General features: G+C 43.8%; 5 protein-coding genes across 43 annotated transcripts; 3 read left to right on the top strand and 2 right to left on the bottom strand.

The window, feature by feature from the left end:
- Positions 1–17,397: 17,397 nt before the first annotated feature.
- On the bottom strand, positions 17,398–111,304 carry PRKAR1B (protein kinase cAMP-dependent type I regulatory subunit beta). Of its 4 annotated transcripts, XM_085592210.1 has the most exons (12): positions 111,195–111,274; positions 111,065–111,147; positions 109,318–109,522; positions 98,491–98,661; positions 94,667–94,758; positions 58,296–58,357; positions 57,469–57,515; positions 49,068–49,226; positions 40,337–40,397; positions 36,868–36,989; positions 20,343–20,424; positions 17,398–19,925 (listed from the first exon to the last, which is right to left on the bottom strand). In XM_085592210.1, the coding sequence occupies exons 3-12, from the start codon at positions 109,492–109,494 to the stop codon at positions 19,753–19,755; spliced, it is 1,146 nt and encodes a 381-aa protein (XP_085448336.1). In that variant the 5' UTR covers positions 109,495–109,522; positions 111,065–111,147; positions 111,195–111,274; the 3' UTR covers positions 17,398–19,752. The 4 variants fall into 4 exon arrangements, with proteins under 4 accessions (XP_085448336.1, XP_021395403.1, XP_021395402.1 ...); XM_021539728.4 differs by lacking the exons at positions 111,065–111,147; positions 111,195–111,274 and adding an exon at positions 111,280–111,304; XM_021539727.4 differs by having other exon boundaries at positions 111,065–111,245.
- A 1,588-nt stretch (positions 111,305–112,892) lies between these two features.
- On the top strand, positions 112,893–137,971 carry DNAAF5 (dynein axonemal assembly factor 5). Of its 2 annotated transcripts, XM_021539846.3 has the most exons (13): positions 112,893–113,502; positions 114,124–114,308; positions 115,351–115,475; positions 115,905–116,020; positions 119,968–120,200; positions 122,607–122,819; positions 124,955–125,098; positions 128,966–129,134; positions 131,763–131,910; positions 134,163–134,313; positions 135,627–135,783; positions 136,937–137,128; positions 137,621–137,971. In XM_021539846.3, exons 1-13 carry the CDS (start codon positions 112,908–112,910, stop codon positions 137,758–137,760), a joined length of 2,568 nt encoding a protein of 855 aa, XP_021395521.3. In that variant the 5' UTR covers positions 112,893–112,907; the 3' UTR covers positions 137,761–137,971. The 2 variants fall into 2 exon arrangements, with proteins under 2 accessions (XP_021395521.3, XP_085448333.1); XM_085592207.1 differs by lacking the exon at positions 124,955–125,098.
- Positions 137,972–140,602: 2,631 nt separating this feature from the next.
- SUN1 (Sad1 and UNC84 domain containing 1) lies at positions 140,603–173,607 on the top strand. Of its 30 annotated transcripts, none has more exons than XM_085592185.1 (23): positions 140,603–140,757; positions 150,910–151,006; positions 156,508–156,699; positions 157,014–157,204; positions 158,298–158,324; positions 158,416–158,604; positions 160,245–160,367; positions 161,343–161,426; positions 161,749–161,859; positions 163,246–163,344; positions 163,990–164,083; positions 164,194–164,252; positions 165,407–165,552; positions 165,703–165,921; positions 166,424–166,510; positions 166,886–166,929; positions 167,814–167,949; positions 168,487–168,741; positions 169,285–169,369; positions 169,775–169,890; positions 170,361–170,528; positions 171,328–171,420; positions 171,847–173,607. In XM_085592185.1, the coding sequence occupies exons 2-23, from the start codon at positions 150,930–150,932 to the stop codon at positions 171,958–171,960; spliced, it is 2,709 nt and encodes a 902-aa protein (XP_085448311.1). In that variant the 5' UTR covers positions 140,603–140,757; positions 150,910–150,929; the 3' UTR covers positions 171,961–173,607. The 30 variants fall into 30 exon arrangements, with proteins under 30 accessions (XP_085448311.1, XP_085448316.1, XP_085448308.1 ...); XM_085592182.1 differs by having other exon boundaries at positions 140,604–140,757; positions 167,814–167,953; positions 168,491–168,741; XM_021539718.4 differs by lacking the exon at positions 140,603–140,757 and adding an exon at positions 144,369–144,514.
- Positions 173,608–174,009: 402 nt separating this feature from the next.
- Positions 174,010–185,575, top strand: GET4 (guided entry of tail-anchored proteins factor 4). 2 transcript variants are annotated; one of them, XM_021539717.3, is made up of 9 exons: positions 174,010–174,184; positions 178,228–178,306; positions 178,714–178,795; positions 179,081–179,230; positions 180,826–180,964; positions 182,685–182,825; positions 182,910–182,985; positions 183,137–183,209; positions 184,245–185,575. In XM_021539717.3, the coding sequence occupies exons 1-9, from the start codon at positions 174,027–174,029 to the stop codon at positions 184,331–184,333; spliced, it is 987 nt and encodes a 328-aa protein (XP_021395392.1). In that variant the 5' UTR covers positions 174,010–174,026; the 3' UTR covers positions 184,334–185,575. The 2 variants fall into 2 exon arrangements, with proteins under 2 accessions (XP_021395392.1, XP_077643006.1); XM_077786880.2 differs by lacking the exon at positions 174,010–174,184 and adding an exon at positions 174,876–174,952.
- A 1,461-nt stretch (positions 185,576–187,036) lies between these two features.
- ADAP1 (ArfGAP with dual PH domains 1) lies at positions 187,037–237,069 on the bottom strand. Of its 5 annotated transcripts, none has more exons than XM_021539715.4 (11): positions 236,933–237,069; positions 226,572–226,702; positions 224,333–224,424; positions 215,887–215,969; positions 194,389–194,501; positions 192,523–192,669; positions 190,639–190,722; positions 189,728–189,790; positions 189,282–189,353; positions 188,645–188,873; positions 187,037–188,307 (listed from the first exon to the last, which is right to left on the bottom strand). In XM_021539715.4, exons 3-11 carry the CDS (start codon positions 224,419–224,421, stop codon positions 188,279–188,281), a joined length of 909 nt encoding a protein of 302 aa, XP_021395390.1. In that variant the 5' UTR covers positions 224,422–224,424; positions 226,572–226,702; positions 236,933–237,069; the 3' UTR covers positions 187,037–188,278. The 5 variants fall into 5 exon arrangements, with proteins under 5 accessions (XP_021395390.1, XP_021395387.1, XP_021395391.1 ...); XM_021539712.4 differs by lacking the exon at positions 236,933–237,069 and adding an exon at positions 236,707–236,842; XM_021539716.4 differs by lacking the exon at positions 236,933–237,069 and adding an exon at positions 236,736–236,759.
- Between the last annotated feature and the right edge of the window lie 2,561 nt (positions 237,070–239,630).

Genomic DNA, 239,630 nt, shown 5'->3' with positions numbered 1-239,630 from the left:
CCAGCCCAGAGCAGGATTGCTGCAGAAAACTCCATGGAGCCCACACTGAGTCTCCAAACTCACCCTCCCTGAGCACTTCCATCCTTTCGAGACACACTGGTATCCACAGACCCACTGATGGTGATGTGATGGTCAGACCAGAGCAGGCAACCCATGTGGTGGCATCTGCTCCTCAGCAGAAATTCCCAGGGAATTCAGTGCTTTCCAGATGTTTATTCTCAACACATAGGTGATTTCTTCCAGAGAGATGATCAAGATCTTCCATAGCTACAAGTACTCAGTAATGCAGGGAGGATGTAGAGAACCTACCATGGAGCCATGGCCAAACTCCAGGTGAGAAGCTGGTAGCAACCATTTTCAAAGCCATTTCTCACCATCCTGGGACAAGTTTCATCATTGGCCTGCTAAACTCCAGGTCCAGCAGAATTCTGAGAAGCACCTTTGGTCGCATCATTTGGCTGTGTCACATGGAGGTGTCTTAATGTGGTCAGTCACCTGCTAGCCACCATCATATGGTCCCTGGGAGCATGTTCCTGATACACTGCTGGGCTAGAAAGGGACCACACACACACATTTACACCATAAATTAATTTCCTGGCTCTTGCAAGAAGTGAAGGGCAGAACCATAGATTTGTAGAATCATTTAGCTTGGAAAAAGCCTCTCAGATCACCAAGTCCAACCATCTTCTCCATCCTATTGAACATAACATTTTTTTTACCTTTCAGCAGTGGTTTGTGATGTCATTCCCATCAACTGGGATACAGAACTCACTCTTTCTTGGAAGTCCGTGAGGAGTAAAGCAGAGAGCAGGCAATGGCCCTTTAAGTATTGTCTGTTTAACTGTAGCACGATCTCTCCTGCACTCCAGTGCTTTCCATAAACAGCAAGCCATCCTGGAAGGGGAGGGAGAGGATGATAAATAATCCTGTTATTCATGCGACTGCGTTCTTTCATGAAACTGGGAAAAGGCAAAATAAAGTGGTGACTGCAAGACTGAGAATGAAACACAAAGCAGTGGGTTGTGTTGCTGCAGTTATTTGGGGCTGGAAGAAAATCTGGAAAGAGAAAGGTGAGCAGAAAAGGTTTAAAATGCCAAGAAGAAAGGCAAGAGACAGGACATAAAAGAGCAGGTTTCCCTGCATCCTTGCTTTGTGTCTGGGCTCACTGCTGGGGCTGGCTGTGGTTCTGGCTGTCCAGCACCAGCTCCCACTGTGTGGCTGCCTGTGCCAGAGGCTTCCCTGTGTGTGCACCTTGTGGAGAAACGGGAAGTGGGAGATGACAGAGCTCCAGTAAGGACAGCTGGGCAGGGAGACAGGCAAAAGTAAGCAAACCCTGGGAAAGAAATCTCCTGGAACAATGAGGAAGCAGAGAATAAATTTGTTTGCTGAGGGTCCTAGCAAATGAGCTATAATTAGTTTTCATGGGACAATTATGGTATTGCCTTCATCACTCTTTGCATGTGTGCCAGAGGTGCCTCCCCAGTTTGTGTTGGAGGTGCCCACGCAGCAGCCTCTCCATCTGTGTTCTGCATGCATCCCCTGGGCCCTGAGCTGGGACAGCTGAGGCACAGGCATCCCTCCCATTCCCTCAGCCCTGCTCACAGGCAGCCTCCCACCGAGAGCTGGGACAGACAGCTGTGGGGGAACATCTTAAACCACTGCAGCTGTCTGCTCTCTGCATGTGAGCCAGAGCCCTCCATCCCTGGGATGCTCCTGGAAGCAGCCAGGCCCTGTACTGCTGCCTGATTGCCTGGTACCAGCCCCATCTTTGGTTTGTAAGAGAATCTCATCCTGGGACAGTGTGCCAGCCCTTCTAACACTTCAGTAATGGCACACATCCACTTCAGCAGCATCAGGGCTTGGGATAACACAGCCACATTGTTATAATCTTCCAAAAGTGCCTCTTCCCTTTGCATGGCATCAGTGCAATTCCTTCAGGGTTATAAAAGCTTAAGCCTTTGTAAACAAGGCAGCCCTAGAGCCTAGGTATTGTAGAGAGAGAATTCCTCTCCATGTTCTAAATATTTTGGATGGAAAAAAAAAAAAGAATATTTAAGACATCAGCTTCCCTTCTAGTGTAAATGGGACCAGCTCCATCCAGGCTCAGCCTGGAGTCTCTTACACTGCCACTATACAAAGCTCCCAGTAAGGCAAATGGGAATTGCACATGATGTGAGGGGAAAGCAGCAGATACTTTAGTAAATACTGCACCCTCACACGAGCCACAAGTATCTTTCCTGAGACACCCTGCCAAACTAGCAGGTGTTTTTTACATCAGGCCTTATATTAACACACTCCTACGTATGTCTGGCTGCATCTGCTGCATTAACGATCCCTCGGTGCATAATGGCTGGGTTAGTTTGTGAAGTTAAATACCACGGGCAAGAGCCCAGCCACAATGCATACAAACCTCAAACTGCTTCTGTTTCCATCACAGGGGTTACTGCTGTGCTTCTTTCACTGTGACTTTTTCTTTCTTTCTTCCTATCACTGCATTTTTCCCTTCTTCTAGCCCATCCTTTCCCCAGTTTGTGGTTTCCAGATTCCCTCTGTGTCTTTATTTTCTCCCTCTTTTGCTGTGTCTTTCCTGCCTCATTTCAGTTTCTGCAGATGCCAGAGAGAATGAAAGCTGGAGCCAGCCATCCCCAACTACTCCAACACAGTCCAACAGCCCCAGTGGTCGGATACTCCTCCAGCCAGTGCATGTCTGCAGTCTGGGGGCAGTGCCACGGTGGCTGCTGGGTGGGAATGCCACCATTTCAACTCTGGGTGTTTGTAGTGGTTGCTGTGGAAGTGAAAATGTCCAGCTCAGGCCTGCTCAACTTCTACTCTCAGAGCAGACAGCAAGTCCAAGTCCAAAGTCACTGGGGAAGATACGTGCCCGTAGTGTAAAAGGCTGTTTTTACAGAAGCCAGTGGTAGGAGTCTTGGGGATTAGTCTTCTGTTGTAATTACCAATTATTTTAAAATGCATTGTGGCCAGGCATAAAAGCTGCTCAGAAACATGGCAGGGCTGAATCTGAAGCCAGCTATCATAGACTTCTACAAAAACCCCCACTTGTCTTTGTAGAGCTGACACTAAAGCTAGGTTGAAATTTTCAAGGGCACCAAAGATGTGTGTATGTTTAACTTCCACTGAAATGGGAGTTTGGGGCATTACTTAATGAGAAGGATTTGAAAAATACTCTTCTATCCTCCTTTGTTTAAAATTAAGATGCCAAATTCAAACATCCATGCCAGCATGGTGTCTGTTTCCATTGCACATGCTTTTAGTCGTGCAGTTGTTGTCATGGTCCTTCATGGAGGTCTCACCTTTGGTCCCAGGCTCTCTTGGCCCTAAGTTTAGCTTTTTGCAGTAGTTCCATGGTGTGTGCACACACACAAAGCACAACAGCTGGTGGATCTCTTATTCATGGCTTAATCACTTCCCTCCGGAGGTGTGTGGTGTGATGTGTGGTCTTGCTCAATCCTGGCTTCCTGAGGGATGGAGCAGGAGGGTCAAACACAGCCCAGATTCAGCCCAGCACTCAGGAGCATGACTAACCCAGGGCATGGAGTGTTCTCTCGACATCATTAGGCTGGACCTGCTTCTTGTCCTGGCCTTAAGCAATCATTTAGTCCTTTGGAGTTGTCTTACCACACCCTTCCCATCTCATGCTTATCTCTGTATCACACTTTGAGCTGCCCACTGGTTTTCCACACATCTCTGACTTTCCCCAGGCCACCCATCTGATCTCATAACCACAGCTCCTCTGGTGCTTCACCACATGCCCCCATCCCACCCTTTGTAAAGGTTGGTTATATCACTGCTACTTTCCTATCCATATGGAATTTCCCCTGAAGACTCTGAGCCACCTACTCCGTAAGTGTCATCAGACACCTTTTGCTGGGAGGGACTTTTGTTTCTTTGTTTCATGGTTTCGTAATCCAAATTGGCTGTCGATTTAGTTCAAAATGCCATCACACCAGAGCAGGGCCTCTGCATTTGAATCAGTTGAGAAAAATAAAATACTGATAAGGAGCCAGATGGCTCAAGAGATTGGGAACCAGCAATGGAGTCAGTAACCTCGACATCACTGCTCCAAAATGCAGCTCTGATCCACTGTGAACTTCATGGGTTCAGTCCAATTTCTAGTGTATGTGTGGTCATGCCAGAAAAACTTCCCTTATAAACACCCCCTGCTTTAGCTAGGAGGCCTGAAGAGGTGTGTGAGGTTCCCTCAAAACAGGAAATGTCACCTGCTGCACATGGATGATGCAGTCCCTAGCAGTGCTTGTGCATCTTCTGCAGCAGCAGAAATTCATATTGCAGCATTGTCCACCTGGCCAGCTTCCACAGGGAAGACATTTCCTTCTCTTCCAAATTACCTTTCAAGACAGTTTTAAAATTGCCTTGTGCCTAAATCTCATGAAAGCTGTAACTCTGCAGTCCCAGTGGTCTGACTGATCCCATGTGTACCTGGTGAGAAGCTCCTCAAAGGTGAAAGAACATTGCCAAAGTGTCAATAAAAGAATGAGAAGCAAGTAAGAATTTGTGTCTGGAGCATCCCTAAGATTAAAACAGTGTGAGAACAAAATCTGGACACGCACACAGGAGCTAAAAGCCTTACTAAACTCCAGTCTCTTGCAGCACAGCCTTCCTTCCTGCTGATGGTTATTTTCTAACCTCACTGTGCAGGAATTGGAAAGAAGCAGGTGCCAGAGAAGAGGTGACTCTGAAGTGGCACAGAGGTCATTACACACAGAGCAGAAGAGCAATCCAGCCTCCCAGGTTTCCTTTACTAAAGACATAATAGTCTGATGGGCCATCAGACCCCTCAGTGGTATCTTCAACTGTATGTGATGGCAACAGAGCAAACAACTGCTTTTCCTTGCAAGGCTTCTTGGTGTGGATGCTGTCCGTCCTCAGCCCATGCTCACTCAGCTGCTCTCTCCCAGATTCCCCTTGCCCCCGCTGGAAAGCTGCCCAGGAACTCCCTCCACAGCTTAAAGGCCAGGACCAAATCAGCTCAGTCCGGTTTGTTGGAATCACAGAGTCATTTAGATTGGAAAATACCTCTAAGATCATCAAGTCTAACTACTAACTGCAGAGGTCCCAGCTAAATGGTATCCCCAGGGGCCACACCTACATGTCTTTTAAATTCCCCCAGGATCAGTGACTCCACTGCTGCCCTGGATAGCCTGTTCTAATGCTTAACAACCCTTTTGGCGAAGAAATGTATCATAATATCCAATCTAAACCTCCTCTAGCAGAGCTTGAGGCCATTTCCTTTTGTCCTATTGCTTGCTGGAGAAAAGACTGACCCTCCTGGCTACAACCTCTTTTCAAGAAGCTGTATAGAGTGAGAAGGTCTCCACTGAGCCTTCTTTTCTCCAGCTCTCAGATGCTTCTCCTCAGACCTGTGCTCCAAAGGGACTCCTTGTTATGTGGGTCTTAACACCCTGTGCAGGTCATTCTCATTTTGTGGTCCTTGTTTTGGCTACCCAGGCATCCCCCAGTGCTCCTGGCTGTGGGATGCTCATGGCCTGCCAGTGCTGCTCTCTGCACCCCTGAGAGCTGGTCCCATCCCACACGTCCACAGCCCTGTGTCAGCCCGGGGAGCTGCTTCGTACCATCCACAACTGTTTGGTTTATATTCACGTATCAGGCCATGACCCTGAACTGGCTTCTCCCCTTAAATTCCTTCCACATGGCTCTGCCCACACTGTCCACAAAGCCTCTCAAAGAAATGCAGCTTGGGAAAAAAAAAAAAAAATCTCAGAAAAAGAAAATCCCCTTCACAACAAAATGTCCTTCTCTCTCCAGCAGCTCCGCTTGGGTGCGGTTTTCCCAACACTCCCCCGCAACTGAGGCGCGGAGTCTGCTCAGCTCTGCTCCTTCCAGCACTGCAGGGACAGGGACAACCCAAAAACATCACGCTGCAGGGACGGGGACAACCCAAAAACACCACGCTGCAGGGACAGGGACACCCCAGGATGGGCACAAAGTACCCACACACAGTTCCCATCCACAGAGGCTGGGCACCTTCCTGGGGTCACTGTGCTGCTGTAGAACAGTGATTTTACCCAGCTTTCATCCCAAGACCCTTGATGCCCTTTAGCCTCTGCCACTGCCCAGCCCTGGGAGTGTGCAGCAGGTCCAGGAGCCTTCTCCCCTGGGTGTGCAGCCCATGACAGCCCCTCTCCATTCTCTCCCTTCCATATAAACGTATATAGGATCGTCCCCATACAGTGGCAGCTCCACACGTGCTGGTGGGCGGGTAGCTCTGCATTTGCCCTCATGATTTCATGCCAGAAACATTTGCAAGTTCAGCTCGCTGCTCGGTTTCCCCTCTCTCCCCTTCTCCTTTTCAGTGTTACTCCCCGAGTCTGCAAAGGCATCCCACATTCCCCCCACCAGGCCCTGGGCTCCTGCCTGCCAGCATCCCTCCAGCTCCATCATTGCCTCATCCTGCCCCAACCTCCTAAAGATTTCCTTAAAGACTTTCAGTAAGATCAAAATCAATTTTGCCACACACAGTGCTGTTATCAAGCCTTCCCTTTCTGCCTCTTTTCTCAGCAGCTCTTTTTATTTATAATTCACAGTGAGGCTTGGCACAGCAATGGTTAAAGGGACAAAGCTGAGCTGACGCAGGAACCTTCTGGACAGAAGCAGTTTTATAAAGTCTTATAAGTGCTATTTTTTTCTTTAGCAAAGGAGTGGATTTTTTTTTTTAAGTTTTGTGAGAACAGGAATGTTTCTCTTTTAGCCAATTCCACATACTTTTTGTTATAGGAGAAGATGTGGTCTGAGGGTTTTAGCAGAGGCTAAAACAGGGGAGAACTGGATCTATTTTGGTGGTGTATCAAGTGGATAGGAAATAATCAAAAATGCTGTGTTAAAAAATGAGTTTAGCAGCAGCTCCAGGAAAACCCTGTTTTGCAGAGAACCCTCCCTCCCCTCACCTGCCCAGCACCCAGCAGACCTGGCAAATGTACAGATTTGATCCATTTCCACCCTTTGGCCAAAAGACATTTCTTTAATCATGCCCTCCTGGGAATTGAGGTTGTGAATGTTTTTTCTGTTGGCAAAACGAAGCCCACTGGGTGCCAGAGCCTGTTTCAAGGCTGTGTTCAGGGGGTGTGGTGCACCATTGACAGACAGATCTCTCCTGGGGCTCACTGGGATGCTCCCACACATCCTGGCTGATGGGCAGCCTGTGGTTTTGCTCAGGCTGAAGCACATCATTCCTTTCTGGGCACGGTGGTGCAGCAGCCTCCTGACTTGTACCAACTATTTTTCCTTCCCCACCTGCTGCCTAGGCTGAAACCAGAGCTCAGATCCATCCGCTCTCATCCCAGCACCCTGTCTCCATCACACCCTGCTCAGTGGAAAGGTGATGGAGTTTTTCCAGGACCCCACATGACACACATCCCCTTCTCAGGACATTCATGGTCCCATCACTTCAGACACACCTCCAGGTCTGCCAACAGCCTCGCCTGTAATGATGGGTGGGATGTAAAACGGATTAAAAAGCAGAGGCCAGAACTTTTTAAAGTAAATCTCCTAATGCAAAAGGATCATCTTTGGCAGCAACATAAGGCAAGCTCTCATCAGTTTATATTTCTGTTTTTCTTCCCTTTAACAATCTAATTTTGTACATCACTGTGTGGAATCCAGATACAGATAATCCTCCCCCAGTTAACACCACTCTGGCTGTGCCCTATGGAAATCTGTGTGCTGTCTGTGGGAGCTGGAGACATGGGGGTGCTGTGCTGGTCTAGAGATTGTCTGGAGGGGTTTCAACAGGTAATAGGTAGCTCAGAGTACAAAAAGAGCTGCTGGAAACACTTTTCATGAGCACTTTTGGAGAAAGTGATCTTTTGTGTTTGCATCTCACCTTACACTTTGGTGCAGAGGACAGTTGGTAGCTATTGAAAACTGAAATATTCTGATTGTCACAAAGGAGAAACTCACAATTTTCCCTGAAAAACTTTCACACCAAATGTAAATTTTCTGACAAACTATTCAGCCAGAACGACCTTTTGTGCTGCAGAACAAACTGTGATGAACATTTTTTCGACCGGGTTTTTCTCCTGACATTATGAATCCTGATGGGGGATTAGCTAACACAGCTTGTTATCAGCACATGCAGCATCAGAGAGGAGGACTTGGAGCTATGTGAGGTCTCAAAAACAACCATCTGATGCCAGTATGCAATTTGAGATGCTGCCTCAACCAAGAAGGAGGATCCACGGGCTAAAGTTGGTGCTGATGTTAATCCTAGCTATGGGGGAAGCTGCCCCAAGGCTGAATTTGCCTCAAGAGAGTCAAACTGGGGAGTGGATTAACTTCTAAGAAACTCTGAGTGAATGAATTAGCAGAATTACTGGGTAGGGTCAGCAGTGAAATTACGAGTCTACAGCAGAGGAAACAGGATGCATTTCTAAAGGGCTAAGAATGGCCCCTTTGCTAGATTTATGGGGCTGAGGTGATGAGCGCGGGGTCACATAATAACCTTTCAAACCACCAAGGCAGACCAAATATGCTTTGCCACGGCCCGCTCGCTTTTCAATGCGTGTGTGTCATGTTTGGAAAACAAGGCCCCATCTGTCCCGGCCGAAACAGCAGCTACAAAATAACGCTGCTTGTTAGGGAAATGCCACCGCAGGAGAAGATAATTGGAACATTCAGGCTGGCAGTACATGGGGATAAAGGCAATAAATCCTGCAAGCACACGGCCTTATCTCGGGCAGGAGCTGCCGGCTCCTTGGCCGGCGCTCGCCTCGGCCGGGCCTTTATCCTGCAGGACCGGCCTTCAGCCAAGGTCCCTGCCATAAAACAGGGATGCTGAATGGGACAGATCCCTGTCCCTCCTCCTGCTGCAGCTCTTCTCCCTCCCAGGCACAGGGGCGAGCATCTGCAGCGGGATGGGGTGTGTCAACTAACCCGCAAAGCCGCACAAAACCATGTCAGGGAGGTTCAGGGGGGATATGAGGAAAAGGTTCTTCACCCACAGGGTGGCTGAACACCGGGACAGACCCCCACACCCAGGGAGAAGTGGTCACAGCACCAAGCCTGACACAGTTCAAGTGTTTGGAGAACGCTCCTGGGCACAGGGTGGAATTTTTGGGTTCTTTTGTGTGGGGTCAGGAGCTGGGCTCGGTGATCCTTGTGCACCCACAAGGATGAAAACAGAGGTGGGGCTGGGAGGGACACACAGCCCCTTATGGAGCCACTCCAAGCTGTCCTGCACAGCCCTGGTGGGTGTCCAGCATCCCCAAAGGGCTCAGTGGGCTGGAGCTGCTGCTCCAGTGCTCACAGCCTTTCCTGATGCCTCCACAAATCACTGCTCCAGGGACTCTGAATTTATCTTAACATTACAGAGAGTAAGTGGGCAAGGAACCCCCATAATTCACCTACAAATCTGATATAACAGTGATGCAAACTTTTCTTCTGGATTTATGTACAGCTGAGACATGAGCAATAGAAAGGGAAAGCCTGCAAACAAAACTAGTATCCTCGAGTCTTCTGCTTATTACGTGGCAACAAAGGTATGTGATGCTGCAAATCTCTTGGCTTGTGGCCTCGCCCTGCTCTCACACAAGTCCTGGAGAAGTTACGCAAGTGCAATGGGAATCCATGAATTTTGATGAGGAGTAGCTCTGCTTCTCACCGTTCCTGCCTTTGTGCCAGGAGGCAGCACAGAGATGTGCTGCAAGGCAGCAGTGACCACTTCATTACTGCCCAACAGGGCACCCCCTGACTTTGTCCATCCAAATTTCCACACTCAGTGCCTGGTCTCCTGTTGTGGCACTGAGATATTTCTGGGAGTGTTTTTTCGGCTGGCAGCCAGGGCAGTAGCAAGGTCCAGCCCCAGCCAGGCAAAGAGGGTCCATGATGGGACATAGGCTCCAGGGAGCGCATTTGGGCTGCAGGGCAGCTCCCCTTGGAGGTTTATGAGAGCCCACCCTCTGCCCCTTTACTTGCTTTGATGTTCTTCAGATGGAGATAGGATTTACAAATGCTTGACTGGAGAATGCTATTTCTCTCCTTGCTTCTTTCCCCCATCTGCTCAAGGGTTTGATCCTGCAAGTACTGCTGAGACAAATGCACAGACGGGGGAAATGATGTTTTCCAAGAACACTCCAAGGTGGGCAGTAGCACAGAGCAATCAGCTTTGGTCTGTGTTGCTTTGTGCTTGACAAGCAGCAGCCAGAGGGTCTCCAGGGAGACCTGCTTTTCCTAAGGTGCCAGTACCACTCCTTACACGGAGCACAGCAGTTTGAGGTCCTGAGGCATCACTGTCAGACCCCAGCTCACTATGGAAATGTTGCTCTGGGAAGGATTACCTCTCTCTGCAAAACACAAACCTTTCTTCTTCCTCTTGCTGCAGTAATTTTTCTGCAATTATAACTTACACTGAACAGCTCAAACTTCAGGCATTAACACAGCACAGGCTGCAGCCTCCCTTACCTTCGGGTGGACAGCATGGATCAGACGGCATACGGATGGTTTTAGCATGAATCACTCACTGCCTCTGTAACCAACATTCCCATAACCTAAATCTATCAAAAAGAACATAAACCACATCAGAAGCCAGTTCTCAGATACTCATTTGCTAAGACTTTGGAAACCTCTTATATTAAACAGATCATCTCTTTACAGGAGCATGAAGCTGCCCTAATTATACAAAGGGTGGAAAGGGACAATCTTCCTTCTGGGAAGGCTGTTTAACTTCTTCTGGCTTCCTAAAAAGCTATTGTCTTGTAAACTTAGCATTCCTTCACTGGCCTGGTAGACACAACATTCTCCATGTCCCAACCAAGTGCTGTGCAAGGAGGAGCAGGACCTGAGCCAGTCAGCCTGAGCAGCCCCGGGCACAGCCCCACAGGGGCTGTTGCTGGCTGCCCTTGGAACACCCCATTCAGAGCATGATGTGCTGCCAAGCACAGTCCTGCCTTGGCTTTTGCCTGTGGCTCTTCAGCAGTGGCCTCTGGCCTGGATTTTTTTGGAAGGAAGAGGTACTCTGGGCAGCCCCCTCCTTCACACCAGGAATCACTGTGATTGTAGGAACCGCACTGGGTGAGCAGCAGCTCTGCAGCGTTGGTCTGATGGCTCTCAGGTTCCTCCACATGGCTGGAGGAACAACGAGAACCCCAGATCTTTAGGAAGAAGAATAGCTTCATCAGAAAGACTGCCTCATTTCTCACCAGCCACCAGGGCCAGGTCCACCCACACCAACCACCCAAGGAGGGTGATGACTCAGGATGCCAAAGAACACCCCTCAAACCCCCTTTGCTTGTAAACTTTGCTCACCTCTTTTCTGTAGCTGAAAAACCAACTGTGAGTAGCAGTGAGGTGTCAGCTACTAACACCAAGTCACATCTTCTAGGGTGGCCATTACTTCCATGTTATGATGAACCCAGGTGTTTTTATTTGGCACCAGTAACTTTTATTATTGTCTTCTCTCATCTGCCATCAATACTGTGTTCTGTTTCTGCTTGTGTACATGCTCTAGTAGATGCCATTTTACAGCTGACAGGCCTTAAATTCACACTTTGTAGGAGGCATATTACTTTCTGAAGGTTTTACATCACTAAAGGTAGCAAGTCACAAAATAAAACCATTGTTGCAAATATCATTTGAAGTTAATCTCCATATAATCCACAGTAAATATTTATGTGCAACGTAATAGTGTCTGGATTTGTTTACAGTTTGAAATTGTTAGAGAGGATTCCATATAGATTAGTCAGCTAATCTGCTGTAATCTGCTTAAAAAGCAACTGAAATGGGTTTTCTTTCACTGAATCATGTTAGCCCTGTCTATGCAGTGACTGCAGATAGGGAAGGGATTCAGGCACAAAAGGGCATTTACCTTGTGGGTGCTCACAGCATTGCTCACATTGCAGGAGAGCCATAAATTTCCCCTTCTGCCTTAGAGAACAGGACAGCTGCCATGACTGAATTTAAACTGAGATGAGTGTCAGGCTCTTCTATCCCATTTCCTTGCTGCAGCTTTTGAACTGTATTGCCTGGGGATAAACTGATCTTTGATGAGGCACCTGCACGGTGTCTGCACAGAAGTCAACTTTCTGAATTTATTCTGTTTTATTTCACTCTCTCCTAAGGAGATCTACAAGAGGTGCCTTTATCTGGCATGGTCCTAGGTTAATAAGGAAAACATCCCATATCCTTTACTCTCAACTCACCTTTGTTCACAGGGGAGTTGCAGGTCAGGGTGGAAAAAGATTTTAGAAACTCACTGTACTTCACAGAAGGTCTCTGGTTGATGTGGGCACCTGTGGGACAGATGTGTCAACCAACTGAGCATAGCCTTGTCTGGGACTCTCAGCTAACACATGGCAGAGATGATGTGAGTAGTGATGGAATCCCATTCTGTGGCTTTCACCAGTATTCAGAGGTTGGAGGATCTCTCCAAGCCCTTGTTCCTGGTGTGGGGATGCTCACACAGAGGTGGCCTCATGAAAACCAGGTGCAGCATGGGTGAGTCCTGAGCTCTCTGTCTCTCCAGGACATAGGCAGGAGCCAGGCAGGGAACAGCCCTGCTGGGAGAAAATGGGGCTGAAACAAGCCACCCTGTGGGTATGAGGCCAATTTATTTCCCATTTACCCACCACACCTGGAACCAGCCAGGTGGAGGATGGAGTTGCCTGTAGCTCCCTGCCCACCACTGGTTTTAAATCCCAACTCCTGCCCCCTTGCACTGGGAAGGTTGGGCACCTCCTGCCTTCAACCTACTCCTCCATCCAGGTTTGAGCAGTGGCTGCAGCCCAGCTCTGCTTCTGGAAGCTGAGATTTGGAACCTCTCCAGGGAAACCTGGGGAAGGCAAAACACACCTTGTGTCCCCCCATAAACAGCAACACCGGCTGTGGCTCCCAGTCTGGGAGGGGACCTGGCCCATCACCTGAGTGACCCTCTGGTAAATACATCAGCCTTTGGTATCGGGGCAGTCACTTTTCTCCCATTTCACACATCCCCAGCGCCGGTAGATCATTTCAGTGTGGGTCCCTCTGAATAATACATTCATCCACAGTCCTTCCCCCACCCCGTCCTCAGCAAGGCCTTCACGAGTTGAATACGGTGGCTCGGCTCCAGCACACACAGCTGCCATCACTGCTGCAATTCTTTTGCCTTGAGAAAAAGCATATACAATTTAATATGCTCCTGGCACAACAGCTTTTCTGTAGCAGAGGAGGCGGGTTTGTTTATGGCAATTTTGATAGGCCAGCTTTCATCCGGACACAGGTTCTGCTGCATCTCCCCGCCTGCACAAGGGTGCCTTTGTTGGGCTGGTTCTCATGTTCTTCTGCCCATTTTGGTACCTTCTCCTGCTCCCTGCAAATCCAAGGTTTAAAAAACCCTCCTTGCTGGTCATGTTATTCTTTAAAAGCAAGATCCTGGGCTAAGAGCCAGACATGCAAGGCAATGGGAGAGGGTGTGATGCTTTATTGGATATGTGTCAAGGATATGAACCATCCTGCCATCTCATGGGAATTTGGCCCATGGAGCAGAGCTCATGGTGCTTGTGGTGGCTGTTAGCAGTGACTTACAGGCTTTCCAGGCTGGGGAGCAGCTCTGTTGCTTTCTCAGACATCATCTGTCTCACCAAGAGCCATATGAACCATGCAGAGGGGCACAACTCCTTCCTCCAGGCAGGGCCAAGGGCTTTTCCATCTCTGCAGGAGCTGGCGCCAAGAGATGCAGATTCCCTTCCGGCAGCAATTTCCAGAGTCACCCTTATGCAAGTTAAACTGTGAACAGTGACACATCTCCCTGCTTCACTTTCCCACAGCACCTCAGCTCCCCAGGCAGGGTGGGGTGTGCAGGAGATTCACCTGGGGCTGGGAAGTCTCAATCAAACAACCCCGAGTCTGCAAGCCCAGCCAACTCCTTCTATTTGGCAAGCGACTTGAGCTGCCCCTGGTTGACGAGGAGAAACAATCTCTTGTGTTTTTCAGCTGCTGAGTCTGTTCCCTCTCACTACCACGGTGGAAATAAATGGTGGGAGGGTTTAGCCAGCACTAATTCATTGCCACGTTCAATCTGAAGCCGCTGTGACTCTGTGCTTGGCCCACAAACACAACGGAGAAAATGAAACCGGATAGAAAACACAACGGATCATCCAATCATCATAAGCACACGGGAACGAAACAGAGTCACTCTGTAGTGCACATGAATTCCACACATGTGGAGGAATGCAAAGCAGCTATTGTACCCCCACTTTGCAGATCCATTTCACTGTTTTCCCAGTTTATCTGGAAAATACATACTGCATGGTACTGTACGTCGTATTTCACTGCTATGCACCATGATGTCTTCTAATGGAACAATCGCCATGCTTGTAGTCTAAGGGCAATACAAAAGTGCTTTCAAATAATAACAATACATTTTCTGTATAAAGAGGATAGGGAGTAGCCATTTCCCAGAAAGGCTTGATTTCCCTGGAGCCAGCAGTATGAACATCCAGAGCGCCAGTAACAGCAGGCAGTGGTGAGAAATTCCCTACCTCATCATCAGTCTATACATCCTGTTTCCAACTGCCTGCCCTGGGAAGAGTGGAGGCTGTCAGCACCCACAGAGGGTAAGGTGAATGCACCCAGTGAGTCTTGGCAGCACGAGGCTCCATTTATCCCACTGGGGCTTGGGTAGGGGGCACTTTGTTGGCAAAACAACCCTCTCAGCTTTGAACCGAAGCTGTGAGCAGCATTCTCACAGCCCAGCTCCCAGAGATCACACAGCAGCACAGCATCTGCCAATTCATTCAGCACTGCTGGCCCATGCAGCAACATGGCACGCCACTGTTCCACGTTTGGAGGCAGTTTATACTGGAATAGGAGCAGTCTTCTTGGGTAAAATGATTATTTTTTTCCTCCATAGGATCTCACGACTTTTTAAAGGGAACACTGCACACTTCAAATTGCTGAAGCACAGGAACATGGGAAGTATGCTGCAACTGGTCTGGGCTGTGGAGGCTGTCTGTGATACTTGTGCAGAGAATGACTTGAAAACAAAAATTAAAGCACAGCTGGGGAGGAGCTGACACACTCAGAAAGGAAAAGTTTCCTTGTACATCTGAGATAGGAGTCAAAGCAGCCCAAGGAGACGCTCATGCTTTGCTTTCCTTGCCCAGGCAAAGTGCAGCCTCTATTCTACAAACTCAATCCAGATTTTTAGACATCAGAAGAATCACTCTGGTATTGGAGCCCGATCAAGCACAAAAAACATCCTTAGCCTTCAGAAAAATACCAGATGGCTGCAGATGCCAGCTCCTTCGGCCAGGCAGTGTTTTGAGAGAAAAGGCCAGCTTGTTGTGGAGTGCTGCATCCCAGATACAACTCTGTGGAGCAGCAAAGAGCCACAGAGAAATCCCTGGAGGAGGAGGAGCATCCAAGCCAACGTATTCCCGTAACATCAGATTTTCAAGGCTACACATACGCTCGTATCCAAATATGCTCTCTTCCTCCAGAGGGAAGAGGGACCTACAGAAGTGACTCTGGCTGGAAATGCTCTTATGAGTTTCTGAGCAGTCGTATGCACTTGAAGCTCCAGTCAGAGTTGCCAAATAATTGGAAACAAGTTACAAAAACATGCCTGGCAATGTAAGAGGGGATAATTTAGTCTCTACATAGTGAACTGGTCTTTGGAATATCAGCTGTGAGACTTCAGGCTGGTTGGTTCTCAGTCACTCTTTGAGGATGTCATCATGGTGTTGCTGCTGCACAGGATAATCATCTTCTTTGCCCTACAGAAATGGGTGTAAAGAACAAACACTTCTCCCATAAATAGGGCAGTGAAAGGATTTATGCACCATTTAAGACTTAAAACTGAATGGGATGCACACAACTTTTGCAACTTTCAGAATAGGAGAAATGTGTGGTGACCCTTTGTGTGGTGACTCCACTTCCAAAGATCACTGGCTGCAAGAAAAGCAGCCCAGCAGCCAGTAACCAGCTGGGGTTGCTTGGTTCCCCAACAGCTCTTGTTTCCCACCAACACCTGAACAGGTAACATGGTGTCAGGCCATATTTGCTTGATGACCAAGGACGGATTCACAGGGTTCATGTAACTCAATGACTCGAGCACCACTTTAGCACCGCTTTAGTGCTGCAAAGCAGTGGGAGTGCCTGAGCCAGCCAGAGTAATGTGATACACACACCAAAGCCTGGTCAGCCACATGGCCTTGTAAAAACCTGAGGTGCAATTAGTCTCTATTGGAAAAAAAAAAAAAAAAAGTATTTTCTTTCCTCTCAGAAGTCCTGAAATGTCTGTGATTAACCGAAAAAGGAATTACAATGAAGAGTGGTGAGATGCTCATTTCTGGGGAGCGTGGGCTGGTAATGTCCATCTGGAAGGACCTCAGAGAGAGTGGTCACTTTTGATTACTGCATAATGTGAGTAATTCTCTGGAAAGACCAGTCCTTCCCTCCTGAATCCTAGCAAAGGGGGGAAAAATAACACATTCCAAAAACAGAAAGCTGCACAGCCCTTGGATGTCGAAGCCGCCCAAGATTTCTGTGCAGGGGCCACCACACAGAAGCTGCAAGGAGTGAGCCACTGGCCCTGCCCTCTGCTCTGGGGTGACAGCTCCACTTCTGGAGCCATACTTGGACCGTAACACACCTACTGAAGTGGCCATCCAGAGCTCTGGTAGGTGGGGTGGCACTAACAGCACATGGAACACCTCATCACCCAAAAGCCACGCTCTCCAGGTCTTCAACCCACATCTGCACCTTGATGCACGAGGTACAGGTGGTTCCTTTGAAGGCTCTGCCTACTCTGAGGAGTTTGTCTTCAGTGTAGCTCCTGGCCAGCCTGTGGCAAGAACACAAGCTGTGGAAGCAGAACAGTACATCCCTGGTGCCAAAAATGGGGTTGTGCTTCAGTCCCAGGGCAGCGGCGGCTCTAAAAATCCATGTGTGTCCCAAAGTTGAGAGGAACGACTGGGACCGATTCCTGGTGTGGCTGGGACCATGGGTTTTGCCTGTGATACTGGGGGAAAAGGAGCAGCAGTGGTATTTGAGAAGGAAAGAGCCTGTTTTTACCCAGGTGTACCCCCTGGCTGTACAACAGGCTCAGCATCAGTCCTGAGGGTTTCACAGCTGGCACCTGGACAACAACAGGAAGGTCCAAGAGACACATCGGACCCCTATTTCTTTATATAGACATATATGGTTACATTTAAACAGATGATTTTTTTCCTTCATGCTAATCCTCCACAAAACCAGTTTGGTTTCCATTACTATATATAGCACTGGGAATCTTGGTCTATTTTTTGTCCCTTTGCATCTGATTATTTTCAGTAGAGCTCAGAGTTTTGATGATATACAGATTTTAACTGGAACATGACATCTACTCACACAAACTTCCATTAGCAATAAACCCACAATGGCCACTTATAACGTAGAAGAATTTTATTCATACCATAATCCTGTCCCATCATCCACTGCAAATATTACAATTATCTTCAAAATGTCACTGAATATCATTTTGTTCCACTTAAAGCACAGGAATCCTGGTGTTAGACAGTTACATTTCTCTTGAGATTGCTTATAACAGAACCATAATTCAAATGTATTTTCCATGAGCTGTAAAGGTTTAAAGCAAAGAATCTGCAGTGTGTCTGTGTGCTTGAGTAACTTCTAAACAATGAGGCTAATACTTGGTATTTGACAAGAGATGTGTCCTGCGTATTATGCGAAATGTTCACAATTTTTTACCAACACAACAGAAATGCAACAGGTAAAAGAACATACTTGAGTGACTGGTAACATTTAAAAAATATTTCTTTTAAAAATTGCACAAGAGAATACAAAAACAGTGCAGCAGATAACCAAATGCGTATACACCGACATATCTATATAGAATGGGGCTCTGCCTATATAAATGTATGTGATAAAAATTGCAAGGCTGGAAACTGTGAATGGTCATATTTAATAACACGTGCAAGAAGCATAACATAATCATAATAAATAGCAGCAACGAATATACACTAACAGGACCACCGAAATTATGCTAAAATAAATTAAGCACCTTTAAGTGATGAGAAGAGCGTGAAGCTGAGAAGCTTTTTAGCTCTGCAAGAACCACTGTGGGCAGCTACTGGAATATTGGCCCTTGGTGGGAGTCAACAGGAAAGTGTCCAATTAGCATTTGTTAATTCCAAAGAAGAAAGCAATTGTGTGTCAGTAGGACTCATTTTAGTCATATAGCCAAGTTCAGCTACACCTCTAGTTTCAAAAGGGAGATTGATGCCCTATTTCACTGCTTAACTTTTGGCATGTCAAAGGTACAGAAAGCTTGTATTTATTCAGAAGAATGTTACTGTAAAGAAGAAATGGAGCTTTGGCCCAACTGAAAAGCAGGCAGTGCTTTTAGAGTGGCTGAGATGCAGAGCTTTGCTGCTGTTGTCAATGTTGAGTTTGCCTGCAAAGGTAAAGCTTTGCAAATCATAGTCCAAATGATCCCATCCTTGAGGGCAGCAATGATCCCCAGCCTTGAGAGATCTGCAAAAAGCTCCATTCAGGAGGAGCCCATGTGTAGGCAGGGCAGCAATGTCTGCCAGCAAGGCCGTGAAACCCCTGGAGGGACCTGGGCTGCAGGATCCTGGTGCTCTTTGTTACACAATACCTGTCTTTTGGAGGAGAAGCAGCATTTTGAAGCACTTATTTGGCTTTCAGAAAATTTTTAAAAATTCTAAAATGTAGTCATATACTAGAAGAAAGGCATTTGAATTTAATTAAGTGGACCTTATTAAAAACAAGCTGCTGTATTTGTCCCTGAAGTGCACCTGGCACCATCTCTTCAGCATTTCATGTAATGTTCAGAGAAGTGGCTGAGGATATTCTGCTGAGTTTTGAAGCCAACTTAATTCAGCAGAGAAGCCTGCACTGGATTTCTAAGGACTGTAATGTAAATCCTCATTTAAAAAAAGTTGAGGACAAATAACTTAGCTCCTAAAGGCTCCATTTGAATTCTTACAAAACACTGTCCCTTGACCTCTTCCCTCAGAAGTCTGAAGCAGGCTGTTTGCCTGAGCATATCCTACAAAGCAGGCCCAAAAGGGTTTGTGACATGGAGGAATATGGCCCCTATATTTAAGCAACAAACAAAATCACTCAAAAGCTTTATTTTTCCCTGGCTTGCTGGAATGATCAAAAGCTTCCTCCAACCTTCTCCTTTAAATTGCATCTCATCAACAAGACTGCCACTCATTCCGTGAGATTTTGGAACCCCCCAGTCTGTAACCAGTGAAAAGTCTTTAAGAGGTGACAGGCAGAGAGATATCACGGAATCACAGACTGGTTTGGGTTGGAAGGGACATGAAAGGCCATCAACGTCCAACCCCCTGCCATGGGCAGGGACATCTTTCACATCACATGGTCAAAGAACCTTGACAAAAGGTGAGTAAGACCAGCTCTGAAGATAATAAAGAAAACAGAAATTCTTATGTATTTTAAATAGTTGAACCCACAGTTTTAACTAATATGAGCCAACAATACGTCAAAATCTTGTCTGCAAGCCAAGAGCCCAAAAGAGCCCCCAATCTTCCTCAAAGCTAGTCTTACCCAAACAATTATCCTTCCATTTCCATGATACATGAGATTTGAGCTGACATCCACTAGGTGACATAAACAGAAAAAAATACACATAAAATGCACACTTTTTTTTTCTTCATAAAGCTGTGGAGCTGCACAGAACAAATTTTAAGTGCACAAGGTCACATGAAGGCAGCTTTCCAGAGGAATCATTTAGACGGTGAGCGAAATGAAGCTGTTGTATCTCTGAATGTTTCTCTTGAGGATCTCAGAGCAGGGGCCGAGCACTCGTTCGAAGCGGGGCCGGTCCAGCTTCACACACTTGAGGGGTCCCCGTGCCACCACCGTGGCTGCCCGGGGCCGGTTGAGCAGCAAGGCTATCTCACCTGGAAACAGAGACAGCACACTGTCACACGCCCTCCTCTCTTCCAGAAGGTGCATATTCCACTATCCTGTTTCTCTGCTAGTAGAACATCTCCCTTTATATATCTCTTGATAGACACTTTACATAATTCTGCTGACAGTACAAATGCATTACACATGCATAATGCATGTGTTTAAAATGCCTTTGAAAACAAATGCTTTCAGACTGTTTTGCTGATTCTGGATCTGTCTCCTGTCAGCTACACTGGTGTAAACCATGGAATGGATTCAGCTTCCCTGAAATCTCAGAGCATCGCTGAGAGCAGCGGCTGACCTGTGCATAACCCCTGGCATGTAAGAGTGGAACACTAATTAAGACAATAAGTGCTTGACCCAGACGTGCCTGTCTTTCTGAACCACACTTAGCTAAATTTTCTTACCAAAATAATCTGAGGGACCAAGTCTTCCAACTTCGACGTACTCCTCGTTGTCGGACCTGCGCTGCAGGACGGAGGCTGTGCCCTGGGAAGAGAAGGGCAGGGAGTCAGCTGGCTTTGCTCAAACCTGATCTGTTTAAAAAAGTACCCAGGCCTGAGTATTTCCTTTTGCACATCACACTCCTTCCTGATATATGAATGAAAGGAATGAAAGGATTAAAAAAAAAAAAATCCATCAAACGATTTGTCTATTATGAATTGTTTGGATGCAGACATATTCAGCTCATAAAGAAGAGAGGAACACGACAGAACCCAGGAACAAAGTACATCATGCTTTAACATAAATGTATACTTTAATATAATTTTAAAATATGTTCTGTGTGGATGCAGAACCTTAGAGAAAAGATTTACATTAAAAGTAATAAAAAGGAAATTTTCCCTGTAATAATCCTGGGACACGATTTTGTAAGAGCAAGTAGAGCATATTCCTTATCTGACCTATTGCTGAAATGGGTGGCAAACAATGTTTTTAATGCTTGTTGTAACAAAGGGTGATTTTTTTTTAGGGGCTTTGCCTGCTTGTGGCCTGTAGTGATCTGGACACCTGCAAGTCAGTCTCTGTAGAGATGGAATGTGCCTTGTCTCCACTACCCTTAATAACTGCTGTACCTGACACGTGCTAATACATGTCAAAACTCAGTTACAATCTATTTAAACCTTCAAAGAGTTTTACATGCAGAAATATTCTGACCTGGAGGAAATCTTAAATTATTGTGGCATAAAGCTTTTGTAGAGGAACAGAGAAGGTATCTGCATTTCTGGAAAAAAATTACAGCAACATATGAGAATATCTTATGAGTCCAAACCAAAGCATAGAGAAAGGCCAAATGTTAATATATTTTGATTTTAACTGAAAAAAATAAATCTCCCTCCAGTGCAGAGTGTTCAGTGAACATTTATTGGCTGCAAATATCCTGCAGTGTCCTTCCACCAAAAGAAACTTTTGGTGGAAACTACTCTGCACCTCCAGTAGGTAAATTTTATTTCTTCTGTCAAATTTCAAAAAAAAAAAAAAAAATACTTTTCCTTGATATAACTAAATTGTTCCACCAGCACTGCAGTTTCCCAAGATCTTCCAGTAAATCTGCAAGGACATGAAAATGTAGAGATAATGTGATGAGCATTGTTATTCACACTTGCTGCAGCTTTCAGAGCAGACCCACATTCACAAGCAGCCTTCTCAGAAATACCCCACACAGGGAATAATGCCTGCATCCATCTCTTTCTTGCCAAACTTTGGATCAGGTGCAGCTCAGTAAATTGATGCTGTTCTCATTGCTTGTACAGTGTGGATGGATTCAGCTTCAGAGTCACTTCCAGCCCCTGTCCTCCTTTCATCTCCATCTGGAGTCTGGCAAAAACTGAACCCCTTGACCCAAATAGCTGCCTGCAATCCATGTCTCCAGTTCCTTTCCCAAAACTAATTTTTTAAAAAAAGTCTTTTATTACAGATGTTTTATTACATAAAACAAAAAAACATCCCTGAAGTAATCATAGTGACCACCCAGGTCAAATGAAGAAAGGACTCAATTCCCCACTGCTCACCTTCAGCACGTTGCTATAAAGGTAATCACAATATCAAGCAATATTGCTTTCATCTCCCTGAGTGTCAGCCTTTGTTGTGGCTAATATTTTTCTGACAGGGTCCATGTGATATAGGACTCCAATAAGTCAGCCTTCTGAAGCAATTTCTTCCACTGTTCCACTACAGTCAGCCTTTTTAATCCAAGAAACACCATATCTGCTGGAGAAGGACAGATGTGTCTGGCCTCCACAATAAACACTTGGCTTGGCAGGATAAAGCAATGCATATTCCAGATCCATATTTTTTCCACTCTTGTTTTAACAGTCACATTGGCTTTTCCCGTGGCCCAGTGAGAGCAGGTCTATCTCAGAGCAAAACAAGCTTCCTGAAGCCCTGACAGAGAGCACCCAGATGTCAGCTCTGATTACACTGCCTGGCCCCTCGCTGCAGCAGCCACCAGCTCCACAAGTACATCCTGGAACATTGTCAGAGTGACCTTCAGGGGAAGGCTGTCCACCCTGGGAAACAAAGATGTTTTTATAATTGCCTGTCTTTATCACCTTCACTTTGTGTGTCTTATCTTTGGAATCAGCACTATTCTGACTGTAGTAGAGGAGGAGTCCAGTTGTAGCCAAACATTGTAAATGGGGCAAAAATATTCCAGAAATAAAATAATAAAGAACAAAATAAAATATTATAGAATAAAATAATGCAGAATAAAATATTACAGAAGCAATCCTTCATTACCCATATATCTGATAAAGTTGTCATGAATTCAGTTTTGACCCCTAACCTTGCCCTCACCCCATGTTTTCTGGCTGTTTTTAACTTCATTTTACTTGTCATATACTTGTGGTAGAGTTCTTGATTTTTCTGTCTTTTTTGTGCTTTAGGATCCCCCACCTCCCACAAATGATAGGACTGAATAAATCCTCTGGGCCCTGTCCCAGGAGGTAAGGGCATTATCTAACAAGGGTTCGGGAGCTCACTACTCTCAGTCCCAAAAGCATTTTGTCTCTATGGGAAAGACTTCTCCTTAAATGACACACAAAACTTGGCAAGATAAATCTCTGAAACAAGCTGCATGATCCTAGATCTGCAGGATCAGGCTGCTTAGTGCTGCTCAACTTAAAAATGCTGCCTTGTATACTGATACCCATTTCAGCCTCCTACACCACCAAGCAAACCCTACAGAGCACGAGCTCGAAGGCTGTTGGGAAGCTTGACACCATTAAATAAATCAGCCCTTTGTGATGATATTAAACTGAAGGCAGACAGGCATGTCTTTCTGCTAGCAGACACTTGGGAGTGAAATTATGGTCTTTGGGGGATCCAGGAATATTCTCTTACAGTCACTGGGGAGTGCCTGTATTCCCAGAAACTGATAGCATTAACCTTCTCTCCTCTCCTCTGAGTAAATACAAGCCTCCTATTGCAAAAACAACAAGAGTAGGAGTTCCCAAAGCACTGTGCCATCAGCACCTCTCTGCCATCCCCACCCCACGCACCTGCCTGCTCCCTCTGGCACTGCTCCAGAGCAGTGCTGGGAGTGTTTATTCAACTCCTTCAAAATGCTTCAGCAGCTTCTTTTGCAAAAATTTACGCCTTAGATATGGCACCATGATTTAAGATATAAAAAATAAATTAAGGTTTATAATCCATGAGCTCCCATCCTCTCCAAAGTAATGAGAATTTGATAGGTGTTTCACTTTTAAACCCTCACACCCTACAGATAGAAGAGGGAGACATTCTAGAGCATGGCCCATCTGGATCAACACTGGGATTCCCAGGCCTCATCCTGAAGGTACTTACAAACACTAATTGCTTCAGGAGCTCTGGCTTTATATTTAAGTAGGAATCCTATAGCCAGCAGTTGGCCTAAAGAGCCTGGTTACAAAAGGCAAGTATTATTCATGGTGCTAAAAACTGAAATCCTGTATTTTTTTCCTCTATTCCAGCTCAGTGGATCAGATGGGATCACTCCCAGGCAGCACAAGTCAAAATGTGGCAGCTCATGTTACCCCTGGGTGGGACAGGCACTGCAGGATGGGCTTCACCAGCGGCAGGGGGTGGGATGAGAAATTGCACTGTTGTAGAAACTTTTTGGTCAGTCATACTGATTGTTTGGTTTTGTTGGTCTAACCACCCATTTTAAAGATATAGCCATCTATAAAAAATAGATTGAGGCTTCATCTGGGGCAAAGGATAATTATTAAAAAGAAGATATTATTAAAATTATAAGAAAATAACTTCAATTTTCATAATCAGGGGCTTACTACTGTGTATTTCCAGTTTTATTTTGTACTTCTTTTACTTTCTGCTTTTTCTAAAAAAGCACAGGTGACATTTTTTTCCCCATGGCCTCAAAATGTGACATTTTTATCGTAGTTTTGAGCTTAGAAAGTTTTTCTAGCCTATTTTATTTTCCTCTTCACCACCCAGCACAAAGGGCAGTGCAGTGTATGGAATTAGAGATGGAAAGGTCAGGCTGATCATCTATGGTTGCCATTAACTCCATCAGTGGCAGCTCTGAACATACCTTTGCTCTTTCTCACTTTGTTAACCCGCACACTCCATAATTCACACGTTCAAAAGATAAGTTTCCCCTCTCTCCACAGCCACACAAATCCTCATTAATGTGTTGCTATTAAATCTTTGCACAATTACTACAAAAGGAGTAGCAAGGGGCTGTGCAGTGGCACAAAATGCTGCTGCTCCCATGGTGAAGCAGAGGGAGTGGATGGAGCTGCAGCAGGTCTGAAATGAATTAAAAGATCTGTCACACAGTATGATTCTGGGAGGATTTCATTTAATTGCAGGCAAGATGAGGTTTGTGGAAGTAATATATTTTATTAGATCAACAAGCAGAGCTAGAAAAAGGAACAAGAGCTCTTGGGCATATGTCTGTCTTCAGGTTGCCTATTTCCTCTGGTAAATCTAATAAAATCCACCATTCACCTGTCTAAAAACACTGTCTGGGCCATGTTCTTACACTATAACAGCTACAACCATATTAAGTTGCATCTTATTTAATCATATCTGCTTCCATCTCCAAATCATTAACTTAATTTAAGGAGAGCTAAAAGCTCAAAATTTTCTGGAAATTCCTGGGAGCTGGAATTAGTTGGTATTTAAGGCCCCTTCTAAACCAAACCATTCTGTGATTCTATGAAACAGTCATTGCCTGGTGAATCTGGGAGACCTGTCAGCCAAATGCTTTACCCTCCATTTCAAAAAAGGGTCATACAAATCAGTTCAGTTGTCTGACGTGAAACCTGAAGCAAATTTGGTCCAGTTTGGAAAACTCCTCCTTCTTGGCTGTCCCTCCTGACGAGCCAGTTTTGATGGTGGGAACAGGCTGCCAGAGGAGCCCCAGGTTTTCACTGACTGGAAAAGTGGTGGCTGTTTGCTTTGCTTATCTTGAGTAAGTCAGTTCTTTTCTGCTTCCACTAGAATTCACTATAAATGCAGCACAAGGCAATGCCCAAGGTAATGAGCTGCTGAGAGCTTTCGAGAACCAATATGCAACATTTTACACATCCAGCTGTTTTAATTTTGGTTGTGACTCAGTACATTTGGAGTTGCACTGATTTAATGGGATTTTTAGGAAGCAAACACATTGGGAATTGGGTTAGGATTAATAATGCAAGGTCAAAGGAACTCTAAAGGCAATGTTAGATTAACAAGCCCTGCACCCTGATACTCACCCAGTCTCCTTAAGAGAGCAGTGCTGCCAAAAGCACCTTTACACTGCCAGTGATCATCACTACATTGTCAATATAACATTCATCTTATTGGCCATCATTCCCAACAGCACATCAAATTTTAGCAGAGATGGAAAGCACCTGCCACTGCCCAGCTGGCAGAGGTCCTGGACATCATCTCTACAGCCACCACTGATATCCAATAACCTGCAGGCTGCTGTGTGTTTTATATCACACCTGCATCAAACTGTCCTACATATGCCTAAACTCCCAGTTCTCTGCTATTCAGACATGTTTATATTAGTTTAGGACTATGGGTTTAGGAATAACACCCAGACCCGGGAGAGAGGAACAAAGCTGTCTAGAGCAGTCACCAAAATAGCCACAAACATTAATGTACTTTTAAAGACGACAATCAATCATAAGCCAAGTGTAGCTTAAAACAGCAGAAAGAACTAAGCCACAGGGCATTTCCTAGGGATATACAGGAGGCCAGGGTTAAGGCCCAGACATGACTACACCCAGCCCATCATTAATCACCAGGAAATGCCTTTGTCTTGATCGTTCAGTATTTAAAATCATAGATGTCTGACACGGGAAGACCTTTTCAGTCATTTTGTTCATCCTCCTACTGCAGTACCTCAGACAATCTTTCCCTTCAGTGTTTCTTTGATATAGCCTGCATTAAACCTGTGCTGTACCTATGTATTCCTCTTGAGGTAAAAGAAATGCTGTTATTAAATGGAAGTAGTCAAGATTCAGGCAGCGAGAGACCAGTAAACACAGTGAAAAGCTAAAAGAAATTATACCAGCTGCAATTTGTTTTGTTCATGGACACCCCTGCAATACTCAGGTGAAATAAAATGGGTTTTGCACAAAGAAGTAAAAAATGAGATTTCTTGTTTTGTTAAGCCTTTCTTGTTGGAAGACTTTACTAGGAGCAAAACTTTTAAGTTTCATAGTATATATTGACTTCAAATTCTTGCCCTTGAGCCACAGCAGCTGAGCTACCATCAGCCTAGACCACACAGGTGTCCAGTAGAGGCAAATCCACATGTTGGGGGACTCATGACTTCATCATCATCACCATCACATCCTCATCCCCCATCATCAGACAGAGGGACACCACAGCACCACTGCCACAGTAGTGCCACACTTCAAACCACCAGCTGCCAGCTGGGACTGGGATGCCTGGGAGCAAGGGGATGGAGACAGAGGAATAAGGATTGCAGCTCTGAGCCATGGGAGGAATCCCTTGCCTGGGGTGTGATCCCCCTTGGCTAGTTGTCCTGGCTCCATGCCCAGAAAACTGGGAAGTGATTGCACCACAGCCTTTGGGGTTTCTCTGCATTTTCATCTTTTCTCTCTTCTGGGATTTTGGTCGCCCCTTCCATTACACATTCTGTCACCTGTTGCAGGGGTGACAAGAAGCAGAGCTACTCAGTAAAGGTGGGCTCAGATGTTGGTTTTAATGAATCATCTCAGGGATACTTGGCCTTGACTAATCAGTAGCTTCTGTGGGAAAACAACTGAATTAATATTCACCCCAGTGCCAGATTTTAAAGACTGTCTGTGCCAAGTGCTGTGGATTATTGGCAACAAGGCCCTGTTTTCCTCCCTCAGACATGTCAGTGTACAAAGCAATAAAAGTCACAAAGGGAAAAAAATGTTGCATTTTAGAGATTCTTTCTTTCTACAAAGCTAGCCATTATCTTGCCTCTCTCTGAAGCCAGGAAACATCCACTGAGTCAACATAAAAGTGACTTTATAATGGGTTATTCATCAACTGTTCATATTTGTGACTGACCTGACAGGGCTCATCTCCTGGAAGCAGAGAGCTACCACCTACAGCCAGGGCAGGGGTGAATGTATGGGAGAGAAAACATGAAAACAGTGCTGAACCTCCCTCACCCTGCCTGCAGAATCCTTTCTGGTGAAAATCGTTTTAGCTGTTAATGCTGTTTTACAGCCCAATTACTCCTACCACCATCTGCTTCTTTGTGAAAACATTCTGTAGATGCTGAAGTAACCAGACCAAGCAAAAGGCTGAGGCAGACATTGTCATTAAAGTCTCATAACTAATGCTGTGACCAGAGCTGGGAGAGCAGCTGTAGCCAGCGAGGGCAGCAGCTTCTGAGCAAGAAATAAAACTTGGAGTAAACTGGAGGAAGGAGAGAAGAGAGTTTATTACAGAGATCAGGAAAATACCCCATGGAAAGCTCTTTTTGTGTCCTTTCAGTTGGTGACTCTTGTGTATCCAAAGGACCAAATCCTGAAATTCAGAAGAAAAAACCTCACAAACTCAAAACTGCCTCATCCTGGAGCACACTGAGAAGGGTCTTGCATGCTCCAGAAAATCCACACTGCACAGCTAAGAAAGGATCCCTAAGGGCTATATTCTTGCAGCAAATCTGCAGTCAAATCTGTGATATCTTTGCAGAGGAGGGACGAAAGCTATTCCACTAAGGAACAGCTTTAACATGATCCAGAGAAAGGGATGAACTCCAGCAGGGATTGGGAAGTTCTCCATTTCTCTTCCTCTAGGTTGAGCACCACCATATTTCAGGTCTTGTTTACACTGCAGTGTTTTTGGTTGAAGACAGAGAAGCTCCCAGCTCCTGACACAGCAGATGCCTTTAATGTCAGTTCAGATTTAACATGCCTGAGGCCATAAAGTTTTTGTTCACCTTGACTAAGTGCTTTGAATCAGGGCTTGTGAGCTCAGGCTCCAGTGCCAAAGGAGCTTATGGGGATCCTGAAAACCTTAAGGGGTAAACAGCCTGTGCTGCTCTCCTTACTCCCATAGAGAGGCTTTTCATTCCCTGTGAACCTCCAATGCTTTTGCAGACTGCCCTGCTAGGAAGACACTACTGGACAGGACTAAAGAGCACCAATCATACCCTCAACTGATATTAGCTCAGGAAGAAGTCACAGGCTGCTTTGAGTACAGAGAAAATCCTGCACTCTGATTTTTATGCAAATGCAAATGGGGCATGCTTATATTAAGAATGAAACTGCCAATTTCTAGCTTTGGGGTTTACTTCTCTGCACACCAAATGATTTCCCTGATTTCCACATATCCCATAGTGGTACAAGGCCAGGGTGTGTCTGTCATTCCAGCATAAACTTCAATTTTATGGGTTTACAAATCAGATGTTTTAAATTACAGCTGAATGAGACTGGAGACTCCTACACAAGTTGTCATGTCAAAAGTGAACCGGGGAAACATTCATACCTCTTTTTTTTTATGCTGGGTATAGGATGTGCAAAAAGAGGCTGGGAAAACTACTTTTAAGCCTTTGGGAACAGTATGGCTGCACTGCATCCTCCTGGGAATTGTGTTTCTAGAGGTAGGTTTATCAATATCCCAAAGACAGGGTAACAAGCAGGTCCTGTGTGTACCTCGTGGTGCTGACACAAGCAATGTCCTCACTCGCAGTGTCCTGGAAGACCACCAGCACATCACTCCTCAGCTGCCATTTCAGCCCTCAGGGACTGCTGATAGCATCATTCCTGGGACAGCTTTTATGTTAGAGCTAAGGATCAGCAGTTCTAGGGCTACTTTCCAAAAGAAGACAAATCCTTTGAACTATGTAGCCAAAGACACTGCAAATATTCCTTTAGCCAGTAAATAATCTTGGGGTTTTATTATTTGCCAACCTTTGATTTATGAAAGAGACCTTTCTACAAAAACAAGGGAAGAAATCAACGGATTTCTGCCAATATAAAGTGCAAGTGACTTCCACAGAACCTGCAGTATAAAATAACACCCATCATTTTTTGAGTGGTAACATTTAACCTAAAGGAATAAGGATGCTCCAGGATGGGGTGCTGTCCACAGGCTCTGATTATTTCTCTGCCTTAGACCTTCCATAAACAAAATCATGAAGGTCCTTCAAGGTGTCCAATTCCCATCAATTGTTTTTTCAGGAATGAAGAACTATCCCAATTCTTGTGCTCTCTGCTTCAGATCACACCATGCAACACAGAGGTTGCTTCACACACCTGATGAGAAGGTGTGGTGAGGATGTGACCTTCATGAGATGTTCATGCAGGAAAAAAGGAATGAGCTGGTTAAAAGGTTGCATGTAATATAGACCACAATTATTAACACTCTTACAATTATTTAATTATAAAATTATTTATCTCATACTATATGGAGGGGCCAAATCCAGGTGAAAACTCTTTTCCGTCACAAACTATTGGCTGTGCACGTTGCCTTTACACTATTTTCCTTTCCAAAAAAATACTCATTTTCAAAAATACTCATTTTCCTAATATAAAAGCTATCTGGCATTAATGGTCTTGCAGAAGGATGAAGCAAGAGGACTTAACTTTGGTTGTGGACTCAAGATTGAGTCATGACTGGGTTTGACAGTATTTTTTAACTGTACATTTTTAAACTATTATATATTATTCTCCACTCTCTGGGTTCATAGCAACTCACGGCATTTACATACAGTTGTCCTGGTTTCTGCCACAAACGAGGAACGAAATCTGCAAAGCTTTAAAATAGACTAGAAATAGTGGCTAATCTGAAATTTCACAAAATTGTTAGGAAAATGCTCCCTTGTACATCACTTCTGAGGTTTCAGGTTTTGCAGAATTCACCGGAGGTGCCTGCACTGCAGTGGTTATTGGTGGGGCTGGAGAGAGAGTTGGAAGGAAAGGCCAAAAGCTGCAGTCACTGACAGGACATCCATGGCTGGTGGGAAGAAGAAAGGGAGCAGCCATTTGCTTCCTATGAAACATTATCCCATGGATATGCAGCCTGACCCACTGCCCATGGAAGTCAGGTTGAGTTTAACAAGAGCTGGACTTACTGACATTTGAGTCTCTTTGACTCAGCAAAACACTTCACCTCCATCCCTGTCAGGATGGGACCCAGTCACACAACCAACTTTCCATCTTTGACGTCAGCTGGCCATGAAAAATGGATCCTGAGCACAGAGGAACTCTGCAGCAGGGCCAATGGAAATGCTGCTGTCCCAGCACAACTGGGTGATATCAAGAAAATCGAACGTCCCCTTCCTGTAAGAGCTCTGTGGGAAACAATATCTGTGCAGTTAAAAATAAGTAGAGCCCTGGTGCCTGCTGGCTCTGTTTATTCAGGATATTTTGTTTATTGGGTACATTAGGAGTCGCTGCAGACTGCCTTTGACAAACATTTTCGGTATCAACAAAATCCTGGTAACACTAAGCAGTTCAGATTTGTACCCTTTGAAACTCCTTTTCTAGACAACATTCATCTTCCTAATTAATAATTAATCGCACTGTGTTTTAAAGAGATTATCAGGTGTGATAGCAGAGTGTGCCTAAGGCAGTGACTTCATTATCCCTAGGAAGGAGTTTACTTTGTAGTTCCCCTGCCTGTCGCAGGGGTAGGTGCCAAAGGGGTCTCTCTTAGGTTAGAATGTCAAGGAGCAACGATTTAGGGCAGGAAACAATTGGGCTATTATTTTTCTTTTTTTCTTTTTTTCTTCTCCTTCTTAAGGAGCTTTTAAATCATAAATCTTCAGATGCTCGTTGTGTAATTTAAGACTCAAGCCGAGTTTTCCTACAGAAAGGCCCAATTCTGTGTAGGACCAGGTGCCCTCCCGAGGTTACCATGGCAGGAAGAGTTTACAAACACTGTTCCACCTACAGGCTTTGAACTGCATCTGTGCAGAGACGCTCCAGAGCGTGCCAGGAGTGTCAGCAGGGCTGGAAACACTGATTTCACCTACAGGACACTATCTCAAGTACACTCTCATCAAGAACTCACAGCAGATCCTGCCCAGACCGGAGCCGGTTTGTGGCCCTGACTTGAAATGTCAACAGCAAGCACGGAAGGAACAGCCCCCACCGAGGACTACTGGGCTGTTTCCAATGTGATCAGCCAAGGATAGTGCCGGAAAAATAATCATTACCAATTAATTTCATTCATTTATTTCAATAAAGAGCTCTACACATTAATTCTGAAAGGCCTTCTGCATTATCAGTGGGGTTTTTTTCTCTTATTTGGTGATTTTGCTATTCCCATTGCCTGGTTTCAGTAGTGACAGATATTTATGCCTTTTTCCATTAAGGTTTTCCTCACCTTTAAGAAGTGTCATTAGGGTTGTTCCCACTGTTGGGGAAACAGGGAGGGCAATGTTCTGCCCACAGACAGAACAGGTGAAACTGAAAATCAGATGCCCTGATCACACCTCCTCTCTAACCAGCAGGGTAATAAGGAAGAATACAAATCCCCAAATTTTTTAAGTGCTTTTCACAAAGGAGTTGCAGAGGAGTACCCTCTGTAACTCACCATAAATCTGCAATTAACTATACTGAGTTTTAAAGTTAAAACAAAAATTCAATGCCAAACTCCTTGATACCATGGGTCCATTTCTCCTTGAATTGTCTCCTGTGAATTATCTTCTATTTTTAGATCTTTTATTTTTAGGCTGCTGCATGCGATTGCTGGGCAGCACAACCAGCTATTAATTGGAAACGTTTTACTTCTCATGCAGATTTATTTCCATGAATTCTGCACCACTTAAACCAACCTGTCCTGGGAGCAGACGACAGGCTGCACGTTTAAAGGGCAGCCACAAGCTGTGCTCTTCAGGTTCACCGTGGCCCTGTCAGAAACCTTTCACTGCTCTCTCCTCCTCCACCTGCGCACGTTCGTGTCTGCGCACACATTTTTCTTAAATTGTGTCAAACTTCATGAGTATTTGGGCCACCTGGCAGCAGCTCAGCAAGCTCTGAGTGCGGGTGAGCCCCGTGCCAGGCTGGGCGCGCCGGGCACGGCGATGCCAGCGCTCCGAGAGGGGAGGGCTGGCAGCTGGAAAGCCCAGCAGGCTGCAGGTCCCTGCACTTTTGGCAGCTGCCTCGCAGACTTCGAGGTCCTGTGCCACCCAGCCAAGCTGGAAGCTGAGCTTAAGAGAGTGGTACATGAGCATAACCGCTATTTTTAATACTATTGTCGCTACCTTTCTCAGTAACCTAGACAACAGCAAAAACCTCTTTTCTTTCCAGTTTCAGAGCAGTACTACACTGGTTTGAGCTACTGTTTGAGCTGGAGTCAGTGGCAAGGCGCAAATTGGGAATAAAACCAGCCCCTGTTCAACTGGCATTTCATTTAAAGGGACTTTCAACTCCACAAAGCTCACATGCCTTTGCATCCACCACTTTAAAATGCTGGCTAAAAATATTTGCGTTATCTGAAGTCAGATGAATAAATCCTCCCCGCTGCTGGGTACACAGTGTGGCAGTGCACGACACAACTGCAAATTTATTTGTTAGAAACCGAACATCTGTTATGATTTACTCTTGCCAAAATATAATTCTTTATGGCAACAATTGTTTCATGGTGCTTAAAGTTTTTCACCTCTGTGCCAGGAATCTCATATGGGATAATTCCATGACCTTGGAATCCAGCAGATACATTCCACATCTGTCTGGTCTGGGAAAGCCTGAGTTTGTTGTGTGAAAACCATAGTGGGAAAGTAAGACCTGGAAATATCTGAAAATACAGAAACTGCAGGGCTGCTTCTTTTTATTTATTTATTTTTTTCAATTACTCATTTCAAGTGCAGTAAATCAATCTCACAGAAGTCGTTACTTTGCTTTTATAAGCAGACATTCACATCTGATCCTATTTTCACATTAAGGAATATGGTATAAACATTACAATAATTCTATCTCTGGGAAAAAAAACCCACAACCTTTAAATATTGGAACTAAATCTTGTTGAAGGCTGCTTGATACTTAAACAGACAAGAACCCAAACTACTGCAAGTAAACATCTTACTGGTGCCTGTGAAGATTTAGGATGGCAGAAAAACTGTAGGTGTCCTGGAATCTCAGGGTATACACTTTTCTCATTAGACTTTTTAGCAAAAAATTAACCATAAACAGCTTGGAGAGCAGTGAACTTTAAAAGCTCTGGTTTCCTGTGATTCTTCCCTGTGCATTTTCTGTTATTCTAATAATTTGGCTGAGCTCCTGCTGCAGCCTCACTTTCCAAGAGGAGCTGCAGCATTTCCATGCACACAGGCTGCACCTCAAATAACCTGCACCCCAAATAAACTGTGCAACACTGCAGCAGGAAGGTGGACAGAAAGCCATGACAAAAAGGTTATAGTAAGAAATACAGGGAAAAGGTGAATATGTTTGATAAAATGAGGAAACTAATTGGACTTACCCATACTAACTAGGATGGTATTCCTGGTTTAAAGAAGGAATTGGTGTTTGGATCATCACTGGGAATATGAGTCTCCCTTTCAAAAGGTTTCAATGATTTCTCTTCAGTCTGCAAATCTTGAAGGTGCCATTCCACTCACAGGCTGTGTCCTTGGGCAGGACCAATGTCCTTACAATGTCCCAAAGGGATGGCACAGAGCAAGGCAGCAGGGCAGACTAACCAGAAATGAATGACTAATTTATGAATTTCAACAAATTTAAATCCATATGTGACTCCTGGGTGCCTCAGAGAAGTTTTTATGCCAGGAGTCACTGTCATAAAGTTCCAAGATTCCACTTGGAACCAAGTATTTGGGATGCACCAAAGCTTTAAAAGTGATATAAGCTTTACAAAGTGATAACTGATTTGTCTAAGGCATGGTGTGAATGATCATGGTTTATGATAAATTGTAGAATGGTTTGAGTTGGATGTGACCTTAAAGATCAGCTCGTTCCACCTTCTGCCATGGGCAGGGACACCTTCCAGTAGTTCAGGTTGCTCCAAGCCCCATCCAACCTGGCCTTGAACATCTCCAAGGATGGGGCAGCCTTCTCTGGGCACCTAGTGCCAGGGCCTCCCCACCCTCACAGGGGAGAATTTCTTCCTGATATCTAATCTAAAGCTACTCTCTTTCTTTTGAAGCCATTTCCCTGTCCTGTCACTCCAGGCTCTTGCAAATAGTCTCTCCATCTTCCCTGCAGGCTCCCTTCAGGTGTTGGAAGGCCACAGCTCGGTTACCCTGGAGCCTCCTCCAGGCTGAGCAATCCCAATTCTCTCTGCCTTTCCTCCCAGGAGAGGGGCTCCATGCCTCTGATCATCTCAGTGGCCTCCCCTGGGGAGGGGACCCCAGAGCTGGACACAGAGAGCAGAGCAGCAGCATCACCTCCCCTGACTTGCTGCCACGCTGCTTCTGAAGCAGCCCAGGACACAACTGGCTTTCTGGGCTGCATGGAATGTAAAATGAGTAAATAAAAAGGTAAATGAGTACCTTGTCCAAAAATCATGTGGCCAAGTTAACTTTGTAGTACTGGACACGCTGTGCTCCAAAGGAGGCTGCATTTTAGTGATATATGAAATGGTTTTCTGCATATACAGCAGCCAAACAACTTGGCTGCATTTTAGTGGCTTGGATTAGAAGACCACAAACATCAAAAAGCATATGAAAGAAGCTAATGGCTTTTCAACATATTGTGACAACAAACCAGCCAAAACTACTTTCAAGCAGGTTGTAGAATAATGTGTTCCTGGTGACTTGCAGCAATTTTTCCTACAGACAAGCTTAAAATTAAAGATGTGAACTCCTGTAAAAATCACATTTAAAAAACAAAGCTTAAACTCTGTGTGAGCAGAGAAATACTGCTGCAGCTCAAGAAATAGTTGAAACTAGATGTTCATTCTTTAAAGTAAAAAAATACAGGCAATTTCCAAAATAAGAAATGAAGTCAGATTTGCAGTGGAAGAGTGAGGTGAGCAGAGACTTTCTACAGAATGCAGTGTTAATGCTTCTCTACCCATTCAAGTCTTAACAGCTGTTTCAGCAAGAGGGGGAAAATAAAGGCCCTTAGTAACTCTTAAGCAAGTTGCCAATTTTCCACATGGGATTCAATGTCTAAGAAAATTAGATTTTCCTAGTCTCCTGCTGCTGTAAGGAATAAAGGCACATTCAGAAATACTAGGAGCAATAAAAATTCCATATTTCTGAAAAAACTTCTGTTTCCTAAATTTTTCTCATATACTAAACATCTTCTTAATAAAAAAGATTCCCTATCTAATATCTAGTCTCATTTATTCTAACACTGTTGTTTTGATGGGACACTGCTTGTCACATATTTAAAGCTCCTGAATTGCTTCCCTGTATGACAGACAGGTGCAGTTACTTGCACTGACAATTTTGTGAGCATAGAAGAAAAACTATGTTCATAAATAAAATACGTATTTCCAACACTCAAGAGGAAGGAAGGATGGAACTTTAAATGTCAGATATTGATTATGAACCAAATTCTGGCTGCTTTGCATAGAGGCACCTGTCCAAAATTCCACAGATATAGAGCAAGCAAAGCAAAGCCTGGGATGCATTCTGTGTGCATACAACTGGATCCCAAAGCCACACCATGACCACCCTCTGACCCACCTTCTCCCACACTGAGGGGCTCCAGTTCCCTCCCAGTTGCTGTGCCACCACTGGAACTCCTTTTTGGTCATGTAACACCAGGCCTGGTGTGTGCCCTGGAGCTGTCACCACAGCCATATGTTGGCTATGTCTGGGCTGTATATTTGCATAGGAACACTCACAATGCACAGACAATCATATCCCTGTGCTCTCCTGCTATTCATTCTGAGTCTCTCTAATACCTCCTTGTAGCTTGTTATATCACAGTGCCTTGGTACTTGTGTGAGATACCAGGGATCCAAATATTTATGTCAGAGAAGGGGGGAAACCCCGCCAGCATCTGTTTGCAGAAGTGAGATGGTGGAACTGAAGTGTCAGATAATCTCCCAAAAAGATGTCAGCATTTTCAGCTGCCTGACAGATCTGTCTGCCTGTGTCAGAGTAAACAAAAAGTTGGCTCAGCCATTAGGACTGAGTTTAAAGCAAAACAAAGAACAAATTATCCATCTTCTGATCAGGTCTCCTGCTCCAGTTTTCAGATGTCCATTTGTGATATCCCCTCTAAGTCCCTTTGGGAACAACAATCAATGCACTCTGTGGCTGACCAGCCCTGCTGAAGTATCAGAAATTTGGAACTAGAAAAATCTTCCATAGTAAACAAACCTTCAAACAGTAAAGACACTAGACACACCTCAAAATTAATCTGCATTTTCAGTTCACTGGAAAGGAGATTGTTCCACTTAAGACAATTCCATGGAACTGGTCTCTGAATTCATTTGAATTTTGAGGAGGTCTCCTGGTTTAAGTGGAATTAGATTTATGCTGAGGTAAGAGATTGAACTGAATCCAAACATCTTTAATACAAAGCCTTGATCTTTACCAGGAAATGACAGAGCTTATCAGGTTGCCAATCTTACCTCTGTAATAATGAAGAAGTCATCACCAGGCTCTCCCTGCACAACAATTTTTTCTCCATCTTCAAACTGGACAGGTTCCAGTGCATCAGCCACTGTCAGCCGCTCCCATTTGTCCAGGGACTCTAAAATATTGAAGACCATAAAGCTATATTATAAAAACACTCCAACTTTGGCTGAAGATTCATATCTAAACTGACAGCTCTGCCGTGCCTGGTTCTGTTATAAAAGAAACATTTCTTTCATCCAGGCACTTTGCACGAACCTCCAGTTGGGAAACATGAATGTATTTATTCATTGTGTCCCAGCCATCAGTAATCACCCAGATAGCAATCTCAAAAGTTGGACAGGAGAAGTTGGCTCTGGTTCCTCACTCCTGCCATCTGATCCGTGCTGCCCTGGCACTGCCACGGCCTGGAGCAGCTGAGGAGCTGCCTGGAGCTATGGGAGCACCCAAAATTCCCTCAGCACATCCCACACCAGGTGTCAGGACAAGTCCTACAGTGTTTTGCTCAGAGCTGCCCTCCTGGTGTGCTGCAGGTGGGTGATGCAGCATCTCAAGGATGGGTGAGACCACCAGGGCCAATGGCCAGACCTTGGTGGCACGAGCAGCAGGAGGACAGAGGCATCCACGTTTATGGATGTTTGAAATGGCACCCCTTCTTCATCTGCCAGCAGGATGGCCTGCAAAGTGTTTTCCTTTTCATTCCCTCATTTAAGGGATAAAAAGTTATCAAAATTAAAAAAAAAATCCATCATTCAAAATGACAGGTCTGTTTTAGGATTAACAGAGCAAATGCAGCCTGTGATGAGGGTCCTCATCACCCACCTGCACTGCCCCAAATCCCTGCCCTCAGAGAGGAGGTACCACCTGTGTCTCTCTCCAACACACATTTGCATGAGAATTCAAGAGAGTGAATTGTACTTGAACTTTTGTACTTTGATCAGATTTGACTGAAAAATTACAGGTTTAAAAGTTATTAAAAGCAACAGATAATACGATGATTTAGCCTTCACTGCCTCAAAAAGCTGGGCTGAAATTCATGTCCCAGAGCTCTGCTGATTCCTACTTATTATGAATTATTGAACTAATGTAAGTCAAGATACACTTTCTGACACCAGGATTAGATGTGTGCCATTCCATCAGACTCTGGTTTCCCAATTTTTTTTTCAAAATATTGCTTAGAAGGATTGTGTGAGGGTGAAAGGAAGTTCTTTATAAGTTAAAATGTCTTTAGGCTGAGCTCAAAATCTGTTACCCTGAGCCTGGTAACAAAACCAGACCAAAGTGCTCAAAGCACCAAAGGTAAGTTTTGAGTTGACTGACACAGCTTCATGTTTTTATGCCACTTTCTTGCTGCTGCTTGGGAAATTCATTGTTTCTAACATTTTCCCCACCTAAAGCATTTTCCTAGTGTGTTTGTGACCTTTGCTGCAGAAGAACTAATGTCAAAGACCAAGCCCATTTTGTCAATGCAACATTCAAAAACTTCTCTGTTTGATTAAAAATAAGCATAGAACTCTTTCATACAGACTAGAGAAGACATTCTCTCTTTTTTTTTAAAGAACCTCAGTAATTAACAATGAAAAGAAAGAGCCTCTTGAAACTTCTTCTTCAGTTGGCTTTATGAAAAATTCAAAGCTAATTCGAGCTCTAGTCACGAAGTGTCTCTCTTTTGTCTAAGGGAACTGTACCACTACAAATATATTGGTTAATAATTCTTGCAAAGAGAACATTATATAGAATATTCTACAAGTTTTAGTTGCAGAGTTGAAGTATCAGATAAATTAGACCAATGCCTAAATTGTACATATCTATTCACTACTTTATATTTAATTAAACTCCAGAAGAAAAATTTAAAACAATCACTTCTTTCATAAGCAACTACTAATAATCTAAAAAAATCCTTAGATTTAAAAAAAATGTGACTCTTGCAATTATACAACTAATTACAGACACTGGACAGACCTTGGAAAAAAGAAACATAAGAAGCAGGTAGAGGTTTTTCCACCAGGAAATCGCTGAGTTCTGACCACAGTAAGGGATTAAGTGAAGTTGAATTTTCACTGCTGTTTTGAGATTTCTAAAATATCTTTCTGCTTCGCAGGTGTCATCTACTTTTTAGACATGTCAAAGAGATCCTTACACATTTCACCTAAATTTCCATGTTCCTGCAATGATGTGTTATTTTGTTCACTGCTTTTCTGTACTTAAAAAAAGGTTCAAATGTTAAAGTCCTTCCTCTTTTTTTGAACCAAGATTCAAAAGCCACACTACAAATTAGGCTCTAATTACAATGCAAACCACAATGAAGGAATGTGTTTAAGGAAGCACATCTCTGAATAACTTTTCTACTCTGAAATTGTTTTGAGATGTCTCATTGTTGTAATTGCTCCTCATTAGTGCAGGTGCACAGATTCTTTTTTTCTTTAAATACTCATTGTAATTTGGTATAATTTGTGCTCTTAATTTAGGAAGATTTAAATTAAGCATAAAAGAAGGATTTTAAATTATGGAAACTTCATTAATAAGTGAGCAACATACTTGGCCTCACTTTAAGCATACAAATATCATTGAAAATCTCATGGATAGCACCTCCCAGAAGTTCAAGTATACTTTCACTGAGACACTCTCATATTTCAGGTATCTCAGCTTGAATGGTAGGTGAATATCATAAACAAAACAAAACAAAACAAACAAAAAACAAACAGAAAAATTTTAAGTAGAAATACAAATACTTTAATTATATAGCAAATAAATCCTGGACTGTTTTTTTCCAAACAGCCCCAGCAAAAACATGATGTTTCTCCTACAGAATCAACAACTCATTGTACTGTCTAACACTGTCCTCCTTATTAGAGGCTTTTGTTCTCCTAATGGTGATTGATTGGTCAGGCATTATGGGTTTGTTGTTTTTCCTACTGAAGGCCATCAAGAACATGTCCAAATTTCGTGGCTATCACATTAATCAAAGGGAAACAAAATCCAAGGACAAGAAGCTAAACAGATGTTTTAAGAATGTGAGACAGGGGCTGTAAATGCACAGAAGAAAAAAGATCAGTCCAGTTTGATTTGTAAGGTTGGTTAGTTTAGTGCACACAAACACTGTATTCTTGCAGGAAAAAGCTTCTCACCTGTTCCCTGGGAGGATGTAACTGGATTTTATGAGAAATTCATATCTCTGCACTGCTTTCTGCTCTAGCCACATGATCTTTACTCAGCAGCAGCTACTGAAAGTACCAGTGTGTGCCTGCTCCACCTCTAGTGCGTGCTCCAAGCACATGGGCAGTGCACAGGAAAGAACGAGAAGAACAAAAAGGGCCCTTTACACTTTCATTCCTTCAGAGACAACACAATGCAAGACCTTCTGTCTGAGCACTGCTCCTTTCATCGTGCCATCACAGATCAAAATTCATTCTGCCAACGTGAACAACAGAGAAAGCAACAGCCAAGTTCCAAAGGGCAACTGACCCAAAATGGAGACCTTGCTCAGGAATTCTTCGTACATCTTCCGCTTCCTCAGAGTGCTGCCCTGTTATTACAGGAGAGAGAAAAAGGAGGCAGAGCATTACACAAAGTATTTTTGTGATTTCTTCCTACAGCTGCTCTTTTCTTTTTTTTTCCCTTCCTTTCCAAATCTTAAGCATAGCCAGTGTAAACAGCCTCAGGCAAACGTTTCCCCATAAAATGTCTGGGCAAGTTGAATTGCTGATAAGCAAAGGCAGAAGGACTCAAATTCAATCCTGCTGTAATTTCACTGACTTCACTGGTGTTACTGGACACTGCAGATGAATTGCCTCCATTTACAGGCATTCATTTTAAAGCCTGAACTTCATCAATTAACTGTTTAGCTAATTCAATATATATCTTGGTGCCAATGAGGCTCTTTGCTATCACAAAGTAGGATAAAACTTAAAATGTCACCCTGGTAGATTCCATCCTTTTAGGTTAAAAACTCTTTAATGCCAAATGTTTGGAAACCTGCTTAGTATTCTGTACAATGTTGTATCATTGTTATGCTGAGCAATCCATTCATATTCATATTTTAACAAGACGAACCATATTCATATTTTAACAAGACTTAAGCATTTGGGGGCAGACAATCCATCAATGGATATACAGCCACCAGTACAGTCATTCCCACTCTACTCAGATTTTGTTGTGTGATAACTTTCTAAGACACCCTCTTCTTACACGGTGTTTGATCAGCAAGACAGAAACCTCAAGCTGCTGTTCCAGCACGCACTCTTGAAGGTGATTCATGTAGGAATAATTATGATGAAATTTTACCAATACAAAAATAATGAATGCATCCTTAATTCCTTCTGCAGTGACATGAAAGTCTCATAAAGAAATTCTTCACAGGTACCAAAGAGGAACTCCAGGGCCTGCCTTGGGCCTGTGCAGTTTGTTCCACACTGGTGACACCCCAAATCGCTCCTGCCTGTGGGCAGATTTCCTGGGAATGTCACCAGGAACCTGCCTAGTGCCTCCTACTTAAATCTATAAGGTACAACACAAGGATGATACATTGACCCTCTCAAGAAAAGGAAAACAAAGATGCCATTTATTCATAGACTGGGCAGAGAGGATGGAAGCAAATGTCAGTGTCTGCCGTAGAAAAAGCCATTTCTCTATTCCTCCTTCTCCAAGTGACCACAGGTGGATGCTGGGAAAGTGGGGATAGAGAAGGGAAATGGAGAGGAAACACTTTGTCTTCTGGTGTGAAAACATTCAGAAGTGTTTTGGGTATGAAAATGGGAATAGCTGATTTATTCAAGAATTAAGTATCATCCCTCTTCCTACATGTGCTGTGCAGGTGGGGCTTCAACAACCCCCAGAGCACCACGAATCCTTCCAGCAGCATCAACAGGCTTGGGCTCCAACTTGGGACCACAGCACCAGTGCTCTCCTCTGGGGACATCTCCCATTTGTGCCCCTGTCCTGGGGTCACCCCTGCTCCCAAAGAGCCACAGCAGCAGCAGGAGCTGCCACTCTTCCCAGGTAGCTGTGGATCAGCAGCAGCAGCAGCTCCCGAGGCCGTAACTCCGGGCTGGTGATGACAGTTGTGCTCAGCGATAGCATCGCTAACCCTCCTCTGACCCCTCTGTCTGACAAACTTGGTTCTCAACCTCGGGGGGCCCCGGCAGCATTTGAAGTGCCAGAAAGAAAAAAAATAGAGAACTTCAAACACAGGAGGCTCTGCAATCCACGCCAGCTTCTGACAGCTCGCTGGGAGACAAAGAATGGAAAACTGGACACTGCACAGTTGTTGCTTTCCTCCCTGCAATCGAGTGGAAATGAGAGCAGCAAAATTGACAGCTGTGGAAAACCAGATTGGTAGTTTAGTTTGATGGGCTGGGACACCCAGAGACAGATGTGGAAAATGCTTTTTAAATGACTTGTGGACACAGATGAATTTTAAGAAGCAGTAATCAGTAGCCATAAGTGATGCCTGACCAAGGCTTTGAGTATTTAGAGATGCAGGCAAGACCCAGGAAGGTGGGAATTGCAGTCATCCCACCTGGCTTGGAGAGAAAGAGCCCACCACTTCCTACAGGAACACAGGTGTGCTGTGCCTTGGCTAAACTAAGCCAGGCAGCAGTACTGAACTCACAGTGAAGACAAGTGCAAGGGCAAAACTGAAGTGGAAATAGTTAATTAAATGTGCTGTCACCGTTTTTTGTATTGTTATATTATCTAGAGCCCTTCTTAATGCATAGCTACACTGACTTAAATATCCCCTGTCAGAATGATCCCACAGAGGTAAGGGAGGGCCCAGGGAAGAACAAGCAACTGGGGCTTAGGGCTGCTGTTTGCCAGCACTGAAACCCAAGGTGACCCAGCTGATGGCTCCTGACTCATCCTGCAGGATGGCTCCATCCATCCCTCCCTCCCTCTCTCCTTGAGGAGACAAACAGCAGCCTCTGGGGCAGCAGAGCTTCACCTCAGTGTGCCCAGGCAGGTACAGGAGCCTTCCCTGCTTTTTCAGAGCATCTGAGGCTGGATCCAGGTTGGCACAACCAAACCCCAAATTCATTTCCAGGTAGGAGAAGCCTGGCTCACCCTCATGTACATTGTTTTCACCTGAGTGTGTTTTCCTGCTCCAGCTCTCACGAGCAGAGTAGGGAGAAGGATTTTGAGAGATCAGTACTGTGGTGCAAGCTAAAAACAACCCAGCAGTGGAATTACAGCCAACCAACCATGTGTTTATTTCCATTGGTATTAGCCATCTTTTCTCCCATGAAACACAGACAGAACATAGAATCACAGACTCATAGGATGCCTTAGGTTAGAAAGGACCTTAAAGATCATCTTTAGCTCCTTCCAACCTACTTTGGCCAGCCTGATATTCCTCTCTCATCCCCTCCCAGGCATAATGCCACCTCTGGCTTCTGATGTCCTTTTTGCACTTGTTTTCTTTAGTTGCTTTACCCACATTGCTGAGGCCAGGGGTATGGACAGCATCACAATCTCCTCTCCTGCCCTTCAGGTACCCTCTGCAGAAGTGCCAACCTGTGCAGTCCCTGGGTGCTGCGTCTGTCCTCATGCAATATTTTCATGGATCTTCTAGAAGCAGCAGCAATCAAGACAGTACCAACACTTACAGACTATGAGATGCTAAAAGTTCACCAGAGCAGGAAAATAACCAAAAGCGATCTGGAGATGTTAGAAATGGGGCTAGAAAATAATAGAATGAGCATTCATTTTGAAAATATAGCTAATAAATCCAAAGCAGAGATATTTGACATACAGAAGACCTGCAAGTAGTAAAGCTGAAAGAGATTCACAGACAGGAGGTGAGACCTGCATCAGACTGCAACAAGAACACAGCCAAGGCTATTTTGGTCTGCACAGGCAAAGATATCATCCAGGAATGAAGTTTAGAGGCTCCATCTCCGTGGCTCAGATGTGACGGCGCCTGGTGTGCTACATTCTGTCTCAGTACCTCTTCTCCAGAAATGTGCTCCCAAATCCAACAGAGCTTGAAGAAATGCTAAAACACTCGGGGAGAGCTGATAAGGAAGGAGCAAAACAAATCCAGCCTGTACTTGTTGGCACAGCACTGGGACCATAGGTATGTCATCCTCATAGCTAGCATGCACTGTGGCAGGGGTTTTAAGTAGACAGTGATAATTATCTACAGATATATGACAGAAAGAGAGGGCAATTCAGTACAGCATAACTTGACATAACTCAAAGTAATGGGAGAAAATCAAGAAAATCTAATTTAAGATCAATATCAAAAAAGTTTTCCAATGAAGGAATTATTCTCTCACAGAAAAGTTTCCCAAGGGAAATGGTAGAAATCTTACAGCTTAAGCCAGATAAAAACAATAGTAAATGTACATGAATAATTCTGCACTGGCAAGGTTCTTGATGGCATGTTTTAAGAAGTCTTTATTAATTCTGCTTTTTTCTATCCTATTAATATCTTATTTCAATAGTCACTGCTTCTCCCTCTCCCCCTTCTCCTTTGTTCACTTTCTCCCTGGTTCTGAGCTGTCAGGAACAAACTCATCTCCTTAAAGGCAGTGGCTCCCATTAACTACAAAGCCTTGTTAATATTCTAAGCTGCAGTGCTCCTCCCTGAGACAGTCCCAAGGAGAAACAAGATCACTCTTATTCGTCAAATCCACACAGAAAAGGCCTCAAAGACATTTTTAGGACCATTTAATGTTGCAAACCCTAGGCTTAGCTTAAGCAATACACAGTCTGGGGAACATGAATGCCCCAGAGATTGCAGCAGGTCCTGTTGAGTTCCTATTCAGCATCTGTTTCATCTCATTTCCAACTGCCCTTTCTCTGTTTTTTCCACTTTTTCTTCTCATTCATCCAGTCCAATATTTCTTTGTCCCTCCAGCACTCTGTGTCTTATTTCCAATTCATTTTTCAGGTGGAGCTGATTGAGTCCTTCCTGGAAATCCCCACCTTCAGTAAGCCAAACAAATGTCTACTTGAGAGGCAAAGCATGACTCAAGTTTCAAAGAAAGAGTTATCCTGGCAGGAGGTGCCAGAATGGACTTCAGGACTGCACAGCCCCATTTAATCCCTGATTAAGCTGTTCCTGAATGATCTTTGGGGGTACATTCCTGCTGGAGCATGAAAGAAAGCTCCTGTGCATTCTGGCCATGGACACCAAGCTGCCCACACAGTCCTGCTGCTCTATGCCACAGATGTCAAGTGGATTGCAGCTCTTGGAGTTGCTTTATGCTTTGGCCACCACACAACTTACATTTTATGGCAACCCAAAATCCTCCTGACTTTATTTTATCTCAGCTGAAAAAAAACCCTGCTTATTAAAGAATTTGTTCTCGGATTCAAAGTTGTAAAAAGACAGTAGAAGAAACCCAAATAGCACAAATAAAACGAAGTATAACATTAGGAACTGACTATCCTTGATTTGTCACAACTTACAAACCAATGTTAGAACTCACTTTCTGTGAGCAGTTTGCCAAACAGGCCAAATGTATTGAATCCCACAAAGCTCCACTCTCAGAGCCAGGTATCTTGGACCATGGAAACTAGAGGGTAGTTAAATTATCCTGGATCAAGTCCTCCTAAAGAAGAAATTGTAAGAAATTAATACTTCAGATTTTCTCAGTCTGGGAACTGAATTGTCTAGGGGACCAATCTGATGTTGGGATACAGACATTTGCTTCTCTGGTATTTGTGGTATTTGCTATATTTAGAATACAAATATTGTACTACCCTGGGATGTTCCCCATTCTGTGATGCTCTCAAATCCAAATTGCAAAGAAGAGGGCAGAAACTGAATTCCATGAGAAGCCTATGGCAGAAAAAAAATTCCTTTGCTCTGTCCCAGAAGAATGCAAGTAAATAAATGTTGAATATATACACAAGTGTGTGTGTCTGTGCCCGTGTGCACACACACAGAGAACATATACATAAAAGAATTTGCAACAGAGTGAAAAGTATGTAACCCAGAAGAGATGAGTCTATGAAATAAATGGAACACACAGATGGACAGATAATTTGTGAGTGTATCACAGAGGGATTGTGTTGAAGTGGTTGTTTGTACCCCACCCAATACAATGAATTTCATGGTGTTATACTTTGTCAAGGACTGCAGTTTCACTGCACATTCTGACAAAAAGACCCATCCCAACATTTGCAATCATCACAGCTGCTAAAACAAACTTGAATGTGACCTTCAAGCCATCAGAGTACCTAAGCTGAGACAATGAAATATAAAGAAATATATAGCTTCAACTAACTTCCTCTGGGGCAGGCTAAGTAATAAATGGATGACAACTGTAACAAAAAGCCAGCAGGAACTTTCTGCATCAGGCTTTGTCCATCCATAAAAAGGAAACCTCAAACTCCAAACCCCCTGAGATACATTTTATTCATATCATAAACCAGTCACGATCAATGAGACACCTAAGTGGGGAAAATGGCACTAAGCAGAAATAAAAACAAGAAATTATTAAATGCAAAGTGAAGGACCAAAATAGTGCCTGCAAGGAGAAATGAGGTGGAGAGTCAAGTGTCTCATGACAGGATAAAATCTTTTTGGCAAGTGTGGCTCTGAAGGCATGATTTGCAAATAAATATTTACAACTAGAATAAAATTTCAACACTTGACTGAGAAAACACGGGGCTGGTCATGGTAGGGAAGGAATGCAGACAAGAGAAATAACTATCCGGGGTTATGGAGGGGCTTTATCTGACTACAGCAACAATCTTTGGCAGAAAAAGGTCATTTATTCCTTGGACAAAAGGGTTTGCAACCAGAAAACAGAAACCTGCTTGCTCCCAAGTTTTGAAACCATCTTAAATGATACACTTCAAAAAGTACCCTGAACATTACTACTCCTTATTTAAAACCAGAAGAATTTCTGCATCCACAATACCCAGTTAGAGGCTAAATGGCAGGAAACCACACTGAACTGAGCACAGCAAATCAGACCCATAATGGTGGAGTCAGCTTCAAGTATGAAATGCAGCCACTGAAACATGATGTAATTAATTCTTAGGCTTGAGGAAATGTGCAGAGAGCCACTGTAACCTGTCCCCACACGACTGCACAAAGACAGGTGTCTAATTCCACCTACAGCAACAAAGTTATCCACCCTGCACCTACAAATAAATGGGAAGGTGACAGGATTCATTCAGTGTGGACAGGTAAATTGCATTCACCATGGACTGCATTTAAAATGGGACATTTTCTACACCTGCAACAAATAATTTACTATGAAATATTTCCTATCTCAGTACCAATAATGCTGTCTGTGTATCTAACACAGTGCAACAGACCACCAATTTTTAGTGGCCTCAACTGTGAAAAAAAAACTACAAGAAGCAAGAGAGGGAGAGAAATATATCCATGTTAATCAAAAGGTCTCATCAAGTGCAAAAACTGAGCTTGCTGGGCAGGGTACAGCAGGCACTGGTCCAGAGAACATAAATTAATTTGAAAAGCACTTAGCACTACACTAGAATCAAACAGAAATACAATCATAATATTCAGCTTGTATGTACAACCCAAACTATCATTAAAAACACAGTCTTTCCCACTTGGGACTTTCAGTCCTTTTAGCAAAGTCCTGCCTCTGCATCAAATATTCATCTTCTGAAGTGTGCTATCAGGTGATAATGGACACATGACCAAACCTGACAGCTCACAGGGCTGGCTGATTTTAGGTACTTCTAGTTCCATCAACACCAACACTGAAATCACCTCCAGGCTGCAAAGCCTGTGAACCTGTCCCTTCAATTCCTTACCACAAGCAGCTGCAGAAAGCTCTGCTTAAAAAGCCAAGGAACGTGTGCCTTGTCCTGACATTTATTTCCCTCCTACATTCCTTTACTTTTGAATTTTGGATCCTTCCTTGTGGCTTGCAGGTTTGTCACACCAGTTATCCCAGACACTCCTCCACTGCACCCTTGTAGGGCATGGGACAAATAAGCTGGGTGTGCCTCTTACATCTCCTTAGAAATTCTTTTGCTCTGAGTTTTAGAAATACCTCTGCCTGCTTGCCTACACTGGGAACCTTTCAAAATTATTCATCCTGCTGACCCACAAGAGAGAAGACAAAACACTTTTCATAATTATTCCCCTATTTTGTCTTGGAACATCAGGCTGAATATTTTGGGATGGAATAAATTTCCATCAGCTGTACCCTCCTAAACACCAGTGTGATGTTTGTTTATGTGATACTGAACTCAGCCCATAAAATAGGGAGTGAACACCAGCAGTGCTCATATAGACACCCAAGAGCCATCACACAGGGTAAACAAAGATCACTTTTACCCTGCTGCTTAAGAATTAATCATTTAAGGGTAAAATCTACTCAGTTCCTTTGCTGTTTTTTCTGTTTTCTGTAACACCCACTGGAAATACAGATGATCTCAAAAGTGTTAATCTGAGAGCACAATGTCATTTCCTTCAGATCAGAACGGAACAATGCAGCTTTTAGAGACAAGTCCTATTGAGAAATAAGCTTTACACAGAGTAATGTCTGTTAATTATCAAAAAGAAAGGAATATTTTATGGAGAAGGAAGATATGCACATGGACATTGGAAACAAACTCATAAAAAAGTTATGACTTTGCTGAAGTTAATTATCTGTCAAAGTTTCCATTATAAACTCACCACTGAAGAACCAACAGCAAATCCATAAGCTAGCACACGCCCCAGGTGCCACAAAGGTCTGTGGAGCTCTGCTGCAGGGATGAGGGAGTTTGAAAGGAGCAGAGCAATGAATCATTAGCAGCTACAACCCCATGGTATGTGTGGCTGGGTGCTGGCTAACAAAGATGGAGGGCACAGTCCAAGCAGGACTTTTTATTATTTTAGTGGAGCTGGATTTACTTTCTATCACCTGCCTTGAGGAATGCAATACAAGATCAGACAAAGACTTCACAGGCAAGGGGTGCTGCTGAGAGATATTTCCAGGCTCACGATAAGGAGAGGATTTGCATAGCTTTGGTGGGTAACAGAGGCCTCCTGAGGTTTTCATTCACAGAACAGTTATGCATAATGTTTCTCAATTGCATTTCTGACTCAGCGCCTTTCTGCTGAATCCTGTCCCCTTTTCTTCCAGCTCGCTTCATTCAGTCACTCAGTGATTTTGCCATGTCCGCTCTCTTTCACGTGGAAGCACTCTGAGCACAGAACTGCAACAGAAAGTGAAAAATACCAGCGGCACAAGGAAGCCCTTCCCCATGAGCTCACCATCAAGATGCGTCTGTAGCTGTCTCTGTCGATGCCCCAGAGCTTCAGGTCTGTCTTGGCCTTGACGGTGGCAGCCCGGGGGGTTCCGTAGATCAGCGCCAGCTCCCCGAAGCTGCCGCCTTCCCCGATGCTGGTCACCCACTCCCCGTTGACATAAACCTACCACAGCACAAGACAAAACAAGCAAAAGCAGTTTGGGCACTCAGTCGGAGTTCTCCTCCCAGCTGCCAGTTATCCAAAAGGCTGTTAGCAATTTCCTTTCTAATTGTCAGTGTTGGGGGCACAGAAGGGAAACAAGAGCGCGACACTTCCGACAGTTGGTCCCCAAAGAGGGGAGCAACCTGCTCTGTGGACAGAATTTCAAGTTGTCTTGCTTCAGGACAAGGACTTTATTTGCTCTCTGGGTTTTCAGCTCCCATGGTTAGCTGGCATCATGTTTTCCCCCTTGTGTTCAATGCTCAGGCAGTCAACAAGGACAACTGTCACAACTTTGGCTTTTTATTAACACTGTCAGACTTGAAAGGAAGGTTTGTTGATATGTGTAATGAGGATTACTGAAATGTGCCATGGCCATGAAATGAAAAACAGTCAAAACAAGGAAATATCTTGTGAAAAAGAACTTTTTTTTTCTTTTCTTCCCTAAGCCTCCAAAACACATTTAAATGCAACTATATAGATGTCCCTTAGTGAAGAGGACTAGGGGCTTTGGACCTGAGAAGCTCTAAGCAGAATGACCCTTTAACATCAGCTCTAGAGAGTTCAAGAAGCAGAGTTTGACCTACATCCTACTTAGGTACTATATCCTCTTGGAACATGGTAGGGATTGATGCCACTATTGCCATATTTTTCCTGAATGATGTTCAATTTGAGAAGAATTCCTGCACTTGAGTGCTATGTGACATCTTCCCTGGAGGAAGGGACTCATGCAGGAGTTTTCTGCTGGGCAGCTTCTTCCTCACTATTTATTCATGAACAATGCTGCTCATGAGCCATAAGAGTGCATGCAAAGGCTGCTGTGGGCTGTGCATCCTGCAGCTTGCTCTAAACTGCACAATAAACCCTTTCAATTCTGTCACTGTGCCTGTGAGTTTGGAGGGCAGGAAATACTGGGTGCATTTACTCAGGGCAGAATATGCCCCGACCTGTTCCAGACCAGTAACAGCAGAAATCAACCAGTATTCATTTCATTTGCTTGGGAGTTCTGTGAAGAAAAATAATATGAAAAAAGAGCAGGTATTCTCATCTTAAGCAGAAAAGTATTGCAGAGTCAAAGACCATAACCTGACACCAATTAGTGAGTAATAAACCAGCAGTTTTTAAAAAATGCATGAATTAGAGCTGTGCTCAAGCCAGGCATGAGAAAAGATGGTGACTAAAATAAATGAACTAGGGTCAAAACTCAACAATCTGTCAGTATTAATTTTAACTCCCTCTTCGTTTTATGATGAAAAGACATAATACAAAATACAGCTGGAATCAATCCAAATTTATCTTCACAATATTCAATTAAGATTTGCACCAGCTCCTACTGAGGCCAGTGAAATGCTGGTTCAGTAGGAGATGGATGAGGCCACGAAGCAGTTCAGCTGATCAAGAGTCCTCTTGGGTCTCAGCTGAAAAGGAGCAGCTGAACTCAGGCAATGTGGTGGCTCCTGGTGCTCCTGGAACATCTCAGGATCAAGGGGCTTAAAAATAAAGGGTAAAAATAATCCCAAACAGGCAGGTGGTTGCAGACTGCCAAGAAAAAGCTGAAGCCACAAAAGCTAATGCTTCATTTCATCACCATGACAGGATGAATGTCACCCAGGAGAATATCACACAAGAGAACAGCAACAGCCTTCCTTTTCAAATTTTCACACTCACCACAGAAAGAAAATCTCACAGAACATTGAATCTACTTTTGATTCTCTTCATGGTGAAAAAAATGAAAGCAAAAAAAAAAAAAAAAAAGAAGTTTTAAAAAAGCCAGGCAAACCCAAGCAGTTTTCTGGTGAAACAAGCGGGTAATTCTGTGGTTTCTTTTTTCTTTTTTTCTTTTTTTTTTTTTTTTTTTTTTTTTTTTGTGAGACAAGCAGGAGAAATGGATGAATAAAATGAGGATTCTGAAAGGCTTGTGACATAGTAAGAATGCATGAACATCTCTAAACTCTACTGGTTCATTGCAAAAATTGCCCAGATGTATATTTAACTGTGGAGACACCCTCCTTCTGCGGGAATTTCACTGGATGGGGTCACGGGGTTTGCTACACTACAGTAATCCATGTGTTCTCAGTAAAAAGTCTCAGAGATGGTGGGGAAAAATCTAAATTCCAATGGGTTTTGGATCACATCCTGAATGTCAAGTGACATGGTACCCTTGACTCTTTTTCAGCACACCAAAAATACATGTGTATGTGAAGAGTACGTGCTCTTCTGCTGAACACAGATTTTGTTACTGTAGAAGGGTCTGAATTATAAGCAGGAAAAGAAACTTATTCCAACACATATTTTTTAAGCAACATGGTGATACTTCTTGTTAAAGCAGTGTGCAGAATGTGACTGCAGCCCAGAGAGGGGAATTATGCTGGTAAAACTCAAGCCTGAGCAAGTGAAGGATGGACATTTAATGTTGCACAGTTGTTATTTAGAGAGGCTGCTACTGAACTGCTCTAAAACCCCTTTAATTCTGCTGTCCTACTTGACAAGACTGTACAGAACATGTTTGACATCTCGCCTTAAACAGTTTATGCAAATGGTCATTCCTCCACCCTAAGGGTGTCAGGTTCAAAGTGCTCTGAGGTGAAACCAAATCACTGATCTGACAGTCACTGGGCCCAGCACTCACTCCCCCAATAAAATGTCATTTCGAATATCACTCTCTGAAAAAGAAAACAGTTTGAGAATAAGTTGTTTTCTAGAAGCAAAACCATTGGACTTCATTCTCTGCAAAGGCCTAAGCCAACACTCAACTGTGTTTGTGATGAAGTTAAAGTGCATTGATGGCACACTACAAAGCCATCCTGCCCTTTAACAGAGTTCAGCTCCACTATAAAGCCCTTTAAAATAGATTTTTTTAAAAGAAGTGGAAAGGAAAGAAGTTCTGTTTGTAAGGTGTGGGAAGCAGAGCTATTTTAGGCTCAGAACAGCTTATGAAAGTCGATTTTATATGGCAGCAGCTCAGATGATCTCCCTATTTATCCTAAAAAATGCTGGGCTGAGGTTTTGGCTGAGCCAGTTTTAGGCATTTGTGAACTCTCATCAAAGTGGTGAGTACATAAAAGAATTATTCCTAATTGTCACTTGACCTGCCAGTCACAGATCCATAATAGCTGGAACCTTCTTTGCAGCAGCTGAAGAGGAAAAGCAGAAGTGCAGATGCCCAAATATGCCCAGGCCATCAGGACCATCTACTTTTCACAGAGCAAAAGTACTTTAGGTTTCTATTGGTTTCCATCATCTAATATGAACACTGCAATTTCTGGGGCCTTGAGAATCACACAATCTGGTTCATTTTATTATCTTTTTAGGAGGCAAATGGGCTGTGATATCCATGGGCACAAACTGTGGGAGAAGTTGCAGAGTCATACAACATTCAGTGCCACAGGAATGAATCTGAGCCTCTCTAACCTTTATTTTCTTTCTCTGGAGATGCAGAAAGGAACCTTGCCATGAGCATTCTACCTTGAAGGCAGGATAGAAACATCTATTTCTGAGCTTCACTGGAGTGAATTTATCTTTCCTTTAATTCTGTATTGCTGATTTAAAGTTAACTTCTAGCATTTTTAAATTTTTTTTTTTTTGTGCTGCCACTTTGTGATCTGTGTAGACAATCTAATTTATTCCAGGCATGGCAATTCTTGTCTTAAATCCTCTCCCTTGTATCTGTTTGCAATAATTTGTGCTTCATGTCTTGTCAAGCCTTAATATTTGTTCTCCAAAAATGAAGATGAGTTTTATTTATTCTTGGAAAAATGAACAAGCCTTAGACATGAAGGGTATTTTTATGTGGGTAGATTTCTCAAAGACAGTGTTTTATTTGTATGTTTGAATTTGAACATATGATCTTGGAGACTGCCTTAAGAATCCTTACAAGTTCAAGTTGAAAAACTCCAAACTTTAAAAGGCATCCTTCCAATATTAGAAAAATCATTGATGATGGAAGAATTTAAATTAGAAGCAATCGATGGAATCTAACCATTAAATATAACTGGTTTTAAAATCCAACAGTATTCTCACATAAAACACTGTGTAATTTTCATCTTTGTATACACAAATTAGACAGTTTGTATATACAAATAAGGGGTCCAGGAAGATCTGACCTAAAATCAAGAAATAATTTAATCTATTGTCCACAATATTCATGGATAGCTTCACATAGAGATTTATATAGTAAACACAGAAATTAAAGAAAAAAACACTGAGAAGTTTTCATTTTGATTTTCACCATACTACAGCTTGGCTGCTCTTGTCTTACAAGAAGAAAACCTGAGAATGCCTGTAGAGAAAATTGCTGTGACATTAAATAGAATGGGAAGTTGCTGGGTCTAAAAAAAAAATACATCTGTTTGAAAAGGGCAGTCTATGGTGCTTTTTAAAGTAAAAAAATGTGAGGTTATGAGATTAAAATAAACAGGAAGTCACTTTATACTTAGAAATATGGATTAGAGATTTTTGCAAGTCATATTTTAGCAGGTACTTTCAACATCTTTACTGGAAACTATAATTTAAGTTCTGCCAGCTTCTTTTTGGCACATGCTCCCACTTGTCTGAGCAGGAAACTTCCAGTAGACAAGTGACCTCTCAGACTTCAAAGTTTGTGCCATCATCTACCTCGTGTGCCCTGTACCCATCAGCAGGGACAGCCATGAGATAAAATTCTGCTCAGCCCTGATGTGCTAAGGAGGAAAACTGTGATAATACAATAAAGCCAGCTTTGGTGAAAGTGTACCTGGTTTGTAGGACACAGTAAAAGAGGGGAAAACCCATGTTTTCCATTGCCTACCTCTTCCTCATTCTAAAATCCTTCTTCACCTATGAAAATTTGTGCCCTTCCTTTGGCTCACAGAAGAAAATGTACAGGTATTTTATTCTGTGCCAACAGGGTTGTTTATACTCTGAGAAAATGTAAGAGTTGAGACTGAAGTGCTATTTTATTAAATAATATTTTATAGTGCTTCTAATTTGACTCAGATTATTTTGTAAGGGAAAATTTTAGAAAGTTCTTACTTAGTCTGTGGGGTGCCTGTGCCAAAACTCGAACAAAAATTACTTTTACATGCTGCAGCTTTTTAAACTCAAAACACCACACATTGATTTTGTTATTTTCACTTTGTTGGTTGTTTCTGTTTGGTTTTGGTTGCTTGGTTGATAGACTTTATTGGTTTTTTTTTTTCCATTTTGTCATGACTTTCATCCATGGGTAGGGATTTTATGATGACACTTGCAACCTCCTTTATATCTGTGTATGGAAAACCTGGGAGCTTATCAGTCACGATGATTCCAGAGCAAGCTGCTCCTTGAATGCAGCACTGCTGATATTCCTGCCACTCCCAAGCAGATCAGGGAATGGCAGCAGAGACCCTGGCCAGGGGTTAAAGCCTCTGTGCACGTGCCAACACCAGCTGAACCAGGCAGAAAATGGCTCGAGGCTCTGAGTCTCAGGGTCAATTGTCTCCACTCCAAGTCACTTTTCTTTCTTGGAGAAGCATGGAAGCACGCCAAAAAAGTATCTGGCAAGGCTTAAATGAACAGCAGCTCACTTACTAGTGCCCTGGGGTTTCCTCAGACAGCAAGGATTTCAGCAGTTCTGCCCAGAAAGCGGCAGAACTCTTCTGGGGAGCACCCTGGATGGGGTGATGATGCCTGCGCAGGGACTCTGGGGGCTGCTGCCCTACACAGCAGCAGCTCTCCTGTCAGAATCTGTGCTATTGATGATTCTGAGATTGTAGAAAGTCTCTGTCTTTCAGCCCTGCTGCCAAAGTCAAAGTTGGTCTGTGCTGGTTCCAAGGCTGTTTATTCTGTTTATCTCTCACATGTTCTGCTGCCCTGCCCAGCTCTGTCCTGCAGGGCAGCGTGTGGGGCTCTGCCCTCAGTGGGATGTTACAAACATTAAATACCAGAAACTCCCTGGGCTGGATTTACAAGAACGTGCCAATATCTGTCACCTACGTTGGACAGTGTGTCCCCAGCCTGAACCAACAGAAAAATGCCAACACCACAGTGAGACATGGAGGACATGAAGAAGGAGGAAAAGGACAAGACACACCAAATTTCCTCCATCTTGTCCCCTTTGAACCCCTAATCTAGAATCTTAAATTGTTACTTTTGCACCCGTGCCACACATAATTATTACTTATATCAAACACTCAGAGCTGGTAATTCATCCTGTAAGATTGAAAACTCTTTTCCATGGACAGAGATCACAGCCAGTGTCTCTGGGGGCTCTGTCCAGGGGGGTTCCTGACCCCTGCCAGGGTCCCAGACCTGCCAGGGCAGCCAGAGGGATGCTGGATTCCCACACTCATCCTGCCCTGGTGCCCTGGAACAGACTTTGCTCTGAGGGGGAAGCTGGCATCATCTCCCTGCAGCTTCCCAGTTAATGCAGGCAACTTCCAGCGTGTGGCTCCTGCGTGAGCAAACACCTCCTGCCTTGCACAGCACCTTGCACTGGAATTGGGGGTGTTCTGGCTGAAGTTTTAGGAAAAGCTTAGGAAGGAGAAAGAACCAAGCTGAGCAGATGGGAAGAGCAGTGGAAAGGTGCATCAGGAAGCACCTTAGGGGGTGCTGAGGTGGGGCAGTCTGAGAGCTGGTCACAGAAGGGTTTGGTCAGAAGTTGCACTGGTCTCTAGACAAGCACAGTCCAAATTGCATTTTTAAGTCTTGTTAGGAAGTATTTGTCCCACAGGTGATGTATGTACATGTCTCTGGTAAGTGGCAGGGTGACATTGTGGTGGATATGTCCATTTTAATTTGTCCTAGCAGCTATAGGCTGATTTTAGGGGAGTAGGAAATGATAATGCTCATGAAATCAAAGTTACAATCTACCCAGTGAAACCCTACCTTGTCACTGTTCTTTAAGAGCAGTATGTGCATATAGAATATTAACTTTTTTGCAAGTAACTGGAAGGGGTTTGCAAACTGTTTTCTGATGCCATTCAGTCCCTCACTATCCCTGAGCTGAACACTGAAGAAAGCTTTCCTAAAGGTGTTGAGAGAGGACAAATTATTTTTAAAGAGGATTAATCTATAACTTCAACATGTGCATTTGCGTGTTTGCGGGTCTGATTCAAAGCCAGTGAACTCATTTAGCTCCCTATCGTTCCCAAGCCAATTATTTTAAAACTAAATTTTAACACTGTTCTATAAATATTGCCCTTTTATTTTCTGGCCCTGTGGATGTGGCAGTGTTTGCTGTTGAGAGGGCTGTCTGATAGGAACAGTGAGTCAGACGGATTTCCTGAGGAGCAACTTCCAGAGGCAGAGGCAGCATGTGAGGTTTCTCAATTCCCAACAATACCAATTAGATGGTCTCCTGACACAAACAGAGCGCTAAAAGAAAATAACTTTCACTAAAATAACTCTGTGCCTCCTGCCTGGATTTAAAATAAATCACCTTCTTCTTTAAATATGCCAAAACCAAACTCACGTGGGCATCTGAAGAGTAAAGATGCTAATGAGAAAGTCTGTCCTAGCCAGCTACTGTGGATACATGCTTGCAGCAAAACTGCAAAAGGGTGAGTTCCATACAGGGAAGAAATGATAGGAGGGGAATAGTTTATGATTTGGAAGGCAGGTTCAGAAAATAGCTTATTTTCAAAGACTTGCTGATTAAACCACTGCATACTCCTGTAAACATTTTGTGGTCTAACAGATCACTTTACACTTATAATAATCCTTGCTTTATTAATATGCTGCATTGTTCTTATATTTGGACCTAATTTTAAAAGCAAATTAAGGTTTCTAAGATGAAACTCACTGCCTGAGGCTGTATCTCAATTTCTGGGACAAAAAAAAAAAAAGCAAAACAAAAACAAACAACACATGAGCTAAGCTAACTGATTAAAGAAAATATTTTCGTTATGGTTGATCTGAACCCTCAGGTGCATTCCAGCCTGGTGGCCTGCTCTGCCAAGCACTGCACACCTCCAGGTGTGGTTAGGGCTCTGAAGATAATGTCATTTGCTTGGTTTTGATTTCCTGCTTGGAATGGACAAATAAGCTAGGATGCAACACATGCCAAATTTAAAACTATGAACAAATAACTTAACACAACAAAAGCAAAGTAATGAAACCAATCCTGTGAAATCTAGTTCAAGAAGAAAGGAGACAGACCCGCAGCACGTGGCTGGCTCAAGCTCTCTGACAAAGCACAGTTTTATTCTGTAGCTTCAAAATAAATATTATACTGCAAGAGCATACTTACATCCACCTCGCCTTGGTCAATCACATAGAAGTTGTCTCCCTCATCACCTGGAAGCAAAATACAAAAGGTGATTGTTTCCTGAAGGTCTGCCAAGCTATTCAATAACTTCCTGTCCCTGTATTTAATCCTGTACATATTTGCACTGGTTTGTACACCAGATTACTTACAGAGAGATTAATTTTCTGAAACATCCTTGCTTATTTGCCTTCAAATAAATTTGCCTTTAAATATGCCTTAATTTGCCTTAAAATAAATCAAAGTATTCCTATGATTTCTTGCTATTAATACCTTTCAATTGCATTAATTTAGCTCTTTTGATTCAATACTTCATTCAGGGTAAACACTCAAGAGATTTTAATATAGCCTGAGGGTAATGAAGCCTTCCACAACGTGCTGCAGGCATGCAGGTAAGTTGCCAAGTGTGATAACTGTGATACAGCACAATGAGGTGCTGAATATTCCCAACAACCATAAAAATATTTTCCATCTCTAATTACTCTCAGCTTGCCTGTGCCACCCCTATGCATCCTGAGCTGGGGTTTACTTCCTGACTATCTTCAGCTAAGGAATGAACATTTTAATTTGAAGTTCTGTTTATCTATATTTAACTGTAGCACTTTGAAAGCCTGGAGATCCACCAGAGTGAGGTTCTCTGCATGTGTAGCAGAGACTTACATCCATGAACTTATCACACAGCTGCACGCTTGGAGGCCTTTGGAATATGGTTATTCTTCCCATGAAGCAAAGAGGGTGAAATCTCAAATGGAGAGATGTGAATTACAGGACCCTAGGAAACACACAGGAGGAAAAATGACAGGAGGAATTACCCTGTTGTATGACTGTTTCTCCTGCGATGTGTGTGACAGGGAACATGGCATCAAATATGTCACTGGAAAAAAAAAGAAACATTTCTTAATAAATCAGACCTATTTCTTATATAGCCAGTAGACCTACCTTCATTGTTTCTTTAGCCTTTGTTAACAGATTTTGCAGAAAAAGGAAAGGAAAACATTAGCTCTAACTGGAAAGTGAACCCCTGCCCGACAAGAAATCAAAATAACTTGTTAGGCACAAGCTCTGGTTTAAAACTGAGACCGTGACTTGGTGTGTGTTGTTTTGAAAGAGCTCCTGAATTACATGGAGGAAGGCACCTCTTACAGCAGTGCACAAACTGGCCAGCCTGAGCATTGTGTTGTCAAAGCAGAGATTTCAGATTTTCAGCTGTGATGGGTTTGTGGCCCAGCAGTGACTGCCAGATGCCCAAACGGGAGCTCTCCTCTTCTCAACATCTGGCCTTGCATTTACAAGCAAAACCTGTTCCACAGCACAGAGCACATTTGGAAAGGTAGTTGGCTGTAAATTAATGCAGCATAAGAGCTGGCAGGAGATTGCACTGACGGTGCAGAAGAGGCCAAACTCTGAAAATCTCGGCGAGTTACTTGTGAGAAGGAATCCAAGCGATGCTCCAGCAGGAGGGAAGCTGCAGAAGAGGCTCATGCTCATTAATCACGGCTGAATTACACACCTTTCCTTGGCTCCAGCTCGCTGTCACATCGCCTTAAAAGGCCAGGCAGAGCAGTGGGGATGGGAACACACCCTGCACCAACACTTCGGGCAACGTGCCCAAACCCAGTCCTTTGTTTATTGAGGGAGACAGCAGGCTCTGTGGAGCCAGGGCTTCCTTTCCCCACATCAGATTTTGGGGAACTTATTTTCAGAAGCATGAACCACATCGAGACGGGCGCTCCCCACCTCTCTTCCCCTTCCTATGCATCAGCCTCAAGGGCTAAAGGAAATAGCTCCCCAACAAAAACAAAAGGCAGCAAGAGGGGATTGTTAACTGCTCTCCTCCCTGGTCTGGCCTAGAATGGCCCATCCAGAGACCAGTGGTGAGATGAAACACTTCAACCTAGAGTGGAGAAAGGAACTCACACACACAACTACACAAACAGGGAATGAACCTGAGATCTTCATCAAAAAAGACAGAAGATCAGCCACCAAATCTGTGAAACCTATGCTACATTTCAATGCCTTATATGGGAAATGCATATTGTAAAATCCCATTATTAGCTTATTTCCTGTTCAACTGTTCCAGACTTAATTCAGGCTCAGTTCTAGGAAATGTTTCACTCCTAAGTTCAAATTGCTCATGTCTTTCCTCTTCATCAGTCTGAATGTTTTTGCTCAGTATCACAGCTCTGCGTCAGCACCACTCCCAGTAGCAGAACTGGGAGATTTCAAACCAGGCACCTCCTGCAGCACCTGCAAGGGATGCTCAGCCCATGGCCTATATATAACAAAATGATATATTTTACTCCTGTTGTTTTCATCAGGCCCACTCCATGCTATTCCTACTCACACTCAGGAAACACCTCCACCATGGATACAAAGCCTGCTCTGAGGCATCCAGGAGAAACTTCTTCCTCACCTCATTCTGAGCACCAACGCAAAGACCTACAACAAATTATTTTGGAAAGCCTATGGATCTTATTCTTAAATCCACTAAGCTCATTTTTGTGATCTTGCTTAGGTTCAGCATTTCTCCACTTGAAGGGATTTTTCTGCTGGCAGAAGCCATCTGCCTGGTACAGGCAGATCTCTGGAGCTGGTCCCTGTGCCCATGCTCCAGCTGGAGCTGGGGGCTGAGGTTCCAGCGGGATGGGGAAACAGCCACACAGGCAGGTGCCAAGCTGGAACAGCCCCCAGGGACTTTGTGCCCACGAGGGAAGTCCAGTTGTTCTCCAGCAGCTCTGGAACTGGGAATTCAGAGTGGCAGAGGCTCGTTTGCCTCCCTCTGGTTTCACCTTGGCTGTGCTGGGGCTCCTCGCTGAGCTCTGGGAACGGTTCTGCAGCCTGCAGAACATTTACTGAGGAAAAGGCACTCCGTGAGACAGAAAGTCTCCAATGTGATACATCCAAAAATAGGTACAACACAGTGAATATCAATAACCAACCAAAATGTGCTGTTTGAGCAAACTTGGAAACTTTTCCTTTTTTTTAATAGAAATACAAAGGAAATAACTACCCGCAGTTTCACCCTTTCATCCTTGTGTTAATCCTCTATTTTATTTATAACTTAACAATTGACTGTACAAAGAGTGCCCAATAAATTATGTATAGCACTGCACCCTTCTCCAAAATGTTCCACATTTTATTTCTACATCACCTTTTAATTTTATCAGCAAAAAAACTTATTTGAAACTCAAAGACTAAAAGTTTAATCTGACAGTGTAGTGAACCCAAAGTCTATTAGCAGCAACAGCAAATTTACCCCAACATTCTGCTGTGTAGCAGAATATTAGTGTAAATATTCTAGTACCCCATATATGATGGGGTGAAATCTTAATTTTATTTCAGTGAAGTCTTAATTTTATTAGGCCAAGACTTGGATTTTTAAAGAGACCTTTGAAGGACATGACATCAAAAATTATTCTGAAGTACATCTGAACACAAAGACATGCAAGGCACCCAAAGTTATGGTGATGTTGATTTACAACTCCAAAGTGAAACCACGGCATGTCTTTGATATAAATGTAAGCAATCAGTAATATCACAACTGTCACTGAAAACACACCACCATGTTCCTTTTCTGTTGGAGAATTACTGCTTTTAATTGATATTGTCAGGCCAAGATCTCTCACAGCAATTAATGAGTTGAAGAATTTCTGCTTTTGGATGCTCAATTTGAGATTCATTAAACACCCTCAGATCTCCAATGATATGGATCAGCAGGCAGCCCCAGAGTTTCTCAGCCATGAACTGGGCCTTTCAGAATGGCACCAAAGAAAATCACCCTTCTGGAAATTATCACCTCTTAAAGTACCAAGGGCTGAAGATCCCTGTAGGAAATCTGGCTTTGAATCAGTTCAGGCTAAGTGTAGAATGGGTTTGGAAATTTTTATTCCTTATATTCTTCAGTGTCTGAAATAAACAGAAATATGTCACGAGGATCAATATACCAAAACACTTCAAAAATTTGAAGTATTTGTTCCTGAACCAAGCCAAAATCTGAAACTGCAAAAAACCAGACCTATTTTCCATCCCCAGTAAAGGTCTGATGCTGGCAAATTTAGTTCAAGCCATGTGTTCCTGGGCCTGTACTTTGTAGAGAAAACAAGCTTTAAATACTGAATAAGTTGAGTAAGTGGTGCTTGCTAAAGGCATAAACAATACAGCCAAGGCCAAAAATATGGTCTGTTGTTTTTCCCTGTACCACACACTTGTTTATAAGACACCCAAAATCATTCTCTGGTCATTACAGCAAAAAACAGCCCTTACAAACACAGAGCTGCAACCATCCCACCACCAAGCAGAGACTGTAAATACATCTCTACAAAAGTAGGTGTATTTCTAGTGTTTGGAGGTTTTTTTAAGTCATTATGGCCAAACACATGCAGACACATTCCTAACAACCAATTTTTTTTTTTTTTTTCCAAGCACAAGCAGGTTTTATTCTAGCAGAAACAGAAAGCCAGAAAATCAGTAGTTAAAGTCTCCAAAGGCTGAACTACCATGATTTCATCTTCTGTCTGAGCTGCAGCACCAAGAACACAGCAGCCTCTGTCTCCTGCCCCTGCACTGTTGACACTGACCGTGCTCGCAATGCTGTGTGCTCAACTGATATGGAAATGGTTTGATTTTCTGCCAGGAATTTTATGATTGTGCTGTAAATGAGAACTGCTCAGAGGGATTTTGTTGACCACGTATCACTTGCCCTCTTTCCAGATGACTTACTCAGGTGGCAGATGAAGAAAATAGGGCACCAGTTCTGGTGTTTAAGATGTTGTTTCATGAGGCTGCGACCAAGAGAGCTGTGCTGCATCCAGCATGTCCTGGGCTCAGCATCAGCACTTGGAGGGCCCTTTGCCACCCTCTCCACAGCCAAAGATTTTGAAAGGGTTGCAATTTTTTTAAGTTTTTCCCACCTCCTCCCAGAGGATCTATATCTGGTTGCTCGTGGCTCTTGGGAGCCAAGCATTTGTTCCAATCAGAAGGTATCAGGGGCAATTTTTTGTGTAGCTGCAGGTGGGATTGTATGTACCCAAATATCTGTGTTTAGATCAAAGGGAGACACTAGCAGGACACCACTAAGGTTTTCCAGGGACATTTCTGCCCCTTTAATTCTTTGCAAACCTTTTGATAGTATCACTCAAAAACAAATCACAAGAAAAGGTTGTGAGCAGCAGAGAACATACAGGGAGCAGTGAACTAATCCAGCAAAGTGAAACCAAGAAATGCGTTTAGACATGAAATCTCTATCTATTCAATCAAAAAATACCAGCTGTCTGCTTAGGGAATATCAAAATTTAGAAGACTTTTTTAAAAGGTCAAAAATATCAAAGGCTTGCAGCAAGTTTTAACACATAAAGTGTCTTCCATGAGTATACATGGAATTGCAAACAACTGCAATCAGATCTGGAATCACAGGGGTTGATCCTCTGCTCTCTGGCATCTCTGATGACTCCTGGCCACCTGGCCAGGTTGAGCCAATTCCTTTCTGATGCCAAGAAGGCAAACTTCCCACAAACCAGTGGGACTGCACCTATTTAGACCAGAAAAGGATCTATCACGGTGATTGCAGAATAAATATAATGAAACACTTCGCTGGTTGCATTCAGTAGCATTTTATGGACCCCATTTGCCAAGAAGCAAATGCCTGTGCTAAGAGGAAGCCAGTGGAGAAGGCAGGGCCAAGGGGTTCTCTTTCTCACGAGAAAAAGTGAGTGATAAAAATAAATCATCTCATCTGCTTTTACACCGAGGCCTCTTGGAGTCGACGTAGAATAGGAGATAGAAAAAAAAAATGATGTGCACTGTGGGTAATATAGCACTGGCAATAGGCAACTGAGAAGAGGCTTGTTAAAACAAAACGAGAGAAAGAGAATTCCAAGCACTTTCAGAACCAGACCATGGCAATGGCCAAAATAGGGAAACTATGTAAGACAATTTATCAGTTTCACAATCAGATTTCTTTCCAGCCCTTGCTGTGCTGAATGCATTGCAGGGAAGGAAAAATGGAAGAGACAAAATGTATACGTGTTAGGCAAAAATGGAAAATCCTCACTGTACCTGCAGGTTATAATTTGTCAAGAGTTCAATCAGAACAATTTCATTGTGCAGGCAGCCTCAGAAAGCTTTCAATGTTTGTGCCATGCAGTTTTTCCTTCTTTTGCTATGTCTCTAGCAAAACAAAGCCAGCCCTGTGTTGTTGAGGACAGCTTTAAAAGATATGGAGCTGTTCTGGCATAATTCAACAAAAGACACGCAACATTTTCTCAGAATGAGGCTGCCCTAGCAGCAAGATTCAAGTATTTTAAACCTTTCCTACTTACATACCTTTAAAGTTTAGTAAACAGAGTTGATAGTAACTCCACCTCTCTTTAGCTGTAGCTTTGGGTACTATCAGGATGCTATTTTAAGATTGGAAAATCGGGGGGGGTAGGAAGTGGGGCTGTATGGGGTCTTCTTATGTACTTCTGAGATTTTCCTGTCATTCATTTCCTGAAAAAGACAACATCTTTCTAGCAATTGTTCTAACAACAGCTCCTCCTACTCTGTAAGGATGAAGAGCACAAAATTTAAACCAGACTGGCTTCAATAAACATCTGTACAGTGAGGGAATAAACACAGTACTTTACCACTGAATAAATTGCAAGGGTCTGTGCTCTGTGTAAGTACAAGGCTCCAATCCATACTCCTTGTTCCTAGGAATGCTGCAAGTCCTTGCTAAAGTACAATACTGGAACCACCAGGAGTCATTACCATGATTTATTGACTACTGAGAATAAAAGCATTGCAACCAGGTAAAAGAAAATAATTCCTTTTTGGAGGTTTTTAAAATTAACAGTCCCGAGGTTACAATTGCTATAATCAAATATGTGGTGTGGCAGGCATGTACCTAAGAAAGAGACAGTACTGAAGCCTTAACAAAAACATTACCCATCTGCTTCTGTTAATTTATTTTCCTGTTAGGGCAGTGACAAATTAATTATAGCAGCATCCAAAGTTATTAACAATTTAGACTATTTAATTACTTCATTATGATAGCTGATGATTAGTTATCATTACAATTAAGACATGCATTGATTTTACCATAATGATCATAAAAATTGGACATGAGAGGACATTGTGAATGGCAGGTTAACTCTAAAGTCCATGTCTAATTCCATAACATGTATTAAGTCACAGGTCCACATAACTAACAGACACATGAAACAGAAAGAAATAAAAAATTATCATCTTCTATTTCTCTGAAGTATTTCCATTTTTACTGTTTTATGAAGTCCCTTTATAGGTCCATTAATTATTACACCCAATGAACAGAGTACAGCTTTATGGGCAGAGCATCAATTCATTTTACAGGCCCTGTACATCTACATGCCAATGGGTCACATCATCTTCCACATGTTAACAGCAGCTTCCAGAGAGAGCTTCTGCAGCGATCTTCATCTGGAAAGCTGTCTGCCATGGACCCAATCCCACACCCTGCCTTGGCTTCTTTTCCTGTCACCCACCCCTCAGAAGCATCACTTCATTGAAGTCTCACTGCCAAGCCTTGCTTGTACCACACTCATCCAAGAGGCAGGGCTTGGTGGAAATATAACTCAGGTCCCCTTCTTGCTATCAGCTCCCCCTGACTTCTTCCACAGCTGAGGGAAGACCCATGGCTCCTTCAGCAGCCAGTTCCAGGCCCATCCCCACTTGCCCAAGAAACTCTGTGGCAGAGGAGGCCATGGGTGCTGGAGGAACCATGCACAGAGTGGATGCTCAGCCCCAACCCACCCAGGACACCCCTTTGGGCAGCCCCAGCTCCCCAGAGGCTTTCACAGTAGAGCAGAGCCATAGGTTTCAATAATCTGCACTTCAAGAACAACTGCAGAACTGTAGCCAGCAGCTTGAAGGAATTTATTTTTCTCCCTCTTGGACAGCCTGGAGTACCATGGCCAGTTTTGGGTTCCCCCATACCAGAAAGACACTGACAAACTGGAGCAAGTCCACAGTGGCCATCACAATGGCCCAGGGCATGGAGCAGATGGAGAGAAGGGGGAGAACTGTGTTTGGTCTCTTCTGAAAACAGGATCAGGGAGATCTCATTGCTGCTAAGACAACAGGCACAAATGGGAACAGAGGAAATCACCACCTGATGAAGAGGGGGGAAGAAAATCCCGATGAGGGTGGTCAGACCCTGAAGAGAGGCCCAGGGAAGGGGATTGTTTCCAAGCTGGGCACGGCTCTGGCTGAGAGCAGCCAGCTCTGCGCAGCCTGGCTGGGAGCTGGGAGCAGGGATGTCTGTCTGTCCACCTGCCCGGGGCTTGGCACGGACCGCTCCCAGTGGGAGGGATGAGGTGGTCCCAGCGCCGGCCGCAGACACGGGGGAGGCAGGGGAGTGTGAGTCAGAGGCCAGCTGGAGCAAATCCCATGCATAATGCACGGAAAATGTGCTCTCTGTGCACTGCTGGAGGAATATCTGCCCTTCTGCGTGAATAATTGCAGAGGCTGGGTCCCAACTTCCCATCACTAATACCACTGCTCACCAACAAAGTCCGTGCATACCAGGAGGCCTTGAGGAGGAATTGGGCAACACGATTTTTCTCAGGGGGGAAAAAACAGTTTGCTGAAACTGAATATTCCTGTCAAAAATGGCTGATGTCATTTCCCCATTTAAAATGCTTCAAAAGTTTTGAAACTGTCTAACTGTCCTACTGTGATAACTCCAGAGGTTCTACTTTTTACAATGAAATTACCTCAGAAGAACATTTCTTCTTAGTGAAAAGCTAAAATCAAAAGAAGGCATTGTTGATTTCAGTTGAATATAATCACATTTGTTCTCTTGTTTTCTGTGTGTGAGCATTCTCAAGATTTTCACGTTGGAACTAGGATTCAAGATAAGGCATGGATTTAAGTGCCAAAAGGAAAACAAGGAAAAACAAAAGTCCAGAGGAACTTGGGTCAATAAAATACACTTTCTAATTGATAAAATGTACAGGTGTATATATATACAGGTATAGAGAAACACAAATACTAAATTGCACAGGCTTCTTTCTGCTTCAGTAGGTACAGTACAGTGCTCAGGAACTCTTTCCTTAGCCTGCAGGTACTGCATCTAATGCGAAGACAAAGACATTTATGGAGATTATACACTGTAAAAACCCAGCAATGCTGCAAGCACATTCTGCTGAAAATTTTATCTTTTGAAGTCCCCAAATGCATCATTATTTGAAGCAGAAAAGGGCACTGTAACAAATTCAAAGGTGTTATTTTTATGCATGGGTATCATAGAAGTGACCCAGGGAAAGGCTCAGCACAACAACAAACCATGAACTTCAGATCATGTGGGTCAAATTCATGCTTGGTGTCACTGAAATGAGATTGGAGTATTTTAGCTGACTAAATACAAGTCACACACAAGTTTATGATTTTTCATTTTCCCCACAATTATTTACTTTCTCAAAATTCTGGAAAAGCAATGGATGATACCATGCTGAAAAAATAAGTATTTTAACTTAATATTTGAATGAATAAGTGTTTTAACTTAATTACTGAAAGCAAATTGCTGCTGGTTGGACTGAAACACACCTCCAAAAGAATAACCATCACCCCCAAAACAAAGCTCTTATCAAGGTTTTTGTTAATATGAAACAAATTCCACCAGTGATAAAGGGCAACCACAACAAAGTCCCCATATTTGAACAATTTATTTCCTTCTGGTACTTTTAAATCCCTTCACTCTTTAATTTCAAGCTCCCTCTTCTGGACTATCCCAATGAAGCTGGAGAGCCACTGTGCACTCCTCATCCTGATTCAGGAACCAGGTAACGCAGCTGAGGAAGCCCTTGGCAAGTGGCACTGATGGAGCTGGTCACTGTGGCCCAAGCTCATGGGCACTAAGGCTGAAGGGATCTGAAAATGTAACAGAGCATGCTGAGATTTCCAGGGCTGCCAGAGGGCTGCAACTGGAAATGCACAATTACGTGACCTCTCGGAGGAGATGATGGTGGATATGTCCTCAACACAGGTACATGGAACATATATCCCTGAGCATATCCCTGTACAGGGATATAGGACTTTATTTTCAAAAATAAACTATAATAAATCATGTTTCATACATACATAAGTAAATATGAACAAAACCATGCTATTCACATTACCTTACAGGTCACATTTTGCAGTGAAGAGGAACAACTTTCCCCCTGCCCAACAGTAATAGCTTTTTTTTTGTTTTGTCTTTAACACTGAGGACATTCTTTCATGAAAATGTAGTTATATATGTGTGTGTGTATGTATATATATACACATTTACATTTTCTTGCATCTATGTGATTAGAAAATTGTTGCCAGAGAAAGTTTTATTCTAATAATCCACCCAGTTTTCTCTTCAGAACATGGTTACACAGAAACTATTGTGGTTGTGGAACTTGGGCATGAACATGATATTTATCTACTTACTTTTTACTCCCATTTTCTGAAGGAATCATTTTTAACAGTTTTTTATAAAAATAGGAAAATTAAATTGTATTTGATAATTACAATTGTTTCTTCAAATTACTGCTCCTACACTATTTTTATGTCTGTAGCTTGTGAGCCTTGAGCGCCACAAGACAACACCTCTGCCTGGCAACTGTATCAGCACAAAAATAGATAAGAGCTACTAGATCTTAGGCTAAAATCTTTACACTTCCACACCTGGTGGTCCTTGTCATTAACACAAAAATCAGAATACTGCAGGGATGCTAAAGATGTGAAAGAATAACACAACACTAAAGAAGGAGAAGATGCTCAATACAAGTGCAGTGAGAGGGGGTTTGTTCATGCACAATAATTCCTTGGGTAATTCTGATAAAATCAATATATGGGGCCAGTGGAATAGCTCGGGAGCAGTGAGAGAGCAAAGCCAAGCTCTGCAGAGCTCTGAGTCCCCGAGCAGGAACGTGTCCTGCAACTAATCACAGAGTGTTTGACACGTGTCTCCCCTGGCTGACAAGCTCAGAGCACTCGCTGCAGCCATCTCCCACATCTTGCTTAATTAATTTCCATCTCTGTTGTGTGCTCCCACACCTGCAGATATCAAACAGCTGCCTATAATAAAAACATTTTAACCTGTGTTAGCAGATAGGGCTCAATTTCGTTTATAATTGGATCGGTAAATGAAATCATTATAAAATAGCTGATAAAGGTTCTCTGGAATGAGTCAGAATGGTTTTTTAAAAGTGTGTAAATCTAGTGTTAAAGAGCTGATGAATAAAATTCACATCTAACGCAAAACCACATGTCCACAAGCACTTGCTTTTCTATTTGCATATCTATTATAGCTTACAGACATGTGCAAACTCATACACCCACACATTTTCCTTATGTTTTCCTGAAGTTCATCATTACTCCCCTTCATCTCTGATTCACAGCATTTCCAAGATAGAATCTTCTACAATGAAACGAACTGGAGATAAAATTTCCCCAGACAACAAATACTTCTTTTGTAGGAGTTCTTAGTGAACTATCGCAATTAAGCAGTTCCATTTTTTACAGCTCCACTATAATTCAAAGAAGGAGAAAATAGAGATTGATTAGATCAGAAGAAACATGCATGTTTTCTTAAGTGGTAGGGCTCTGAAGGGAAGGGAGTTTTTTAAGTATGAAAAGCTTAAATCTGTAGATGCACAAGCACAGACCTAAGGGCACGCTTTCCTCATACCTATGGAAATAAATTCAGATGTTGTTACATTGCTCCATTCCATCTTTCTTAGCAATTTTCTTCCCAAGTCTTCACCAACCACTGCAATGTACATCAAAGACGTGTTGAAGAGTCCCAGCAATATCCCTGGCAGCAGCACCTGCTCCTTCCAGCCCCCCAGCACTGCTCCCCAGCAGCTCAGTGTGCTTTCCAACCCTGCCCAGCACACTCTGCACTCGCCTCTTTATTCTCCACTCTGCAGCAAACATTGCAAACATCACGAGTGCCCAGTGCTCAATTCTGCCATGTAACACACAGGGGCCTCATTTCACCTCTCCACAGTGATAGCAGATCTGGAAATCTCAGCTATGCTGGGCTTTCATTAGCATAGCTGGGATGGGAGAGGGGAAAAAGCAATATATGCCTTCTTGCATATCTGCAGTACATTTTTTAAATGCCTGGTTGAAAGGGGACATGAAGAATTCCTTGGGCAGGCTGGTGGGTCAGTAATAACCCAGACATTTGTGGTCACTCTTAGTCCAAACCTTCAAGCACCTTTGCTTGGCTCTGCTAATTCTGTGTTTGCTCTCATGCTGCTACAGTTTTGAAACAATTTCTCAGCAGAAAGAATGATATTTTATGGAATTAAATAAACCAAGACAAATCCAGCCCCAAAACAAATTGCAAAAAAAAACCCCAACAAACCTACAGGAGTATATTATCACACGACTCATGTTGCTTCCTCCCAAATAAATAACCTTCCCAGTTTACAGATTTCTGTTTAATTTGGCCTCTGGCATGACAGGAAGGAATTTTTTGCCCATTTACACAACTCTATGAATCAAAGGTTGACAACAGTGAGCAGCTCCTCAGTCTGACTTGGAGGCATGCACCCAAAACCAGCCAAGTGCTGTGCTTGCTCTGTCAGGTCTCCTGCACAGCCCAGCTACACACACATCCCCCTGGAAGACCTCAGGTATCAGCACCTTTATTGCTCTGAATCTTGAATCCTGGCTCTGTTTGCTGCTGTGAACTGCTCCAACACCAGTACCTTAAAATACTCTGTCTGAGAACTGATTTAGGTTAGGTTTAAAAAATAGTTTAAAAAAAAAATAGATTTTGCTGTTGAAGGAATATACCTCCACTGGTTTAAATAGATATTTTAAATGTAGGGCATGCAGGCTTTATCTCTGTTGATATGAAATTCCAACATACAATAAAGAAATGAAGCAGAAATTTCTATACTAAAGCCCTCTTAAAAATAAATCCAATTAAAGGGAATAAATAGGACAAGAGAACAACTAATTCCTTGTCTTTGCTTCTCTTCAAGAAATATTCATATAAATCCCTGGTCTGACATTTATGCTGTTTCATGTGACAGGGATCAGAATTCTCCATAGCACAATGTTTTTAAACCATTAACTGCAGCAGCACCTTTATAACAAATAATAAAAACTCCTCCACAGGCACAGAACATTTTCTATAGGCTCATACAGGGTTTAACCCTGCAAGCTTTTATCTCTGTGAGCAGCCAGCACTCTAAGTTGGAATAAAAGGAGTAATTTAATGAAAAGGGGGTGGTAGAATTAGGAATTGGGTGTGAGAATGCTCTGGGATGAGCATCTCTCTTATCTGTGCTGGTGAAGTGGTTTGTAATCATGAGTATTCTATGTGTGCTTTGTGGTGCAGTAGCAATAATAACAAGCAAAATCTTGAGCTAGGTGCCTGAATTAAGTAACTGCCCTGGAGCCTTCACACAGCTTTATTTTAAAGAGAGGATTTCACAACTCATGGGCCAGATCATAGCCTTCTTTACCTGGGAAGAGGTCACTTTGAATCTCCCTTTTATGGGGAGGACATCAGGAGGGACCCAGCCACGCCTGAATGGCTCCAGGCAACATTTATATGCAATGCTCCTGCCTAAATTTTTATATGCACTGTTCCTGCCTAAATATCCAGGCATGAAAGGGCAATGCCTGCATGTGCTGAGGGAGGGCAGCCCAGAGAGCAACACTCCTTTGGGACACTTCAGTGTGAATCTAGACTGAGCTGTTATCACACCAATCAAATGCAATTAAAAAGGAAAACTTTAATAAGGGCACTGCAGGGAAATTTCACTCGGTGAGGGTCAAAAGAAAGGGGAGGTGGAAGGCAGCAAAAAGTGCTTCTTAAATGGAGGAGATAAAGATGGCAGGAGATAAAAAGGTCAGACTAGGTGGTCTAAAGGTCCCTGTTAGCCCTAAACTCAGTGACAGATACAGAAAAGCAAACACTTGATCTCAGAAAGATTTGCTCATACAAAGAATGTCTTGAAAAACTCCCAGAAAAGAAGCAGCAATCAAAGCAATGCTTGGACCCTGGTAGTAGGTAAATACGTGATGAACCACACAGATATACAGGGCTGCTGTGGGCTCATCCCTCCCCACTGGAAACAGCAACTTGCATTCACATTCCTGAGATTCTCCTCAAAAAATACTGTCTGCAACACCTCAACAGGAATATCAGAGGTTATTATAAAAATCTTACAGGAATAAGCAACTGAAAAATAAACTACTGATGTGCTATGGGATTGGTAATACTAGGCTGACTTTAAAAAATAGACTAATACATGCAAAGGTCACTAAAATATTTATATTAATGATGGAGCTGAACACTAAGCAGATATTGACTTCTGTTAAGGTGAACCTCAAGATTTATTGGCTTAAGAGGTAAACATTGACTGAGATAAATCCAAGGTCAATATTTACTACAAAGGACAATAAATCTTGGTGGCCCATGAAACATGAAGTAAATAAATATATACGTATATACACATTCATAGACACAAGCATTCCTACTTATATTTACACAAATGATCATCAACTTCATCTTTTACAGCTTGTTCTCCTAATTATTCCAGAGAGAACCAATGAACTACTATGAAACAGTGCTAAGAGGCTTCTATTTGTGTATGTTTGCACTGGTGATATCTTAGGGTGACATTTCTGCTTCTCCAAGTGACTCCTTTGCCCACTGAGCCAGGTGAAAGAAAAGCCACAAAGAGAAGTCAAACTAACTACCCTATTTCCATCTTAGCTGGAGAACTCTTGCTTGTAGCTCAAGAAGCAGAGTTACATGCAGCAAAGCAGTCTGAATAATTATCAAGCTCTGGACTTATCAGCCAGAAAGATTTCTGATGGAGCTCTCCTGAATTCAATGTACTTCCACCGAAGGTCAAGTTTCTTCTCACACAGGACAAGCACAGGAGGGGAACACGTGGATATTCTGCAAGTGTTTTAACAAGAGGCACTTTTACTGGAGTTGTGGTCAATTTTGTATAAGCTCAGAACAAAGATGTATCAATCAAACTGAGCAAAATAAATAAATAAGAGCATTGGATGACTTTTAGAGTTATAGGCTTTTTCCTTGAACTAGAAAAGCAAATAAATTTAACAGGGGTGCTGACAAAAGTAGACCTTCTTCCTCCAAACATTATACAAGATCTAAGCCAAAAGGAAACAGATGACTTTGTGTGTTTGTAGGAAGTGATTAGAGAAGATAGAATTTAATTTATTAAGATGGGAGATGGTGATTCTTTTGTTGACTTTTCAGGTCAAGTGTTAAAACCTCCTGCAAATAAGGCAGTAGACACACTACAACTGAGCCTTAGCGGGTCAGGGGATTGGGCTCTTTGATACTCAGGGTTTTTCTTGTTCTTTGAACAATTGTTTTGGAAAGCCAAGTGAGAGAAATCTGCAGTCCTTGCCTTGGCTTCCTGGTGGCCCCTGCACTGCCACTGCAGCAGTTTGGGCAGCTGGAGGCTGGTCTGGACCAACCCTACACCTGAAGTCCCAGTGCTGGACACTGCCCAAAGGCAACAGCAACAGCTTCCACGTAGCTAAAAAGAATATAGAAAAAAGGAAAAATAGGAAAAAGAGCAATTATTTTTTTTTTTTTTAAGGAAGAAAAGACAGAAGAAAGTGCTTGAAAAGAAGTATTTCATTTATCTACGTGCCTGACAAGTCCCAGGGAGGAATGTGGTGCTGCACAGACAGTGCTGGCCACTGGCTTTGCAGGAAGGAAGAGCAATTAGAAGCGCTGGGCAGGAAAAGGCCTGTTAGCACTCTTACCTTTACTTAATCTTTAATCTCCTCCTATGCCTCCAACTTGTCACCACAGGCATTAATCACCTTGAAGGTCTTATAGCCAGCTCAGGCTCATTTATATTATTTGTTTTAATGGCCTCTCTCATGCCATGGGTGTTCAGCAGTGAGTGGATGGCTCTGCCCTTATTTCCTGCTGGCTGCTTTGGTCCATCAAAGCCATGTGGTTTATTTTCACACAGGTTTCCTAAGGCTACAGCACAGCCACAGGTTTCAGTGATCATATCTCAGTTGACCTCTAAAGACAGTCCTCCAGCTTAATCCATGAAATATTATTGCTCTGAATATTTTAGAAGCCTCTGAACTCTCATTAATATGAACACTTTGTATTTCACTGAATTTTATTAATGTTCTTAGTAATTCAACGAATGGCAGAACAGCTGCATTCTTAAGAAGGATTTATTTGTTAGCTTGCAAAGAAAGGAAAAGCCATTTTCAGCTAAAGCAAAATTGAAACATGAAAAATAATAAACCGACCAGCAAAAGACAAAATGTCTTTGTACTCTGTCTTCCAAATCTAGATGAGATCTCAGGCTAAGTGTTCTCTCGACAGACAGAATCGCTATATAAAACTTATAGCCAAGATTTTTAAAATTAGAAGCCAAAAATCCACATTTATGGGTTTTCAGAAGAACTGATAATTTCAGAATAGCACTGTTGAGGAAAAATACGATGCCAAAATAGGCTCAATTAGTTAAGCACAACCTTGAAATGTTCAGTAAAAGGACTGCTGTCTCCTTTGAGCAGAATCTGTGTCCAGAACAGGGAGATTTTGTTTCTTGCAAGCTATTTACTCCTCTGAGGATGCTCTAAAAGGGACTTTCAGTGAATGGTGATAACAATTACAATAGTCAGAATATTTACATTTAATGTCACTTTCTCTTTGAAGTGGTGCCAAAAAATTCCCTTAAAATTGAGTTCTAAAAGCTACTGTGAAGATCCAACTATGAATTCTTAATGCAATACCATATATATTTTATATGGTGAACTCATTTATATGCCAAAACATTTTATATAGTAATTATTTCACAGCATGCAAAATTATGAGGAAATAATGAGGAAAGTTTTGGAAGAGATTTTAAGAGAAGTAGCGACTCGGTGACCTGCTGGGGGAAAAAATAGAAAAGCATAAACCACTTTCAGTTTCATTTGTTTTAATTAGAAATAGAGATTTCTAAAAAATATTCTGTATTCCAAGGGGGACAACAGCCTAGCTGTTAATTTTCATGCGGTTGAAAACTAAATTTGCCAGACATCCCTCAATCTGAAATTCTCATTGTGAAAGGCTCGGGAAGGTATATTTTTCCTGATGTGAAATCAGGAGTGCAGCACAAATGTATGACCTTTTTTTAATCAACTCAGAAAAGCCTGCATTAAAAGGCACTTTGTTCATCATCTTTGATGTCTGTACATTGATGTCATCTCAAGGTAACCTGGGCAGCTGTAGATTCACCATTAGTCCAGCCTCGACCGTGCAAGGTTTGAAAACAAATTTTTAAGTCAGAAATAATGAAAGTCAGAGAGGTAATTGGAAAATGAGGCACCCTGGAATATCTGCTCTCTCCCTTTATTTGATAACTGATATTCTACAGAAAATAAATCAATTCTTTAAGCAAGCTGGTTCAGGGCTAAGAGGCAAGCTTCTGGTTAAAAAGGGAAAGTTGATTAGGAAGAAGAACCATAATGTGTTTAAGGCAATAATTTAAGGTAGATTAACAGTAGTTGATATTGGAAGTGGAAGAACAAACCCAGAGGTCATTTTATCAAGGATATTTCAACGCCCAGTCCTGACAGGTGGAGATGATGTGTTTGGATGGATTGCATAGAGGATGCTTTTGATGACTGAAGTAATAAAGTTGGAATGAAATTCAGTAATCTAACATGAAAGGCCATGCATGCTGGAGTTACAGCAATAATTTTTACTTTAATCTGAATTCATTAAGCCATTGGGTAACTGCAAGCCACCCTTTTCACCCGTGGCTGGGAAGAAGGCAAACCCCCCCTGCATCAGTACAAACTGGGCAATCAGTACAATCAGTACAAACCCCACCAAAGGGTTAATGCAATGGTAAAAAGCACTTCTGTAAATGATCTCACTTCAATACTGGGCACAATTCTCATCAAACACATGCAAAAGAAACAGAGAAACAAGATTTATTTGATTCAAAAAAGATGCATAAAAAGGTATTCTGGGGTGATAAGAGTAATGAAGAGTCTATCTTTTATAAAAGAAGAAAGAGAATCAATCATTTACTGCAGTTAAATAAGTAAAGAACAGATATAATTTTAATTTATAAGTATGTAGGGATGAAAGGCAAGGGTTAGGCTGAACAACAGAGTTGAAAAGGAGTTACTTTAACTGATGGACAATGAGGCCATGAAAAATCAACACATATAAACATTTAGGCTGGAAGTGAGATGCTCTCTTGCCATGGGAGAAGTAATGTGCAGCAGTTTCCAACAACTGTAGCCCAATAAACAGGAGAAAACAGAAACATCTTCATTTAGATTATATGAGGGATCATATGACTGGGTTTTTATACAGTTATCAGATGGCTGAACTCAGTGACTCAAGAGAATCCTTTCAGATTGTATTTCCAAGGACAAGAAAAAAGATGTTTCCTAGCAGGACAGCGAAGAGTAAAACAAGTGCAGGATCACTGTCAGAGAAAACACACCGATTCCTGACAGCCTATTCTTGTAACTGAGACAAAATAGCTGGGAACCTCATCAGACTTGTTCCTCTCGACTTTTTAAAAGATGGGAGGCAGTGCCAAACACTCAAAACAATAACGTCTTGCCTTTATAAACAACCTTTAGTATCACTGGATATAAAGCAGAGCCTTGGCCATCTGCTGAGCATGCCTATTGGATTGGCACCAGCGCTCTCCCCCTGGCTCGCACGGAAGGTGACGGGGTCAGGAATGAGACATCTCGTTCTCCAAAAACAATCTCCAGTTCTGCCACTGGTGGCTTTCAGAAACCACCTCCTGTACAGCCTAAATCTGCCTTCTTTTGGAGTTTTTCAGGCATCCTCCAGTTCCAGTCTGAGCAGAGGATCAGTCTCAGTGTACGTGCTGAGCAGAATTAGGGACTCTGAGGAGCTGTGTGGAGTTCAGGCTCTTGGTGCAGCCATGGGTGATGCTCTGTGTCCTGGTACATACTGGGAACAGATTGTCTGAGTCTGCTGCAAGAATTTCATTGTTAAAGATGTAGTTTGGGACTGCATTTCTTGCTGTTCCCCCAAACATCCTTCTTCTGCCTTTAATCTCTCCGCTAATAAATGTTATTTTTTACACTGCTCTAGTCCTCTCCACATTGTGCACGTTCCCACCAGAGATACAGACAGCCTTTATCCAGACAAACATGCTGGATAGACAGGGGATGATGGAAAAAGATCACTACCAGTGGGACGGCAAGAAAAAACCATGTCATCCCCAAATAATGCTATCATCCCCATAACTTCTGAATTTTCCCCCTAGTCTGCCACCCTTGCCAGGTGGCACACCCAACATGGCACAGCCCAGCACCGCGCCGGATGAAATGCAGAACAAACCAGTGCCACTTGCCACAAAGTGTTTCTTCAGCTTCAACTAATGGGATGATTAAACCAAAACAAAGCTGCAGATGAACACAACAACTGGTAAAGGCACGGGGTGATTCAAGCAGGCCCGGAGGGAAGGCAGATGTTTGGGTACTGGAATAAGCAGTGTGAGATCATTAACACCCAGCTGATGGATCACAAGGAAGGCAAAGGAAATCTCTGAGGTCTCCTGTTTCTTCCTTTCACCGGCCTGAAGGCCGGACAGAAATACGGGCATGTGTGAGGGAGTGTGAGCTATTTTAACAAAAACATTTCATCCATCCCTAAATATGGTCACAAGATTTTAGATACTTGGCTTACTCTTAAACAGTAAGATTCTGAATTATCTCCAACTGTGTAGGCTGTAAAAGAAAATGCATAAACCAGCAATCCTGCAAACTCCCTAGAAACGTATTCCCTGCCAGTTTTTTCTCTGTAGCTGTTATATTAATCAGTGTCTTAAGGAATTACAATGCCCTGTGATTATATCTCTTTCAAACCTAATAAGCAATGCTTTGCAATTAACTTCAACTCACTCTCCTTAATGTCATTATCTATCATCTAGAGCTTTGAAACACACCAGAGAAAAATGCCAGAATTATGGCTCCATGTATATGGGCTGCACTTTCCTTCCAGTGAGCAAACATCAGTATTTCAGTGGCATCTTGGTTACTCTCTTAAGATTTCTAACCCAAACGGAAAAAATGTGAAAAGATCAGCTGTTCTCAAAAATATTGCCAGAAAAACATATTCAGGGGATTTTGCCTGAATCAGAACTCAAATAATTTTCCAGAATTTGGCCCTTAACCAAAACTCAGGAGATCAGCTTTCAGTTTTTTATCTTACCAGATAATCTCATACAACTTCATCTTTCAAAGCAACTTAGATGCACAAGTGTGTGAGTGTGAATGTACACACAGCAAGTGTGACACTGAGGTGTAGTCAATGGATTTTATTTCTGTACTTGTAAATTTATATAGTCTCACAGAAACACCTCTCCTCATCTGCCTTATGAAAGTGTTATATATATGGCATGAATGGTGTAAGATATTATCAACATAAATTTGGAATAGTCAAGTTATTTATAAACAGGCTTTGCAGTATTGGATTTTAATTGACGAATGTTGATAAAAATGGAATTTATATTTCCTTTCAAGACTCAGGGACTAGAATTTTTTTTTTCTGAAATTGAACAGATGCCAGAAATAAATCAAAAATTGCGAAGTGGAAGAGAGCTGTAAGGCAATGCGCAGAGGGCCGGGAGGAGAAGAAAAGTGGAAAATTACCAGAATGTAAACCCAACAGATTTAAGAGAAAAAAGCAGAGTGGCATCACTGTGAATTCCATGGGAATAGAGATAGGAAGAGAATAAAAGTTGACCAGAAATTATAACCAGCATGGTGAGTCAGGAACTGAGAGCATTGTCTGAGTTAAACTCTGAGTTTTCAATAAAAATAACTGCAATATACCACCAGCACCACGTCTCCAAGTGCAGTGGATGGACTTTTTTCAACCAACACACAGAGGAAGCGCGGGTGAGTCTTCACTTATCTCCCATTTGCATTTCAGAAAAGAAAACTGTTATAAAATTTGCTTTAATATATGATTTTTAATTATGCTGATTTTTCATGCCTCTGTAACTGGAAAGCTGGGTCACTACCAAAAGGCTGAATCTGAGAGCAATGAACTAAAAAACATCAAGAAAACTAAAAGGAAAGATGGAAATTTTCAAAAATATCCATTAGGAAAATTTCTGGGTTTAAAGTTATACGCTTGCAATCTATTCAAGGTTGCATTGATGCAGTATTATACTCCTGCATTTTAAATCAATAAAAATAAGGGAAGGAAAAAGAAGACTCCAGTAATGGGAAAACATTAATTCAATCACATTAGAAATCTACTTGACTTTATGTGAAACTTCTAGTAACAATGAAAGGCAGCCAAGCTTAAACAACTCCAAGAATTTGTAAAAACTAATCAGCAATTTTCTGATTTAGTTCCACAAAAGAGCCATCTAATAGCACAATTTAGTTCTTTCCTACCAATATTTTCTGTTGTTTTGCTCCCTGTCAACAGCTGCTTTACTTTGGCCACTTATTTAATATTGATTAATCCTCCTTCCTGTAGCAGCTCCCACTGACATCCACCGAGCTCCTCCAGTTTATAAAAGTTTTTTGCAGAGATAACTTTTGGGATCAGATACTCACTTTGTAATTTTATTCATCAGCCACAATAGCAAAGGATATCCAAAACGTGTTCAACACAGATAATAGTTGCTTATCCTTCTTAATAAAAAGCACAGAGCAAAACAGTCAAAGAGCACCTTTTAAGAGCCAACTAATATTAAAATAAATATACTTCACAAAGCTTTCCATGGTTTGCTTTTCACTGCCATTCATCCTTTCTACTTCTCTGGTGCATAGAGTTGCTATAAAGCTGCAGATCAGATCCTACAGCTGGATTCTCCTTTGCCCTGAGAGCTGACACAGTTAGATGTCATTGTATTGATAAGATATCATAAGGATTGATTTGCATCCATAAGGATCTTCTGCCTCTGCCTGAATCTGCTGCCTGACCCATGAATTATGGACTGGCCACGTGCATCGGAGGAACTGCTCCAGTTCTGCAGTGCCTAGAGCCACTCAGGCCTTAGACAAGGAGGTGCAGTGGCATCTTCACAAGGAGTCAGAATTTATCTGGACCCCAACCAGCCAGGACAGAGCCCACCCTGCTCTGTGTTCAGTCCAGAGTGCTGCAGGCCAGGGGGAGCAGCCCATCCATCCCTGCAGCCACAGCGGTGCCCCGAGCCCTCCTTTGCTCCCTGTCGAGGCACAGCCGGTGCCTCAGCACTGAACCTCATGTTTTCTCACCCAAAGCCTTGCAGTTCTCCTCCTTACTTCACATTCCACACATTGCCACATGTGTAAAGGGAAAGCAGCTGTGCAGTATTTTTAGCTTAACTCGTTGAAAGGAAAAGCAAAGGAAGCTAAAATCAGAAGTATTATTTTGCACTATGGAGCGTATTAATGACGCCTTTCCAACCTCATCAACATTCCCATCGAAACTAACATGTTAATTTATATTCTTCATATAGCACTAATTATGTGTACAGCAGCATGGTAGCCTGTATGAGGAGCTATCTCACTATAAGAGATGAAAACATAATGTTCTGATTCTGACCTCGTGATGGGATACATAATTAATTACTCCAAAGAACGCTGATTATAATAGCACTAAAATGTGGCTCTGAGAGATGCTTTGAATATCATGCAACTACAAAAGATGCTAAGTAGTTTTATTTAGAGGTGGTGCCAGTGATGCAAAGTTCTTTTGAAAAGGCACAGGAGTAAAGCAGTTTGGCTATACAATCCTCCAGTGTTGCATGGAATGGATGTTTTCCACCTGCAAAGAGCTGTGGAGGAGCACTACTATGAACACTACTACTGTTTTTCCACCCTGTTCTCCTTCAACTATACCTGTAACTGAAGTACTTCTTATCTAATCAAATGCACAGATATGTCAACAAAAGCATTAAGAAAATTACACACATTATAAGGAAATTATACAGGAATTCTTTTCTATGAGGGTTTTGAAGTACTGGCACAGAGTGCCCAGAGAAGCTGAGGCTGCCCCATCCCTGGAAGTGTCCAAGGCCAGGTTGGATGGAGCTTGGAGCAAACTGGGTGTCCCTGCCTGTGGCAAGGGGTTGGAACAAAATTATATTTAAGGCCCATTCCAACTTAAACCATTCTTTGATTCTATGATATACTTTTCATTTAGTAAGGACAAAAAAAGGCTAAAAAAACCGATTTACCGATTTTTCCTGCTACAGAACAGACTGAATTCCATGCAATGTCCTGCACAGCCCCATTGTCTGGAAGTTCCAGCAATATTTAGCTAAAAGGTGCACTCCACAGATGGGCATTAACTCTTTCAGCTCCAGTGGTGGCCACCCACTGCAGGTGCAGCAGTTGAATTCTGTTCTCTGGGCACTTACAGGCATTTATAAAAGGATTTGTGAATAGAAGAGAGTGTAAAAAGGGTTTCTATGTCTTACTGCTTTAGTTTAGGCTTTCAGAGCACTAGGCAGCAATTCTGCAGCTGTGTTAGAAACAGCTCAGAGAGCTGCAGGGATGCTCTGGCAAGAGATGGCCTTGGGAGTTGAATTTGCATCATCTGGGTTTTCCTCTTTTGCCAGTGCACAAACAGCCCTTCCTCTCTCACAAGGCAGCACCTCCACAGGAAGATTTATGTCCCTACAGCATTTGGGGGAGTCTTTACATAAATGCCTACTTTGACAACTTTAAGCCTAGCCAGCTTGAAAATTTAGCCAAAGTGCTTTTAAGAAGGACTGCTGGGACATAATATATCATGAGGGGTTAGCTGAGACAAAGGTTTCACTAATAGCACACTTGAGAAATTCTGTAAGATAGGTACAGATTTAAAATATCTATTAGGCTCCCCTATAATCTCACATGTGTAAATAACAGGAACAGCCACCAAGATTTTGAAGCAGTTCCAGGATTAAACCTGAACAACATCAGGACCACAGAATGTTTCTCAGCCATAAAACTACACAGCTCCAAGGACCTCCAAAGTCAGTTGTAACACACTGTAGGAGCCAACAGGTACAAGAGATAAAACGCAATAAGAAAAGTGTACAAGAGGCAGCACTTTTCTTGTGATAGTCCATGTCTTGCTTTATACAATTCCCTGACCTGCTAAAGTAGAGTTGTTTACACACTGAAGTATAGAGCTTCGTTTTTTCACACACAATAAAAATTTCAACTAATTTGTATACTTGTGGTAATCTCAATTTTAGCCTCCAGGGGTTAGGGTTGGGAAGCATGTTTTTTACTGCTTCTATTTCCTTTGTTACTTCATACCTCTCGTTTTTAATAACCTTGATCACAGTGACCCCAGGTGGCAGAGACAACCACGGCTGCTCTCAGAAGCTGAGCCAGACCTTCAAGTTTCACCCGATGCTGAGAAGTGCCTGTGTGCCAACCCAGAGTGCCCAGAATCCATCCAGGACAGCTCAGATGCTGCCATGGCACTGGAGAGGGCTCATCCCAAGCAGGTCAGGACAAGTCCCTGTGGCACAGAGCAACCAAAAGTTTTCATCTCAGAACCTCCACTCCTCGTTTATCTGTGGAGGTCTCCCTAAAATCTTTAAATTTGCTGGAGCCCAGCAGCACAAACTTCTGTATCTGGGCTAGTTCAGGCTGCTGAGAAGCACAGCCAGGCAGCTGCTTTGCCCCAACTCATAATTCTGTATTCCCAGCTTACTCCACATGCATGCACAAGGTTGCTTATCAAAACGAGACAGAGACCTAGATATGACAAAAAACATTAAGTATTTTCCAATCTACCTTGATTTTAATAGAACCTAGGTACCTTAATGACTTTCTCCAAGCCTCGTCTGCCCCACTTTGCTGCTCCAACTGCCTCAAAAGCTCACTGGTTTTTCTTTTTACTGCCTGGAAAAATGTCAACTGCAGGAAGTTTGCATTTTGTGACCCATCATTTAAGACGGCACAAATAAAAGCATTGCCAATGCAATATAAAAAATTAACAGTGGGTAGACAACTCCCAGTAGCCTTTCCATCTTTAAAGATGTGTGTTATTTCCCAGTAGAAGGGATCAGTGAGTGTTCTCAGCTCTGGTGAGAGCCACACCACAGCCAGAGCATTGGGAAGGCTTTGCTCAGAGCCTGTGCTCCTGAAGAGAAGAGTGCTTTAGGATTGATGTAAACAAATTAATTTAAGTACAAAGGGAAACTTTTCAAGCTGCTCACCAGAAGAAAAGTCCAACTCACCAGAACAAAATGTCCAACGCTATTTCTTAAGTGGTACTTGAATTTTGTATCAATCAGCCATCATGTACAACGCTAACTTTAATTTTACTTCGTGTGAATTTTAATCTTGAGCCAAAGCAGCTCTGAGGGAAGGAAGGCCAGGGCACAGCAATGCCTGTCCCATGAGGCTGCTCCCTGATTGCTGCTGAAGAGCTCCCTAAGGGCAATGAAACTATCCTGCCATTGCCAGAGGGTGTCACTACGGCACCGGGACAAAGCAACCAAACCAATAAAATTGATAAACAAGAAATGTGGAGAAACCTATCAGAAAAAAGCTCTATGTAACCTTTACGTGAATTGTTCATCAGCTCACCTGTGGGCTTTCAGAACACGCTTCTGGAGTCTGGATACAACATCACTCTGTATTTTCTCTTTTTTCCTGTATCTCTGGTGCTCTAATCTGATTTCTAACACTAAGTCGTGGAAGGAAGAAAGGAATTACCTATTAGAATTGTTTGCAGAATCTCCATTGTTCCCACTTCATTTCACCTTGTTTTCCCTAAAAGCAACCTTTGGAAATGAAACTATTCTAAAAGCACATAGTTCACAGACAAAATAACTGTATTTGTAAGGTAACTGTTTTCACAGCAAACTGCTGCAAAAGAAATCTAAATCTTCTGACATAATGACACATAGCTCAGGTAATTAAAAACAGCCAAACTGAGCATGTAAAGTGATCTTGAGTGCTTGGTTAAAATCCTAAACCAGAAGAGGAAGGATGCCAAGGAGCCAAAGAGCACAGTAAATGCAAGCACTCAGAAGGCTGAGAAAAATAACCCTGCAGTACAAGGAAGATTCCAAGGTGCACCAAATTAGTAGGTTTATTGTCTTTGTCGTCTAAATGCAATCTAGCTAATTACTAGCAAATGGCAGGAGACACATGCCCAGGAGCCTATAACAATGTGGTACACGATGGCCAAGAAGCCTGAGAGATGTTGGAATGTCTGAGCAGCTCAATCAGGACGTGTGAGCAAGGGATCAGGCACTGCAGAGTGCTGGAAGCTGCTGCTCTGGGTGTGACTGTCAGTGTAGAGGGAGGGGTGACTGTGAAAAAGAGAGCACCAAGTCCCAGATTCCACAACACGCTGCTGGAGCAACTGAGCAGCTTCATTTCAAATGTATTTTGGTACCAGGGTAAACTGACTGATGCTGCTGAGGACAGTTTTGATTAGGAAGGGTTGCTCCTGCAAAGTGTTCCAGAGCTCTTGTCAACCTGTCAAGGAATCAAACCCTGTGCTCTAATAATAGAACAATAATTTAATATTCTTGGAAATAAGTTCCAGTCAAAGCACAGGATTTAATAAATAAGAGAAGAAATATGACACATTTCATAGTATTAAAGAACAGTAGGTAAACTTGGACGAAACAAGTTCACTATTTTAAACAGGTTTCTAAAAGCAAAGGAAAATCTGCATGGATGTTGTAACCACATTGCAGAAAGCAGCTGTATGAGAAACATGGGTCAACTGCAGTGATTAAACTGTCAGGACTTGAAATCAGGGCACTGCTACAATATTTTAATATAGCAAATGCAGTCTATCATGGTGAAGGTTCAGTTGGCTGTTCTGGGAATTATTAGGATGTCAAAAGGCCAAAGTCTATTTCTGGATACTGAGAAGTAACTCCCATTCACCTCATACAATAATGATGTGCCTCTGTTAGGGAAAAGAAGAGCAAGCAATCCAAAGGTAGCAGCAAAGTCTCATTAAAAATCTTTTCAACAATGAATTCTATAAGAAGAAATTAAATTCAGAATATACATAAATCTGTTGTTTTGTTTCTCTTGTTTCTCCCTGACTTTCATGACAAATGGGTCTCAGATTATCAGGCAGGAAAAATACAGAGAAGTGGAAAACAGAGCTGGAATTTGGCTTAATGACAGCAGACTTGGTCTTTCATTGCAAATTCAGAGAGGGATGTCAGCAGGTCTAGCCTTTATGTGGATCTTGTAGTAACTGTAAATATGTAACAGACTATCAAGTGTTTTCCTACTGATTAGAATTAAAGCTCTAGACTGAGAAGTTTATTCTACTTACCTCAATAATCATATCTAGAAAATTATTCAGTTCATGTCTCAGCCTTTATTCTAGGACATTCACTCACAGGAGCAAAGTTTCTAAATTTCAGATCCTCTGGGGTCATGGTGCAAATCTACTTTTTTCACATGGTTGTATCCACAAACAGAATAAACTAAGCTTGATCCTGCAAGCAGTGATGATAATTGCCAATCTTTTAGTCACTCAGATGGTGCAGAACCAGGACTTGGGAGTGCAGGACACACACGGAAATAGGTGAGATGTGATCAGGAAGAGTTTTTGGAAGAAGCCAAGCTGGGAAATACTGAAGAAAATGGCTTAGGAAGAAGCTTCTTGCCAGTCTGGACAAGAAAAGAGTGTTCAGTGCTGAGCACTGGACCCCTGGTCTGGGCAGCAGAGCTCCTCACCAGTGGAGCCCTGGGCACCTCTGCTGGATGCTCCATCCTCTCCATCAGCAACAAGAGGAGCCATGCTGTGCTCAGCTTCCCTGACACCATCTAACAGCAGCTACAGAGCCTCAGAGGCTCCTAAATAAAACCCCATCCTTTGTAACTGGGCTGAAACAATAGCCCAGCCAGAGTCCCAGTGTGTGCCTGTTTCAGACATCCAAAAATCACCGGGCTCCAAGCTGTAAGAGCTCGGCTTTCAGGAGGACCAATGTCATACAAGGGTTTTGTTAGTAAGAGATGGCTGCTGACTCTTCTTTAAGTGAAATAAATTTTCGTGTCATCACATTTTGCCATCTTTGAAAAAAAAAAAAAAATCCTCACGATATTCTGGAGCACTTTAGAATGTACTGCAAGGACCAGCAAGAGCAGAGAGCCAAGTTTGATCTGAAGGTTTCAAGCAATGGAAAAATCTGCCACATCCCAAGCTAATTTAAATTATGGATCAGTTCCCTGATTGCTCTAAAAAGGAGACTAAACTTTTCCAGTCTGTATGTGCCCAACTTCAGCCACCAGCTTTTGGATCTCACATGGATCTAACATGTGTCTTTTAAAGAGGTGGTTGCTATCATTTACCTTTCCCTCACAGACATGATAAATTCACCTTCATTCTGCTTCAATTAACTAAATACAGTCTCCACATATAAAACTTGGAAGATGCTAAGTACCTTAAAATAGCATCTGATGCTGTTTTTTGGATATGCACTTTTATATTTTCATTTTAATGCACCACACAGAGAAGCACATTATACTTTTCTAATGCAAATTTCAGCTGTCAACAAGCATGTCTTTGGATGATTTATAAATCAGAACTCGAATAAATACAAAAAAGACAACCTCCCTACAAAGAAAGTGATAGTTTGGTGGATTTTGCTTTGTTTTTTAATTTCTGAAAGCAAAAGGCAGAATGAAAACACAATTTCTTTTTCTGCTTTTTTTATAAAAATAAAAAAAGAGAGAAAAGGAATCTGGTGGTGCCTAAGGGTTAAAGTATCCTGTTTCAGGCAGTCTGAATATCTGAATTTAGCAGCTGACAGTGCATGGTGTGTCAGTCTCTTACAGCTGTTCCAGTTGATTCAAAGACCATCTTTGTTTCTGGAAATCTTAGCAACTGTTACTTCTTTCCGAAGACAATGATGGACCAGCTGTTACCTCACAAGACGCGATGTACTTCAGGTCAAAGTCTTTAGTAAGGAACTTGTAAAACAAGAACTAAATCATTGTTTGGGTTTGTCAGGGCTTTTTTTTTCATTAAAAGAGAGTTAGCAGCCTAACAGTCAAATAACTTACACTTGGTATTCCCATTAAGTGCACCGGAATGACAGAGAAATTTCATCTGGTTGTTGAGTTGAATTCTCTCCTTCTATACAGAAGAAAAATCCCACTACTAAATCTTGTAGTATTATAGGATATTTTGTCATTTGAAGGGCAGTTCCTGCCTTTTCAAACACGGTGTTGCTAAGCAGATGTCACCTCATCATGGAAGTGCACAGGTCTAACCATTCAGAATGTAAGGTGGGGATTTTCAAGAGAACCTTAGAGGAGTTAAACATTCACTTCTCACTACATATCAATCAGTGGGAATATCCAGTTCTTTTAAGCTCTTTGAACATCCTCCTCTAAATGCATAACAAAGCAACTGAATGGCAGAGTTGATCCTCCAGTACCAGTCACATCCCAGGTGAAGGCACCAGGCTTTCACAGGTTGCAGAATCATCACCTCGTGAAGACTCATGAGAGCAGGAGTAACTGGTGACAGGTTACCTGCAACCCTCCTGGGGGTGAAAAGAAGGAAGCAGCATTTTAAAGTTGAAATAAACCCTTGTTCGTCCCTGCACAAAGACAAATCTCTGCTTCCAGCTGCTCTGATGCAGAAGACAAAGATTTGCTGAGAAGAGTGGATGCTCTTTTATTTAACCTTTGTGTTTAATTCTGGAAAGCCTTAGCATTGAGTAATGTATTTGCAGAGCCACTGCCAGCTAATTGTTGTGTAAAGAAGCACACAAAGGCACAGTCGTGTATACTGCAGTGGTAGAAAAATTTTACAAGGCCCGTTAAATTCAGCAGCAGGCATAATTTTTCTGTTTTATATATAGAAAGATAAGTTTAGACTCAAGATTGTTTCACGATCATGCATGAATACTATTTGCCTCAGGCTATTTTTTCTAGATCTAAAAAGGATTTATGTAAATAACTTCTCTTCTTTAGCTCTGTTTTTCAGAATGGGTGACATACTGCCCATATGTAAACCAGTGCTTTATGCAGAATTAAAAATAACCCCCATTAGGCATGGCGCCACCAGTATTTGTGATGAAGAATATAAACTGTCTAACAAAACACTGAGGGTGAATCACAACCCCTAAAAAGCCACAAACTGACAGTATTTGTTTCTTGAGATAAAAATATCCATAAATACCAAATGTGTGTGCTTTTAGTTTTGTTTAAGAGAGTAGCTTACCTACCAGGCCAAATCCTGACATCACAAAAAGTACAGTCTGCTGATGCTGTCAGGCTGTTGTAAGGGGATTGATACCAAAGCAGATACAATCTCTGGGTGACTGCTGAGAGCACAACTTTGCATAACTAATTTAAAGACTGCTGCCTGCAGGCACCACAATGGTAATTAAAGACAATAATTCTTGGACAAATGAGATGGATGTACTGGAAAATAAAGTCAGTGCTAAATTCACAGCTAATCCTTCAATGGAGAATTGGATCATTTATTTTCCAAATGGCTGGGCAGCTCTACCTGGTTTCATTTCCATCTGTGCTGCCAGATGATTCTTGTCTCCAAAATCTGTAATTTTTTCTAGTTTAAGTAGTATTCCTCATTGGCAAGCTCCAATTCAGCAAGACTGAGTGTGCTTCCATTTAACTACATGAAGAGTTCCTTTGACATCTACAGCCAGCCAATGGAACAACTCACAGTTAAAGAGCACACTTTTAAACACCATGAGGAATCAAGGCCATAAACAAGGCACAAAAGGCACCAAGAAAAGCTGGATTGTAAGGAGTTTACCTGGAAAATAGCTTGGTGTTACCCAAAGAAGAAAAGATTGGTTTAACGTGCCGTGGTAAATCTGAGTTTCCTCCTTTGGGTTGTTTACAACTAGAATTCACAGGACAGGTTAATCATCCAGTACCACTGATGACCAGGAAAAAATCTCCCACACATTGAGGAGATTTGCACCAGTTTCTTCAGTACCAGACCTGTTACACATGCATAATATTTCTTGCATAGTCACACCTCCTCTGTCCTCAGGCCACCACTGGCCTGAATTTCCAGCACAGGTGGGGCATTCACACCTTTACAAACCCTCATGGGATGCATCTGCACCACACTGGGGTCATGCTGCATCTCCTCTCTCTTCTGCTACCCCCAAAACGGAGGGTGAAGGATCCCATCCAACTCTGGTCACCAAAAACTCCTAATGTAACTCAAGGAAGCCACGTTATGGATCAACAAAGCCCTTCAGCCCCCAGTGCCATGCCTTGTTGTGCAATTTCTCTCTCTCTGATTCTTTCTTTTCATCTCTCATCTTCCCAGTGGTTTAGCTCAAGATCTTGGACATTCTTGGCAAGGTTTATTTAAGAGGTAACCACACATCTATTTCCTTCCTTAGCCTTGTCCAGTGACTAGTATGGAAATTAAGGTGCAGTTTTGCCAGCTCTTACTTTGATTTGGGCCCCTGCTGTGGCCATAAAGGGAGATCCTGCCCTGCCCACTCCATCCTTCCCCTTGCCAAAGCATTCTGGCAGCCAGGCACAGGGTGAAAGGAAGGACCTGCTCTGACTGAAAGTAACCCTGCAGGGGAGGATTTTCAGAGAGCTGCTCTGGCTCACCTGGCCATGAGAGCAAGAGAAACATGCAACCAAAGGTCTGGCACTCACTCTTACTTCATCCTTTGGTACCAGCTCACAATTCAGCTTAAATCAATGGTGGAACCATACCCTGAGTTTTTTACCTAAGGTGGAATTTCTCTTGCACTGTTCTGCATACTATAGGCATATATGAAGCACAGGAAGAAGCTAAGTCTGTGTTTGTTTTTTTGACAAAAGACTTAAGTTACAAGCAAGGCACACACAGGATGTGTTATGAATATGTCATAGCTGTGGCATTCTGTTTCTAAAATACCTTGCTCCTGAATGGTGCCATCTTAGGTTTCTTCCACATGCATGAGGCTTTCCAGCTGGCCTGCAGCCAGTGCTTTAATAAAACATGGTATTATGCAGAAGTGAATAAAGCTGATGGCAATAATAATGTCCTTGAAATTCACTAATCACCAGAAGTTTCAAGAAGATTTCAATATGAGAACAAGAGGAGAACCACAAAAATTCACTTGTTAGCTATGGAAGGCCACTTTTCTCATGATAAATTATGCCTGTATTGAAAGAACCCCCAAGTCATTAGTGACCCAGATGAAAAGTGTGTTTTCTGAATTTGTAGACAATATCTTGCTGCAAGCACTTCAAAAAAACTTTAGGATGTAAAATGATTAGAAATTGAAGAAATGGTCTGAGAAAATAGATATACTGAAAGTAAAGACACAAAACCTAAAAATATTAGGGGAGAGGTGACCAACAGCATAAATACATGGTGAAGATTCATGGCCAAAGTAGCACTTTTGCAGGAAAGGAAACACTGATTACAGTGGTGCTAAATAGAATTCAAAAATATCCCATTGCTGTGAAAAAATTAAAGAAACTAGCAAGACATGGAGCAACTGGGGAGAGATGAAAATAATCCAAAATGGTAAGTAGGGGAAGGAACCTGGTCTGCAAAGTGCCAGTGTTCATCTGTAGATCTTTGTCCCAACAATCACAGGTATCAAAAAATGATCTTTATTCTCCCACCTTTGCCATGCAGGGAACACACAAGAGTAAATACAACACTGTATACTGCTGAAATAAATACAGAGTCTTCAAGCTCATTTCTTGGTACTTTTTTGTTGTCTTCAAAAGATCTCAATGTTTTAGTAAAATCATTAAATACCATTTTGTGCCTCTTGCTTTCAGAGCTGTTTCACACCACTATACCGTTCAAAGGAACCAATTTATTAATATTGTGAGTAATAAAATACACAAAAATATTCTGAAAGCTGTTTCAAGCCTTACAGCTGCCTGTACATTAGTAACAAATGCTTCCAAAAATTACATTAGCTAAATATTAATCTACTCTCTTTACTCCTTGATGAATGAGTTTGACATAGCATTTGCACACAGATATGGTGAACATTTAACCTTTACACTTCTTTATGTGGTCAGGAAGCCACAGAGCTTCTGCACAGGGACTGGCAGATGTGGCTCAGCAGAGCAGACTGGCACTGGTGACACCCTGGAAGCAGCAGTGACACTCCTGCTGCTCTCAGCCCTGCTCTCTCCCCTTCTGGTTATTTCAGTTCTATTTCCTTCTCCTCCTTGGCAATTATCAACTTTGGGTCCAACCTCCATTCCCACAGCAGCTCACCTCCGACCTTCTCCACTATCCCCCTCTCAGTGGCTGCCCCTGTCCAGTAGAGACACAACACCCTGCCAATGACATGATGAAAAGTTACTTTTTATTTTTATCCACAGTAGAAAATGGAATAATTTCTTCCTCTTGCTTCCCCTTTGCTATTCAGCATCACAGCAAAGCCAAGTGGGTGTGCTTGTATTCCAGCATTACGTGATGAACAATGAAAAATCTTCATAGCTACACTGCTGGGTTAGAAGAGATTAATCAGAAGAGGTCAGAAAGAGGTCACTCGGACTGGCCCCTTGTCACCAATTTTGACTTTATACACCATTTCACAACTAGGAGGCCTTAGAGGATGTTAATCTGCTGGATACCCAGGAGTGGGAGAGGAAACAGAGCGCTGCCAAGTTATGGGTGTAATTCTATCTGTGCATGGACAGAAATCCTTCCGTGGCTGCAGAGGCAGAGCAGCAGGACAGAGGCACAGAACTGGCCTCACCAGCCTCACCCACATGCAAAATTCCCAAGCAGCACTGGCCAAAACAAGGGGGGAAGTTGATGCAAACCCTAAATCATCTTCAGTGCGGGTCTGAAGCGTGAGGTTGCCTTAGAACCAGAAGGGATAAGATCAGCAAGGAAATTCCCCTCCAAACAAACCATGCATTCCCAGTTATTCAAATAAGAACAGCAGCTCCTCACAGCTAAAACCACATTCCCTCTTTCGAGCAGGCACTTTGCCACTGGCTTTGAGAGATCCAGGACCTCACTCCAGAGTTTAACCAAGTCCCAAGAGAAAAGAGTGCGCTGCCACGTCACCTTGCAGAGCTGCACTGCTCTCTGCAATGTTAGCAGCTCTTGAACATCTTGGCAAAAGTTGCTGATAACTAGCTCTGCTGCTTTTGGTCCTGTTGCAGTTACATTTCCCTTTCACTGCACATTTCAGAATAATTTTACACCAGAGACTCTGTGTGTGTAGGACATAGATGGCAACCCCATTTGAAGCATGGCACAAGGAAAGATGTGATCTAAAATAAGACTTGAAGAAAAGTATTTCCAACACCAGTGCAAAAAGATACTTGTTTACCTTAACTTCAGCATGATTTCTCATGCAACCAACCCTTCATATGGAATATCTGACACAGAGATAATATGCTACACTCCGCCTTTATAAATAAGGGTTTAAGTTTCACAGATGCCAAGCAGCAAGTGCAACACAAGTCAGAGCAGGCTAACACAAATATCTTTTTGAAGAAAGAAAAAAATGTAAGAGTCATCCATTGTAAATGAGAAATTGCTAGTCCATCCTTCCCCCACCTGAACACCTCCTACATTTTTGTCAAACATTAATTTAGATAAAACAATGATAATATATTCAGTGTAGAAAGCACTGAGGAAATAAACACAAGTGAATAAACACCACCACTGCAGCACAGAAAACAAAATAACCTTACCCAGCTTTCCACCATTCCAAGAGCCCAAATGAAGTAATTTACCACTTACTTCACTGAACTACATATTTACATTAAGAAGATGCAGACTGGAAGTGATGGCAATGGTATGCTCTGACTTGCTGACTTCTCCACACTTGACAAATGCAACCAGACAAGGGTAAGAGCATGATGTCAATTTATTCCTTCATTTCAAACTTGTGTGCAGAGCAGAATATGCATCCTCTGTGAGCTCCTTTTCTTTTTCCTGATGTCAGCTATAGCCTGCTGTGCTCATCATGAGGCTCAAACCAGGCCTCTGGACACATCCCTGAGCAGGGAAATGTTCTGTACCTGACCATGCTCCAGTGCACAACCCAGCAGCTTCTGAATCTTATTCAGCAGAGGCAGAATACACCTGGCCAAGCCATAGTTTGCAAAAGCAGAGTCCACAATGCACCTGCAGCACACACATGGGAGCCTGTGCAGGTCTCTTCACTCCTACCACATATCCATGACAGGACAGAGGAAAATGGGACACAGGGAACAGATAGGAGAGACCTGGATCATGATGTGCAATCAGCACAGTGTAAGAAAAAGCTTACACTGTCCTTCAGATTTTGTCTCTCACCCTCTTTTGATAACAAATTACTGAAATGTCCTTTTTTCCAGCCCTAAAACCTATCCTTTCAGTGCCTGTCACATCAGCATGCTGACAGCATAATCAGGATTCACAGCAGTTCTGTACAAGAATTATCCTCTGTGGGTGAAAAAGAAGAAATGTGCAAACTTCATCGTCTTCTAATTACTCCAGAAATCTGCATGTTACTATGATATCATTAAGACTGCAGAGTAATTAAACTGTGTAAACATCTGCAAGAGGGAGCAAAATCTGCACTCTTGGAATGTGCTTTGACTGCAAGAATTTGAGCAGCCCCAATGAGGGACTGTGCTGCTGATGTTCTGCCAGAACTAAAGCCACCAGTGTAGAGAAAGTTTTTGTCTTTTCTAACCATGGAAGCACGGAAAAGTGGGGTTGGTGAGGATTTCCTGAGCTCACTGAGCTTTATCTGCTGCAAGGCAGGGCTGATCTTGAGCCTCCTGGCAGACACAGTCTAACCTGTCCTCATGGCCTCAAGTGGAGGAGACTCCACAACCTACCCAAGCAACCAGAGACTTCCTCTTGGATCTGACTTGACTCTCTCCCACTGCACTTTAAAATTGTTTTTCTTTACCCTCTGGTCCACAGAGCCATTTATCACTCACATAGCAATATTCGCATGCAATTATAAGCTATTATTGCATCCCTCTGCCCCAACTCTTATTCTGCAGGCCAAGCAATCCCATTCTTCCCTCAGAAGTGATGTTATCTAGGTCTGTGATCATTCCCAGCACTTCTCCAGGAACTTCCTCCTCTTTTCCTTGAAGTGCAGTGCCCAAACTGGACACTGTGGTCCAGCTGAAATCTCTCCAACACTGGACTATCTTGCATGTTCTGTTCAGTTACCCCAGAAAAACATTAGTATTTTCAAAAAATAGCTTGACATTAGTGATTGTTATTCAGACCATGAGTCACAATAAGTCCCACATAGTTTTTCAAGGAACTACCAAAACTGCAAAACTGTCTTATAGTCATAAAGGTGTTTTTTCTGCCTAAGGCTCTGCACTTGGCTCAGTGTAAATCCATACTGCTTTCACTAGAACATTCCTTCAACCTGTCAGCATAATTCTGAATGCTGAATTGTCTCCCAGTGTTTTAGCAGCCCTTCCCATCTTCATGTCAGCTAAAAATTCAACATTCATAGCCTGTCCCACTGAGGCTACTAATGACAATATTGGTGAAAAGCAGAATAACCCCTTCAATATACCTTTCCACTGGAACGATGGACCAGTGATACCTCTATTTGGTATAATTCCATCAGTGTTGCACTGACTCCATACTGGTTTCACTAAAGACACATTTCCCTGTTTTGTTTTTTTTATTAAACCATCATAAACATTAATGTCAAAAACATTACTGGAACTTGAGCTGTTTGGCCTCCTTTGTGCCTCCCCCAACTGTACAGCTTGCTAGCAGTTCTGGAAAGGCATTTTCAAGTCTTTAAAAGTCACATTGGCTGTTACTGAACTCCTTGGTCTCCTTCAGGTGCTTATACATGATTTTTTTGCTCCAGTTTTTCCAAGAACAAAATAATTTACCTGTCATTCCCTTTTATCTCTTTACAGACATTAAGCTTTTTCTTTCCCACTTATTCAGCACTTGACCTGTCTTGCCTGAGTTTCAGAAGTAATGACAAATGCTTCTGAGATTGCTTTAACTAATCAAGTAATCTAGAATAAAGTTTATCAGGCCCATCTGTTCTGAAAATATTAAATATACCTGAATACACTCTAACCTGTTCTTGTCCTTTTTTACCTTGTGATTTTACCCTCTGTCATAATACCATGAGCATGGTTGAGGGTGCATCTAGTGTGACTCAAATGCATCAGTGAGAGCAGTTCTGGACCCTGAGATGAAATTTAATTTAATTTCTTGTCCTCACACCAAGCTGTGAATTCCCTTGAATCATAAAGCCCCTCATACCTCCGTTCATTGTCATCAAGATGAGCAAAGAGCACGTTCTTGGAGATGGCCTTGGCCAGAGCAGTCATAGTTTTATAGTCCTTTGGAATAACCTGTAGAGAAAAGAGTGAAAGTTAATTACAAGCCTGATTGTATTTCCTCACAAATCATGAAATCTACAGAAAATTCCACTATTCAAGAAAATGGATGAGATTTGATTTCAGGCACTGAGACAGGATTAGGCTATAATATAAAGCCACTAAGAAAGTAATAAATTACAGTTTTGATAATGTGAGGATAAGAAGTTTTGTTTTCAAAATGACACTCAGAAAATAAATGTAAGATATGGGATGACTAAGGAGAAGGATATCCATGAAATACTGTAATTAGGGGGTACTGGCAGCTGTGTAGTCTCCTTTCAAATATCTTGGACTGAGGAAAATTTATTTTATGTTCCTCTTCCCTCTAACCCATATCAGAAGCAACCGACTTTTAAAATTGTGAAAATAGAAACATTTCATTAGGTAAAATGTAAAAATTTATTGATTACTTCATATTTTTCAGTATTGCCTGTGGTACAATGAACCAAGCTCCTGATAGACCCACTTGAGTCAAAATCCTGTGCCTTGGCTTCATGGTAAACGAGCAGAATTTCCATTTGAGAATGAAGAGGTCTTTATTTGTTTACTGGAGAGATGTCAAGAGTCCTGTTGTGCATGAATTTGCTTAAAATAAAAGTTGAAATTCATGTGTATTTCCACTTTGGAAAGCTAAGCTTTCCATTTTGGTAACCACTTAGGTAAGATATCAGTAGATAATGTATCTCTCTATTTGTCAAGTATCTTCTTCTACCAGTCAGAGACTCCAAGATTAGGAGAGACACAAGAAATTTGTAACAAAATTATGACCTGTCAAAGATATCCATTGTATTTGATATTGTGATTTTCCTTAATAATTTAATTATAACAGGACAGAATCAAGCACAGCAGAAGTTTCAAGTGTTAAATAAACCTTACTCCATTCTGAAAATCAAAATATGTTTGTCAGTCTCAATTACTGCACAGTAAAGGTCTGACAAGGGGCATTTAGCACTCACATTTTCTTATGCTAGAAGTAGTGCATCTGTCTGCTGCAAGTTACTACCTGTGTTGATGTGCAGGTACTTCCCTCATCCTGGAAAGGTAGGAACTACCCAACCAAAAGAAGGATGTCTCAAAGAGTAAAACTGATGTAGAACCAGTTCCCACAAAGAATTATCAAGATTTATTTCACAGGGAAATGCTGCACTGTGAAGATTGAAACTTAAACTGGCTTCAGACCTCTCTTGTAGTGACTGCTGCAGTCATCAGATTACTCCAATTAAGTCTGGAGAAGTATACATGTACAAACTGCATGTTTGTATCAGAGTGAAACCTGATCTAATTGATCTAAAAGCTTAAATTTCTCAGTGTTAAATTCAGTCAGCATCTTATTCTTGTTTTTTACCCTATCAGAGGAACACTGGATTGAATTGCAGGCCTGAACCCTTGCTCTATTAAGAATACACCAGCTCAGCTTACTGCTGATGAGCCAAAGGGTAAATAATCAGATCACTAAGACACTCAACTCCAGCCTTCCTGTCTGATTATGAAATAGCACTGAGTAGCCTGTCTCAGTGTAAATTTGCAGCAGTGAAAGCCACAAGGCTTTGTGGGTTTGTTGGGGCAGGGACACAGGAAACACAGGAGAGATCCTCGAGGTGTGACCAGGCACCTGACCAAAGTCAACTGCTGATAAGAATCACTTGGACATGCCTCACATCACTCTTCCAAATAATCACTGAATGTTCTCTGCAAGCTGATAACCCTCTTCAGAGCAAGATTCCTGTTCTGTTAGTTGTTACTGTGTTGTCAGATGTGTTGACAAATATTGGTCTCACTAGTTCAAGGATGAACTAACTCTCCACAGAGATCTTCCCCAGAATGAAGGCATGCCATGTGCTTGCTCAAAGCACAGAGCTAAATCTCTTTTGATTTTCTCTCCTGGGACATAACTCGTTTCATTGTCTCTAGCACTACTCATGCTATAGCTCACCCCTTCAAGGGATCCTTCAAACTGGCTTATAACCCAGATGTGTTTCTATCCAACACCTGAATTCAAGCCAGCAGTTCTTCCTGACTACTATCTAAATTTCCATCTGTTTGCAATAGTCTATCACAACCTTTGCCTTGCTTTTTACTCCTTTAAATTTGTTCCACAATTTGTCCTTTCAGTGTCTCCTTTTATTTCTGTGTTCTAGAAATCTGTCACAAACACACATCCATGGGTTTCACCATGGGATTCGTTTGCTTATGGCAGAAGACAAACACTGACACAAATCCTCCCAGTGCTATCTCTGTATTCTTTCCAACATCTCTAGCTGTACAAGAAATTATCCCCTAAATTATTATTATTTAAGATCAGTCAGTTCCTAGGAAATTAAAATCACAACAGGGCTAGTCACAGAACACACAGAATATTATCTGTATTGCTGCTTCTGGTTCTTGCCTACTCATGCTACTGTCAGGGCTCACTGACATCACTGTTGAGAAATGAAGAAAATAAAGTTTACTTCAGGTTCCACTATAAACATAAAAGAATTACTCAGGGGGGTGGGAAGGGATGTTTCCTTTGATTTTCAGAAGAGTCAGATGTAACCCATAACAAGCAGAAACAAATGGAATCTCCTCATGGAAGTTTTTTTGGGGGGGGATATTGCAAAATGCACAGAAAGAAAAGTGTTTTAAAGTGGCTTCTGAAGTATCACACAGTTTTTTAAAAGTGCAGGGCATTCATTAATGGCTTGACTACAGTGCTGTTAAAATATACCACACACTTGCAAACATTATTTAACTGCCACAAGAATACTCTTACACACTTGTTTTTAGGATGAATGGCTCTCCTAATTCTTTTTTTCTTGGGACAGAAATCCCCAGAGCAGCCAGTGAACTTGTATCATAAGCAGATGACAAAAGCACATCTGACTGCAAAGGCAAAAAGCATTCTGCCAAAAAACAGTGACTGACAAAATGCATTTCCATAAAGAAAAAGTTCTTTGAGTTAAAGCTACTCCAGGCATGCACAAAAGCACATTAGTAGCATCTGTCAACTTTATGAAATACATTTTCAGCCTGGCTCCCTAAACAAACATGACATATGCTATTGTAATGTCTCTCTTTCAACAATCTTAGAAAGATTTAGCCAGTGTCAAAAAAAAAAAAATGCAGAGTTATTAAGAGATATCAAAAATATAACATAGCTAGATATTTTTGTGAAAAAAGGCAGTTAGAAAGAGAGAAGCCTCAAATAGAGCTCCTAGTGAAGAAATTATCTAATTTAGGATTGGCATTTCTTCAAAGACAATGGTCACACAAAATCACCCAAGTATGGTCAAGAGACTTCCAAAATTCAATGGGTAAAGTTGTAGCTAATCAACATAGGAAATATGTGCCTGAGCGGTCTAGGAAACCTAGATTAAAGAAAACTTGAGGCAGATCTGAGTTATGGAAAACAAACAGGAAATGTAGCAATAGAAAAGCTGTCTTCTGATAATGAGAGGTTCTGATCAAAGTCAGAAGATGCTGAAGCCAGTGATTATGAAGAAAATGGCTGAGAACTACTGACCCTGTTAGATGAGCAGCACATCTCAAAAAGGAAGGAACAGTGAATGCTGAAATCTCATTGATGGGGAAAGACCTTGAGTGTGAGGACGGTCAGGCTGCGCTGATGCCAGCAGGAGGACCGGCCCAGGAGCCCAAATCAGGGACAAAGCATGGGTCACTCGATTGTCCTGTAGCTCCCAGAGGCAGGGAGGTGTGCCAGGTTACCTTTCTGACGTAGGAAACAGCATCTTCCTCCGTGTACACCTCTGCACTGACGCCGCCCCTCCTGCGCCGCGCCTTCACCACCGGGTTGGGCGGCGGAGGGGAGATCTCGTCGTCGTGAGAATCCGACTGGGAGCTGGATTTCTGCCGGGCCAGGATCTGCTTGCATTCTTCCTGCAAGGCAAAAAGAGACACTGAAACATCTCTTACTCATGGATTTAGTCAATTCGCCCTTCTTTTATGGCTATCAGCAACCCTTTCACGTCTATGTTTGGGTGACTGTCAGTTCGCACTGCTGAAAGAAAATGACAGATTTAATGAGAATAGCATTAACTACAACATGTGTACAGGCATCTGACCTGTTCAGCTCTTTCTTACACATCATGGCAACCAATGTATATAAAGTGCAGGCACATCTTTGCACTACTCCTTGTTGAGAAAGCAAAACTTCTTTGACTTACTCTCCATCATCACAGCTGTTATTTTCTCAGTTGGCTTGTTTATGTTGTTGTCTCTTCTGACAACGTCAGAAGTCACACATTGATATATTAGATAGGTTTCTTCATCTTGCTCTGCTTTACAAGGTTACTATCACCACAAACAACAAAGATGCTCCCTACTCCAGAATTTCTGCCATACAACTGATTTATAATCAGTGGGACTCCTTCCAAGCAAATAAGATCCAAGGTAGGCTCCAGAGGACTATGAAAGATGGTGGCTGGCCTAGCACCAGCTGGCCAATAGGGAGGTTATTCTCCAGATTTCTGCTTGTGGAACAGAGAATAAAATAGGAAAGGGAATCCCTGAAGAGAGAGCAACAAGAGCAGAAAACAGTACAGAAAACCTTCAAGAAAGGAGGTCAGAGTTGCAAGATAGTCAATTCATACACTGAATTTTACTTCAAAAGGATAGACACAAACCAGATTATCCATAATTATAGTATTTTCCCAGAGCCCCATGTTCTATCCCTCAGCTTCCTGGGATTCAAGGGAAAGCATAAAGGAGTAAAATTCCCTTTGCACCATCCAGGTCTGTCAGTCAAAGGAGCAGGAGCTGTCTGCTCAGACCCTGCCCTCCTCCTCACCCCCTGGCACAGCCACAGCACACTCACTGCCCTGCTGCTTCCCCAGAGCCTTTGGGGCTGGCTGATCCCAGTCTCCACTGATCCTGCCTAAAGGCAGGGGAGAACTGGGGATGGGTGAGCCGTATGTTCTGTTCCCTGGTACAGGAAACCAGAGGGCATGAGCAGAGGGAGCACAGGCTCTGTAAGGAGGCAAGCTGGCTGCGGCAATATTTCATATGCTGTCACCTCCTCTGGGTAGGCAAACCCCACAGCCTGGTGGCCCCAGGGCCATGCTGGGGGATGCACACGTAGCCATCACCCCACGACTCCCTCAACAACCCCAGGATTTTTCAGAGAATTCAGCTCAGCAGCATTGCAGGCTACCCAAAAGGAAACACAGCGATGCTGAGCTCCCTGCACACCCCATAAACCAACATTCCTCCAACAGGGATGCCAGGACCTGGCTCTGTCCTACAGGAAATTTCCAGTGAGGCTTTCCATTCAGAGCTAGGATGGGAGTGAGTGGAGGAGGGAGCATCTGGGAGCACCAGCACGAGTGGCAGAGCACCAGCATCACCAGCTGGTCCCACTGACAGAGGAAGTGACTTATCCACAGCTCATCAGGTATGGCACCAGAAAAGGGCACTACAGAAAACTGGCACAAGCTCACAACTTTCAAGCTTGCAAGAAAAATGGATGATTAATATATGTTTTGCCATTGGTGTTTACATCAAATCCATCATGCCACCTGTCTTTTCTGGTCTTATTCCAGTCGGTTCCTGCACCATCACTGACACTGCCCTTCTCTGACACCAGTCCTTGATGCACTATTGCTACTTGAAATAAATAACTGAACAGCATTTCTGATGCTGCAGGACTCAAAGTAACAAGTCACACATTCTTGTTTTGAAGAAGGCTACTGAAATATTTAGGAGACAAGATCAGAGATAAAATGTAGAGGGCTGGTTAAAGATCTGACCTGCCTCAAAAAGTGCCAAGTTCTTTCTGAGACCATTTGGGATTTAAATTTGGCTTAAAACCCCAAAATTCCCAGGCCACAATGCAGTTGACCTCGGTGCTGTAACCAAAAAAACAGAATTTCAAATGTATTAAATCCTTACTGAAACTTTTTAATTTCACATTCAAATAGCAGCACTAGCTATGTAAAAAATTACTCAATTAGATTTTCCTATAGTGTAAGAACTGCAAATTCTATTTTGGCATTCTTATCAACTTCTTCCTTATTCCTCTCTGTCTCTAGATTCCTAAACTGCAATCAAGCAAAATATTTCAAGTAGAAATGTGTGCTACATATTACAATTATATTTAATATTTAGTGTTTAAAAACAAAAGCTATGACTGAAGAATTTCAAATAACATTACTGACTGACTATATTAAATGAACACAACCAAATGCACCTTCTGCATGGGCTTAACTGAAAGGTAGCAGAGACCCTTCTGAAGAATAGCAGCTAAAATTTAACTAAAAGGCAGGTACAACAAGAGGGTAGTCGGGTAACTAAGGGTGTGCAGCACTTACACAGTTCTTTTTATACAGAGCATATTTACTCAGACAGAAGAGTAGTAGTTTGCCACATTTAAATATAAAATATACTCTTCTCTCTTCAGTACACATTGCATAAAAGCCACTTCCAAGGAATTAATAAATAATATCTCCCCCGCCCCAGCAAAGATTTATATACAAAAGGAAGCTCAGTGAGATAATATTAATACTACAAAGCATGCTCTTCAACTCAAATACTTTTAGAAGCCAACAAGATTTTAAAGGATTATAAAAGTGAGTTACGGTGTGCTTCATTTTAAAAGGAAGTCTCTTCACTACAAACTCCTTTTACATAAACAGCAGGCAGGTGCTGGCTGGCTTTTCCACACGCCACTATCTGCAGTCTGGGAAGGATCCCCATTCCTGAGCTACAGCGTGCCTTTTGCAAATAAAAGAGTTTGCTCTGTCCTGGGCTGAGCTTTCAGAGAGACGTCTTCCACATATCCTGGGGTAAAACTGCACAAAAGCAGCAAATGTTTGAGAGGAGGAGTGAGCTGTCTCAAGAAGAGTTCTTCAAACAGAGATCTTCAGATGCGGCTTGATGTGAATCCTTGTGCAGAACTCAGCGTCAAGTAAACACCACATCATCTTTTGTTGTCATGACAACAAGTGATTTTTTTCTCTCTCTCTCTCTCTCTCTCTCTTTGGATGGCACTGATAATTCATAATCATATTGCTCAATTATGTCCACCTTCAAATGAGAAAACACATGGAAGGCACAACAGCAAGACAGTGCATCTGCCTCTGATCATTGCCTCAAACTGAAAGAAGAACCAATAAATACAGCCAAAGTAACCAATTTATCTTTTGAGTGTCCACTTTCAGCTACAAGAGGCTGAGGTATAAACCACAGGAATTTAGCATATTCAGCATCTCCCCCAGATAATGCTTCCATGAATTTTTAATGATTTTAAGCATTGCAAGTGAAGCAGCCACAATGCTGAGACAGTTCTTAGGTTTACCCTTCCTTTCAGACCACTGCTCAAGAGCACACACACCTCCTGACCCAGGAGCTTTCTTCCCTGTCAGCCGGAGCATTTCTAAACAGAAATTCACTTCCTCTTCCAGTCTCTCCTTTCAGGCTTTGTCACTACCTGAAAACTCAGATGAGCTGAAGGAAGGAAAGCACCTAAGGGAGCTCCAAATCACTGTGCAGCCTTACAACAACATCCCAAGAAGACTTTTAAAAGCAAGTCAGACATTTGATATGAAAGCTCAGTACCTCTGCTCTGCTTCCTACAGTGTATACATTGCATTCAAAAACAACACCACCAAGTACACTTTAAATGCTTTTCTTTTTCTCCTCAAGCACATTCATAAACTTTTCTGCTTGACAGACCTGGATTATTTACAGCAAATGTGCAGGAAGGTTCATGAACAGGCAACTAATCTCTCTTTGCACTGGAATTGACCCAGAGGAGATGCTCTCAATCCAGGAGGGTTTCTAACACCCCTCACCACTCCTTGGGGCTGATGATTTACAGCAACCAATAAAGGCCAAAGGCAAAGCACTTCATTTTGCTGGAAACACAGGACTGACTGATGCCATCACTAAAAGCAGAAAAAATCTGGGAGATCTTAATGTTCTTTCCAGTCTTATCTTTGCCAGGACAGACAATCTTCATGATCAATTCAGCCTTGTTATTCACACAATCCCAATTATTGTTCTGCTGCCTTCCTCCTGCTCCATGCTACCTTTTCTTCTACAGCAATTCTAAGAAATATCTTTAAATGCACTCCCTACTATCCTACCAAGGCATTTACTCTCTCCATAGTTATCCCCCTCTTTGATTACTATTTCTACATCTTCCGTGGCCTCTCTGCATTTCTGCTCTTTCCCGATTTCCAATCCAGGCAAAATTCTTCTGCCAAAAATCCACCTACTCTGATGACACTCCAGCTGCATGGCTGACATTCCTAAAACCCTGCACTGCCATTGTTTTACCTCCTGCAACTTGTTCACACTTCTTGTCTTCCCCCACCAGTGTCTTCAGCATCTCAACCCATCACCACCACCTCTTCCCTACTTTCTTGCATACGCCTCACAGCAAAGTGAGAGGTTATGTTACAAAACACAGACCCTATTTTTGATACTTAAAAGCTTATATAATCAAAGAGAATCGTAGCCAACACTTCTGATTCTTAAAATCCAGCCAAATAACAATGTATGCACGCATAGCTTGTGTAAGAAAAGACAAGCCCACATAAAAGTGGATTAAGTAACCTGATGAATGTAAAACAGGGGAGCATGAGATGTGAAACAAAGACGTCTTCCAGGCAGAATTCCCTCCCTATTCCATCACTGCACCCTGGTTTTGTTAAGTTTTGGCTTTGAGACTGGGAAAGCCACTCACACTTGTGGACACACAAAGTAAACAGGGAGCTCAGCTCTAATATGTTCCATACAAGCTCATAAGAGCATGGGTTTGCTTATAACTAATTTTATTTCTTGTGGAAAAAGCTTTTTTTCTCTTTCTGCTCTTATTTCCTTTATCCTCCATCTTTCCCTGCATGCAGGAAAGTTTGCCTGGGGGGACTTTAAAAATTCACCTTGTTTTCCTTTACCTCTTCCAAGAAAACTGTCACCTCTCACAACACTGCCTGGGGCTGACTGGCAATCACAGGGGTCCCACCTGAGCTGCTTTTCATCCAGCTCTTCCCAGAACTGACCTCAGGGGAGAGGCAGGACAGAGGCTGCCCAAGCCTGCTCAGAAGTGCACTCACACAGCCAGGGCACACGGTGCTCCCACTGTTGTGCTCCTATCAGCACCTCAGGTATGTTCCTGCATGCTTTACCAACATTTCTGACCACCACGGAGATACCACCCAACTGCTTGGCAAGCTTTGAACAATATTATTATTAGGCTTTATAAAACTGCTTGAGTAATGCATTTTTTCTATAGTTTTTTCTGTGTGATTTTGCTTCAAATCCATAGCCTCTCTCCATCTTATCAGAAAGCAGTGAGTTATACTTCGCATAATAACAAATTGTACTTTCAAGAATTCATTTCATCAGTTTAGACAGGTTCTGGTGGAAATTATTGATTGAAGGATTCCTTTCTGTGATAAAACACAAATACTGGGAGAGAGAATACTGCCGCAGAAGAAGAGTCTGGTGCCCAAAATTTGATGCTCGGGTATGTTTGGTTCTGAAACTCTCTGCGGTAAGTGAACAAAATGTGTTTTGCTAACAGAGGTGAATTTGTGATTTGTTGCACGCTTTTCTCTCCCAGGCCAGGTCCCGGCACGCCCGGGTGCAGTTCCGCCCAGTGCCGCCAGGGGGCGGCGCGCCCGAACCCGGGGTTCGAGCCCAAAACCGCGGGGTTTGAGCCCAAAACAGCGGGGTTCGAGCCCAAAACAGCGGGGTTCGAGCCCAAAACCGCGGGGTTTGAGCCCAAAACAGCGGGGTTTGAGCCCAAAACCGCGGGGTTTGAGCCCCAAAACAGCGGGGTTTGAGCCCAAAACCGCGGGGTTCGAGCCCAAAACCGCGGGGTTTGAGCCCAAAACCGCGGGGTTTGAGCCCAAAACCGCGGGGTTTGAGCCCCAAAACCGCGGGGTTTGAGCCCCAAAACCACGGTGTTCGAGCCCAAAACCGAGGGGTTCGGGCCCCAAAACCACGGGGTTCAAGCCCAAAACCATGGGGTTTGAGCCCCAAGACCGTGGGGTTCGAGCTCCGAAATCCGCGGGATTCAGGCTCCCAAAACCGCAGGGTCTGAGGCCCAAAACCATGAGGTTCAAGCTCCAAAACCACGGTTCAGGCTCCAAACCGTGGGGTTCGGGCTCCAAAACCGCTGGGTTTGAGCTCCAAAACCGCAGGGATCGAGCTCCAAAACTGTGCGGATCATGCTGCAGAATGCCAGGGTTCGAGCTCCAAACCATGGGGTTTGAGCTCCAAAATCGCGGGGTTCGAGCTCCCAAAACCATGGGGTTCGAGCTCAAAACCGCAGGGCTCAAGTTCTGAAACCGCCGGTTTCAAGCTCCCAAAACCGCAGGGTTCAAGCCCCAAAACTGCGGGGTTCAGGTTTCAAAACCATGGGGTTCAAGCTCTAAAACTGCAGGGTTCAGGCTCAAAACCGTGGGGTTCAGGTTCCAAATCCATGGGGTTGGAGCTCCCAAAACCGCAGGGTTTGAGCCCCAAAACCGCAGGGTTTGAGCCCCAAAACTGCAGGGCTCGAGCTCCAAACCCGCGGGGTTCAAGCTCCAAAACCGCAGAGCTCGAGCTCCCAAATCTGCAGGGTTCGGGCTCCAAAATTGCAGTTCAGGCTCCAAAAACTGCAGGGTTCAAGCTCCCAAACCATGTGGTTCAAGTGCCCAAATCCGCGGGGTTCAAGCCCCCAGAACTGTGGGGTTTGGGCTCCCAAATCTGCAGAGTTCAAGCTCCAAAACCACAGGGTTCGAGCTCTCAAACCATGGGGATTGAGCTCCAAAACCACTGGGTTCGAGCTCCAAAATCGTGGGGTTCGAGCTCCAAAACAATGGGGTTCGTGCTCCCAGAACTGTGGAGTTCGAGCTCCAAATCCACAGGGTTCAGGCTCCAAAACCGCAGGGTTTAAGCCCAAAATTCTTCTTGCAACAGAGCCACAAGGCATGCGGCATCAGCCGGGACCCCAGAGAACGCTGCCGATCCGCTGCAGTAATTTATTAGAGAAAAGCAGAGTTTTCTGCCTGTGCTGAGGGCAGCAAAAGGGGCCTGGAGAGAGCCCAGGTCCAGAAAGTGCCAGCAAAGCCCAGCTCAGCCAGCACAGCCCTGCTCTAAAACCCCCAACATTAAAATGGCTCCAGCAAAGCCTTGTTAAACACATCCTGCGGTTCGCTGCTGCTTCCTCTTCTTTTGTGCCCTTTTCTTCATTAGTTCTATTCTTTATTCTAATTCTTTGCTGTGGAACAGCTAAGCTTAGCCTGGCAAGACAACTCCACCTTTGATCATATAATCATGGCACTAAACAGCCTGACACTATGAAATTTTTGCAGTCTCAGTATGGCTAAAAATACAAAGCATTGCCTGTAATTTCTCAGTAATTGACTTTTTCACATAATGTAAGAACCAGAGATAAAATATGGGTTGCCTGGGTTTTTTTGGTTTTTTTTTTTTTGCTATATCCTCAAGTAAACAGAACTTAATTACAGCTGTTAAAATAATGGCACAGTTTCTTAGCTAACATCTATTCCCCCACTCCAAAAAAAACCAATTACAATCCCTAAGGGAAAGACTTTCCTCACTCCATCCACCAAGATCTATGCAGTCAGAGGAAAACCTAAAAGAAATTGTTCAAAGGAAATATCACAGGTTTTAAAATCTAAAGTATCTAAACTGTTTTCAACTATTTTCTGTGCTCAAGGGCATGTTACAGATTTTTACAAAGTAACTGTTAATGAGATCAGAGTAAATGTCATCTTGAAGTCCGTAAGTCACAGCATGTAAAAGTGACTTGCAAACTTTAGGATATAGAAACATAAGATGATTCCCAGCAATTACTGGCAACTTAAGCAGGTCCTCCCAGTATTAAGTGAACAGAAAAATGTGTATTAAAGTTTTCCCACAGTTATTTTCAGAGCAATGGTTTTTGATATTGTACTTGATACAAATAGGCTGCATTTAGAAAGTCTTTGGGAGGAGTGTTCTTTCTAACATTGGCACTCCTTCAGAATTAAACATCAAACATCAAACCTCAGTCTCCAGTACTTTATTCAGAATTATTTATTCATGTTCTCCTTTTACAGCCCTCTCAGGCCATGTCCATGCTGTGAATAAAGAGTGGCCCAGCCACAGAGCTGAACACTAGCCCAGGACAGCCCACATCCCTCGAGCATTACCTCACTGCTGGCTCTGCTCTCAGCTGCTGGGACCAATTCCTGCCAAAACAAACCTGCTCCTGACGTGTCAGACCTAGGAATGACACTGGGGCCAGGGAGAGTGCTGGGTCAGGGTCAGCTCCTGACCCCTTCTCATTTAGCAGCAGGCTGAAGGCAATGGACCCAACTCTGATGCCGTCAGAAGGTGAGAAGCATTTATGATCTGCTCTGATCTTGAATATCATAATAAATCTTGCTTTTATGAGTTGATTTTATGAGATGGAGTTAAGAATTAGCAAAATTAAACACACTCTTCTTTTTTTTTTCTATTCACTTCTAAGGTAGCTCCAGTACAATGATATGGATCAAGCTCTACTTGTTTTCCACAAGCTCATTTTTTAACCACTTGAAAAATATCCTACACTTCATCTTTAAACTTCCCACATGTGTTTTTGACAGATAAACTGTTCTTCTACTGCTTTCTTCAGTGAAATGTGTTGTTTATCTTAATGAGTTTGGAAAATAACCCCACAATACCACACTTAGGTGGAAAAATGCATGACTTTGTTTAGAAAGTCATTAAACCCAAAGATTTTTACTCCTCTCCCTACACACGACCAAATTTAAGGAGATAATAGTGAATGTGCCACGTCAGTATTGCACATTTACAAAAATCTAATTAACAATTGCTAAATTCACAATTCCATTAGGATTCTTCAAACTATCTGTATATGACAAGTGTATAAAAACAGGATAAAACTTATTGAAAGATTTTTCTATCTTTAGAAGTCTTCCTTTCAACTGTTCTCATGCAACCAACGAAGTGAAAATATTATTCTACAGAAGAAAATCCTTCACATGCAATTTATCCCAAGGAAGTCCTCGGAGATGTTTGGGCAACAAGGGAGTCAAACTGCTGTAGGAACAGGAATTATAGTGCTGGAAACCTCCAGAAGGAGCCTAAAGCCTCCAGGCTCAGCAGGCTGGGCCCCCAGGCTGCTCTAGAGAGGCAGTGCCAAGATTGTGTCCTCCCACAGCAAGCACAATATTCCCTGCAGTTGATGCCTTGATGTTTTCTAAATCATCTTCCATTTTGAGACAAGTGATATCCATCAGCTCCTGTGCTGGCATCCTGATTGATGTCCTACAGAATTCTGGGATCTGCCGTTCTTTGGGAAATAATGGGAGATCACATGAAAGAAGATGTCATTTCTCAAGGGTAGGAGCTGCCCTCCTGTCTCAGGTGTGTGTGCTGTGTTAACATCAACAAAGCCAAACTCCCCCAGTACAACTCCTCAAGAAATCCCTCCAGCAATAGAGCATATTCCATAATACCACAGCATGTTTTAATGGGATTTTTTCAAGAAGGGTGTTCATCCTTCTTTTCAAAAAGTCCAAAATTCCACACATTATGATGGATGATAATTGACAACACAGTGAAGGAAATTCAACAGTTTTGAGTCTCTAAAAATGAGTCTTGGCTGTCAGAAGTTTAGAATATACAGAATCAAGAGACTTTCTTTTTCACAATAATCAAATGCAATTACAAACCACCTTGTACTTTCTACCCCTCTCTGATGTCCCAGGCTGCCACCAACATGCATGTTAGCATTTATTAAAACTACACGAATTTGCCATATACTCACCTACAGAAAAATGAATCTGAAAAGCAGAGAGTGAGATATATTAAATGTTTTACATCACTGGTGATATATCAGCCTTATATATTATTCACTCCTGCAGGAAGAAACTATTAAACCTTTTCTCTCAAGCCTACAACAACACCTGCTCACACAACGTGCTCTTCCTGCAAAGACACCCCTAGGCTTTAGAGAGAATTTGTCGGGGAATGCTCTAAAATGTTTCCCCCTCTCTACACTGCTCTTGAAGGCAGTCACAGCAAGTGAGGTGTCTCTTAATGCATCCCCTGTCAGAGGATCCTGGGACAGGCACTGCAGACAGGAGAGAGCAGTGAAATTCAACAGCAAACTGCTCAAAGATTTAAAGAACTTGCTGGTTCCCTGATTTTGGTCAGTTTTAGGGGAAGGGAAAACCCCACCACGTGACACTGGAATAAACAACATCTTTTGCACCCACAGGCAGGTTCTTCCAAGAGATGAAAGTTCAGGGTACCATGCCTCACAAACAATTTGGGTCATTTTTAACAAATGCAGTTTCCTGAGATATGATAATCTTGGTGTTATGCACAAAATATTCTAAACTATAGCCAATGTTATAGTAGCCATCCACAAATGAAGGGCTGGGGCTTTTTTTCTCTTAACAGTTTACATTTTCATAGTTGTGTGGTCATTTTAAAAAGAAAAAAAAAAGTACCAAAACATTTGAAATCTTTAAACAATCTTTCTCATTTTATAAATGGAAAATGTAAAGTCACCTGAAAATCACTGACCTTTTCTAATTTTTCAAAGTGTTCTCTGAGGAACTTCATGGGTCGGTCTGGCTTTGCTATACAGAGGTTTACAATGCATTCTTTTAGAATCTGTTGGATGTTGTGTTTCTGAACATAGAGTTCACATCCCTTCAGGCTCTCATCTTCTTCCACATTGCAGGAAGCAGCAGCAGCCATCTTCAGGCTTGTAAACAGAAAACACGACCTAGGTAAGAAAATGGTGCAAGAAAGAGATGAGAGACAATTCCCAAATCCTTTGTCAGAGAGATCAGAAGAGCCGAGACATTTTAATATTGCCTGTTGCCTATTGAGGACGTATTCAATTTGAATGTTTTAATGTTCTGGGGTTGTATGGGGAAATGCTGAACTGTATCATCTTTGTATCAACATCCCACCAAGTACACAAAGAGGATTTTAACTCCTAGATAGTGATCGATCTTTGGGGAAAAACAGCAACCGGTGAAATTAACCTACAAAGGCAAGGAGTTTCAAAAACACTATTACATGACAACACAAAGCCTTGCTTTGCATTCCCTGTGGCGACTCGCTCCTGTCACTAGAAACCCATTTTTTTGCTACAGAGATTTTTGGACAATTTTAGCATCTCTCCCTTTCCCAGCCAGCGACCCTTGGCAGCCAGGCTGGGGAGGAGCGGGCAGAGCCCCCCGAAGGGAAACGAGTTCCGCGAAGGGAAGTTTGATGAGCTGAGGGGAGAACAGCCCCAAACCCTCTTTATTTCCCCTCGCGGGGTTATGAGCGCTCCGCTGCGAGCCCGGAACGCCGGGGCAGCTTTACCCCGGTTCCAGCCTCTCTGCCCGGGTCTGTGGATGCGGGGGCTGAGCGGGGCTGAGCGGGGCTGAGCGGGGCTGAGCGGGGCAGGCTCCGGGAGGCTCCGAGCACCGGGGAAGTGCCCCGGGCCCGGCCGGGAGGCAGCGCATCCCCCGGGCCCGGCCGGGCGGACCTGCGCCGCTGCCCCTGCCCCTGCCCCTGCCCCTGTCCCTGCCCCTGCCCCTGCCCCTGCCCCGCACTCTCCGCGCCCGGCCGGGCCCGGGGAACGGAGGGGCCGGTAAATACCTGGTGGCCGGAGCCGGCTGAGCGGCGGCGCCTCCGCTGTCCTGGCCGGCGGTGGAGGCGGGGGAAGCGGCTCCCCTGCCGGTATCCGCACTGCAGCCGCCGCCGCCTCCGCTCCTGCCGCCCGCCGGGGCCGCGGGGCGCCGCGGGGACCCGGCTCCGCTCCCGCACAAAGGCTCCGGCCCCGCCGCCGCTCGCCCGCAGGAAGTGCCGCCGCCGTCACTCCCCGGCGGGCGCGGCCTCCGCCGCCGCCTCCGCCGAGAGGCGGCACGGGGCGAGCTCAGCGCCGCGAACCGAGCGGCACCGGGCCCTCGGCTGCGAACCGAGCGGCACCGACCCTCCGCTCCGAACCGAGGGGCACCGGCCCTCCGCTCCGAACCGAGGGGCACCGGCCCTCCGCTCCGAACCGAGCGGCACCGGGCCCTCCGCTCCGAACCGAGCGGCACCGGGCCCTCGGCTGCGAGCCGAGCGGCACCGACCCTCCGCTCCGAACCGAGCGGCACCGGGCCCTCGGCTGCGAACCGAGGGGCACCGGGCCCTCGGCTGCGAACGGAGCGGCACCGGCCCATCCGCTCCGAACCGAGCGGCACCGGGCCCTCGGCTGCGAACGGAGCGGCACCGGCCCTTCCTCTCTGAACCCAGCGGCACCGGGCCCTCAGCTCCGGGAAGCACTGACCCTTCCTCTCTGAACCGAGCGCCTCCGGCCCCTCTACTCCGGGTGGTACCGGCCCCTCCGCTCCGAACCGAGCGGCACCGGCCCTTCCTCTCTGAACCGAGTGGCACCGGCCCCTCCGCTCGGGAGGCACCGACCCTTCCTCTCCGAACCCAGCGGCACCGACCCTTCCTCTCTGAACCGAGCTGCACCGGCCCCTCCGCTCGGGAGGCACCGACCTGCACCACTCCTCCGCTCCGGGAGGCACCGGCCCCTCCGCTCCCACCCGCACCGCCCGGAGCCGCCCTGCCGCTCTCTGCACCGCACGGACCCGCAGGGCTGGCAGCCCCTGGCCTGGCCGCTCCGCACCGCCAGCCGGACAGGCTCGCCAGGAAGACGAGCCTGGCCACAGCGGACGGTGGTTTGGCCATTAGGAACACGCCTGGCCACGAAGGACAGTCTGGGTGTGTGAAGTGGCCACACCATGAAGGTGGGCATGGCCATGGAGGGCAGCAGCCTGGCTGTGACACATGGCCCGGCTTGGGCACAGGGGACAGGCTGGCTGTGAAAGATGTCCTGCCCATCACGGATGGTGAGCTGGCCATACTGAGCCAAGGCACGGCGGCCACAGCGCTGCCTGCGGCACTGCCAGCCCTGCTGGGCACCCACAGCTCGGGAAGGGCTGGGCAGGGCTGGGCAGGACAGCTCAGCGCTCTGCCATGGGGTATTTAGAGCAAAGCCATCACAGCCAGCAGCACCTCTGTGCAAGGCCATGAGGAGTGTGGGCACAGCTGGCATTCAGCCATGGGCCAGCACGTGCTGTCAGAAATACACCAATGCACGCTGCACTTGTCAGGAAATTCACATTCGTGGTTCCCATAGAATAAAGTGTGAAACAGGACTCCAAAAGATCACAGTCAAGCTAGGAGAAGGGCAACAAGCAAATAAACTCTGCTGGTAAACACAGGCCTATTTGAAAATAATTTGAATTAGTTCTGTAGTTTATTGCACTTTAGATTTGTTGTGATCACTCAAGAAAATGACCATGGTTTTTGGTTTGATGTCTGTTCCTTGCAGTCACGAGAGTAGAACGCAAAACATGAGGTTGTGTAAAGTACCCAGAAATACAACATAAACACAATGTATACACACGTTATCTAATACAAATAAAATACTAAGATACAATAGAAGTACAAATATTTATTAGCTAACACAAATAAAATACAAATACTAAAAAGTATACAATGCTGTTACAGAAACTGACATCTTCCTGCCCGTGCTTTGATCCCTCCAAAGAAACCTTGGGGAAGTGGCACATGTGAAAGTGCCACCCTGCCCTGCCCCTGTCCCCCGCTCCGTCCCTGTCCCCCACTCTGTCCCTGTCCCTGTCCCCCGCTCTGGCCCTGTCCCCTCACTCTGGTTTCCCCTGGCTCTATCCCTGTCACTGTCTCTGTCCTTCCCGTCCCGCTCTGTTCCTGTCCCCCTCTCTGTCCTCATCCTTTTCCTTATCCCTGTCCCTATCCCTGTCCCTGTCCCTATCTCTGACCCTCTCCTTGTCCCTATACCTGTCCCTTTCCCCGTGTCCCTTTCCCTTTCCCCCTGTCCCTGTCCCTTTCCCCCTGTCCCTGTCCCTTTCCCCCTGTCCCTTTCCCCTTGCCCCTTTCCCCCTGTCCCTATCCCTTTCCCCCGTCCCTTTCCCCCTGTCCCTTTCCCTGTCCCTTTCCCCCTGTCGCTGTGCCCCTGTTCCTGTCCCTCTCCCTGTCTTGGCGCCGTCCCTCGCGCACTGCCGGGCACGGCCGTAAAGCGCGCTCCGCCGTCGCAAACGCCCGGCGCGTCCCTGGCGACGCGGCCGCCGCGGTGCCGGAACATGGCGGCGGCCGGGGCGGCGAACGGGGCGGCGAACGGGGCGGCGAACGAGGCGGCAAACGAGGCGGCAAACGAGGCGGCAGCCGAGCTGTCGCAGGCGCTGGCCCGGCCCCTGAGCGTGCTCCAGCAGCCCGACTGCGGCCGGGCGGCGCGGCTGCGGGCGCTGCAGGACATCGGCGCCCAGCTGAGGGCCCGGGCGCCGCCGGGCGCGGTGCTGCAGGAGGTGTTCGCGGCGCGGCTGCTGCGGCCGCTGTCGCGCTGCCTGGCGGGGGACGCGGCGGAGCGGTGCCGGGAGCTCGCCCTGCAGCTGCTGCGCCACGGGCTCGGCCAGGGCGAGCGGCCCTGCGAGGCGCTGCCCGTGCTGCTGCCGGCGCTGGCCCAGCGGCTGTGCCCGCCGCAGGGCGCGGAGCCCAGCGAGGAGCTGCGGCTCGGCCTGGTGCAGCTGCTGCGCCTCCTGCTGCAGCGCTGCGGCGCCGCCGCCGGGCCCTACCTCGGCGACATCGCCCGCGTCCTCCAGGCCACCCTGCTGGACCACTACGCCGAGGTCAGGCGGGAGAGCTGCGGCTGTGCCGTGGCCTGCGCCAGGGCCGTGCCAGGTGGGGCCGAGCACGGGCAGCGCTGGGAGGATGGGCTGGGGCCGAGGGAGGGATGCTAGGAGCGAGCAGGGATGCTCCTCCTCACGCCCTCACTGGTGTGTTCTGCTGGTGTTAGAGGGTCTGTTGGACAAGAGCCATGCCCTGAGTGAAGCTGAGCTGTTACGTGTGGGTAACACACGAGGAGGGGCTGGGGGAGGGTTTGTGGGCAGCGTTCAGCTCTGATACTGTATAAAGTTGAAGCTGCCTGCTCCATGAACAGAATTCATGGAGCAGGCAACATTCACAGCAACATTAGTCAGGCTGCTGTTCACAGTAGTAGAGAAATCACGTTGCTCCAGATCCATCACCCACACAGGGAAAGACATAGAATTACAGAATAGCATTAACCCCCCACCCCCCCCACCCCCCACAAATGCATTAGTCCATCCAAAATCATCTTGTACTGCTGGCCCAAACAACAGTTGGGTGCCTTGGATATATCCATGCTACCTAGAATCAGAGAGTACTTTGGGTTTGAAGGGACCTTAAAGATGATGTAGTTCCAGCCCTCTACCATGGACAGGGATCATGCCCATGATGGGAACTCACATGGCTGATGTTTCTGTCTTTCTGCCCTAACAGAGCACTTCCATATGCAATCAGAGTCTCTGATAAAACCCCTAATGCAGTCAATTTCCCACCAACACTACAGAGTTCGTGTTGATGTGATTCAGGCTACTGGAGTTGTGATACAATTTGGGAATGGAAAGTCTGTGGATGATGTCCTGTCTCATCTGGCCCAGAGGTTATTTGATGAGATTCCCAAGGTGTGCTTTTCTTATTTTCTCAGTATGTGTTTTAAATCTGTTTAAAACCCATCCCCATGGCGTGGGTTTCTTGGTGTTTCCCTGCTTTTCCCCATGTTCAGCTATCTTGCATTCAGCTGTGATCTGTAAATATGTTTGTCATATTTAATCTGTCATGGCTTAATCCCAGGTGGGAATTAAGGACCAAACAGCCCCTTGCTCACTCCCAGCTCTTATCACCTCTCCTGGCATTGCTGTTTGTGCAGCTCCTCACTAGCAGAGCTTGAGACACCCAAAAGTCCTTGACTTAGGGTAAACTCTGCTTAGCAACAAGTAAACATCAGTCTGTTATCAGCATTGTTCTCACACTAAATCCAAAAAATAGCACCATACCAGCTGCTAAGATGAGCTCTGTCCCAGCTGAAACCAGGACAATGTCCCACCCAGCTTGTATCAATTGTAATCTATCCCAAATCAATGCTGGTGATTATTGTCTAGTTCAGCAGGGTGTTGAGGATTTTGTTCTAATGGGTGTCTTCAATTCTGTCTTAAATTCTCTGTCACATCTCTCTGGACCTTCCTTCTCTAGCCTTTTCAGATGCTTAACAAACATGGTATGGAACCCTTTATAAGATGCAACTGAAGCAGTAATTTTAAAATTAATCTTTCCTTTCTAGTGAACAGAGAATATTGTCTTCTGGAGGTGTGCTTGGAAAGCTACAAATTCCCAAGAAATGTACATTTCTTAAATTCTCAGGAAGGAATTAACCATGAGAATTTAGTTTCTGTGTTAGATCTGTGTCTTGTCTTCCTCTCAGAGCTGTGCTTTTGTGCAGCAAACAGTCTAAGACTGACTAAGCCAGAGTAAAAAATGAGAATGTGATTCCTTGTGTGTTCCTTAAGATGCTTCCTGCAAGTGAGGAAATGCTGTAATTTCCTGTAATTTCTTCTGAGTGTATTGATGTGCTTTACCATGTCCTATATACAGAAAACAAATATTGTTTTTATTATTTTTCTGTTATGTTCATTACACCTTTAAAATAGTTTTTTTGTCTTCCTGTAGGTGCGGCATGCTGTAACAACTGTCATTGGAGAATGGTTGTTGCACCTACGAGACAGATACTCATATTTTCACAAATTGATCCCTCTGTTGCTTGGCAGCTTTACTGATGAAATTCCTGAAAATGCGTAAGAGGAACATTTAGTCTTTCCCCCCCCCCTTAAATAGATGTCAAAGAAGTGTTCCTAAGTTCACAGATGTCTTGCTTGGTGGACAAAACCTCAATTTCTGCTTGTTAGTTTGTTTTTTCTTAGACTGAAAATGTTAGCATTGTCTTCAGTAACTTTTGTTATATTCTCCTTTCATGCTACATTCAATTAAATGTGAGAGAGACAAAGACAGGGCTGGACAGAGACAGAATTATCCCTTGGGAGAAGAGATCTCTGTCACTGAGTACGAAAGAAATATAAGCTCTCAATGTAATGTGCCTAGGTTAAGTGGCAGGAATGCTTCCAATCCTTCCAGCTGAACTCAAGCAGTCAGCTTTTCCAAAAGTCTCATTTTAAAGTGTTTTTATTTGGGGGAATGGTGGTATAAAACTCTTATTTTATATCTAGGAAACTGGCTTGGACTTACTGGGAAAAGATAGGCTTGCAATGGGAGAAAGAGAATGAAGAAGATTTGAAGGATAAGATGGATTTTAGTGTTTCACCATCTCATTATCCCAAAGGAGGTAAATGTTGCACTGAAAGTGGTTTTTTGCTTTGTGAATAATCTCCAACAGCTGCAGTGCAATACTGATAGCAGAGCAGGATGTGTAATATTCATTACAATATGTAATATTAATGTAGAGAGGTAGCACATATAAAATATATATAAAATTATTTAAATTATTAAATTTAAATTTTTAAAAGTGATTGTTCAGTAACCTTATTAATTTTTTTTTTTTTGTTAATCTAAAAATTCATTTTGGAGAAAGTAAATGAGGCTGCCTATGCTGAAAAAAACATGAAGAAACGGGAGTAAGTTCTACATCAACCAGCAGCCAGGTGCACAATGGGCACAGAAATGACTGGAAAGAAATGGAGGAGAAAAGAACCCATGATCTAAGTCCTTGAATAATGAGTGCAGGTCACAGCATTAATGATCCAGATAACTGGTGCTGAAGAAAAATTTGCAATGAAATTATTTGAGACTTTTCTGTGAGACACTGGGATGCTCCCTAAAATCTGCCAGTATACATGAAAAATGTGGGAACATAGTAATTTCCTTTATTATACACAAAAACCCCAAAATATGCAGAATGGGTAGTTTACTTTTTAATACCCTATGATTTATAGGTGGTTTTCAAACATTGTGTTTGCAGTAGCTTGAAGCTTGTTTACTCCCTTGGGTTCACAAAGTTAATGTTTAAAAATATGCATATGGGAGTTGGGGAAGAGAGAGTTTAACTGGCCCATTTATTGATCTCAATACTCATATTTAACTGAACAAAAATTCTTTTGGTGTGAAGGAACAGGTTCATGCTTGACTTGTGCCTACATGACAATCACATCACAGAATACCCAGCAGCAAAATCCTTTCCATGACAGTGGGTTCCGGAGTTCTTTCTTCTTTGAAATTACACTTCTTTTTTTTTGCTTTAAAGTTGTTTTACTCAGTAATGCTTGAATGAAAGGGGAAATGCTTCATAATGGTGATTGGTTTGACAGAACTGTTTAGCTTTGAAGGCAGGCAAGTTGATCTGTCATCCTTCCCAGTCTTTTTTCTTTCCTCCTTATTTTAGATATGATTTTACCTTAGGGGTTTGGAAATGCTGAAGAACGCTTTTACTTCCACTAGTCATGGCAGAAACATATTTCTTCTCCTGGCAGTCAGAGAATCTTTTAACAGACACAAACTAATGAACTTGAGTGTTTAAGCTCCAGTCACTTATTTTGCAATGACCATGATATAGTGAAGGTCATAAAAGGTATAATTTCATTGTCTTGGAACAGTGATTACCATTTGTACAGATGATGGGGTTACCTTGCTTAGTTTTGTCTAGGTGTGTGTTGTGGTTTGTGTGTGTAAGCTGTTTTGGGGCTTTTTAGAAAGTGACATGTACCAATTACTTCATAATTAAATGATATGTGATCTCCTAAATAATCTCCTTAGCACAATAAATATGCCTCACGAATTTGGGCAATATTCCAGCCCCACATTAAATTGAATTTTCATGCATTTTTCTTGGTAGAATGATGAAGTTAAGGCTTGAATGTGACATATATGTGTGTATTTATATATATGTGCACATACTTAAGAGTATTTTAAAGAAATGGCCTGATAATTTTGGATTTGAGTCACAAGTTAATGGTGACTTTTAGGTATCGTTTCTTGCTGTTTATCTGTACTTCCAAGTTGTATGTCTTATTAATAGTCAGTCTTGATGTGACAAGTAGAAGAAAAATCAGAGGAAAGGATGATTGGCTGCTTAATCCTACAGATACAAAACTTTATCAGAGACACTAATATACCTTATGTGTGTCCTACCACAGCCTGTGTATAGATGATTGTTCTTATCTGTGTCCTTTCTGTTTGCTCTCCACAAACATTTTGCTGGTTTGTTTTTTTGGGAGGAGGGTTTCTGTTGGGGTATTTTATTACTTTGCTGCCATTTCTTGTGACTTTAGTGTAGTGAAATATTTTTTTTCCAACTGCGAGTCTGTAGTACATTTTACTTAAGTAGCTTTGTCCAGCTGTCAGACTAATGGACCTGCCACAGGAGCCCTGCTTTGATCTCCCAGTGACAGATCCTGCAGGTCAGAGGGGACCAGAGCGGGACCTGGTGTCATCCAGGCACTGCTCAGCTTGCCCTGAGCCCCACACTCATTGCCTCAGGATACAGGTGCAGACAGTTTATAGCAGGGAAGTCTTTGACAGGAGTAGCTACAGGGATAAATGCCTGCATTTGAACATCTGAAATGAAGGAATTGCTGATAAAGAATGGTCCAAATTCTTCAAACAAAATTCTGCCTCAGGTCCAATAGGATGCCAGTCTGTATTTGCTGTCTCAAGTTGATTTCTTTATTTGACCTTTTGCTACTCATTGTCAGCTTTCATAATCCAGAATGTTTCCCCCATTGACAAAAGCAGCAATTCATGTCCTGATACTTGAATTTTATTTTTTTCCCTAGGTGGGTATTTCAGAGGTATTTTTAAGCCTTTTGTATCCTCAGATCATTTACTTTAGTCAGTTTTCCTTTTAGCATTTGTAGTTACACAGGCCAGTGCAGGATAATATCCTGAGACAGCTCAGTCATTTTCTTCTTGAGCATTTACAGAACTCTGTATCAGATATAAAAAATGCACTCACACATTCAGTGTCTTTTGACACCTCATAATGAATGATGTCTCTTTCTTAAAACACTGTGTGAACATTGTGAGTGGCAATTATGAAATTGTGCTTCTCAAAGAACAACTTTTCAGATTTTATTTGTATAAACACATACAGTGTTAAGAAAAGAAAGTAGACCACAGGAAAGAAATCTCTAAAAAAGTTTGTTGCTGTTTTTTGGAAAGGGCTGTCACAGCTTTATCTGTAAAGTACAGAACAAAATGTTTGTTAGATGTTTTTGTTGTTGGTCAAGTTGCTCTTCAGATCTCAGTGATTTATAAATTAATTAACAAGTAAATTTAATGATTACTGAGACAGTACAGTGGGTATTTGTTGGGAAATGTGAGTTGGTTAGTTATCCAAAAATCTGCATCCTTTGCTGAGGCAGGGAATATGTATTTGTAACACTTTTGGGTTCTGTTAGAAATCAAAAGATAACTGCAAAAACTCACTTTCCACAAAGTCATTACAAATTAAATTCAGTCTTAAGAAAAAAAAATATATTCCCTCCAACTCCCGTATCATAATTTTAAATTTATTATTCCATTTTTGAAACATTGCAGAGGCACTTCAGTGAGCTGCTTCTCCTAGGAAAGCCTTAGAAAGGAGATTATATAATAGCTGTGATTTTCAAAACACTGTCAATTCATTGGCCTGATCTGTTACATGGCATCTGTACAAGCCATAATTCTGTGCCCTTTCTGCCTTCAATTTGCCAGATCCACTTTGAACCTTTTCCTTTAGAGGGCACAATTGACACTGTCTGTTTTACTGCAGCCCATGTCTTCTGTACTGTTTGTGCCTTCTACCTTCTTTCCTCCTCCAAATTATATTCAGCTCAGCATTTGCGTGCAGAAGTCTATCTTCTCTTTATCTTTGTGTGTTTCAGTTTATTTTTCATGGGATTTGTGTTGCTATCAAAATTAAAAGTGAATTATGTAGCTGTGTTTTCCAAAGTGGGTAAAGACACACATTCGTTTCAATTCTCTTTCTCTTCTTCTTCTGTAAGCATTTTAAAACATGAAATCTAAATCACCATCCAATAATAAATACATAAATGTTCAAAGAGCTGTGTGGAGTTTTAATTCTCCAATATTTAATTCTGCAATTTTATTTCTGCAATATATATTGCAAGGAAATGCAACTTGCACAGATAAATTCCTCAGCAGCATTTGGAGTATTTTGTTCTGTGCTGAAGCAGACACCCAGAGCTCTTACCGTGCAGCTTTTAAACTTTTCTGAGATTTTTATACATGGACTTTTCCTTTGATATTTCTTTTTGGGTTGTTTTTTTTTTTTTCTAGAGACTCGACCAGGACTGGGTTGTCGGGAACTTGTGTCGAGAAACCTTTCCAAAATTCTCCCAGGCCTCTGTCATGATATCACAGACTGGCTTGGAAGCACAAGAATCAAAGCATCCCAGCTCCTGTACACGTTATTGCTGCATGCAGAGGATCACATCACCCAACACATGGAGCTGCTGCTGAGAACTTTGTACCAAGCATGCTCAGATGAAGAAAGTGAAGTGGTCAAAAATGTAAGTTTGATCTGTTAAAGTAGCTGTTGTACACTGAATAAAAATTTTATAGTCTTCAGTCTGTCTTCTGAAAGTTGACTTTACCTTAGGTCACTGGAAATTGCCCACGAGTGAAGGATCAGGCTCAGGTTTATATGATGTTAAAACATGTGCACATTATACTTCACTTATCTATTAAAATAAATGTATTCCTCTATTACTGGTATGAAAACCAATAGTAAAGTTATTTAAATACTGTTTAGTTTGTATGCCAACTCCATGAAGCATTGATAATAATCTCTCTGAAAACTATAAGCAGTGGATTAAAGTGTAAAAGCCTTGGGGCAACAAATTCAATGTAAAAAAATGTGCAGGTCATGCCCTTTCAAGTTAATTTCACTTACCTCCCCCTTCTCCATAATCCAACCATATATTGAGGTATGTTTATTCCATGTGATACCCATATTCAGTGTTTGAATCCTTGACTTAATGCTTGAAAAATGCAGGGTGGGGGGGTTGTGAGAAAGAATTAGTTTGATTTTTACTAACACTTGATTCTTTCAACACTTTGATCAACAAACCAGTAAAGCAGATGCATTTGAAGACATGAGATAAATTTAGCAAAAGAAAGACAGGTGGTATAAATGCTTTTACAATTTTAAGATAAAATCTTATGTTCCTGTTTCTACACAAGGAAGAGAACATATGTATAACAAAACTATATCTATATAACTTACTTTAAAGTTACAAATTTTATTGCTTTGGGAAATTGGAAGAATGTGTTCTGCTTACTGGATGCAGATAGTCCAACCCTAAATCAGGCTCTTCTTTAGGTTCCTGCTCTCAGCTGGGCTATAAGAAAACAAGTAATTAAGACAGTAAGGCTATGTAACTCTGCTGTCCTGTCAAATTTCCTATCAATTGCTTATTGCTATAAATCTAAATTCCAAAGTATGTGTTCAAGCAGCACATTAGCTGTCCCTTGCCTTTTATTGACTGTACTTGTCTCTTTCTTGGAATTCCACCACTAATCTTCTCACAGGTGCTTCCAAGAGATTTATTCCCAGTTAGGAGATGATATCAGTATTTAATTGTGCTTTTCTTTGTGCCAAACATAAGAATTCAGCAACTTTTGGTTTGGGATGCCTTTTGTCTCTTAGTGATGCAGTTTCCCAGGGTACTGTGATAACCTCCTCTAGTTGGTCACCGTAGGAACCTATTTCAGAGCAGCCACCAACTTGGAAAATGTCCATGTCTTTCTCCAGTCTAGCAATACCAAATGAGACCCTTGCAATTTTTTTTTCACTATTAAAGTGAGTAAATTGATCCATACAAATGTATGAAATCATATTTTTGAACTCTTTAGCTGTATTGTCCAGTTTTCAGACCATTGAGTCTTTTTCTTTCTCTATGGCAAATATGGAGGAGAATGGAGTTTACATCTACACAGAGGATAAGTCCTTTGAGTCCTATCTTTGTGAACAGAAACAGCTCTATACAGTGCAGACTTAAACTGTGCTCGTTACTATGTGCTTCTATTGAGACAAAAAACACTAGCATGATTCAAGTATTAATTAGGTGCAAAAAAAGAAAAAAAGTCATAGCTAAATCACTAGACTATAAATGATAGAGAAAGGGAGACAAGCTTTCATCTTTGGAGAAACGAGCCAACCATTACATCCGTGGGACTGGAAGAAGTGTTCCTGTTGCACAGGTAGTGCTGCAGGAATTGATTGTTTCTGTATTCATGCACATGATTGTAAACATTGGGCATCAGTCAGGCAGTAAGCCCTGGTGTGGTGGTATTTCATGTGGAATTCAACATCCTAATACAACTGCAAGGCAGGAATGGGATCAGAGGGTGTCACTGTCATGGGGGAACACACAGTAATTTAAGCCTTTCAGTTAAAGAAATAAGATGGAAAGTAGTGGGCAGTTCCCCCATGGCATTTCTTCCACACTTAACCAGAGCTGTAATGTCAGCTTCAAGGTATAGTACAGTAACAAAAAATTCCTCCTTCCATTTTTTATAGTTGCAGCTTTTAATAAACAGGGTGATGCATTAAGGGCAAGCCTCAGAACTGTATTTGAGGGACAAAGTGCTAAACCACTAAATGTGCAACATCTGGTTACTCCAAATTGGAAACTTTATTACAGTGAAGTTGTACACTTTGTTTCTGTGTGCTGCTTTCTCATGGAAGTCTGGTGTGGAGAAGAGTGCTTGTAATGCCTTATGTGTTTGCTGAACATGTCAAGAAAATTTCTTCATGCATATAATCATTACTGAGCAAGTGGAAAAGGCCTACAAGGCAACTGCTGAAGCATTTAAAATAACAGCTGGAATCATAAAAAGAAAAAGGCCATGATATGTTGAATGGTCTTTGTGTTTTCAGGAAAATCCTCAAGTTATTCCTGTTCTTTTTTCAGAGTGTGAAAGCAGCAGAATTGATTGGAACGTTTGTCAGCCCTAAGGTGTCTTTGAAGTTAATCACCCCAGCCTTTGAGCAGACACCCAAAGCCTCCTGTGTGATGGTTCTGGCTGCAGTGATTCGAGGTAGCCCAAAAGAAGTCTTACAGCCTCATGTGGCCCAGCTTGGCAACACACTGGCACAGGCTGGAGTCTGTCAGCGCTCCGAAGAGGTAAGGAAAGCTGCAAAACTCACAGCAGGATACAGGCTTTGACCAAACTACTTTTTCATTTATTCTCCCTAAATGTTCCCATTCCTATCCCTCCCTTGCACACTTGCCTCAGGATATAGTTGTGGACATGTGTCTGAGATAAAACAGGAGCTTCCCCATTCTTCCTGGGCCATGTTGTGGTCTCCTCGGCAATCTGCTGCTTTCAAAAGCTTACCAACAGTACATTCTCTCAGCAGATGTAGGTTCAGGTTTGAGGACTGCTGTGAAATACTTCATCTAGTGGTAAGAAAATGAAGAGGCAAGGCAGGCAGAGAAGCAGCTGTTTAGTAAGTACTGGACTAACAAAGGACTACCCTGGCTGGTCCTGAGGTAGAGTTTAACCCATGGCTTGAAATTCTTTGTGTTCACAATCCAAACAAGATGACGCACATCAATCCTCATCAGTCAAAATGACTGAAAATTTATTATAGTCTATTGTAATTAGTATGTCAGGTTTCCCAAGATTCCCTCTTAATGTTATCTGATTTTTGTTTTCTGTTCTTAGTTTTCATTTTAAAAGGCAGGTGCCAGCACTTTATGTGTATATTTAGGAGCATGTTTTGCAAACTTTTGGGCTTGGTTACTTCTCTTTAAGTGAAAGTCTAAAGGAAGACCTTTATCAACTAGAAGTTTACTTCCAAGTGCATTGTTAGGTAAATTATTATTACTCATTGTTAGCTGAGCCCAAAGACCATTTTTATTTTAGCATTTGAAGAATATTCATTGACTGCTATATAAGGAGATGAGAGATTCTCTTAAATACACAATGGATATTTTTTAACCTGCAGGATTTTTTTTTCCTTCCCATGTTCAAATATAGAAATACATCTGTTAGAGATGCACAAGAGGAATCCCTGTAGTTTTCCCCGCAAATGAAATCCTGGCTTTCATTCCACCAGAAGTTTGTTAGACCTCTGCTGTTAAGATGACCAAAAAAGGGCCAGTGCTGTGCCTTGAGGAACCCTGACTTCATGTCAGATGTAGGCTTCCCTTAAAGCAGTTACTCATGTGTGCAGACTGAATCAGGCCTAATTGTCTTTTTGAGCCAATGTAAGAAATACATTTCAAGTTCTTCCCTCATTAGGTTTCTTCCCTAATGGAATATGTACCAGTGATGCAGGAATTAACTTTAATCTTCATGAAGCCTGTGATGATTAGGAGCTCATCTAAGTGGAAGCACTATAACCTGATTGTTCAAATAACAATTCCCTGAGGTATAGCTGCAAAGTTGCTATGAGGTTTAGGCTTACCACTTCCATTTGGCATTGGCTCCAGGAGTCAGATCCATCTGCAGCTGAAAGTGTGGCAGAATTGTTCCAGCCTTTAGTCTTGGAAAACAATCTCTATTTTAGCCAGCAAATGCTGCACAGACACTGTTTAGCTAAGGATTGACCATGTCCATGAGATTAATAACACTTATGGCTAACTTATTCCTAGACTCAATTTATTTTTTAGGAGTAAATTTGTAACAATGGCCCCTTCTGTTCCCTGACAGCTTCATGGATATCTGATGCACTTTATCACAGAAGTCATGGCAAACTAACTGACAACAATATTGACTTGAACTGGTATCAGTTCGATCAAGATAACATGAGCTATATGGCATCAAATGAGATAAATTGGCTGAGATAAAAGCAAAGGCTCAGGGTTTTTTTTTTAGGTTATGTATTTAACTGTCATTGTTCATCCAAGGCAGTCAAACATGGAATAATATTTCAAAGAGTTGTAACAAATACGTTATTAATTAACAAATTGCACTTGAGAAAGAGAAAGTACTATCAGCAAGCACTCCAAAATGCTTTGATGCTTTTATTCACCAGTGGAACCATAGTATGATTAAGAGCAGGATCATTTATTTTGTTAACAGGACAAGGTAAACACAAACAAACAGAGTGGGAGGAAGATTATATTGTATTCTGTAAAAAGTAGAATATAGGTAATTAGAAGAACTAACATGAAATTATCAATATATTACCAATGTAAGGGATTATACACTGCTCAGATTTAATTACTGTCATTTCCCATATTTCTCCTTTAAAGAAAAACATCTATTTGCTAAGAAAACATAATAAATATGTGCTTTTATTAATAAATAGGTCTTTTATATGGAGCAGCTGCTTTATTGTGTACAAGCATTGATTGAAGTGTGCCAGGAAGACTGCAAAGAAATTAGCTTACAATTAATGAAAGTTTTGGTGACCATAATGGCAATACCATCTTCTCAGGACCTTAAAGAAAAGGTAAACTATGAGCTGGTTTAATATTTTGTTGTGTTTTTGTGTTTTCATATTGATAAGACACTTTGTGGAAACACAGCCATAATTATTTGTCGGGAGTATTGGTGGCTAGTCTGAGATTGTGCACCTCTGACAGTACAGACTGTACATGGTTAGTACCAGAATTAAGTCTAGAGTTGGATTTATAATTTGGGACAGCAGAGCCTGGAGAATTATGTTTTTTCATCACTTTGATTAAAAGCTCATAGAGTTAAAATACATTCTGTTTCCAGAAAAGGCTCTGGAATTCAGTTTTATTTTGTGGTCAAAAGCATTAAGTATAGGTCTGTAGCTGCAGTTAAAACTATAATTTTCTTTTTCTGTGAGTGTGTTTAGGTTAAGTTTCAGAATAGATTGCTTGAGGTGCATTACTGGAGCATGGGAATCTTGGAGCTGGATGGGACCAGCCAGTAGAGCACTTTTTTTGGGTGGGTGTTAACCACCTGTCCACAGTTAGGTAAAGTTCCAGAACAAGAAATGTCCAAGATTTTATGTTTGTACTGGATTCTGCAAAGCCTTGGGCATGCTGGTGGCGCTGGTTGAACTGTTGATGTTTACCTTTTAGTGGATATAAGTCACTGTGAATGTCTGGTTATATGCAGGAAAAAACTGACATTTATTTTCTGACTGTTAAAGAACAATTCACTTAGAGGTCAAGAGTACTACTGGCCTTAAAATGTGATGGTTTCATAGTGTTTTTTTCATCTTTAGCCAAATATCAGCTTGATTTTACAGTAGTTGACCTTTTTACCTCCCCACAAAAAACAAAAGTTTAAATGTCACAGGAATGCTTTAAAATCAAGGACAGCTGTACATGCCCAGATAATAGATGAGCTTTTTTGGCTCAGCATTATCTCACCCCCTTATTTTACTCTTCCTCTCTCTTCCCTGAGCTAAATATCATATAAATCAGCGAGCCATCCTCATGCAGTACAATTATGACCTATCCCAGTTGTCTTTTTTCCAACACACACCTTAAGTGCAGTGGCTATTCCACTTCCTTTCCTCTTGCTCCCAGGCATGGTATTCCAAAGGCCTGTGTAGGATCAGTATTTATGGCCCCAGAGCTGACAGGCTGCCTCCGAGGAGGCGTTCACTCAGAAAGCTCTTTGGAAAGAAATAAAGTGGAACAAAGCTTGAAACAAGTATTGAAAAGACTTTGCAGGTCAAAGAGGGGTGGGATGATGATCTGTCTTATGGGAGTGGGATTTGGGGGGGTTTGGAGGTTTTGTTTGTTTGCTTGGGGGGGTTTTTTTAGGCAAAAAAAAAATCAGTCTGGGTAAGGCTTAGATGGATCTGGAATGTTTTGTGGTATCTTGCCTGTTTATTCCTGCAGTGGTCTATAAAGTCAGCAGTGTCCATTTAAAACCTTACAACTTCATACTCCTATGAAGAAAGCAGTTTCATGGAGATAAATCCTGATTTTCATAAATGGAAAACTTAATTTCCTGAGATTATTGAAGGTTTAAGATGTTCCTGCAGTTCCAGATGATTTTTTAAGTTGACAGTACTTTGGATGAGAATCCTTTTTCTCATTAGCCTTTCTTTCAGCTAGACACATACAAAATCTGGCAGTGAGATTACATAATTGCAATATTTCAAAATTGTCAAAAAGACAAATATGGCTTGAATTTTATTTTTTTTCTCTGGTTACTGATTATTCCAAAACTTCAAAGTGAGCTGTACAGCTTGGAGAAGGCAAGAAGACCCTGTTAGAATTGCTTAGGAACATGCAGAACAAAAGTATCACAGCTGCTGTATGACTATGAATTTTTTCTTCGGAAAAGAAATATGTATTGAGGCTCAAAAATTTTTGAGTATAAACATAAATTATTCAAAAAATTATATTATAAAACTTTAATTCAAGCTTTATTGTAAGGGGACAGAAGACCAGTGAAATAGTGGAGACCACAGCTGCTGTAACCTGGTGGTGAGCACTCAGGTCTGGCCTGATTTTTGTGTCCATTGTGTTTGTGGTTGCTGGGGGCTGAGGAAATGGACCAAGACCACCAGCTGAGCACAGCAGAGCCACAGGAGCAGGGTGGTCACAGCCCCAAGAGACTGAAGCTGTATCAGCTGGAGTCTGTCAGGCATGATTTGAGCTTGTCAGGGATTTAACTGGTGACCTAAACATAAGGTTTTGTTTCATTACCAGTGTCCTGTGCCATCCTGGCTCTTCTTTCAGCACACTGATTATTAGCAGGAAAATGTTGTGTCCTTAGACTTGTTAGCTTTCAAATAGAGGAAAGAGAATCACCTTTGTTTTTATTTAACTGTGACATATGGCTTAATGAGAAAATATGCATCAGTCTGCTAGCATATTTAATTTATTCTCTCTTCTTTTTGTTTTTAATTGCGTTCTTGAAACCATAGAATTTAGTTTAAATCATATGTGAACAATGTATTATTTTGTATATCTTGTTCAATGGAAAACAATCTTGTGTTTTATGTGTTATGCTGGGATTAAAAATGAGGAATAGTTTCTGTCCTGACACATTCTGTTTAATGTTACAATTAATTTACAAGTAACTAATATGTAAAATATTCATTTATCTGAGCTGTTTTGGCTGTCTGGCAGAATGCTTCCGTAAAGGAGAAATCTATTGTGCTTGAGGCAGGCAAACCTGCTTTAAGAGTAACCTTTGTCCTTAGCAAATCCTGATTTATTTATTTTTTTTTCTTAGAATTCTCATTTATTTTCTCCACATCTGGTACTTCCATAAAAACATCTTTGTCTGGCAAGTGATTAGTCTGGAAGAGTCTAAAGGCCCTAGACATGTTTGAGCTAACTTGTGTGGTTGAGTTCAGCTTAAAAATATTAAAAATATGAGTACAATTTGTAGTTGTACTGCAGCACTGGAGTCAGATGATGTCACTGCCAGCACTGCACTCCATCTTTCCCTGCTGGAGCTGGCCCTGCTGGCAGCACATGTTATTCCTTAGTGAGCTTCCCAACGGTGCCTTGCTCCCCATCCTTGATTCACAGTCTATTGAAATCACCAAGGCTACAGATCCTGCTTCCAGCACGCTTTTCATCTCTTCCTTGGAGAAGTTTTATGCTTCTGGTAGGAGCCTTCAGGAACTGTAAAAGCAAATTTTCATTTGCTTTGAAACACATCTGCTGCAAGTGATTAGGAAGATCTACAGGCATCCTTGCCAAGCATGCTCATGTCTGGAATTCATTTAGTAGTTCTTTTTGCATGTTTCATTTGTACATGTTTTATTTGTATGTCTCATAGGATAGTCTTAACTCTAAACATGAAGATATTTCTGATGTAACAGTGGGTTTTGGTACTTCTAAGCAACAGAAGTTGAGAATTTCAAAATGAGCCTGCCCAGCTACTACAAAGAGAGAGCATCTTTCATAATTAAAACTGGGGGGAGAAAGGGAAGAGGAGAAATGCCATGTCTTCTCTTACCTGCAACAGCAATAGTTTCTGGAAGCTACCATGGCTTGGGATTGTGAGAAATTCCACGTGTTTATGTTGTAAAGCATTCTTAAATTAAGGAGAAAAATCACTACATCTTTAAAACAACTAAGAGCCTTTTTTATGATGTGATTAGTTTTCGGATAGGTCTGCACATGGATTACAGACTCTCCTTTTGCTGTTAGGTTGCTGTGTTCCTGATTATTTCATTTTGAAATCAGGACAAATGTTTCACTTCAAACTACAGTTAATGGATGTAGTATAGACAGACATTAAATATCAGCCTTGATGGTTTAATAGAAACTATGAAAATTTCCCATGTCCCTTCTTTTCTTACAGAATGAGTTTTAAATGTTTGGGGGGTTTCAATGGTTTCAGTTAAGTATCCTCTCTGTTCTAACAGGTGGAGAAAACAATGTCTTCATTAGCTGCAGTGCAGCAACTGGAAAGTTTTCATTGTCTCTACAAGCAGCACATAATTCAGCTGCTGGAGTGGGCTGCAGTGTCGTGTGAAGGGTGGACCTGCTATTCCCCAGAAGTGTTGCAGTTCGAGGTCATTGCAACCCATTCAGGTACGACTTATTTAGTTCTAAAAAATAATCCAGTCAGGATCTCCACAGCCTGCAGACAGCTTGTGTTTTGTAATGAACAGTGTGATATTCAGAACCTTCACAAGAACATGATGGAAAGCAAAAGAAATGTTGAAGCAGCTCATATTCCCAAAGATTCTGTGGCTGCAGGGAGAATGCTAAAAGCACTTTAGGAAAATGCACTTTCAGGTGAATGAAAAAAGGTGAGGATTAAGGGGAGACAAATTGATGTAGCTTGTGTACAAAAATCCATCTTTTTATTCCATCTATTCACTAGTCTTTCAGAAGACACCACCTCTCTCTAACAAGCACGTGGCTGTGCAGAGGTGAGTGACACTCTGGTGTACATCTCACACTCCTTCAGTCCTGCACAGTGAGCTCTCCTCTGCCACAGCTGCCCTGCTGGCATCTGCAGCAGGGGACATGGTGACAGGCAGTGCTTTCCACCTAGACACCCATTTTAAGATTATTAAAATGAAAAGTCCTGTTTATATTAGTTTTTTTCCTTTCTGTTGGCTGTAACGAGTGTGGGCACAGTCACTTCATGAAGTATCACTGTGGCTACTGCACATTGTTAGATGTGGACAGGTATATTTTAAAGGAATGTATCTTGTGCATTTAGTCTTTGAATCTCAAAAAAACCCCTCATCAAACCTATGTGAAGCACCCACTTGTTGGTTTGTGCAGCAACCAGCATAAGTACTTTTTTTTGGTTTTCATCTGTGGAAAGAACAAAAAGTTACTTCAGCACAAGGTTTGAGAGGCCAACTTTTCTGTATATTTGTGCTCCCATTTCCATGACTGAGGGACTTCTAGACAGTTGTCTCTGTTTTCCTTAATGCTAAATAAATCATCAATGTCTGGGCAAACGTTTTGGCTTGCACCCAACACTGGTAATATGCTATTGTCTGTGTTTTCTGTCTGACACAGCAGCTCCTAGAGCTATTTTTTTTTCTTTCTTTTCATTCCCACACATAATGTTGTTTTTAATCAATTTAATCAGCTTTACTCAATTCATAATTTGAGGTTTTTACTGTTTTTCAGGAGCAAATGCTTAAGCTGAAATTAGCAATGTAGTTTATTTTGTTTATTTTCCATCTGTTGAATTTGCTGTTATCAGTTTGATATAGTAGTAGTATCTTGTGAATGTCTCAGAACTCACATGAAGCAATGTATCTTGAATAAATGCTGTGAAAATAAAGATCTGTTTGTTGGCACAGACATTTAGCAAACTGCAGTTCAACACCCTGTATTGCTTCAGTCTAGACAGTGAAATTTGGGTTTTTTTCATTATTTTTTTAAACATTAAATTTCCAGATATTATTAAATGTTATTGAGCTTGTTTTGGAAGCTTGACTACTTCAATCTGTCCATCCCATGTGTGAGAAATATTCTTGTCATCATGAATACCAGTGTTGTGTCTCCTCTGGAAGGGTTTTCTGAGCTAGTGGAGTTGGATGGAATGTGCATCTTAAGGATGCAGAGCTGAAGAAGCTCCTAAAGGAAAGTAGTTTATTGCAAAAATAGAGCAGAAAGAGAATTCTACAGCAAGAAACTTGCAGAATAAAGCGTGTGTACAGTCTTTATGTACTCTTCCTCTTTAAAAGCAGACAGATGTTAGTCATTATAAAGGAGAAGGGCACAAATTTCCCTCAGTTGTGGGAAAATAACTTCTTAAAATGTTGGGATAACAGCTTAGATTTTTGTTTGTTTGTTTATTGTTTAAATTTGTCACAGGATATGAAAATATTAACAAACTAAAGAGTTAATTTAGAAGATATTTTTATTTCAAGTATCTTCTAAAATACACCATATTTTGGATTATCTTATAAGATGAAAATAAGCATTATTTAAACAGGGAGAAGGAATGCTGCTGCAGTAATTGTATTATCCAAGTTTTGAAGCTAATCCTTTCAAACAGGCCCTTTCCTGTGCCTCTGGGAGTCATGAACATCTCAAATGCTGCATGTGGAAAAACTAGAAAGAAGAAAAGAGCGTAGTTAATGCTGCTGTGTCCAGAGATGTGAGGGTCCTGCCAGATCCAGTGTAGTTTTTCATTAAGTTTAAGAAAACCAAAGCTTTGTGCGTAGCCTCAGACTTGCAGAGTTACAAGGGGGAGCATTCAATCCTCCAGCCAAAATGCCCCCTGGTATTGACAGTCCCAGCAGCTCTGGGGTGTCATGGATAGAACCATTCCAGAGTCAAGAAACAACAGAATGGCTTGGGTTGGAGGGAGCCTTGAAGACTGTCAGGTTTCAATCCCTGCCATGGCAGGAGCACCTTCCACTATCCCAGGCTGCTCCGAGCTCCATCCAACCTGGCTTTGGGCACTGCCAGGGGTGGGGCAGCCACAGCTTCTGTGGCCAAATGTGGTACATCTATGCCAGGCTGGCTAAATGAGATGTGAGGAACTGATCTTCAGGCTGCCCTGGCTAAAACTGGGGATACCTGAGCCCGTGTCACATGGATACCTCAGCAGGTGCCATGCAAGAATGGGAGGCTAATGACTATTTTAACACCACTTGTATTAGAATTTTAATGCACTCATATATGAAACATCTAAACAGAACTTAGTATTCTGAAAAAAAGCCTTCTGTGTTTGTTTGCTAGGTTCTGTCATAGGTGAAGCTCTGGATGAGTTTATGCTGGTTCTGAAGACGTGTCTCCAGGCAAACAGAGATCCCCAGATGCGGTTAAAGCTTTTCACTGTTTTATCCCAGTTGTTGCAGAAAGCAAGTGAAACCATCAATTCTCAGGGGTAAGTGGAGGTCTGATTTCACACAGCTATTTGAAAACTCCAGTGACATTAAGAATTAATGACCTTGGGAGTTATTTAACCCCTATAACCATCTCCATGTGAGCATGGCTGGAAGAAGAAAGACTTTCCCACCATCTTCTACAGCCTTTCTGGTTTTCTTTCCGTAATTAAAAAAAAAAAAAATTGACTTCTTTCATATTCAGTTGAGAATGAAGTTACCAACTCTGTAAATACAGACAGCACAGACAGGGTACATCCTTTCCTGGAAATGACTGACTTTTAGAATTAAGTTACACAGATTCACAACAAGATCTGAAAATGGACAGAGGGAGAAATTAATTGCATCAACAACAGCAAAAATAAAATTGTAATGGTAATGAGAGATAGTGTTGGGAAGTAATAGTCAGTTCCAGTTGCACTCTCATATTCACTGTTGTCAGTAATTTGTTTAACTCCTTGAAATGGTTCTCGGAGTGTAGATAGGAAGGCTTTTGGTTATGCTAAACACAGTTGTGTGGTCACCTAATTGTGTTTGAGCCTGACATGACTGAGTCAGATAATTGCCAGATACTGTTTTACTGATTCTGTTTCAAGGCACCAGAACAAACATTCTCACAAATAGCACAGCACCATGGTTAACATAATACTGATGGAATTTACCTTTGTGTTTTGACAGATTGTTTTCTCACTGCAGTTTAACAGAAGGTTTTATTAAAAGCAGAAGCAGCTACTGATCAGATAGCACAGACAGCTCAGAGCTGCTTTTAGCTTTGGAGCTGAAAGGAGATTTGGAATGATGATGATCATTAGTTTTATTTTTTTTCCAACAACTTTCTTTACAGAAAATTATTAGTGCTCAAAAATGTGTCTAAAATACCACATCTAAAGGGTTTTACAGATTTAGATGTGTCTAATGGGATGTCAGATTTCTTGTTATTACTTAAGTGCCATCTGCTGACAAGAAGCAGCAGTGGATGGATCTGTGACTTCTTCAGAGTCCAAGGGCTCCCTTGCCAAAAGGAAGCAGCAGCCAGGTGTATCTATTTCCACAATGTTGCAGGTGTGTGTCAGCACATACCTGAGTGCAGCTGCTTGTGCTTTAGTTGGGTAATACCTGGATAACAGGACTACCTGCAGCATGGATTCTTTTTAAAGCATTCCCTGGTAATTGTTAGTTGTTAACATGGACATGTTGTGTTCCCCCTGTGTCTTGGCACATCACTAAAGGGGCCACTCATTCACCCTGGCAGTGTAGGATTCTTTGAAAAGTCAACAAGAGCTTGTTGCCTCTGTAGCAAGCAGCAGGGTGGGGATGTGCTGTTTGGCTCTTGGGGGCTGCAGTTTGAACAAAGCCCTGAACTCAGTGGGACAGCCAGGGTGGGTTCAGTCTGTGTGCACACTGCCAGCTGCTCTGTAGGGCACAGGCACTGTGGATAACCTCAGCCTCAGACAGCCACTAATGCCCCTTTGGTGCAGCAAAGTATTAGTTAACTTGTAAGATCTGTATTTTTTCCTCTTAATCTGAGATTGTATGAGCTGTAAATAAATAAGTGTGAAGGAATCCTGCCTATTGTAATTGGTGACTCTCACAGCAACTTTTAGCATTATAAGAACCCATTGAATGGAGGAAGAGGAAAAAGCATCTGCAAAAACATCACAGATTTATGTGTTTGTAATAAAAAATCTTAGTGTGGGGACTGGCACCATCGGAAAATCCTACAGACATCTCATCTTTGGGGGAGACAAGCTTCTGAGCCAAGAGAGCTGAAATATTCTGTGTAGGCTCCCAGCTGTATCAGTGTCATCAATAGCATTCATATTTTTCACATTATAAACACTTTTCACTGGCCAGTCTCAAAGGGCCTCACAGATATTAAAGAATCCTCACAGCATTGCACAGGGTGTTATCTCCACTGCACAGACAGGGAAGGTGAGACACAGAGAAGGTAAGCAGTTTGCCAAGATAACACTGAGGCATGGTCATTGCCTGAAGTGGGAGAAAGTCTAGCCTCTCCTTTCTATGAATGTTAGGTATTTGTTTGAATATTATCTAGAAAAATTAAGTTGTGAAAGCTTATCACATACATTACAATCACATTGCCTCAGAAGATATTATTTATTTTTTTACTGAGTCTTTTTTTTTTCCCCTTTCTGCCTATGTTTCTATGAGAGAAAATTCTCTTTTACATCCTGTCAGTCTCTTTATCACTTTCTCATGAACCTTTATTTTGCTTTCTTATTTTTGGCTTCAGGCTGTTCCCTAGCTACCTTGAGACTGTGATAAAAGACATCCTGGCTCCTAATCTGCAGTGGCATGCTGGAAGAACAGCAGCTGCCATCCGTGCTACAGCTGTATTGTGCCTTTGGGCTCTCATCCACTGTGAAATGCTTTCACCAGAAGAGGTAAATTCTCTCTTTCTCATCCTTTGAAATCTTAGGCAGGAAAACAAAATAAATGCAAGGGGGAAAAAAAAAAGAATAAATCCCTAGGGCAAATAGTATTTTCAGAAGGACATACAGCCTTCATAATAAAATTCATTAATTGTAATTGATTGTTAATGACTGAAACAATCACTAGTGGAGGGATGATATTCTGATAAGAGATCTGAGGCCAGCAAAATGCTGAGGTGTAAAACTGAGTAGCACCAAATTTTGTCGATATTTTTTCCTAACAGATCATCAATTCTGTAGCCCAAGGTACTGACCACTGTGAACACAAGTATCTGGGTGCTTGATATTTCTGGGCCTACAGGCAGAGCCTGTGCAGCAGCACTGGAGCCAGCAGGACATGCTGTGCTGTCACGTGGCAAAGACAAGTTGTCTGGTTGCCTTGGAGCCCACAGGTCCATTTAGGGGGAAAAAAAAATAACATCTACAGATTCTGAGAAAGGACAGGAGGACTTGAAAAGGAACATGAAGAATATGTATAGACACTGGAGTGCTAGCACTTGAAGAGTTGTTACCCATCCTTGATAAAGGATTAATTGAAGCTCTTCGTGTTTTTGAAGCTTCTTTGCTAACAAAATTAGCATTTGGAAATTACGCACTGGAAATATGTTAAATACAAGGTCTTTTTTTAAAAATAAATTTAATTTAAATGTTATTAAATATTCACAGTCTTTAGTGTCTTTTAACAGACCTTAATTGAACAAAGTGCTTAAACACACATAACTGGTTGAGTTCACGTATACAGAAACGTTGATATCAGAAGCTACTGTTGTAGCTGAATATTTTTCTCTGAACCGGTGCCGTAATGCCGATTTGGCATTAAGGGATGATGTGAAATACTCGGAATTAAGTGGAATTCCGCAGCCGCCGGCGCATCCCGCCCGGCGCTGCCTGCTGGGGTCGGCGCGCCATCTGCCGGTTCTGTGCGAGCGCCCGGCTCCGCCTCTCCCAGGCTCGGCAGTTCGGGCTTTGTTTGTTTGTTTTCTAAAGGAGAGTAAGTTTTAAAGCTTTTACAAGCTTGAACATAAATATGAGTTACATAAAACTCATCTGTTTGTGTACTGAGTGTTCATGAGCTAGGTGACTGACTGGTGGATTTTAATTTTCCAAGCTAACGTAGAGGCAAAATCAGAGCTCTGTAACTTCAGGGATTTTCAGGGTAATGTTTATAGTAATTTTTTAACTAAGTAAACATATATCTGTCACAGCTAATGGTAAGTGCTGTAACAGTAAGCATATTTTTTCTATGCTTTTCCTATTAAATGTAGATCTTACAAGTGAAAGATGAGCTGATGCCCCAAGTTATTGCTTCCATGGATGAAGACTCTAAAATTACTCGACTGATGGCTTGTCGTATTGTTGATGTTTTTCTAAAAGTCTGTGGGAGGCAGTTTGATGCAGATAAATTTAAGAACACTTACACAGGTATGTGTGAAGGTTTAACAGACTTGGGGCGAGGGCATTGTTGGTTTGTTTGTGTGTTTTAATCAAGATTGCAATGTTGAGATTTGCGTTTTACCCAAAATGCCACAGTTTGCTCGACTTTTAAGGGCTTGGCAGAACCCAGCAATATTCTCAACATCATTATCCATCAGACCACTAGGTGGAACTTCACTCAATGCTTTGGTTTGTGCAGGGCTTGCCAGCAGCTCATCTGCATTGCTTCAGAGTTTGGACTATGTGAAATAATGTGCTAAGTATAGTGAGAGCAGAACAGTACTGCAGTGTATAAATGGAAGTCACATTGTTCTCCATGCTGTGTTTGAGAGCCAAGAGCAAACCATTTCAGTGTGCCATAAATAGACCTGAATAGGTAGTGGGTTGGGTTTTTATCTTAAAAAAAAAAAAATCCAAAGAAGAAAACTCTAATCTAGAGTTTTATATTGCCAGTTAGAGCTTGGAGCTGTAATGCCTCCTAGGATAAAGTGCTAAACTATGAATCAGAAGTACAGACTATGCTTTGAGCCAGGTTTTGTGTTCTTATACAGACAAATAAATTTGGCTTTCCCTAACTCTGCATCTTAACAACCAATATTTTTTCTTCTATGGCACACTAGAAATCTAACTACAAACATTTTTATTTTGGAGAAATACATGATCAGATAATTCTCAAAGTATATATGTCTTTCCATCTTGCATATTCACATAGTCTGCAGTGCAGTAATTCACTTAAAACAGTAATTTTTAATAATTTAATTAATTCCTATTATTTAATAATTTAATTAATATCTCATTAATAGAAACGCTGTGTTTTATAAAGTGTACAAATACTTAAACTCTGTACTTCTGTAATGCATAAATAGACATCCATAGTTTCTTGTTAGAAGAAGAGCTAGATAATGTTCAGTTAATCTAAATACTTCTCTGTGTGCCTTTTATTAATGTTTGGACAACATCATCCAATAACATGGAATGAGGAGGTTTTAGGAGCAGTGCACACATGTATTCACTATGCTCAAAAGACAAAAATACATCAGAAATACAACAATAATTTGAATGTTGACAGAATACATTTGTTTTTTAAATGCAAAAGCCACCTCCTGTGTTCACAGAGCATTTTGGTTCTTGCTCCTTTCAGAGGTGTTAAAGCGTCTGGATGATGCCTCGTGTGATGTGCGGCTGGCAGCTGCTCACACCTTGGCTAATTGGTTTAAGTGCTTAAAGGACAGTGATGTGAAATCCTCAATGGAAGGTCATGTTGAGCTTCTGTACCAAGAGCTGTTGGTACATCTTGACGACCCAGATGAAAATCTCCAAAAAGCAGTCCTAGGTAAGAATTTCAGTCATATTTCAGTATATTTTTAACAATGTTTTTTAAAACATCATTTTGGGTGTCCATGAAAGCAGCACGTGCAGGTGGAGGATAACCCTGCCAGGCTGGAGCTCTCCTTTGGGTTTCAGTGGATGAGCTCTGACTTTTACCTGTGTGCAGAATAACGCTTTGCCCAGTGCTCCCCAGGGGAGGTAGCAGGGCAGCTGAACCTCCAGAGACTTTATTGATGTTGAACAGGATATGGAGCACTGCAGGTGTGACCATATCCCAGCCTGCAGGAGGGGCTCTCTGGAATTTATTAGCGTAGCAGCCTGTATTGAAGAACATAAATGTCAAAATACAGGCCTCAGATGGGGAGGGAGGAATTTTGTTGTCATCACTGCATCACTTATTTCCAGTTTCCTGGTTTGCTTTCAGCTACTTTGAGGGAACTTGAGTAGAGAAACACAAAGCAGCTACTGACTTATGAAACATATTTTTGTCTTACAGAAGTTTTAAAGGAAGGAAGCATTTTATATCCAGATCTGCTCGTGAGAGAAATTGAAGGTGTTGTACACAAGCATCAAACACCCATCTATTGTAATCAGCTGCTGCATCACATTCAGGCAGCCAAGGAATCAGCTTTGTGAATCACTGCTTAGGAAAATGATGTGAAATCTGTATGACTCGGATTGTCTTTGTATTTTTGTTTGCTTAAGAAAGGCTGAGCTGGAAATGGATTGTTTTTTCTTTGTAAATTCACTGTTGGTTCATTTGAAAGTGAAATTAGCACAATTCTATGTTCTTTGCAGTTTGAACAGTTCTTTGTATTTCCTAGCAATAAAACAATGTTTAAATTCACTTTGCATTGGTTTTTCAGATACAAGCTTTAAAGAAGGAATGTTTTTTCAGGGCTTTAATTTTTAGATTATTTAACAATGTAATAATTTAATGTCTGAGTTAACTAATGTAATACAGCAAGGATTCAGTCTTTCAAAAAGCATTTCAAATGGATGAAATCACACTTCACACCACAGGTATCTGGTGACCAGTTTTTTAAGGGGAAAAAAAGCAGCCAAACTTCTCTTTCAAAATGCAGCAAAATGTATAATGTTTTGAATATTTATATTTATGCTGATATAATAGGGACATAAGTGGTACTGAAATAATAGGTTTTATTTTTATTGTATTACATTTCATGACTGAATAAAGCTGAACTTTTTAAATTAATGTTTATACATGGGAAAAATCTGTTCTTTTGTCATTTAGATTAACTGTATTTATATTTTTGTACTAAATATGTCATTTGCAGTTTTTACATTTATACCACTGTGCCTTGGAAAGCAAGCAACATTTCTGTGCATATTGCTTTGAAATTAAATTCTGTGACTTTAGGTTAAAGCTTGGTTTGTTTGGGGTTTTCTTCAGTAGCTTTGTAGTGTGTAAGTTTTGGTGTCATCTTCTATTCTCATCTGTGTAATAAAAAAAGGGAGCTCCAGATGCTTGTGTACAGCTTAGTGGGGTAGGGTTTTTTTCACACACAAATCATGGCCAATCAGGATTCTGATGTGGGTATTTTAAATTTTCTGTATTGCAGATGGAAAGTACTCTTTGGCTTCTAATTCCCAAGAGCCTTGGCTTTGTGTCAAGTCTAAAAACAGACTCAGTGGGGGTTGTTCATGCTCCTTATGCTGTAGGAAGTGTTTGTTTGTCCATCTGACCTAACTTTACCTTCTCAGGCCTGTGACAGAGTTGTTAACCAACCCATGATTTGTTTACAGCGATGTCTGCTTGCCTTCCCAAACATTTGAGACTGATTATACACACAAGACAAGTTTTATTCCTGGCTTAAAGGCAAAGTCAAACTTCTGGCCACTTCTCCACAAAACACTGGCTTGCTTTGAAAATTCTCTAAAAAGGGACAATAATACTAATGATACAGAATAGTTGAGGAGTTTCTTATGGATCCAAAAGCTATTGTGCATTCCTGTAGAATAGGGCACTCATTTTAGGTCCTTGGTACTGTCTTTGAAGTTCAGCTTTCTTTTAATGAAAAGCTGAAGTACAGCTGCTCCTGTACTGAGCAGCATTTTAATTGACTAAAAACTATTAACTGTTTAATTCACTGTAAGTGGAGGGGCAGCTAAAATTCTTGCAAGGCAATGTATATAAAATATAAATTTTGTATAAGGCAACGTGAGTGAAGTAAAAATCCCTAGAAAACATTAAATAGAGTGAAGAGATTGTGGAGTCTCCAGCCTTGGATATATTCAAAATCTGACTTAATACAGCCCTGAGAAACCTGTTCTGCCCGAACCTGTTGGGCAGGAGTGGGACTACACACAGCATCTCCAGGGACCTCTTCCAGCCTGACTATTCTGTGGTTCCATGAAATTGTTTCCTTCGTCTAATAAATTATTGAAAAGCTAATTAAATTAGACTGGAAATGGACTCTATAACTATCCTAGCAGAGATCTTGTTCTCAAAATAGCCTTTCAAAGCACTGCAAAGCAGCAGCTTCCTGCAATACAACCTAAAGTTTCACTTCAGCAGGAAGAACCCAGTTCTTATAGTGAAGTTCCTTTGAAAGTCCCCCAAATAAATCCTACTAAATGATACTACTTACAGGCATGATATTTTTAGCTTCTTATGTTGACAAAATTTAGATTCTTTACCACTGATTAACAGCCTCATGATAGCTGCAGTACAAATGTTGGTCAAGTGCTTTTAATTACTCTTGTGATCTAAAGCAGAGATGTTTGCAAACCCAACTTCAAATGTGGGATGAGAGAAGAGAACATTCTTGGTTGATGCGGAATCTGGTCAAAGTTTTTCAAGATGTTCTAAAGCTGGCACACAAATAGTAAGAGCTGAAGTATTCATCAAGCTTGGTATCTTCAGCAGGCTGGGAATTTTTTTTTCCTCCATATGTTGAACATTTTGTTATCTTTCAGAGCAGTCCGTTGTGGGATGCCTCACAAAGAAAAATCTCCACATTACCCAACAAACCAGCTTTTTCTTCAGAGCCAGGAGAGCTTGTTAATATTCTAATAGTCCTTCTAGAGACATGCTAAACACCAGCTTGATATTGTTGGTGTGTGTGTGACAAACTGGGGATCTGCCACTATGTCCTTTTATTAGGTCTTCTGGGCATAGGATTTAATAATGTGCTAACCTTGCTTGTAATTTACCATATTTCAACTTCTATAACCCAAATTTCTTAAATCCCTTTACAAAAAAGTATTGTTATAGAGTCTCCTGTGGATGGTTTATGAGTCTGGATTTTAAAGTAATTTTCTTTGAGACTCAACTTTCAGTTTCAATCTTTTACTGGATCAGTAGGAACTCAACTAAAATGTTTTGGGGTTTTTTTCCTGTTTGGCCAGATCAGCTCTTATATATTCTAGATTTAGTTAGTGCACATTACAGAATGTCACTAGCACTATATGCATTACGTCACTTTGAAGCTAGGGCAATTTTGGGGAGCAGAGCTGTTATCTCAAACTTTCAGGCACTTTAGATAAGCAGCCTTTAGCCCTGCCCTTCCTGTGACGGGCACTTGGGCCTCTGTCTTCGTCCTTGTAAGTCAGGAGACCTTCTGTTGAGGATCCTGGGACTTGGATTCTCAGCAAAACAGAGGTTTTTAGGTAAGTGCATGCATTTGTCTAACTGGATATAGAATGTTTTATATATTTGTTAACTACCTTAAATAGTTTGAATTAATTAGACACTGAGAGGGCACTGACAAATAAATAAACTTTGAGACAGGGTCTACATCAGAGAGCATTTCAGGAGAGGCTGGTGGTTAGGTGTGTTCGGATCCATCCACTTCTCATCCGTGTGAGTCCATCCAGGAATGTGCAGATGTCCTCAGGAAGGCTCTGGCAGATTGCAGACACTCTGCAGGTGTCCAGCCCTGCAGCGTCATGTGAGCCCAGGGGAAGGTGCACTAAGGCACCTCTGCTTGTGTCAGCAGTCTGCTCCCAGACACTGACCTCCAGCTCCAACTGCAAAGTTATTATAGGCTGTAATAACATATCACAGCTCTAATCTAATCTAATCTCTACACAGAGAAATTTAGCTATTAAGGTATAATAAGTTAAAGCCAGGAGTAACCAAGAAGTATAGTCCATAGTACTCTTTTACTGCATAGTATTATATAGAAAAAACTATCCAGTTATACTACAGTATAACCATAATAGGTATTTATGTCATTATGGTAGAAGTTATTTTATTTATTTATTTATTTATTATAAATAAATTATACTATAATAGTTCCATATGGAGAGGTTAGAGTTCTGATGAGCTATTGCAGAGGCTTTATCTTGCTGGGGGAAGCCCCTTGTTTGTACTACACAAATATACCAGAGCACTGCCCCAAAAATAACATCTTGGCTTTGGAAAGCCAACTGCTGGCTTGAGAGCAGCCAAGTTTCTGTTTCATTTGCAGAATCTGTGTTAGGATCTCTGCAAGGGAAGGTGAGCAACTGTTTGCTAGAGGAATAGATCAGAGCTGGTCCTGCTGGATACATCATGGACTGCTCTGTGTCTCAGCCTTCCACGTGAAGCTCTAACCATGTTTTTAAAAGAGAAAGAAAAATAAAGGGGAAAAAAATCTTCATTATTAGGCATCTGAAGGATCAACAAAAATTACAGTTAACAAGCTTGTGTCCATTTACTGGGATCAATCCCCCAGAGAAGCAGGAGCTGAGCTGAAGCAGCAGATGAGAGCTGTGAGGAGAACGGCTGCTCTGCCGGCCTGTCTTGGGTGTAATCGGCTTTTCTTGTTAATGTCTGAAATCCCCTGTAAGGCAGGACCACGGAGATCTAGTGACAAAACTGATCTGAAGTGATCTGCATCCCCCTTTACCTGCTAACCCAATTGCTCTGGATGCAGCACCCATTGCCTTTGGCTGAGGGGTGTGGGAAAAGGGCCCTGCTGAGCTTAACCATAAAGGGATGCAGGTGGTGAGAAATCTTTCTATAATGAGCAGGAAATCAGATTTACAGATATTTTAGGTGATTTTCATACTACTACATGTATATGATGATCTGGCCAGCAATGGACACAAAGGTTAGCACTCCCATCCTGTGCAGCAGCATGCCATGCCCAGTACCACCAGTGAGAAACTGCACCTCGCTGCACTGGTTCTGCCACATTCAGAAGGTACACATTTGTACCTGCGATCACTGTGGGGATTTGCCCCTTTTGACAGCAAGGACCAGAATGTGGAGCACAACGGGTGTGCTAGATGGGACTGCAGGAGAGCACTGGGAGTGGGAATTGTATGGGAAGGGAGCAATAACGTGGGAAAAGGGGAAGGGAAGGGAAGGGAAGGGAAGGGAAGGGAAGGGAAGGGAAGGGAAGGGAAGGGAAGGGAAGAGCTAGAGAAATGTGGTCCTTGGATTGGTTTGGCCCTGTACTGCAGTTTCCCCATACCTGGTGTCAGTTAAGAAAGCTTTTTTCCCCCTCTAAATTCTTAACTGCCCTCTATAATGTTAAAAATTGAATGTAGTTAATGTGGTCAATTTTTATTCTTACTGATCATTTTTCTCTATACACTTCAGCTTAGCCAATAAAATTCTCAGCCTACTTTACATTCAGAATTTGTTTGAGGCTGAGAAACCTTGAAGGAATTTTTGTTTGCCTCAGAGCAGTTCCTTTTGAAATGTGAAAAAATTAACTCCCTGTACACACCAGCTTGTTTTAACAAAATCAGGACATCTGACCAAGTTCCCCTTAAATCCTGGAAAATTAAAAAAGCTTTATTGCCTCTCAGAGCTGTGGAGTGGAGGGAAAACTGAGCTTCAGCCATCATCCTCCAGCCAGCCTCTTGGCCTGGCTGTGATGGAAAAACAACTGCTCAGGACAAGTCAGAGCAGCCCAGGGAGCAGGAGCAGCACTCTGGGAGAATAACATGCCTTGTCCTGCCAGAGCTGAGTGCTGCCTGCCCTGCCTGGGCTCCCTGGGAACAGGGTGGGAAACATCCCTGAGAGGGCCTGGCCTCCCAGCACCAAGGAATTTCAAGGAGATTTAAACTCAGAGGTGATTTTGCCCTAAGTATCTTGAGCCTTTAAATATTATCTACTCTTAAGACAGGAAAACAGGTGTGGAGTAAGTACAGAAAGAGAAGGAGTGGCCAGAAAATTGATTCTGCAAAATACTCAGCCATATGCAGGGAGGAGGACGCTGGTGCAGGGCTGCAAATCTGACCAAGCCAGACACTGGGTTCCAAGTGTCACTGGGGTCAGCTCAATTTTGGCTGCAGTATCTTAAAACTGTCATGTAGCTGAAGCAAAGCACTTTTAAAAGAAACAGGAATTGCCCAAAATCAGTGCTACATCAATATCAGCTAACACCTTAAGTGAATGTGTTTATCTTGCATTTTCTGTTTCTTAAGGATTAGCTGCCTTCTCTCATTTTGCATCCAAACATTTGGATTATTTGATAATTACATATTTATTAGCCAGTCTTTCACAGCAAGCTGAGTCATTTCTCTTACACACACAATAACAACTTATGGCCTGGTTAGCCTTTCCCAAGTGACAAATTCCCTATTCTGTTCACTGACATTGCACCATCTCTGCCTACAGCTGAGCCCACATGAGAACTGTGGACTCGGGGAGGCAGGCTAAAGGCTTAAAAAAAGTCACTCAGGCACAGACAGGCTCCACATTGAATGTATTTGCATACGTTCCCAGAGTGTTTGAACAATGAGGCTTGTTTCTTCTCTGCCAAGAGCCAGTCCCATTCCTGGAAGCGCTCAAGGCCAGGTTGGACAGGCCTTGGAGGAACCTGGTGTCGTGGGAGGTGTCCCTGCCCATTGCAAGGGAGTTGGAACTAGATAGGCTTAAAGGTCAGTTCCATTCTCCGGTTTCTTTTCCGTGCGGCTGTCCGGAGGTTTGGTGCCCCGCTGATTGCCGCTCTGGGGAGATTCGCTGGGGCACCCACGGAGCGAAGCGCTTCAGTCCCACCGGGCGGGCAGAGCCAAAGCCTTAGCGGAGGATGGCGACCAACGGGAAGGAAAATCCCAAAAAGGCCGCGTAGGAAGGAAGCAGAGGAAACGCTGGGAGGGAAAGTCAGTGAGTCAAGCAGTAGAGTGAAAATCTGAGTTAACTCTCCTCTGCTCGCTCCAGAGGCTCCCACAGCTCCATTTTGCGGAGGGGGAAGGCGAGGCGGGGCAGCCCCGAGGAGAAGGGGAGGAAGGAGGAGGCGGAGCAGAGCCGAGCCCCGTGCCCGTGTGTGAGGGGCCGCGCGGGCGGGCGCTGAGGGGGCGCTGCCGGCACGCGCCGCGCGGGCGGGGCGGGGGCTCCCGGCGGCCTCGGCAAAGCGGGCGGGGCCCGGCCAATCTCAGCCGCGCCGCCGCCGCCGGCTCTGCCTTCCCCTCGCTGCACCGGCACCAGGTAACCCCCGCCGCGCCTCTCCGCGCCGCGCTGCCCCGGCCGCCCCCGCAGCGCGGGGCTGGCGGCGGCGCTCAGCCCGCCCCGGCCGTTGCCAACCGCCCCCGTCCGCGCTCACCCGTCCCCCGGCCCGCCCGCCGCCGCTTCCCGCCCGGCCGGGGCCGCGTGTGGCGGCCGCCCGCCCGCGTGGGAGCCCCCGGGGCGCGGTGTCGCGGGTCTGCGGCCTCCCCCGAGCGGGGCACCGGCGTCCCTGGCCCGGGAGGCGGCGAGAGGCGCTGAGCCCTGGTTAGCCCGGAGCTCTGTGTGTCGGCTGTGTCCGCTGGGAGGAAAGAGAAAGCTCAGCTGCCACGGTCCCTCTGGGCCTGGCAGCTGGAGGGTTTCCTTGTCAGAAGAAGCTGTGAGCTGCAGCTTTCTGCCCTGGTTGTGAAAGAGCCGATGAGTGCGCGGTGGTTCCGGCGCTCGCCGCCGCCGAGCCTTGGTGCAGAGGTAAGGTGCTGCGATGGGTGTTGTGCTCTGGTGGCACAGGGGGACAGACCTGTCCCCGCTGCCCCCCGGCTGGCGCCTCAGGGCTGCTTCACTGGGGAAAGTGTTGTTTAACAGACGGGTTTACTGTGGAAGAGTTTGGCATCGCTCGCCGAGTGACTGCTCGTGTTTTTACAGCGAAATGTGCTGTAAAAATTTCAGTGCTGTGCTGCTTCTGAGGTGACAGTGCCGAGTTCCTCATGCCATAGTCACGTTTGGCTGCCCTTCAGTGACCACAGGGGTAGAAGTGTCAGGAGCACTGGAGGCAGCACCTGTTTTCTGACAGTTCTAGTAAGTTTTATATCTGCTGGGAAGAAAAAGTATTTAGTTTGCCTTATTTTACGTTCCTTATTTTACGTTCCCTTATTTAACATTATACTATGTTAAAATAAAACACATTTAAAAATATATATTGTTTGTAATATGTTATAGGGAAGGAAAATACTAGCCAGTAAATTCCGGCTTTCTGCAGCATTTGCAGGCCCCCCGTCTCGCCATCTGGTTTTCAGTTTAACATTACGCAAAAAGGAAGTTCAATATTTGCTATTTTTTTTTTAATATTTCTGTTTCATTGCTTTGCAACTGACTATTCCAGGCTAATAATTCTGTTGAATTTCCCAGTGAATGCTAATGTCTAATTGTTGCTTTTACATATGGGGGTGAATTACTAGTTGCTGATTTTAATCATTGATTTTCATACCGGTGTTGTGGAAGTGAGTTGCAGGGTGTTTTTTTGTTTTCCTCACTCTCCGTCCAGTGGGAGGGTTTTATTGGCAAGCTTGGCAGGCTTTTTACATTGATCTGTTAGTAAGTGCGGTGGTGTATAGATACCCTTAAATTGCGGAGCTTGACTGGCTTGTAATTTGGCGCTTCTGAGGCGTGGACGTTTAGGCACTCAGGTGTCGCTTGTGAAGAGTGCGATGTGGGGGTTTAGTTCGATCGCTGATGTTTCATCGAGCAGGTGAAGCGCTCGGGAGCGAGGGGGAGCACGCCTTTTGTTGTGCGCGGAGCCGCAGGGGTTAAGGCGGCGGGGCGGACCGCAGCGGGCGGCGCGGGGCCGGGCCGGCGGCGCGGGCTTTGTTGGGGCCGGGAGCCATCTTGGGCTCGGCGGCGCGGCCGGTGCCGCCGCCGCGGCCGTGGCGGAGCTCGGGCTGCGGGCGGGCCGCGCCGCGCGGGGCCCGCTGTGTAAACAATGGGCGGGCGCGCTGCTGGCCTGGCCGCGGCTGAACGCGTGGCTGGGTGTTGGCAGCCTCCCCTGTAAAAAGCGTTCCGAGAGGTACAGCGTGTGAATGTGCGGTGTTGCCGATTTGGGTTTTGTTGTTAGCGCTGTACTTGGACGCCTGTGTTTGGGGAATCTGTGCCATAATGCTCAATGGCAACATCTAGTGTAAAATACTCGGTTTTTTGTTTGTGGTTTTTTTGGTTTGTTTGCTCTTTGGTTGCTCTTTTAAAGCAATAATAATGTTTTAAGAATGTCTGTTTTAATAAAATGTTGATTTAGCTTGGAGCTCTTTGCTCTTCAGCCTGTTTAAACCAGTAATTTACTTGCTATGGTGAAACATCCTTTATGAAGTATATATACTTAGGAATTTGCATTCTCTAACTAAAAACGGTGATTTTACTGGTTATTCTGAATAATAGAATAAAATAAAAAATTGAAATTACAAGTAAGAAATGGCTTGCTCTCAGAAATTGATGGAGTTTGCATGTTCCAGTTTCATTATTATTGATAGTTTGCCTAAATCTGTTTAGCATTTGTGGCAGATGTAGTAAGTCATAGTGACTTAAACTTACTTGGCTTTAAAATGTGAGGATAGTAAAAGTTCTATTTGAAGGAGTACTACCAATATTTAAGACTTTATGGTATCATTCTTTATCCCTTGTAACGTAAAAAATAAGACATGCTGTCTTGGGTGTTTTCTCATTGTCTGACAGACTTCGGTGAATATTTCTACTCTGCCAGGATCCCTTTTGTGAAATGGCCATTTACCACTTCCTTTGTTACAAAGGGTTTCTGAGAGACTGCCTGGACAGTATGTTTGTAAAAGTCTGTGTGCCCCAAAAGCCATCAGTGAGGGTTTGTGTCTGTCCCTGTGAGGTGTTTGTAGTGCATGGTCAGTGTTTGGTGCTGCTCCCCCTGCCTTGTGATGCTTCTGTGTGAAAAGGCCACTTGTGGAGCATTTCATCATCTTCCCTGGAAGCCAGGAAGCTTGCTGCCATGGCGCTAGGATTTTGTTGAGGCTGGCTGATTGTGAAAGTGACCATCAGATAGGCTTTTTTTGATCTAGTGGTGCAGCCTCAGTCACTCGGAAGCTTCAGCATCCTTTGGAGACAGCCAAGGGCCTTGTGTGCAGGTAAATTCTGCTGCACTGATTGCAGGAGTTCCTGAGCTTCCTTGTGTTCTGACAGAGTCACAATCTGTCTTCTCCTGCCCTTCTGCTGTGCTGATTTATTGTAACACAGATTCAGTTTACTTGCAAGGGAGAGATAATGTTTAGGATGACTGTTGTGTCTGCTTCCCAAAAAAAGGCAAATAAGCCAGCTGTCTCCTCTGCAGGAACATGGAAGCTGGCTTGTAAGCTGAGGCCCACGGAGCATCCTCTTGCATTCCAGTGGAGCTGTGTGCTTCCCTTTAATTCTCTGTGGGCTGTCTTATCAAAGTGTTCTTATTACTTGGGGCTTTTTTACAACTACATGCTTGGTTCTTGCACTATACAAACCTTAGTGTTAGAAATAGATGTTTATGGCCTTCTACAAATGGGAAAAAGGCTATTTTGAAGTTTGGACCTGGTAATCTTGCAACAAAGCTGAGACTAAAAGTCTACATGAAACTGAGTCCAGACAGATCTGTGGCACGTAAAGCAGAAAGGTGTTGGGCACCCAGAAGTGTTCAAACTGGAGCTAAGTACAGTGCCTACCTCTCAGGTTCTCTGCCAAGTTTTGTGATTAAAATTTTCAAAATATTTTATTAGCATGTCTCTTTCTGTTCCAGTTGTGTGTGAAAGTTTCATAAGCAAGAAGAATGATAATATACGGAAGGAGGGGTGCTGTTAAACATGAGTTTACAAATTAGAATGAGTCAACGTCCTCCGCCTACCCTGTGTCTGTTTTGTAATACAGATGTAGAATATTTCTGAATAAATTGGGTTGATCATTTATTTTGAAGAGGTGGTTAACTAAGATTAAGCTGTTGAACTAAAAGTCAGGCTTGAAAAAAAATCCAGTTTCATAGTAAATTCTAGATGCCCATTTTTGCAAATGGTGGTGGTCATCTCTGAAGATTTTAAAATTCTTTTTAAGTTAGTGAAGGCTGTTTTGTTGCTTTGAAAAATTGAGTAGAGGTTTCTCCTCTTGAGTGAGAATTAATTTTAGAGCATCAGACAAGCAGTGAATCAAACCAAACCCCTAAATCTTCTAAGAGTGATTTCTAAGTGTGGTGTTTAGATGGCAAACCTGATATCTTCACTGGAGAGCTCGGTGCTATGAAACCCAGCTATTAATAGACCTATGCCTAAGTACCTTTGAGGCTTTGCAGTTAGCACTGCCTTTGTTAAACACATATTTTATCTATAATAACTTCATGATACAATTAAAACCTTATCAAATAAGTACTATTTATGTTCTAGCATTTGATTTATTCAGAAATGAAGTAAAGACAGAACTGGTGGTGAAGGGGAAAAGAACAGGGAAGAAACGGAGCCAGTATGTTGTTTTTCAAACTCGGCCGTTGCCCTGCCCATATGGGCAGTGCAGACAGGGAGGAGCTGGGGAGCTTCTCGGAGCTCACTGGCATAGCTGAGCTTTCCATGTGGGAAAATATTGCTGGGTGTCAGAAGGATTAGCTATTGAGTTGCCAGTTAAAAAAATAGGTATTATGATGAAATGATGTGTGCTAAGCACGCGCATCAGCTCCAGGGGAAACTGAACAAGGTTTTTCTACCTTGGGGGTTAAAAATCTTTATTCACATGAACCAATTCAGATAGATCAACCTTAGTCATAGTTTTCAGCTTCAGTAGGCATATGTCTGGGAAACCTGTTTTACTATTCTTTCATACAAGTGCTCTCTGATATTATCAGCATCCCTCATCTTGAAATTCACAATCTTTCCACTTTTGTTCCTGGCGAGCCATTGCTCTCTGGTCCCCATTTCCTGTGTGCTAAATTGAGCCCCTGTTTGTTGATAAAGTAAGGCAGCAGTTGTTACATATTCCAACAGAATTTGCTGCTCATTCTAGCAAAAGAATGAGACTGCTAATATTTCCGCACTACTGATTTAAGCTTCCTGTAAACAAACAATACATTTATATACAAGTTAGTGAAAACATTATGGCTCTGGGGCAAATGAAGTGAGCGTAGAGGATCACTTAATGGAAATGTGTTCTCTATAATACAGAAAAAAAAGTAAATAAGTAAACAGCGAGAGACCTTATTTTTCATTAACTGCACTTTGCATGGGAGGTGCTTGGATTCAGGAAGCTACGATGCTTAGGCCCAGAAGTTTTAATATTTTTAAGTCTTCAGTATTAATGGAAATACTCTCCTGCCTTACTGACCTCAGGATTTGGAGACTACAGGTAGACTGACTAAGAGCATCTTAATGTTACGTGTACAGATTTCTTTTGAGCTGCTTTTGCCTGTATCTGCTTTTTGTCCCCATTTCTTATGCATATGTAGCTATACAAAATGAAAACTCTATTTCAGCATAGGAAAGTGCATCTCCAAAATGAGATGCTTGTTGATGTTATGATTATGAAAATTAGCTGGGGATATTTTTATCCTGGTTCAGATATGTCATCACAGATGTGTGGAATATCTTTTACTGCTGTTGAAACAGGAGCCATAGATAATCTGTGAGTAGCCAAGATTCTGCCTTGCTAGCCATGCTAATCCAGAATAGCCAAATCCCTATTTGTTAACTACAAATAAGCTATCATCCAAGAATCCATCCTGCAAAATTAAAAATTTTCTTTGGCTCATAAGAGGAGGGCTGAAGGTTTTTTGCAAATACTTTGATATTTAAAGTCAAATTGTTCATAGTACCACAAGTAGTCACCCATGCAGTTCTGCAAGCTTGTTGATATGACAACCATCAGTTTTTATTTTCTTCCAAAAGCTATGACACCTTTCAAAGACCCCATGGAAAGTTTTACAAATGTTCCTTGTGTGGTTTTGATTTGGTAGTTTTGGCTTTAGGTTTGTTGTTTTTTTGGAAGTGGATGGCACTCTGGAAAACGTGCCTAATTCTGCCCTATGAGTCACTTTGCAGTTGGCTCTTTTGCTAGGGTGTGTATTCAGTGGTTTTAATGACAAGAATAAATTATGTGAAATTAAGGATACTCCCTCACTGCTTAGTGGCTGTATTCAAAAGTGCTAGAGTAGAATGATTTGACTATATGTAAAAACTTTCTCAAGTTTCATCTGCATTATCCTTAGTTGGGGCACAGAGCAGCCTGTGCTTGGCTCAGAGGGCACTCAGAGCAAAACGCGTTTTGAAGAGATCTCTGAAGCATTGCAGCGTGGTTCTTTAGAGTTTTGTACTTAGCTTCTTTAGGAAATACCAGCATAGTGTAGTTCCTGTGGAAGTGTTGTAATTTGGTTGTGATAAGAGTTAGGCTCATAACTGCCATGTTCCAGAGAACTTGGAAACAGCTGATAGTAGGGTATCATAAAGAAGGTCACAGACAGAAATACCTGAGCTTCCTGTAGTAATGATTAGCATTAGCAGCAGTACTACTCCACACCTGAGAGCTCCATGTTTCTGGTAATAGCTCTTTTATTTCAATGCTTAATAACACAGGCTGAACAGTGCAAGGGCTCCTAGATTGACTTTACATAATTTTAAGTCACTGCATTACTTTATTTTCACCTTTTACAGTATGATTTGAAACTGTCAACATGGACTTTTCACGTCTACACACGTACACCCCTCCCCAATGTCTGCCAGAGAACACTGGCTATACATATGCACTCAGGTGAGAACCCTTTTCTTCTTGTAGACAAACTGTCTGTTCTCTCAATGTTGCTAATCTGGAGAGTTGAACTTTCATGGTAAGTAGCTGACTTCTTTGAAGAAGTGGGCTTTTTCTAGTCTGGTTTGAAAACAAGAGCTGTGTCCTAGCTAGAGGAAAGAAAATGTTAAACTAACAGGACAATGACTAAGATAATGACTCAGTGTTTATTAGTTGCTATGAATAACTTGTGTCCGCCTAGTTACAACCGCTGTTGGATTTCTATAAATATGTTCTCAAAATTCTTCGATGTTTTGTGTCTTGTAACTTTGGTGTGTGCTTTCTTTTGTGACTTGGGACCACTTTCACTTTAAAACACTCATTTTTGCACACTCATTGCCGCTAGTGTGGGACTTGGCTGGAAGCAAAATATTGATTACTGAGCTGCTTGTTTGGTGAATGTAAAATCTGTTCTAATGAGCTTGCTTTTCCTTGTATCTTTTTTTGTATCTTCTAATTATATTATTTTTTTCTTGTGTCTTTGTTTTGCTTAAATCACTTCAGTTTTCTAGAAGCTAACTATGGTATTTGGTACTTTTTGTATTATGTATTCAGAATAAGTGTCGTGATGCCTATTTTGAGTATTTTACTATTAATGTAACAGATTGTTGCTGTTCTAATCTATTGAGCTTTTCCTGCTGTTGAGTTGAGATATATACTTGCATCAAAATATATCAGTGATCTGAGTTACTGGTTTAGCTGATTTTAAGTTTAAAAAATGATTGTTTATTAGGATGCAGTATGAGATTTGCTTTTCTCTTCCCTCTTTACATCATTATTATGTGTTGTTATTAAAATCCGTTATAGAGATAGGATAAAACTTGGCTACTTGCCAATGCAACAGAAGTTGGCAAAACTGTAGCATTAAAAGATTACTGAGTTAATTCTCTTCTTTTGTGTGCTCAAAAACTGTACGTTTCCATTTTCTCTTGGGGATCATGGCCTTTTTTTTTTTAAGCTATAGCCTAATGTCAGTAGTGTTGCAATATGTGACATGTTTTGTGTTGCATCAATTCAATTGCAATTTTTCCTGAATTTTATGAAAAACTATTAATAAAATGTTGGTTATATACAAGTGGGTTTTCTAATTTCAAGAAAAGCATGCTGGGCAATGAAAGGTGATCTGCATGCCTTGTATTCAGCAGCAGTTTCAATTCTGTATTACTGAGTGAGTTTAGTTACCTTTGTGTCGTAAATGTACCTTAGAGATTGGCTGAAATATTGTAACTCCTGACAGGTTAAACTCCTGTGGTATTCTTGTCCAAAATTCTCATCCAGTGAAAGAGTGAGCAAGTAGAAAGGAAAATGCAGAATGATAAATCCTGTTGGATATCTGGAGGATATTTAATTATGACTTTGGGGTTTATTTTGGGGACAACACAGTGTTTGTCTCGCTGCAATGAAGACTGCTTTGCAAAATTGAGAAGTTTTGAAGGGGTTATATGCCCTGAAACATTCCAGCTTGCCATTTCACTGTGTTGAACTCTTAGACATAGGTATTTAGAAATGGGTTGAGCTGGGTAAAATGAAGTTTAACAACTGAATTAATGAAGGCCAGAATAGTTAAACTAGGTTGATATTAATTGTAATTCTTCATTATGTATCTTTCTTTAAAATTGTGTGAAACCCCAAGTGTTAAAATAATGGGGGCAAACTACTTGCTACACTGACATGACACTGCTTTCAGGATGTCAGAGTAAACCACAGTCTTTTGTGCAGACTCTTGCTTGCTCTTGCTATATATATGCAGAATGGCATCTGTTAGTGTAGCTCTTCCTATTCTGGTCAAGCAATATTTGAAGACTCTGAGGAAATTGCTAATCAGAAATATTTCCATGTTGAAATTTGTTCCTTCTTGCCCCTCACCTGTATTTGTTTTGCTTATATTCTAATCTGGTTTATTCTGCCTTTGACAATTCAGTCTTTACAGAATCTTTTCTTTAAAGAAATTGGCTTGGGATGTAGCCCTGCAGAAAGCAATGAAGTTTGATACCACAAAGCTATTAATAGAGTTGGCTATGATTTATTAATAGAACTTACATTAATACTCACTGGAGTCGCTGTGTGTTCATAGCTGTAGTGCTTCTACTCCTCCAGCCCAAATCAGAAAAACATTTAACTGATATACCTAAATAATCTTTATTCTCCTCCAAATGCAAGTCAAACATGTGAATCTCACCCACCTGTCAACACACAATTTACACCTCACTCTTATGACTGATCTTTCTTTTTAGTCACCATCATCTTTTGAATTGTGTTGTCAGTTTGGGTGCCTTTAACACTTCTTCCCAAATATGGGTTAAATCAATAGGAATTTGGTTTGATTTTCTTTTTCTGTGTCAGAGCATTCAATTGGGATGTAATTTTCTGCACAGTAATTGAATAAAGTCCTCTGAGGTTTTTAAGTATGTTCTGGAACTGAGTGAAGAAATTACTAAAGAATTCAAGGTAGTGTCCTTGGTCACTTAATGTAAGTAATGCCCCCTAGTTAGAAAGCCTGTGAATGTTTTTGTATTGACTATATGTCTGCCCATGTTAGAAGATGTCTGTTCAGTTGTAGTTCTCTAGGGGTATTGCATATGCCTGTTATCCTGAATTGTCAAGAACACCACTGCCTATTTCATTCCAAGGAGTATTTATAAATAAATGACACTTAAGGTCCTTCAGACAAGCTATAGGCATACTAAAATTGGCAGACCTCATTGTCATTCCACTTACTTGAGAAAATAATCTGCTGAAGTCTAGGACATTCTTACTCTGTAGAAGCTCATATGAAGGAGGTATCAAGAAGCTGGAAATGTAAAACTGGCTTCAGTCACCAGCTCTGCCAGCAGCCATGGGAGCTGTTTTCTTGGGGGATGGAAGCAGAGTCCTCACTGTTTGCAGAGGTGATCCAGGAGTGTAGGCTAATTGCATCCCACCTTCAGGTGTTTCTTGGTTAGCTGTACGTATTGTGTAGGAGGACATCAATGTACAGGTTCCTTTCTGGCCCTTGAAAGGAAAAGCAGTGGTTTTTTTATTTACTATAGTCTTCTCTGTAGGAGAAAAAAGGCTGCATTCCAAAGCATGGGAAGTGAGATGGCAAGTTAGGAGACTTCCAGGTACTGTCCCGCTGCCAGAGGACAGATAATGTGAAGAGAATTGTTACCCTGCGTGAGAGACAAGCCCCTTTTGTTAAAGAGGAAGAGATGCCATGATGATTTGTTGGGTTTCTTTAGATAGTAGAGCTCAAATTCAAACTATTTATTCAACCCACATTGATATAAATGCTCATTGAGATACTTGGTAACAGCAAGTGTTCATAAACAGAAACAAACTGAGGCTGGTCACAGCTGTCAGCTTGTTCTGTGTACTTTGTGTTCTTGTGAATTGAGTATCTGTAAGAAACGTGGGGTGAAGATGAGGAAAAGCAAATGCATAGCAGCAAATGTAAATAGCAAAACTGAGTTCTGAAACAACTGTTTAGGGAGGGTCTCAATAGAAAACTGTTGTGGCTCTGACCCTTTCAGAATTACAGCAGGAGGAGCCACATTTAATCCATATTCTCTCTTTGTATCTGTCAGAGTATGAGTAATTTATATTTAGCTGTTTTGAAAACTGTAAAAGTTAAACTCTTTAGTCTACAATTGGTGGAATACATGAGAAAACATGTTATTTCTTCTCCCTCTTCCAGCCGAATGAAAGCAAGGATTAACAAGCTTAATGTATTTAGTATATATGCTGGGTTTGTTAGGTTGTGCTGAGGCTCTTTCCTGCCAGTGCCAGCATTATCAGGGCAGACAGTGAGATCCAGCGCACAGAACCAAAGCCCTGCCATCAAATCTGTGCTACTCTGGGCCATAGAAGCAGCTACTTTGGACAGACTCTGGTCTGATCTTATGGGCTGAATGCCCAGCTGGCTTTGGAGTCATGAGATATTTTCCAGCAGTGTGTTGTCTGGGTTAGTTTTTTAGCCAAAAGACGTGCAGTTGACATGCTCTGACAGCCCCATCTTACACACTTTACTTTGTGTTGAGGAGCAATGAAGAAACTGATTTCAAAAGCACCACCTTGTCAGAATTACTCTAAGTGTACTTCAAGGCCTTCTGGTGCTAACTTAATTCTATGCTGAAGCAGTAAAATACTTACCATATTATTACTTTGTGATGTTCTGACATATTTAATGATGGTGTGAGAAAACTATTTCCATTAAGTCCTTTTTACACAAATACATTTTATAGTAGCTGTTTGTATGTATCTTTAAAGGGAAAGCTTCCATTTCAAATACAGGTTGCACAGTAGAATCTACTCATTCAGATCTAATTTGCTTGTTTGTTTTTGTTTGGAGAGAAAGAGCTGCTGTCATAAACAATTATTTGCTTATCTCTTCTTTTAAAAAACCAAACAAAGCCTCCAGGAGTACTGAAGTGCAGTTACATCTCTGTAATATCCCTGTGGCCCAAGAAGGGACAGAGTCCTTATGAAAGCTGGCCTAGAGCACTTAGCATTTGGATGCTGTGGGTCACAGGGCTGAGCAGTTCTAGAACCTGACCTGCTGTGCCAGCAGCCTCTGCTCACTTACATAACTGAATGTTTGCTTTGGCTGTAAGTATGAGAATTCTGCTTTAGGCTGAACTTCTGCTTTGGTAAATGTATTTTTTACAGACTCTTCAGCTTAATCTGTTTGTGTTTGCCTTGTGTTGCTGCTTTGTCTTCACTGTAAGTTTTGTTGGAGGCTCTGAGAGAATCGTGCCGAAATTTGGAGTTCCTGGGGTAACAACATGAAGGCTATCTATGTGTAAACTTGCCTCTGTGGAGAAAAACAAATAGATGCCTCAAAACATTTTTTGTTAATTCTGAGTTAAATATTCCTAATGGTTTGCATTAAATTAAATATTTTTAAACCACTTTTTAAGAAGCAAGTAATGGTTGTTAAACTGAAACAGCTGAAGTAGGGAAGTTTTTAAGTGTCTTAAAGGGAGGAAGTTCCTAGTTGTTGAGAGGTGGAAATTCAGGGTAATGTGGCATATGGATCTTCAGTTCTCAAAACAAGGACTTGGCAAATAGAAAATCGACAAAAATAAACTTACACTGAAAATTAATCTTTGCCTTGCAACTTGGAGTGTGTCATTTTTAATTTGCTGCTAGGCATGATGAAGAAACTGTGTCATGAATGGCTTCCACTCTCAAACTGGTCCCAGAAGAATGAGTGCTTGCTCTGGCTAAACTTCATACGTGGTTTCCATGGTGGTTGTTTCTTTCTGTGATTTGCTTTCAGTTGTAGAACTTGTAATATGAATTGCCTAGGAGAACCTTGAATATCTACATATATCTAGATTATTTGGGTTATGTGGTATATCTTTTGGGGATTGTACCTTAACCCCAAATAAGTTGCATTTAATGGAAACTTGGGCTAGCTTGAAAAACATGTTTGTTACCAGGCTGAAAATTCTCCCAGTAACTTTGCTGTTCTTATTTTACTGCAGTTCGAGTTATTCTTCATCTGCTTTGGATTTTGAGACTGAGAATAAAATAGATCCAGTGTTTGATTCACCCAGAATGTCACGGCGTAGTTTACGGTTGGCTGCTGGAGGATACAGTAAATCAGATGATGGACAGAGTGATTCCCTTCATGACAGCTCTTATGCTGGAAACATGTCCTTCAGGGATCAGTCTAAGTAAGCATTTTTAGTCATCACTTGTAAATCTTGAGTCTTACTGTTTGAACACAATCATTCATAAAGGTTACCCACAGGTTTTTTGTTCTGAGTATTTGCTGCCATACTCTGAAATTTATGTTCCATATATGCTTTGCAATGACAGTTTTTTGCAAACATCCTTGTGCTTGAAGGTAGGGACTTCTTTTAAACTTTGTTTGCTCTGTTTAGTTACATGAGTGTTGAAATGGCTGTTTATTCATTTATTAATAAAGTGAGAGAGTAACAGAAATGTGTGTCTTTAGTGCTATGACTTACTTGCCTTTGTTTCCTAGGGTGGTAAAGCAACGCAGAAGTATGAGCAAGCAGTCTGGCAGTGGAAGACATGTGCCAAGGAAAAATCTGTCCAGCTCAACTATTTTTAGCCAGAGCAGTTTCAATAGCCATGCCAGTGATACATCAATGACATCCACTATATTGGATGAGTCTCTGATTCGGGAACAGACAGAAGTTGATCATTTCTGGGGTAGGCAATGATTGCTGTAGCTTGTATCAAACTGTGCAAACTGTTTGGTTTGGTGTGTATAAATTTATGATCTTTGCATCACCTGTTGTCCATGCTATCCCCAAATGTGTGTGCACTTGCACTTCAACTGTAGGGGTCTACTTGTTGAGATGCCCACTGGAAATCCATGATCCAATGTGTAAGTTTGATTTACTGGCATGGTTAATGTCAAGGCATTGCACAGCAATGTTTATGCCAGCAAACATAAACACTTTTATGATGCAATGCCATAATTATCTCCTGTCATTACTTTCTTCAAGATGTACATTGAGTTCTGTATTTAATGAATGGTAAACATGTAATTTGTTTTTGAAAAGCCAAGGAAAAGCATTTTCTTATTTGTTTATAGGCAGAACTTTTTTTCTTCTTAACATACCTTAATGTGAAAATTTAAAATTAGTGACTTTTCAGGATTTCCCAAAAGGGTTTTTTGTGTGGCTGGCTGGTTTGGCTTTTTAACTATACCAAAATGCGTTTTCTCTTCAATGAAGAGAAGACGTGAGAGTTGTCTATATAAAGGATTGTCTGTGTGAAGCATTGTGTACAACCAGATAAGCAACTTGTTACATCTCCCAAATCAGACTCTCTTTCTTTCTAGTCAGAATATTTGTGACCTTCCCAGAGTCCTAGTGGGAAGAATTGTGTCGATTTTGGTAGAACCCTTTCTAAATTTTAGATAACCTGGCTCTTAGAACAGAATTTTAAATACAGTAGTATCAAAGTAGTTACCAAGCAACAGAAACATTGTAAGCTTGTAATTAGCAGCTTTAACTTCTTGTGGGAACTAAGTCAAGGTGCAGTTCGCATTCATGTTGCTTTTTCTGCCCCTTCTGTGGTGGGATGATTTTCACAACTGTCACCCTACTACAATAAGGTCTGGATAGGTGTTTCTCTGATGGGCTGCAAAATATGTTAAATGCTAACCATAAAGAGACTTTCTTTGAAGTCTTAATATTAGCGGGTCTTCTAACTTGAATTTATGTCAGATATTCTAATTCAATTCAGGTTTTTCTTATATTTGGGACCAATTTTTTTTTTATTTTTTTTTTTGCAGGCCTTGATGAAGAAGGTGACCCCAGAGGTAACTACACTTTGCTTTTCCTTCCACATCGTTTGTGTGTGACAGGCACGGTGCTGGCAGTGCTGACTCGGGGGTTTTGCTCTGTTTCCAGGCAGTGACACCACGCTGCTGCAGGGGAACGGGGGCATAGCAGCAGAGCTGCAGCCCACGCTGAATGGCTACACGTGCAGTGACTGCAGCATGCTGTCAGAGAGGAAGGAGGTCCTCACTGCCTACTCAGCTTCCCCCGTGCCACCCTCCAGGATCTACACTAGAGACAGGAGCCAGAAACATGCAGCTAGTAAGTTACTTTCTCTTGTGTTTCATTTCAACAGTGTTGTTTAAGCATCTGTCTGACCCTGATGAACTTGCCAATAACTGAATTCTACAGATCAGCTTATATGAAATACCTTTTTCTGTATCAGTTGAAATTTTATGTACTTGTCAGATTCTGATATATAATAATAATCTCCTGATTTTCAGTGCTGCTATAGGAATCAGTTACAAAATTCGAATGCCCTGGTATCTTAAGTTATAAAATTATTTGGCCAGCCAGCACTGATTGTAAGTCTCCTAATCTGACATCAGATCAGTGTGGCTCTACCTATGAAATATTTGGTCATGGTTTCCAGATACAAACTTCCTGTGCTTTTTGGTTTACCATTTTTTTTTTATCCCCTGTGTGGTTTGAACTTTCAAGATTGAGCACAATTGTTACTTTGCAGTGCTTGTGTTATCTAGAGAACATCTGAGAGGGCTTTCTACTTTTTGCTTCCTTTTTTCCTCCTCTTTTAACCTTGCAGCTTTTTATAGTGTTTCTAAAAGCTAAACTTCAACTACATGCAATATTGAACTCCAAAGGGAAAAACTGATTCCAAATTCTCACTCTAGGGACTGCATTCCAAAAGCCTTTTCAAGACAATCTCCATTCAGTGATTGTTTTCCTCATTGTCTTGCCCGTGTCTGCCTGCCTCTTGCACCTGGAGTTTCTTCATTACTGGTAGTCCTCAGTTACCACAAAGGATTTGTTTTCTTAATGACCTTGAATTAGAAAGGAGCTATTTGTGGGATTTTGTAGGTTTGTTAAATCTTGAATGAAGCTTGTTCTCAGTACAAGAAAAAGAAATTAGTCTGTGTGAGCTATATGATGTGACTTCAAATGCTTCAGTTGGAGTATTTCTTTTTAGCTAGTGTGTAGCACAGGGTGGAATTCTTTTGGCTTGAACAGTCACCTGCAAGTGGCACTGCATGAAAACTTTCTATACTCTTGAGTTTGTATTCACATGAAAGAGTTTTCCTCATCTTTGTACATTCCTTCGAACTTTAATCTAGGGGTTTAAGTCAAAATTTGGGGGTGGGTGGGGAAAGGCACACAGTCATGGCAGGTTTTTGGGATGTGGCTGAGTCTAGAACAGTGGCATTGGTGGATTTTAGCTTTTTCCCTGTGCTTCTGGAAAAAGGGGTTTGTCTATAGCACTTCAGGCAGATCACTGTAGGAACTTCCTCTGATGTAACAGCAGGGAAGATGGTGAGCAGTCCTCATTCCTCCAAATCCAAAATAACTCTGTAATGTCTCTTCGGGACTGTGACCCCAAAATCAGGATCAGCAGTTCACGTCAGTGAGGAATCCCGAGTTCCATAAGCAAGGAACTCATTGCTCCTCAGAGTTCTGCATTCTCACTAAACAAAGCTGTTCTTGCTGAGGTTATATATTTTGCCTTGAAGTCATTATCCAGGGTGTATCGTTCTCACAAAAGCTTTCATGCTATATCTAATACACCCAGAATTTTCAAACCACACTTTCTGAAGTTTCATACTCTTGGCTAAATAAAGGCTGTTCCTGCTTCATCCTCACTCTTACACAAGCTAATGGTGACCAGAGAACAGAAGTACATATTTCTATGGATGAATAATTTGTATTCACACTGTTTTTTTCAATAGGAGGAACATATTTCTACATGAGTAAGATCCTACGATTGGTCAAAAATGCTGCAGCATCTTTTGCATCACTATTAGTGCAACTATTTCAAATGGTTTTGCTGAAGCTGGGTTATGAATATAAAGGTATCTTTTCAGTTGTCTTCCTTGGTCTGCAAAGACAGAGTGTGTGTATTGGGCTTTTTTTCTTATGGACTTCCTCTTTGGCACTATGGTGTTCTTCTATAGTCTTTTGACTGGCTCCTGCCTTTCTGAGTTTTTATTATTACTTCACTTGTGCTACATGTTTCATACCTTTCCTGTTTTGAAAGTATCCAGATTCCCTTATGAGATCCACATGTTGATTTTACTAGAAAGTGGTAGAGAGTAATTTTTGAATCGATAAATTTGAGTTGATTTTTAAAAACTCTGGTGATTGTGTTAAATTCTAACTTTTCAATGTCTTTCATTCTCTTATCACCTTTAAACCTGCTGTGCACTTAAGGCTCGTTTAGATCTGTCTTGCAAAACTCAAACTGCTCTCATCACTCAGTACTACTTTAGAGCACATCTTGTTTTCCCTGAAAATGTTCTTTTCTTCTTTGGTGCTTTCTCTTCTATAATACCTGCTCTACAAGTGAAATTAAATTGCCATAGGCAGAAGGGAGCTGATTTTTGCATGTGAGTAGAACTTTGCCCTCCTCCTTCTCTCTGCTCAGAACCTTATAATTCCTAATGCTTTCTTCTCCTTCTTGTAACAAGTTTGTTAAAATCAACACAAATATGTAATAAATGGCTGACCCATTTGATGGAATGTTGGGAACAGGGACTTACTTGATGAGGGTTGGTTCAGTTGTTTGTTTGTTTTGTTTTTTTTTACAAACTTTGCTATCTGAAAAGGAGAGAAGGATTTTTTTTTTTCAGTTGAGAGGCCCCCTGATATTTAAAGAAGAAAGAACAAGATTACACAGAGTAGGCTTCCTCCTCAATTATTTTTCAGGCTTCCTTAGAGTAATCTGACTTTATAATTGTGAACCAAGCCAGTTTAGCTAAAATCTGTGTCTATGAAAGGCTTTGAATTTGATAATTAGAATCTGTGTGTGCTTTTTGGATGTGTTGCAGCTCACTCAGACTACTGTGGAAGCATGAATGTAAAGGAGTTCTACAGAGAAGATCATCATCTTGGTGTGAATGAGGAATCCATATGTAAGTATAGTGATTGATGCAGTCTCAGTCCTGGGCTCTGCACCAGGTTGTTGCTATAACAGTAGTATCAGATAGCCCCTGACACTGTGGAAGTTACAAAGTAAATATTTGGTTTGCAACTTAAGTGTGGTGGGGGGGGAGGATGGTGATCCCCTGGTGTACTGTAGTATTTCCCCTGGCAAGTTTCCTTCCCTGAAGTTTGCTTAGTAGTTTCTGGGTTGATATCTGATGATGTGAGATAACTTGAACAAGTCTATCTTATAGCAGATCTTGACTTGATCATGGCTTTATCCCATTAATCAACTGTTACCACAACCAACAGGTGATGACTGTAAAGGGAAGAAACATCTTGAAATATACACCACAGACCACATGCAGTCCTCATGGGCTAAAAGGGTAGCAAGGACCATTTGGCACACCTTTTCTTCTGCAGGTTGACTTGGACATTTTTGTTTGCTTTTATTTTGCATTGCAATCTCACAATGTTAATCACACATGTTTTGTGTTTGGGGTTTTTTCCCTTCCTTCCTCTGTCAAAGTAGGGTAGAAATGTAAAGTGCTTAGACAACTAACTTCCCTAACACCTCTTCTGTCTGAGTTCTTGCTCTGATTTTGGCTTTTTTACAAGTTTGCAGGCTGCTTACCTGTTAGTGAGAACAAGGTTTAGGGTAACCTGCACCTCGTATGCTAGAAGGAACAAGTCAGACTAATTTATTGTGCTTTGAGGAGATCTCTATGCTTGCTAGGTTGAAAAGCTGACTTTAAATGAAAGCAAGGTATGAGATACTGGTATGCAGATTATTTGAATAAAGGGGTTTTAACATTTTATTTTTGTTCTAGTGATAGTCAATTTTTACAGGAATCTTATATAGGGATAGAATCTATCCTGTGAGATGAGCGTTCCCTAGCTTGAATGACAGAGGCATCAAGGATCTGTTGAGTGCTCTTTATTCAGCAAAGGAAAATGATTTGAGACACTTCAATCACCTAAATGATTTGCAGAACATTGGGTTGGTATATCTAATCCCTCAGATTAACCCAGACATATCTGCTAATCTAAGAATGTAGGAATATTTTCTAAACGTGTACGGTGTAGTTTGTTCTGTAGAGAGATTGGTCCTAGTCTTGGACATAGTATTTGTTGGCCTCAGCAGGCTTTAAGTTACAGCATTTTATTACAGTGCATTGGATGGGGAGTTTGGTGTTAGTTTTGTTCTCTTTAAGAGATACAGAACTGTCCTACTGAACGTCCTTGGGAACTCAGCTTAATGTAAATTTACTTCTTGCAACTTTTAAGTGGGAATACTTTCTATTATTTATCAATATTTCTTAGACATCACTAGAATTTTAAATTTCTAATTGTTCTCACTTCTGCCCAGAACCCAGATAATGAACTTGATGTATAATTTTGAACAAATAAGATACTTTTAAAGTAATGATGTGCTTAAAGCTTGTGTTTGTGGTAGTACTTTTGCTATTCTCTGCTTACACTTTGCATGGCATTGTTAGATAAACATTTAACAAAATGTAAACTTTGATTTTGGAAAAGTGATATTCTAACTGCACAGGTGGTGTTCAGTGTGTTTATCCATGAGAATTCAGTTTCTAAACTGTCTTGGTTTTACTTGACTCCATATTAGTGGCTTGCTTTGCTTTAAAGTAGTGAAGAACCAAGTTTGAGATTACTGAAAAGTACAGTTTAAAATTCTGCGGAACATGTGATGGGCAGGGGACCGAGTCTGTTTCACTGCATGTACTGAAGAGAATGTCCAGCTCCTTTGTGTCTGTTACCACATGGAGTTAATTTGTTATAATCCAGGTTACTTTATGCTTCACGTGTTGCGAACAGCCGGAGCAACGGGATGGCTTGTGTCGCAGAAGGTCTTGTCTCTACTGTGGCTGGCCATTCTCTCTCCAGGTTACTATTCTGATCTCTGTGTGTGTGGGTGTGCATTGCCTGTTCCTTTTGGCAAATTAGGGAACTGCAGGGGCTTAGACTAATTCAGTGGTGCTTATGCTGTAGCTTTTGTGTCATGAAATGCATGTGCTATGTTATTGACCAAAAGATGCTTAATTGAGAGGGTGTGTTTCTGTTCACAGGCATTACAGGAGACTAACCAAAGGGAATGAGTGTGTGAATAGCACTGAATATGGGGTGTCAAGAATAATGGGGTGTGTTTGGTTTGGCAGTCAATTGCTATATTGGTATTCCTCTTACCAAAAACTGCTGCTGCTAATCTGTGTGTTTCCTGGAGCATACTGAGGTGTCCAGAGTGTGATAACTTATGTTCAGACATGAATACTGAATTTCCAGGAACATAGTATTGTCATAACAAGTGAGCACTTCATCCCTTTGCGTGGCCGTTGACCTTGTTGAGTGGCTAGTGTTGCAATGCTTCATACTTGCGGTATCTAGATGTCAAAAAGCTGCATGCATTGCCTTATTCATGCATTTCTTCACTCTGCAAGGCATTGTTGGCCACAGCTGCATGTCCCTCTGCTTGGTTTCTTTGAACATGTGCTGCAGTAATTACATTTCACACTCCCACCTTTTGTCTTCTAGGGAGGGCAGCTTCTGGCATGTTCAGGTTGCTCAGAACTGGGTGGTATCAACTTGTTACTCTGATGTCTTTGCTCAAGGTGTTTCTTGTAAGAAGGTGTGTATCCTTTGAAATAATTGTTTTATGAGCAAGTTATTTACCCAGTTATAAATCGATTAATTATGATAAATGTGTTTTTTCTGGTAAACTGTCCTCTCTTTCTATAGATGCCTTCCAAAGAACTACAGGTGGTTACTGTTTCTTATCCCACTCCTGTTTCTACTAGGTATGTCAATTGTTCACTTATAATTCAAATCAGTGTGTTTACTACAGCTGCTCCAAAATAGCATTTTGAGTTGATTTATGAAGAAGATGCAGAACTGAAAAAGAACAAGTTTATTTATGAACAGGGCAGTAATTCAAGCTTCCAGGGTACCAACAAGTCAGCAACTGTTCCCCTTGTCATAAAGCTATATCCTTGACTTAATTGCATAGAGCTCCTTAGAAAGAGTGGCTGAGTGAGTAAATGAAATCCTGAAATCCTTTTTTCTTCCCTTCATAGGAGTAGCAATGAAAGAGTAGGCTGGGTATTGATTGATTTGTCAGTCTCTGTAGAAGTGTGGTTAAGTTTTTACCTACTCATCCAAAGTCTTTCCTTTGCTGTAGACTCTGCTTTAATTGCTTAAGATACTGCTCACTTTAGAGTGGTTAGTAGACAGTATTCCAACCAGCTGTCAACTTTGAAATGAAACAAATTGGAGTATTTATCAGAAGTGCTGGGCCATTTCTGAGAAGCAGTTTCATGTCTTTGTGAGTCTTAAAAACTTGTAGCTATTTTATGGAGAAGATGAAGCTTTTTGGAAAATTACAGTGGGGGTTCAAAGTCCTCTGTATAAGGCTAAACAAGGAAAGAATTTACCCTGTGTAGAAAATGCTGCTACTTCCCACTAAGATATTGCAAAAATAAGTGTAATCTTGTGAAAGCCTAAGTTTCTTCCAACTTTTATTAGGTCTTATGCAATGTGATATATAGTAAGTCTATCATGCAACATACTTTCCATGGAGATAAAGAGCAGCATTTACATCTTCAGCCTTCAGAAAATGTGGCCTGTCTTAATCAGCAAAGGTGACCAAGGTTCCTGGGAAGCAGTAGTATGAGTTTAGTCCTGTACCATGATATATATATATAAGTGCAAGTTGTCTGCCTCACAACTGTGTGAGTGGGACTGAGGGATGTTCCCTAATATTCTTGAGTGCTTGATTTAAAAATTTTAAAGCTGGCTCTGTGGTGATGTTTGTTTAGACTGGAGCAGTGTCCATTGTGTGGCACCTGCCTTGCAAACTGAAGGTAGCTGTGTCCTTAAAAAGTCCAGTTGTAGATATAAGCAGTTGGAACAGAGAATTCATTTGAACACACATTGCTTTTTGTTTCTGTTCTAGGTTTCTGGTTCTGGAGGCTTAATAGCTTAATTTCATTATTACCTCCATTGAACTGGACAGGAATTGGCAGAATACAGAGAACAGATGATTCTGTTCATGTTCCTGAACCAGAAGATGATTCTTTTCATTCTGTAGAACCTCCAAAGGTAAGGGACAACAATCTAGGAAAGAACTTGAATATATTTTAAGATCTCTTAACTTCCATGTCTTCAGTATTTTGCAATAATTACTTGTTGCACAAGAGTAAGGTAGATAAATTGATTTTTCTATATTAAAGCATTATCTTTATATTTTAGGATACCGTAAATATCTTTGGTCGTATAAGTGAGCTGGAAAAGCAAATGGCCTTCGTGTCTGACAGATGCCATGACCAAAGCAAAGAATATAAAAAAGTGATGAGCCTACTCAGGAATCTTCAAGATCAGGTTGCCAAGATGAGTGACAGAAGTGAAATATTAAATTTAATAAAAAATGTGATGAGTCAAGATCTTAAAGATATGAAAATGAAGGAAAAGGTAAGATAGTCAGTTATTGATGTTTTCCTGATAAGAGATTGTTCTCTATAAATGCAGGTTGTGAGTGATTTGACTGGAGATCTCTTTTTCTGATCTAGAAATAACTAGTAGGTAGTAATGGCCAGGGAGTAGTTGTGGGCATTTGTTCCTTCTTTGTTATTGGTGACCAAGGATTAATTCCAGACAGGTGGCCTAAAGTATATTCCTACATTGCTGAAAAGCTGCTGGATTAATCCTGTTTTTATACAGATAAAGAAGACTATAGGAAGGACTAGTGACAAAGCAGGGATTTGGGGGTAAACTTCCCTGTATATAACCCTTACTACAGCTAAATCAGACTCCTGTATTTATTACAGACTCTGTAATTTCTCACACTATCTGCAGGGTAAATCATTTAAACATTCACAGAACGGAATGAAAAGTGCACTTTGCAGAAAATATCAATTAATGGTATTTGTACTCCAAAACAAAATACACCTCCTTTTTCTTCCCTGTTTTTAAGACCGACTTCCTGGCTTTACATAAAGATCATGGGCAGCGTATCCAGATGCTGGAAGACCACCTTAAAGAACTCAAAGCTGAATCCAAGGTATTGGCAGTGAGCTTTGCTGACATCATCTAATTGTAACCTGTTGATAAAACATACTGACTTTTTTTATTTGCTGTTCCAAACAGCAGTTTCCTTTACTGTGGCTATTACAGTTCCCTAAGTCTCAAAACTTGTTTGTATTTTGGTTCCCCCTTCTTGGAGAGGGTTACATTCCAAAGTTTAAAATTTATTCTCTTGACCATTGATTTGGGTTCTATTTTGAATGCAACCTTGTTAATCAGAGGCATAAACATAATTATGTGCGCAATCCCATACAGGTGGTGCTAAAATTTATTTTCACGTAACATTCTTTGTCTTCTTTCTTTCACTTGAATTTCTTTATATGTGTTAACTTTTAACTTTTGTATTTTTTAGGACATCCAGAAGGAGTTTGACCTAGAAAAATCCAAGTCAGTGAGGTATAAGCACTTTTCAAATACATTTTGCTTTTTCACTCCTGTTGCCAACTGACAGTGATCCTTATGTCAGTTAACTGACCCTGCAGGGTTTTGTTGTCAGCAAGAGCACTTCTGTCTTGTACTGGATTTCAGCTGAACATCAGCACAGGACTCTCCTCCAGTGTGGAGAGCAACCCTACAACCACACTTTCATTAGAGAAAGTTATTTATATAGTATAGGAGAATGAGGGACTTTTCATCCTCTTATAAATGCATTTGTTTTCCTTCAGATCACTTAGTGAAATATACAGTAACTGCTTTTGATGGGCTTTATATTTAAATTATTAAACCATATAAATTCTATTTTTTGTCTCTTGTTTTTTGGCTTCTTTGCTGAATTGCCATTTAAATTAGAATTAAATGTAAAACGGCTTTAGAATGATAGTTGAGATCTTTTTCCATAGTATTCACTGGACACTGATCTATATTGGTCTTATATGAGTTGCTATTTGTAACTCAGCACTGCCTCTGGGGTTACTCTGGTTTGAGTGAGGTAGCCTGAGACTCACTCTAACCAGTGGCAAACTCACAAAAAGTTTGGCTGGTTTGCCAGCCCTTAAATTCCTCCAAACCTGTGTATGTTCAAGTTATTAACTTGTCAGCCTGGTGATAATCTGAAGTCATCACTGCTGGAGTTTTCCATAACTTTCAAAATACTTTGCTTTGAATATATTAATTCTAAGTATATGTTAAGTAACAATATGTTACAAATGCAAGTTCACTGTGTGTGAACAATTGAACTAGGAGAGCACTTTGTATTAGACAAGGATATTCTCACACCTTTGGAATTTGATGGAATGATTGCAACTACTCTTTCCTAATAATTGACTCCTTGTTTTTGCCAGATATGATGATCAACACAGTCTACTTAGGTCCAAAATTGAAGAGTTAGAACTAGAGCTGGCTTCTATGAAATCAAAGCTGTTATCTGGGGAAGGTGTGAAGACGAGTTGTGAGAAAATGGATGTCGTTCTTGAAAAAGTAGGTTCTACAACTTCTCTGTCCCAGTAAAATTTGATATTACTTGGTTTTGTTCACTAACTTTCTTGAAATACACTGCAGACAGTAACATGGGGGTAGTATTAAACTTAAATAATGACAGTGTTGTGTGTAAGGTTACTGTGAATTTTTCCATTAGTGCATGATACTTTACTAGAGAGGAGTTTATTGCTTGTTTTCTACAATGGCAGGGGTTTGTTTGGAAGCTATGACATAGTAGCAGTTCTATGTACAGTACTTTGTTGATGTATTTTGCTAACCCATGGAAATAGAGTAAAGAAACTCATGTAAAAGCAAGTTAGGTTTGTTATCAGATAGTTATTTCTAAAAAATCCTGAGTTCTTTTGAAGCCTTTTAAAAGGTCTGACTGGAACATAAGCCAACAAAATACAACAATATTGAGATGAGATTAACTTTTACCTAAATAATGACTTGTTAGTGGTTTAGCTATGTACCTGTCATATATTTTATATATAGTCATAAAAACTAATAATTATAATTATTAATGGCTTCTACTAGGTAGATGCCCAGGTCAAGGAATCTGTCAAGCTAATGCTTTTTGGCAATCAACAAGAAGACTTCCCTGAATCACTTATCCAGTGGCTTACCTCCAATTTTGTGAGCAAAAGTGAACTACAGACTTTGCTGCGGGATCTTGAGTTGCAGATCCTCAAAAATATTACTCTCCATATGTCTGTAACAAACCAAAAAGTAACATCTGAAGTAGTTACAAATGCTGTGACTAACGCAGGGATTTCTGGAATCACAGAAGCGGTGAGTGAGTTTTAAGGTCTTGAAAGTTCAACTAAAACTGGAAAGAGTTCTTGAGTATTTTGTTCAGGAGTATTTTGTGGAGCATGACTGTCAACATAAATGTTAATGATTTTAAGACATGTCAAGGACATGGGCTGAAATTAGAAGAACTGCAGAAAACGCTTTATTGGGTGTATTCTTGCAGCATTAATTGTTGCCTGTTGTCAACACTTGCATTTTTTTGAAGTGTGCTGTCTTGAAAATTGCATTACTGGGAGACAAGTATACCAAAGAAATGCAGCTCAGGGTCTTGGGAAGAAGGAATGCAGATTCAAAAAAAAGAAAACAAACCAGCAGTCAAGATGCAGTATCAACTTGTATTTTAAGACAGCTATGCATTAAAAGTAGCCTCTTCCTTGACAGAGGCTTTCAAGGACTTGTGATGAAGTGCAGCATCTCAAAAAGATGCTTGGAACTTCACAGATATGTCAATATCAATTATTTTATCACTTGATCTTATTAAAATATTTTTCCTTCCGTTCTCTTGTATGTGTACACCTCTAGCAAGCACAAATTATTGTAAATAATGCACTGAAACTCTACTCTCAAGACAAGACTGGGATGGTGGATTTTGCCTTGGAATCTGGAGGTAAATAATAGAGGAAACACCATTTTACTATTCATGCTTGTAGTAGTATTTACTAGAAATATTAAAATGAAGAGTAAAGCTTAGTAGAGCGTTTTTGTGTGTTGCCTGACCATCAGATCATTGCAATCTGTGAAGGTGTTTACAGGCCTGTACATCAGCCTAGGTGTACATGGACATGAATAGTTCTCAATATGTCTGCAACTGGATAAGAGAGAAAAGAAAAACCTTTAACCGTTTCTTAAAATAACATTGTATGTGATAAAAGCATTGTATCCATAGAAAATTACTAGATCTTAACAATATCTTTAATCTGGTATTCATTATGCTTTATATAAATTTCTGCCTTAATTACTTATTTCTTCTTGAAGACTTCTATTTCTGCTAACCTGATCTGTCTTTTTTGAGGTGGCAGCATTCTGAGTACTCGCTGTTCTGAAACCTATGAGACCAAGACAGCATTAATTAGCCTCTTTGGAATTCCTCTGTGGTACTTCTCTCAGTCTCCCAGAGTGGTGATTCAGGTAATTACAGGCCAAGTAAACAAATGCAGCAATGTTATTTTGTGTTGAGTGGTTTGAATGGCTCTTTGGGTGCTGGATGTATCTCTGTAATATACTGGGGGCACAGGTACTTGGAGGTATGTTCCTGAAAGTGGGATTCTTCTGGCAGTCCCTGGACACAGCTTAAGTTCTAGTCTAGCAAAATTGAGAGTCACGGGAAGCTTGGGTGGTGCACTGGACCTGTGCAAAGGTGGGGCTGGGAAGGGTTCCTGTTGAGAGCTGATCTCCAGGCAGGTCTTCCAAACACCACTGGTAGCTCAGCTGCCTTCCTGAGTAGCTCTACCAAGAAGATTATTTCTGCATCTCACTGTTTAAAACTGTCCCTAAGAACTCAGAATTAATTACAACTCTTTATTACAATAAACTAGAAAACACTGTAACATTGTTTTTATTGTTGTGTCCCATCTTCTCTCCACCTCCCTTCTGTGCAGCCGGACATGTATCCAGGAAACTGCTGGGCTTTCAAAGGATCACAGGGCTATCTTGTGGTGAGACTTTCCATGAAGATCTATCCAACTGCCTTTACCTTGGAACACATACCAAAAACTCTTTCACCAACAGGAAATATCACCAGTGCTCCTAGGAATTTTGCAGTATATGTAAGTCTGTCTCTGAATTTAAGTTGATGTTTGTACACAGAGTATTTGTGTTACATATCTTGGAGAAGAGTAACTTGAGGAAGGACAGCTAACAAGATGATAAACTATTTAACTCACTGCTCTTTAAAAATTGCTTTTATTTGTGAGCTTTGAGATTATGAGTAAGAAATGTTGCAACTAATTTTGGGTAAGTTATTCTTTATTCTTGCTCTATACAGTAGTAAACACTTTTGGAGGGAGATGATGTTTTCTTAATTCATCTAGTTCTTTCATACACTTTGTTTCATCCTCCTTCCCATTCTTCCTCTCTCCACCCACTGTCCCTCATTTTTTGTCTCTGCATCTTATGTGTGATGTGCCTTAAATAATTTTTTTAGTTCATTTTACCCAGCACCACAGTTGTGCAGGCAGGATTTCAGAACAGAACAGACTACAGGGTATATCAGAGAGCAGTTATGATACCTGAGAACTTTTTGTCAGGTTTTTCTAAATGCTTAAACAGTCACCTGCAAGCATCTGGATCTTCAGCCTTTATGTTCTCTCTGTTTGTACTGAGCAGCTTATATTGTACACTGTGATACAGGTATAGCCATGAAAATTAAAGGGTTTGACCATGAGAACATGTAAACAGCACAACCTATTTCAGGGCAGGAAACTGAAATACAGAGCTGTGCTTGAACTTTAAATTACATGGGAAACATTCTGATCCTGGCTCTTGGTACTCTGTGTAGGCATGTTTCTAGTTTGGGTTTGATTGGAAATTTGATGGAAGCAAAAAGTCTTTATCCTGTTGTTACAGGGTCTGGATGATGAATATCAAGAAGAAGGCAAGCTTCTAGGAGAGTATGTCTATGATCAGGATGGAGAACCACTGCAGATGTTTCCAGTGATGGTAAGTCTGGATTATAAGATTTAAAGTGTCAGGAGAAATTTACTTTTATTTTCTACACTTGTGTGCAATGAGCAGTAAAGGAAAAAGGCCTTGTTCTGATCTGGGCACTGTACAATCTGATGTATTAAGTATCTACCTCTGCCTCAAACCTATGACCTTAATAGATGAGAGGGGAGGAAGGCTTGTTGCTATGTGGACACAAATGGTGGGAAGTTGCTAAACATGAGAAGAGTCTGTTCCATGCTGCTTCAGACTCACAAATAATTGTAAGGCAAGGAAGGTTCTGTTCAAAGGAACAGAAAATTCCCAAGGCATGGCTTTGGTTCCAGCAAGTACCAGCAGTTATTAATAACTCAGAAAGTTTCAGTTGCAGCTGTTTGTCCCAGAACCCTGACACTGGATTGTGTGTTTGCTTTTTTTCTCCAGGAGAAAAATGAAGATGCATTCCAAATAGTGGAGCTGAGGATTTTCTCTAACTGGGGCCATGCAGAGTACACCTGCCTTTATCGGTTCAGAGTGCATGGGAAACCTGCCGAGTAATCCACACTACAGGGGGGGTGGCTGCTTTGTACATTTTGTTCCTAATCTGTATATACTGGGAAGCCTACAACACTGGAATCTGTAAAGGATGAGGATGCAAGATGCACACTGCAGAACTGTTGATCCTCTGATAAAGGCAGAAGACTGTCAGCAGAAATGTATAAACCCCAATTTTTATTTGCTCTGAGGTTCAGCTTGTAATTGCCAGTTTGCTTCATATTTGTGTCCATGCTGAGAGAAATAATGCATGCAAACAGCTCTGGTTCATAAAGCCCAGATGGCAAACAGGTGACACACGTTTTACTACAAATGAATGTATAGGTTTTTTTAAAGAATAAACCACACTTTCTGCAACTAGGAATCTGTTCTTTTTTAATCCAGGACTTAACTGCATACTTTTGCTAGCTTGGCACCATAAGCCAAAAACTGTGGTACATTTTGAACACTGATTGTGGCTAAAGGTGTCCTTCAGTTAACAGTTGCTTTTAACCTTTTTGGTGGATCCAAAAGGGCTTCTTTGCTACATACAATAAATACTACTGTCAGGGAAAGCTAACACAACCAAAACCAGTTTAAACACCAGCGACTGAGAATGCTTTACTGTAATTTGTGGCCGTGAATTGCTCTAAAAGTCAGGGATAACTTTAAGTAATTGAAGTTATTTTAAGGGTTTTTACCATGGCAACTTGGCCAGTTCTTTTTTTAGTGTCAATCCCAAATCGACCTTGATGTACTGACTGACTGGCTTGGAGCTGATAAGCCTGCTGAATCGCTCAGTAAACACTGCTGTACAGCAGTTGCACTACCTTCATTTGTCCAAAGTGATCGGTGTGGGACAAGATTTCCTTAGGCTGGTTGATTGTTACACTCCATAAATGTACTGTGAGAATTCGGTGTGTGGAAAACAAGCCTGAAGTAATTCTGGCTGCGTCACATTTACAAGAAGGACTCGAGCTCAGCGCTGCTGTGTGCAAACACGGGCATTCCTGGTCCTCCCCACGAGCCTTAGTTGGGTACCAGGCGAGTAGAGTTACTCCTGGAAACAACATTTTCACATAGAACGAGATGAAACTGCTTATTGCCCCCCTTAGCCTTTGCTGCTTTGAAGATCCTTTTTGGAAAGATTCCTGAAATTCACTTGTTTGCAGAATTTTTATCTTGCTGTTCCTAGTGCATTTTGTAGTTACACAGAACTGTTACACATGGACCTGCTGACTGGTTTTCTGAATTGAGTTATGTATGTTGCACAACAGTCCTCGAATGTTTGAAATACAGAAAGTCTCCATGTGAAGAACTGTTTTTCACTCGACCTAGAGACAGAACCTATGGCCTACGCAGAGGAGTAGATGACACATGTACAGGTGTTTTCATATTACAGGTTACATATTTAAAATTAGAATTATCCTGTATAAATTGAAATTAGGTAGCTGTGGGGGGAATATTTTGAATAACACTAACTTATTTTTAAAAAAGCAAGATAGGACTTTGTGCAATGTATTTTTGTAAATGCTTTTCAAAATGTCTGTTATTCTTTGCTGCCTCCAAACTGACAAGATGCTATTGAGATGTTTAAATAAAGAGTTTTAATTTTTGAAAGTGCATGTAATACTTGAAACAAGAAATAAAACATCTTTTCTGTTTTTTTAATTTTTTTTTAAATTTTAATCAGCCGCTTAAATAAATGGGGAAAGATTATGATTCCAAAATTGCCCCGAGCTGGGGCAGGGGTGGGGGGATTTACAAGGGGCAGGAGCAGCGCGTGGGGCTGCATCCCTTCCTGTGCCCGCATCGCTGAGCACAGCAGCCTGAGCCAGGCTCACTGCCCGCGCTCCATCGGCCGTTCCGTGGTTTTGTTGCCGTTCTAAGCGATGCTGCGGTTCCTGCTGCCCCGCTCGAGTCCCGCGTTCCCCTCACGCCGTTCCCGGCCGCCGTTAGCGCTCGGGGCGCCGCCGCGCGGGCTGAGCCTCGCGGGCCGCCGTCCGAACGGGCGGAAGCCGGGCAGCGGGGCGCCGGGGCTGCGCGCGCATGCGCCCGGCTCCCGCCTCCCCTCCCCGTCCTCCGCGCTGATGGCGGCGGCGATCATGGCGGCGGAGCAGGAAGCCGCGAAAGGCGGCGGCGGCAGGAACCGCGGCGGCGTGCAGCGTGTGGAGGGCAAGCTGCGCGCCAGCGTCGAGAAGGGCGACTACTACGAGGCACACCAGATGTACCGGACGCTGTTCTTCAGGTAGGGCCGCGCCGGGCCCGCCGCGCTGCCCCTCCCCCGCCCGGCTTTCCAGAGCCTTCCCACGCATTCCCCCCGTCGCGCCCACGGCCGCTCCCCATTGGCCGCCGCGCCTGTCCATCTCCGCGCCCCGCTCTCTGATTGGTCCGCGGGGGGGCGGGGTGGGGCGGGCGCGCGGCGCCGGCCCAAGCGGGGCCCGGCCGGGCCGGGAGCGGCGGCGCCGGGCTTGGCCTGGCCCGGCCCGGCCCGGCCCGGCCCGGCCCGGCCGCGGCTCCGCCGGCGGCTCGGGCGGCGGGGCAGCCGCTGCTCGCCGGCCTTTGGCGGCCGGCCCCGACCCCGGCCCGGTCCGCGCCTCGCCGGCTCCGGCGCTGTGCGGGGGTGTTGCGTCACGCTGCCCGGAGGTCACGGGCAGAGCGGAGTTGCAGCCCCGTCCCCCAGCGCCGCTCGGTGGCCCCACGTTCCGGGGAGGCCGATGAGGCTCCCGGCCAGCGGGATGGGCTCGGGGTGTCCCCCCGGGTGTCCCCTGGCGCTCGGGCCGGGCTCGCCGCGTGTCCCGGGGCCGTCCTGGAGCCGAGCCCGGCTCGGTGTAAATGCCAGCTGGCCGCGCAGTGAGGGTCAGGGTTTGAAGGCTGCTCGTCGCTCCGCCGGGACACGGGGATCCTCTGCTTCACGGCACGGCCACCCTGGTGCCGCGGTCGGAAAGGAGCAGCCCTCAGGGTGGCCAGAACGGGGCAGCTGTTTGGAATAAATTCCACTTGGTGTAGTATTTGTGTACGTGACAGTGTCTAAGTAGAGCAGGCTTGGACATTTATTCAGAAATGTTACTACTGCTTCTTTTGTCATAAGGAAATTGTTTTTATTGTAAAGCAGTTTTAGGCTTCATTTTTCATGTCCACTGCAACTTGCAGGGGTCACCCTTTCTCTCACCAGATTTTAACATACAGACCCTTGCTTGCAGGAGCACAGAAAAAGGTGTTTGTTCTAGGGGCTTCCTCAGCTGCTCAAAGCTTTGTTTAGTTGCACTTCTGCTGGGGGAGGACAAGATGGAAATTTGGCTTCACAGAATCAGTTAGGTTGGAAAAGACCTGATGTCATCAGGCCCAACTTTTGGCTTTAAGTCAAATCACCTGTCAGCTGGACAGTGGCACTAAATGTTTCTTGAACCCTTCTAGGGAGCATGACTCCACCACTCCCTGGGCCCAGCTCCGATGCTTGACCACCTCTTCTGTGAAGAAATTTCTCCCAGTGTCTGACCTGAACCTCCTGTTAAAGCCATTTCCTGTCATCCTGTCACTGGCTGCCTGGGAGAGGAGCACCTGGCTCCAGGCTCCTTTCAGATGTTGTAGAGAGAAGGGTCCCCCCTGAGCCTCCTTTTGTCCCAGCTGAGTCCCCCCAGCTCCATTGCCCTTCTCTGGACACCTTCCAGCCTCTCAGTGTCTTTGTTGAAGTGAGAAGTCCAAAACAGGACACCACCCTCCTTTCCTGTGTCTTGTGTCTCCTATCCTCGGCCCTCATCGGTGTTATGAGGAGAACTGGCCTATGAGTAAGCACAGAAAAACAGCAGTCATGGAAGAAAGTGGGGAGGAAAGTCCTTAGTGCAAAATCCTACTTGTGCTCCCAGCACACCAGACAGCCTGCCCTGCCCTGCCCTGTGTCCCAGCACCTTCACATTAAATCAGTTTGTTCCTCCATAACCCCTCTGATGGGATCAGCCAGGCACTATCCAGGCCTTAAGACTTAAATTGTATTTGAGAATAAATCTAAATTTAAGACAAAGCCTGGCTATTTTATGGTAGGGATTATGTGATGTGGTGTCTGCAGTGGTGTGAGAAGTCTTGGCTCAGGAGGTCACGTCTCCTCCTGCCTTTTCCATTTTAAATACAAGTGAAAGGATGTGTTCAGTTTAATGAAAAGGTGACATTTGCATGGCTGGGTAGTCTTGTCAATTCTCTGTAAAGTGTGATAGAAATCAGCATTTTGTCAGACACAGTAATGCTGATTGGGATGACCTGAGCTCTGGAACTGTGATTGGGTTAGCCAGTGCTTATTCCTTTTGAACACACAGGCCTGTAAAACATTTGGCTTGTCTGTCAGAGGGTAAACTTGAAATCCTGACTCAGTTTCATGCACTGAGATGTGTTTTAGGGTGGAGGAGGGGAAGAAGTGGAGGAGGAAAGATTACCATAAGCTTGCCTCCTGCAGAGTTATTATCCCTGTGTGATCCGTGGAGCAGGTGGAAAACTGCTGTTCTGCCTAAGCCTGAGCTCCCTCACACACACCTGAGCTGCTGGTGTTTGTTACTCCCCAGGCTGGTTGGGCTGAGCTCTTCTCTCTTCATGATTTGGTAACTGAGTCACTCCTCACAGTGTAATATCCTTGTGGCATCCATTTATATTTCCCTGGTCCTTGTAGGTCATTTTTCTGGTGTAAATTACGTGCTCCAGGACTTCTCTTGTTTTAAATACCATTTAGAGAAATGTCATCAATATTTTATTTTTATTAAACAAATTTTCTGATAAAAGTTCTTTGAAAAACCTCAGCTCTTTAAAATTTATTTTATATCATAAAATTGTTTTCAACAGTTTTTAGTATCATCTGTAATAATTCTCAGATTAGGAGCTTCCATATAGCATTGTGAATCTACTGGAAGTAGAATTTGTGGAAGTGGATCCATGCTGAGTCCAACTCCTAGAAGCAAACCTGGATGGGAGCCCAACTATAAAAACACTGGAGCTATGGATTAATTTGACTCAAATTTACCATGGTGATTGCAAATCCAAGTTGTTGAGAATTATTCCAAAACACTTCTGTCGTGCCTTCCATTATTTCAGTTCTGTTTGGGATAAAAGCCCTTGGTGTGCCTCAGAGTTGATGGGCAGGATGGGAGGAGTGTCTGGTCCCTTGTTTGTTGTCTGTGTGATGTTACCAGCAGGGGCCACGTGTGACAGGAATTTGGGGCACAGCATGAGAGGTTTGGCATGCTCTGGGTGTCCCTTTGGCTGGTGTGACCCCCACGGCCACACTGTCCTGCTTCACCCCAGAACCACCAACCCCTCCATACCCCACGGGCACTCCTGGGCTCTGGAACAGCCCGGGGGGCCCTGGGGCTGCAGGAACAGAAAGGGTGACACGGGCACAGCCAGCCAGGTGTGCCACAGGGGACAAACCAAAGTGCAGGTGCTAAAGCAGCAGGGTAGAGCTGACACCTCTGTGACAGGAGCAAATCAGCTACTGAGAGCACAGACTTTTTGAGTAGCAGTTAAGAGAAATGGAATTTGGAAACTCTGCCACACCTAAACTGCTTTTATGGGAAATGCTGTGTTTATAAGCTGGAACTGTGACTCTGCAAGAGCTGTAGTTACTGACAGTGATGATGTGCAGGAAGCTGCAATCACAGCTCTGTGGTAAGAGGTCCTGAGGTAACCACTGGGAGCAAATTCTTTAATTCCTTATTTCTTTGTTAACTATTAAGTGAGAAAGGTGGAAAGTGTGTTTTGAAGCATTATATTTTATTTCTTTTGAAGTGTTGCATGGTGAATCTTGCTGGCTGTGCTTATCTTACTCTCAAACCCATGAGAGATGAGCTCCTTTGGTTCAGCAGAGGGCTAGGGCAGGCTGATGTCCCCTGGCAGAGTTGTAGTGTTCAGAGAGACTTGGACCAGTGGAAGGGTCAGCAAGCTCTCCAGGAGGTATTCCAAAAATTGTTTCACTGGGATGACTTTGGTAGAGGCTCAGTACATTGGCATCTTTTGCTCAGTTGAAGTCTTGGGTTCATTCCCTTTTCTTATTCCAGCCCCAAACATATTTGTAGCTCTCTCATTTTCCTTTCTTATATTCTTCATTTTATTCCTTCAGGTCTGGAGCAGAAAATTGCAACTTGCAGTTCAAGCTACATCATTATTGAATTTAACCTGATTTAAAAATAAATCCCTTGTTGTCGTTATGTTAAATTTTAGGCATCTTTTAATCCTTCAAATATAAGTAATTTTAAGCATACACAACTTACTTAGTAGTAATTTTTACCATGGCTTTGGTATTTTTTTCAGGTATATGTCACAAGGAAAACATGCAGAAGCAAGAGAACTCATGTATTCAGGGGCTTTACTGTTCTTCAGTCATAACCAGGTAAGTCACTGGTTTTGTGTGTGTTGCTTGAGGGCAGGGAATTGTTACTCCCAAGATTTTGAGAGATGAATGGTGGGTTCTCAGTGGTAAATATTTGGGGTAATTGCTTTGTAATCTTTTGTTTTATCTCTTTGTTGAGCCTTTCTCCACAAAGAAGGATTATGCCAAGCTGGAGCATGCGGCAGTAGTGTTTGTGAGCATCCAAACAATGCCTGTGTTCTGCTTTCCTGGAGGCTTCTCTTTGATGCCATCAAATTACTATAATTTTTTTATCAGGAAGGCTGAGACTTGATACTGTGCCCTAGCTGTTGATAAAAGCATTAAACCTGCTGCTGCCAGAATTCTGGTTGATGTTTGTTTTTATGCCCTGATACATTCATCATTGCCAGTATGTGTCTGTTTTGTAGCAAAACAGTGCTGCTGATCTGTCCATGCTGGTTTTGGAGTCTTTGGAGAAGTCGGATGCAAAAGTAGCAGAAGACCTTTTAGGTGAGGTGACCTCTCCTCTTGGCTTCGTGGCATTTAGTTGTGCTTTCCCTTCACAGTGACCTGTTAATAGTCTTGAAAGCTGCAATCTTTTTTGGGTGCCTTCCCAACATGGCTAAGGGTCTGGGGAAACTTTGTTAGGGAATTGTGGGTTCCTGATGACTCTGTGGGCATGCTTGGAACTAACATTGCTGCCTGTCCTAAAGATGGATCTTAGATCTGCATTAGAAGCAGCAGATCATCTTATTTTTCTTAATGGTAAATATTTTTCAATCTTATTACTTCCAGAAAACTTGGCTAAATTGTTTAGTTTAATGGATCCAAATTCTCCTGAAAGAGTGGCTTTCGTATCCAGAGCACTAAAATGGTCCAGTGGGGGATCAGGAAAACTTGGACATCCAAAACTACACCAGTTACTAGCTATTACCCTGTGGAAAGGTAAGAAAAATCAACTGGCTTTTCTGTGTTTTCCTTTGAAAATGTTGAAAGCAAGGTGTTATAAGAGATCTGCTTTGGGAGTAATCTAAGGAGGCTGAGATGGAAATGATTGATTGACTTCTGCCATTATCTGATTTTTGCATTAATGTCTTCCTAATGTTACAGGAAAAAAAAACTGGGTCTGTAGCTCTGTATTAGTGCAAAATCCAAAACACAGCTGCTGTGAGGCTCTCTTTAAAAGGCAGGTTGATCCTTTAGACATTGAGGTAGGAGGAAAATTGTTGGGGAGCAAAGATGTTCTGTTGGCAAGTTTTTTTGTTTTTAAATCCTGGATAAACATGACAAAGATTGAAATACGTCACCTGGCATCCAAAACAGTCTTTGGACTGTAATTAAGTACTTCTTAAGAAGTTGGCCAGCAGGGTTATTTCAAAATGAATGCTGTTGCTTTTGATTTATGATCCGTTTTATCACTTGTGATGGGATGTAAGAAAAACACAGAATGCTCTAAATAATTATTTTACTTGTGGATGATAGCCAGTATTTACAGTCTTGTGTTCAAAACATAACAAAGGTGATTGAGAACAGTTGACTACATGCCATTTTTTCTGTGGTTTCTCATGGATAACTGTGCAAGATGATTGTTTATTTTACATTTTTCAGTAGCTGCCAAATTGTGACAGTGGTTTCATGTAACAACTCTGACCCAGTAATGGTCAATGCTGCAGCCTCTCTGTGCCATAGGTAATTCCCAGCTGCTCTCCTGGGATTTATGTTAGCCTGATGGCTGCTGCCAGCCACAAGGGGAGGATTCTTCCCACTGCATTCAAGTTAGAGGCTGCTGCAATTAGGATAAGAAACAGGATAAATTAGGATAAGCATTCTGAAACTAAAAGTCCCCATTTTGTAGCTGCCTGCTCACTGTTCTCTTGAAGACCAAAGTGCCTACGTCTTCGTAGTCTGTAGCTTTTTGAGTTTCACCACAAAAGGCTCAGATTTTTAAAACAATGCTTTGAAATTCAAAAGATTAGCAGCTATCCAGTTTTGTCATTGCAATGATTTTGCACAATCCTTTGCTTCAGGTTGTAACAAATTATTGCCACTTCTTACACCATTTTTCCTGTATAATTGCTGTTCTGTTCAGCATATGGAAGTGATTTTAGTTTTGGTAGCAAAAGTGGGCTAAGCTAAAAATAGGAAATGAAAGGATACCAAAGGTGCTGTTTGACTTCTAGGTGCACATATTAGAATATGGAACTTCTTGATTCCTGTCCTAAGCACTGGTGATAGCACACCATGTGTCAGCATTCACTTAGATAAAATTATAAAACCAAAGTTCAAGCCAGCAGTAGCTGTAATTGAGTAAACTATATTTATTGGCAGTTGTTCAAATATACTTAGAGTAAAATTTATTATCTCCCTTTATAAATTATCTGTAACTTACAGACTTTTTTACTAGCTGTCTTGTTTATATACCACACCTGTAACTCTTGTTCTTTTACCAGCTAATAAAGTACAAGCCTAATAAATTTGTTTTTATGTTCAGCTACACTGAACTGATTTCTTAACAGCCTTTTTCCTTTTTCTTTTTCTAGAGCAAAACTATAGTGAATCTCGGTATCACTTCTTGCACTCGACAGATGGTGAGGGCTGTGCAAATATGCTGGTGGAATACTCGTCGTCCCGCGGATACCGCAGTGAGGTGGACATGTTTGTAGCTCAGGCAGTACTACAGTAGGTGTTAAACTTCTTCTGAAGCATTTTGCTGAGATGACATTATGTGTGGGACCAACCTAATTTAACCACACAGCCTTTGCAAAAGAAACTGTGAAACTGGTCAGAACAACAGGAGAAAACTGTCTGAAAACCGATGTGTTAAATTCGTCAGACTGGGGAGAAAAAAAGTGAAATAATGTATTAAGGTCAAGACCTGAAATTACGTTAATTGCCTGAAGAATGAATGTAATCTGTTTAACCCTGAAAGCACAATTCTTAGCTTTATTAACACCACTTTATGTCTAGTTAGGGCTTATCTGTATGTTCTTGCAAATACTGGATTCAAGCAGGCCCTGTATTTAGTACAGAACTTGCTCTCACTCAGGTCCTAAGAGGCAACTTGTCATGCTCAGCCTGGTCTGTGAGCAGCAGCTTGGTGGTTCTTGCCTTGACAGAGCTGCTGTTGGCTCTCAATTTAGGCATTTATTTTGTAGGAGGTGGGAATGCAAGCTATTGTGTGCTTTTGCAGAGCTCATGCAGAATGAAGGTTGACAAAGCCAATTTTACTGTGTTCAATCAGCTGATGGCTTTCTTCAGGCAGGGAAGGCAGCTCACGGAGGAGTCTGAGGAGGAGGTGGAGACAGGACTGTGTGGCAGGGAGTCAGGGAAAGAGTAGGTGTTGGGGGAGAGGGAGGAGGTGAGAGCAAGTTTGTCTCTCTTTTGGCAGCAGTGAGCTGTCATGTCAGATTTGTCCTGCTTTCCATAACTGGTTGCTATAGATTGCTGTGATTTTGAGCAATAGCAAATCCTTTATGGAAATCCAATATGTGCAGGACTCATTTATACAGCATTTCTACTGCATCCTTTACATATATGTAAAATACTGTGTTAAATTCTCTTGCATGGTAGTTTATTCTCTAATGAAAATAATTGCAGTTCCTTGCTGTCAGTGAGGCAAAACAGCCCCAAGCCCTTGCACATGTGAGGGTGCAGAATTAGAGGCCATCAAAAATGACATGGCTTGTGGCAGCTTTCCTAGGGCTTGCTGACAGCGTTTGTCCCAGATAAAGGCCTGTTAGGCCAATGGGACTTGCAGAGATTGCCAGTTAAATTAACTGGACCTGAACAAGGATTTGATCTGTTTGAGGGATCGATCTGTTGGGGACAAATGGTTTGGGAGCTCAAAGTACAGCTTTATTATGAGATTTTTAGGCATTTGTGTAAGCTATTCATGGTCCTGATGCCACATTATTTTGAGGTGGAATAGAATGACAGAGTCAACAAATACTGACAGATAAATACTAAAAGGGGTGAATGGGTCTTTAATTCAGTTTTTAACTCAGCATATTGAATCCTGGACCACTAGATGCAATATCATTTTAATGTGAATTACAGGATAGCCAGTCTTTCCACATTTTGCAGATGGATGTTCTCTTTTAGTAACTATCATGTACAATCTGCTTAGATCCAGGTTAAACTCATTCTATTAATATTTAATGTCTGTTTTCCCTCCCAACCTGCCTGTTTCACAGTGTGTTCAGTAGTGATTTTCCCCTTCCTCAGCTGATGGCCAAACCATCCCCAAAGATGTCCATCTCTAAGTTTCATTTTGCCATCAGTTCAAGCCTGAGTTTGCCTCTATGCACAAGTGAAGTAGATTTTGGCTTCCCTTTTTCTATGGTGAAACTATTTCTCTGCCCTTTGTTTTTAACTTGCCCTGTTCTCTTTCTTTTTTCAGATTTCTCTGCTTAAAAAACAAGACCAGCGCATCAGTTGTTTTTACGACATACACACAGAAACATCCTTCAATAGAGAAGGGTCCACCCTTTGTGCAACCACTGCTAAACTTCATCTGGTTTCTGCTGTTGGCAGTTGATGGGTACAGTCTCATTTCTGTCATGTCCTTCTTGATTTCCTTTTCAGTTGTTAACTGAGATTACATTTTTGGTTGTTTCTTTTCTAGAGGAAAACTAACAGTATTTACAGTGTTGTGTGAACAGTATCAACCTTCGCTGAAAAGAGACCCCATGTATAATGAGGTGAGTTACAGACAGGATTTAACTCACTGAACGAGTGAAATAATGGCTGATTGTCTCCAGCATTGTAGATAAGAGCTGGTGCTTTACCTTGCCTGGGTATTTCCAGCTGTAAATGAAATAATTGCCTTTTTTTCACCTTGTGTCCCTACAGTACCTAGATAGAATAGGACAGCTTTTCTTCGGAGTTCCACCCAAGCAGACCTCATCCTACGGGGGATTGCTAGGTAAGCTCTGCTTGTAGGTACCTCCAGGCTTTGATCAGTGACCTGGATAAAACACCTGTGTTGGAAACAGATGATCTGTTCTAAGGAATTTATAATTCTTTTCATAGCCTGTAGGAACAGCCCCTGCTGTAGAATATGAGATGAATGGGTTGCATGTGAAAGTAGTTTGGGGGAGCTTGTAGACTTTTCATCACTGAGAAGGGGAGAAGTACTAAAAAGACTCTTATGGTTAATTTCTGACATTATGGTATAGCTTCCTAATGTAAAAAAGCATCTTACTGGTGTTAAAGCTTAATTTCCTCGGATTCCAGGGACTGATTTTTCTTAAACCAAGTATTGGGCTTTGGTAGAGATCTAATCAGTGCTGATGCAACATGAATGTGTCCAAAGGGAAAGTTCTGAAATTAATACTGCCCTTCCACAAGGACTGAAATGGAATAGAGACATTCAGCCGTCATTTCCTGGCTCTTGAATAAAATGTGAATTAAATTAATGTTTTCCCTGAGAACTAAGCTTCTCTGTAAAGTGACTTGAAGCTTTACCTACAAACGTCAATTCACTGATACCCAAAGTCTGACAGAAAACATTGTGGTTTTACCATCTGTAATTTGCTTTTCAGCAATTCAGGCATCTAAATTGATGCCTCTGAGTTTCAATTTTTTTACAGCATGATGCAGACTGTGTCTGCTTTTTGAGAGTTTCATTGCTGGAGGTGTGTTTTTCCTCTTTTGGTTGGAGATTTTTTTCCTTCTGAGGGTGCAACTGTAGTACATAAATATGTGACTTTGGGTTTTTCAAGTGTATTCTTAGAGAAGGAACAGTATTAGTGTACAGCTAGGAGTATACAGCTTCCCAAATCAATATTCATAATGGAAACCAGTGTGGGATTACTAATGTCTTGATGAGACTCTTCTACTTGAAAAACTCTTGGGGTTTTTTTGTTACAGAAATCTGTACTGTAGCAGGATGGAAGATTAGTTAAAAGTTTTTGAGATGAGAATGTAAAACTAATGACTGTGCTGTATTTTATTCTAGGAAATCTTTTAAACAGTCTGATGGGAACTGGGGAAGATGATGACACAGAAGAAGGTCAGGAAGACAGCAGTCCTATTGAGCTCGACTGAATGTTGTTGTCATTGGGTGCCGTGTAAATCTGATGATTCGATGACTCCAAAGACACTTTTGGAATTTGAATCCTGCAGTTGTTTCTTGGCTCCTAAAAGGGCTCCTCTGGTCTTTTAGAAATGGTTGCTGAAATGTTTATACTGTCGGTCTATATTATTTATGTAAAAAACAAAAAAGAAAGAAACCAACAAAAAGTAGCCAAACGAACCAATCGGAGCAGTTAGTGGGTTTCCGATCCAGCGGCTGGGACTGATTAAACATAGTCTGCGGTTTCTGATGCAGTATTCCCTTTTGCACAGTCTTTCAGTAAAGCATAAACATGGGGCTTGTCCTCCACGGCCTACCCAATGCCATCTGTGTTCTGAGAAAGCCTCCTTGCCCTCTTCCAAGGAAGATCTCGAAGGGCAGGGGGAGCAATTGAATAATTGATTTGTGAGGCTGGTGCCAAAAGTACTGCGGGACGAGCCAAGCAGCGTAATTTGAGATACACATCCAAGAGACATTGATACAAGAACTTGCTTCCACTGCCATGAGTAACATGCACACCCTTCATACTGCTTGCCCCTCTCCCCAAGGCCAGGCTCTGGCTGGGCCCACGCGTGTGTTTAGCAGATACTTCCTGAAAAGCACAAGGTTGAATAGCTCTTGAGTAAAAGCCCATCAATGGAACACAGGTAGTTGGCTTCCAGGTGGATCTCCCTTGCCTAGGTATAAAAATTTGGCATCTAAAATACGTCCTGTGGCTTGTGGCTGTACTTTGGAAGAGATCTTGCCAGTGTAAGTTCCCAGCTGTAGGTGCAGGCGGCAGCATTGCTGTGAGCAGAGCAGTTTGCCGTGGGCAGGGTATGTGTTTGAACTGGGCTGGATGGCAAGAAAAGGGATACTGCAGAGCTTCTGGTTCTTTATGATATATTTATTTTTCTTGGGTGATTGATTCATTTAACACTTTCTGTTAAAGGATAAATCAATAAATAATGGAGTAACTTCACCCCCAGCAGTAGGCATAGCCATTCTCCATCTCCTCTGTAATGCAGCACAGTCTGGTACAGGGAACAGGTGAAAGGGTGAGGAAACGCTTTATTTTTTCATGATGAAAATAAAAAGGCTTAGATTAATAAACAGCAATCATGCATGGGGGAGGGATTAATACAAATTTATTGACTGTATGGAAAAAAAAAAAGGCATTGACAGGAAGACTTTGTGTTAATTGTGAAGTCTCAAATAAACACTTTATACCAGGATGTGCAATTCTGCTGCTTTCTAAGGGTTTCCCAAGCAGAGCTTTACATTCCTTGCTATTTTTTTCACTCTGCATTTCACTGTGGGTCATCCAGCCCTCAGTGCTGCACTTCACCTGTGTGCAGTAAAGGTGTAATTCTCTTGGGGTATTGGAATATCTGGAGCAGATAGAGTTTGTTTTGCTGTGCAGCAGGCTAAGGGAAGAGCTCCCTCTCCGGGTTGGTGCTGTAGACATTTAATAAATTATCTGGGATGTCAGCAGAGGTTTAGAACCACAGCATTTCATTGCTTTTGGCTGCCAGGAATGTGCCTCTCAGGCAGCATGAGGTGTCCACAGGCATCCAGCACATGTCCCCTGCTGTGTCCTGTGTGTATGACCCAATGTGAGGTTTTTGCCTTAGCTCTGTCTGCAACCCCCACTGTGAGCTCTGCATGTGCCCTGACCCCAAAACCCCAGCCCTGACAGGAGGGCAATGCTCCAGGGCTGGGGCACTTACAGGTGGATATACAACATGTATATTCAATAATTACAACAGTATATAACGAACATATGTCTGTGTGAGTGTGTGTGTGTGTATAAAATATATACCTAGGAATTTAAAATACATGTATATACACACACATATAAACAGCCTTTTGTATAGATAATAATTATATACTTGTATTACATATAATTTATAATATTATTCTTAATTATATATGCACACAAAACAATTTTTATAGCTACCTATAAACCCAAACAAGGAGCCCAGTCTGTCCTCTCCCTGCTGCTGTGCCTGGGTTGGTAAGTAAGTGTGAATGACAGTGTGTGGGTAACATACACTTATAAATACTTTAAATATAAGTTAAATATATAATTATAGTTATGCATACACATGTGGATGCAGATATGTGTGTTTATATGCAATATATAAACCATAAATTATATTTATAAATTATATAAAGCATGCACATATGTATATCATATATAATCACATATTTTAGAAAACAAAGTATAAAAATGTCTATACATATACAGGTGTGTGAAACACATTTCGCTTATTTATTTGTAAACTGAATATGTCTGAGTGCTACATCTGTACAGGAATGTGTGCATATGAACACCTCATACATACACACGTTTTATATATTACACTCTATCCACTATGCATTTATAGTTGTCTGAATAGCCAACAACCCCTTCATAAAGCTTATTTCTCTATTCCCAAGAACCAGCTATCCTTTGTGTATGTGTGTGCACACATAAAGAAGTATTAAAGAGAAAATACACAGAATATGCACTGTAACACACACATATACACAAATAATAGATAAAATAATACACACTGTGTGCCAGGGTAGGGCAGATAGTTTTGAGGTGTCCCACACCCCTGGGGCTCTGCCAGCAGCAGCAGCTCCTTGTTTCCATTTGCTGCTTTTTAACCCCACCTCCCTCCCCTGCCCCAGCACCACACAGCCACGGCTCTGACATAATAATAATTTATTGGTTTGAATGACATTTAGTACCACAGTTGTCTTACCAGTGACAGAACGAATGCACACAGCCGATGAGATGCTCTCAGCTACACAACCAACCTAAGAAACGCGTCGGACAGGTCCGTGGCTGGGGCTGGGCCCTCAGGGCACGCTGGAAATCTCCTTTTTGGGTAAAAATCCAGCACCTGGTGTGCAGGTCCCAGCCCGCCCGCCCTGACTGCAGGAATTACAGTGCTCAACACGGCGCTGAAACGTCACTTCAAGCAGCTTTTTTTTTTTTTTTTTTTTTTTTTTTTTTTTTTTGGGCAGGAGAAGAAAAATCAACCAAAAAAAAATTGAATTATTAGGGGGAAAAAGTGCAACCACCAAGTCTGATGAAGGGATGTGCCTGCTGGGAGTGAGGCTTTGATGGTGCCCATCAGCAAAACTGCAGATAAAGCTCAACCCCCAGCTCCATACCAGGCTCCCCAAATGGGGCAAAGCCCCCAGACCATGGAACAGGGATGACCCAGGGAGCTGAACACAGGCCTGGCCCCCAAAGCTCTGCTCCCTCAGCATCACCCCACGTGTTGGTGTCTCCCTTGCAGCCCCCTCCTCCCTGCCCTTCATTAGCTTAATGAGGCTGATGATGCCCATTTCCTGTTTCTAAATCCTGTGTGACCCTCTGCAGGTACAGCATCACCCCCAGTCCCAGGGGATAATTTACTTATCCTTTACCTGGCACCATGGCAGGCTCTGCTGTTCTGCACGGCACCATTTCATGTTTCCAGGTTGTTTCCCATCCCACAGGGATGTCACCCCTTGGGGACTTGCAGCCCCCCTGGAAAGGGCTGGCAGCCATCTGGAAGTGTGGGGATGCTCAGCTCCAGCACCCAGGGACCTGAGCATGGGGAGAAGTCCCAGCTGCCCCCGGGATGTGCCACCAACAGTCTCTGCCATCCTGGAGAAGCTGGGTGCCCCTTCCAGCGGCTGTGGGGTGATGGGGTGGCAGGACCACCTGTCCCATCCCACAGAGCAGCCACAGAGCTGAATTTCAAGTTGGATCAGGATCTTCTCCGGTGTTCCACTGCCGCCCTTCCGACATGATCAAGTGAATGATGAGGGGAGAGGGAAGTATTGTTATTGTTATTATTATTACTGTTATTATGAATTATTTTTAACATTTCAAATAAAACCACGTTGTGTTGTAAACAGAAGCTCACTCCTCAGGTCTGCCCAGCCAGTCCCAGCTAAGGTTTATGTTTGAAATGGGCTTCCACTGAAAGGAAAAAACAGAGAAGATAAAGTTAAAACAAGGCAAGCACTGGCAGGTGGTGACAGCCTGGCACAAGCCCACCCTGACAGTGGTCCTTGCTGATGCTCCTTGGCTTCAGTTACCCCCATAACCATACAGCAGCACGGACATCACACCAGAGGCAGTGAAGAGGGAAGCATACCATCCTCCTCCTCCTCCCTCTCTGCTCAAACAGCCTTTACATCCCCCTGGGCAGTGAAGAGCCTCACACAGAACAGGAGGGAGCGATGGCCTGATCCCCAGTCCCCTCCTGCACACAGCAGGGCCAGGGCTGACATCCAGCCCTCCCCAGGGAACACACCTGCGTATTCCTGAGGCAGCATCGGCCGGCTTATGACTTTCTGAAAGGTGGTGATCCACTCCAGCTGGTCGTCCTCCGTCTCGCAGGCGAAGAGGAATTTCCGGTCCGGGGTGACGATGGTGATGCCGTGCTGCCAGTGGTTCCCCTGCGTGGATGGTGGGAGCCCTTCCAGCACCTTGTAGCTGTTTTCCTTGCTCCCAATAAAAACCTCCCCTCTAGCAAAGGCATCCTAGGAGACAGCAGAGCAGTCAGGCAGGGGTGAGGTGAAGGGAGCTCTGCACCCCGGGCAGCCAGGACAGCGTGTCCTGCAGCAGCCACAAGCCCATCAGCCAAACCCCAACAGCACCACCCAGAGCCCTGCTCCTCACCCAGGGGCACCCACATACAGCACCAACACCAGGGAGCCAAAATCCAGATGCAGAATATCTGGTGGACAGGGCTTTTAAAGTGGTTTTGGTATTTGTAGGGTTACTGCACACCAGGCAGAGCCACCAAGCAGTGACAGTGTTGTGCCCTTTTGGCTCTCCCGCCAGCCTGCATTTTGCTGCAGATCATTACTGTAATTATTACTCTTATTATTGGTAGTAGCAGTATTGCAGGTAGTTCCCAACAGGCAGCTCAGGCACCTTCATCTTACCAGGGGATCTTTGAAATACATGAGCCGTCGGTCGTCCATGGTGAACCATCGCTTCTTGAATCCCTCTGTTTGCTGAGGAGTCAGAAAATGCCAGATGACACACTGGAACAGCACAACTTCTCTCTAACCACGCATGACCCAGGAGTCCCAAACACTTGGAGCAGCCTGAAGGGCTGGGGGAGCTGGGAATAGATGGCTTCTGGGCCACCAGGGCCACCACAGCCAGGGTCTGGGCCAGCTGTACCAGGAAGGGGCACTGGGTTTGAGATGTAGAGTTGGATTTTTTTATGTTTGCTCCCAAGTGAGGAAAGTGTATTAAACACATTCACAGATTTATGGCTTTGTCTCTCTGGCAAGGGTTGGTTTGTCCCACCAGCAACCCCTTCTCGGGGCCATACAGAGCAAGACTCGTGTTTGGAGGGACTGAAAAATGCTTCGGGTCCTACCTTTGGCCCTGTTTTCTCCATGTATCCTTCCTTCAGGTAGTTTCTAGAAAGCTTTGGCACCAGCTGGAGCAACCAAAGAGAACAGAAAAGAGCAGTGTGAGATGGGGGCCTGGGGGTCACTGGAAGGAAAAGCCACACTGAGCCAGCCCCCAGCCCTGAGCCCACCCCGCAGCTCTGCCCCAGAGCTCCAGCCCTGCTCCTCCACAGCACTCAGGAGAGGAGGCCACAACATGAAACACCCTGGAGCAGCTGCCCAGCACAGCCAGCAGCCTCCAGAGGAGTCTCCCCCACTCCCCAGGGTGCAGGGCAGCAGGGACAGAGCCACCCTGCAGAGCCACCACTGCACCCCTCCCAGGTAATTGGCAGGAAATGCAATTAGATTTCAAAATTTACAGCCAAGGAGGTAGCAGGGAGTAATCAAGCACCACCACAGTGATGTCACACCCCAAGAGCAGCACACAGCCCTGGCTGACAGCACGTCAGAGCAGCCTCTGCAATTGCATTAGCCCAGGGTAACATAATTAGCAGCTCCAGCCCCCGGAAAACACAGCCAGGCTGCACTGACCTGCAGAGGAGAACTCAGGCAGGGCACCGACATCCTCCTGCCCTCACCTTTCCTCCTTCCAGCCTTTGTTTTGGCTTTTGCTATTACAGCAGCAGCCTTTGAAATGCTCAGGGCTCCTGCAGGCGTGGCAGAGCTGGCATTGCTCCCACAGCCCCCGTGTGTGCAGGGGCTCAGCATCCCACCACAACCATCCCAGCCCAGTAATTGCAGAACACTCCGAAGGATGGAAAACTCCCCAAGCAAGGATGGAGCACTCCCCAAGCCTTCCAGCTTGTTAGCAGGATGCTCAAAATGAGCAAGAAGGGGGAAAAAACCCCCACCCAAGCAGTGCTGCAGGAACACTCACATCAGAATCACTGGCTCCAGGGAATGCCACTTGTAAGTAATGGAAACGTGCTGCCCGGATGGCATTGAACCAATCCACTATTTCCTAGTAATGAGGAAGAAAAGCAGAGTGAGGAGTGCAGCCTGCACATAAAATAACCTGATCCTGCTGTGTTTCATCTCTCCCATCACTCTGGCCCCAGTGACAGAGCACAATGTAGCAGCAATCCTTAAAACCACAGAATGCAGCAAAAAGGTGAAGGATGTGGAACATTCAGCTGCTGCTCCAGGCTGCCAGACATGTACAGAGCTCTGCAGCTTCACTCAGCACCGAGGGGCTTTCTGCAGAGTGGAGGATTTAAACATCTCTGAAATGGCAAAACCAGCCCCAAAAGGGCATTTGAGATACTGAGCAGACCCTATAAGCACAGCTGGGCTGGTGCAGCCTGCCCACCCACCCCTGTCCCCCAGCCCTCAGGAGGACACCTGAGCAGCACCTGCATCCCACCTGAATTCCAGCAAAATACTTAAAGCTTTGCTAAAAGAGCAGCTTAACATCTCTTTGTCTTTGTTTCCCAATCTATCAGCTGTGTCTGTGAGTCCTTTAGAGACAGCCACAGTGATACTGAAGTCCAAGAAGCTCTGGCTCTTCTCCCTTTCCTTGGCAAAAATCTCTCTCCATTTTTTTCCTCCTACAAAATAACTGTTTTATAATTTCTTTCTTTTTAAACTCATATATTCATTCATCTCTGGTAAAACCCAACAGCTTGTGCAGTATGTCTCTGAAGGTTTGGCTGAGAAATGCCACAATAATTTTAAGTGTTCCACACAGGGAGCACTCAAACACTGCCTTGTGGTCTGAGATGTGGGAGCAGGAAAGGCATGTTGGAAGGGAGATTAGGAGCTGTCCTGCCTGGGATGCTGAGCACAGGGGGAGGGATGCTGAGCTGTCTTGCTGTCATTAATGCACGTGAAGCTTCACACACCAGATCAGGGACCTGTTCAATGAGCCAGACTTAATCCTAAAATAAACACTGTCAAACGCTTTCAGGTGAGGTCGCTGTAGTGTAGGAAAGACCATATCAAAGGAGAAGTTTAAACTTTTTTATGCTTTAGAAAGAATCCGGGTAAGGAGGAAAGGTTCACATGAAATTTTGAAATCTCAGTTTTAAGGAGTTGAACTGGGGGGGGGTATCCTAAAAATAGTCTAATGTGGCAAATAGCCATTCCCAAAATTTAAAAATCTTTGCTTTGGTTTGTTAAGCTACTTCAAGTTGAAAGGAAAAAAATCCCCAAACATAATAGGACAGACAAACAATGTTTTGGAAAACACTGACCTACTTTCTGAGGTTTTACTCACTTATCATTTGCTTTCCTACCCTAAGCAGCTAAAGACACCCCAGATAGCATCACAAAGAAGATCAGAAGAAGAATTCACTCCTGAAGTTAATGATGACCAAACCAGGCTGGAGCTAATGAACAATAAGCTGTGATGTTAAAATTTTGATATCTTCTACAGCCACCAATTGAGTGGTTATATACATATTTATTTATTTATTTACCTGTGTGTTTCTCTGTGATCCCAGTGTGAGGTAGGGTTACACCCTGCAGAAAAGCAGAAGCTGAAACCCTCACTGACTTCCAGCAGTAAATTGCTTTCTGGAATATTGATAATCCATTGACACAAATGAAGTTTGACCAATTTTTTCTCTGTGGGAGTGGGCAGGCCCTGGCAGGGGTTGCCCAGAGCAGCTGTGGCTGCTCCATCCCTGGAAGTGCCCAGGATGGACAGGGCTTGGAGCAAGCTGGGATAGAGGAAGGTGTCCCTGCTCAAGTCAGGGGTGGAATGAGATGAGCTTTAATGTCCTTTCCAACCCAAACCTCCTCATCACCTCCAGGGCCTCACCTTGCCATCTTCATGATAGACAAAGATGTTCCTTGTGCTATTGTCCTTCAAGTAAGTGATCTGCAGCCCGTGTGGGTTCCCGATTTTTGCAGGCTGGAAAGTCGCATTTAGGTGCTCGATCTTCATAATTGCTTTGGGTTCTTTTGCCTGGAAAGCACAGCTGAGTGAGCAAACACCTGAGAAGTGGCTTTCAAACCAATAAACAGTTCACTTGGTCAGAAAAAAGGCCTATTTGAGGCCCCCATTAGCTAAAGGAACCTGAATGCCAGCCTACAAAACCAGCTGGTGATGAGATATCCAAGACTCCGCTCGGGTGTCAGCGAGCGCTTCCTGCCAGCCTGGAAAATTCTGTCCTGCAAAATTCAGCAGGGACACAAAAAGAGACAGACTGCTAACTAACAGGCCAGGATGCTTTGTGCACCCACAGATAGTTCATCCTTGTCCCAGAGGATGGAGGATTATCCCCTTTGCCAACAGCAGATCGGGTGTTCCTGTCCCCATCTGTCCCACCCTCTCACGTGAGCCACTGGCTGCTGACTCTGCTCCTCCCTTGCCTTCTGAACTGGGAACTTTCTCTTCAGGGGGACAAATATAATCCTTACAGCCACCTCCAGGGTGGGTTAGCCCAGGAGGGAGCCCCGCCAGCCCCACCTGTACTCTCAGTGGCAGCCCCATAGCTCTGTTCATGTTCCTACAAAGTGTCTCTAGAAGTTGGCCACTCCTCCAGGACTGCACTGAAAAGTGCAACAGCAGCTGTGAAAAAACCATCCCACCAAATACAGATGAGCCCCTTGGTGACAGCAGTTTCAGAGCAGGGCCAGGGCCAGCAGAAGGGTGGGGTGGTGCCATGGTCCCAGCACCGTGCAGAGGTGTCAGTGCTGCTCTGGGAACTTGGGGACTTTCTGAGGACACACAGCACTGGAGGGTGCCCATGGTGGGGAAATCCCAGCAGAGAGGATGTCTAGACAGCACCATTCCCACCACAGCTGTGGTCAACAACGAGGCAAAGCAGCTTTAAACTACCAGAGCAGCCAAGAGTGACTGAATGGAACTGCTGGGACTTTCACTTCTCCCTCAGCAAGGACTGGCTCTCTTCTCCACGAGATGCAACTGGACCATAGCAAACCAAGCTGAAGGGGAAGATGGTGCTGTCAAAGCCACGGAGAAGTGAGGTTGGATGTTCCCATCCTCTGGATCATCACGACACCATAACTGCACCACCTGCTTGGGAAAGCTGGCTGCTGGCTCAGCCTGGGCTGCTCTCAGCTGTGATGGTCAGGGGAGACCCAAAGGTCAGGAAAAAACACCTTGGGTTTCTCCAGTCCATGGTGCTGAACAGTAGAGTGTCCATCCGTTCATCACAAATGCAATTTTCAGGGCAATAGCTCCATTTCTCACAATAATGAAACATGCTCTGGGAAAGAAGACAAATACTTGCACACTGCTGGACACTGGACTGCATGCCATGCTGTGCAAAGGAGGATTCAGACCCAGTGACCACTGCAAGGTGTGACACCTTCATCACAAGGTAGTCATCCATATGAAACCCACGTTAGCTGGATGATGCAGAGCCAGAGCTGAGAAAGACTCCTTTGCTGGTGGTTTGAGAAAAGCCCTATGGACTTTCAAGGGCAGCAGAGCAGGAACGTGTGAACAGGCCTGTGGGGCACCTCTCCATGAGTGTGCTGGAGGAGCAAGAGCAAGCCCCACTAAAGGGAGGCTGAGCTGAGCCTGGTGCTCTTGTCCTGCAGCAACCGGGGACTCAGTGATTTTGGAAACTGTAGAAATAAACTGGTGCCATGGAACTTACATGTTCCAGGATGCTCTCACAGCTGCAATGTGCACACAGCAACCCTAGGTACTCACGTCGTTTTTGTTGAAGTACTTCAGAGCTCCTTCCCTCTCTGATAGCACGAATTTTCGGCTTAAGAATTGCCCATTGTCGCGTCCTCTCTTCCACAGAAATCCTTCTCGGTACCCTGCAGCAGAAAGGAGTGGCTGAGAACCAGGGACAAAGTGCTGCACTTCAAAAGAGAGCTGGCATAAAGAAAAGAACTGAGACTTCAGAACTAAGCAATCCAGGTGTGTGGCTGCTCTGCTGAGGACATGAAGGAAAGCAGCATTCTCCTGCAGAGCTGCCCCCTCACTCTGCTCACTCCTGCCAGCAGCTTGTGCTTCAGACATCTCCACTCTGACACCCAGGGAGTGGCTGCCTGCAGGGCCCCTGTGCACTGCCACAGCTCAGTCCTGGGTGAGCCAGCACAGGCAGAGCGTGCCCCTCTGACACCAAAAGGGGTTTTAAATCATGGGGATTTGGGGAGTTAGAAGGAAAGGCTTAGTAGGCCCTGGGAAAATACCCTGGGAAAGTATAAGCCTTGTACTTGCTAGAACTGCACCTGTGTAACCAGTATATGATAAATGATATAAGTGTTAGATGCAATTATTGTTTAGTAATTAGATATAATTACTGTTTGAGCGTAAGAATAATCATGAGAAACTGTGGCTTGAGAGAGATCACAAGAGGGTCATGCTTGAATAAGGTCAATGTATACAATAGAACAATATAAGTTTAATAGTTAATATGTAAGTTATATAATGACAGAATATAAAATATGTTCAGCTCAAAAGCTGTGTCGGAGGCAGATTTGGGTCTGTACCCCTGATTCCCAGAGCTCTTCAATAAAAGCACCTGCACATAATCACATCCTGTGATTCTGTGTGCTCCTGAATGCTGACACCTCTGTCCCTGTGAGACCCAGCAGCCCCTGCTGCCTGCATTCCCACAAACCCACCCTGCCACCACCAGAGATGCCGAGGGGATGGTCCACACCCTTGTTTACCCTACAGCCACAGCCAGCACTGGGGGTGACACCACTGCCCCCCAATCCCTTCCCTCAGAGGCAGCACGTGGAGCAGCTTTTCCTCAGAGTGTGAGCTTTGGGAACCAAGGACAAGTGGCTTCTGCTCCTGAAAGGGGCTGGGTTTTAATGCCAAGCAGCAGGAGAGCACTTCAAAAGCTATTGCTGTTCATTGCGCTGAGGAGCAGGGAGGGTTTCAGGGCCTCTCTGTGCCTGGCACTTGAGGAACTCTGATGTCTCACAGGGGGCTGGAGAGAGCTGGCATGGGAGGAGAGGACACCCAACACCACGACAGTGATATCTCCAAATACAAACATGGGGAGATGCAGGAGGAAAGCCCATCTTTTCCTTCAGGAAAGCCCATCTTTTCCTTCAGGAATCCCCACCTGGGCTTTGTGTGGCTCAGCAGAGCACACAGACCACACAGAGCTCAGCTCGTGCTGGCCCCACCTCGGAGCAGCTCCTGCCTGTGGGTCTCATCCATTCATTCATCCATTCCAGACACAGGACTGGTGAAGGATGCTGCAGGTATTCCTGGCTGCACTTGCTCCCCTCCGTAACACTGATTTTTTAGCATTTACGGGATGGAGAATAAAATTACTCTGCATCTCCCCAAAGATGATCTCAAATCATTGCTAACCCTGGCAGATGGGCACCATCATGGCTCTGTATGAAGAGAGGGAAGCCCAGAGAGGTTTGCTGAACTGCCCAGGACAAGGCTGTGAGCCAGGATCAAAGTCAGCCTGAAAATCCAGTCTTCTCTGCCCTCTTACACTTCATCATTTTGATGTTCTCTTTCCAACTTGTGTCAAAACACAGGATCCAAATTCACTTCGAGGAGGAATTATAAAAACCCAACAAAACCAAGTGTTATCCCATTCTGTGGCTCACATGTTGGTTCTTCCCAAGCCAATCACTTCAGCAAAAGAGACAAAGCCAGCTGCTGATTCCAGTGTACTTTGTAGAGATTTTTGCTTGCTTCTTTTCTTTTTCTTTTTCCTTCCCTTCAGGGCTGCATCCTCAGGAGCTGCTCCTCTGCTCTGCCCAAACCTGAACCCCTGTCAACACCCATCAGTGCACAGCACCATGAACAGCCCTTGAACCCAACACGAACCCACACAGGTTCCCCAGGCAAACTGTGTGCCAGCAAGCTGTGTCCTCAAAGCCCTGCTCCAAAGGGTTGTGAAAACAGCCAGAGAAGGTGCTGAGAAACAGAACTGCAGGAGGCAGAACAGGGAACAGACCTCACACTGGAGGGCTTTGGAGACAGAAGATAAACCCCATCTTCCTTGTCTCATGTGCCTTAGCAACAGTTTATATTCAGAGGCACCTGGTCACATTCAGGTCCTCAGGGTGGGGAGCCCTGGCACAGGGTGAGCACAGGAGCTGTGGCTGCTTCCCTGGCAGAGCCTACAGCTAGGCTGGACAGGGCTTGGAGCAACCTGCCATTCTGGAAGGTGTCCCTGCCATGGCAGGGTGAGATGGGATGATCTCTGAGCTCCCTCCCAATCCAAACCATTCTGTGAGGGCTGCTCTGCTCAGATGGAAGCTGAACAAGCCCTACAGCACCTGCTGACTGCTTGTGTGACACAGCATCGTGTCACCAACATGTCTGCCCCTCTCCTGAGGCACAGAATGAGGGATGCAATGACCTGCCATCATCCCGTGGATCACCAGTACCTAACCAGGAGTGCAGAAAGCACTGCCTGGGCAAGACTGACACAGAAATCCCAGTGACACTGCTAACATTGCTGCTGCCACATTTCCTGCATCAGGAGGAATCAAGGAGCAGAATCAATCACTTTTGCTCTTGCAGGCACAAACCTGTGACACCTGCAAAAGCCCCAGCAAGCAGCTGTGTCAGCCAGCAAATGGCACAGGACACAACCACACAGCCCAAATGGGTACTCCTGACCTGTTACGTGGCTTCCAAGGTAAAATGAGAAACTGCCACTTCCACACCCATTTCATCCCAACAGCTAAAGCTCTGGGGGCAAGGAAAACAGGGTCACCAGGTGGGCTGACTGAAAAGAAGATAGTGCATGGCACCTGAGTCACCAGCTCAGGTGGGCTGGTGGCTGCAGCTCCTTCAGGCACATAAAAGTGGCAGCACCCACTGGGTGCTCCAGTGCAGCCAGCCTTCCCCTGCCTGAGAGCCTGCAGAGGAAGCAAGGGAGAGGATTTTATACAAAGAACATTTCTTGTAGCCACCATCTCTCCATCTGACTTCTACCAGCATTTGGTTCAAGTTCCCCATTTTAAAGAAGAGGGATATTGCTACTTCCCCACCTCAGAAAGCTGTTACAGAGCTTAGTTAATGATGGGGGGGCTTGGTCTCTGAGAATGTGGATTACAGGAAGTACCCAAAATTACTTTTTTAGTTTTACCCCTTGTTCTGAGAGAAGAAAAATCTTCAAAGGAGGACAATCAGAGCCACTGGCTTGAAAAAACCAACGTGCATGGACTATTCTTTCTGTCATCCTAAGCAAGGCATTAAAAACTGGGAATTAAAACCATGTTTGATCTTCGGTTTCTTTGGCTCTTTGTTTCACGGTTTTACCTGGAAAGAGGTAACAGAACTGCTTGTTTGCATAATGTTTCTAGGGCTGTGGTAAAACCAGGTGTGGTACCAGGCCTTTAGAAGCAACCTGAGTGTATCCAACACCACACAAATGCACCACTGTGTGGTTTCTTGTCTTCTTCTCTCACTGCAAGACAAAACACGGGGGGCTGAATAAGAGAAAATAATGTACTTGTGCATGTAACCCAAGAGAATCTCGTTTCCCTGGAGTTCAGGCAGGGCACCTCCTCCTACTGAAGCCATTTTTCCTTCCTCTCAGCAGCTAAAGTGCCTTGACCCTGATTCAGAGCTTTGGAGAAGGTTCAAATACAACTCCCTCACTCTGCTGCTAAAATTGCAGGCTGTGCATTGCCACTCCTGTGAGTGTCAAAGCTGAGCACTCTGCTGCATTAGCACGGTGAGGTGTTAATTAGGGCAGGACAGGGGATGGGCCCTCACTGGACATGGTGTGCCCAGGTTTTCTGAGAGGTTAAGGAACTGCCTAATTATCTGGAGCAGTTCAGTGTGGAATCCCTGACATCACACATCACCTCTGACCCCATGTCACAACCTTCTTTTTAAATAAATATTCTGAAGGACATTCCTCTGAAATAAACCTCACTGCCCACAGTGAGAGGATTGGATGGAGAAGGTGGCATATTCTGTATTTTCCTTACAGACTGGACTTTGAATAGGGTTGCAAAAACAACTGTGCACCTTTTGTTTAGCCATGTCAGTGTAAATGGTTTGGTTTGACTGCTCTAAGGTGTAACATTTCTTCCTGCAGCACTCAGCCAACATCAAAGCAAGACATTTCAATGAGTTCAACTGGCATACTTTAAGAATTTGCATTCCAATAAAAATCATAAACCAAGGAATATTAAGTTTGCTCATGGAATGGCAAAAAAGTTTGCCCAGATCCCCCAGATGCAAGCAGGGTCCAGGTCCTCAAACACCTCAGAGCTTGCACCCTGTTCCCCTGCACAGCACCAGCAGATTGCTTTTTTGCCTTGATTTTTTTGCCTGTTTGCAGATGTGCTGGGGAGCTCAGAAGTTCCCTGCAATAATTCTGCAGCCACCTCTGGATAATCCATTTCCTGCTGGTCCCACACTGAGCAGTGCAGATACAGCTGGGCTGGAGGTGCCTCAGCATCCCCAGGGCAGGAGGGACCTATGCTGAGATGGAAATCCTTCCCCCGGAGCCCTCCTGCACTGACCAGGTCAGGAGCCACCAGGAGCTGCTCCTGCCCCTGCACAGTTCAGTTCTTTGGAATTTCCAGCCTCAGCAAGCAGCAAAGGAGGATGTGCCAGTGATGCTCAGCCCCCAGACTCTGCGAGGTCGGTGCTTGGTGCAGGGTGGGTGCTGGCATGTCCAGATCCCCTCCACAGGGTGAGAGGAGAATCATGTCCCTTCACCTCCCTAAAACAACTTTTTCTCCCCATTTAGGACACCACATCCTCTTCACACCTCACCCAGCCAGGCCTAAGAGCCCAAGAACTCCCAAGTGCAGCACTCTGACACCCAGACCATTTTCTTGGGCACACACATTTAGAGGCACAACATTTCCCAGCTCCTAATTAATCAGTTCTCTACTAATGAGCACTTAGCATCCAAATTACCTTTCCTAAAGGCCATTTTGCAGAGAAGGGTTTCATGTTGTCATCCAGTCTGCCTCTGCAGCCTTCCAGGAGCTCATAAAACAATTATTGTCCCACTGCATTGTCACTTCAGCTATGGATGCAAGCAGCTGATGAGATTGATTGCTTTCACAATACCCAATTAACCCACTCACTCTGCAAACGATTGACTTAATCAAAGGCAATTAGTGCTTGAATGGCTATAGCAGACAGAAAGCCAGGATTTAGTGGATGATTCAGATAATGTTGTACAGACATCTCCTTGGCCTTCTAAGGGAAAACATCTTTACTAATGCTCAGCTCAGAGCTGGAAGTAGATGAAACCTCAGGTCGGTGGTGTGAGGTGGCACAGAAAACACAAGGGACCAGGAACACACACTTCTCTTTACTGACAAAAGGGGAACTTGCAATGACTGATGTTCCCATTCTCCTAATTTTTCTGCTCATGCAGGGCCTGGAGCACCAAGCAGTTGACCAGACCTCAATGACCAACAGGTCCTGAAATGGTAACTTGCCTCTGATAGTCAGATCCAGTCCTTTGAGCAAAGTCAACACTGTTTTACAAAACTACCTTCCATATTAATTTCTTCCACAGCATCTTCTCTCACAATGTAAAAACAAAATAAAACAAACAAACAAACAAACAAAAAACAACCCAAAAAAAACAAAGAAAACCAAAACACCACAAAAGACTCAGTTTGGAGGCAGGACCACATCTTTGTAGAACTGCAGGTGTCAGTGTCCTCAGGGACTTTTTCCTCTGACAAATCACCCCAGACTGGCACAGCAGAGACCAGACAAAGCCTCACCACAGAAAGGTCAAGAACAACCCATGACACCTAATTTAGATCATGTGAGGAACAACTTCAAGGCTGAAGCCAAGAATGAAAAACCAATTTTCCAGATCACTACAAGAAGATCTTGTCATCTTGCTTCATCTTAATTTCGTAATGGAAGAAGGTGCTCCCCAGCTGCTGGGATCAGTAGGAAAATGGAGCCAAAGGCACAATTTCTGTGGAAGGATCATGGGGCTGAGCTCAACCACACATCGAGATCTGAAGGTGACAGAAAGAAGACGAGGTCTGTCCCCAACACAGGCATGTGGCATTTAAATGCATCCCCGGGTTTCCAGTCCCACTTAATCGTGAGTACACTTGCACTGGTGGCTCACAGCTGAAAATCCAAACTGCTTCTAAGCAAAGCCCCAGTAATAAAGATGAAATCCATTAAGCCTGCGATGTTTGCCACTATTTAAATCTGATTAAAATTGTACATGACACCACTAAGCCGAACAGTCAGAAAACACTCCTGTCAAGTCTGATGTTTCTCCATGTAATCCAGACCCCCCTTCTTTCACCGGGTTGTCAGCTAAAAGGAGCCATAATAAGAGATCATGTACCTAATCCAGCTTCCTAAGCTGTTTTGAACTGGTTTCTTTAATCACATGTTAGGACTCCCCGCGGAGCAGCTCTCAGGTGACAATGACATTAGCCCAGCCTCGGTGGGATCACCTTGCCCCTCGTGCCCACCGAGTGCAGCAGGAACAGGACACACTCTGCAGAGCTTGGGAAGCCATCAGTGCCATAAAAAATGGGAAATCAGGGCAGCAGGGGGTGACAGCCACTGGGCAAGCGACTGCAGGGTAAGGCGGTGCAAAGGACACTCATCAGAGAAAAATCTCCTTTTGGTAGAGTGATACTGATCTCCCAGTGAGCACTCACCTCCTCTGAAAATGCTGCGTGGGAACAAGTATGAAGAGAAAACACCAAATTATACAATTCCCAAGTCTTCACCTGACTGCTGCAGGCATATCAGGTTTAATAAAGAAGACAGCCACATCCTCCCTTTTATCAGTTTATCTTATAATTGACCATCGATACAGTACAACTTCCATGGTAACTTAATTATTGAGCAAGTGTTTACATATTAAAGATAAGCCCATAGCTATCTGCTGCAAGCACAGTTTGATTGTATCTGCTGGGAGATGTTACAACCCCTTGCTACAGAAAATGTCTTTACTGGAAGCCTTGCACTTACATTGCTGAGAATTGAATGTGGAATCTAATTTTACTTGGAAATCAAAGGCTTCCTCTTCGAGTGGCATCCCTGCAACACCCACCTGGGAGCTGCTGGCTGCTTGGAGAAAAAAATCCTGCTACAGGTAAATAACCTTCAGGTTTTGATCATTTGAAGCCAGTCTTTCATAAAAAAAGGCAGATGAAAGGTGGGAGGTTCCCAGTGTGATGTTCATCCCATTTACCAGCAGTGAGTGCACTCAAAGCCTGATTTAGCTGGAAAGCCAGGCAAAAAGATGTTTAAGGGCAGGCATGCGGTATTAACCCAGAATAACATCCTGCAGGAGCTGAATTCTGAGAGCCAAACCACTCCCAAACCACAGGGCAAGGATCCTCCTTGGGTGAGACAAAACATTCCAAAAAATCCTCGCTGCAGCCACTGAGTTACTGCAGAGTCTGCACAGGAAGATGTCCCACAGCCTTCCCTCCCCACACCTGGAGGAGCTGCTGCCACCATCCCACACTGTCAGAATCTGAGCTATTGATGATCCTGAGATTGTAGAAAGTCTCTGTCTTTCTGTCCCACTGCCAAAGCAGAAGCCATAATTGGTCTGTGCTGGTTCCAAGGTTGTTTATTCTGTTTATCTCTAACATGTTCTGCTGCCCTACTGCAGCTCTGTCCTGCAGGGCAGCGTGTGGGGCTCTGCCCTCAGTGGGATGTGACAAACATTAAATACCAGAAACTCCCTGGGCTGCATTTACAATAACGTGCCAATATCTGTCACCTACGTTGGACAGTGTGTCCCCAGCCTGAACCAACAGAAAAATGCCAACACCACAGTGAAACATGGAGGGCATGAAGAAGTAGAAAAAGGACAAGGCACACCCAATTTCCTTCATCTTGTCCCCTTTGAACCCCTAATCTAGAATCCTAAAATTTTACTTTTGCACCCATGCCACACTTAATTATTACTTATATCAAACACTCAGAGCTTGTAATTCATCCTGTAAGATTGAAAACTCTAAAACTCTTTTCCATGGACAGAGATCACAGCCAGTGTCTCTGGGGGCTCTGTCCAGGGGGGTTCCTGACCCCTGCCAGGGTCCCAGGCCTGCCAGGACAGCCAGAGGGAAGCCCTGGACTCCCACACCAAACACCATCATCACCCCTGCCCAGCGATGCCCGCACAGAGCTGGTCCTGCCTGCACCTCTGCAAGGCCAGGGAGAACCCACCTGGAGCCCCATGGCTCGTGCAGAGAGCAAAGAGGTGAGACTGGAAGAGGGCAAGGAACCTCGACACCCTCCTCGCACACCACAGTGGGACTCACCAACCTACAGCTGCTCAAAACAGGAATCACCTGAAGGTCTGGATTTTACACAGGCATCCTCAAACCACACCTCAGGAATCAGGCTAAAATAGTCTCTGAGCCTGAAGAGCTTTTGATGGATCTCCTCTCCACACCAATAAATAAAACCTCAGCTAGGCAGCTGCTCACACAGATCAGTCCAAGCAGGCTGAGACGAATTTAAACCCCCAACAGAGCTGTAGAGGAGTCAGCATAGAAGTTCACCACAGACTTTGATGGGTTTAGGGTTCTCTATTCTGGGGCATCCTGGAATAAAGCATTCCCCCACTCAGGCAGCACTTCCATGCAATCACAAATCATGGAAAGCCATTCTCACCCGCAGCACTTCTCTTTTTCTGCTTTGAAAAGAAATCCAAATGGCTTCGAGCAGATCTGCTGCAGTGCTGGTATTGGCTCCTGAATGTCTTTTATTGAGTGTTCAATACATTTACAGTGAAAACTTCATACAGGAAAGGAGGATTTTTAAATTTAGGACTCGTTTCTGCCCTGGCTGCTGGTGTTCCAGCTGTTCCAGAAATCAGCTGGTATATGATGCTCTGGCAGCTGTGCTATCAAGGAAGGAGCATTTGGCAGCACAGCCACAACCTCCAGGTTGCACAAGGATATTTGCACACCTTGATTTTTCTAGAACTATCACCTCCCCTTCCCTGGAGCAGCATAATCCCACTTAATGAACTCCTGGAATTATATAAACCAAGGCTAAATTCTGACCCAATAAATCATTGGTCAGAATTCCTACTGACTTAGCTAGGCTAAAATTTTCTTCCACCCTCTGCAATGCATGAAAGCTTGAAATTCACTCCCTGCTGAGCAGCCTCATTGTCTTTTAGGTATTTTGGGGATATGCTGTTTGTTACTGCCATGCCTGTGTCCCTCAGGGGCTGCCCTGGTTATGAAACTGCAGGTGGCTGCTGTGTCTGCACCTCAAGAGCAGCAGCATTTGTAAAACCAGCCCCATCTAGCCAGCTGGGGAGGCACCTCCCTGTCCCATTTCAGTGGAAGCATCCCAGGAGTGGGGTGTGGACAGCTCCTCCACTGCTGCTCCGGAGATTTCAAGGTGAAAACTTGGTGAATTCACTACAGGGGGGAAATACAGGTGATGTGGGCTGGTGTTGGCAAGAAAGAAGCATCAGCAAATGCTCTGGTTCAGAGTTGAGGCTGATCTAACTCAGCTGCATCTCTGGCAAACTCCAGAAAAAGACATGACCTCACCCTGGAGAATGTTCTTTAATCTGGTGAGAGACAGAAACTGCCCAGCCCTGCACAGGTCTCCAAAGTAAAACAGATCTTTCTTTAGTAAAAATTGAATTAAGCTACCATGAGTTGCCATGAAAACAGCATTTTCCATGTTCTTTGTTATCCTATTGCTTCCTAGGCACTCCCTTCTCATTAGTGGAAGAAAGATGCCCCAGCTTTTTGGTCCAGTGTCATTACTCAGGGAATGTGAATGTGAATGTGAATCACTGAGAAATACCAGACCTTAAGCACCATGAACTACCCTCATAAAGCACAGAAAATACAAAGGGATGGTTCTCCTATTCTTTTCTTAAATATTTATCATCCAAGACATGGAGAACAGAGCTTTGTACTTCTCTTCAGCTGTCTCCAGTTGGTATAGGTCCATTTACTGACTGCAAAAACTCAAGGTTACAGGAACAGGCAGCCTGAGCAATACCAAAATACACTCATTCAAGTTAGTTGACCTCAAATAGGGAAAGCTCAAGGACAGGAGTGAGTCATGATAATGATAGTTGGGGTGTTCCACACATTTATTGATCTTATAGTCCATCCCCACCAGCTGGACTGACTCTCCTGGGAACTCCTCAGGGCATCCCCAGGGAGCATCCAGAGCACACCCCAGAACAGAGGTAGCACATTCAGCTGCCACAGCCTAGAGGGGCTCAGACCACCTCACCCATGAGAAACTGCACTAGTTCAGCAAATTCAACCAACCTCAAACTGACCACAAATGCAAGGCTTTTGATTTGAGTTGATAAATGTAAATGCTTCTGTTAAAGGATGACACAAAATGAAACATTTCTTAAGTGTGCTTTTTTGAGAGGGGGGGAAGAAAAATCTTAACTAAATATTTTACACAAAGCCCTTACACGTTGAGCAAAAATTAAAAGACCAACCCCCAGCTATTTAAAATGTCATGAGGCAGCCCTAAGCCCTTCAGCAAGGCTCACACACAGGCTGCTCTGCTTCCCCTGCATCGAGCTGCACTGCTGCCTTGCTTCTTGCACGAGAGCTGCTGCTCCTTGGCTAATTATAGAAGCTTGGATCAGAGCTATGCTGAAGGCAGCTTGACAGAACCAGCTGTTAAAATTACAGCTGGATCCTAAACTAGCTGTGAGCATCCAGCTTTAGCTCGCAGTGGTCCTACCCCCCCTCCCAGGGCCGGCTGCCAATGCCTTGCTTGGCCAGCTGCTCCTCCTCCCCTAAGTTCAGACCCACAGGTTCTCACCTGCAATTTCTGGCTGCCTAAATGCTTTTCTGCTTTAGGGGAGTTGAAGACATCAGAGAATTTCTCTTTGCTAGATGTTTTTCTTCCCACAGCAGCTATCTGTAAGATCTATCACCGCCCCATCACTTTGTCACTGCAATGTTCATGGATTTCCTGGAAAGCATAACAGCAGTCGCTGGCCTCTTGCCATAGCTCAGAGAGATAGAAAAAAGAAAAGTGCACCAAATTTAACTCTAAAAGACAAGCTTTTGCATTTGGAGTCCTCTCCTTTGCCTTCTGGTGGCGACTTTGTGCGGCGTCTCCTTATCAAGGCTGGGAAGTGGTGCAGCATCTTCCCTTGATTCCCACAGAGCCCCAGGAGGCGGCAGTACTCCTTCCCAGGGGTTTGTACCAAGACTGAATCAGCACTTCCAAACAGCTCCTGAAAGGCATGAAAGGCTTCTCCAGCTCCTGGTCATATGATGCCAGTCCTGTGGAAATGTCAGCGCATCCTGGCACGGGATCGATGCCACGTGCGGCTCCCTGCCACAGCCCCGCTCCCCTTGAGCAAGAAAAAATAATGGGAAGACAAACCAAACCTGTCGTCTCCCCTTGCATCCTCCTGCTGAGTTTAGTTGGTTAAACAGCCCTTTGATGTTCCTTGTCTTTACTGCAGCAAAGTCCTGTTTGATGTTTACACCGTTTGTTTTGTGCTGCTGTGGGGACCCACTCGAGCCCTTCCCAAACCCACTGAGGGTGCTGCAGTGCCTGCTGTCTCTCTGGCTTAGATCTGCTGCTGGTTTCTTGAGTGGATTTTTTCAATTGGATCCATTTCCCTCCAAGGCAATTTGGTTCAGTATTTGTTCACTCACTGGGTGAGTTTTTGCTTTGCTCTGGGTGAGGCTGCAGAGAGCAGAAGTGACCTGCACAGCATCTCCCCCCATCCACCTCCCATGGTAGCAGTGCCAGGACACACCAAGAAGAAGCAGTCATTTGTTTTAAGGCAATGACTGCATTTCCCTCAAACCTCCAAGGAGAGAATGGAGAAAAGTTTCTTGGAGCAAGTCCTGACATGGAGTTGTGTAATGTTAAATGCATAAAGGATTATACTGGAAAGACATGAAAAGGAGACTGAACATCAGCAGTGGGGTCCCTCTGCTTCAGCTGAACATATTTCTGGGTAAACTTTCCTCCTTCAACCATTTCAATATTTCTCCAGAGCCTTTCATCTTAAACTCTTCCTCCCTATTAGACAAAAGGTTTTTGGGGAAAAAAAAAAACAAACAAATCAGGCCTTAATCCCCCTTTTTTGTACCCAAAATCCACAGCACAAGTGCCAAGACATGGATGCCAGACTTCACACAGCCCCACTGGGGTCGTGCCCTGCTCCTGGGGCTGCCAACATCACACCTGACACATGCCAGGTGCTGCACAGGTGAGGAGTGAGCAGGGGGGCTCAGAGCCACCCGAGAGGGGCTCCACCCCCAGGAGAGGCTGTGGGGAGGGGGAGCAGCCCCCCGAGCCTGGCTCCCAGCGTGACTCAGGCCAGTGATGTCAGCCTGGAGAACAGAAGCTGCTCTGTGGCTCGGCAGCAGGAGAAGGAGGTTTCTGTGCCAGGCAAGGTTGCTCCCTGGAGGGATGCTCGTGCTTTAACCCACTCCTGACAACAGCACATCAGCCTCCAGTGACCTTGGTGCTGGGCTGGGAGAGCTGCAGGGTTTGCAACTCCCACCAGGCACTGACACCCCCAGCCCTCTGATGGAAACCTCTGGACAGGGGCTGCTTTTTGGGGGCATCTGTACAGCACTCAGAGCACTGCATGCAACAAAATGCTCTTGAGAATCCTTGAAATGCTAAAATGCTCCTTTAAAAAGCCAGCAGTGGAGGCTGCATCCTTTTTGGAGAGGGCTAGAGCCCCGCTGCCACTTAGCTTGACACCCTGCATCCCTCCCTGCCATGCTCCCCACTGCTCCAACAGCCACAAGGAGAAGCACCAGCAGAACCTGCACAGCACCAAGCTCACAGCAGGCTGCAAAACTCAGCCAAGAAGCCAAACTCCCTGATACAATCCCTGCCTGGCTGTGATGCCAAATCACTTCATCCTCTGTGACACTGAGACAGGGCAGAGGTGCACACCAAAGAGGTGCAGCATCCCTGTGCCCTGGGCTCCTCACTGAGCCCCAGACCAGCCTGCTCAGAGATCAGCCCCACCTTCACCTGCCCTGGGTGCAACCACACACAGCCTGAGCTGCTCCTGCTGCCAGCTGGCAAGAGGGAAAATGCAGCCAGACTTTGGGACCCTGCAGCCAAGCCCTGACAGACAGGGCAGGACTGAGCGTGGAGATTTGTAAGGTTTTGCTGAAATCCAGTGAGAGCCAAGCCTGGTGCTTTGGTGCAGCCAAACACAGGAATCAGTTGCTGGGAATTTACTGGAAATGGTGATTTAACAGAAGCACCACTGATGCAATCCCAGTGTGCACACCAAGCACCAACATGCACTGCAGGGAACTGGTGCCATGACTCCCTACCACAAAGCATCTCCCCCTCCATGCCCACACCTCTGCTTTGCAAAAGCCAACATGAATTCTCCACAAAATACAAGGCTATCCTGATTTTTGATGCTTTTTAATCATGTTCTGCTATTACTTTCTTATTTCCATCTCTAGGTCTGTGAGGAATCTTCTTACAGGGATTGGAAAGAGAGGCTAAGACAGCACAAAAAAGCATCCCACAGTGATGGATGCTCCACAGATCCCATGACAGCCGCATCTTCCTGACACACGCTGCTGCCCTGAATCACAAAAACAAGAGCTTCCCGTCAGTGAGGGGCAGGGCAGAAAATTAGGGAGCTTCTCTCAAAGCCTTGCACTAATACTTGAGCCTTTCAAGCATCAGAAGAGAATTTAATCCATTTTACAACTCGCATCAGATAACAGTGACATTAAAAAGCAGTCGGAGCCAAGCAGCAACGTCTTTTTGAGGCTATTAAGTAAAAATAAATTAACTTATTTCTTTATATTGAAAATTCCTCTCTACGGACTGAGATCAAGGCCGACTAAAGCTTTTGACAGCTGTTTGCCCATCATCCACATCTGCATTGAGGTTAAATAGAGATTTACACTCACGGGAACTTCTGAAAAACTCAGACCTTTGGATCAAGATGCAGCCAGTATTTTCAGAAGTTCAACTCACAAAATGTTAGAAGAGCCAATTATAATTAGGCTTTTTCTACATTTCTATATATGGTGTAAATCAGGAGGCAAGCCACTGGCATTACAGGAAACTTGCCAGCAGAAAAGCAGAATGAGGGGGAAATAAACTGTTTATTTGCACGATACTATTCACTTTACAGACACCTAACACAGCCAGGGCTTTCAAAGCCATTTATAAATTTGCAGCATTATGTGGCACTAAAGCCTTTACTGTGGAATTCAGAGTCTAACGTGACCTGGTGTTTATCCAGTGCCATTTCAAACCTCACTGCCCTCAGCAGAAATACCTCTGGGGCTGCAGCTCGGGTTTGGGCACAGGAACACAAACACCACAATCCCTGCAGGGATTCCAGCACCGAGCAGGTCCCGGGGATGAGAAACTGGTTTTGTTCAACACTGGGGGCACATTTACAGACACTGCGAGCTGCCACTGCCACAGCGCTGACACCAGCTGAGGAGCTGCCCCGGCCTCGGACACTCGGACACTGCTCGGACACTCGGACACCCCTTGGACACCCCTTGGACACTCAGATACCCCTGGGACACTCCTTGGACACTCAGATACTCCTTGGACATTCCCAGAACACTCCCAGGACACTCCCAGGACACCGCGGGGGCTGCCCCGGGCTGGTGCTGCAGCCCCGAACAAAGGGTGGGCAGAGCAGCAGCTTTGCTCCCACACCAAAGGCTACTTTTAGATGTTTTAAGCTCGTAAGGAACAGGGGGAAGGGAGAAAAGGTTTAAGGAAAAAAAAAAAAAAAAAAAACAAACCCAAAGGATCTGAAGTGTTTCTGTGCCTTGTCAGGTCAGAGAGGAGGCACAGCCCTGCCCTATGCCCAGGGCCACCTGCCCTGGCTGTGGAAATGATGGAGGATGGCTTCATGCACACACCGGCCCCAAAGCAGGCAATGCCACCACCCGGGGAAGGCACTGGGATGCTCCTGCACACCCCAGGGCACCCAGGCAGGTGACCCTGCTGTGCACCACTGCCCTTCCCTACATCACACAGTGCCTGGACAAAGCCCGGCGAGATGCTGCTGATAACCCTCAACATGGTTGCTTTCATCTCCTGGTTTCTCTTATTGCTCCTGTGAGCTCTGTTTCCTAAGGAACCAAGGCTTCTGTGAGCATTGCTCATCCATCTCTCCCTCTGGCTTCTCAGCATCTTGGATAATTTCAGCCAGATGTGGCTCCTGTAGTTGCTGAACACTCCTCTCCCTTTCTCACTTATAAAGCAATGGGGTAATTCTGCATTTTCCAGAACCACCCTTGTGGTGGGGCACTGCCTCTCCTGTGATGTCTGACATCTCCCTGCTCTCACCTTAGCCCAACCATACCCCATCCTGCTCTGTGTTTGTGCAGTGCTCAGCACAGCATCACCCTGACCACGCTCAGACCTTCACCTGGGAAAAGCCAGGAGAGCTGCCCTGGAGCTGCTGGAAATATAAAGAGGAACATCAGCCAAGGATGTGGGCTGCACTAGGGGAAAAAACAACAGTGAACTAAATCTTCCTGCTGGTCTGCATGAGAGAAGCTGAGATGGCAGCTGGCTACCATCCTGACCACACACATGAGCTGGCTCAAATCCTTCCCAGTGCTAAAAGCAGCTCTTGATTTAGCTGACAGCACCTCAGCAAGAGAGGTTTGGTTTAACTCTCTTATTTAAGATGCAGATCCAGTGTCTTGTCAGCAGTTAAAGGATGCTACAGGAAGGGCTTATGCCATTTCTCCCCACTTGCAAGGAGCTGGTTTCACACATCAGCTCTGCCCCAACCCTTATCAAGTCACTCCCACAGGGGTGATGCTCTGACTATGGAGCAGGTCCAGTGGGATGGAGCAGTGTTCCACATAAAGACTTCCAGACAGCATAAACCAGCACAAGAAATAGGAAAGAAACCCCAACAACACAACCCACCTTTGTCTCTCTTGCACCTCTCATGGGAGCCCAAATGTGGGAACATTCTGTTGCCACAACCCTCACACTGCTACAGTGCCCTGAATGGGGACTTGGTTATTTCTTTCAACCTTCTCACCAGCACCCTTTTCTCTCCTGGTCCAACTGTCCTTCCCTGCAGCACAGGAGCTGCAGCAGGGCAGTGATTCCCTGGCACAGCTACGTCTGTGTACGTGACAGGACCCTGGGGAAAACCCCTCTGGAGCAGCACACTTCAGCCCAGCCCCGTGCAGCACTGAAAACCTGCAGCCTGCACAGGAGGTGCCCTGCTCCCCTCTCCACCCAGAGATAGCAGACCCTGCCTGTCCCCAGCCAGCCATCCTCCCAGCCACAGTGTCACCACACCTCCTGTCCCTCGCCACCTCCAGCCCTGGGCTTCACTGCAAGGTTTGCAAAGCAAAGGGAGGGGAGGCTCTGCTGTGGCCTCACAGCCCCTTCTGCACCAGCATCTCCTCAAAAACCACGGGGGCTCAGGGCTCAGCCAAGGCCACCAGGAGCCCTCAGGCTGATGCTTTATTTCTTTGCTCAGTGCTTTGGGCTGTCTGATGTGCAGAAAACCCCGTGCCCTCTGAGGCTGCCATTAGCACTGGTTTGCTCCCTGGGTGCTGCTCAGCCCTGTAATTTGCTTCTGAGGTTGTGAGAAAACCCACGGCAGAGCTGGTGTCGCTCTGACACCCACAGCTCCTCACTGGCTGGAGGAAATGGGGTAAGAGACAGCAGAGCATTGGGTCTGTCAGTTAAAATAATTGGATTTTAACTGCAACACTGCTCACTGTTTTGTCTCATGAGGCCCAAAATAAACTGCATTACATCACTGCAGGTCACACTGAGCTAATAAGGATCTCTTCCTCACACTGGGAAAGGACATTTTTGTGTCCCCTGTGTTTTTTCCAGTGCTTTGCAGTCAGAGCTCCTTCCAACTGTGTGAGTGCAGGGGAAAATTAATTCAAACTGCTGCCCAAATTATGCAAGAGCCTCATGGAATGGAAAGTGCACATTAACAGATTTTACTATTTTAGGGTGTTCTTTTATGTCTCATAATTTATTTTGCCATCATATTTGCAGACAAATGGGAAACAACACAGAAGCCAAGTAATCCTGAGGGTTCTGAGAGAAGACAGTACAAGCAAATAAGCACCTTCAGAGAAATGCTACCTGAATAAACCACAGCTGACCTGAATAGTGACAATATGATCCAGCCCACAGCTCTATAAATACAGGAATACAATCCAACAGAGCCTAAAGCCCCGACCATCACTGACTTTGCTAATATCCCCAAAGTTTTGTCTGTATCTTCCAGCCTTCTCAGCAGCTCCAGTGGAAGCTCACAGGCCACCTCAGGTTGCAGTAGCACCACATTATTTTACTCTGCAACCCAAGAGGCAACCCACCCATCTATGGAGCTACCAGCCAAATAATCCCAGTCTCCCACATTCCACCCCAAAGGACAGGGTTTAAACATTCACCTGGTGCAAATCTGGATTCCTCCAACACTTTCATGGGACCTATGATAATTTTTATCAGCTGAGGTGCCCTAACTTCCCAAGACCAGTGAATGAAAGCAGTGAAGTCGAAGTTCAAAGGGCAAAGAATTCTCTTTTCCTCTCTCTCAGCCACGTTCCCATTCTCTCATCTGCAGCCTGATATGCATCAGAGCAGCTTCACCTTGAGCAGTTGATATCATCACAGTGCTCCAGCTCTGCAAATACTATTCCCTTTCGCTCCCTCCACCTCTCCCTTGGCTAAAATAAATCCCTTTGATTAAGAGAAATCAAGAGCACCCAACTGAACTAACTTTCAGCAGGTCCGCTGGGATTTTGCCAGAACTGCCATCTATCAACAGCAGTGGAAAACAACCAAGCTTTTTAAAACCGATCAAAATATTTTTAAAATTTATCGAACCTTGCAATTGCCTTGAGATACAGATCCAGACTTGGATGACAATTACAACTGGCCCCTGTTTCTAGGAGAATTCAGCACCCATGCCCCATTAAACTCCGTTAGGAGGGACAATTAGCTGGAGACTGGCAGTAATTTTGCCAGTTCATTTACCAGCAGGGACAAAGCCAACCTGAAACGTGTGAGAGTTTCAAGACAGCTATCGTTCTGTGCTGTTGTACAAGAAATGTACTGCTGGAGAAAGGGATGTGGCCATGGTGTTAATTAGGATTGCTGGGGTGTAAATAATGTTTTGTTTCATAAAGTCTGGCTAGGGCAAACAAATTATTCAGCTCATATTACAGCTGAATGAAGAGCTCAGATGTATAAGAGGGTGTCTCTGAGAATCGATAGTGGATGACTGAAACATTTAATCACAGTTTTACTGATCTCACTGGACCATCTGACTGGCCAGTCAATGGAGCTGATATCCTCATTAACAACAGAACCATCAGTCTGAAACTCTAACGGGGCAGAGGAGCTGAAAGCTGGGAACAGCACATGGGCTTGTGCTCCAAGGCTTCCTAGGGAGCAAGGAACTCTAAATCTCCTTCAGGAGGTCCCATGTGCTGTCCCACCGTGGGTGAGTGGCTGTGATTGCACAGCACAGCCCCAGGAGGGGCCATCTCACCTGAACCAGGACCCGTGGATCCACAGCCAGGCTCCTGCCTGGCTCAAGAGCTGGTTTCAATGCCCAGCACTGCCCACACTGGGCATTTCTGCACATGGGAAGTGACTTTGTTTCCCAGTTCTGATCCTGCTACCTGGCATCCCTCTGCATCTCACAGGGCAGATGCTTCCAGCAGTCTGGGAGACGTGCAAGAGCCTTTGGGGCAGCTGCTGCCTTTGCATCCCACCCTGCTGCTGTTCATCCCCCTCCCCAGCAGCTGAGGTTTGCTGCATCCTCCTGCCAGGCTTCCCTCTCAGCCCTGACCTGCACATCTGACACTCCTGGCCCGAGGCTCATTCCTCCTGAGCCTGGCAGCTCAGCTGTGAGAGCTTCTCTTGGCATCTACAGGCTCCAGACAGTCTCTCCCCAAAGGATATTCTGAAAGACACTGAATTTCTGACCGGGGTTTCATCAGGCTGCCCAGAAAAGGATGTTGCTCAAAACTATTCCAACATAGCATTTTCTTATTTTTCATGCAGTTATTGAACAAACATCAGAATGCAAAATAGCCCCCGGGACTGGAAAATGGAATTAAATCTTCCAGCAAACATGAGAAAATGGATACTGACATTTCTATTAGCAACAAAATGTTTCATGCTTAGAAACTGGTAACCTGACACTGCTCCAGGGAATTCAGGAGGGTGAGGAAAAATGCTCTGAGATAGCATTAGGAAGAAACAGAGCTAGAGGTACACTCCAGTGAGACACAGCTGGATGTGGGGTGGGCAGGAGGGTGCCCTGGTGGCACTGCCACCTCGGTTTGTTCACAGACAGCTCAGGCCAGTGGGAAAAAGCAACATTCCAGACCCTGTGTCACACCCAGCTGGCAGGAGCAGGCACAGGAGGCCCAGCACAGTGACAAAACAGCCCAAATGTCACTGGAATGGCACAAGAACTGCCCAGACACCCAGGAACATTTCTGCTGGGGACATTTCTGCTGGGGACGTGCTGAGTTAATGGTTGGACTCGATACCTCTCCAGCCTCAACGATTGTGTGATGTTCAGAGTGCTCCTTTCCCACAGGACACAGGGTTTTCCCTGGGCTCCCTTCTCAGGACACAGCCCCAGGAAACAACCCAGCCTGAGAGCTGCAAGCTGCAGCAGCAGCTGGTTTGCAGGACAGGCTGGAAGGAGGGGCTGGTTTTGGCACAGGGTGAAGGAGAGGTGGGCAGCATCCCTGGGGATGGGATGGTGCAGCAGAAGGGGAAAGTTGGCACTGGGAGTTTGGGGGTGCATGCCCAGCTTTGTTTCGTTGTGACATCAGCCTGGAGGAGCCTCCTGGCCAAAGCTCCCTTCGGAATTTACTGTCCAGAACAACCAACAAATGACATCCCAGCTGCACAGGTCATTTGTGTGGCTCCTATGCTGGGTTTTGGGGATAGTGCCATTCTCAAAGACAATTCACAAGCTAAAATCACTTTTACATCACTTACATGATGCCCACCAGGCTGTTTCTCTTCCCCTCCTCCTCCCCAGGGCACTGCTCACTGAAAATGGCTCACCCTCTTCTCTTCCATTCTGTATTTAATGGCTTTTGAACTTCAAAGAGAGGTGAGAAAACCCTTTCACTTCAGCATGCAGTTAAATATTGTGCAGCCACATTACTGAAGAACACCTACAAAATACGCTGCTAAAATAAACTCCCCTTTGAATTCTTCTTATAATATCTTTCAGAGAGCTCAGAACACACTGCCCTTCTTCCCACACAGCACTGAAGCACCTACTTCACTTTAACCAGGTACACACTCTTCTCAGAGTCGAAAGGACTCATCATGTGCTTAAAATTATGCATTTTCCTCAAGTACTTGGTTGAATCCCAGCTTTTATATCCAGAAGTTACACAATAGAAATTGGAAACATTATTCTTGGGTGGGTATTATACACACATTGGCAGATACATTCAAAAATTATCTAAGAAATCAAACTATTTATTGTTAATAGAACATGTCCGACTCCAGCATACAGCTTTTATAAAAATCTAAAATAAAAATGTGCCTAACATACTCTCTATGAATATGGATACGCCCCACACACTGTGTGCCTCATGTACACAATACAGCAGAGCTGAAATGCTCAAAACATAAATTAAGAATATATGAGATCAGAATTTAATTGTGGTTTTCATAACAGCAAACTGCTGGAGCTACCTGCATATTATTAGTCTTGAAAAGCATCATGAAAATAATATTTTAACCTTTAATCTGTAACATGGTCTTTGCTAATAAAATTATCCCAGAGTCATCCAAGCACATAGCTGGTGTCAACTACTTAATATGCAGAATAAATTAAATGCCACTTACATATAGCAAAGAAATACCCAGCTAATTTCATGCACTTTCATGCTAGTGCAGCCACAGAGCTGCACCTCTCCAAAGCCAAAGTCACCTCGAGGACACAAATGTCCTTTATCTCCACTTCCATCCAGCTCCACACCTCCTGCTCCCAAAAAGAAACCCCCTGGTGCTTGGCCGGGCTCGCTCCTGCTGAATGGACTCATGATCACTGATTTGTTTCCATCAGGCATCCAAATTCCCCAAATCAAACACAGGGAATGCCAGGAGAGATCTTGTGCAAAGACCACACTTACTTCTCCTACTTAATGACATATGGGGAATAATCAACATAAAGAACATATAAACAGAGAGGGAGAAAATGGAAGGTGCTGGACATCAAAAAACTTATCTGCCAGAAGTGTCTTTCACTACCTGCAGAATAAGGCTCCTGCTTCTCACTGTGGATGAACTCTTTTCGTTCATATTTGGCTCTGATCCACTGTTCCCGCAGTAGTCTGGAAAAAAAAAAATACAGAGAAAAAGAAACATGGTCCAAGACACACTAAGAAAGAAATCAGAACCATTAATTTTTCAATAAAAGCACAAGTGTGTTTTAAAAGTCTTCCAAAAATTGCATTGTTCAATCTGAAGTCAAGGGTTTCTTCTGCTTACAGTTGGACAACAATAAATCATTTTCCAATTTTATTGGAAACTTATTTTTTTTAAATGCACAGATTTAGCAGAACAGCCTGTCCCCACCCACCCAATCAGCCTCCGTAAAAAATTCCCTCAGTACATGAACCATTTTAGACCTAATTTTCTCAGGCCACATTCTTCAGTGAACAGGGTGAGTAAATGAAAAACCCCAGCTATGTACAAAAGAGAGATTACTGCCCTGAAGATACCACTACAGAAGCAGAAGGTGCTGAAAACCCATCTGGCCAAGCTCTCCCAAACTCACAGCCCATACTGCCAAGTTTAAGAAAGCAGTCTATGATGCATGGCAGCAAATATGATTAAAAAGTCATTTACTTTTAATACTGAAATTATACTGATGATTTATACACCAAGACCTCAAATTCCAAAAGGGAAAAAAAATACCCCAAATATTATAATATATTTTTTTTTGCTATTTTATTTCCGCATGAGTGCTCGAACCAATGAAGTAACTTTGATCTAGAATATGCTGGAAGATGCTTCAAACCATTTTTAACTGAACTTATTTCTTAATTGCCCTAGAACCCTAAATAGCCCAAGCAGGCAGATCACACTCAGAAATAAAGGCATGTGTTATCCCAGCTTCACAGCAGACATTTTGGAGCTGCCTACACTGAAGACAGTAAAAGATCCCCCAGCACTGAGCACTGAGTGTGTTTTGTAAAACCATCACATTTCAACACATCAACTTCTCTGCCACTGAAAACTATACATATGCTTAATCACCTTTTCTTTTTTGCTGATTGTGCAAACTAAATGGTATTTTTCAGCAGGCACATCCCAGAAATGCTCAAAGAATATAAACATACCAACGCTGCTTATGAAAATTCATCTGCAGGTACAGCAAACACATTCAATAAATCTGCAAGACACTATCCAATGAGAACTGTGGCTGTGATTGGTTTCCTGGCAATACAGGAGGAAATAATTACACAGATTTTGTTCCTCCCGTTGTGTCAGCTCCTTGCTTGGGGCACCAGCCTTCTCCCCAAGGCTCGGGGAGCACCACTGCTTCCCTGGCCCCAAAACCCAGCTGCGAGCTCCTGCAGCAACAGAAACATCACCAAGTCTGCCTCTCCCCTCCTGCTCCCATCTTTGGCTGTTACACACCTGCCAAGTTTGCTGTGAGCTCTGAACAGCCACGTCCCTCCTGCTGCCATCCTGTGCTGTGCTCTGTCTGGGTGCAAGCCACCCTCACGAGGTTCAGGTGCACTTTGCACCATTACAAAAAGCTTGGAAAGGACCCTAAAGGTCATCCCATTCCAACTCCCCTGCCACGGGGTTGCTCAAACCCCACCCAGCATCCAAGGGTCCAGCAGGATGCCTTTTCTGGATCTGATATCCACAAACATAGAAGCCTGATGACCCAAAAGATGGCACACAAATGCCTGTCTATAATTCTGTCAATAATCAGCAGAGCTACCGAATTTTAATCATAAAATAAACACCAATACTTAAACTTACTGCCCTTCTTGCAATTTTTCCTGGCCAGCTGCTGCGGACAGCTTGTTATCACTGAAGCCAAACTTGGACCTTTTCAACAAGAAGATGAGGGATTGAACTGGGAGGAAGAAAATTCACACCACCCTCAGCTCCAGCTGACGTCAGTGGCTTCAGCAGGAGCTGCAGCTGCTCCGAGGCTCTGAGAATCACGGGGGTTCAAGCACAGGATAAATTCAGGCTCACGTGCAGCAGTGGGAAACCACTCCTGCTGTAGGATGCAGGCTGCACAGCAGATGCCCTGCAGGGCTCATCCCTGGGGAAACATCCCCTGCAGGGCCTGGCTGCCCACAGCAGGCACCACACCCCAAGGGAAACCCTGAGAAGCTGTAAAATCCTCTGGGGGCCTCTCTCAACATCTGGCTCTGCTGGCAACTCCCAGAGCATGTGGGAATCCAGCTGTGCCACCTTCCCAGCAGCTTCCTGGCACTTCACACATTCTTCCCCTTTCCTTATCATCACAAACCCAAGCTTTTGCAGCAGTAATTTCCCAAAACCCAAGACACACCAAGAGCAGCTCACAGTTTGGACAACTCAGTGCAAGGCCACAAGCTGCAGCTTCTGCTCCACTGGTTATTTATAGAAAGCAGAACAGCTCCAGTAAAAGAAACCAAAACAAAAACCCAGCTAGGAGTTCACCATCTCCCTTCACCGCAGGACAGAAGCTGAGCAGGGCTTTGACCACATTCACTCTCATGGATTAGATGCAATCCTGCCATAAAAAGCTGCTGGGGCTAAACCCCAGTCTCACCAGCACAGCTCTGATGAATTCATCCAGGAGCAGGAATGTGTCCTGGGATCTATAGGAACTGAGAGCAATTGCAGGGTAGAAGACCCTCAAACCATACAGGGATTGTAGGAAAACAGCCACCATTTCAGTAGACTGATCTTAATTTAAGTATATCTTCAGGGGCTTTAGAAATATCTGTTGCTGTGTTTCAGCTGAAATGAACTTTTCCAGGTGTGAATACGTGTGCATGTAACCCAGGGCAGACATCACATACCCAGCACAGGAGCCTCCATCCAAATCCACCTTTGACTCCAAAAGGAGTTCTGTGACCAGAAAGGAGTGTAGGAACAGCCCCTTGGGATTTTACTACATTTCTGGTGATGGGATAATGCAGCAAATCAGCAAATATATTATTTTTGTTTGTTAAAAAAATCTAAGTGCATCATTCCTAAACTGCGGAGATGCACAGCTTTCAGGATCAGCTCCAAAAGCTTTAACAGCCCACTTAAATCTGTCAGGCTGCTGGTTACAGGGAACTCGTTGTTTTTTGGCAATTAGAACAGAAAAGTCCTTGTACTCATCAAAAACCTAGAGGTAAATCAACAAAACAAAACAAAACACTATGGAAATCCACATTTCCAACAGATTAAGGGAAATATTCATCCCCCAAATGGGAAAGGACTGAGCTTGACTGAGGGACAGCAGGTCCAGAGGCTGAAAAAGCCATTGGAGGCACTTGTTTGCTTTCCTGACCACCCACATGAACACAAGGGCTCTGCCAGGGGCCAGGCAGGAAGGTTCCAGAAGAAGCCACTGGAGCAGTTTTATCTTGGTCCCACCTACTCAAAGCTCACAGCAAAAGGCACCACAGGAAAAGCTGCTCAAGCAGTTTAATATCAAACTGTGGCTGCACAGCCTCAGCGTGCTGTGTGCAGGAGGTGCTGGCCAGCCAAATTCAGTCTCCAGTTTATTTTTTCCCCAAGATTGATTGTTTCTCAGCTGGGCTGGCTGATGCACTCCAGAGCACACCCACAGATGCTGCACATAGAAGCTCGGGATTTTTTGGAGACATATGACAGACAAGAATCCCCAGCCAGAGGTGAAAGTGGCCCAAAAAACATCCAACACCACACACCACCACTGCCTAACTGCATCCTTGTGAAGCACCATCAAGCCCAAGAAAGACAAAAGAAATGAATGACATCCAGAAACACCATTTCCAGAAGCCAAATTTGTAGCTTCTGGAATTTCTCAGAGGTTTTTCCAGCAAAAGCCAGCATGCTTTCCACAGGCAGCTTGGTGGATGCAGCTATGCCAGGTTTCTGTCAAACAACTGCTCTAATGAAATTTTAAGTCAGAGTCCAAATTCTCTGCTCAGACTGGAAGGAGAGCCACTGCAGCATTGACTAAAAGCCTGTCTAGCTTCACTCTTTTCCTATCTAGTAAGTTCTTGCTGTGAGGACTTGCTTTTAAAGAGCTTTGTGGAGGCATGAGACAGCTGGGGGCTTCTTCCAGGCTCTCTGTGCATCACATCAGCTTGTAGAGCCTGAGGATTGATGTGCCATCCCCCTAGCAAGCTGCAAGAGGTGAGCAAAAAGACAGGGGTTTGGCTCTCAAGGCATAAAACCCTTGCATTGTGGATTTGGAGAATTTAAAACTGATTCTGAGTATGCAAAATCACAACATTCTCAATTAAAATGTTAACTGGCTCCTCTTTTGTTTGATTGCTTTACATGCACTGTCCAGTACACCAACACTATTTTTCAGAATGGTTAAACACCAATTAAAAACATGTAGGAAACAGCCTCTGTCGGTACTACCTCAACCTTGTAGCAATTTCCTTTGGAAATTAAAGGAATCAATATTAATTAATAGGTTTACAAGCTAAAGCAAAGAGAAAATGAGCAAGAATAGAGAATACCATGGGTGATCAGGATTGAAGGACTGAGCAGATCTCAGTATTTGGGTGACTCAAAGAATTTCTGAGCCTGAGTGACCAATTTGAGCCACCAAAGAGGCTCCACCACTTGGGACTGAACTGATGCACAGCCACTCCCAGTGGCCACACTGCAGCACTTCCAACTGTACACCCAAGACATCAGGCACTTCTGAGAGCTGTGAATGTAAAATCTGAAAATGCTTATTAATAACTAGCAGCCTGAGCACATCTCAATTTTACCCCTGTGGACATTATATAATGAAGTTTTTATGTCTATAAAGATTTTATTATCTATGAGGTACTGGCAAAAGGAGGTGGCAGAGGAACTGGTGAGAAGTTTGCACCCCTGACTGCCACTGTGCCTATGCATGGCAGAGGAGGGGACTGGGGCTATGCTGACCTTCTCACACCAGATGGAGGTGATGGGCTTGGTAGCTCCTCTACCAAATCTCAAATGATTAGAAAAATAAAAAAAAATCCAGAGATCTATCAGGCAATTTTTCCTCTGCACATCTCAATCAATACAAAAAGCCAGTTCAGCAAATAACTGTTGTTCTTTAGATGTGTGCTTTTCTCTGACTGATGCCTCATCTCGTTCCTGATACCACAGAACCAGCACAGCCCAGGCCATCTCATCCTGCCCCATTTTTCTGTGCAGACAGTCAGAACACTGAACTGCTCTGCAGGAGGAGCAGATGCAGCTCCCACTTATCCAAGCACAGAGAGAGGAGCAGAGCAAAGCTCTGCAGCTCATTCCCAATTCCACACCATGAGGCTCTGCATTCCCAAGCAACAGAAAACCTTGGTAAGTATTGGGCAGGGACAGGGATGTACTTCCAGTTCTGCAAAAGCCCAGTAGGAGATTATCTCCCTTTCTTCTATCAGTTTCCAGCCAAGTCACAGACTGAACAAAGCCTTTTTCCTTTGCTTTTACTCAGGAGTGAGTACCTGCTGCTGAGTGGTGACTCAAAACTCAGCCATGTGCTTGCAGCATATCTGCCCCACAAAAATCTGTTTCACAGCTCTCTTCTGCTGCTGTGGTGTACCAAGCTGGGCCATGACCATCCAAAGAGAGGTTTTGTGGTTTAAATTCCACACCCAAAGCTCTTAGGGCCAATACTGCGGCGGCACAGGAACATCCCAGAGCCTGTGACTCATTTCACTGTCAGGGACTCCCCAGAGGAACAGGAGCTGGCAGCTCTGGTCACCGTCCCTGGGTCATGGATCAGTGCTGGCTGACAGAGAAGATGAGAGGAAAGAACAGGATTTTTTGTTTGGGGTTTTTTTGGTTTGTTGGGGGTTTTTTGGTGGGGTAATTTTTCACCTACGCACTTTCCTTGGGCAATTTCAGAGCACCCCTCCAAGTCTCTAACCTTTGCTGAGTGTCATGCAGAACCAGGAAGCCACAATGGGGCTTGTGAAGGATACAGGAGCCAACTGCAGCAGGCAAACACCACGAATTTCCCAAAGAGCCAACTACAACATAGTAGGCATGAAGAAAAAAGAACAAGCTGGCACTGCAGCACTTCTTCCCTCTTGCTCCGAACTTCACAATTTGTCATACAACCAAAGCAGAAGGATTCCAGAAAGAGCATTATAAAATTAAGCTTCAAATGAACAAGCAGCTGCCCAGGCTCTGCAGCTGTCCAGCATGTGCTGCTGTTGGAATTAGAAGCACCAAAACCTCCTGATGCTGCAGAAGGTGGTTGGAATCATTGCCAGTGCTGGATGGAGGTGTCATCCATGGTGATGCTTCCCAGGGCTGCAGGCTGGGAACAGCTCATGCTATTGCAGTGACTGGACTGCAGCGAGGCGGGGAAAAAGCTAAATATACCTCCCAGTAAAAAGCAGCACTCCCCTGCACTTGTTTAGCATGCATCTGTTGAGAGGCACACAGAGCCCTGAACTAGAGACAGAAAAATACAACTGGGCACAGCACCCTTGAGACACTCCCAGGGTGTGATGTGCCCACAGCTGCTGATCCTGCAGCAGTGTCAGGACATTGGCTGCTCCTGAGAGAGGTCACATCCACCCCACTGCATCCTGCTGCTTGGCAGGGACCCAGCAGTGCTGCTCCAGAGAACCCCTACCAGAGCAGAGCTCCAGCCTGAGCACAGGCACCAGGCCCTGCAGGCTGGGAACAGCCCCAGTGCAGAGCAGGCACAAGCTGGGACCACAAAAGGCTCAGAAACTGGTCTTCTAGCTGCTCCCAGGAAGACTGGCCTTGCCTCATCCTCCCAGTGAATCAGTAAATAACCAAAACCAAACTACAACAAATCCTTTTAATCCCCTGCTCCAGCTCCTCACAGCCCAGAGGTGCCCTTCCATCAGCCATGGGCACGGGCTGTGCCTGGAGTGGCTGCCCCAGGAGGGTCCCTGGGAGCCCAAACAGCCCCAGGAGGGTCCCTGGGAGCCCAAACAGCCCCAGGAGGGTCCCTGGGAGCCCAGAGAGCCCCAGGAGGGTCCCTGGGAGCCCAAACAGCCCCAGGAGGGTCCCTGGGAGCCCAAACAGCCCCAGGAGGGTCCCTGGGAGCTCAGAGAGCCCCAGGAGGGTCCCTGGGAGCCCAAACAGCCCCAGGAGGGTCCCTGGGAGCCCAAACAGCCCCAGGAGGGTCCCTGGGAGCCCAAACAGCCCCAGGAGGGTCCCTGGGAGCCCAGAGAGCCCCAGGAGGGTCCCTGGGAGCCCAAACAGCCCCAGGAGGGTCCCTGGGAGCCCAAAGAGCCCCAGGAGGGTCCCTGGGAGCCCAAACAGCCCCAGCAGGGCTGTGGCTGGAGCTGAGCCCTGCCTGGCAGAGCTCCCCAGAGGGATGCAGGGAGGGACAGCACAGCAGCCAGGCTGAGCTGCACCAGCCCAGCAGGACAAAGCACCCGAGCTCAGAACCAGGCACAGACACTCCTGCCAGCCCCACAGCAGCAGGAAGGGGAATGCTCCTGGGCTCCAAGCTGCCTGAGAGCAGGAGCAGCTCCCACTGTCTCTCACTGTGCACAGGGAGCCAGGTGTGATTGGCACCCAGATCTCAGGATGTCCCAGGCTGGAGGGACCTGCCCTGCTCCCTGCCAGGCTCCTGCAGCACCAGCTCTGCATCCCTTGGGCTGAGAGTCCTGAAAAAGAACCAGGACTCTGCCCCTGGGCAGCCTCACCATCATCAGAGAGGCAGCATCTCACTGAACTTAACTGAGACCTGGAGTAAATAAAATCAAAATCCCCCAGAATTGTGTTTCTCCTACCAATCCTGCTTCTCCAACCCCAACATGACAAGCACACACAAGTCTCAAAATGGCACAAACTGCTGGGATTCTGGAGCTCAGAACATTGCATAAATGGATGCTTTTTCCTTGTCAGGCCAGGCAGCTCCACTCACACAGAAATAAAAAACCACCTTGGTACATGGCAGGGCTGGACCCTAAAAGCCAAATTCAGATTACCCCCTTGCAGCCTAGGTGGCACAGCACATTCTGGCTGCTCAGCCCCTTGCTCCACAAAGCCCATCCCAGCTCACCAGGAGGTTCCTCCACACTGCAGGGGAGACACAGCCTTTAGCTGCCTGCATGGAGGAGGTTATTTGTCATCTAGGTGAAAAAAACCCAACAAAACCCCCAGCATTTCTGTATTACAAATAACCCAGCACCTGACACAGCAGATTAGCAAGTTCTGCCTTGATGCAGAAGGGGGATTGGAAAAGACAGAGGAAATCAATGGGTAGAAATTGGCATTCTTGCAGCTCTAGAAACTTGGGAGAGCCTGGGGAACAGACAAACTATTGACTCCCCTGCATCATCTCAACTGTACTTATTAAATAAGATCCCACACGTAGTATAAACTCTACCATATGTGTGCAGAAGGAGCAACATTTTCAGGACCTTTTACAAATGAAACCTCCATTGTGGCAAAAAAAAAAAAAAAAAAAGCCTTATGCTAAAACTAATGTATTACAGAGGCTGCAGCTGCACAAACAAATAAATGTTGTTTACCAGCAGAGGTATTTACTTACTGGCAGTCAAGATACGTTGGTTTATAATAAAATGGTGGCATTTTAGATTCATATTTTGCTTTTGCTACATTGTTTCCATTTGAGGCCATAAACTGTAAAAAGAGAAAAAAACAGAAAGAATTAAGTAAATGTTGACAGTATTTTCTTTTATTCTCTTTTACTTGTACAGAGCAATAAAATTATTGGGATGGGAGACCTCCTCTCTTACTGAGAGGTTTGCCCAGGACTATGGACAGAAGGGCTGCTGCAAATAAATATTGGTTATTATTACTAGGGATCCCACAGCTTAAAATGATGCTGAGGACAAGTCCCAGTGCCACCTGCATGGTCCCCACAGGGGCAGGAGGCAGCACACAGTGGCATTTCCCCCTCAGGCATGGGAATCAGATGGATCCAGGAACCCAAGATGGGGATTAGGTAACCAGAGGGAAAAACTGGCTTTCAGTGTCCATGTGTTAGAGCTCCAGCAGGGTAACAGACTCTGGCCACACATCCTGTGCTCCTGATCACACCACTTGTGCCAAAAGGATGAGTTAATTTTTGCAAAGTCATTGCAGCTACCCCAGGAAGGAACTTGAAGTGATAGACAAATAAATAAATAAATAAATAAACAAATGTATAAAAGTTCTATCTGCCTTGACAGTCCTCCTTTCCAATAAATAAATATATAATGTTTCTATCTCCCCTGACAGCCCTCATTTTCTTCTGATACACAAATAGCTGGCTGGGAACTCAGCAAAGAAAACTACTTATTTCCTTATTCATATATTTTGTTTATTGAAATTCACTTTATAAGCGTAAACCCCCCATTTTTTCCCAGGCAGCCACGCTAAATACATTTTGTTTTGTGTCAAATGCCAAGCATATAAACATAACAAGCAGCTAAGCTTTTGTTTTAATTACTGTCATGGTTTTGAATTTCTCACATTTACACATTCAATCTACTCAAAAAAAAAAAAAAAAAAAAACCAGGGAAGGAAAAGCCCCTGCAACACTAAGGCCTATTCTCATGAAACACACAACTCCATCAGGTGCAGCTTTCAGAAAAACCTCAACTCTACAGCTAGAAGGCAGAAATCAATGACTGGCAGAGCTCTTCATGCCTTTGAAGACACCAGTAGTCAAAGCAGAAAGGTTTCCTGGGTGCCTTCAGCAGCACCACACAAATCCAGGCAGGTGTGGGGCATAAATAGAGAGAATTTATATTGTGAGGGCTTGGTTTTTCAAGCTGTGAATATAAGAGGAACAAAGCCAGAGATAGCTGAGCTGAACAGAGGTGGTGGACCAGAGGTCTAGTCTAGACTAGAGATACTGTAAGAAACAAGAGAAGACAATTTAAAAATTAGTAATTTCTACACGCTATTTCATGGACATCTTTATAGGGGTGGGAAACCCTCATAAATCCTTCAAAAATGGGTGTTCTAATTCATTCAGCATCACGACCTTGCTCCCACATTCACCATCTAGACAAGCTTTCTGAAATCCCATTTCTTGTGGCATCTTTGGAAAGGGCTGCAAAGGGAAGAGCCCAAACCCCCTGGTTTGGACCCTTGTCCTGGTTTGTAAGCTAAGCATGTATTCTATTTGTCTCTGTTGGGGGTGGGGCAGTTTTCTTATCTCTTCCAAGAACAATGTCTCCTTCTGGGAGATATCTTCTGTTAATGGGCCATTGAATGACTCACTGCATGGCTGGGAAAGTTCCATCAGCCCATGGTGAGATGCTCCACCCAGAGGGAGGAGCCAAGCATTCCTACCTGCATAAAATCAGCATTTTTTGGGACATCAGGACAGCCTCTTCACTGGATTCCCAGAGGAGCAGCTTCTTCCCCACTGGCTCCCCAGAGGAAGACCAGGCCCAACTACTCCATCCCCAGACCTTCAGAGAAAACTCCACCCTTCTCCAGATCCCCACTCCAGCAGCATTCCATCTGCCCCTCCAGGAGGAGCAGCCACCATTTCACTGGACTGTTCCCAACACCCCGACTCCTCAGGGTGTCAGGTTTCTCATTCCATCACTAGTTTTGTTTGTACTAATTACATTTGTTTTATTTAGTTTTTTCCTAATAAAGAACTGTTATTCCCATTCCCATCTCTTTGCCTGAGAGCCTTTCAATTTTGAAACTGTGGTAACTGAGAGGGAGGGGGTTTACCTTTTCCATTTCACAGGAGGCTGTTGCCTTCCTTCACAGACTCCTGTCTTTTCAAACCAAGACAGCCCTCCCAGCCCGGGGGCACGTACCTCCACCTGGGCATCGTCCCAGTCGTCCAGGCGCACCGACTTCACCTTGCTGACCTGCGGGATGTTGCGGTGGATGCCGGAGCAGTTCAGGCAGATGAAGATGCCCAGGCTGTGGGACGCCCAGTCCGGGTCTGGAAGCAAGAAGGAAAGAGGGAATTGCACTTGATTGATCTTTTGGAGACAGGGCGTGGCAGGGGAGTTCAGGAGTCACCAGGTCTGATGTCCCTGAGTCTAAAGGCATCAGATAAATAGACAAGGAAAATAAATGTTTCTATTGATAGGAATATAAATTAAACTTAACAATCACCAGATCTGCAACCCTCAATGCAGCTGTTATGCCCCAAACTCCAATATACAGACAACTGCATGTGCCTGAGACCTCCATAGCTCACTCCACGCTCACATGAAGAGAAGAGGGGAATATCCTTCTTTCATGAGGAAATTCCATCTGAACACTGCACGGAACAGAAACTACATCAGCCCAGGAAGCCGCTGTGCTGCTCCCTTTTTATTTATTTATTACATGTGCTCCACACAGAGACTTTCCTCCCACAGCTGCAGCTCCCAGCAGCCCAGCCCTCCATGCCAGGAGGTTTCCAGCCCTTGCCTTAATGGAAAAATGCTGCCAGTGGTGGCTCTGTACTTTCTCTGAGCAAAACCACGCGCTGTTTACAGCCCTGGGCTGACATCTCACACAAAGCACTGTAAACAGAGTCCCTTGCCTCCAAATTCCTCCCCGGGAGAGGCAGTGCCCGAAGCAGGGAGACAGAGGGACCGGAGGAGGGCAGGGGCCAGGAGCAGGACACATCCAGCAGTGTCCCTGGCACTGCCCTGCCAATAAAGCCAATACAGGGATCTTTGTTTGAACTCCAAGGCAAATGTCAGCGCCTGCGGATCCAGCTGTGCCCCAGCAGAAAGAGCTTCACTGCAGGTCACCCACACTGAATTCAGTCAGACACTGAATCCTCCATCCTCCCCCAGCCCACAGGGCTGGGAGCCCCTCAGCCAACCCATGGCATCAAGCTGTTGGGGTAAGGGAGGTCTCCCCCTCTCACAGCCCCTCCTCATCCATTTATTCCCCTGTGTTACCCTGAACCCTCACTGCACACAGCACAGCAATTATTTATAAAAGGCAGGGAATGTGCCTTCTCCTCCTTATCCATCTTTCATGCTCTGGCTGTGTCAGTGCAGGGAGCAGGCTGGCACGGGGCAGCTCAGCTCCTGAGGGGTAACCAAGGGCTGCCACCAGCCCTGCCTGCAGGGACGGCCACCAGCCTCCCCAGCACTCCCCAGGGAATCCCAGTTCTGCTCTCCAGAGGTGGCTCTGCTCAGATGTAAACCCCAGTGCTAAATGAGGATTCTCATCACACACAGCTGGGTGCCCACATGGGAGAGGGGAGCAAATTCCCAAACTGATCCAAGTCCCACCAGGCACCAGCAGACACAAAGGTGGGTTTTTTCCTATTTCACATGGTCTCCTATCCCCATCCAAGACCACAGTGACTACAACTTAAGCCTGGCAAGTACAAAACCAGTCAGGTTGAATCTAAGGGTGCTGACCTAAACGCCCTGCTGCTTCCACGAGCACTGGGTGACTCAGCTTCACACCCCATCCCAGATCATACACCCCACTCATCTCGATCCCAGAGACTGTGGCCAGTTATTGGGCTGTGGGCTGGCAGCAAGAATCAGGAGTTTTGCATGCTCAGGCACTTTCTGTGCTCTAACTCATCATATTGTCCTCTCTCATCTCCAAATATGTTTGCAATCAAAGTTTGGGGCCCTCCAAACTTCCCGCCACAAAAACATCCCAAGGTTTTTGAAGGGTCCCAAAGGGTGCAAGTCAGGCCAGGTGAAAGCACCGGGGTCTCGTGTTCAAAGAGCCATCCCTGAGCTCGATGCAGAGGATCAGACACACAGAATGGTGAGAGGGTCCAGAGGACAGAGCCATGGCAGTGGTGACGAAGCTGTGGCAGCAGAGCTTGGAGCTGGGTCAGCACAGCCACTCCAGGATAACTGAGCTCCAATCCTTCCCAGAGTAATGAGATCCGATCAAAGCACTGCCCAACCCAGGGGAACAGGTTTCAAAGTATGCACTGGCCAATAAAACACGTTTTATTGGGAGTCCCAATGCCTCTTTAATGTTACCACATTTATCTTGGGCATGCGGGTGGATTTCTTCGTGCTGTCTGCAGCTTCGTGGAGTCAGGTTCCCAAAGTCCTCCCCAAGAGGTAACCCTCAGCCTGCACTGCTGTGTGTGACAGACCAGCAGACTGCACACCTTCCTCCAGCCTGGGAAGGGGACACATTCTGGTGGAGGAACATCCTGCAAGAAGATCCTGGAGGGGACTCCAGCTCCAATGGCCACCAATTCAGCCCATATCCAAGCTGTCTCTCCTTGGCAGGGACAAACAGCACCTCAAGCAGCAGGTTTCAGTCACACCTGGGCTTTAAAGCATTCTCCTTACACCAACAGGATCTTTTCAGACCAGACTCTTGAACACGCTTCCCGCGGCTCCACACCTTGGCAAGCCTTGTGTAATTAAGCAAACAAAAGCTGGATTGTATCACAGGGCACACACACACACAGCCCTACATCCCATCATATACACAGGGTCACCCATCTGTGCCGGGCAGAAGGTGACAGTCCTTCAGAGGAGCAGAGACAACAGGGTCAGGGGTGACCCTGCCTTGGAAGGGATGCTCTCAGCTTGTTCCTATAAAGGCAGCAGCTATCTCCCCCTGGTCACCTTCCCTTCAGCATTTCCCCTCCTGCCTAGACCCAAATCCGTGTCCATCCAACACCACCAGTGTCCCACACAGCAAATTTCAAGGAGCACCATGACAGGGATGCACATTTCACCTGCCCCACCACGACCTGACCCCGGCCATCCACGTTGCTGACAGGTATTAATAGCAACTTCCTCCTCACTGCTCTTCTGGTTTTAGAAATATGCCTTTCGTGGCAAGGGGGGTGGAAGGACTGTGGATGCTCAGCTGGTTGTGTGCTGATCTCCTGTCACAGCCCAAAACCACCTACATTTGGCAGCTGGGTTTAATCCCAAGGGAAACACCAGGCAGGAGGGGAGTTCAAATGCTTCAGGTACTGACTTAGCCCCATCCAAAAAAATTGCTGGGTAGTGAGAACCCCCAGAACAAACTGATCTGCCAGGGCAAGTCCCTCTGAAATGCCACTGTTACCATAATTAGAGATGTCTCATGGCTCTTGCTCTCCTGGCTGAGGACATCTAACAGAAAGCAAGGCAGCCCAAACCTTTGCCAGGCTTCAGCTGAAAGGCAAAAGGAATTTCTCAGCATCATCTGAACAAACCATAGGATTGCAGAGCCATGCGAGCCCCCGGGCTCGTGCTCCCCTGTGACCTCCCCGTGTCACAGCCCTGCCAGTGGGCAGGAAGCAGGGGGTGGAGGAGTCCCCAATTCCAGCTTCTGGAGAGCTCTGCCAGCGCTGCTTCCCCTTCTCCCCACCCCTGCCCTCGTGACATTTTCCAAGAAACCCAGCGAGGACAGAGCTGCACCCCCACATCTCCTGCAGGGACTGAGACACACCCCAGGCATGGCCAGCACCCACGGCTGCAGGGATGCTTCTCCAAAACCTTTTCAGGGCTTTGGGGCTGCCAGTGGTTGCATTGCTCCCCAAACACATCATGGTCCCTCCCTCTGCTCTCCTGCACAAATTCTCACCTCAGGGACATGTGGATAACACCAGTGATCCCCAGGCTTGGCTTATCACAGACCCCAACCCCTCAAACTACTGCACCAGAGGTAAGACAACATCTTATGAAACATAAAAATAAATGTTTGTAAGTGTCTTCCCACAAAACAGTGAATATTGGGGCTGCACCATTAATTCCGTGAGCCAGTGAGCCCCAGCTGCGTGGCTGGCCAGCTGAGGCCTCCATGGATAGGTGAAGTCCACCTTGCTGCTGGACACTGCAACAGCTGGAACATGTTCTCCATGCTGGACATTACTGAGAGTTCATAATTTTATTATTCTGTCTGGGCACGTGCCAAAAAAGTGCAATGAAATGGCAATATGTCATAATCTGGGCTTCTTGGGCATTGCTCTAAAAAGACGATTTTTTTCCTAAGCCTCCAGAATTTTGAGCAAAGAGCAGTGAAACCTAATGAAAACTCTCCAGCATGCCTAAGTTCCACACAAATGACTTTATTCCATTATTTCAAGCCAAAAGGAATAAAAATGAATGAGGAACAACGGGAACATTAAACCACTGTTGTAAGTGCAGAAAGACTCTTATCCTGAATGACCAATTCCAGCTCTAAAAGGCTTTCACTGCAATGTGGCAGAGATTCCTGGTAACTTATAAACAGATCATAATGCCTTTCAAAATAAAGACGTGTGTCAGCTTCATTTTAAAAATTAAAGAAACAAACAAAGCTAAACTAAACTCAGGAGAAGGGCACTGGGCTGGTATTTTCCCATCTCATTCACCTGAAAGCAAAGGCATAGCCAGAGATTAGAGAAGCACCCCAAAAAAACCAAAAATATTTGGGCAATACAGCTAAATTCAGAAATTAACTTGTCCACCCAGCACCTTAGGAAAAGCCAGCACAGTGAACCACCAACACCACAGCTTGCACCCAGCATTCCTGAACTTAGGGAAAAATAAAAAAAAATAAGGCTAGACACAGAAAATATTATGGAAGAAAAAATAACAAATTACACAGAACAAGTTATAGAAACCAAAGAGACTGGAAGCTGGATGGTAATAGATTTTTAAAAAAAATAAATAACCAATATTTCCTGTATCCAGAATATAACCATGGGGTTCCAGTTTGAAAATCCCGAGGTGTCATCAACTCGAGTAAAATCCCATGAAGCAGAGCAGCAACAGGCTCAAAGTAGGAAAGAGCAAGAACTCAAAGAGTCACAAAATTTGGATGCTCCTGCTCCACCTTTTACCTTAAACAACATTTCCCACTACTTCTAGCACGATACTGATGATCAAGGCAAACATCTGAGGCCAATGCACAGCACCACATCCTCAGGACATCCTTCAGCACAGAATGATGGCCTGACCCTGCTGCGCCCCTGCCACTGCAGCTGGCTGGGAGCTGGTCCCTGCTTGGGATGCAGATTCCATGGATTCTCCTGAACCCCCTCCTGTTTAAGCTGATAGAGAGACCTCTCCAGGCAAACAAAACCTTTTTTCCCCTGCACTAGAAATGCGACTCGCTGATGCAGGGTAGAACCACGGGGATTTCAGTGCAGTCCACACAAGCACAAAGCCTTTCCTGCTTGCTGCTCATTTCCCCATGCCCGAGACAGAGAACTGGTGTTCAGCACTGAAGTTCTGCAGCTATTTACTCTGGGGAAGGATTAGGAGGCTGATAAACAGACCCTGGTCACGCATGTTGAAAAATAACAATAAAAGAGTTAACACTGAAGTCAAACCACCTCCCACCAACTCTCCTCTCTAAGTAGGAAAATTTTTCAGTGAAGGCACTAAACTTGCCAAGGTCTTTTAATTCAGCTGGCAGGTCCCAGCAGCCCCCTCTCGCTGTCTGCAGCCCACGATTGTGCTGCAGCCCAGGCACCAGGACAGGACAAAAACCACCATCACATTAAACCTCCTTTGTTTCAAAAAGCCCTTTTTCCTGCAGAAAGTGGCATTGAGCTAAACACAACTGCTGTGGGATTTTTTTTTCCTTCTTACTCCTCTGCTTACAGCTGGGGAGAAAGGCTGGCCAATTCTCAGGGACACCAAATAATAATAATTTTTAAAAAATCAGTATTTAAGTTAGAGGGCAATGGAGGTACAGAAACAAGTTTCCACTTGGAGCTGGAAGAAAATCCCATTTCACACCATTAGAGCAGCAGAGCTCCATGAGCCTCCAGCATGAGCCTTCTGCTCTTCCTCCATCCTTCACCCCTCCCTGGGCTTCAGGCACAGAGGCCAGTGTTAGCCAGGATCCATGTCTCAGTAATCCATCCCAAATAACAAAGATAAAATGATAACAAGCCATGTAAACTGCTGCTGGAGGGTTTAAACTGCAGGATTGCTTTGATGGGATTTCCATTTCTGTCTTCAGAGCCTCTCTGTCCTCCTACAATGTAAAATAATTCTCACTCCATGGAAACACGAGCCTAAGTCATAGAAAAATAAAGAGAGAAATACTCAGGGTCTTGTTATGCCCTGAGATAACCATCCGTCTTATGATGTGAGGAAAGATTGCCTGAGACAAAGAATCATTTAGAAAAAAGAAAAGGCTGAACTGCCACATTAGTCTTGGAGAAAAAAAGATTATTCTAATGCACAGAGAGCCATTACACACCAGCAATTCAGTAACATTGCTCAGTTTGCACTTAAGACTGCATTTACCATGCTGTCTTCACTGAGACAGCACAGCTTTAAACCCACAAAAAACACAACAGCCAGGACACAGAAGTGTGCAATGACAGAGGACCCAAAGCCCCATCTAATGACTTTATTAGTGGCTCCTGCCCCAGAATTCAGTCCCAAGGATGTAACCAAGGCAGTCTCATTATGCATTACAGATCGATGACATTTTTTGCAACTGAAACACCTTTTATTCAAAACAACCTCTCTTTGCAATTTAAGGTTTTATAAAAATGCAATTAATAAAAACCTAAAAAAATAATTTCCAAACACCAAACACAAAAAAGTGAAAAATGTAATCTCTCAGTGATTTTACACTCTGATTTTCACTTTCTACTTTATCATCCTTTCTGCATTCTCAGCTGCCATGGCCAGACTGTTCTCTCCACCTGAGACATCCCCCAAAATCTGTTTGCAAAAGAGATTTTTTTTTTTTTTTGCCAGACATATGCACAGGTCCTGGGGAAGAGCCAGACCTGACCTTGCTGAGCACTACATTTAGTACCCCATTCCACCCAGGTGCAAGTGGGCACATCCTGTGCACACACCAGGGAAACACACCTTGAACAGCAGAGCCTTACTTGGGCACTTCAATAATCCTCAGTCATGATTCAGTGGCAAATTCTGGCCCAGCCCCAGGCAAGCAGCAGGTTGTGCCCAGATGTCCCCAAGGAGATGGGCTGATCCTGCAGGGGATGAAGTTATTTACCCTGCCCAGGAGGAAAAGCTTCCCCAGATGCCCCATGTCTGTCCCCAGCTTTGACTTTGTATGGTCACAGCTTAGCCCAGGGATGCCAAGCTGAGAGCTCCATTGCACCAGGGGTTTGTGACAGGACACAGAATACCTGCGACAAGCTGTGGGGCTCTGGCTGCTGAGCCTCTCCCAAATGCCAAAAAAGTAACAAAAGAAAATAACCCTTTTTACAGCAGGAAGGAAAAAAACAAACAAACTTTCACCGTCTGGTTGATTTCTCAAACAAATATTTCCAAAAGAGAAAGAAAACCCAGCTGGCTTCCAAATACACAAATTAAAGTGACAGAATTTTCCCCTGTTACATTTCCAACCCATCCTGTTCTTTGTTATGAGCATCCCTGAGCTAAATGGCTCCCTCTTATCATGGATCCTGTATTAACAGAGTATTTCAGGGAAAGGCACTCACCCACCTGAGAAACAGCAATAACAAATCCGAATCTTTGGTTTCCCCCCAGCTGTACCAGATCAGCCCTACCATGATACTCACATGTGGGAAAGCACAAGTCTGCCCTGCTTCCCTCATCTTCTGTTCATTCCACAGCCTCCCTCTTCCTTCTCACTTCATTTTCTCTGCTTTGGTACTTTTCCAGTGTCAGCTGCCCACCCGGTTCCAGCTGTCACCTTTATCTTTTTGTGCATCCCACTTCTCAGCAAAGAACATTCTTGCACCCCTTTCTGGAGGCTCTCTGGACACTTATCCTGCATCTGCTGCATTACCTCATCCCCAAAAAGAGCTGGCCTGCCACACCTGCCCAGACTGAATAACTGAATTCAGGCTGAGTATTTTCTATACTACCTACAGACACAAGTGATTATCTTATGTTAAGTAGCCCAGGGCATCTCAAGTTTATTGTCACTCCCAGGCAGACGAGCACCATGAATAGCTCTACTTTGCCAAAGAGACTGAAGCAAAGTAGTCACTAAAGGAATTGGGTTGAACAGGAGGGTGGTCCTAAGGAAATAATGCCATGAGGGTTCAGAAGAGGTAGAATGATATTAATATAGCAGATCTTGACTTACAAAAGACACTGGCCCAAATTCTCCTCTCTGACTTTCAGATTCACTAAGACATCTCTGTATGCAAATGTCACCAAAACCAAAGTATGGTTTTGTTGTTTTACAAGCCCTTTCTGTGCCTTTAACAACAAGCTTCTTATCCTGATATGAGCTATTTTATTGACCTACAGCTCCATCTCCACCCTGGTGACGCTGAGAAGCTTCCCATTTTGCCTGGGGGCTTTATGTTTTATACCCACAGGGTGAGGGAGAATCACCCTGCTGATCTGAAGGGCCCAGGTTTGTAAAGTTTTCTCCAGGAAGGAACAATTTAGGCGGACACCTACACGGGGAGCCCAAGCTCAGCGAGGTGGGCTGGTACAGTCAGCACCAGCCGGCAGCAGATGGGTGGGAGCCGGCAGAGCAGCGCGGCGCTGCAAAGCCTCTCACGCTGTGCCCGAAGTTCTTTGTCCTTTCCAGCTGGGTACCGGAGGACACAACGCATCTGAAAGTGAACTGCAGTGTCCTGGGATGCAGATCAGGCATATAAAACCACCGGGAATGGTATGAGCTGGATAGCGGTATCCAATAGATCTTGACATCCTGAACAAATCAATAGCTGGGAAAATAGGGCTCAGCTGAAGTGCTGGGTTATTCTTTAACCTATAAAATGACAGAGGCTGAGAAGGACATCCTTTCTACATCCCTCCTCAGAGCCAGTCTGCTCGAGCTAATATAAATGTAGGTTTTTCTGTATGGTGATTTTTTTTTTCTTTTTAAAAACAGGAAAGTTACTTGCTCTGCAATTTTTCTAAGGCTGTTCTCAAAGACAGATCCCACCGCCCCATGCAGACTCTGCTCAGCAACAGCATCACGGCCCGACTCCAAAAATTCACCATCCAAAAGGCGAATAAGACATTCCCAGCCCAGATTTTCTCCCCACCGCACACGAAAACGTCTACAGGCATTCCAGCCCCGCTCCCCGCGCAGGCACCCATCGATGGCAGCTGGGCAAAGGTTGTTGGGCACGATGTCCGCAGCGCTGCCGCCGCTCGTCCCCATGTGTTTGCTCAGTGACAGGGCAGGAGCAGCCTCGGGGACACGGAGGACGCCCCGCAGGCAGGGCGCCCCGGCAGAGCCCCCCGCCCGGCGACCGGCCCCGGCTGCGCTGCAGCCCGCGGGGACCCGCCGGGATGACATCAGCGCTCACGGCCGGGCGAGGAGCCGGGCCGGGCCGGGGGAAACTGGGGAAACCCGGGCTGGGGCTGGTCCGCGGGGACCGCGGCAGCGCAGCGCATCCCTCCAGCAGCCCCGGAGCATCCCCGCTGCATCCCCCGGGCGGGGAGGGGGTCGGGCACACCCTCGGCGGGGCGCGACCCCCGCCGGTCCGGAGCGGGCAGAGCCCCGCGCCCGGTCTCTGCCGAGCCGAGCCGAGCGGTACCGTGCGGTGCTGTACCGTGCCGTGCCGTGCCGTGCGGACAGGTGCAGGTGCAGCCGCCGCCCGCGCCCCCCGCCTCCCCTGCCCTTACCCGGCGCGGCGCAGTCGGCGCACGCCGCGTTCCCCGGCCGCTGGAGCAGCTCCACCAGCGCCTTCCTGCTCCTCTCCTTCGCCATGGGGGCGGCTGCCGGGGCTGCGCTCGGTCCGCGGCGCTACGGCAGCCTCATGGCGCGGGCGGGGGGCGCTGGCGAGGCGGGCGGCGCCCGGGCGGCTCCATTCGGCCCCGCTCGCCCCGCGCACGCCGAGCGCGCCTCCGGCCGCCGGGGCGGTGCTGCCCTGCCCTGCCCGGTGCTGCCCGGTGCTGCCCGGTGCTGCCCTGCCCTGCCCGGTGCTGCCCGGTGCTGCCCTGCCCGGTGCTGCCCTGCCCTGCCCGGTGCTGCCCGGTGCTGCCCTGCCCGCCCCGGTGCCTCCCGCCGGTGCCGCCGGTTCCGCGCTCAGCGGCGCTGCCGGAGCCCCGCGCCCTCCAGCGGCCACCCGGGCGGCCCTGCCCCCGAGGGGTCGCCGACCTTCGGGGCGTCCCGTCCTTCGGGGATACCTCTCCTGCTTTAACTCCTGCCCGCGGAAGGGATGCTGTCGCCGGTGGATCTTCTGTGCGAGGCGGCGGCTGGCAGCGACCCCAAGCTCTCCCCGGCCGGGGCCCTGCCACACAAGCAGCTTGGCAGGTTCGTGAGCAGCACGTTCGGGATGGCCCTCGAACATCAGCAGCTTTTGGGGCTCAGCTTTGGGGATCACCTTTTCTGAAGGTCTCATCAGTAGCCCCGCGCACTCCAAAACCGCTCCTCCTTCACTGATGTCCTTGCACATCACCACCAGCTGCCATGTCTGTGTCCTGGCAGGACTGTGCTCCAATGTCTTCCCACATTTTTCACACCTCCATGGTGTCAAGGGAGTGTCAGGGGGGAAAACATCCCTGTGCCATCATGCCTGTCCATCTCATGCCATCTATGGGACAAGACTTGTTTTGCCAGTCAAAGACTAATGTGTCACTTGGGCAGGATGTGAGGATCTTCTGGCCAAGGAAAGGTTCGGAGCTGTGCCTCCTTAACCCCTGCTGAAACCTTTTTATCATGTATGGGTCACCTGTGATGCTGCAATGTCCTGTTTTTGGTTCACAAATCTCTGCTTACAAAAACAATCTTGGTTTTGCAAAGCAGGTCCCCATTTAAATCATCCAACTCTGTTTTCTCCAACAAAGCAGAGCCCTCCTGCAAGCTCAGCTCATGCTATCCATGCTGCCCATGAGCTTCGGGGTGTGCACAAACATCTGCAGGAGGAGGCTGCCAGTAGCTCCTGGAAAACTTCCACAACCAAACCACCATCTTGATCCTGCAAACATGAGCATGCAAGCAGGTTCCTGAGAGCACTTTGTAGGAGAAAATAGACCCTTAAATACAGGCAGAGTCATGGCCTGGTACATTTATAATGCTCCCTTTGCCTGGAATACATTTTCCTAAATGACCTTTACATTTGTGCTGCCAGACAGGTGACTGTATCCAGGTTTATTTCTGTTTTTAACTGGATGCTGCACTGTTCCTTGCTGACTCAACCCAGTGTCACACATCGTGCTGGGCTTGCTGGTTTTACACACATAGCTTGATAACGTCTGGAAACTCAGTCCCATCCTAACCAAAGGCATAATCCTCCTCACAGACCTTTTGTGGGGAAACAGCTGCTGCATCCAGACCCTCACCTTCTTCAGGCTCTGAGTCACTGACACTTACCTGGAGCACTGACTTCTAACACCCTCAGAGTGAAACCAGCTCAGCAGAGTACCTTAACCCCCCACACCTGTGCTGTGTTCAAGCTTGACAGTGTCAATGCCACAGGCTCAGAGCTTTACCTAAGCCCACGTTAGGCCAGGTTTTCATTTGCACTTTGGCTTTTCCAGAAGAGGCATTTGCTGAATGCTCCATGCAATAGCCAGGATGCTGCACATCGTCATGGGCTTACCACGGGCCGGGGCTGGGAGCAGGGAGAGGGTTTGCTTTGAAAGTCTCTGTTTAGCTTTCCATTAAGACTTATTGATTCTCTTAATTTTTTGTTCCCCTGGTTGCTAGGCGATTCCTCTCTCTCCTCCGTGTGCTGGAAGCCAGGGCTGCAGACAGAAATTTATATCTTGTAATAAAATCAAATAAAACAGAGCCTGTTGTCAATGATGAGAGGGGAGAGTTTCATAAAGGACAGGCAGAGCAGGGCCAGCAAGGGTCGATCAGCAGCATCCTCAGCATTTAAATCTCATCACAATTACTCCAGACTCCACACGGGGAAACAAACAGCCCCTGTGGGTGGAGGGAATGTGGAGAGTCAGGGAGAAAAGTTAGAACTAAATAAGCCAGAAATGAAGATAAACTTTTGTTCAATGGAAAATCAAAGGCTTGAGCCGACCTCACATATACAAGGGTATCTCTGTAAATTTACTCCTGGTTTACCTGAGGTTAAGAGGTTGGGTATTGCCCCAGTGTTGATCCAGGGCAGGCACCGAGGTTCTCCTGATGGACATTGACTCCTGAGGAGTGTGATTCCTGGCGTAGACCAGGGACTGCATCTGAATTTATATCTCACACGGGGTAAAGAGCAAAGGTTGCTCCTGCAGGGCTAGAGGAGGCTGATGGGCATCGCTGCTCAGGCTTGTCCATGTCACACTGTTCCCTCCTCTGAGCTTGCCCACACTTTTCCCGTGGGTAGCACCTTTCAGGGGCTGCCTAAATGAATTTGCTCCTACTTCTTGTGAAATCTCTGACCAAACTCTCTGGAGATAGGTTGTCGTTGCTGTCAGTACATCACCCTCATTCAGATGCTTCCTGTCTCTCCACTGCTAAGTGACTTGGAGGTCTGGCATAAATTCATATCCATATGTATGTAAATCCTTACATATTTATGTGTAAGATGTGTTTGTTTGTAAACACACACACTTTCAACTCAGTCTTTTCCAAGTCACAAGGTTGTTGCCTTAGAAACGGACATTATTAATGCCATCTCCTGAGGTGCTAAGCAAGGGCAGCCCCTGGAAATGCCAGATACTGAGGTCAGAGCAAAGAACACCCAGAAATTCCTGGAAACCTTTCCATCATCTTTGTGGTGACGCCCTGAAAATGCACAGACATCATTATACGTTCTCCTTGCCCTTCCTTATCAGCTCCTTTCACCCCAGACTGCCTTTTGTTAGGAAAGGGCTGTTTTCTCTGGGGTTTAGTTAATTTTGAAGCCCTAGCCCTGAAATGGATAAATCAATGTCACAACCATGCAAGTAAAAGGGTGTTAAACACAACCCTTGATGTGACCCGGGAGCGCATTCACAGCACAACGTGGGGAAGCATTACAAATTCCTGCGTGAACAGCAAACCTGAACAGAAATATCAATAATTCATGCCACTGCATTCAAGCAAAACTCTGGAGTAGCAGATACACCAGGCAGGATTCCATAGGCTTC

This window comes from Lonchura striata, chromosome 14 (genome assembly GCF_050655825.1).
Source record: "Lonchura striata isolate lonStrDom1 chromosome 14, ASM5065582v1, whole genome shotgun sequence".
Classification (NCBI taxonomy): domain Eukaryota; kingdom Metazoa; phylum Chordata; class Aves; order Passeriformes; family Estrildidae; genus Lonchura; species Lonchura striata.
This window is presented reverse-complemented; position numbering and strand designations above follow the sequence as displayed.

Excerpts from the sequence above, each read along its gene's own strand:
- ADAP1 (XM_021539713.3), bottom strand. The coding sequence starts at position 236,316 with ATGGCGAAGGAGAGGAGCAGGAAGGCGCTGGTGGAGCTGCTCCAGCGG. Across the intron at positions 226,703-236,231 it reads CGCCGACTGCGCCGCGCCGG|ACCCGGACTGGGCGTCCCAC; the intron begins GTAAGGGCAGGG and ends TCTTGCTTCCAG. Across the intron at positions 188,874-189,281 it reads TGTATTTCAAAGATCCCCTG|GATGCCTTTGCTAGAGGGGA; the intron begins GTAAGATGAAGG and ends GCTGTCTCCTAG.
- SUN1 (XM_085592185.1), top strand. The coding sequence starts at position 150,930 with ATGGACTTTTCACGTCTACACACGTACACCCCTCCCCAATGTCTGCCA. Across the intron at positions 156,700-157,013 it reads TCCTTCAGGGATCAGTCTAA|GGTGGTAAAGCAACGCAGAA; the intron begins GTAAGCATTTTT and ends TTTGTTTCCTAG. Across the intron at positions 166,930-167,813 it reads GAAAAATCCAAGTCAGTGAG|ATATGATGATCAACACAGTC; the intron begins GTATAAGCACTT and ends TGTTTTTGCCAG.
- GET4 (XM_021539717.3), top strand. The coding sequence starts at position 174,027 with ATGGCGGCGGCGATCATGGCGGCGGAGCAGGAAGCCGCGAAAGGCGGC. Across the intron at positions 178,307-178,713 it reads TGTTCTTCAGTCATAACCAG|CAAAACAGTGCTGCTGATCT; the intron begins GTAAGTCACTGG and ends TCTGTTTTGTAG. Across the intron at positions 179,231-180,825 it reads AGCTATTACCCTGTGGAAAG|AGCAAAACTATAGTGAATCT; the intron begins GTAAGAAAAATC and ends TTCTTTTTCTAG.
- PRKAR1B (XM_021539728.4), bottom strand. The coding sequence starts at position 109,494 with ATGGCTGCTGCTGCTTCCTGCAATGTGGAAGAAGATGAGAGCCTGAAG. Across the intron at positions 57,516-58,295 it reads AGAAACAGTCATACAACAGG|GTGATGAGGGAGACAACTTC; the intron begins GTAATTCCTCCT and ends TTTTGCTTCCAG. Across the intron at positions 40,398-49,067 it reads GCTACAGACGCATCTTGATG|GGCAGCACTCTGAGGAAGCG; the intron begins GTGAGCTCATGG and ends CTGTAATAACAG.
- DNAAF5 (XM_021539846.3), top strand. The coding sequence starts at position 112,908 with ATGGCGGCGGCCGGGGCGGCGAACGGGGCGGCGAACGGGGCGGCGAAC. Across the intron at positions 116,021-119,967 it reads ATCTCATTATCCCAAAGGAG|AGACTCGACCAGGACTGGGT; the intron begins GTAAATGTTGCA and ends TTTTTTTTCTAG. Across the intron at positions 129,135-131,762 it reads GGTCATTGCAACCCATTCAG|GTTCTGTCATAGGTGAAGCT; the intron begins GTACGACTTATT and ends TTTGTTTGCTAG.